Source organism: Bombina bombina, chromosome 7 (assembly GCF_027579735.1).
Source record: "Bombina bombina isolate aBomBom1 chromosome 7, aBomBom1.pri, whole genome shotgun sequence".
Lineage (NCBI taxonomy): Eukaryota > Metazoa > Chordata > Amphibia > Anura > Bombinatoridae > Bombina > Bombina bombina.
In genome coordinates this window covers 319,415,679-319,702,418 of record NC_069505.1, presented here as the reverse complement: position 1 = coordinate 319,702,418, position 286,740 = coordinate 319,415,679, and the positions used below count along the sequence as shown (strand labels likewise).

At 40.2% G+C, this 286,740-nt stretch overlaps 1 protein-coding gene across 3 annotated transcripts; it reads right to left on the bottom strand.

Moving 5' to 3' along the window:
• Nucleotides 1-43,549: 43,549 nt before the first annotated feature.
• Nucleotides 43,550-173,141, bottom strand: BRPF1 (bromodomain and PHD finger containing 1). 3 transcript variants are annotated; one of them, XM_053720972.1, is made up of 15 exons: nt 172,856-173,141; nt 164,843-165,448; nt 159,774-160,733; nt 145,945-146,101; nt 129,120-129,215; nt 125,796-125,927; nt 124,920-125,117; nt 122,398-122,710; nt 79,788-80,105; nt 76,031-76,318; nt 71,330-71,477; nt 59,239-59,369; nt 57,313-57,434; nt 56,088-56,242; nt 43,550-48,469 (listed from the first exon to the last, which is right to left on the bottom strand). In XM_053720972.1, the coding sequence occupies exons 2-15, from the start codon at nt 165,439-165,441 to the stop codon at nt 48,286-48,288; spliced, it is 3,801 nt and encodes a 1,266-aa protein (XP_053576947.1). In that variant the 5' UTR covers nt 165,442-165,448; nt 172,856-173,141; the 3' UTR covers nt 43,550-48,285. The 3 variants fall into 3 exon arrangements, with proteins under 3 accessions (XP_053576947.1, XP_053576948.1, XP_053576949.1); XM_053720973.1 differs by having other exon boundaries at nt 124,971-125,117; XM_053720974.1 differs by having other exon boundaries at nt 124,989-125,117.
• Nucleotides 173,142-286,740: the final 113,599 nt, after the last annotated feature.

The window sequence follows — 286,740 nt, the reverse complement described above, 5'->3', positions numbered from 1 at the left end:
TACAGCCCTGCTTAGCGTAACGTTTGTGTCCTTCAAAGTTTACATTTAGTAATACAGGCTGAGTGAGCAGCATAGGGTTTTTTAATTTTGTAGTATTACTTAGTTTATTTTTCTACGAATTTAACACCCCCCGACCCCTGGTGACATTGCCGGTGATACACCTTTAGGGGAATCATATGGGTATGACTAGGAAGTACAGACAGGAAGGATTTTTGGCCTGGATCTTGCTTTACTTAATGCAGGATAGCATTTTGGCTATAATCTTCCTGCATTATGGTAAAGAGTAGCCTCTTAAACAGCTTTAGCAGGTACGTGTTTCTTTTTTACTTTCAATGTTGTATTTATGCCTTATCAGTATTTGGCTCTGTTCCTTAATTAGACACATAAAACATATATTACACTGCAGATATTAAATTGTGAAAGTGATAATTATGCTTGATGTTTGGCATTATTTAGAATCTGAGATTTAGATTAATGATTTATTTGCCATGACAACGTAATGGTGCCTTTTTCACTAGGGGGTGGTGTTATGGTCTATTTAAACTGTGTGATTCACTTGTTTGACTGAGGAAGGGTAGAGTATCCACAAAATATTACACACATAAAAGCTACAACTTTAAAAGGACCGGTAATTGCCACACCCCCTTGACCACACCCCCTTGACCACACCCCCACTGGCACCGCACCAGGTGGTCCCAGTTTCACCTCTAAAAATTATGGTAAGCCTATTTATCCACCAATAAAAAAGTGCTGTCCAGAGTCCTGAATCAAAAAAAAGCTTAGATGTCTTCTTTTTCAAATAAAGATAGCAAGAGAATGAATAAAAATTGATAATAGGAGTAAATTAGTAAGTTGCTTAAAATTGCATGCTCTATCTGAGTCACGAACTAAAAAAAATTGGGTTCAGTGTCCCTTTAACAAAAAAGTGGATAAAAAGTTATATAATTTGACAGATATTTGTTAGATCAGCTATGGTCAGTCAGTTGCTTTGTTAGATCTAACATAATTAAACAGATATTAGATATTTAATTATGTGGGGGTGACCACCCAAATCAAAATCTCAGACAAAAAAATCATTCAGGCTAATGGATTTTTGTTAGATCAGGTTAGATCAAGTGTTTATTATGTTAGATCTAACAAGCAAAGCTGGTATTAACAATTATTTGGATGGGGGGGAGATGATAGACAGGAGAGTTTCTTCTGCCGCTCCGCTATAACTAGATCAGGGAGCACTTATTGCGCAGACTTCCATAACTCTATATTGTGCAGGATCCCATACCTCTATATTGTGCAGGCTCCCATACCTCTATATTGTGCAGGCTCCCATACCTCTATATTGTGCAGACTCCCATACCTCTATATTGTGCAGGCTCCCATACCTCTATATTGTGCAGGCTCCCATACCTCTATATTGTGCAGGCTCCCATACCTCTATATTGAACAGGCTCCCATACCTCTATATTGTACAGGCTCCCATACCTCTATATTGTGCAGGCTCCCATACTTCTATATTGTGCAGGCTCCCATACCTCTATATTGTTCAGACTCCCATACCTCTATATTGTGCAGACTCCCATACTCTTAAGAGGTCAGGTGGCCCTGGAGCAACCTATGCCTGTGCAGAGTGGAGTGGTATATATATATATATATATATATATATATATATATATATATATATATATATATAAACAACAAGGTAACAATTTAAAGGGATATTAAACCACTTTTTTTTTGGGGGGGGGGGAGTTGCGCAGTAGCCGGTGAAGCCACCTCCCTGAAATGAGTTTTTGCAGGTTGGGATGTCTGCATACATACATACACACCTATTTACATACACACACACACATATATACATATATACATATTTACACACATACAGTACATATTTACACACACAGACACACACATACATATTTACATATACTCACATACATATTTACACACACATACATACACACCTATTTACATACACACACACATATTTACATACAAATACATAGACTTCTGTTTACACACACACATACATTATTATTTTTATTATTATCGGTTATTTGTAGAGCGCCAACAGATTCTGCAGCGCTATAAACAAAGGCGGAGTACAACAAAACAATTATAATGGGTAGAGGGCCCTGCCAAGAGTTGCACTGTTGTAGTCAGCTCTTAAAAAGGTGATCTACAAACAGCTGGACTCTTAGGCTTACATGCTAAGGGGGCTCAGGGGATAGCAATGGAGGAGAGGAACTGGTATAAAGAAAGGTTAGCGTAGGTTATATGCATCCCTGAACAGTAGAGTCTTTAGGGAGCGCTTGAAGCTTTTAAAACTAGAAGAGAGTCTTGTGGAGCGAGGCAGAGAGTTCCACAAGATGGGAGCCAGTCTGGAGAAGTCCTGTAAACGGGAGTGTGATGAGGTGACAAGAGAGGAGGAGAGTAGGAGGTCGTGAGCAGAGCGAAGGGGACGGGAGGGAGAGTATCTGGAGACAAGGTCTGAGATATAGGGGGGAGCAGTGCAGTTGAGGGCTTAGTATGTCAGAATGAGAATTTTGTGTTTGATCCTAGAGGAAGCCAGTGAAGGAATTGGCAGAGAGGTGCAGCAGATGAAGGGCGACGTGTAAGAAAGATGAGTCTGGCAGAGGCATTCATTATGGATTGTAAAGGAGCTAGGCGGCAGGAGGGGAGACAAGAGAGGACAGAGTTGCAGTAATCGAGGTGGGAAAGAATGAGAGAGTGGATTAAAATCTTAGTTGTGTCTTGTGTACGGAAGTGTCTAATTTTAGAGATTTTTTAAGGTGGAAGCGGCAGGCTTTAGCCAATGACTGAATGTGAGGAGTGAAAGAAAGATCTGAGTCAAATGTGACCCTGAGACATCGGGCATGCGGGGTAGGGATAATGGTGGAGTTGTTGACAGTTATAGAGAGATTGGGGGTGGAGAGTTTAGAAGAAGGAGGGAAAATAAGGAGCTCAGTTTTGGAGAGATTTAGCTTGAGGTAGTGAGAGGACATCCAGTTAGAGATGTGATAAAGACAGTTAGTGACACGGGTTAGCAAGGAAGGAGATAGGTCTGGTGCAGAGAAGTAGATTTGGGTGTCATCGGCATACAAATGATATTGTAAACCGTGGGACTTTATTAGAGAACCTAGTGATGACGTGTAGATTGAGAAGAGAAGGGGACCGAGGACAGAGCCTTGAGGTACTCCGATAGAAAGTGGTGACGGGGCAGAGGAGGCCCCAGAGAAGGCTAAACTAAAGGTACGGTTTGACAGGTAGGAAGATAGCCAAGAGAGGGCTGTGTCACAGATGCGGAAGGATTGGAGGGTTTGGAACAAAAGAGGGTGGTTAACAGTGTCAAAGGCTGCGGACAGATCAAGGAAAATAAGCAGAGAGAAGTGGCCTTTTGATTTTGCTGTAAGTAGGTCGTTGGTAACCTTAACAATTGCTGTCTCTGTGGAGTGATGGGGACGAAATCCAGATTGCAATGTGTCAAGGAGGGAGTTTATTGTAAGAAAATGGGATAGGCGTGCATAAACTAGTTTTTCGAGAAGCTTTGATGCAAGAGGGAGGAGGGAAATAGAGCGGTAGTTGGATGGGGAGGTAGGATCAAGGGAAGGTTTTTTGAGGATAGGTATGAGTCACCAGTGCATGTTTCAGCGATGAGGGAAATATACCGGTGCTGAGGGAGAGGTTGAAAGTGTGTGTGAGTATAGGGGTAAGGGTGGCAGAGAGGGAGGGGAGTAGCTGTGAGGGGATAGGGTCAAGGGGACAGATAGTGAGGTGAGAGCGCAGTATAAATGCCGAAACTTCTTCCTCAGTAACAGGGGAGAATGAGCTAAGTTTAAAGGGACAGTTTACTCAAAAAATTTCTCCCCTTTAATTTGTTCCCAATGATCCACTTTACCTGCTGGAGTGTATTAAATTGTTTACAAGTAGCTCCTTTACCCTTATATTGGCATTTGAAATAGTTGATTTAGCATGTGGTATCCCCACCTATTCTGAAAGTTTGTGGCCGTGCGTACCAGCTATAGATAAGCTTTGTAAACACAGCCAGCAGAAGAAATTACACTCCCAGTCGGATATAGCAGAGATAAGGTAATACAATGTTGATTTTCCATTGTTCTCTCAAAGTACTGGTGATTGTTTTAAGGACAGATATAAGATAAAGAAGCAGGTATATATGCACAATGTGATACAGTAATGAGATCTGATTAAACCTACAAGCTCAACCCATTTTATTAGGTTGGGGCTTCAAAACAAAAAATCAGAGCTTTAATATACAAAAATAAGCCTTAAAAGGCTAATTTTCATACATTTTTTACTCTGCAGTTGGTAAAAAAAGCAATTGTAAAACATTAAGGGTAAAACTATTTTACAGTATACTGTCCCTTTAAGGTTATGTGGGTTGTGGTTGACTGAGAGCATTTGAGGGGGTGAGAGAATGGAATTATGTTGAGAGCTGATTTCATTTCTGATGGAGTCAATTTTGTTATTGAAGTGGTTGGCAAAGTCTTGAGCTGACAGAGAAGTTGTATTAGGAGGTGGGGGAGGACGGAGAAGAGTATTTAAAGTGGAGCACAAACGTTTTGGGTTTGAAGAAAGATTAGAGATAAGAGTAGAGAAGTAGTGTTGCTTATGGAAATTAAGGGCAGAGTAGTAGGAGTTCAAGATAAATTTGTAATGTTGAAAATCAGCTGAACTGCTAGATTTTCTCCAGTGCCGCTCAGCAGTACGGGAACATCTGCGTAGGTATCATGTCAGAGGAGTATGCCAGGACTGAGGATGAGTGTTTGCTTTCCGAGCTATGGTAAGAGGGGCGAGATTGTCAAGGACGGATGTAAGGGTGGAATTATAGTGGCAGATAGATTGGTCAGGGCAGGAAAAGGAGGAGAAGGATGAGAGGAGAGGTTTGAGGGAATTAGAAAGCTGTTGTTGATCTAATGACATAATGCTTCTGTGAAATTTGGTGTGAGGAGCAGGAGGAGGGAGAGTTGTAGGGAGGGATGATATGTTGCAAGTAAGGAGATGGTGGTCAGAAAGAGGAAAGGGGGAGTTTGTGAAGTTTGAGAGAGTGCATCGATAGCTAAAGATAAGGTCAAGGGAGTGACGATCTTTGTGAGTGGGAGAATCAGTCCATTGCGACAAACCGAAAGAGGAAGTGAGTTGCAGCAGTTGTTTTGCAGAGGAGGTAGTGTGATTGTCAAGAGGGATGTTGAAGTCACCAAGAATGAGGGAAGGGGTGTCTGAGGAAAGGAAATAAGATAGCCAGGCAGCCAAGTGATCTAGAAATTAAGTTGAGGAGCAAGGAGGACGGTATATGACTGAAACACGTATAGAAAGAGGAGAGAATAAGCGAATCATGTGGGTTTCGAATGAGGAAAATGTGAGGGAAGAGATGGGATGTATATATTGAAAGGTGCAACGAGAGGAAAGTAAAATACCTACACCACCTCCTTGTCTATTACCAGACCTAGGAGTGTGGCTGAAGTGGAGACCCCCATGTGACAGAGCAGCAGTGGATGCTGTGTCTAGAGGAGAGAGACAGGTTTCTGTTAGGGCCAGAAGGTTGAGGGAGTGGGAGATAAAGAGGTCATGTATAGAAGTGAGTTTGTTGCAAACAGAGCGAGAGTTCCAGAGTGCACAAGTGAAAGGGGTAGTGGCTTTTAATGCAAGAGGAATGTGAGTAATGTTGTCAGAGTTTTGTTTTTTGAGTCTGTGGGATGGTATACATGGATGTGCACGGCTAGGCAGTTATTGGGGACCAGGATTAGTGGAGATGTCACCAGCAGTTAGTAAAAGCAAGAGGGAGAGTGACATGAGATGACATACAAATTTGCAGTAATAAGACTGCTTTTGAGACAAGGTGCAGGGGGAGAGAGAGTGTTTAGGAATAGGTAAAATTTGTGAGTACAAAAGTAAGGTGAGTTTAAGAGAGATGGGCTAATGAACAGTGCAGGTGGAGAGGGAGGAGGAGTAATTGAATAATGTAGTTTGTTATAGAGACACATACATATTTACAAACACATACATACACATTTACATACACACACACACACACCAAGTAGCAGACCACCTCAATAGAGGGCCCTGGTGCAAATATTTTGTTGGGCCCCCAAAGGTAGCTCAGCAGTAAGTAATAGCAATAAAATATGTGCTGTTCTGTATAATGATTTGGCGGATGGATGAATTGACTGACAGACCTGAAGCCTGCGCTAATAAAAGGCTCCCTTACATTTGAATTGTACACATTCTGCACATGCCCATGTATAGACTGTCTGCTATGGGGCCTCCCCAGCACTTGGACCCTGGTGCCACTGCACCTGCTGCACCAATGGTAGTTCCGCCCCTGCACACACCTATTTATACACACATACATACACACTTACATACACACATATTTACACAAACATACCTACACACCTATTTACATACACACACAAACATATTTAGACACACATACATACCGTATTTACACAAACATACACACCTATTTGAATACACACACATGCATATTTACAGACACATACACACATACTTAGCAATAGTCTAAGGGGCCCATTTATCAAGCTCCATATGGAGCTTGAGGGCCCGTGACACAAGTTATGGAGCAGCGGTCTAAAGCGGTCCGGCGGACAGACATCACCGCAATTCAACACGATCGAATATGATCGGGTTGATTGGCCGCGAATCTGCAGGGGGGCGGCGTTGCACCAGCAGTTCACAAGAGCTGCTGGTGCAATGTTGAATGCGGAGAGCGTATTGCTCTCTGCATTCAGCGAGGTCTCTCGGACATGATCCGCAATATCGGATCATGTCCGACAGGCCTTTCATAAATAGGCCCCTATGTCTTAAAATACAAGTACCAGTTTCACTAAACTATATGCAAGTTCAACTTATATGTTACACACAGAAATACCGGAAAGAGTTCTACAAATGGAAGCACCTAACCTTAGAGGAAGGGGAAAAAAACTTTAATTCTGGGTCTGTAAAAAAAAAAAAGAAAAAAAAGGATATAGAAGTGTTTACAAATAAAGAACACGTAGTCCGTAGTCTGTTGAAGCTATTGCTTATAGTAACCCACCAATCCCAAGATTTGGATTGTGAGCTGACTCAGCTGTCACTCTTTCCTCCTACGACACACTCTGGAGGCAATTACACAATCTACGTTCTCCACCTAACCTGCAAAATCATCAAAATCAACACTTTTTTATCCTTGTTCTTTCATTAGCGGTTGTTGAAAGATATAACTGCTCATAACTAACCTGCAAAATCATCAAAATCAACACTTTTTTAGCCTTGTTCTTTCATTAGCGATTGTTGAAAGATATTACTGCTCATCCTAACCTGCAAAATCAACACTTTTTTATCCTTGTTCTTTCACTGGCGGTTGATAGCGGATAGATATAACTGCTCATCCTTGCAAAAGGATTGTTTGGGCTCCTGGTCTATTAAGGTACTGTTTACGTTTAGAATTGCATTGTACTCCTATCAAAAAATGCACTTCTAATTTTATAGATTTTTTAGATATTGTTGTTATTTTAATTGTTTGCACATATTGTTCTTAAAATATTGTTCCTGACATATTGCATCTCACTCAATGCCATTATAGTTGTTAGCTAATACCTTGCAAGGTTTAGTATTTTTAATGTTTATATGAATTTACTCACCTGCATATTAAAGTGTTTACATTTTTAAACAGAGCTTTATGTCTCTTTTAGTCCTTTATATAGTACTAGTACTAAAGCCTGTGTACACGGGCCATTTTTTGCAGTACAGCGGTCCCACCCCTTGCTCTCTCCCCCCTCTCTTCCCCCCTCTCTTTTGCTTTCTCTCCCCCCTCTCTTTTGCTTTCTCTCCCCCCTCTCCTTTGCGCTCTCTCTCCACTCTTTTGCTCTCTCTCTCCCCCCTTTCTTTTGCTCTCTCTCCCCCGTATTTTGTCCTCTCCCCCCTCTTTGGCTCTCTCCCCCCCCGCTTTGGCTCTCCCCCCCCCCTCTTTGGCTCTCTCCCCCCCCCTTCTTTGGCTCTCTCCCCTCTTTGGCTCTCTCTCCTCTTTGGCTCTCTCTCCTCTTTGGCTCTCTTTCCTCTTTGGCTCTCTCTCCCCACCCTCTTTGGCTCTCCCCCCCCCTTTGGCTCTCCCCCCCCTTTGGCTCTCTCCCCCCTTCTTTGGCCCTCCCCCCCCCCCCCCCCCTTTGGCTCTTCCCCCCTCTTTGGCCCTCTCCCCACCCCCTCTCCTGCTCCCTCTCTCAGCTCTCTGGCTCTGTCTTAAATGAAAGCCTTTGCCTCTCTGGCCACGCCCCCATCGCGGTACCCCGCCCGGACATGCCCCATCGGGGCGACACCCGCCGGCCCCTTGCTGCGTCCGGTCACGCCCCTTGCCGTGCCCGGCCACGCCCCCATTGCGACGCTCCAGTCTGCAGATAGACTACTTTGGTCGGCCACGCTCCCTGACACTCCGCTTCAGCCTTGCTCTGTGCTGAGTGCTGAGTGTCAGGATTCACACACACAATGAGACACTTCCTAGTCTGTAATGGAGGAGTCTGCATTAGTGCTGAGTGTTATGGGTGTTATGTTTAGTTTATATGCAACTCTATGATTCATCTCTATTGCACTTGTTTCCTGTGTTTTGAGTTTCCTAGTCTGCTGGTTCTCTTCTAAGATCATGGCTTCCGTACACTAATGGCTTGTACAGTCATTATTAGCACCACATGAAACATGGTGTCAGAAGTATCTGAATCTGTGCTGTTTCTACACATTTGATGCTGAGAACTTGCCAGTCTTGCAGTGAGAGACTTTAGAGCTGATTGTGCCTCCTGTAGTAATCACAGCCCTGTCCTGGAAACTGAGCATCGGAAGCTAGAAACCCAGCATCATGGCAGCTGCTAACAACATTCCACTGCCTGAGGCGATGAGAGTGAGTGGGGATTGCAGCAGTAACTGGGATAGCTTTAGAGCTGAGTTTGAAGATTACTCCATAGCCACAGGGTTAAATGAGAAGCCTGCAGCAGTGCAAGCAGCCACACTGAGGAGGGTGATGGGCAGCAAATGCCACCATGTTTACAAGCATAATTTGAACCTCACAGAGGAGCAAAAGAGAGACACTAAAGCCATCCTGGATGCATTAGAAGCTTTTTTCAGACCTAAAAATATAATATATGAAAGATATATATTTGGCAGCTGCAAGCAAGAAGAAGGTGAAGTAATAGACAACTTTGTCACACGGCTAAGAGAAAAAGCTGCAAGCTGTGAGTATGGCTCTCTGAGAGATGAACTTATTCGCGACAAAATAGTTCTAGGTATCAATAGTGAAAGGACACGTCGCCGCCTATTGAGGGAACATGATTTGAACCTACAAGCAGCAATTGAGATATGTCGTACTGCAGAACTTACTGACAAACATAACACTCATAATACAAAGGTCCAAGAGTCATAGTGCTGAAGTCACTGAGAGCAGAGATGTTATTACTCATAGACTCAATCCACATTGGGGGTGAGGCATGCTACAGACAAGCTTGTGATACTTTTTACTGGCCCAACATGCAAGGTGAAATCAAAGACTTTGTCAGCAATTGTCCCACTTACAATGAATATGCACACATGCAACAAAAAGAAACAATGATGTCACATGAGATACCTACACGTTCTCAGAAGATCGTCAGTATAGACTTATTCAACTACGCAGGAAAAGAGTACCTAATATTAGTCGATCACTACTCAGACTTTTGGGAAATTTTACTTCTTCCTGACTTATCTACTGAAACTACAGTTAAGAAGTGCAAGGCTCTGTTTGCACGTCATGGCCAACCAGTTAAAGTGATCTCTGATAATGGCCCTCATTAAGCAAGGTTAAAATTTAGGACATTTTCCGCTGAATGGGAGTTTGAGCATGTGACTTCCTCACCACGTCATCCACAGACTAATGGCAAAGCTGAATCTGTTGTGAAGATTGTTCAAAATGTATGCAAGAAAGCACAAAGTGATGGTAAAGACCCGTGGAAGGCCATCTGACATTATAGAAACACTCAAATCGAGGGCATGGATAATAGTCCGGCACAGAGACTGATGTCAAGGAGATTAAAGACCTACTTACCAGTAGGCAACTAGTTTCTTTAACCCTCTGTAATACAAGGTATACCAGAAAAGTTATGACTTAAGAGGCAAATGTCCAAGGCACTATATGACACATCTGCCAGAGATTTGCCTGAAATGAATATTAGGGAAAGAATCTGTATGAAACTGCTGCCTGGAGAACAAGTCGTTAAAGAATGAGTACCTGTCTGCAAAAGGTTGTACCATGCTCCTATCTTGTGGACATTGAATGAACCCTCTATCTCTGCAATTGTGTGGATCTGCGAGTGGCTGAGCAACTCGATTCACAATATCCAGTTGACAGGCCAGACTCCGCTGGTATTAGAAGGGCACACTCGCCCATTGGCAGTAAAGAATGTACAGAGGTGATGCCACAGATTAATGTTAATGACAGTCCTGAGCAAGCAGGTATACCTGACGGCAGTCAAGCGTAGAGCAGGCCAGCAAGTGGTGAGCCCAGTAACCTCAGAGAGGGCTAAGAAATTCTTTGAACAAAGAGGACCAGTCTTCACCCATAGTGGCAGACATTCACAACCGCCCAAGAGACTTAACCTGTAGAATGTGTTATTACAAATTTCACATTGATTTATTAACACTAAAAGAGGGAGATGTTATGGGTGTTATGTGTAGTTTATATGCAACTCTATGATTAATTTCTATTGCAGTTGTTTCCTGTGTTGCATTTCCTGTTCTTCTGGTTTTCTTCTAAGATCATTGCTTCTGTACCCTAATGACTTGTACTGTCATTATTTACACCACATGAAACACTGACGGCCACCAGTGGCTACAGGACCAGGTTAAAATGCAAAAGCAGCAGGTCCTAGTCATATCCCAGTACAGCAGCAGTGTACATATAAAAACTGTGTGCAGCTGTGGGGCTGAAAGCTGCATGACAGGGAGAGTCCTCAGAATTTGTGACTGTCCTGCTAAAACGGAATAGTTGGAAGGTCAGCTTTTGTTTGTTAGATCTAACATATAAACACTTGATTTAACCAAGATCTGTTAGCCTGAATGAAAAATGTTTGATTTGGAGGGGCCAACCCCCCCCCCCCCAATTGAATACCTAATATCTTTTTGATTATGTTAGATCTAACAAAACAACGGACTGATTATACCTGATCTAACAAATATCTATCAAATTAAATATCTTTTTGTCCATTTTGTTGTTAAGTGGGACTGATGACAGGCTAGCCCCCTGCCAAAAATCTTTAATACCGTTTCTTGTATGCTAGATCTAATGCAAACATAAATTGATCTAACAAAGATCCAAAAATGTAAATATAATCCTCTAAAACAGAAAGAACATTATAGGTATATATATTTTATATATATATATATATATATATATATATATATATATATATATATATATATATATATATATATATATATATATATATATAGCGAGGTGAAGTATATTAAAAAAACAAACAAACTACACCTACAAACATAAAATATTAAATGAAAATATAACAAAAATATTTTAATATACATTAAAGTTTTACAAAATATATGTATAAATATATATATATATATATGTATATATGTGTATATATATACACACATACAGTATATATATATATATATATATATATATATTTCAAGCTAATTTATTAAGATCATGAAAAGTATTTCCACCCTCCTCCTGGGGTCAACTTTTCTCAAAATAACAACCAAGAGATATTTGTGGTTTATATGTTTTTGAAATATAAATTGACTGCGAGAATCTGTGTTTATCAATACTACATTTTATTGTGACAGTTGTGAGTGGAATTACACATTTTTCTAATGATACATTTACAAAAAAAAAAAAAATTTTTGTATTTTCTTCTTGATATTTACATTTGTACAAGCATTGCAATAACCACAATGATGAAAACCACTTAGTATTTTATTTAAAAGGAAACATACAGGGTTAGCCAACCCGGCAACTGACCAGTTTGGCACAGAAAGGATTAACCAACCCTTTCTACCTTAACCAGTTTTTCACAGTCTAGCCACTCCAGGTAGGCTTGTGACTTAGTTCAGTGAGTGCAAGTGTTAAAGGGCCATTAATAGTCATTTTTGACCAAAGGGTTAATAAAACGTTTATTTCACGAATCAATGTTTATTAAAGGGACAGTCAAGTCAAAATTAAACTTTCATGATTCAGATAGAGCACACAATTTTAAATAACTTTCCAATTCACATCCATGATCTAAATGCGCACATTATTTTTATCTGCACACTTTCTGTGGCATCAGTACCTACTGAGCATGTGCAAGATTCATAGGATATGCATTTTGTGATTGGCTGAAGGCTGTCACATGTTGCATTAGGAAGGAAACTGTAACTAACTGACATTTGTGAGAAAACTACAGTATAAGAAAGAAAACTGTATATTTATATATAACTTATTAATGTGAGCAAGCATAAATAGACTTTGTGCAGAGTTCACTTTCAAACTGAAGATAGAGTTACTTAGCCCATTCCAAGTCTGGGAAGTTTTAAAGCCTGTTCTTTGAAGATCTTCCAAGGTATCAGAATTTTAGCCAGCTGCATGCTTGCCCAAGCAAGTGGGAAAACTGCAGGGAATCGGGCCTGCTTTCTTGGGTCACCAAGGTTAGCAATTGGATGTATGCTGCTGCGGAGCTCTAGAAAATTCCCATAAAATACCTGATTCTTTTCCTCCTCAAACTGCCTCCGTGAAGCCAGAAACCTCTCCGTTGTTAGATATATGTTGGCAGAGTCCAAGCCTGTTGCTGTGTCTTGAGATAGACCAACAATGGCTGCCAGATGATGACAGTCCTTCGTCAGTAAGGTAATGCTCCTCTGTGTTTGGAGATCTGATGTTTCACTGAATGGTAATTGCCGGGGATCCAAACCAGTGCCGTCACGAAGCTAGTTAGTAGCGTTGTCTCCAGAGAGCGTGGCAGGAGTATAGCTGATAGGTAAATGAAATGCGGTAACAATTTCAGCTATAAAATCCTCTTGATGCTGTCACAGCGCACAACCGATTGAGTGCCTGTAGTAGGGTATGAGGCTCCATTTTGAATACCGGAGGCTGACTCCAGGGGATACTGGGCTGAAGCTCAGTTGTATCTCCGTTGACTGTGATCAGTGCCTTATTCACAAAGTAGTCCAGTTTGCAGGTTCCTTAGATCTCACTGAAAGCTCCACCGTGTATATGCAGATCTCTAGACTAGACCTCCTCGTGGCCTCATAAAAAAAGTCAATGTTTATTTAGCTGATACTATAAATATCAGAGTGAAGCATCACAGATTAATTTTCTCCTCTGTAGTAGATAAAAATCCAAAAGTTAGATATTTATATTGCATGAAAAAGCCATAGAATGAGAATATTTTTGCAGGAGCTCTGTTTCTGTGCGACCTATTGCTTTGGTGTCTGGCTCCGCCCCCTTAATTTGCCGTTTTAAAGATATTATTCTTACAAATTATTATTGCTTCCACTGCCCATTGAAATTGGCGATTCCACATCCAATTATGGTCTGATCGAGTCGGACAACAGACATGTAAGTCGGAGCCTGCGAATTTCATGCTTCATGTATCTCCTCACAGCTTCTGCAGAGATGAGGAGGCTGCAAAATGCCAATCAAAACCTGATCCCGCCCCTTTGTGCTTGTTGACGAGTTGCCAATAGTTGCCAATAGTTGGCAATTTTATAACCTCTTTTTTTTGAGCTTGAGTTATAATTCTTAACTCACAAATTGTTTAAGAAGGTAATAGATTCACGTTAGCAGACAGACACTCCTATGTGCAGACTGATCTAGTGTCTGATCATCAATATACAGCAGTTAGTTTATTGGGGGAAAACTGCATGAATTCAAGACAGCTGCAGAGAGAAATTGTTACCACAGACATGATATACGCACACACACCACCCAAGACAAACAGGATTACTTCAGAGACCATTCTGGGGTCATTTGATGATCAACTATTTAGAAGTCATTTGTACATCATCAGGCTTGTAAAGTCATAAGCTAAGGTAAAAAAATCTGGGTGATGACTTCAGAATGATTAGCAGATTACCTTACTGATTACCTCACTAGCATGAACAGTCAATGAATGACTCTAGAGTCATCTCCTTTAAATATTTTAGCCTGTGGGCATACTTCAGGATGGCTTCTTATGACTAGTCTGGAGCTATCTATAACTTCAGAATGACGCCAGAAAGATTGTCCTTTTTGACTAGAGCAGCGCTCAGCAGCCACAAATCCTGTTATACTCCTTTATGTGCCCAGCCATACCATTATGCAGTGAAGCACAAATCATCACAAGAATGTTCTCATATGATGAAAACAGGGTACAGTGTACAATACAACCATTTGTAATGCAGGAAATAATGCATAATAGTTCCCGCACTTTATGTACTTAAAATGGCTTGCTCTGTTTCCATGGTGATGCGTCTGGTGAGATTTGGGACATGTGAGAATCAAGGCCTCAGTGTACAGAACTGTTTGACTTATATATGTATAAGTTAACAATCACTGTAATATATGTTGCACATCGTAACTAAAATTTATTTAAACATTCTACATTAGTTCCTGAGTTTGGAAAATGTTGGTTATGCCCAAAGTAGATACAAACTTGTAAAAAAACAAAAATAGGTTATAGACGAGGGGTATGAAAGTAATTATTGTATGTGATATATCTGTAATTCAGCACTGCAATGTGAACGGCAAAAAAAAAAGTGTAAAAACTGTCAGCATTCCTTTGCTGTAGCTCACTCCCCTGTCTGATCAACAAGCGAATGCTGATTGGACATGGGAGAAGAAAACAAACACCCATTTCTAAAGTGTTTTGGAAAACCTTGTTGTGGCACTATTTTACTAAAATCAAGGTACAATTTACCATATAAAATGTACTTTTAAAAACAAAACAAAAAAACACACGATTGTATTAAAAAGACCATAATGATTTTATATATATATATGACATCATGAGGATTATTTTGATACCAAACATGACATGTCTGTCATATTTTGTCACTCCGTAACATTCATGTGATTAAAACATGTCTAAAGATATCCTATAGTGTTACCTTTAATTGACCTAAGGCCTTTGCTTTGATAGAGACACTGTTTCCTGTCACTCTGTCACTCTGTTGTTGACATCTTGACCTTAGGCACCAGGTTGTGTGCCCAAGTAAAACTTATAAAAACTATGACAGGGAGTCTGTTTTTTTTTTTTTTTTTTGAACGATTAGCAGGGTTGTTAGGAGGTTGCTTAGCAGCATTCTCCATTTTTTCCAATGTGGTACCTTATCTGCTGGGCCTTCCGAGAACTAGACTTGTGTGCGGTGAAAAAATTTGTTTCGGATCGATTCAGATGTTTTCGAATTTCGTTTTCGGATCGATTTGAATTTGGATACATTCGAATGCATTTGTTTCGGATTAGTTCGGATTCAAATAAATTCGGATGTATTCGGTTCGGATTCGATTCGTAAATTCGGAAGTTCGGTATGTGTTACGTGGGATGTGCTGTGTATTAGACTAGTATGTACTGTAATATTAGGTGTAACCCATAGCAGAGTGATATAACCTAATATACAGTACAATACCAGTGTAATTGTGATTAGTCCATGGCCATCCGAATGTTACGAATAAATCCGAACTAATTTGGATTTATTCATTAGATTCAGTGCTACGGTAATTCGAATCGATCTGAATCTCCGAATTTAACAAATTCGTCCGAATTTAAATTCGGAAAGAAACGAAACGCACATGTCTACCGAGAACCCTGACTTTGCACTAATACCAGTTTACTGGGTGGGACGGTGCTGCTGTGTGAGTACACTTCTCTGCATATATAACATTTGGATCCTCAGTCAGAGTCAGTCCCAGTCCATTAGATTGTGCAGACGGCTTACAGGTCACTACTGAGATTACTGGAGTCTCTGTCACCCACACTCTTTCAAGGAGTATCCTGTATCCTCCTCCCACACACACTCTGGATTCTGGGGCACTGCTGCTTCTGGCACAGATTGGTCCACACTCTCCCTTTGCCCTCTCTCACAGTCAGTTTGCACCTTGACATATTCACTCAGGGTTTGTGATCCCTCTGGCTCTGGTACAGACAGGCACATATCTTCCTTCTGCCCCTTTTTCAAAGTAAGCTGTAACTTTACACCCTTTACTAGGGACTCTACTGGTTCTGGCAAAGACTGACACACATCATCCATATTCCCTTCCTTACAGTCATTCTATCCCTTTACAGTAATCTCTACTGGTACAGACTGGCACTCGTCATCCATCTGCTCAGTATCCCTGTCATTCTCTCCCCTTACATTTTCAATCAGTACAGTGGACCCCACTGTTTCAGGCACCATCCATCTGCCCCTCCGCCAAGTAAATCTTTCCCTTTACATTGTCACTCGGTACTGTGGACCCCACTGGTTTTGGCACCAACTGATTCTTGCTGAGATTTGATCCTCTCTCCCAGTCAGACAGTCTTCTCACATTTTCATATCTCAACATCCCCAGTTCAGGTACAACATTTTTTACACATGCACTCTGTCCTCCCCCCTGGTCAGCATGTCTCTGCTTACATCCAGCCATTTGCACATCAGGTACAATATCTAATGTAGCTAGGTCACATGTATCATTGTCAGGCACATACAGTGATAACAACCTGCCCAGATCAGTACCCAGTAATACTTCAGTAGAAATATTGTAAGATACCCCCCACTTTTATTAGACCTCTCCCTGCTTTCCATACTAGATATACACGTGCCATAGGCACAGCAAGTTGTACTCCCCCAAATCCCTTAACTACTACAGTCCTGCTAGTGATAATGTCCTTAGCGCTCACCAGCTCTGGTCGCACAAGGGTCACATTTGCTCCATTGTACGAGTCCCAGTGCTAAGTTGTGTTCCACAGTGACAGGTTGCAGATTTTTATTGTTGTTTGCATCTGACCGGGTGACAAACACAAAAGCTGGTAATTCTGAGGGATGACTTCCTACAGCTGATTATGCCAATTTCATTTTCTCTGGGCAAGCAGAGTTGGCGTGACCACTTATGGGTATCTCCTTGCCTAGAAGTGGAACTACTTCCCCTTCTCCCTATGAAAGCTAAAGCAAAAGATGGTACAACATGCTTGGTGATTAGGGGGGTGGGGGTGCAGTAACACCCTTCCAGTTGGATGCCCCCTTAGAAAAGATTTCTATCCACTGGTGATCTGTTAGTCGTAGTATAGAAATCTGCCACCTCACCCTGTACCAATGCTGTTTTGGGATTCCGATCCAGCAACCTAAGCACAGTCACATGAACTGTTCCTTGATTTATGCTTACCTGATAAATTAATTTGTTTCATGGTTGTGAGAGTCTACAATTTCTATCTACTCTATAAAACCCTCCCACCTCACCAGTACCTCTGTCTAATGTATAGCCGAGTAGAAAGAGGAAGGAAACGCTATAAGAGCCAACCAGATAGGAGCAGAGGAAAAATAAATGTGTGCAAAAAGGAGGAAACCCCCCCAAACAAAACAGGGTGGGGTCTTGTTAACTCTCTTCACCATGAAAGAAATTATTTTATCAGGTAAGCATAAAGTATGTTTTCTTTTATACAGGTGGTGAGAGTTCACGTTCAATTACTCCTGGGAACTAATACCCAAGGTGTGGAGTCCACGAGTAATAACAGAAAAGGGTGGGATGCAAAAAAAAGAAAAGAAAATTAAACTAAACCCCCAATCCTAATAGAGCCTTAAAAAAGGCAATAACAAATAACCAATAGGCAAAAAAAAACAAATTGAGACAACTGCCTGAAGGACACCCTACCAAAGGTGGACTCAGAAGAAGCAAAAAGAGTAAAATGGTACAAAAAATATGCAAAGAAGACCAAATAGCTGACTAGCAAAATGATTGTCCACTGATAAAATATTCTAAACACACAAGAAGTGGCAACTGGTCTAAAAATATGAGCAGAAAGCCATCTAGGTGGAGGCTTACCTGCCTCTAAGAAAACTGTATGAATCAAAATAAAGCCAAAGAAACAGACAAAATTCTCTGAACTTCCTAGAACCAGCAAAAGGAACAAACTAACAGAGATGGCCTGAAAGCCTTAGTAGTGTCAGCATAACACTACAAACCTCTAACAGAAACCAAAACATGAAGCGACCATTCTGAATAAAAAAGAAGAAACAACAATGTCCCAACTTATATAGACAGAAAACAAAACCTTATCCTAAAGAATAATAAGATAAGGAGGAACACAATAAAGAGCAGAATCTCTAATAACAGACGAAATCGCTAAAATAAACAAAACTTCCAGAAAGAATATACACCTGATACATAGGCCGAAAAGGAGGAACCTGTAAAATCCTCAAGATCAAATAAAGGTTCCAAGGAGGAATATAAACAGGTTTCATTCTAGGCCAGGAAAGGACTAAATCATGAATGTAAAGAAGGGTTAGCAATCTTTTTACAGAAAAAATAACTAAAAAGGACAGAAAATGTAACCCTTCAAAAGAACTCGTGGATAAACCCTTTTCTTTCATGTAATTAGCAAGAGTCCATGAGCTAGTGACGTATGGGATATACATTCCTACCAGGAGGGGCAAAGTTTCCCAAACCTTAAAATGCCTATAAATACACCCCTCACCACACCCACAATTCAGTTTTACAAACTTTGCCTCCGATGGAGGTGGTGAAGTAAGTTTGTGCTAGATTCTACGTTGATATGCGCTCCGCAGCAAGTTGGAGCCCGGTTTTCCTCTCAGCGTGCAGTGAATGTCAGAGGGATGTGAGGAGAGTATTGCCTATTTGAATGCAGTGATCTCCTTCTACGGGGTCTATTTCATAGGTTCTCTGTTATCGGTCGTAGAGATTCATCTCTTACCTCCCTTTTCAGATCGACGATATACTCTTATATATACCATTACCTCTGCTGATTCTCGTTTCAGTACTGGTTTGGCTATCTGCTATATGTAGATGAGTGTCCTGGGGTAAGTAAGTCTTATTTTCTGTGACACTCCAAGCTATGGTTGGGCACTTTGTTTATAAAGTTCTAAATATATGTATTTAAACATTTATTTGCCTTGACTCAGAATGTTCAACTTTCCTTATTTTCAGACAGTCAGTTTCATATTTGGGATAATGCATTTTAATTTAACATTTTTTCTTACCTTAAAATTTGACTTTTTCCCTGTGGGCTGTTAGGCTCGCGGGGGCTGAAAATGCTTCATTTTATTGCGTCATTCTTGGCGCGGACTTTTTTGGCGCAAAAATTCTATTTCCGTTTCCGGCGTCATACGTGTCGCCGGAAGTTGCGTCATTTTTTTGACGTTATTTTGCGCCAAAAATGTCGGCGTTCCGGATGTGGCGTCATTTTTGGCGCCAAAAGCATTTAGGCGCCAAATAATGTGGGCGTCTTTTTTGGCGCTAAAAAATATGGGCGTCATTTTTGTCTCCACATTATTTAAGTCTCATTATTTATTGCTTCTGGTTGCTAGAAGCTTGTTCACTGGCATTTTTTTCCCATTCCTGAAACTGTCATTTAAGGAATTTGATCAATTTTGCTTTATATGTTGTTTTTTTCTTTTACATATTGCAAGATGTTCCACGTTGCAACTGAGTCAGAAGATACTTCAGGAAAATCACTGCACAGTGCTGGAGCTACCAAGCTAAGTGTATCTGCTATAAACTTTTGGTATCTGTTTCTCCAGCTGTTATTTGTATTGCATGTCATGTCAAACTTATTAATGCAGATAAAATTTCCTTTAGTACTGTTACATTACCTGTTGCTGTTCCGTCAACATCTAATTTTCAGAGTGTTCCTGATAACATAAGAGATTTTATTTTTTAAATCCATTAAGAAGGCTATGTCTGTTATTTCTCCTTCTAGTATACATAAAAGTTTTTTTAAAACTTCTCTTTTTTCAGATGAATTTTTAAATGAACATCATCATTCTGATACTGATAATGGTTCTTCTGGTTCAGAGGTTTCTGTCTCAGAAGTTGATGCTGATAAATCTTTGTATTTGTTCAAGATGGAATTTATTCGTTCTTTACTTAAGAAGTGTTATTTGCATTAGAAATAGAGGATTCTGGTCCTCTTGATACTAAATGTAAACATTTAAATAAGGTTTTTTAAATCTCCTGTAGTTATTCCAGAAGTGTTTTATCTCCCTGATGCTATTTCTGAAGTAATTTCCAGGGAATGGAATAATTTGGGTAATTTATTTACTCCTTCTAGACGTTTAAGCAAATTATATCCTGTGCCATCTGACAGATTAGAGTTTTTTGGGACAAAAATCCCTAAGGTTATGGGGCTGTCTCTACTCCTGCTAATGTACTACTATTCCTACAGCAGATAGTACTTCATTTAAGGATCCTTTAGATAGGAAAATTGAATCCTTTCTAAGAAAAGCTTACTTATGTTCAGGTAATCTTCTTAGACCTGCTATATTTTTAGCGGATGTTGCTGCAGCTTCAACTTTTTGGTTAGAAGCTTTAGCGCAACAAGTAACAGATCATAATTTTATAGCATTATTATTATTCTATAACATGCTAATAATTTTATTGGTGATACCATCTTTTGATATCATTAGAGTTGATGTCAGGTATATGTCTCTAGCTATTTTAGCTAGAAAATCTTTATGGATTAAACTTGGAATGCTGACATGTCTTCTAAGTCAACTTTGCTTTCCCTTTCTTTCCAGGGTAAATAATCATTTTCGTTCCTTTCCTCACAACAAGGAACAAAAGCCTGATCATTCATTCTCAGGAGCGGTATCAGTTTGGAAACTATTTCCAGTTTGGAATATATCCAAGCCTTATAGAAACCTATAGCCAGCTCCTAAGTACCTATGAAGGTGCGGCCCTTATTCCAGCTCAGCTGGTATGGGGCAGATTACGTTTTCTTCAAAGAAATTTGGATCAATTCAGTTCTTAATCTCTGGTTTCAGAAACATTGTTTCAGAAAGGTACAGAATTGGCTTCAAGTTAAGGCCTCCTGCTAAGAGATTCTTTTCTTTCCCGTGTCCCAGTTAACACAGCAAAGGCTCAGCATTTCTGAAATGTGTTTCAGATCTAGAGTTGGCTGGAGTATTTATGCCAGTTCCAGTTCTGGAACAGGGGCTGGGGTTTTATTTTATCTCTTCATTGTACCAAAGAAGGTCAATTCCTTCAGACCAGTTCCGGATCTATCATTATTGAATCGTTATGTTAGGATACCAACATTCAAGATGGTTACTGTAGGACTATCCTGCCTTTTGTTTAGCAAGGGCATTATATGTCTACAATAGATTTACAGGATGTGTATCTGCATATTCCGATTCATCCAGATCACTTTTAGTGTCTGAGATTCTCTTTTTAGACAAGCATTACCAGTTTTGTGGCTCTACCATTTGGCCTAGCCTCAGTTCCAAGAATTTTTTTTCAAAGGTTCTCGGTGCCCTTCTTTCTGTAATCAGAGAATAGGGTTTTGGTATTTCCTTATTTGGACGATATCTTGGTACTTGCTCAGTCTTCTCATTTTCGAAGAATCTCATACGAATCGACTTGTGTTGTTTCTTCAAGTTCATGGTTGGAGGATCAATTTACCAATCAGTTCATTGATTCCTCAGACAAGGGTAACCTTTTTAGGTTTCTAGATAAATTCGGTGTCTATGACTCTGTCCTTGTCAGACAAGAGAAGTTTAACATTGATATCAGCTTGTCAAAACCTTCAGTCACAATCATTCCCTTTGGTAGCCTTATGCATGGAAATGTTGGGTCTTAGGACTGCCGCATCAGATGCGATCTCCTTTGCTCGTTTTCACATGCGACCTCTTCAGCTCTGTATACTGAACCAATGGTGCAGGGATTTCTCAAAGATATCTCAATTAATATCTTTAAACCGATTTTACGACACTCTCTGACATGGTGGACAGATCACCATCGTTTAGTTCAGGGGGCTTCTTTGTTCTTCCGACCTGGACTATAATCTCAACAGATGCAAGTCTTACAGGTTGGGGAGCTGTGTGGGGGTATCTGACGGCACAAGGGGTTTGGGAATCTCAGGAGGTGAGATTTCCGATCAATATTTTGGAACTCCGTGCAATTTTCAGAGCTCTTCAGTCTTGGCCTCTTCTGAAGAGAGAGTTGTTCATTTGTTTTCAGGTAGACAATGTCACAACTGTGGCATACATCAATCAAGGAGGGACTCACAGTCCTCTGGCTATGAAAGAAGTATCTCGAATTTTGGTTTGGGCGGAATCCAGCTCCTGTCTAATCTCTGCGGTTCATATCCCAGGTATGGACAATTGGAAAGCGGATTATCTCAGTCGCCAAACGTTGCATCTGGGCGAATGGTCTCTTCACCCAGAGGTATTTCTTCAGATTGTTCAAATGTGGGAACTTCCAGAAATAGATCTGATGGCTTCTCATCTAAACAAGAAACTTCCCAGGTATCTGTCCAGATCCCGGGATCCTCAGGCGGAGGCAGTGGATGCATTATCACTTCCTTGGAAGTATCATCCTGCCTATATCTTTCCGCCTCTAGTTCTTCTTCCAAGAGTAATCTCCAAGATTCTGAAGGAATGCTTGTTTGTTCTGCTGGTAGCTCCGGCATGGCCTCACAGGTTTTGGTATGCGGATCTTGTCCGAATGGCCTCTTGCCAACCATGGACTCTTCCGTTAAGACCAGACCTTTTGTCTCAAGGTCCTTTTTTCCATCAGGATCTGAAATCCTTAAATTTAAAGGTATGGAGATTGAACGCTTGATTCTTGGTCAAAGAGGTTTCTCTGACCCTGTGATTAATACTATGTTACAGGCTCGTAAATCTGTATCCAGAGAGATATATTATAGAGTCTGGAAGACTTATATTTCTTGGTGTCTTTCTCATCTTTTTTCTTGGCATTCTTTTAGAATACCGAGAATATTACAGTTTCTTCAGGATGGTTTAGATAAGGGTTTGTCCGCAAGTTCCTTGAAAGGTCAAATCTCTGCTCTTTCTGTTCTTTTTCACAGAAAGATTGCTATTCTTCCTGATATTCATTGTTTTGTACAAGCTTTGGTTCGTATAAAGCCTGTCATTAAGTCAATTTCTCCTCCTTGGAGTTTGAATTTGGTTCTGGGGGCTCTTCAAGCTCCTCCATTTGAACCTATGCATTCATTGGATATTAAATTACTTTCTTGGAAAGTTTTGTTCCTTTTGGCCATCTCTTCTGCCAGAAGAGTTTCTGATTTATCTGCTCTTTCTTGTGAGTCTCCTTTTCTGATTTTTCATCAGGATAAGGCGGTGTTGCGAACTTCTTTTGAATTTTTACCTAAGTTGTGAATTCCAACAACATTAGTAGAGACATTGTGGTTCCTTCATTATGTCCTAATCCTAAGAATTCTAAGGAGAAATCGTTGCATTCTTTGGATGTTATTAGAGCTTTGAAATATTATGTTGAAGCTACTAAGTCTTTCCGAAAGACTTCTAGTTTATTTGTTATCTTTTCCGGTTTTAGAAAGGCCAGAAAACTTCTGCCATTTCTTTGGCATCTTGGTTGAAATCTTTAATTCATCTTGCCTATGTTGAGTCGGGTAAGACTCCGCCTCATAGGATTACAGCTCATTCTACTAGGTCAGTTTCTACTTCCTGGGCGTTTAGGAATGAAGCTTCGGTTGATCAGATTTGCAAAGCGGCAACTTGGTCCTCTTTGCATACTTTTACCAAATTCTACCATTTTGTTGTATTTTCTTCTTCTGAAGCAGTTTTTGGTAGAAAAGTACTTCAGGCAGCGGTTTCAGTTTGAATCTTCTGCTTATGTTTTTCATTAAACTTTATTTTGGGTGTGGATTATTTTCAGCAGGAATTGGCTGTCTTTATTTTATCCCTCCCTCTCTAGTGACTCTTGTGTGGAAAGATCCACATCTTGGGTAGTCATTATCCCATACGTCACTAGCTCATGGACTCTTGCTAATTACATGAAAGAAAACATAATTTATGTAAGAACTTACCTGATAAATTCATTTCTTTCATATTAGCAAGAGTCCATGAGGCCCGCCCTTTTTTGTGGTGGTTATGATTTTTTTGTATAAAGCACAATTATTCCAATTCCTTATTTTATATGCTTTCGCACTTTTTTCTTATCACCCCACTTCTTGGCTATTCGTTAAACTGAATTGTGGGTGTGGTGAGGGGTGTATTTATAGGCATTTTAAGGTTTGGGAAACTTTGCCCCTCCTGGTAGGAATGTATATCCCATACGTCACTAGCTCATGGACTCTTGCTAATATGAAAGAAATGAATTTATCAGGTAAGTTCTTACATAAATTATGTTTTTCAAACCATTCTATAAAAATAGCAAGAAATCTGGGAATTCAAAAAAGAATACCAAGAAGAAGAAAAAACACACCATGAAATAAAGGCTTTTCAGACCGTTAAACAATTCCCTAGTCACAAACTTACAAGCCTGTATTAGAAACTTAATAAATGAATCAATAGTTCAAAGGGTTTCTAATTCTATCTTCATGCCATCAAACCAAGAGAACTAGAATCTGAATAGAAAGAAGGATCTTAAAATATAAGGTCTGGATACAAAAAGAAGCAGCCAAGGAGAGAAACTGGACAACAGAACGAGATCCGCATACCAAAAACAGGAAGAAGCTGGAGCAAAACAGAATCACCAAAGCTCTTCCTGACAAATCAATCACCCTTGAATAAAAAAACAGATCATCCACAAACACAGTCCAGAGTTCCTAGGAACATAGAACAGAAAAAAACCCTCCCTTGGGAGGCCTTGATCTGAAACCTATTCGATATCCTTGAGGCTATAATAGGAATTCAAGGAACCTGAACAGACTAAAACCAAGCTTCCTGAAAAAGGAGTCACCTACCAAATATCAATCAAAGGCTGCACCTACATGCAAACTTGGATGGGATCTTAAACTACTTAGGCCTGTACCAATTCAACTAACAGTACTGACCCAGTCAGCATTCCCCAGAGCAAATAAATTGGCCTAATATCTAGCTTTGCAGCCTTGCAAGGAGAGGGTATAGTGCCCAAATCCAGTAAAAACACACTGAAACATTAAGCAAAAACCATTCTATTATTTCCAGACGGAACAAGAAAAACTCTGATACTAAGTGGAAAAATTATTTCTGAATTCTGTTTATCGAAAGGGACAAAACACAAATCTGATCTTAAAAAATACATTTGGACTACTAATCCAGAGGAAGAAAAGCTCCTTAACCCCAAACACCATAGAAATAATAGAAATCCAAACCAGAATCAAATAAAAATATTTCTTTGTAAAGAAAGAGATAAAAGTCTAGAATTAAAAAGCATTTCAGCAGACAAGATTCTAATTATAATGCGCTTCTAGAAAGAACAGCTAAAGACATATTCTAGCATTAATGAATGACAACAAAAGAAAGCTTTTACACATTTAAACAATATAAATGGTTTAAAAAAATCTCACTGGCAGAATCAGAAGAAAACTTCCCAGAAAAACAAAGATCAAGCAACACACACATCAGGAACATATATTACTGGACTAAGAATATAACTTGCATGCAAATAGGCCCTCCCAGGGAAGGAAATTATCTTCCTGTCTAAAGGGTATATAAAGGAAGAACTATCTTCCAAAGGAATGCTAGAACATATAGCCAGAGTAAAAATGGCCTCAACCGTTTTGAGACTAGCTTCCAAAAACTCACTAATAGAAGCCTGAAAAGGACACATTCTTAAACCTTGAGAAGAAATATAAGGAATATCTGACAGTTCTCACTGTTTTATCTCGCCAGTTAAAAAAGTGGCAAGCTAAAGTTTAAAAAGGGACTATAAAGGAAGAACTATATTCCAAAGGAATGCTAGAACATAAAGCCAGGGTAAAAATGGCCTCAACCGTTTTGAGACTAGCTTCTAAAAGCTCAATAAAAGAAGCCTGAAAAGGATATCAATTCTTAAACCTTAATAAGAAATATAAGAAATATCTGACAGTTCTCACTGTTGTATCTCGCTAGTTAAAAGGTGGCAAGATTTTATAAAATTACTCGAAACACTCTGAATGGAAGGTACAGTTCACAATATGTACAATACAATGTATTGGGTGTAATATTTAAAGGATTACTTTCTGTTATAATTTTTAAGCTAAACAACTAACATATTAAAGTTAATAAACATTAATTAAAACCTACTGACCTATATTTTCTCCAAAACAAAGTTTCATAACGTTCTAAAAGTTATATCTTTTATTCGCCGATAATGTCACGTTATCCTGCCCACTATTTTCAGCACTGCATGTTCAAAATACTTAAACCAATAACTTTGTGTTTAAAGCGCCATTTTGAAACCTAGGTATTGTAAACGGATTGGTACAGAGCAAAGGATACCCACAGAGTGGGTTTGGAAAACAATTAAATTTGCAGACAAGATTTCTGCTATACGGTAGAGATATGTTAATTAAATGCTATTGATAAAAAGCGTATTTGGGGTAGTTAGTAACAGGCATAGAAAATATTTACTTACAGTGGCCCTTTAAGTTTAACAATACGCCGGTCTCTTCCTGTGTACCTAATCCTCTATTGCAAACATTTACCTAGCAGAGAACTCTCATTACTTCTATGGAAGACATCTCACCCCTCACAGGGATTGCGCCTTTTTTTTATAGAATTCTATGAGGCTGCCCCTGTGAGTATTGGTGTAGAAAACTACATCTAGACCTGCAAATTTTTTAGAATCAGCCCCACAGTATTTTTGCAAGAAACTCACTGGCTTCAAGTGGCACCTACTCTCTTAAAATCTGCACACTACCCCATTTGTGTCTTGATTGTGGATTTTGCTACTCATGGACCCAAAAAAACATTAATCCACTAAAATCTCAATTTGTGTTTGGTCAGATCATGACTCAGAAGAGGCAGTAGTCTGCATAGGAGATGGTCTGAAGCTTTGCTCTTCTATGGTGGTGTTGGAATCACAAAGTGTTCAGGCAGCTTTTCTTAAAGGGACACTGTACCCAAAATTTTTCTTTCGTGATTCAGATAGAGCATGACATTTTAAGCAACTTTCTAATTCACTCCTATTATCAAATTTTCTTCATTCTCTTGGTATCTTTATTTGAAATGCAATAAAGTAAGTTTAGATGCCGGCCCATTTTTGGTGATCAACCTGGGTTGTTCTTGCTGATTGGTGGATAAACTCATCCTCCAATAAAAAAGTGCTGTCCAGAGTTCTGAAGAAAAAAAAAAAAGCTTAGATGTCTTCTTTTTAAAATAAAGATAGCAAGAGAACGAAGAAAAATTGATAATAGGAATAAATTAGAAAGTGGCTTAAAATTGCATGCTCTATCTGAATCATGAAAGAAAAAATTTGGGTTCAGTGTCCCTTTAAGATGAAAAAGACTGTACCATAAGGGCAACAGAGTGGACAGATGGTTAGCGAACAAGTTTAGGCAATGCTTAGCGGTGAGCCATATCCTTTCTATACTTAAAAAGGGGAATGTGGCTTTTCCTCTCAAAAATATTGCCCCCTTTCCGGTTTACGCTTGTCATTAAGCCCCTCTCAACTACCATAAGGGCAAGCTTCTTTTATTGAAGAAGGAACAAGCTGAACACATGTGTAAGCTAATAAAAATGGGCATACAAGTTCAGTCACCAATCAGCAGCTAGCTCTAAGCTCCTTAGCCTATCAAGATATGCTTTTCAACAAATGATACCAAGAGAATGAAGCAAATTAGATAATATAAGTAAATTGCAAATTTGTTTAAAATGGTATGCGCTACCTGAGTCATAAAAGGAAAATATTTGGGTTTCATGTCCCTTTAACCTAAAACAGAGGCATATGGTATCAATATCCAAGACCACTGGTTTTCAAACCTGTCTTCAGGTCTCCCTAACAGGCCACATTTTGAGGATATCTGAACTGGAGCACAGGTGAATTAATCAGCGGATTAGTAAACATGGTTATTTTACCTGCTCTCACCAAAGGTAATCCAGAAAACCTGGACTGTTGGGGAGGCCTGAAGACAGGTTTGAAAACCAGCGTCCCAGACAAACTCTTGCGCTGACTGCAAAAGCTATACCCATTCCAGTGATCGACCAAAAGTCTTAAACAGTTAGGTGCTGTAAAGTTCCTTGCACCACGGTAGAAGCTATTTATGTATCTTTACTACAGCAGGTAAGTGTAAATCTGAAGCAATTTTGTGGAAATCTTGTGACTACGTTATAAATGTCCCATTTCTCTACTTCCTTTAGTACCTACCTTCCTCTTAAGGTTCCCACCTCAACCTTTGATAGATTTGAAGCCGCATTTTCATCTTACATATGGAACTCAGGTAGGCTGAGAATTGTTGAATGTAATCCTACAAATACTTACTGATAGAGGTGGAGTTGCTCTTCCTAATGTGCAATGATGCAGCAATGCTTCCTGGATTCAATTTGATGTCCACTATATGGAGAGAATTAAGGCAGGCCCCCTCTTGTTAGAGGACTTACTTTGGATCCTAGCTCATCCCAGGGTTCTTTGAACTATCCCAATTCACAGTGTGAAAATGTGTCTTGAAAAATGGTAGCTGTTATGGTTGCCCCTCCGTGACTCATGCCATTGGTGCATTACTTTTGCTTTTAGGATTCATAATAATATTGCATGGCAGGGTTAAGAAAGGTTCAGGACCTCCTCCGTTTACCCCACTAAGTCTAAGGAATTTTTTTTTAGGGATTTCTATGAGACCCTATACAGTTTGGGGATCTCATCGGTTGGCAGGTGCACAGTTATACAAACCATTATCTGTCTATTTTATATTGGGATGCACCTTCTTTTCAAATAAATAAATATCTCTGCAAATCAGACGGGGATCTTTAGATCGAAATGGAGATGGTAAATAGAGGACAGCGCCAAAAGTATTATAAAGTGTACAGGCTCTTTTCAAGGGGGAACAATTGCCTAACCTAATCATTCTAGTTAGTATGATGCAAATGTATGGGTGAAGAAGCGTCTCAAAAGGAGAGGCCTAAGTATACTAAAGTGTTATGTGATATCCCAAAGAAATCAATATATTAGATTAAAACATTCTTTAATTGAAAGAAAATAGTGCAAAAGAAATGTTGCGACTAGTACAGATGGATAGAATGCAATAATGTTATATTAATTGAGTAAAGTTACATAAGTGACTGAAATGTGAAGCAGTGTAGTCAGTGCTGATAGAATATGTAACAATATAGCAAAATGTAGTAATAATGTAGTAGTTTATAGTGGTAAGAAATTGACTTCAAATATATTATACACTATGAAGAACTGGCTTATATATAAGCAAGGATATTACATAGATGGTATTTGATAGAAGGTATTAGATAAAATATAACATTTAATAAAAGAGAATGGTATTAATAAAATGAAACATCAATGAAATAGAAAATTAGAACAGGCACTGCTGAATTCATATAATACAACCTGAGAAAAAACAGAATTTATGCTTACCTGATAAATTACTTTCTCTTGCGGTGTATCCAGTCTACGGATTCATCCTTTACTTGTGGGATATTCTCATTCCCTACAGGAAGTGGCAAAGAGAGCACACAGCAGAGCTGTCCATATAGCTCCCCCTCTAGCTCCACCCCCAAGTCATTCAACCAAAGGTTAGGAAGAAAAAGGAGAAACCATAGGGTGCAGTGGTGACTGTAGTTTAAACAAAAAATTTTTACCTGACTTAATTGCCAGGGCGGGCCGTGGACTGGATACACCGCAAGAGAAAGTAATTTATCAGGTAAGCATAAATTCTGTTTTCTCTTGCAAGGTGTATCCAGTCCACGGATTCATCCTTTACTTGTGGGATACCAATACCAAAGCTTTAGGACACGGATGAAGCGAGGGAACAAGACAGGTACCCTAAATGGAAGGCACCACTGCTTGCAAAACCTTTCTCCCAAAAATAGCCTCCGAAGAAGCAAAAGTATCGAATTTGTAAAATTTGGCAAAAGTATGCAGTGAAGACCAAGTCGCTGCCTTACAAATCTGTTCAACAGAAGCCTCATTCTTGAAAGCCCATGTGGAAGCCACTGCTCTGGTAGAATGAGCAGTAATACTTTCAGGAGGCTGCTGGCCAGCAGTCTCATAGGCCAAACGGATGATGCTTTTCAGCCAAAAGGAAAGGTAGCAGTCGCTTTCTGACCTCTCCTCTTACCAGAATAGATAACAAACAAGGAAGATGTTTGTCTGAAATCCTTAGTTGCTTGCAAATAGAACTTTAGAGCACAAACTACATCAAGATTGTGCAACAGACGTTCCTTCTTCGAAGAAGGATTGGGGCACAGAGAAGGAACAACTATTTCCTGGTTAATATTCTTGTTAGAAACCACTTTAGGAAGAAAACCAGGTTTAGTACGCAAGACTACCTTATCTGCATGGAACACCAGGTAAGGTGAATCACACTGTAAGGCAGATAATTCTGAGACTCTTCGAGCAGAAGAGATAGCTACCAAAAACAAAACTTTCTAAGATAACAACTTAATATCTATGGAATGTAAAGGTTCAAACGGAACCCCTTGAAGAACTGAAAGAACTAGATTTAGACTCCATGGCGGAGCCACAGGTTTATATACAGGCTTGATTCTGACTAAAGCCTGTGCAAACACTTGAACGTCTGGTACCTCTGCCAGACGCTTTTGTAAAAGGATAGACAGAGCAGATATCTGTCCCTTTAAAGAACTAGCCGACAATCCTTTCTCCAATCCGTCTTGGAGAAAGGACAATATCCTGGGAATCCTAATCTTACTCCATGAGTAACCCTTGGATTCACACCAACAAAGATATTTCCGCCATATCTTATGGTAGATTTTCCTGGTGACAGGCTTTCTAGCCTGAATCAGAGTATCTATAACTGACTCAGAGAAACCACGCTTTGATAGAATTAAGCGTTCAATCTCCAAGCAGTCAGACGTAGAGAAACTAGATTTGGATGCTTGAACGGACCCTGTATTAGAAGGTCCTGCCTCATTGGCAGTGTCCATGGTGGGACAGATGACATGTCCACTAGGTCTGCATACCAAGTCCTGCGTGGCCACGCAGGCTCTATCAGAATCACCGACGCCTTCTCCTGCTTGATTCTGGCGATCAGACGAGGGAGAAGAGGAAACGGTGTGAAAACATAAGCCAGATTGAAGGACCAAGGCGCTACTAGAGCATCTATCAATGCCGCCTTGGGGTCCCGGGACCTGGATCCGTAGAGAGGAAGCTTGGTGTTCTGACGGGACGCCATCAGGTCCAACTCTGGAATGCCCCATAGCTGAGTCAGCTGGGCAAATACCTCCGGGTGGAGTTCCCACTCCCCTGGGTGAAAAGTCTGACAACTTAGAAAATCCGCCTCCCAGTTGTCTACTCCTGGGATGTGAATTGCTGAGAGATGGCAGGAGTGGTCCTCCGCCCACCTGATTATTTTGGTTACTTCCTTCATCGCTAGGGAACTCTTTGTTCTCCCCTGATGATTGATGTAAGCTACAGTCGTGATGTTGTCCGACTGAAATCTGATGAATTTGGCCACAGCTAGTTGAGGCCATGCCTGAAGCGCGTTGAATATTGCCCTCAGTTCCAGAATGTTTATCGGGAGAAGAGATTCTTCCCGAGACCATAAGCCTTGAGCTTTCAGGGAGTCCCAGACTGCACCCCAGCCTAACAGACTGGCGTCGGTCGTTACAATGATCCACTCCGGTCTGCGGAAACATATTCCCTGAGACAGGTGATCCTGAGACAACTACCAGAGAAGAGAAACTCTAGTTTCCTGGTCCAACTGTATTTGAGGAGACAAATCTGCATAATCCCCATTCCACTGATTGAGCATGCATAGTTGCAGTGGTCTGAGATGTATCCGAGCGAAAGGGACAATGTCCATTGCCGCTACCATTAATCCGATTGCCTCCATGCACTGAGCTACAGATGGCCAAGGAATGGAATGAAGAACTCGGCAAGTAGTTAAAAGTTTCAACTTTCTGACCTCCGTCAGAAATATTTTCATTTCTACTGAATCTATTAGTGTTCCTAGGAAGGGAACCCTTGTGAGTGGGGACAGAGAACTCTTTTTGATGTTCACCTTCCACCCGTGAGACCTTAGAAAGGCCAATACAATCTCCGTGTGAGCCTTGGCTCTGTGAAAAGACGGCACCTGAATTAAGATGTCGTCCAAATAAGGCGCCACTGCTATGCCCCGCGGTCTTAGAACCACCAGAAGGGACCCTAGCACCTTTGTGAAAATTCTGGGAGCAGTGGCTAAACCGAATGGAAGAGCCACGAACTGGTAATGCTTGTCTAGAAAAGCGAACCGGAGGAACTGATGATGATGATGATCTTTGTGGATTGGGATATGCAGGTACGCATCCTTTAGATCCACGGTAGTCATATATTGACCTTCCTGGATCATAGGTAAGATTGTCCGAATGGTCTCCATCTTGAATGATGGGACTCTGAGGAATCTGTTAAGAATTTTTAGATCTAGGATTGGTCTGAAAGTTCCTTCTTTTTTGGGAACCACAAACAGGTTTGAGTAAAAACCCAGTCCTTGTTCTGCAATTGGAACTGGGTATATCACTCCCATCGTATGTAGATCTTCTACACAGTGTAAGAACGCCTCTTTCTTTGTCTGGTCTGTAGACAGACGAGAAATGTGGAACCTTCCTCTTGGAGGGGAGTCCTTGAATTCTAGAAGATATCCCTGGGCAACAATCTCTAAAGCCCAGGGATTGTGAACATCTCTTGCCCAGGCCTGAGCGAAGAGAGAAAGTCTGCCCCCTACTAGATCCGGTCCCGGATCGGGGGCTACCCCTTCATGCTGTCTTGGTAGCAGCTGCAGGCTTTTTGGGCTGTTTACCCTTGTTCCAGCCCTGGTAAGGCTTCCAGGTTGCCTTGGGCTGTGAAGCGTTACAATCTTGCTTTGCAGCTGTAGAGGCTGAAGCGGGACCGGTCCTGAAATTACGAAAGGAACGAAAATTAGCTTTGTTTTTAGCCTTAAAAGGCTTGTGCTGGGGGAGAGCATGGCCCTTTCCCCCGGTGATTTCTGAAATAATCTCTTTCAATTCTGGCCCGAAAAGGGTCATTCCCTTGAAAGGGATATTTATTAATTTGGATTTTGACGACACATCGGCCGACCATGACTTGAGCCAAAGCGCTCTGCGCGCCATAATAGCAAAACCTGAATTTTTTGCCGCTAACTTAGCTAATTGCAAAGCGGCATCTGTGATAAAAGAATTAGCCAGCTTTAGAGCCTTAATTCTATCCATAATTTCGTCATATGAGGTCTCCATCTGGAGCGACTCCTCCAGCGCCTCAAACCAGAAAGCCGCTGCAGTAGTTATAGGAATAATGCAGGCAATAGGTTGGAGAAGAAAACCTTGTTGAACAAAAATTTTCTTAAGTAAACCTTCTAACTTTTTATCCATAGGATCTTTAAAAGCACAACTGTCTTCAATTGGTATGGTTGTGCGTTTAGCAAGTGTAGAAACAGCCCCCTCTACCTTAGGGACCGTCTGCCACGAGTCCCACCTAGGGTCAGTTATGGGGAACATTTTCTTAAAAATAGGGGGGGGGACAAAAGGGACACCTGGTCTATCCCACTCTCTAGTAACAATATCCGCAACCCTCTTAGGGATTGGAAACGCATCAGTGTATACAGGGACATCTAGGTACTTGTTCATTTTACACAACTTCTCTGAAACCACCATAGGGTCACAATCATCCAGAGTAGCTAATACCTCCCTGAGCAATACGCGAAGGTGTTCCAATTTAAATTTAAACGCTAATGAATCTGACTCTGCCTGATGAGAAAAATTTCCTGAATCAGAAATTTCTCCCTCAGACATCAAATCCCTCACCTCCACTTCAGAGCGTTGTGAGGGTACATCAGATAAGGCTACCAAAGCTTCAGACTGCTCATAATCTGTTCTTAAAACAGAGCTATCGCGCTTTGCAGGAAAAACTGGCAGTTTGGATAGAAAGGCCGCAAGGGAATTATCCATGACTGTCGCTAGTTGCTGCAATGTAATAGGGGCAGACGCACTAGAGGTACTAGGCATCGCTTGCGCGGGCGTAACTGGTTGTGACACATGGGGAGAGGTAGACGGACTATCCTCAATACCTTCAGTCTGAGAATCATCTTGGGCCACATTTTTAAGTGCAACAATATGATCTTTAAAGTGTATAGACATATTAGTGCAATTGGGACACATTCTGAGAGGGGGTTCCACCATGGCTTCTAAACACATTGAACAAGGATTTTCCTTAGTGTCAGACATGTTTAACAGACTAGTAGCATACACAAGCAGGCTTGGAAAACACTTTAATCAAATAAAAAACACAATTTGAAAAAATGTTACTGTGCCTTTGAGAAATAAAAAGAGCACACAATTTTACAAAACAGTGAAAAATGCAGCAATCCTTTTGAAATTTTCACAGTATGTACCTAAGGCTTTAATATGATTGCACCACAATTTGCACCCCTTAATGCCCAAACCGGAGCAGCCTAAAGCCAGCAACCGGTTAAATAACTACAGCACCTTGCAACAGCTTACTGCTGTGGCCCTACTTGCCCTTAGGGATCAGTTTTGGGGGAAAAAAAGCTTCTTTTAGGTCCTCAATCAGCAGCTGGACCCTCCATGTGAAGCAGCATAAACTGTCTTTCAACTCTAACTGCGCATCTGAGGCGCGAAATTAGGCCCCTCCCACTCCACTCCGGAGTTGTGAGGCCTACAAAAATCACTTCCAAGTGACTAAATTTTTGCCATGTGGATAATAACCCCAGAAAAACACTCCAAAGTGCTTAAAAAAGTGTCTCTAACGATTATTTCTTAAACAAATAATCGATTGCCCTGAATTAGTGTCAACCAGCCTAATTAGCCCTGTTATGTAAGCATTCAATTCTTTACTAAGTCTCAGAACATAGCTTACCCTCCCCACATGGGGATCTTGTCAGTCTTCTAGCATTATCTCAGTCTTGTCTAGAAATAAATGACTGAACATACCTCATTGCAGTCAAGCCTGCAAACTGTTCCCCCCAACTGAAGTTTTCTGGTACTCCTCAGTCCTGTGTGGGAACAGCTGTGGATTTTAATTACAACATGCTAAAATCATTTTCCTCTCAGCAGAAATCTTCATCACTTTTCTGCTAGAGAGTAAATAGTACAAACCGGTACCATTTAAAAATAACAAACTTTTTATTGAAGATATAAAACTACAATTCTAACACCACATTCACTTTACCCTCCCGTAGAGAGACCCTAGTGCTTAGAGCCGGCAAAGAGAATGACTGGTGGGTGGAGCTAGAGGGGGAGCTATATGGACAGCTCTGCTGTGTGCTCTCTTTGCCACTTCCTGTAGGGAATGAGAATATCCCACAAGTAAAGGATGAATCCGTGGACTGGATACACCTTGCAAGAGAAAAGAGAAGATTGTCCAATCTTGTAAAATAAAATAAATAGTTGAGTGCACAGAGGATATGTAAATATCCTAAAGAAAATGATGATAAAGAAAAAAATATATATAAAAATTAATTGGTGTCCCAAACAAAATTACTGGAATTTGTGTGTAGTGTCCCAAAAGAATGTCCCAGGAATGAGTCCCAAAAAAGGTCCAAGTATAATGTCTTAAATAGGGGAAGTGCGGTCAAATCCCAAATGGAATGTGGAGATCACGGACTAGTGAACATTGGACACTATCTGCTGTATTTTGGATATCCTACCAACTCTTTCACCCAGGAAACGGACCATACTTATGTTCTCTAGTCCGTGATCTCCACATTTCATTTGGGATTTGACCACACTTCCCCTACTTAAGACACTATACATGGACCTTTTTTGGGACTCCTCCCTGGGACATTCTCTTGGGACACTAGACACAAATTCCAGTAATTTTGTTTGGGACACCAATTAATTTTTATATATATTTTTTCTTTATCATCATTTTCTTTAGGATATGTGCACTCAACTATTTATTTAATTTTACAAGATTGGCCAATCTTCTCTTTTTTCTCAGGTTGTATTATATGAATTCAGCAGTGCTTGTTCTAATTTTCAATTTCATTGATGTTACATTTTATTAATTCCAATCTATTTTATTAAATGTTATATTTGATCTAATACCATCTATTTAATATCCTTGCTTATATATAAGCCAGTTCTTCATAGTGTATATAGTGTATAGTGGCAAGATATTGACTTCAATTATATTATAAACTACTACACTATCGCTACATTTTGCTATATTGTTACATATTCTATCAGCACGGACTACGCTGCTTCACATTTCAGTCACTTATGTAACTTTACTCAATTAATATAACATTATTGCATTCTATCCATCTGTACTAGTCGCAACATTTTATTGCACTATTTTCTTTCAATTAAATAATGTTTTCATCTAATGGATTTCTTTGGGATATCACTTAACACTTCAGTATACTTAGGCCTCTACTTTGAGGCGCTCCACCCACACATTCAATCTTTAGATAGAAATTAGACCTCAGGAATAGGAAAAGAGGCTTAAGACATACACAATCAGGGACCCACTGTGTGACTATGTGAAAACTGTACATTAAGATTCTATATTAATCGAAATGGGTTCCTTTCAAATTTTGATTGTTCCCTGAGAGGTTTAGCTCAAGCCAGAGTATAGTTTGACTGGCTAAACTTCCCATGTTCGACCCTTTTAGAACCAGGTATTTAAGGTATGTCGCCACATCACACCTGCTCTTAGAGATACTCCCATAGTAGATTTATTTCACCAAAGCTTTAGAGGTATTCCTCTGTCAGGGATTTCTGTTTGTACTTGTTTCTAGCAACAAGGTTAGTACTAGCTCGTAACTGGCGCAGACGTGGCCCCATATACTGTATGAATGCATATACATTACCCTGTATTATAAAAGGAAGGTGGAACAGGTGGCTTTCCCTATTAATCAGGCAGGCCTTTATGCAGAGATGTGGGATTTATAGGATGCCAACCCTACCGTATGTCCAGCCCTATATTCCAGACGTAGCATCTTAAATGAGAAATGACTTGGCTTTGACTTTAGAAGGTGAAGAAAATCCACAGAGAGATGGTGTGGTTAAGCTGGGCTGCAAGTGTTTATATTTTTATTATTTTTCCCCTTTCCTATTTCTGGAAACAATGTTCAATATTTGCACTATTTTTCTTGCATATTACCAGTTCCATACTGGTTTACAGTTGACAAAGTGTATCGGCGCAATTTACTATGCTATCCGGGTTTTCCTCAGGGTAACAAGGGACACTCATATTTTGGACTTCTCCGCTGTTATATAATTGTTGAACTACCGTTGTTATAACGACTTGATTCATTTTAATTTTTTTAAAAACTTACTTTATATGTGACTTTTGTGTTGATCCGACTCACATGTTCTATAGTTCAGTGTGTCTTATTATTGTATTTTGTATCACTGAAAAAACATAATTTATGCTTACCTGATAAATTTATTTCTCTTGTAGTGTGTTCAGTCCACGGGTCATCCATTACTTATGGGATATATTCTCATTCCCAACAGGAAGTTGCAAGAGGATCACCCAAGCAGAGCTGCTATATAGCTCCTCCCCTCACATGTCATATCCAGTCATTCGACCGAAACAAGACGAGAAAGGAGAAACTATAAAGTGCAGTGGTGGAGTTATAATTTTAAAATTTAGAACCTGCCTTAAAAAGACAGGGCGGGCCGTGGACTGAACACACTACAAGAGAAATAAATTTATCAGGTAAGCATAAATTATGTTTTCTCTTGTTAAGTGTGTTCAGTCCACGGGTCATCCATTACTTATGGGATACCAATACCAAAGCTAAGTACACGGATGATGGGAGGGACAAGGCAGGAACATTAAACAGAAGGAACCACTGCCTGTAGAACCTTTCTCCCAAAACCAGCCTCCGTAGAAGCGAAAGTGTCAAATTTGTAAAAAGTATGAAGTGAAGACCAAGTTGCAGCCTTGCAAATCTGTTCGAGGCCTCATTCTTAAAGGCCCAGGTGGAAGCCACAGCTCTAGTGGAATGAGCTGTAATTCTTTCAGGAGGCTGCTGTCCAGCAGTCTCATAGGCTAAACGTATTATGCTACGAAGCCAAAAAGAGAGAGAGGTAGCCGAAGCCTTTTGACCTCTCCTCTGTCCAGAGTCAACGACAAACAGAGAAGAAGTTTGTCTAAAATCTTTAGTTGCCTGTAAGTAGAACTTCAGAGCACGGACCACGTCTAGATTATGCAAAAGATGTTCCTTCTTTGAAGAAGGATTAGGACATAATGATGGAACAACAATCTCTTGATTGATATTCCTGTTAGAAACAACCTTAGGTAAAAACCCAGGTTTAGTACGCAGTACTACCTTGTCTGAATGAAAGATCAGATAAGGAGAATCACAATGTAAGGCAGATAACTCAGAGACTCTTCGAGCCGAGGAAATAGCCATCAAAAACAAAACTTTCCAAGATAAAAGCTTAATATCAATGGAATGAAGGGGTTCAAACGGAACACCCTGAAGAACTTTAAGAACCAAGTTTAAGCTCCACGGAGGAGCAACAGCTTTAAACACAGGCTTAATTCTAGCCAAAGCCTGACAAAAGGCCTGGACGTCTGGATTCTCTGCCAGACGTTTGTGTAAAAGAATAGACAGAGCTGAAATCTGTCCCTTTAGCGAACTAGCGGATAAACCCTTTTCTAAACCCTCTTGTAGAAAAGCCAATATCCTAGGAATCCTAACCTTACTCCATGAGTAACTCTTGGATTCGCACCAATATAAATATTTACGCCATATCTTATGGTAAATTTTTCTGGTCACAGGTTTCCGAGCCTGTATTAATGTATCAATAACCAAATTCGAAAACCCACGCTTTGATAGAATCAAGCGTTCAATTTCCAGGCAGTCAGCCTCAGAGAAATTAGGTTTGGATGGTTGAAAGGACCCTGAATTAGAAGATCCTGCCTCAGAGGAAGAGACCATGGTGGACAGGACGACATGTCCACTAGGTCTGCATACCAGGTCCTGCGTGGCCACGCAGGCGCCATCAGAATTACCGATGCCCTCTCCTGTTTGATCCTGGCAATCAGTCGAGGTAGCAACGGAAATGGTGGAAACACATAAGCTATGTTGAAAACCCAAGGGGCTGCTAATGCATCTACCAGCACCGCTCCCGGGTCCCTGGACCTGGATCCGTAACAAGGAAGCTTCGCGTTTTGGCGAGATGCCATGAGATCCAGATCCGGTTTGCCCCAACGACGAATCAGTTGAGCAAATACCTCCGGGTGAAGTTCCCACTCTCCCGGATGAAAAGTCTGGCGACTTAGGAAATCCGCCTCCCAGTTCTCTACGCCTGGGATGTAAATCGCTGACAGGTGGCAAGAGTGAGACTCTGCCCAGCGAATTATCTTCGAGACTTCCAACATCGCTAGGGAACTCCTGGTTCCCCCTTGATGATTGATGTAAGCCACAGTCGTGATATTGTCCGACTGAAATCTGATGAACCTCAGTTTTGCTAACTGAGGCCAAGCTAGAAGAGCATTGAATATTGCTCTTAATTCTAAAATGTTTATTGGAAGGAGTTTCTCCTCCTGAGTCCACGATCCCTGAGCCTTCAGGGAATTCCAGACTGCTCCCCAGCCTAGAAGGCTGGCATCCGTTGTTACAATCGTCCAATCTGGTCTGCGAAAGGTCATTCCTTTGGACAGATGAACCGGTGACAACCACCAGAGAAGAGAATCTCTGGTCTCCTGGTCCAGATTTAGCAAAGGGGACAGATCTGAGTAATCCCCGTTCCATTGACTGAGCATGCATAGTTGCAGCGGTCTGAGATGCAGGCGTGCAAATGGCACTATGTCCATTGCCGCGACCATTAAGCCAATTACCTCCATGCACTGAGCTACTGATGGGCTTGGAACGGAATGAAGGACACGGCAAGCATTGAGAATCTTTGATAACCTGGACTCCGTCAGGTAAATCTTCATCTCTACAGAATCTATAAGAGTCCCTAGAAAAGGAACCCTTGTGAGTGGTAACAGAGAACTCTTTTCCATGTTCACTTTCCACCCATGCGACCTCAGAAATGCCAGAACTATCTCTGTATGAGACTTTGCATTCTGAAAACTTGACGCTTGTATCAGAATGTCGTCTAGGTACGGAGCCACCGCTATGCCTCGTGGTCTTAGTACCGCCAGAAGTGAGCCCAGAACCTTCGTAAAAATTCTCGGGGCCGTGGCTAAACCGAAGGGAAGAGCCACAAACTGGTAATGTCTGTCTAGAAAGGCATCGGTATGTGAAGGTAAGCATCCTTTAAGTCCACTGTGGTCATATATTGACCCTCTTGGATCATGGGTAGGATGGTTCGAATGGTTTCCATCTTGAACGATGGTACCCTTAGGAATTTGTTTAAGATCTTTAAGTCCAAGATTGGTCTGAAGGTTCCCTCTTTTTTGGGAACCACAAATAGATTTGAGTAAAATCCTTGTCCCTGTTCCGATCGCGGAACTGAGTGGATCACTCCCATGATTAAGAGGTCTTGTACACATTGTAGAAATGCCTCTCTCTTTACTAGGTTTGTTGATAACCTCGAAAGATGGAACCTCCCTTGTGGAGGAGAGGTATTGAAATCCAGAAGGTATCCCTGAGATATAATCTTCAACGTCCAGGGATCCTGCACATCTTTTGCCCAAGCCTGGGCGAAGAGAGAAAGTCTGCCCCCCACTAAATCCGTCTCCGGATAGGGGGCCCTGTCTTCATGCTGTCTTAGGGGCGGGAGTAGGCTTTCTGGCCTGCTTGCCCTTGTTCCATGACTGGTTGCCTTTCCAACCCTGTCTGTAACGAGCAGTAGTTCCTTCCTGTTTTGGAGCGGAGGAAGTTGATGCTGCTCCTGCCTTGAAGTTACGAAAGGCACGAAAATTAGACTGTTTGGCCTTTGGTTTGGCCCTGTCCTGAGGAAGGGCGTGGCCCTTACCTCCCGTAGTGTCAGCAATAATTTCCTTCAAGCCGGGCCCGAATAAGGTCTGCCCTTTGAAAGGAATGTTAAGTAGCTTAGACTTGGAAGTTACATCCGCTGACCAGGATTTAAGCCAGAGCGCTCTACGCGCCTGTATGGCGAATACGGAATTTTTAGCCGTAAGTTTGGTTAGATGTACTACGGCATCTGAAACAAATGCATTAGCTTGCTTAAGGGTTCTAACTTTGCTCAAAGCCTCATCCAATGGCTCTGTGCGAATCGCCTCTTCCAGAGACTCAAACCAGAATGCCGCTGCAGCCGTGACAAGCGCAATGCATGCAAGAGGCTGCAATATAAAACCCTGTTGAACAAACATTTTCTTAAGATAACCCTCTAATTTTTTATCCATTGGATCTGAGAAAGCACAGCTATCCTCCACCGGGATAGTGGTACGCTTGGCTAAAGTAGAAACTGCTCCCTCCACCTTAGGGACCGTCTGCCATAAGTCTCGTGTGGTGGCGTCTATAGGAAACATTTTTCTAAATATCGGGGGAGGGGAAAAAGGCACACCGGGTCTATCCCACTCCTTACTAATAATTTCTGTAAGTCTTTTTGGTATAGGAAAGACGTCAGTACACACCGGTACCGCATAGTATCTATCCAACCTACACAATTTCTCTGGAATTGCCACCGTGTCGCAATCATTCAGAGCCGCTAATACCTCCCCTAGTAACACACGGAGGTTCTCAAGCTTAAATTTAAAATTTGAAATTTCTGAATCCGGTCTCCCCGGATCAGAACCGTCACCGACAGAATGAAGCTCACCGTCCTCATGTTCTGCAAATTGTGACGCAGTATCAGACATGGCTCTCGTGTTATCAGCGCGCTCTGTCCTTAACCCAGAGCTATCGCGCTTGCCCCTTAATTCGGGCATATTATATAATACTTCTTTCATAACATTAGCCATATCATGTAACGTAATTTGTAAGGGCCTAGATGTACTTGGCGTCTCAATCCTACGCATCTCCCGAGCGGGAGATGCAGGTACTGACACGTGAGGAGAGTTAGGCGGCATAACTTCCCCCTCGTTGTCTGGTGATAGTTTCTCTATCGGTACAGATTGACTTTTATTCAAAGCAATATCAATACAATTGGTACACATCGTTCTATTGGGCTCCACATTGGCTTTTGAACATGATGAACAAACAGTTTCCTCTGAATCAGACATGTTTAAACAGACTTAGCAATGAAACTAGCAAGATTGGAAATCACTTTCAATAAGTTTACAAGCAATATAAAAAACGCTGCAGCGCTTCAAAAATACAGATATAATTAAACAATTCTTAACAAGAAGTGTATTATTAGCAGAGGATTGCACCCATTAGCAAAAGGATGATTAACCCCTCAATACCCAAAACGGATAAAAACGGATATCAATTAAGATTTAACGCTTTTAATCACAGTCAAGCACACTGTCACAGATCTGCTGTGACTGATTACCTCCCTCAAAAATGAATTTTGCAGACCCCTGAGCTCTCTAGAGACGTCCTGGATCAAGGAGGAAGAAGCAGGAAGACTGTGCTAGAATTTTAACTGCGCAACAAGGCGCTAAAACAAGGTCCCTCCCACTCCTATCACAACAGTGGGAGCCCTGATATAACGGTTTCCATGCAGAAAATATATGTTAGCCATGTGGAAAAAAATCATGCCCAAAGAGATTTATCACCAAAGTACCTCACAAAAACGAATAACATGCCAGTAAACGTTTTATTAAAAAACAACATTTTCCAATGTCATGCAAAGTTATCACTAAGCCTGCTACCAGTCGCTACCACTGCAGATAAGGCTTAAGTATTATTTCAGTTTTAACAGTATTTTCTCAGTCAAATTCTAGTCCCTAGAAAATAACTTGACTGCGCATACATTTATCAGCCTGATACCAGTTGCCACTACTGCATTTAAGGCTGTACTTACATCATACGGTAACAGCAGTATTTTCTTAGTCAATTCCATTCCCAGAAAATAATGTACTGCACATACCTCATTTGCGGAGGACCCAGCATGCTATTCCCAGTTTCTGAAGTTACCCCACTCCTCAGAATGTCGAGAACAGCCAGTGGATCTTAGTTACGCCTGCTAAGATCATAGAAAAAAAACGCAGGCAGTTTCTTCTTCCAAATACTGCCTGAGATAGAAAAACAGCACACTCCGGTGCCATTTAAAATAACAAACTCTTGATTGAAGAATAGTTAAGTAAAAACTCCAGCTCCTCTCGCGACCTCCTTCTTTGTTGAGGGTTGCAAGAGAATGACTGGATATGACATGTGAGGGGAGGAGCTATATAGCAGCTCTGCTTGGGTGATCCTCTTGCAACTTCCTGTTGGGAAGGAGAATATATCCCATAAGTAATGGATGACCCGTGGACTGAACACACTTAACAAGAGAAATAGTTATAGGCATTTTCTGAAGGGATGGACATTTTTTTTAACATGGTAAACAACAATGTAAGTAGTGTTTTAATTTTTTTTTAAATGTAAATGTAGAGATAGATCATACATTTTACTACTGCAAACCACCAAAAAAAATGTTTTAAAATATTTTTAAATGAAAATGAGGAAAGGAGAAATAAAACAGCGATTCTTTATATTTTATTTTCTAAGAACAATATATTTTCCTTCTGAAATAAATACAAAACAGAAATATGCAATAAGACTCAAATAATGATAAAAAAATGACAAAAACATAAAAAGAAAGTCTACTGGACAGTCTAAAATTATCAAATTATTACATAATATCTGTATTACAAATATGTAATGTTCTTGCTAGTTCTATTGTAAAAAGTGTCATGATAAGAAGCTATACGTTACCATCCCCTTACCTGTTCCCCCCCCAACAACAAAAAAAATTCACAAAAGGAGAATAATTTAAATTCTCTTTTTATATACATTATTTACAGACATGCTATATTTGAGAAGGAACTAAGCAAGCATGCTAAAAGCAGCAGCAAAAGGGTGTGATTTGAGAAATCAAAATTGCTTGGGATTTGACAAAAGACCAATTGGAGTGTGCTCTCAAATTTACAAAAAAAGAATAGCACCCAGGTATTGTGCGGACTTAAAAATAAAATCCTGCGTCAGAACATGTGGACTGTTCAGTTTTTTGTAAAAAATCCGGAAGTGGTGTTACAAATGTCTGAACAGAACAAGATTAATCTGAGCAGCAAAAAAAAATAATACAAAAATAAAATAAAAAAAATAATTCCCACTCCTGCCTCAAGGCGGTTAATGAAATGTATAATATGCAAATGTGTTCCAGAAGCAGATACATTTGTGCTGATTAAACACGTTTTTATTGTGTAATAGTTGGTTGCAATCTTTTTTTGCTGTTTAAAATCTACAAATAATTCAGTGCCAAAATGTGGGATAAAACACTTGGCTCTTCTTGGTAGCGTTTTGCAACTTGAAATTGTAAATTTTCAAGTTTATAACAGTTTAAAAAAGAATTGCAATGATTTATGATGTGTGGTGGGGTATGGGGATACCACCTATTAAAAGGTGTCAAACAAAACATTTAAAAGGACATTAAAGGGACAGGAAAATAAAAATCTTTCATTGTTCAGATAGAGTATGCAGTTTTAAGACATATATACATACATATACATACATATATATATATATATATATATATATATATATATATACACATACACACTAAAAATATTTGTGACGATTGCAATCCTTTAGAAACGTTTATGTAATGATTTTCTACAAAATTTCAGTCTATGGGATTCTTTGCAGATACATTATTTGATAAGCTTTTTCTAAAGGATTTACCGACCCTTTACTTTGTTCTCTTGGTATCCTTTATCAAAAAACATACGTATATTGGCTCTGGAGCAGCAATGCACTACTGGAATCTAGCTGCTTATTGGTGACTACACACATATGCCTCTTGCCACTGGCTCACCGGATGTGTTCAGATAGGTCCTAGTAGTGCATTGCTGCTATGGAGCTGACTTTTGCTATGTGTTTAACTCACAGTTATATGCAAGCACTAGTGCAATAATAAAATGCCCTGGTACATTAGAATATTTAATTTGATGTCCCTTTGTTGCATATAAAAGAGGATATTAAAATAAATCATAAATAAAAATATGGATCTTTCTATGCCAAAAAATAAATAAAAAAATGATGCTTGCAGGTTACTGTCCACCAACAGAACTGTGGGAAGCCAATGGACTTCTATCCCACAGATCATTTGTGCAATGCCTGTTAGTTTGAAATCAAAATAAACTGTTAAAAGTTACCATTGTCAGCAAAACATATTTAACATGTTTAAAAATCACTGTCTTATACGAATGATATAAAATGTATTTTTTTGTTAAAAGTTTAATGTCAATTTAACTCTTTTTTTGTTTGTTTTTTCTACAGATTGCTGCTGCAGGATGAAATGACATGGTTTATTGTGCTCTTCCGTGCTTTAATCAGATGTTTTTAAGGAGCCATAACATGGTATTTTACCATTTCATAAATGATTATACAGATATATTAACTACAGTTATCTTCATGTAGTGCATAATTACATTTACTCCATAGGAGTACAGCCTTACAGTAACCATCAGCGGCCTTCATGAAAATCATGTATATCAGGTATCAAAACAGGAAATGTAACTGATGAACGGTTTGCAGTAAAAGATGATGCCTGGGTCTGTGCATCTACATATAGATTTTTAAATCTTATAGATCATCCTCTCATTACATTTTCTATAAATTAATTGGATGTGAGCATTTTTACTCCCTCTAATAATAGGTGCTGCCATTTTGGAACCTGTTACACTGCAGGTATCTGAAGGAGAGATTCTGCACATGTGCACACACCAGCACTGGAATACAATAAAAGCAAGATTTAAATATTGCATAGAGGGAGGTAAAGGGTAATGAGATTATAAAATGTATTTAGGGCCACATTACAAGTGGAGCGGTACTTAACACTCTCTGACTAACTGTGCTAGAAGTAAGCTTTTTACATGGGTCAGGTAGCGCTTGTAATGTAAGTAGAAAGTAAAACGTTTTTTGTTTGCGCACTAATCTGATGCGTGCAAAAACAGAATATTGTGATTGTGTTAACATATTTCCCAATAGACGTCAATGGAGCAGAAAAAGTGTGTGGGGGTGGGATGGTGAAACTTAACACCCTACTTACACGCTAACCCGACATGTTCTTCACATAGCAGAATATGTTCTATTTATTCATAAATACATATTTTATGTATTTTGATAATATATATATATACATACACACACATACATATACACACACACACTGTAGGTATAGATATATATATATATATATATATATATATGAATATATATTTAAAAATACAAAGAACATATTCTGATATGTGCAGAACATTGGAATGTGAAATATTTACAGTAAATACATAACACTTGCATAAATATGTTTTTACATGTTTTCATCTACTTGACTTCAAAGGGCTCCAAATTAATGCACATACACACACATATATATTTATATACACATATAAATACATATGTACACACACAAATATATATATATATATATATATACACACACACATACATATTTAGACATGTATATGTATGTATCTCAGTGTTAAAGCCCTTGTCCTGACTTTTTTTTCTAACACCTGAGACCTCATATCTTTGAGTCCTTATAACTTTTTGGTGCAATTAAAAAAAAAAAAAAAAAAGTATTAGTTTTGAGTGCAAATGTACGTTGTAATTTATTTTTGATGCTTTGTGACACTTTTTTGTTTCGGGAAACTGATAACAGCTCTCTCAAGAGCTCTGGTTAACTTTATTTTGTAAATCGCAATTGCACTCGCTTTCAACTTGTAATACAAACGCTACACCTGACGCATGCAAATATCCACGATAAACCCCTTTTCACTAATGCGTTACTGTCAGCACGCCACTCATAATCTGGCCCATAGTGTTTAATGTCCTTTAAACATTTAGAAAATTGTTTTACTTTTCAATAGATTTGCACTCTCTGGGGCCAATAAGGAATCCAGAGTCATATCAACTGCAGAGATAATATGGTGCTGTAATACTTTAAAGAGATCATGTTTTTTTCCCCCAGAGCATCATCTGGTCACTAGTTGCTAGCAATAAATAGCCTGTTGCAATCAATACTTAGAAGACAAAGGTAGACCCTATGGTCCCAGAGTTCTAGGTGACAGGTATTAGACATTCATAGGTTCTCTATCCAAATTACCAGGTGATTTAAATATCATCACTTGTCCTTAATTTCAAATGGAAGGAATTACTTTGTCTTTGCTACTAGCATTGCTCCAAAGAACTACAATATAACCATTTCATAAAAAAATTTAAAGTCACTTTTTCGCAATAGAATAATATATATATATATATTTTTAAAATGTGTATATTTTTAAGATCCATATATTTCACGCAGTTTTAAAATTAAACTCTTTTATAAGGATTTAGATTATATTTTTTTCTTTTGAATTTAGAATAAATAAACTCCCAATTTTTCCAGTTTACCTTCATTTGTGTAAAAATACCAGGAACTCTCACCCATAGGTTAAATTACAACTATGCTGCATGGCTGGGATACCTGTAAGTTTTCAATGATTTCATGTTCCTTTTTACATAATACACATAAATTTACAGTCATTATTATATAAAAACAAAACAAAAAAAACAACACGAACAAGACAGAGATATCTCTGCTTTCCTATCATGATAACCAGGCATAAGACAGTTGTATAATAAAAGACACTAGTTAGGAGTTTCGTCTGTACAAATAAACTCATGATCACAGAGCAGGCATAAAAAGGGATGGCATCAGATTTTTATATTTTACATGTTCGTCCAGCAGGTTCCACAGAAAAACAGGTCTCTCAGCAGTTGTGAGTTATACTCCAATGGCTGTAGAACTTACACACTCAAAGTGCTAGCCCGTGGGCTATTGATGGTTGACCAGCAACCATACTAAATTGAGGAATTCACCTGCTGCTTTTCCTGATCACTGACAAAGGAGAAGAAAAACAAAATCCGGTCATGCCCTTTACGGTTAGTACCACATTTCTACTAAACTCTTCATAGGCTGCCTACTAGCATGAAACAAGATGCAAAAAAGGTCACTGACCACTCCAATGTTGTATGAGTGTTAATCTGCTACTAACACTCCTGAGACCTTGAGGCATTTTAAGGTTTGACCTGTGGTTTTAGACTACCTTTTTAATCTTTTACAACTGCACTGCAGTTTCTGACCATTAAAGGCTCTGTTGTAAGCAGCAGCAGAAAAAGGCACTTTGTGTGCCCTATAAATAACAAATCTGCTCTGGAGAACCAACTGCTAATCACTTTCGCTGGATTCGCTGCTCTGCTCTCCCTGAACTTTGTTATGATGTTGCATGGCACGGTCATAAGCGATCTGAACCGATTTACGGATATTTGATTTTCTCCCTTCCAGCATCTTTTCCTTATCCAGCTCTCGATTTACACCCAAAGGAACCAGCTTTGTCCGTGGAAGCCACTGCCTGTAGGCAAGAAGAAACATTCTGCATCAACTAAAAAGTACATCTTAACAGTAGTTAAACAGTAAGTATATTCACTTATGTAGGTCAATACAGATGATATCCTTTCATTTTGTAAGATTTGTACACTAAATTACTTAAAATGATTGTAAAAGTTTAATGAATAAGTGCCCGGTATCTAAAAATATTTTTAAAAACAGGGGCACTTTCATTCATTAAACTTTACAAAGCCGCATATTTTTTTTAAAACTTACCTTTGTGTTATGGTTAACATAACGCCGATCATCCACCCGCATCTCCTGCTTTCTTTAGCAGATTGATGACAAATCCGGCTTCCTCCAATCAATGCCTGCCCCCTTTGGCGTCCTGCTCGTGAGGCACGCAATGATTAGAGGAAGCCGGATTCATCATCAATATGCTAATCAAAGCAGGAGCTGCGGGCAGAGGATCGGCACCATATTTACCATAACGCAAAAGTATTTTAAAAAATAAGCATAGGAGCCACCCCATATATGTTCAGCACCTGGCTAGTGCTTGCTGATGGTGACTACATTTAGACACCAATCAGAAAGCACTTCCCAAGGTTCTGAACCAAAAATGGTTCGGCTACTATGCATACATTCTTGCTTTTTCACATAAAGATACCAGGATGTTCACCAAAAATATGCCGGCATCTAAACTTACATTCTTGCTTTTCAAATAAAGATACCAAGAGAATGAAGAAAAATTGATAATAGGAGTAAATTAGAAAGTTGCTTAAAAACAGAATTTATGTTTACCTGATAAATTACTTTCTCCAACGGTGTGTCCGGTCCACGGCGTCATCCTTACTTGTGGGATATTCTCTTCCCCAACAGGAAATGGCAAAGAGCCCAGCAAAGCTGGTCACATGATCCCTCCTAGGCTCCGCCTTCCCCAGTCATTCGACCGACGTAAAGGAGGAATATTTGCATAGGAGAAATCATATGATACCGTGGTGACTGTAGTTAGAGAAAATAAATCATCAGACCTGATTAAAAAACCAGGGCGGGCCGTGGACCGGACACACCATTGGAGAAAGTAATTTATCAGGTAAACATAAATTCTGTTTTCTCCAACATAGGTGTGTCCGGTCCACGGCGTCATCCTTACTTGTGGGAACCAATACCAAAGCTTTAGGACACGGATGATGGGAGGGAGCAAATCAGGTCACCTAGATGGAAGGCACCACGGCTTGCAAAACCTTTCTCCCAAAAATAGCCTCAGAAGAAGCAAAAGTATCAAATTTGTAAAATTTTGTAAAAGTGTGCAGTGAAGACCAAGTCGCTGCCTTACATATCTGATCAACAGAAGCCTCGTTCTTGAAGGCCCATGTGGAAGCCACGGCCCTAGTGGAATGAGCTGTGATTCTTTCAGGAGGCTGCCGTCCGGCAGTCTCATAAGCCAATCTGATGATGCTTTTAAGCCAAAAAGAGAGAGAGGTAGAAGTTGCTTTTTGACCTCTCCTTTTACCAGAATAAACAACAAACAAGGAAGATGTTTGTCTGAAATCCTTTGTAGCCTCTAAATAGAATTTTAGAGCACGAACTACATCCAAATTGTGCAACAAACGTTCCTTCTTTGAAACTGGATTCGGACACAAAGAAGGCACGACTATCTCCTGGTTAATATTTTTGTTAGAAACAACTTTCGGAAGAAAACCAGGTTTAGTACGCAAAACCACCTTATCTGCATGGAACACCAGATAAGGAGGAGAACACTGCAGAGCAGATAACTCTGAAACTCTTCTAGCAGAAGAAATTGCAACCAAAAACAAAACTTTCAAAGATAATAACTTGATATCAACGGAATGTAGGGGTTCAAACGGAACCCCCTGAAGAACTGAAAGAACTAAATTGAGACTCCAAGGAGGAGTCAAAGGTTTGTAAACAGGCTTGATTCTAACCAGAGCCTGAACAAAAGCTTGAACATCTGGCACAGCCGCCAGCTTTTTGTGAAGTAAAACAGATAAAGCAGAAATCTGTCCCTTCAAAGAACTTGCAGATAATCCTTTCTCCAAACCTTCTTGAAGAAAGGATAGAATCTTAGGAATTTTTATCTTGTTCCATGGGAATCCTTTAGATTCACACCAACAGATATATTTTTTCAATATTTTATGGTAGATTTTTCTAGTTACAGGCTTTCTGGCCTGAACAAGAGTATCAATGACAGAATCTGAGAACCCTCGCTTTGATAAAATCAAGCGTTCAATCTCCAAGCAGTCAGTTGGAGTGAGGCCAGATTCGGATGTTCGAACGGACCTTGAACAAGAAGGTCCTGTCTCAAAGGTAGCTTCCATGGTGGAGCCGATGACATATTCACCAGATCTGCATACCAAGTCCTGCGTGGCCACGCAGGAGCTATCAAGATCACCGATACCCTCTCCTGTTTGATCCTGGCTACCAGCCTGGGAATGAGAGGAAACGGTGGGAACACATAAGCTAGGTTGAAGCTCCAAGGTGCTACTAGTGCATCCACTAGAGTCGCCTTGGGATCCCTGGATCTGGACCCGTAGCAAGGAACCTTCAAGTTCTGACGAGACGCCATCAGATCCATGTCTGGAATTCCCCACAATTGAATTATTTGGGCAAAGATTTCCGGATGGAGTTCCCACTCCCCCGGATGAAATGTCTGACGACTCAGAAAATCCGCTTCCCAATTTTCCACTCCTGGGATGTGGATTGCAGACAAGTGGCAGGAGTGAGTCTCCGCCCATTGAATTATTTTGGTCACTTCTTCCATCGCCAGGGAACTCCTTGTTCCCCCCTGATGGTTGATATACGCAACAGTCGTCATGTTGTCTGATTGAAACCGTATGAATTTGGCCTTTGCTAGCTGAGGCCAAGCCTTGAGAGCATTGAATATCGCTCTCAGTTCCAGAATATTTATCGGGAGAAGAGATTCTTCCCGAGACCAAAGACCCTGAGCTTTCAGGGGTTCCCAGACCGCGCCCCAGCCCACCAGACTGGCGTCGGTCGTGACAATGACCCACTCTGGTCTGCGGAAGCTCATCCCTTGTGACAGGTTGTCCAGGGTCAGCCACCAACGGAGTGAATCTCTGGTCCTCTGATCTACTTGTATCGTCGGAGACAAGTCTGTATAATCCCCATTCCACTGACTGAGCATGCACAGTTGTAATGGTCTTAGATGAATTCGCGCAAAAGGAACTATGTCCATTGCCGCGACCATCAAACCTATTACTTCCATGCACTGCGCTATGGAAGGAAGAAGAACAGAATGAAGTACTTGACAAGAGCTTAGAAGTTTTGATTTTCTGGCCTCTGTCAGAAAAATCCTCATTTCTAAGGAGTCTATTATTGTTCCCAAGAAGGGAACTCTTGTTGACGGAGATAGAGAACTTTTTTCTACGTTCACTTTCCACCCGTGAGATCTGAGAAAGGCCAGGACAATGTCCGTATGAGCCTTTGCTTGTGGTAGAGACGACGCTTGAATCAGTATGTCGTCCAAGTAAGGTACTACTGCAATGCCCCTTGGTCTTAGCACCGCTAGAAGGGACCCTAGTACCTTTGTGAAAATTCTTGGAGCAGTGGCTAATCCGAATGGAAGTGCCACAAACTGGTAATGCTTGTCCAGAAAGGCGAACCTTAGGAACCGATGATGTTCCTTGTGGATAGGAATATGTAGATACGCATCCTTTAAATCCACCGTGGTCATGAATTGACCTTCCTGGATGGTAGGAAGAATTGTCCGAATGGTTTCCATTTTGAACGATGGAACCTTGAGAAATTTGTTTAGGATCTTGAGATCTAAGATTGGTCTGAATGTTCCCTCTTTTTTGGGAACTATGAACAGATTGGAGTAGAATCCCATCCCTTGTTCTCCTAATGGAACCGGAAGAATCACTCCCATTTTTAACAGGTCTTCTACACAATGTAAGAATGCCTGTCTTTTTATGTGGTCTGAAGACAATTGAGACCTGTGGAACCTCCCCCTTGGGGGTAGCTCCTTGAATTCCAGAAGATAACCTTGGGAGACTATTTCTAGCGCCCAAGGATCCAGAACATCTCTTGCCCAAGCCTGAGCGAAGAGAGAAAGTCTGCCCCCCACCAGATCCGGTCCCGGAGCCAACATCTCATGCTGTCTTGGTAGCAGTGGCAGGTTTCTTGGCCTGCTTACCTTTGCTCCAGCCTTGCATTGGCCTCCAGGCTGGCTTGGTTTGAGAAGTATTACCCTCTTGCTTAGAGGATGTAGAACTTGAGGCTGGTCCGTTTCTGCGAAAGGGACGAAAATTTGGTTTATTTTTAGCCTTAAAAGACCTATCCTGAGGAAGGGCGTGGCCCTTACCCCCAGTGATATCTGAAATAATCTCTTTCAAGTCAGGGCCAAACAGCGTTTTCCCCTTGAAAGGTATGTTAAGCAATTTGTTCTTGGAAGACGCATCCGCTGACCAAGATTTTAGCCAAAGCGCTCTGCGCGCCACAATAGCAAACCCTGAATTTTTCGCCGCTAATCTAGCTAATTGCAAAGTGGCGTCTAAAGTAAAAGAGTTAGCCAATTTAAGAGCGTGAACTCTGTCCATAATCTCCTCATAAGAAGAATCTTTATCGAGCGACTTTTCTAGTTCATCGAACCAGAAACACGCTGCTGTAGTGACAGGAACAATGCATGAAATTGGTTGTAGAAGGTAACCTTGCTGAACAAACATCTTTTTAAGCAAACCCTCTAATTTTTTATCCATAGGATCTTTGAAAGCACAACTATCTTCTATAGGGATAGTAGTGCGTTTGTTTAGAGTAGAAACCGCCCCCTCGACCTTGGGGACTGTCTGCCATAAGTCCTTTCTGGGGTCGACCATAGGAAACAATTTCTTAAATATAGGGGGAGGGACAAAAGGTATGCCGGGCCTTTCCCATTCTTTGTTTACAATGTCCGCCACCCGCTTGGGTATAGGAAAAGCTTCGGGGGGCCCCGGGACCTCTAGGAACTTGTCCATCTTACATAATTTCTCTGGAATGACCAAATTGTCACAATCATCCAGAGTAGACAACACCTCCTTAAGCAGAGCGCGGAGATGTTCCAATTTAAATTTGAATGTAATCACATCAGGTTCAGCTTGTTGAGAAATTTTCCCTGAATCTGAAATTTCTCCCTCAGACAAAACCTCCCTGGCCCCCTCAGACTGGTGTAGGGGCATGTCAGAACCATTATCATCAGCATCCTCATGCTCTTCAGTATTTTCTAAAACAGAGCAGTCGCGCTTTCGCTGATAAGTGGGCATTTTGGCTAAAATGTTTTTGATAGAATTATCCATTACAGCCGTTAATTGTTGCATAGTAAGGAGTATTGGCGCACTAGATGTACTAGGGGCCTCCTGTGTGGGCAAGACTGGCGTAGACGAAGGAGGGGATGATGCAGTACCATGCTTACTCCCCTCACTTGAGGAATCATCTTGGGCATCATTTTCTCTAAATTGTTTGTCACATACATCACATCTATTTAAATGAGAAGGAACCTTGGCTTCCTCACATACAGAACATAGTCTATCTGATAGTTCAGACATGTTAAACAGGCATAAACTTGATAACAAAGTACAAAAAACGTTTTAAAATAAAACCGTTACTGTCACTTTAAATTTTAAACTGAACACACTTTATTACTGAATATGTGAAAAAGTATGAAGGAATTGTTCAAAATTCACCAAAATTTCACCACAGTGTCTTAAAGCCTTAAAAGTATTGCACACCAAATTTGAAAGCTTTAACTCTTAAAATAACGGAACCGGAGCCGTTTTTATATTTAACCCCTATACAGTCCCTGGTATCTGCTTTGCTGAGACCCAACCAAGCCCAGAGGGGAATACGATACCAAATGACGCCTTCAGTAAGCTTTTTCTATGTATCTGAGCTCCTCACACATGCATCTGCATGCCTTGCTTCCCAAAAACAACTGCGCATTAGTGGCGCGAAAATGAGGCTCTGCCTATGATTAGAGAAGGCCCCCAGTGAAAAAGGTGTCCAATACAGTGCCTGCCGTTTCTTTAACATAATTCCCAAGAATAAAATAACTCCTCAAAGCTATAAACTATTAAAAATGCTTATAAATCAATCGTTTTAGCCCAGAAAAATGTCTACCAGTCTTTAAAGCCCTTGTGAAGCCCTTTATTCTTATTTAATAAAAATGGCTTACCGGATCCCATAGGGAAAATGACAGCTTCCAGCATTACCAAGTCTTGTTAGAAATGTGTCATACCTCAAGCAGCAAAAGTCTGCTCACTGTTTCCCCCAACTCAAGTTAATTCCTCTCAACAGTCCTGTGTGGAAACAGCCATCGATTTTAGTAACGGTTGCTAAAATCATTTTCCTCTTACAAACAGAAATCTTCATCTCTTTTCTGTTTCAGAGTAAATAGTACATACCAGCACTATTTTAAAATAACAAACTCTTGATTGAAGAATAAAAACTACATTTAAACACCAAAAAACTCTAAGCCATCTCCGTGGAGATGTTGCCTGTGCAACGGCAAAGAGAATGACTGGGGAAGGCGGAGCCTAGGAGGGATCATGTGACCAGCTTTGCTGGGCTCTTTGCCATTTCCTGTTGGGGAAGAGAATATCCCACAAGTAAGGATGACGCCGTGGACCGGACACACCTATGTTGGAGAAATTAGGTGCTCTATCTGAATCATGAAAGTTTAATTTTGACTAGACTATTCATTTAAGACACCAGAATACTGAGACCAGGGCAATATTCTTAACAAAAAAAGGCTTTACCAGCTCATTATTAATAAACTACAGTACTTTTTCCCACTAGGTATTTGATGTCGCCACTTTATTCGTCAGAAGTAACGCAGTGAAAAACAAACAAACAAAGAATACAATTCTGTAGTTAAAAATGTAATTGGATAATGAGTTGTCACCAAGCAAAAATTAAACTGAGAACTAAATGAAATGTTTCAATCATTATTTAATCTTGCTGAGCTGGATGTATGTGTACGCAGTTTTGTATAGTGGTGTTATATGACAAATAAAAGGTATTTAAAGTGCCATAAAACAGGTTGAGATCTGTGCATATCCTAAAAGGGCTAATTAAGTAAACATAGTTTGCATGATAAAATTGTTTAAAAATTGCTGGCAAGTATTTTAAAATAATTTTTAAAAAATAAGCAAAATTAGTTACATAGCTATGCTGTCTGGAGTAGTCTGATCCACCCCACTTATCAGTGTTTAGCATCAGAAACATTGGTTTTGTATTTCAACTGAGTTCACAGTGGCTTATTTGCTTCTAGGCATGCTCCAGCAGATAATGAGTGTTAAAGTCTTGCATTCTACCAAATCAATGGTAGATATAGATACAGCCATAGAAGAAAATGTGTGGGAGAGTTAGAGCTGTACAATTCGGAAATGTAAAAAGAAAGGGTTAATGGTAAGGCACTGCAGTATAAATTAAAAGTAATTAAAGTACATATTATATTTTGTCTCTATCCCAACTTGTTTTATGTCCCTTTAACATAAAAAATAGAATATGAATAAAACCAGACACATTTCAGGAATATCTAGAAGTGCTTTATTTGCACATAAAATAAGTCTCATTTAGTGCATAAACAACACTGTTATAGCATTAATATGTTTTTCGGCAGGACTTACCAGGTGCGCTTATTATCGAAAAAGAGAACGAGGTAGAGATGTTCTTGTGCTTCTTGGGTCATCTGCTCTCCCAACTTGAGAACATCTACAGGTGGTACAGGAATTGGGACACCATGGTGAAACATACCTTCACGGGGCATCTTTGGATCAATTATCTTAAAGAAAGAAAAATAAATACTATTGATTGATATGTAACGTTAGTAATTCTTCATCAACACTGGTAATCTAGGTCACATCTGGTCAATGTGTTCCTGTGGTGATAATTACTTGTAAACACAGATAAGAGGGACTAAGACCTCAGACAAATTTATTCTTTTAGAAACACATATGCTGTTTGTGTGCCTATCCCTCTCACCAGGGACCTCATGTTTATTCAGAAACCTGGCCCATGCATACTACTTGGTAATGTCACGTTCAGGTTTAAAGTGAATGTACATTTTGATGCTAAAGTGCCCGGGTTTTAAAAATTTGATTAAAAACAGGGGCACTTTAATTCATCAAAATTTTACATTTCACTCATGTTGAGAAAAAAAACTTACCTTTTAAACTTGACAGCCGCTCCAGCTTCCTCCGCCCGTCGCAAAGCCTCTTCCTGGGTCTAAAATGAGGAATCCGGCTTCCTCCAATTACGGGGTTAAATCAGACACTGATTTCACCAGGGGGGGAAAGCCGTGATTGGAGGATGACCTATCCATCATTTCTGACGTCAGAAATGGCTTGCAACGATCGAGGGAAGCTGGAGCTGCTGTCAAGTTTAAAAGGTATTTTTTCACAACAGGAGTGAAATGTAAATTTTGATGAATTAAAGTGCCCCTGTTTTTAATCAAATATTTAAAAACCGGGCACTTTAGCATCAAAATGTACTTTCACTTTAAAGATAAAAATGTGGTTTCAAAACAGATTAAAGGAATAGTCTAGTCAAAATTAAACTTTCATGATTCAGATAGGGCATGCAATTTTAAGCAACTTTTTATTTTACTCCTATTAATTTTTCTTCATTCTCTTGGTATCTTTATTTAAAAAAGCTGTAATGTAAGATTAGGAGTCGGCCCATTTTTGGTTCAACTTGGTAAGCGCTTGCTGATTGGATGGCTGCATTTAGATACCAATCAGCTAACGCTACTCAGGTGCGGAACTGACTATCCTTTTAACCTAGCTTTTTTTTTACGTATTGGTTTCCCTGAAGCAAACAAAGCAGAGAAAAAAGAGAAAATATCATGCTTACCAAAGCTGGGTAGGAGGGATAACCCCTACATTTGGCCCACACTAAGTCTAAAGTATCAAGGGGGGAGTCTTCATCTTCAGACAGCCATCCGGCCCCTCGTTCCACAAGCCCTTTACGCACCACTATGGAGCAATAAAAAGTAATAAATTGTATACTTTTAGCAATCTATAGCGTGTTCTATTATTGCCTTATTCATCTCTATAAATCAAAGTTTTTATAACATAGAATTTATCTACAAAAGTCAGGCAACAAATGAAAATGAATACAGTTACCATCAATATTCATATAATGGAAAAATACAATAGAACAATAAAAGTAACTGCACACCACAACCATAAACTGCGCAGGAATGTTATGCTATTTGTAATATTACTACAAAATTATTATTTATTTGTAAAGCACTGTCAAATTCCTTGCACCCAGCATATAAGGATATTTCTGGGAACACAGTTCCCATAGACTGCAATGTAAAGGCACTTTTCAGTGCTGTTTTTTTCCAACACCCCACACCCACCAACTTTAGCCCCAGAATAATGCCTAGTGCAGTCATTTTATTACAAAATAAAAATGCTTTAATTTTTATTTTTTTAATAAAATACACACCACTGTATTTTGGGGGCATTTGTGACACATTTTTAAAATTAACCAGATATCTCCCACTTGTAATCTAGCCCATAATCTCCCCACAGAAGCTTAACGCTGCTAATGTACTCTACAACTTTCAGCTGCTTCAATAGTCCTATCTCTGGAGTCTCTGATTTCAGAGAGAATCTTTTTGCAACAAATTTATACTGAAATCCCCAAACACATAAAAATGAGATTAGTTGTTTTTTATTGAATACAGCTTAAATATCACTGAAGCACACCACTAAGGTAGTAAAGGAAAGTCAAGGCACATAAATAACCCTAAAGGGATATGAAAATCATTTTTTTCTTTCATGATTCAGATAGAGCAATTCATTTTAAATAACTTTTTAATTTATTTATATTTTCTAATTTGTTTAGCTGTCTTTGTATCCTTTGATGAAAAGAATACCTAGGTATGCTTAGAAGCTGCTGATAGGTGGCTGCACATATATGCCTCGTCACTGGCTTTCAGCTAGATCCCATTAGTGCGTTACTGCTCCTTAAACTAAAGATACCAAGAGAATGAAGCAAATTAGTTAATAGAGGTAAATTGGCAAGTTGTTTAAAATGATCTCTCTGAATCAGGATAGAAAAAATTGTGTTTAATGTCCCTTTAAAAGGGACAGTCCACAATAGAATTTTGTATTGTTTTAAAAGATAGATAATCCCTTTATTACCCATTCCTCAGTTTTGCATAACCAACACTGTTATATTAATATACTTTTTACCTCTGTGATTACCTTGTATCTAAGCATCTGCTGACAGCCCCCTGATCACATGGCTATTTATTTATTTATTTATTATCTATTGACTTGAATTTAGTACTGTGTTGTGCTAACTCTTAAATAACTTGGGCGTGAACACGTTATCTATATGACCCACATGAACTAGCAGTCTCCTGTTGTGAAAAGCAAATAAAAAAAGCATGTGATTAAGAGGCTGTCTTTAGTGGCTTAGAAACAGGCAGACATTTAGAGGTTTAAATGTTATAAAGTATATTAATATATCAATGCTGGTTGTACAAAGCTGGGGAATGGGTAGTAAAGGCGTTTTGCAAAGCTGGGGAATGGGTAGTAAAGGCGTTATCTTTTTAAACAATTTCCATTTTAGTGTAGACTGTCCCTTTAAAGCCTATGGCTCAAACAATGACTTTATGCCTATACCATGAAAAGGTGTAAGCAAGCTGAACAACTTATTTTCTACAAATATAATGTTTATCGATGATCAGCTATGACCTCCAGCTATGTTCTTCTCTTCTGTATTGTGATAGTGAAGTTCTACAATAAAATGATCACTTACAGCTATGCCCAACTCGACCACTAATGGAGTAAGACTCATTTTCCGATCCAGACGTGTCCTCACTGCTGTAGTCATGGTAGTTCTCTCTAGAGAAGGACGGCTTTCCCCGACCTTGTTTAGAAGGAGTTGTGCTGAAAAAACAAAAGCAACAAAATGTAAGGCTTCTACAGTAATATTGATAGATGGTAAAAAGCATTTACTCCACTAACCTATTCATGGGAAAGTAGTAATAACCTTTGCGTTTCATCACCAGGAACAGGATCGACGCATCAAAAATTTGTATGTTAAATTATTTGTACATAACTGTCCATCATTTATTTTACAGGTAACAGAACATCAGAACAATGCCAATTGAATGAAAGTGGTGTTAAACACTAAATAGATTTTATAAGCATAGTATCAAGGTTTTCACCCCGCCTCCACTAGTCGTGGATGCCACCATGTTGAAATTTATCTTTTACTTCCAGTGCTGACCTATTTGCATATGTGAAACCACTCTGCTTCAGATACCTGCAAAGTAACCTAAGTTCCATAACTGTAGCACCCATGATTAGAGGGATGAACCGTGTTTAGTGTCCCTTTAATAAGTGATGCAAAGAATGTTACTGAACTTCCAGGAACACTATATTAAAAATACATGTAATTGTCATTAAAGGGACAGGAAACCGCAAAATGATTTGGATAGAACATACAATTTTAAACAACTTTCCAATTTACATCTACTATCAAATTTGCTTCATTCTCTTGTTATCCTTTGCTGAAGAAGCAGCATTGCACTACTGACAGCTTACTGAACACATCTAGTTAGCGAATCACAAGAGACAAATGTGTGCAGGCACCAATTAGCAGCAGCTCCCAGTAGTGTAGGATATTTATGTATTCTTTCAACAAGGGATACCAAGAGAATAAAGAACAATTGAAAATAGAAGTACATTTAAAAGTGTCTTAAAATTACATGCTCTGTCGGAATCATGCAATTTTAATTTTGACTTTCCTATCCCTTTAAATTGCTTTCTGTGCTTTTAGAGGCTGCACTTGAAGCTAGACACAAAAACTCAAACCCGTACCTATGAGATGGAGTGAACAGGATAGCTTTTAATGTGCAGTGACACTCAACACGAATAAGAACAAATGGTTCAATGAAAAGAACAAACTATGATGAGAGCACATACAGTTTTGCTATGTTCTATACAGATAATATTGCAACAAAGCCAAGGTGGTCAAGATAGTGGGGAATAGGAAAACATAATTTATGCTTACCTGAAAAATTTATTTCTCTTGTAGTGTATCCAGTCCACGGATCATCCATTACTTGTGGGATATTCTCCTTCCCAACAGGAAGTTGCAAGAGGATCACCCACAGCAGAGCTGCTATATAGCTCCCCCCTAACTGTCATATCCAGTCATTCGACCGAAAACAAACAGAGAACGGAGAAACCATAGGGTGCAGTGGTGACTGTAGTTTAATTAAAATTTAGACCTGCCTTAAAAGGACAGGGCGGGCCGTGGACTGGATACACTACAAGAGAAATAAATTTATCAGGTAAGCATAAAATATCTTTTCTTCTGTTAAGTGTATCCAGTCCACGGATCATCCATTACTTGTGGGATACCAATAGCAAAGCTAAAGTACACGGATGATGGGAGGGACAAGGCAGGATTAAGCGGAAGGAACCACTGCCTGAAGAACCTTTCTCCCAAACACAGCCTCCGAAGAAGCAAAAGTATCAAATTTGTAAAATTTTGAAAAAGTGTGAAGCGAAGACCAAGTCGCAGCCTTGCAAATCTGTTCAACAGAGGCCTCATTTTTAAAGGCCCAGGTGGAAGCCACAGCTCTAGTAGAATGAGCTGTAATCCTTTCAGGGGGCTGCTGTCCAGCAGTCTCATAGGCTAGGCGTATTATGCTCCGAAGCCAAAAGGAAAGAGAGGTTGCCGAAGCTTTTTGACCTCTCCTCTGTCCAGAGTAAACGACAAACAGGGAAGATGTTTGACGAAAATCTTTAGTAGCTTGTAAGTAAAACTTCAAGGCACGGACTACGTCCAGATTATGTAAAAGACGTTCCTTCTTTGAAGAAGGATTAGGGCACAACGATGGAACAACAATCTCTTGATTGATATTCTTGTTAGAAACCACCTTAGGTAAAAACCCAGGTTTGGTACACAGAACTAACCTTATCTGCATGAAAAATCAGATAAGGAGAATCACATTGTAAGGCAGATAGCTCAGAGACTCTCCGAGCCGAGGAAATAGCCATCAAAAACAGAACTTTACAAGATAAAAGTTTAATATCAATGGAATGAAGGGGTTCAAGCGGAACTCCTTGAAGAACCTTAAAAACCAAGTTTAAGCTCCACGGGGGAGCAACAGGTTTAAACACAGGCTTAATTCTAAACAAAGCCTGGCAAAATGCCTGGACGTCTGGAACCTCTGCCAGACGCTTATGCAAAAGAATAGACAGAGCAGAAATCTGTCCCTTTAAGGAACTAGCTGATAATCCTTTGTCCAAGCCCTCTTGGAGAAAAGACAATATTCTAGGAATCCTAACCTTACTCCATGAGTAATTCTTGGATTCACACCAATAAAGATATTTACTCCATATCATGTGGTAGATTTTCCTGGTAACAGGCTTTCGTGCCTGTATTAAAGTATCAATGACTGACTCGAAGAAGCCACGCTTTGATAGAATCAAGCGTTCAATCTCCATGCAGTCAGTCTCAGAGAAATTAGATTTGGATGATTGAAAGGACCTTGTATCAGAAGGTCCTGTCTTAGAGGCAGAGTCCATGGTGGAAAGGATGACATGTCCACTAGGTCTGCATACCAAGTCCTGTGTGGCCACGCAGGTGCTATCAGAATCACTGATGCTCTCTCCTGTTTGATTTTGGCAATCAGTCGAGGGAGCAGAGGAAACGGTGGAAACACATAAGCCAGGTTGAAGAACCAAGGCGCTGCTAGAGCATCTATCAGCGTCGCTTCTGGGTCCCTGGACCTGGATCCGTAACAAGGAAGCTTGGCGTTCTGGCGAGACGCCATGAGATCCAACTCTGGTTTGCCCCAACGATGAATCAACTGAGCAAACACCTCCGGATGGAGTTCCCACTCCCCCGGATGGAAAGTCTGACGACTTAGAAAATCCGCCTCCCAGTTCTCCACGCCTGGGATATGGATTGCTGACAGGTGGCAAGAGTGGTACTCTGCCCAGCGAATTATTTTTGAGACTTCTAACATCGCTAGGGAACTCCTGGTTCCCCCTTGATGGTTGATGTAAGCCACAGTCGTGATGTTGTCCGACTGAAATCTGATGAACCTCAGTGTTGCTAACTGAGGCCAAGCCAGAAGAGCATTGAATATCGCTCTTAACTCCAGAATATTTATTGGAAGGAGTTTCTCCTCCTGAGTCCACGATCCCTGTGCCTTCAGGGAATTCCAGACTGCACCCCAACCTAGAAGGCTGGCATCTGTTGTTACAATTGTCCAATCTGGCCTGCGCAAATGGCACTATGTCCATTGCCGCTACCATTAAGCCGATTACCTCCATACACTGAGCAACCGAAGGGCGCGGAATGGAGTGAAGAACACGGCAAGCATTTAGAAGTTTTGATAACCTGAACTCCGTCAGGTAAATTTTAATTTCTACAGAATCTATAAGAGTCCCTAAGAAGGAGACTCTTGTGAGTGGGGATAGAGAACTCTTTTCCTCGTTCACTTTCCACCCGTGCAACCTCAGAAATGCCAGAACTATCTCTGTATGAGACTTGGCAACTTGAAAGCTTGACGCCTGTATCAGGATGTCGTCTAGATACAGAGCCACCGCTATTCCTCGCGGTCTTAGAACCGCCAGAAGTGAGCCCAGAACCTTTGTAAAGATTCTCAGGGCTGTAGCCAACCCGAAGGGAAGAGCTACAAATTGGTAATGCCTGTCTAGAAAGGCAAACCTTAGAAACAGATGATGATCCTTGTGAATCGGTATGTGAAGGTAGGCATCCTTTAAGTCCACTGTGGTCATGTACTGACCTTCTTGGATCATGGGTAGGATGGTCCAAATAGTTTCCATTTTGAAAGATGGAACTCTGAGGAATTTGTTTAAGATCTTTAGATCCAAAATTGGTCTGAAGGTTCCCTCTTTTTTGGGAACCACAAACAGATTCGACTAAAAACCCTGTCCTTGTTCCGTCCGCGGAACTGGATGGATCACTCCCATAACTAGGAGGTCTTGCACACAGTGTAGGAATGCCTCTTTCTTTATCTGATTTGCAGATAGCCTTGAAAGATGAAATCTCCCTTGTGGAGGGGAAGCTTTGAAGTCCAGAAGATATCCCTGAGATATGATCTCCAACGCCCAGGGATCCTGGACATCTCTTGCCCACGCCTGGGCGAAGAGAGAAAGTCTGCCCCCTACTAGATCCGTCACCGGATAGGGGGCCGTTCCTTCATGCTGTCTTAGAGGCAGCAGCAGGCTTTCTGGCCTGCTTGCCTTTGTTCCAGGACTGGATAGGTTTCCAGGCCTGCTTAGATTGAGCAAAAGTTCCCTCTTGTTTTGAAGCGGAGGAAGTTGATGCTGCACCTGCCTTGAAATTCCGAAAGGCATGAAAATTAGACTGTTTGGCCTTTGCTTTGGCCCTGTCCTGAGGAAGGGTGTGACCCTTACCTCCAGTAATGTCAGCAATAATTTCCTTCAAACCAGGCCCGAATAAGGTCTGCCCCTTGAAAGGAATGTTGAGTAATTTAGACTTCGAAGTCACGTCAGCTGACCAGGATTTAAGTCATAGCGCCCTACGCGCCTGGATGGCGAATCCGGAATTCTTAGCCGTTAGTTTAGTCAAATGAACAATGGCATCAGAAACAAATGAGTTAGCTAGCTTAAGTGTTCTAAGCTTGTCAATAATTTCAGTCAATGGAGCTGTATGGATGGCCTCTTCCAGGGCCTCAAACCAGAACGCCGCCGCAGCAGTGACAGGCGCAATGCATGCAAGGGGCTGTAAAATAAAACCTTGTTGAATAAACATTTTCTTAAGGTAACCCTCCAATTTTTTATCCATTGGATCTGAAAAAGCACAACTGTCCTCAACCGGGATAGTGGTACGCTTTGCTAAAGTAGAAACTGCTCCCTCCACCTTAGGGACCGTCTGCCATAAGTCCCGTGTAGTGGCGTCTATTGGAAACATTTTTCTAAATATAGGAGGTGGGGAAAAAGGCACACCCTGTCTATCCCACTCCTTGCTAATAATTTCTGTAAGCCTTTTAGGTATAGGAAAAACATCAGTACACACCGGTACCGCATAGTATTTATCCAGCCTACACAATTTCTCTGGTACTGCAACTGTGTTACAGTCATTCAGAGCAGCTAATACCTCCCCAAGCAATACACGGAGGTTCTCAAGCTTAAATTTAAAATTAGAAATCTCTGAATCAGGTTTCCCCGAATCAGAGATGTCACCCACAGACTGAAGCTCTCAGTCCTCATGATCTGCATATTGTGACACAGTATCAGACATGGCCATTACAGCATCTGCGCGCTCTGTATTTCTCCTAACCTCAGAGCAATCGCGCTTGCCTCTTAATTCAGGCAACCTGGATAATACCTCTGACAGGGTATTATTCATGATTGCAGCCATGTCCTGCAAGGTAATCGCTATGGGCGTCCCTGATGTAATTGGCACCATATTAGCGTGCATCCCCTGAACGGGAGGCGAAGGGTCTGACACGTGGGGAGAGTTAGTCGGCATAACTTACCCCTCGTCAGAATCTTCTGGTGATATTTCTTTTATAGTTAAAGACTGATCTTTACTGTTTAAGGTGAAATCAATACATTTAGTACACATTCTCCTATGGGGCTCCACCATGGCTTTCAAACATAATGAACAAGTAGTTTCCTCTATGTCAGACATGTTTAAACAGACTAGCAATGAGACTAGCAAGCTTTGAAAACACTTTAAACAAGTTTACAAGCAATATAAAAAACGTTACTGCACCTTTAAGAAACACAAATTTTGTCAAAATTTGAAACAACAGTGAAAAAAGGCAGTTACACTAACAAAATTTTTACTGTGTATGTAACAAGTTAGCAGAGCATTGCACCCACTTGCAAATGGATGATTAACCCCTTAATACCCAAAACTGAATAATAAAAGACAAAAACGTGTTTTTTTTTTTTCTTTTTTCAAACAGTCACAACAACTGCCACAGCTCTACTGTGGCTTTTTACCTCCCTTAAAAAATGACTTTGAAGCCTTTTGAGCCCTCCAGAGAAGTCCTGGAACATTCAGGAAGAAGCTGGATGTCTCTGTCAGTATTTTTAACTGCACAGAAAAACACTAAAAAAAAAAGGCCCCTCCCACTCATATTACAACAGTGGAAAGCCTAAGGAAACTGTTTCTAGGCAGAATTCAAGCCAGCCATGTGGAAAAAAAACTAGGCCCCAATAAGTTTTATCACCAAATACATATAAAAACGATTAAACATGCCAGCAAACGTTTTATATTACATTTTTATAAGAGTATGTATCTCTATTAATAAGCCTGATACCAGTCGCTATCACTGCATTTAAGGCTTTACTTACATTACTTCTGTATCAGCAGCATTTTCTAGCAAATTCCATCCCTAGAAAAATATTAACTGCACATACCTTATTGCAGGAAAACCTGCAAGCCATTCCCTCTCTGAAGTTACCTCACTCCTCAGAATATGTGATAACAGCCATGGATCTTAATTACTTCTGCTAAGATCATAGAAAACGCAGGCAGATTCTTCTTCTAAATACTGCCTGAGATAAACAGTACACTCCGGCACCATTTAAAAATAACAAACTTTTGATTGAAGAATAAACTAAGTATAAAACACCACACTCCTCTTACGACCTCCATCTTGGTTGAGGCTTGCAAGAGAATGACTGGATATGACAGTTAGGGGAGGAGCTATATAGCAGCTCTGCTGTGGGTGATCCTCTTGCAACTTCCTGTTGGGAAGGAGAATATCCCACAAGTAATGGATGATCCGTGGACTGGATACACTTAACAAGAGAAATCAGGATTAAACTAAAAGTATACATTAAGAAAACTGGAGAAAAAAGAAAAAGAAAACAAAAGAATGATGAACTTTTCTACTAAATTAAATGGATAGTAAAGTCCAAATTAAACTGATTCAGATAGGGCATGTCATTTTAAACAACTTTATAATTTACCTTTATAATCAAATTAACATTGTTCTCTTGGTATTCTTAGTTGAAAACTAAACCTACGTAGGCTCATATGCTAATTTCTAAGCCCTTGAAGGCCGCCTCTCGTCTGAATGCATTTGACAGTTTTTCCACAACTAGAAGGCTTAATTTGTTTCATATAAATAACAGTGCTCATGCACTTGGAGTTATTTAAGAGTCAGCACTAATTGCCTGAAATGCAAGTCTGTCAAAAGATCTGAGATAAGGAGGCAGTCTGCAAATGCTTAGATACAAGGTAATTACAGAGGTAAAAAGTGTATTTCTATAACAGTGATGGTTATGCAAAACTGGGGAATGGTAATTTTGCTGTTTACTATCCCTTTAAACCTCATTAGAGACAAATAAGTAGCAGCAATAAAACTGGTGGCTGAGGGGACAGAGCGAACAAGAACCATTTTAGTATTCAGTATTAAAAAGGAAACTTTACTGATAAAACCAAACTGAATACAGGCACGGATTAAAAACAGCAATCTGCATCCAAATCACAAATCAGAACTAGTTCTATAGCTCGACTTGTGTGAGTTTGGCCCTTCATGGCATTTTATCTGTCGCTCCACTGTTGCAAAGAGAATACTGGGTGTTATAACAATTGATAATTTAAGACTATATTAGCAATATTCCCCTTTTGGATTGTGTGGGCACTAATAGAGATGTAGGGACAGAGAATTGTGGGAAACCCTGTAAGTGTCTAAGCACAGGTACATCATTGCACCATGCCTCCAAGCAGATATTGGCACTTATGCATGTCAAAATAATTTAAACCTAAACCATTGGTAATTTGAGGGCTGCTCGAACATCTGGTTTTATAACTGGGCTTAGTAGGGTTTCTAAAAAGTGGTCCCCAAACTGTTTAAGAAAAAAATAAAAACTACAAAAAGCCCTTTAACTGGAATAATTTATCTGTAAAATCTACAAATTCTATAGTACTGTATATGAGTGGAGGTAAACCATAACACTAGTTAAAAAAAAAAATGTAAACGAAAAAACAACAAAATTTACTTGCACTTTGTTATCATGGTATCCTTTGTTTAAAAAAACTAACGAAAAAAAAAAAACAACTAAAAAATATATACCTCAAGAGCAACAATGCACTACTGGGAGCTACAGTGAGGAAAAAAAGTATTTGATTCCCTGCTGATTTTGTATGTTTTCCCACTGACAAAGAAATGATCAGTCTATAATTTTAATGGTAGTTTTATTTAAACAGTGAGAGACAGAATAACAACAACAAAATTCAGAAAAATGCATTTCAAAAAAGTTATAAATTGATTTACATTTTAATGAGTCAAATAAATATTTGACCCCTTTGCAAAACATGACTTAGTACTTGGTGGCAAAACTCTTGTTAGCAATCACAGAGGTCAGACGTTTCTTGTAGTTGGCCACCAGGTTCGCACACATCTCAGGAGGGATTTTGTTCCACTCCTCTTTGCAGATCCTCTCCAAGTCATTAAGGTTTTGAGGCTGACGTTTGGCAACTCGAACCTTCAGCTACCTCCACAGATTTTCTATGGGTTTAAGGTCTGGAGACTGGCTAGGCCACTCCAGGACCTTAATGTGCTTCTTCTTGAGCCACTCCTTTGTTGCCTTGGCCGTGTGTTTTTGGTCATTGTTGTGCTGGAATACCCATCCACGACCCATTTTCAATGCCCTGGCTGAGGGAAGGAGGTTCTCACCCAAGATTTGACGGTACATGGCCCCGTCCATCGTCCCTTTGATGCGGTGAAGTTGTCCTGTCCCCTTAGCAGAAAAACACCCCCAAAGCATAATGTTTCCACCTCCATGTTTGACGGTGGGGATGGTGTTCTTGGGGTCATAGGCAGCAATTCCTCCTCCTCCACACACGGCGAGCTGAGTTGATGCCAAAGAGCTCGATTTTGGTCTCATCTGACCACAACACTTTCACCCAGTTCTCCTCTGAATCATTCAGAGGTTAATTGGCAAACTTCAAACAGGCCTGAACATGCGCTTTATTGAGCAGGGGGAACTTGCAGGCGCTGCAGGATTTCAGTCCTTCACGGCGTAGTGTGTTACCAATTGTTTTCTTGGTGACTATGAGATCATTGACAAGATTCTCCCGTGTAGTTCTGGGCTGATTCCTCACCGTTCTCATGATCATTAAAACTCCACGAGGTGAACTCTTAAAAGGAGCCCCAGACCGAGGGAGATTGACAGTTATTTTGTGTTTCTTCCATTTGCGAATAATCGCACCAACTGTTGTCACCTTCTCACCAAGCTGCTTGGCGATGGTCTTGTAGCCCATTCCAACCTTGTGTAGGTCTACAATCTTGTCCCTGACATCCTTGGACAGCTCTTTGGTCTAGACCATGGTGGAGAGTTTGTAATCTGATTGATTGAATGCTTCTGTGGACAGATGTCTTTTATACAGGTAACAAGATGAGATTAGGAACACTCCCTTTAAGAGAGTGCTCCTAATCTCAGCTCGTTACTGATATAAAAAAAAAAAAGACACCTGGAATCAAGAAATCTTGCTGATTGATAGGGGATCAAATACTTATTGTCATCATTAAAATGCAAATCAATTTATAACTTTTTTGAAATGCGGTTGTCTGGATTTTTTTTTTTTATTCTGTCTCTCACTGTTCAAATAAAGCTACCATTAAAATTATAGACTGATCATTTCTTTGTCAGTGGGCAAACATACAAAATCAGCAGGGGATTAAATAATTATTTCCCTCACTGTAGCTGCTGATTCATGGCTATACACATATGCCTCTTATCATTGGCTCATCCGATGTGTGCATTGCTGCTCTTGGAATGACTTAAAGGGACAGTCTACTTGAAAATGATTGTTGTTGTTTAGAAAGATTGATCATCTAGTTTTGCTCAACCAACACTGTTATATTAATACACATTTTTAAACCTCTGATTACCTTGTATCTAAGCCTCGACAGACTGCCCCCTTATTTCAGTGCCATTTATAAACTTGCATTTTAGCCAATCAGTGCTGGCTCGTGTGTGATTCCACTGGAGTGAGCATTGTTATCTATATAGCACACATGAACTAGCACTGTCTGGCTGTAAAAAGCTAATACAATGCACTGACTTAAGGGAAGTCTGCAGGAGTTTAGAAACAGGCAGAGATTTAGAGCAATGCAATAATGGGAGCTAACTGTTGATTCGTGGCTATAAACATATGCCTCTCATAATTGGCTCATCAGATGTGTTTCATCTAAGTCCCAGTAAAGCATTGCTGCTCTCAGGCTGACTTAAAGGGACAGTGTACTTGAAATGTTTATTTTTTAGAAAGATAGATAATTCCTTTATTACCCATTCTCCAGTTTTGCATAACCAACACAGTTATATTTATACACTTTTAACCTCTGCGATTACCTTTTTCTCAGTGCTATTTACAAAATTACATTTTACCCAGTCAGTGCTGGTCATGTATGACTCCACAGGAGTGAGCACAATGTTATCTACAAGGCACACATGGACTAGCACTGTCTGGCTGTAAAAAGCTAATAAAATACACAGAGATAAAAGGCAGCCTGCAGGGGCTTTGAAACAGGCAGCGATTTAGAGTTTTAGATGTTATAAAGTATATTAATATAACAATGTTGGTTGTGCAAAGCCGGGAATGGGTAGTAAAGGTGTTATCTATCTTTCTAAACGATCATACAGTTTTAAACAACTTTCCAATTTACTTTTATTATCTAATTTCATTCATTCTCATGATATCCTTTGTTGAAGAAGCAGTTATTAACTACTGGGTGCTAGCTGAAAGCCAATGACGAGGCAAATATGTGCAGCCACCAAGCAGCAGCTTTTGAGCCAACCTAGGTATATTTATCAACAAATGATACAAAGAGAAAAAAACAAATTAGATAATAGGAATACATTGGAAAGTTATTTAAAACGGAATGCTCTATCTGAATCATGAAAGAAATATATTTGGTTTCATGTCCCTTTAAACATGGTTACATGACAGCCTGGAAGAAGGGGGGGGGGTGGGGGGAGTGTTTTATAGGTTAGGGAATTTAATTCCTTTTTTCATTAAAGTAACCAAACATAATGGCAGAATAAGAAGGGGAATGGTAAGATCATCAAATTATGCTTATTGTTTCAAGTTGATTGCATGTCAAGTGTTGATTTTATGTTGTCAAGAAGATGAAAACTGATGCATGTAACTTCTGAAACTCTGTATTTCTGTTTAAAATCAATAAAAAACTATTTCAAATAAACATGGTTACATGCCAGCAATAGTGCAGTAATGAAAAAGCTTTTAGCATGTTATGTCTCTTTAAAAAGGGACATAAAACAAGTTGGGATACAGACAAAATATAATAATGTATACTTTATTTACTTTACCTGCAAATTTATACTGCAGTGCCTCACCATTAACCCTTTCTTTTTAGTTTCTGAATTGTAAAGCTCTAACTCCCCCCACACATTTTCCTCTATGGCTGTATCTATGTTTATTGTTTTGGTAGAATACAAAAATGCATAGGGATTATCTGCTGGAGCAGGCCTAGAAGCTGTGAACTCAGTTGAAATACAAAGCCTGTGTTCTAAACACGGATAAGGGGGGTGGAGTTGGCTGCTCCAAGCAACTAAGCTATGTAATTAATTTTGAAAATGATTTTAAATATTTTTTTTAAACTTTTTTTATGCAAACTATTTTTAATTAATTAGCCCTTTTAGGATATGCACAGATCTCAACCTGTTTTATGTCCCTTTAATACAGGAGGAGGGAAATGCTAAAAAGGTAAAAATCTAACTTTTATATAGGAGAACAATAGACTTTTTTTAGTTAATTTATTGGTTCCAGTATCGTTTCAAGTTGTGATGCTGTCAGGGGCTTAGAAACTGGATTAAGCAGTACTTAGATAAAATTAACAAGTTATCACTACCTGGTCCTGTCTGAAGCGGCACTGCTGCTGCTGCTGGTGCTTGACTCAGAGTCTGAGCTGCTTCGAGGAAGGTTGCAGTCATTTCGATATACTAAAAAACTCTTTTTGACTTGCTGATTACTGCTACTGAAGCCATTTGAAGGTAAACCTACAGGGAAAAATAGGAGAAAACAAATCTAATTAGGATTCCTATATTTGTAAATACTTAGGTAAAGAACATTAAAATGGTTTATATTACCAATAAGAGAATTGTAAAATAGCACTGTTTATTGGCAAGAAATGTAATCTAAAGAAAAAAATAAGGGTAGAAAATATAAATCATAATAAGCTTTTATCTGTCAGTCTATAGTCCGTGTCTCGCTATTGTGTAATACTGTGCAATGATTTAGTGTCCACCTTTGCCGACTAATGGTTGTGCAGCTATACTGCCAGTTGTATCCAGTTAATAAACCAGTGATTCCCAACCATAGTATAAAAAAACACTAATGCAGGCATTCACATACCCCTGAGAGCTATGGTTCCTAAAATTCTGCTTCTTTCTCCTGACACAAAAAGAAAACCTTGTCTGGCTCCTAAATTGATAAAAAATATAAAACCCCAGCACTAGTCTGCCACACAATATCAGTAGAATCTGTGATAAATTATTAAAATGTTAAAGAAACTAAATATAAAATGTAAAATATTATATAAACACAGTTCTGGTTGTTTTGGTTTATCATATGTAATCATTATCATCATAAACACTAGTGGCTGGAATTAATATTAAAGAGCTACTATAACAGAAATGATTAAGGTCCACCAGCAAGTGTGGGATTAACTGCCTCTTATAGTTTCTTGGCCAAATAAAAACAAGTTTCTTATTTACCAATGCACATGCTATATATATTTTTTTTTATAAATAAGCTTTTCCATAGGTGAGATTACAGTCTTATCTGTATTTTATTTTTAATAATTTCTAGCTAACAAATTTATGCCAACCTACAGTCTTTTATGAGAACACCAGGATTAAACACACAGTTATATGTAAGCAATAGTGCAATCATAAAATGCGCTTTTATGTCCCTTTGATTATATACATGATTATATATATATATATACACATATACATACACATATATACATATATACACACACAGTATATATATATATATATATATATATATATATATATATATATATATTTGGAGTTAACTAACTAATGACATCACATTTTGTAGTGCCACTAATGACATCACATTGTTAATAAAGGATGAACCTTCATGGACATTAACGAATTTCCTCAAAACATCATCATACAAGGGTTTCACTGGCTATCTTATATAATTAAAGTGACAGATACAGTGACACACACTTGCTTCCTTATCTTATATTTGTCTGGAAAACTAAAGCTCAATACATAGAGAGAACAATAGAAAATTATCATTGTATTACTTAACTATCCTGCACCCCACTGGGAGTGTAATTTCTTCTGCTGGCTGTGTTTACTTAGGCTGTTCAATAGCTCAGACTCCAGTATCAAAATTTTCAGTATAGGTTGGGAAACCACAAGCTAAATCAGCTATTTCAAAGACCAAAATAAGGGTAAAGGAGCTACGTGTAAACAATTTAATAAACTCCCAGCAGGTAAAATGGATCATTGGGAACAACTTAAATGAGAATTTCTTTGGGTGAACTGTCCCTTTAAGCTTTCATGATTCAGATAGAGCAGGCAATTTTAAACAACTTTCCAATTTACATCTGTTATCACATTTGCTTTGTTCTCTTAGTATCATTTACTGAAGAGTAAAACTAGGAAGGCTCATAAGAGTTTAGGAGAGTGCACGTCTTTAGTACTCTATGGCAGCAGTGTTTTGCAACATTGTATAATAAAGCTACAATAATGTTGCAAAACACTGCTGCCATAGAGTACTAAAGCCAACGTGCACACTCGGCTCTTATGAGCCTTCCTAGTTTTAGTCTTCAGTAAAAGTTACCAAAAGAATGAAGCAAATTTGAGAACAGAAGTAAATTGAAAAGTTGTTTAAAAATGCATGCTCTATCTGATTCAAGAAAGTTTAATTTTGACTTTACTGTCCCTTTAAGGGATCCAAATCGATGAGAAAAGTTACTATTTAGAAGCGAGATTTACTAGTCCACTCAATGTTAAATATAGGAAAAAGCCTATTTTCTTACTTGTTCAAGACTAGTGGGCTAGTAGAAATTCCCAGCCCTGGCAGACTAGATGCAAACTCCACTACAGAGTAACTGCAAATACAAACAGCAAGAAAGATTAGCGGACACTCACTCACTAGGCAACATAAAGCAACTGCCAAGTTATCACTATAAAACACCGATAACCAGCTTTAGAGGAGCAATTACAATCGATTGTGTATAGTTTATACAAACAAACTCATAGAGAAGATAATTTGCACAGAGCGCTCTAATTCTCTGAGTGATGCAAGTATGAGATGGGAAAACTACTAAAGAAACTGCCTAGTCACTACAGCTTAGGCCAGGGGTGTCCAAACTTTGCTCTCCAGAGGTTTTGGAACTACATTTCCCATGATGCTCAGCTAGATAAAATGCTGGCTGAGCATCATCGGAAATGTAGTTCCAAAACCTCTGGAGAGCAAAGTTTGGACACCCCTGGCTTAGGCGATAGATCACCTGACATCTATAGTGAACTAAAGGTTGAGAGGTCCAACAACAAAACCTATGGAACCTGCAAATTAAATAACTGCTTTAGGAAATTTACAATACTTTAGAAACCTAGGTTACATATTTATTTCTATTTGGCCTCTCTAAGGAGTGTTGGAAAAAAGACCAGCTTTATAAAAAACAAAAAACAAGAGATGTTTAATATCTTTTTTTTTATCTCTCTCTTATTTTTAACAGTCAATTGTAATGTCATAATAATATGCCTTAATGTGATGGTAAAGTCCGTGTTGGCAAATTCTCTTAAAGTAATCGGTTTGTCATATTGAACATATACTTACATTTTCTTTTAACCAATACTATTGAAATATACTTACAATACCAGATTTTAGTTGTCGCTCTGATGCGAGCCCCCTCCAGCCCCCCATAAAAGTAAGAACTTTTATACATTAATTGGTATGTGCTCCTGTACTTATTTCCTCAAGATGAAGTTATGATGTGCCACAGGAGTTGAGCACTATAAAACCTGCGAGGCTCCCTGATCAAGTATGGAGGGTTGCTATTGAGATCACGGATTCCGAGGAGGGGAAGCAAGGGGAGTGTTAAAGACCCAAATGCGTTCCTGTGGACAGGAGCCACCGTTGTTACACTAGTGACCGGACTTGCAGAGCCAAAGGAGGGACTTTGAAAAGCTGTCAAGCTACAGTCCTGTGGACCAGGCTCGAGGTGAGGTTTTCACTATACAGGTAGTGCTGTGTGCATTACTGCAACCATGCTGGTTTGAGTGATCTGGTGTGTGTGCGTATATATATATATAAATATATATATATATATATATATATATATATATATCTCTATCTAAAGACTCTTATATGACAATATGCATTCTTTATTACGTGCCCCATAAGGCTCCTGAAGTAGGTGATATATATCATACATGGTCTAGCTCACTGTCTGCCTCTGAGGCTTCGGGTATGATGGCAAAATGAGGTGGAATAAGTAATACCATGCTTATATTCTACGTTATTCTTTTATAGAACAGTAAGAAAGTGTTAAGTGCATGAGAACTGGGTAAAAGCACGTAGCCTTGTCACTATCAGCGCAGTGCCAGCATTGCATTATAATACACAGTATTAACAGGGCACTGACATTGATTATGTGATTTCTTAATCTTATGTCCAATATAAATGATGTCACTGTGATACCATATATGATTAGTTAGGCAATTAATAATCCTATATGTTAATTTGAACTGAGATTGTACTATTTTCTCTTTGTTCTATCCTAGAGAGATTTAAAAGTGAAGGTAAATCCTAGCGTTTGCTAAAAGCTAGGATTTACCATTGTAATAAATAAAGGGGACTTTCAAGAATGAAGTATAAAATACTTCATTCTGAAAGCCCCTTTATTTCTTAGCAGCATTTGCTGCGCTGAGCTGCTAAAGGCAGTCCACGGCAGAACGCTATTTGGCTGAGAGGTGGCGTTTCTACCTCTTAGCCAATAGCCATGCGGGAAATACAGCTTGGCACCGCAAACCCAAGCTGTATTTCCCGCACGGCTATTGGCTAAGAGGTGGAATTGTCACCTCTCAGCCAAATAGCGTTCTGCCGTGGGCTGCCTTTAGCAGCTCAGCGCAGCGAACGCTGCTAACAAATAAAGGGGCTTTCAGAATGAAGTATTTTATACTTCATGAATGAAAGTCCCCTTTATTTGTTACAATGGTAAATCCTAGCTATTCACAAACGATAGGATTTACCATCACTTTAAAATAAATAAAATGTTACAATTTTTTCCTGTACTAAAAAACAAAACAAAAAAACTAAAACAAAACAGTGTTACCATGTGAGGCTTGTTCATCTTAGCCATTTAATATTAATACAGCAATATTAATTGTCCATTTCCTGCTTGTTTCAATTAAACTGAAACAGCCATTTTAGATTTTTGGCAAACATTCTACTCAATGATAATCCCTGGAGGGGCTGGAGATAGTGTAAAGTAAGGATTTATTTTGTGTACATAAATACCCTGGATTAATGAGCTTTCTAAATCTTAACGACACCTACTTACCAAGCGATGGTTCTTCTCCTGACTTGTCGCTGTCACTATCACTGTCTGAGCTGGAAGTTGGGCGAGGGCTCCTGCCTCTTTTGTGCTGTCTCTGTGACCCTCTCATTAAAGAGAGCTGAGGGGGTCCAATAGGGCTGCTGATCTGCGGCTGCTGGTTGTCCCTGTTCTTAGGAGGCCTCCCTGGTCTCTTTGGGGGTCCTGCAGTTTTTGGATTCTTCTTGGAGAAAAGGACTGAGGTCCTTCTACCAACTTCATGTGCAGGGGTGGAGGATGTGTTTGGGCCAAGTCCTGAGAGGAGAGAGAAAGACAGGTAGAGATAGCGCAGGATGTTAAGATACAGAGAGAGAGAGAGAGAGAGAGAGAGAGAGAGAGAAAGAATGAAACAACAAAACAAAAAAAAAAAAACAATGAAGAGAGACAAATGGAGAAGGACAGAGAAAACAGCAAGAAAAAGGAAGGAAAATGATTGTTTTTATTTTTTCCAGATAAACAGTTAAATAGCTCTTTGAGCTGAAATGGAAATCCCAGTGTGTGCTTTCAGCAGATTTACAATATAGAACAGTCTTTGTGTGTTGCACTGAGAGAAATATGCCATCTCTGCCTGCGCACCAAAAACACAAATGGGGCAAATTGAAAGTTTTAAATAAACACACTTTATTGATAGAAAAATTAAAACATTACCCAAAAAATTTCAGAATGTACAGTGATTGATTACAATTATAAAAATAAAAAAAAGAGAGGAAAAAAAGAAGCATTTCTGACGCAGTCAACGTCAAAAAAAAAATCTGAACAAAATTACATGATAATGGTGACCATTTGCAAATAGCAGACGCTAATTTGTATCTGTTATAGATCTTTACTGGTTTGTATGTGGAATTATTGACAGTAGAAAATAGATTGAGTACTGCAGGCTAGTGTGTTACTTTCTAATGCTTTGAACTTGCCTTTTGACAAGAATGATGACATTAATAGGTTTGGAATTAACAAATGCCACTGTACCAATAACAAACCCTTTGCTACAGAGGATTTGCAACATATTGCAGTGACATAAACCCACATCCCAAAATATGTGACTAAGAAAATTTAGAGAAAAACCTTCATTGTTTCCCTGACAACCTGAACTTGGGTCAAACTTACAATTTACAAATGTTTATAGATTTTTATTACAATATCACAGTAATAACCCTCTAATACAAAAGCAGACTGTGCCTTTATTTCTAGCATTCTTGCCATTTTCTTAATGCAGTCTATGAGCGTTAATATAAAAACATAAATAAATATTTTGACTGCCATCATTAATTGGAGAATTCTACCTCCTATTCTGCAATATATGTAGTCAAGCAAGTAAGTGCTGGATTTTTAAATTCTAATTCTTTGATTTACAGCAGTAGTATTTTAAAACTAACACAATGTCAAAAAGAAAATCAAAATTACACTTCTTTTGGGTACCAAGGCCACATACCAAAGAGGTCCCAGTTTCTGCAAGAATGCAGAAATTACAATCATTGCTACTGAGGCAGCAGGATAATCATTGTAACATAAGTATTCGGTGCTACTCCCCTTATTAAAACAAGCAGGGAAGACAAAACAAACACACAAAAACAAACTACACAAAGCTGAGAGTAAGTACAGTGTATGGCTGCAAGGCTCACAGTCCGTTTTGCTGCCAGAAACACAACATAGGCTAGGGCCAATATAAATTACATTCCAATCAGAATAATCTATATCCTTATTCAGAGAAACTTTTGTACAAAAGGTATAGTGTTACAAATGATTGATTCTTACAGTATGGAATGGATAACCTACACAAGTACTGTTCCCCATTAGACTAAAGGTTATTCCAGTGATAAGGAGTTAGCTCATGCAAAAAGACAAAAAAATATACCCACACACACAAAAAATTTATATATATATATATATATATATATATATATATATATATATATATATATATATATATATATACACATACATATACATACATACATACACACACATATATTTATTACGGGTAAAGTAAGAAATTGGGTAATCCTGACATTACCCAATCGGCTGTGGGTAAAGCCTGATGTAACATGATAAATCTCCTCAGAGTGAATCGAGTCACTGCATCAGACATATACAGCATGCACTGTAGTTCACACGTCTACACTATCTTTTTTGCCTGGGGGGTCACTATACAGGTACAGCTTTGTCCCCCTTGTAAACCTCATTCAGGTTCACTTGGGCTGGATGCCAGAGGATCGGCGGGGCGCCTTCCTTGAACCCCTCAGACAAAGGCAAAAAAAAAGTGTAGATGGGGGAAAATTACTTTACATTGGGATTTACCCACAGCCGCTTTAGTTATGTCAGGTTTATCAGACTACCCGGATTTCTGACTTTAATCGTATATATATATTTCAATTGTGTAACTGTCTACCGCCCTTAAGTTTATTCCAGATGTTCAACTTTTTAAACAGAGAAAAAAAAAGGGGTTTTTTTCTAGCAGAAAAAAGGAAGAGGTTACCACTTTAACTGCCAGGTTGGAAGTATAATGATTAAAGCAGCATTTGCATTTGGAGATCAGCACCAGAAAAAGAAAAAGAACATGCTGTATTGCATAGCTTACTGAGTATGACAACACGTGGCTGTAACGGATGCTTACACGCCTAGATGATCATGAACTAACTGCATATACAATGTTCTTGATAGAAACACACCAAGTTCATGATTTAGACAAAGAAATAAATGTTAAAATTCACAAAGACGAGAATGTTAGAAGGGAGCCTATAAATTATAAGGTGGGTCTTATAACTAAAGGTAGTTTTTGGTTGTATTGTATTAAAAAAAAACTATTTTATCGGAAACATTTTTTTTTTGTTTGCTTTGCCAATACAACCCCCCCCCAACAAAAAAAAACTTTAACTAATGTGGTGGTCAATAATGTATGTATTCCTGAGTTTCAATGCAGCGGGCTTGAATGATTGACACTTGTATGGTGACACTTTAGCATAATCTGATATGCAGAGGGGATATAGAAGAGTTATCTGGGTTACAAAAAATGTGTATTTCGAGTTATAGACCGTTTTCAGTCCTCTATAAAACTTATTCTGGGGTAAGCAAACAATATATTTAGTTTTAAAACAAACTGATCTCACTATAGTTGAAATGTATTAATTAGGCCAAACTTGCGCAAGTTAAGGATGTCATCATATAGGACATAGCAAAATAACGTTAAGAAAAACAGTATTACTCTACATATGTAGAGGAAAGAAAATATTAGTCCAGTTCTTCTCATTATTGGGCATATTCCAAAACACAGAACTGGTGCAAAAAGGTTTTTTTTATTCCCCACGTTTAGCTTTCATTTGTGGATTTAAAAACTTATTTTCCTTAGTTGGACATTTCTGACAGTTTGGAAGACATAAGATAAATGTATTTATCTAAATGCACACACACACACACACACACACACACACACACACACAGACTCAGTGCTAACATATAGCAGCAGCATGTTCATTTTCAGAAGAAAAAAAAATAAAGAATAAATCCCAAACATGATATAAAGATCAAATTCGTTTCCATACTCCCAGAGGGGGCTTAGTGCACATGATTTTAAAGTTTTAAAAGAATATATATATATATATATATATATATATATATTCTTTTCCACAAACATCCACATACATAAATGTAAACAGATTATAAAACTAAACAGAGCTGCAGAAGAGGCCCCTGAGATCAGAAAGCAGTCTGAACTAACGCAGGTCAGTACCTTTCCCCGTCTCCTGACTGCTGCTCTCTTCTGCAGCACTGTCCGTCTGTCCATCCTTCTCTGAAGGGCCATGCAAAGGTAGGGCTCCTCGCCCGGCTGAACCATGACGGTCAGTGCCACCCTCCCTTCTCGATTCTTGCTGATGGGCCATTTTGCGACGGATTGACGTGATCTCTTTTCGGATCATCTTGGCACGCCGAGCTCGGCCAATATTCTGCTTGCTTGCATTCACCTCATCTAGACGTGCTAGTTGCAGTTTCAGTTGCTCCTCTAGAGATATGTGCTTCCGGTTGTCAGACTGAGGATTGCGATCAAAATCTGGAAACGGGATATACAAAAAGGGTGGTTCAGCTTTTCATTACCTGCTTTTCTTATACAGTAACCATGAAATTAGATAACTGTCCCTAACAATATAATGTATGTGCAATGCTATATAACATAAAATAATGATATTTTTGTTTTATATTATTTAAAGGGACATAAAATCCCAAAAGTTTATTTCATGATTCAGATTTTAAAATTGTATGCACTTTCTAAATCATGAAAGAAAAGAATGTGAGTTTCATATCCCTTTAAGACCTCTTTTAAAATAATGCACATGTAGACATTGACAAATTGAGCAAATGTTTTATTATTTTAAAATTGGAGGTTTAATTTGATTGATGTAAAACACTAAAAATCTTAAACGCAACATAAAATAGGCAGAAAGCAGACAGTGAAATTTATAGTTTATAAGAAGTTTTTCAATATTTATTATTAGCCAAAATCTGTTTATACTGGATTCAAACTATTTAAATGGAAATTGTGCTCTAGGCGGAAAAGTCACAATTTAAAGCGGTTCTGCTGAATGCACCTTTTCAATTGCAATTTAAAAATGCAAAATGTTGTTTTGCCTATTAAAAATATCTTTACATGAGTATTACTGTAAAATGCCCCATGAAATTCTTCAACACTGCCATAATGTGACTTGCACAGCTGTGGCAGGCCGAAAACATCAATAAAATCACTAGATGTGCACCTGCACACCCCCTGTTCTACCTAAAATTAAAGGGATATATGAAACAGTGTTCCTTTATTAAACGTAACAGACAGACTGTGTTAAAAAGCCCAAACAACTTACTTGTTTTCTTGCAAAATGAGCACTTAGAAATTCTCAGTGTAGCCTCTGCCTTTAGTGAGATAAGGGAGATGATGTAAAACTTAAGTTCTACTGTCGCATGCTTTTAGCAGGAAAAAGTATTTTTTAAACATGGGCAATAAACTGACTGGAGCTAGTACAGGTGTCTCCTAGCAACTACTTTCAACGCAAAGAAATTCCTTTGCCTTCATGTAGAGACCACAGCCCCCTTGTAGGGCTGTGGCAGGATTTAATGGACTTTGCACAAATGAAGTTAAAGGAATAGTCTAGTCAAAATTCAACTTTCATGATTCAGGTAGAACATGCAATTTTAAGCAACTTTCTAATTTACTAATTTTTCTTCGTTCTCTTGCTATCTTTATTTGAAAAAGCAAGAATGTAGCACTGATTTAAATTGCATGCTCTATCTGAATTATGAAAGTTTAATTTTTGACAAGACTATCCCTTTAAAAAACAAATAATACATTTTGCAATAATTTATATTACAAAATTACCCCCTGCTTGATGCTTTTTTATTGCAACAAAAAAAAACAGACTTATCTCTCTTCAAATACCATGGGGCAAGAACAATCACTTACAGACTCTGCAATTCTTTGAGGATTATGCTCATATTAGCTACATTGTATAACAAAGATACAAATAATGTTGCAAAACACGTGCACACTCCTGAGGTCTTATGAGCCTACCTCGTTTTACTCTTCAATAAAAAGATACCAAGGGAACAAAGCAGATTTCATAACAGAAATAAATTGGAAATATGTTTAAAATTGCATTTACTATCCAAATCATAAAAGTTTAAATTTGACTTTACTGTCCCTTTAAAATTAAGTTTTGTAATATTAACATGGGCATTGCCATAGACACATAATTTGAAATGCACGGCTATACATTTCTAATTCATTTAGAAGCATGTTTTACAGTTGTATTTGTTTTATTTATTGCTTAAAGGGACACTTTTTTCTTTTGTGATTCAGACAGAGCATGCAATTTTAAGCAACTTTCTAATTTACTCCTATTATCAATTTTTCTTCGTTCTCTTGCTATCTTAGTTTGAAAAAGAAGGCATCTAAGTTTTTTTTTCGTTCAGGACCCTGGACAGCACTTGTTTATTGGTGTGTGAATTTATGCACCAATCAGCAAGAACAACCCAGGTTGTTCACCAAAAATGGGCCAGCATCTAAACTTACATTCTTGCATTTCAAATAAAGATACCAAGAGAATGAAGATAATCTGATAATAGGAGTACATTAGAAAGTTTCTTAAAATTGCATGCTCTATCTGAATCACGAAAGAAATTTTTTTTGTTCAGTGTCCCTTTAATGACAATTGAAACATGAATTAAAAGTAAATTAGTACAACGTACACAATTTTATAGATTATTATAATCCCAGAGGCAGAACAGTTTTGGTCACTTAACGAAAATGTTTCTGCAAACAAAAATGAAATTAAATTTCAAAATTAGACAGTTACACTAAAGCACCAGCTCACTGCGCGGATTAACTGGATAATAAAGCAATTTTTAAAGGGACATAAAACTCACATTTTCTTTCATGATTCAGATAGCGCATACAATTTTACTTGGGTTTCTTTTTATCCATTGTTGAAAAGCAGAATAATAAGTTCAGGAGTGTGCACGTCTGCAGTTTTACAACAAGGTTATACATTAGCAAGACCACTAGATGGCAGCACTATTTCCTGTCATGTAGTGCTTCGGGCATGTGCATGCTACCTATCTAGATATCTCTTCAACAAAGAATAAGAACAGAACAAAGCAAATTTTATAATAGAAGAAATTGGAAACTTTTTAAAAAATATTATTCTCTCAGAATACCACTATTTGGGAGGCGTCCTGATTTAACAGAAGGCTAAGCTCTCTAGACAAAAAAGGAACGCTACAAAAAACTTCTGTCACAAGTTTCAAAAATAGAACCAGACCATAAGATCCACCCTGCTGATGAGGCCCTACAGGCCTCTTTGGTACTAGCTAGAACAAACCCCTTTTTTGCAAGAGGAACACTAGAAAAAGGCACTGATCCTCAGGCAGCAATTCTTCGAGCAGGGAGACAAAGCAGGAAAGCTCCTAGCCAGAGCCATATCTCATAGAAAATTTAAATCTTACGTTCACAAGATGACAGATCATGCGGGCATCGTTAAAAAAGATGGGAAGGCAGTGGCTGATGTTTTCGGCCACTCCTATAAATCCCTCTATAACATTCAACACCACAAAATACTTAAAAGAGTAACCTCAGACTCCCCTGAAGTAGACCAGAATATCTTGACATACCTGTCCAATGTCACCTTACCCAAATTATCTCAGCAAGACACTGATTTCCTAGAGACCCTGTTCCCGTTGGAAGAAATAAAGAAAGCAATTAAAGACTTTCCAATAGGTAAAAGCCCAGGCCCAAATGGCTTTGGCGCCAAGTACTACAAAACATTAATAGACATTCTGGCCCCTGAACTATTGACTATTTTCAACCAGCTGTCTGACACTCCCCCTCCCTCCCAGGAACTATGCTGGAAGCACACATAACAGTTATTCCCAAGCCAGACAAATCTTTAGACAGGCCCGAAAACTATAGGCCAATCTCCCTGCTTAACTCAGATGTTAAAATATTATCTAAAGCCCTGGCCAATCGTCTAAAGCCTGAGATAACCCCCCTAAAGTTTTACAATTGATCACCAATGCCAAAATTAACTTGATTCCCCTAGCCCTAGTGTCCACAGATGCTGAAAAAGCATTTTGACCGGGTCAACTGGTCCTTTATGCGACACACAATGGCCAAATTTCACATTAAACGGGTTTCACTAATAGAGTAATGTCGCTGTACTCTATCCCAAATGCAAAGGTAAAGGTAAACGGCACTCTTTCTAAAACATTTCAGATTAAAAACGGAACAAGGCAGGGCTGTCCCCCATCACCACTCCTGTTTGCCCTCACAATAGAAGTATTAGCAAGCAAAATCAGAGCAAATCCGCAGATAAAAGGCATCAGCATAAGGAAGGTCGAACACAAGCTTGCAATGTATGCAGATGATGTGCTCTTGACGATATCGGACTCAGCTCAGTCACTACAAGCAGCCCTGTCAGAGTTTGCAGACTATGGGAGAGTATCTGATTTCCTCCTTAACCCCTCAAAGTCTGAAATTTTAAATATAACAGAACCCCCTAATTCTTTTGATACCCTTAAAGCAAATTGTCCTATCAAAATTGCACATCACTCTATAAAATATCTGGGTATCACGTTAACATCGACCGTAAGAGAATTGGTGGATCTCAATTATAAAACGCATACGAAATGAGGTTCTTAGCGACCTTGCTTACCTGATAATTTATTTCTTTTTTGACACGATGAGTCCACGGATCATCTAATTACTACCGGGGAATACCACTCCTGCCCTGCAGGAGGCGGCAAAGAGCACCACAGCAAAGCTGTTAAATATCACCTCCCTTCCCTCCCAACCCAGTCATTCGACCGAAGAAAAGGAGAGCAAGGAAGTAACAAGGTGCAGAGGTGTCTGAAATTTATAATAACCAACAACCTGTCTACTCAAAAACAGGGTGGGCCGTGGACTCATCGTGTCAAAAAAGAAATACATTTATCAGGTAAGCATAAATTGTCTTTTCTTTTTAATGACACAATGAGTCCACTGATCATCTAATTACTACTGGGAATCAATACCCAAGCTAGAGTACACAGATGATACGGGAGGGACAAGACAGGGAACCTAAACAGAAGGCACCACTGCTTGAAGAACCTTTCTCCCAAAAGCGGCTTCAGTCGAGGCAAAAGTATCAAATTTGTAGAACTTTGAAAAAGTGTGAAGAGAGGACCAAGTAGCAGCCTTGCAAATCTGTTCCACAGAAGCTTCATTTTTGAATGCCCATGAGGAAGCAACAGCCCTCGTGGGATGAGCCATAACTCTCTGGAGGCTGCTGTCCAGCAGTCTCATATGCAAAACGTATGATACTCTTCAGCCAAAAAGAAAGAAGTGGCCGTAGCTTTCTGTCCCCTACGTTTTCCTGAGAAAACCACAAACAAGGCAGAAGACTGACGAAAATCCTTAGTCGCCTGCAGGTAAAACTTTAAGGCACGAACCACATCCAAATTGTGTAGAAGCCTGAGAGGTAGGATTAGGACACAATGAAGGAACAATATCTCCCGATTAATGTTCCGATCAGAAACTATTTTAGGAAGAAATCCTAATTTAGTACGTAAAACTACCTTATCTGAATGAAAAATAAGGTAAGGGGACTCATACTGCAATGCCAAGAGCTCTGACACTCTGCGAGCAGAAGAAAAATAGCAACAAGAAATAAAACTTTCCAAGATAACAACTTAATATCTAAGAAATGCATAGGCTCAAACGGAGCCCCTTGAAGAACTTTGAAAACTAAATTAAGACTCCATGGAGGAGTAACTAGCTTGAACACAGGCCTGATCCGGACCAAGGTCTGACAAAAAGATTGTACATCTGGAACATTTGCCAGACGTCTGTGTAATAAAATAGAGAAGGCAGAAATTTGACCCTTTAGGGAACTTGTCGATAATCCTTTCTCCAGACCCTCTTGGAGAAAGGACAAAATTCTAGGAATCCTAACTGTACTTCAGGAGTAGCCCTTGGATTCCCACCAATAGAGATATTTACGCCATATCTTATGGTAAATCCTTCTAGTTACAGGTTTACGAGCTTTAACTTTGGGCAATGTCACACAAAAGGCCCTTTTAAGGGCTGGTAATAGAGGTGATTACTTTAGGGGGATTAGATTAGGGGTTAATGTATTTAATATAGCTGGCGGCGGTGTAGGGGGATTAGATTAGGGGTTAATACATTTAATATAGCTGGCGGCGGGGTAGGGGGATTAGATTAGGGGTTAATACATTTAATATAGCTGGCGGCGGGGTAGGGGGATTAGATTAGGGGTTAATAATTTTAATATAGCTGGCGGCGGGGTAGGAGCTCACATTAGGGGGTAGTTTAATGTAGCTGGCGGCGGGGTAGGAGCTCACATTAGGGGGTATGTAATGTAGCTGGCGGCGGTGTAGGGGGATCACATTAGGGGGTAGTTTAATGTAGCTGGCGACGGGGTAGGAGCTCATATTAGGGGGTATGTAATGTAGCTGGCGACGGTGTAGGGGGATCACATTAGGGGTTTATACTTTTAATGTAGGTGGCAGCGGCGTCCGGGAGCGGCGGTTTAGGGGTTAAACACTTTATTAGGGATTGCGGCGGGGGATCGCGGTTGACAGGTAGATAGACATTGCGCATGCGTTAGGTTTTATTTAGCAGTTCGCGGTTGACAGGTAGATAGACATTGCGCATGCGTTAGGTTTTATTTGGCAGCTAGTTTAGGGAGTTACGGGGCTCCAATAGACAGCGTAAGGCTTACTACGGCTGCATTTTGTGGCGAGGTGAAAATGGAGTAAGATTTCTCCATTTTCGCCACGTAAGTCCTTACGCTGTATATTGGATACCAAACTGCGCGGGTTTGGTATACCTGTCTATGGCCCAAAAACTACGGGCGAAGGCAGAAATATACGAGCGTAACTTCTAGGTTACGCCGTATATAGGATATTAAACCCGCGCAAATTTTGGCGTCGCCGGCTTCTGCGGGCGACGCTGTATATCGGATCGAGGCCCTGAACTCTAGTTTGTATCCCTGGGACACTATTTCTACTGCCCAGGGATTCTGAACATCTTGAACCCAAGCCTGAGCGAAGAAGGAAAGTCTGCCCCCTACAAGATAAGGTCCCGAATCGGGGGCAGACCCTTCATGCTGACTTTGATTCAATAGCAGGCTTCTTGGATTGTTTTCTCTTATTTCAAGACTGATTGATAAAGGTTTAGACTGTTCCTGCTTGGAGGCGGAAGCGGAAGAATTTCCCTTGAAATTTCGAAAGGAATGAAAATTACTCTGTCGTCCCTTTTGTTTGTTTCTCTTGTCCTGAAAGAGAAGGTGGCCCTTACCTGCCGTAATATCAGAGATTATTTCCGCCAAGCCAGGTCCAAACAAGGTCTTCCCCTTGTAAGGAATCGCTAAAAGCTTAGACTTAGAAGATACATCCACAGACCAAGGTTTTAACCATAAGGCTCTGCAAGCTAGAACTGAGAAACCTGAAATCTTGGCTCCCAGTTTGATAACTTGAAGGGAAGCATCCATAATAAAGGAAATAGCCAATTTAAGAGCTTTTATCCTATCCTGGATTTCATCCAGGGGAGTTTCTGTCCTAATAGCATCAGACAAAGCATCAAACCAATATGCCGCCGCACTAGTGACGGTAGCAATGCACAAAGCTGGCTGCCATTGTAAGACCTGGTGTATATACATCTTTTAGAGTAATCCCTCTAATTTTTTGTCCATAGGATCTTTAAAAGCACAACTATCATTTATGGGTATAGTAGTTCTCTTAGCTAAGGTGGAAACAGCCCCTTCCACCTTGGGGACTGTTTACCAAGCCTCCTTAACCGAGTTGGCTATGGGAAACATCTTTTTAAATATAGGAGATGGAGAAAAAGGTATACCCGGTCTCTCCCACTCCTTAGCAATGATCTCAGAAGCTCGGTCTGGTACAGGGCACTGCATGTAAGGGCGGTAAAATTTGGGACGCTTGAGGAGAAAGCTGCGGCATATATTGAGAACAGCATCCTCTTTGGAAAATGTTGGCTCAGAAAAAAAGTCTATCCCTGTAGATTAAAGTTCTCTCAATACATAAGGAACAGAAAGGGATTGGTGGATCAACATTGGCATCAAAACATAAAGAACAAGTGACACTTTGTAAGGCCTCTTGGTCCATATTTTAACTCACAATAAACAAATTGACATAAAAGGATTAAATGTTATTAATAAAATGCAAAAACATGAAAAACGTTACTGTCCCTTTAAATAATAAACCAACTTTTTATTCAGTTTAAGTAGATTTAGTATGGAGGGGCTTAACACGCTGAAATAAACTTGCAAACACCTCTACGCCTCAGCAACACTTTGCTGAGGTGACTACCTCCTCTGAGCAGGTGCAGTATCTCCACGCAACTTGGATTTCAGTCGCAGTTGGTCTCCGGAGTTAACACGCAGCTATGAATTAGAGATGCCTAGCATGCCCTCCTACAATGGAGCGGAGTGACCGGAAAAGGGCGTGCAATCACTTGCCGCTTCCTGGAGTACCTCCCATTGTGGGCGTGGCAAGAAGAAATCTCCCGGTCGGTTATTCAAGTTATAAAACCGCTGAGAGATGTGGAACCATTGCTTTAAAGCCACCACTGCTCTACTGAAGAAACTGATATGGACTACGGCTACACCCTAGGACAAAGCAGCACAATCTTGCACTACTTTAAAAATAATAAACTCTTGATTGAAGAATCTTATCTAACACCTACTTTACCACCTCTTTGCTCTTAACGCAGGCAAAGAGAATGACTGGGTTGGGAGGGAAGGGAGGCGATATTTAACAGCTTTGCTGTGGTGCTCTTTGCCGCCTCCTGCAGGGCAGGAGTGGTATTCCCCGGTAGTAATTAGATGATCCATGGACTCATTGTGTCATTAAAAAGAAAAGCGACCATTACAGATCAAAAACTATCCATTGCTAAACGAGGTGTTCACGGGTTGGGATAGATTGATCCGAAAGAGCTCCTTAGTCTCTACTTTCAGCTAACCAGTTACGCCCATAAGAGAAAACCTAGACTTGGGGATAGAGCATAGACCACATGTAATTCGTACCCTTTGGCTGATTCCTCTATATACAATATAATTCAGCAAGACAAACTCAAAACCCAAGAGGAATTGGCTGAATGGGATCATAACACTTTCTCTTCATGGTTCAGAATGGCGCAAATATCACACTACTTCAACACTCACAAAGAAAAACATATACCGATTAGACACAGAACACCCTTTGAAGGCTTTGAGGTATTATGCACTTCAACACAAGCCCTATCCCATCTAATATCCCTACTTTACAAACTTTTACTGACAAAGGGTGAAACTATTTTACCGTCATTCGTACAAGTGTGGCAGGAAGACTTAGGGCAGGACATGGAGACTAGGGACTGGCTGAAGATCTTTGAAAAAGCAAGAGGGCACCCTTATGCATATTTGGAGGACATGTCCACACATACGCCCATTTTGAGACGAGATTCTACGTGTGATGAGTAAGATTCTCAAGATTATTATCCCACCCAGACCGAGCTCTCTCATTTACCATGATTTGCCCAAGATAATTGGGGAGGACAAGTATTTGCTTTTTTTACTGATGTTAAATGGAGCTAAGGGATTAATACCCCTTTACTGGAAAACGCAACACATTCCATCCATTCAGGAGTGGAAGGTAAGGGTGGGTGACTTACTGAGGCTTGAAAGATATTATTATAAAATTGGCAAACTCTGCACTCATGAAATGATGCTCCGGACTTGGAAGGGCAAAGAAATTTGATGGGGGCTTGAGGCCCAGGATCACTTCCTGGTACTGATAACTTCCAAAACCTCCTAGAAACGTTCTGACTGCAGAGTGTCTTCCCCCATATTTTTTCAAAAATTATAGTTACTGTGTAAACAATCACTGTGACAGTGATTGTATACTTACAATGGAGCCTAGATACTAGCATGCCCCAGTGCATGCTGGTATCAGGCACAGTGGCCAATCGGTGTAAGGCAGTCCAGTGTTGCACAAAAAATTGGCCCATGGTTATGTGATCATGTGACAGCCAGTTAACAATGGCTTGTCTTAGCCCCTCCCCTTCTGTCCCTGTGAACACGCACAGTGAAAAAAGTCTAGAATTATCATAAAGTGTTTTTTTTTTTACCAGTGCTTTTTACCTTTAAATTTTATTTTCTGTTGCACAAGAATAAATGTGGGTGGCACAAAAGCCGCCTTCTTTGACATTTGGAGGTGAATGGAACCTCCAAATGCACATATCTAATGTTACAGTCGAAGCATCACAAATTTTTGGCGTTAAACCAATAATTCCATCTTTGTAGTATCTGGTCTATATTTTCTATAAATTAATTGTAAATATAGACATATGGGGTATTTTTAAAATCAGGACAACATAACTAATCTATTTGGTGGTGTTTTTTTAGCAAGACCTCTTTTGTAGTAATGGTTATAAAGAAAACTGCTAAAAATGCTTTTTTCCTCCCATTTTTCAGTATTAAATTCCTATTTATTGTTATTTTATATACCCATATAGGGTATCACTACAAAGGCATGTTTGTCTGTTAAAAAAATGGTGTATAATATGGGTGCACTTAACCCCTTAATGACCGGACCATTTTTCAATTTTCTTACCCTTAATGACAATGGCTATTTTTACATTTCTGCAGTGTTTGCGTTTAGCTGTAATTTTCCTCTTACTCATTTACTGTACCCACACATATTATATACCGTTTTTCTCGTCAATAAATGGACTTTCTAAAGATACCATTATTTTCATCATATCTTATAACTTACTAAAAAAAAAAAAAAAAAAGATAAAATATGAGGAAAAAATGGAAAAAAACAAACTTTTTCTAACTTTGACCCCCAAAATCTGTTACACATCTACAATCACCAAAAAACACCCATGCTAAATAGCTTATAAATTTTGTCCTGAGTTTAGAAATACCCAATGTTTACATGTTCTTTGCTTTTTTTTTGCAATTTATGGGGCCATAAATACAAGTAGCACTTTGCTATTTCCAAACCACTTTTTTTCAAAATTAGCGCTAGTTACTTTGGAACCCTGATATCTGTCAGGAATACCTGAATATCCCTTGACATGTATATATTTTGTTTTAGAAGACATCCCAAAGTATTGATCTAGGCCCATTTTGGTATATTTCATGCCACCATTTCACCACCAAATGCGATAAAAAAAAAAAGTTCACTTTTTCACAAATTTTGTCACAAACTTTAGGTTTCCCACTGAAATTATTTACAAACAGCTTCTGCAATTATGGCACAAATGGTTGTAAATGCTTCTCTGGGATCCCCTTTTACAGAAATAACAGACTTATATGGCTTTGTGGTTGCTTTTTGGTAATTAGAAGGCCGCTAAATGGCGCTGCGCACCACACATGTTTTATGCCCAGGAGTGAAGGGGTTAATTAGGGAGCTTGTAGGGTTAATTTTAGCTTTAGTGTAGTGTAGTAGACAACCCCAAGTATTGATCTAGGCCCATTTTGGTATATTTTATGCCACCATTTCACCGCCAAATGCGAGCAAATAAAAAAGAAACTTTACATTTTTCACAATTTTAGGTTTCTCACTGAAATTATTTACAAACAGCTTGTGCTATTATGGCAGAAATTGTTGTAAAAGCTTCTCTGGGATCCCCTTTGTTCAGAAACAGCAGATTTATATGGCTTTGGTGTTGCTTTTTGGTAATTAGAAGGCCGCTAAATGCTGCTGCGCACCACACGTGAATTATGCCCAGCAGTGAAGGGGTTAAATTAGGTAGCTTGTAGGGAGCTTGCAGGGTTCATTTTAGAGATCAGCCTCCCACCTGACACATCCCACCCCCTGATCGCTCCCAAAGAGCTCTCTTCCCTCCCCCACCCCACGATTGTTACCGCCATCTTAAGTACTGGCAGAAAGTCTGCCAGTACTAAATAAAAGAGTTTAAATAAAAATTATAAAATATTTTAGTTGTGATGGACCCCTGCCTTAGCACCAACCTCCCTGATCCCCCCCTCCAGCTCTCTAACCCTCTCCCCTACCTAATTACCGCCATCTTGGGTACTGGCAGCTGTCTGCCAGTACCCAGTTTGGCCCCACAAACCAAACTATTTTAATTTTATTTATAACTTTTATTTGTATGTTTAATTATTTCTGTAGTGTAGCAGCCCCCCCCCCACAATACCCCCACCCCCTCCCCCTCCCAGATCCTTTTAAATGTAAAAAAAAAAAAAAACTTTTTTCCCCTTCCTTTTTCATTGGAGTCAGTGTGGCTAATGCGCGCATGTGCACGTGCGCGCACACGATCCCTCCTCCCACCGGACAAAGGCACCATCGGCACCATCACTACCGGTGCAGAGAGGGCCACAGAGTGGCTCTCTCTGCATCGGAGGCTTGTAAAGGGGTATTGCAGGATGCCTCCATATCGAGGCATCACTGCAATACCCTCAGAGCTGCTGGAAGTGATTGTGATCACTTCCAGCACTCTGTTAGACAACTGACGTACCAGGTACGTCCATTGTCATTAACTGCTTGTTAATGCATGACGTACCTGGTACATCAGTTGTCATTAAGGGGTTAAAGGAACACTGAACCCAAATTTTTTCTTTTGTAATTCAGAAAAAGCATGCCATTTTAAGCAACTTTCTAATTTACTCCTATTATCAATTTTTCTTCGTTCTCTTGCTATCATTATTTGAAAAAGAAGGCATCTAAGCTTTTTTTTGGTTTCAGTACTTTGGACAGCACTTTTTTATTGGTGGATGAATTTATCCACCAATCAGCAAGGACAACACAGGTTGTTCACCAAAAATGGGCCGGCATCTAAACTTACATTCTTGCATTTCAAATAAAGATACCAAGAGAATGAAGAAAATTTGATAATAGGAGTAAATTAGAAAGTTGCTTAAAATTTCATGCTCAAACTGAATCACAAAAGAATTTTTTTGGGTACAGTGTCCTTTTAACCCCTTAATGACCACAGCACTTTTCCATTTTCTGTCCGTTTGGGACCAAGGCTATTTTTACATTTTTGAGGTGTTTGTGTTTAGCTGTAATTTTCCTCTTACTCATTTATTGTACCCACACATATTATATACCGTTTTTCTCGCCATTAAATGGAATTTCTAAAGATACCATTATTTTCATCATATCTTATAATTTACTATAAAAAAATTATAAAATATGAGGAAAAAATGGAAAAAAACACACTTTTTCTAACTTTGACCCCCAAAATCTGTTACACATCTACAACCACAAAAAAACACCCATGCTAAATAGTTTCTAAATTTTGTCCTGAATTTAGAAATACCCAATGTTTACATGTTCTTTGCTTTTTTTGTAAACTATAGGGCCATAAATACAAGTAGCACTTTGCTATTTCCAAACCATTTCTTTTCAAAATTAGCGCTAGTTACATTAGAACACTGATATCTTTCAGGAATCTCTGAATATCCATTGACATGTATATTTTTTTTTTAGTAGACAACCCAAAGTATTGATCTAGGCCCATTTTGGTATATTTCATGCCACCATTTCACCGCCAAATGCAATCAAATACAAAAAATCGTTCACTTTTCACAAATTTTTTCACAAACTTTTGGTTTCTAACTTAAATTATTTACAAACAGCTTGTGCAATTATGGCATAAATTGTTGTAAATTCTTATCTGGGATCCCCTTTGTTCAGAAGTAGCAGACATATATGACTTTGGCGTTGCTTTTTGGTAATTAGAAGGCCGCTAAATGCCACTGCGCACCACACGTGTATTATGCCCAGCAGTGAAGGGGTTAATTAGGGAGCATGTAGGGAGCTTTTTGGGGTAGTTTTAGCTTTAGTGTAGTGTAGTAGACAACCCCAAGTATTGATCTAGGCCAATTTTGGTATATTTTATGCCACCATTTCACCGCCAAATGCGATCAAATTAAAAAAAAAAGTTAAATTTTTCTCAATTTTAGGTTTCTCACCGAAATTATTTACAAACAGCTTGTGCAATTATGGCACAAATGGTTGTAAATGCTTCTCTGGGATCCCCTTTGTTCAGAAATAGCAGACATATATGGCTTTGGCATTGCTTTTTGGTAATTAGAAGGCCTCTAAATGCCGCTGCGCATCACACGTGTATTATGGCTAGCAGTGAAGGGGTTAATTATGTAGCTTGTAGGGAGCTCTCTTCCCTCCCCCACCCCACAATTGTCCCCGCCATCTTAAGTACTGGCAGAAAATCTGCCAGTACTAAAATAAAAGGTATTTGGCCCTTTTAAAAAAAAAAAAAAAAAGCATATTTACATATGCTGATGTGTATGATCCCCCCTTAGACCCCAACCTCACTGATCCCCCACCTAACAGCTCTCTAACCCTTCCCCTCTGCCTTAATGGGCGCCATCTTGGGTACTGGCAGCTGTCTGCCAGTACCCAGTTTTGCAAAACATGTGCCTTTTTATTAAAAAAAAAAGCCCTTTTCTGTAGTGTAGCTTTCCCCCCCCACCAAGACCAACTTCCCACCCCTTCCAGATCCCTTAGATTATATTTTTAAATGTTTAAACTTTCTTATTTTTTTTTACTTTTAACTTTATGTTTTTCTGTAGTGTAGCGGTTCCCACCCGCTCCCGCCCCGTGCACGCGCCCGCCCACCAACCCCCATGCACGCGCGCGCTCCTGTGCGCGCCCCCGTGGGTCCCGCCCCCTCCACTCCATACAGAGCATCGATGGCCGCCCACCCGCCTCCCACGTAAGCTCCCACCCACCAACGATACCGGCCATCGATGTCCGGTGCAGAGAGGGCCACAGAGTGGCTCTCTCTGCATCGGATGGCCAAGGGGGGTTATTGCAGGATGCCTCCATATCGAGGCATCACTGCAATAACCGGAAAGCAGCTGGAAGCGAGCAGGATCGCTTCCAGCTGCTTTCCAGACCAAGGACGTACGCCACACGTCCTCGGTCATTAAGTGTATTTTTTTTGAGGACGTGTGGCGTACGTCCTTGGTCGTTAAGGGGTTAATAAGAGAACGTACAAATTAAGGTGAAATTGATAGTGAGCAAAAATGCCAACATTTCTTATGCCATTCAAGCATGGAAACTAGGAAAAACCTTGGTTCTTAAAATGGCAGGAAACCCCAAAACTTTCTCTCACGATTTGTAAAGAACACACAATTTTAAGCCACTTTCCAATTTACTTCTATTGTCATATTTGCTTCATTATTTTGTTATCCTTTGCACTACTGGCAGCTACATGAACACATATAGTTAGCCAATCACAAGAGACAAATGTATGCAGGCACCAATCAGCAACTAGCTCCCACTAGATTAGGATATGTGTGTAACATTTTTCAACAAGGAATATCAAAAGAACGAAGCACATTTGAAAATAGATGTGAATTTAAAAGGGAGTTAAAATGACATGCTCTATCTGAATCATGCAAGTTTAATTTTGACTTTCTTATCCCTTTAAGGGGTTTAAAAGCAGCGGCTGAGAGGGGGCAAGGGAGAAAGCAAGTTTGACACCTACAATGAATGCTGTGTACCTTACCTTCTCTGCTGCACTTTAATTTTCCCTTTGTGCTGTCACCCTGCACCGTATGGGTGTTCAGGAAGTGGGAGGAAAGTGAAGAGAAAGGAGGGCAGTAAATATTATATATTCAGCTACAACGGGACAGTGACATCTACAGGTATAAAGGAAAAGTGCAGGCAGATTCACAAATCTGGTTTTAACTAGCAGTACTGCCGTTCTTTCAGCAGACATGCTGCATTTTCTGCGATGACATCACCGATCACATGTTCTGCCTTGGGGATTATAATGTTAACCAAACGTGTCACTATCTCCAAGCAAAATATCCAACTCAAATGTCTTTAGATGCTAGTAAATATTTTAATACACAAGGCATGAAGGTATTCATTTTACAACAAGCATTACATAAATGAAAGTGATCTTGAAATGCACAGCAGTGTATCTCAAATATACTTTTTTTTGTTGCTAAGCAATGTCACCTATACAGGAAGCAAGCACTAGTGTTGGATACGCAGGTGCACTGCTTACCACTGTATATGTGTTAGACAGTGTACACAGGTGATTTATTACAAAGACTATGATACCTTTTTTTTTTTTTTTACAAATGCACTCACAATGTATGACTGCTTCTAAACTGAGTAAAAATCAACTGCTGCACATTTTAAATTTCACTTTGATGATTCTTTATGACAACCGAGTGCAGGATATAAAGAAGGACTTTTTTTCCCTCCATACAGTAAATACAAAGCCCTCCAAATGCTCATAAATGTCAGACTGGATAATATAATTAACCATTAAAGGGACAGTCTACACCAGAATCGTTATTGTTTTAAAAACAAAATTTATGCTTACCTGATACATTTTTTTCTTTCCGGACATGGAGAGTCCACAACGTCATTCCAAATACTAGTGGGATATTCATCTCCTGGCCAGCAGGAGGAGGCAAAGAGCACCCCAGCAACGCTGTTAAGTGTAACTTTCCTTACCAATAATCCCCAGTCATTCAGACGATGGAAAATGAAAAAAGAAGAAACACAAGGGTAAAAATGTGCCTGAGGTTTACTCAAAAAAAACCCTGCCAAATTATAATTAAAAAGAGGGCGGGGGCGTGGACTCTCCATGTCCGGAAAGAAAGAAATTTATCAGGTAAGCATACATTTTGTTTTCTTTCCTATGACAAGGAGAGTCCACAACGTCATTCCAATTACTAGTAGGCACCAATACCCAAGCTAGAAGACAAGGAAGGCACAGCCGAGGCAAAAGTATCAAATTTGTAGAATTTGGAAAAACATAATTTATGCTTACCTGATAAATTTATTTCTCTTGTAGTGTATCCAGTCCACGGATCATCCATTACTTGTGGGATATTCTCCTTCCCAACAGGAAGTTGCAAGAGGATCACCCACAGCAGAGCTGCTATATAGCTCCTCCCCTCACTGCCATATCCAGTCATTCGACCGAAACAAGCCGAGAAACGAGAAACCATAGTGTGCAGTGGTGACTGTAGTTTAATTAAAATTTAGACCTGCCTTAAAAGGACAGGGCGGGCCGTGGACTGGATACACTACAAGAGAAATAAATTTATCAGGTAAGCATAAATTATGTTTTCTCTTGTTAAGTGTATCCAGTCCACGGATCATCCATTACTTGTGGGATACCAATACCAAAGCTAAAGTACACGGATGATGGGAGGGACAAGGCAGGAACTTAAACGGAAGGAACCACTGCCTGTAGAACCTTTCTCCCAAAAACAGCCTCCGAAGAAGCAAAAGTATCAAATTTGTAAAATTTTGAAAAGGTATGAAGCGAGGACCAATTCGCAGCCTTGCAAATCTGTTCAACAGAGGCCTCATTTTTAAAGGCCCAGGTGGAAGCCACAGCTCTAGTAGAATGAGCTGTAATTCTTTCAGGGGGCTGCTGTCCAGCAGTCTCATAGGCTAAACGGATTATACTCCGAAGCCAAAAAGAAAGAGGTTGCCGAGGCCTTTTGACCTCTCCTCTGTCCAGAGTAAACAACAAACAGGTTAGATGTTTGACGAAAATCTTTAGTAGCCTGCAAGTAAAACTTCAAGGCACGGACTACGTCTAGATTATGCAAAAGACGTTTCTTCTTTGAAGAAGGATTAGGACATAACGATGGAACAACAATCTCTTGATTGATATTCTTGTTAGAAACCACCTTAGGTAAAAACCCAGGTTTTGTACGCAGAACTACTTTATCTGAATGAAAGATCAGATAAGGAGAATCACAATGTAAGGCAGATAACTCAGAGACTCTTCGAGCCGAGGAAATAGCCATCAGAAAAAGAACTTTAAGAACCCAAGTTTAAGCTCCATGGGGGAGCAACAGGTTTAAACACAGGCTTAATTCTAACTAAAGCCTGACAAAATGCCTGAACGTCTGGAACTTCTGCCAGACGCTTGTGTAAAAGAATAGACAGAGCAGAAATCTGTCCCTTTAAAGAACTAGCTGATAATCCTTTGTCCAAACCCTCTTAGAGGAAGGACAATATTCTAGGAATCCTAACCCTACTCCATGAGTAATTCTTGGATTCACACCAATGAAGATATTTACGCCATATCTTGTGGTAAATTTTCCTGGTGACAGGCTTTTGTGCCTGTATTAAGGTATCAATTACTGACTCGGAGAAGCCACGCTTTGATAGGATCAAGCGTTCAATCTCCATGCAGTCAGTCTCAGAGAAAGTAGATTTGGATGATTGAAAGGACCTTGTATTAGAAGGTCTTGTCTCAGAGGCAGAGTCCATGGTGGAAAGGATGACATGTCCACTAGGTCTGCATACCAGGTCCTGCGCGGCCACGCAGGTGCTATCAATATCACCGATGCTCTCTCCTGTTTGATTTTGGCAATCAGACGAGGGAGCAGAGGAAACGGTGGAAACACATAAGCCAGGTTGAAGAACCAAGGCGCTGCTAGAGCATCTAGCAGTGCCGCTTCTGGGTCCCTGGACCTGGATCCGTAACAAGGAAGCTTGGCGTTCTGGCGAGACGCCATGAGATCCAGTTCTGGTTTGCCCCAACGGAGAACCAATTGAGCAAACACCTCCGGATGGAGTTTCCACTCCCCCGGATGAAAAGTCTGACGACTTAGAAAATCAGCCTCCCAGTTCTCTACCCCTGGGATATGGATCGCTGACAGTTGGCAAGAGTGAGTCTCTGCCCAGCGAATTATCTTGGAGACTTCTGACATCGCTAGGGAACTCCTGGTTCCCCCTTGATGGTTGATGTAAGCCACAGTCGTGATGTTGTCTGACTGAAATCTGATGAACCTCAGTGTTGCTAACTGAGGCCAAGCTAGAAGAGCATTGAATATTGCTCTCAGCTCCAGAATATTTATTGGGAGGAGTTTCTCCTCCTGAGTCCATGAACCCTGAGCCTTCAGGGAGTTCCAGACTTCACCCCAACCAAAGGCTGGCATCTGTTGTTACAATGATCCAATCTGGCCTGCGAAAGGTCATACCTTTGGACAGATGGACCCGAGATAACCACCAGAGAAGATTATCTCTGGTTTCCTGATCCAGATTTAGTAGAGGGGACAAATCTGTGTAATCCCCATTCCACTGACTGAGCATGCATAATTGCAGCGGTCTGAGATGCAGGCGCACAAATGGCACTATGTCCATCGCCGCTACCATTAAGCCGATCACTTCCATGCACTGAGCCACCGTGGGGCGCGAAATGGAGTGAAGAACACGGCAAGCATTTAGAAGTTTTGATAACCTGGACTCAGTCAGGTAAATTTTCATTTCTATAGAATCTATCAGAGTCCCTAGGAAGGAAACCCTTGTGAGAGGAGATAGAGAACTCTTTTCTTCGTTCACTTTCCACCCATGCGACCTCAGAAATGCCAGAACTATCTCTGTATGAGACTTGGCAATTTGAAAGCTTGACGCCTGTATCAGGATGTCGTCTAGGTAAGGAGCCACCGCTATGCCTCGCGGTCTTAGAACCGCCAGAAGTGAGCCCAGAACCTTTGTAAAAATTCTTGGGGCTGTAGCCAACCCGAATGGAAGAGCTACAAACTGGTAATGCCTGTCTAGAAAGGCAAACCTCAGGAACCGATAATGATTCTTGTGAATCAGAATGTGAAGGTAGGCATCCTTTAAGTCCACTGTGGTCATGTAAAATGGTTCGAATAGTTTCCATCTTGAATGATGGAACTCTGAGGAATTTGTTTAGGATCTTTAAATCCAAAATTGGTCTGAAGGTTCCCTCTTTTTTGGGAACCACAAACAGATTTGAATAAAACCCCTGTCCTTGTTCCGTCCGCGGAACTGGATGGATCACTCCCATTACAAGGAGGTCTTGCACGCAGCTTAGGAATGCCTCTTTCTTTATCTGGTTTGCAGATAATCTTGAAAGGTGAAATCTCCCTTGTGGAGGAGAAGCTTTGAAGTCCAGAAGATATCCCTGAGATATGATCTCCAACGCCCAGGGATCCTGAACATCTCTTGCCCATGCCTGGGCGAAGAGAGAGAGTCTGCCCCCTTCTAGATCCGTTGTCGGATAGGGGGCCGCTCCTTCATGCTGTCTTGGAGGCAGCAGCAGGCTTTCTGGCCTGCTTGCCCTTGTTCCAGGACTGGTTAGGTTTCCAGGCCTGCTTGGATTGAGCAAAAGTTCCCTCTTGTTTTGAAGCAGAGGGAGTTGATCCTGCACCTGCCTTGAAATTTCGAAAGGCACAAAAATTAGACTGTTTGGCCCTTGATTTGGCCCTGTCCTGAGGAAGGGTATGACCCTTACCTCCAGTAATGTCAGCAATAATTTCTTTCAAACCAGGCCCGAATAAGGTCTGCCCCTTGAAAGGAATGTTGAGTAATTTAGACTTTGAAGTCACATCAGCTGACCAGGATTTAAGCCATAGCGCTCTACGCGCCTGGATTGTGAATCCGGAATTCTTTGCCGTTAGTTTAGTCAAATGAACAATGGCATCAGAAACAAATGAGTTAGCTAGCTTAAGTGTTCTAAGCTTGTCAATAATTTCAGTCAATGGAGCTGTATGGATGGCCTCTTCCAGGGCCTCAAACCAGAATGCCGCCGCAGCAGTGACAGGCGCAATGCATGCAAGGGGCTGTAAAATAAAACCTTGTTGAATAAACATTTTCTTAAGGTAACCCTCTAATTTTTTATCCATTGGATCTGAAAAAGCACAACTGTCCTCGACAGGGATAGTGGTACGCTTTGCTAAAGTAGAAACTGCTCCCTCCACCTTAGGGACTGTCTGCCATAAGTCCCGTGTAGTGGCATCTATTGGAAACATTTTTCTAAATATAGGAGGTGGGGAAAAGGGCACACCGGGTCTATCCCACTCCTTACTAATAATTTCTATAAGTCTTTTAGGTATTGGAAAAAAATCAGTACTCACCGGCACTGCATAGTATTTATCCAGTCTACACAATTTTTCTGGCACTGCAATTGTGTCACAGTCATTCAGAGCAGCTAATACCTCCCCAAGCAATACACGGAGGTTCTCAAGCTTAAATTTAAAATTAGAAATCTCTGAATCAGGTCTCCCCGATTCAGAGACGTCACCCACAGACTGAAGCTCTCCGTCCTCAGGTTCTGCATATTGTGACACAGTATCAGACATGGCTCTTACAGCATCTACGCGCTCTGTATCTTGTCTAACCCCAGAGCTATCGCACTTGCCTCTCAATTCAGGCAATCTGGCTAATACATTTGACAGGGTATTATTCATGATTGCAGCCATGTCCTGCAAAGTAATCGCTATGGGCGTCCCTGATGTACTTGGCGCCATATTAACGTGCGTCCCTTGAGTGGGAGGCGAAGGGTCCGACACGTGGGGATAGTTAGTCGGCATAACTTCCCCCTCGACAGACCCCTCTGGTGACAATTCTTTTATAGATAAAGACTGATCTTTACTGTTTAAGGTGAAATCAATACATTTAGTACACATTCTCCTATGGGGCTCCACCATGGCTTTTAAACATAATGAACAAGTAGTTTCCTCTGTGTCAGACATGTTTGTACAGACTAGTAATGAGACTAGCAAGCTTGGAAAACACTTTAAACCAAGTTAACAAGCAATATAAAAAAACGTTACTGTGCCTTTAAGAGAAACAAATTTTGGCAAAATTTGAAATAACAGTGAAAAAAAGCAGTTATACTAACGAAATTTTTACAGTGTATGTAACAAGTTAGCAGAGCATTGCACCCACTTGCAAATGGATGATTAACCCCTTAATACCAAAAACGGAATAATAAATAACAAAAACGTTTTTAAACACAGTCATAACAACTGCCACAGGTCTACTGTGGTAGTTACCCTCCTCAAACACGACTTTTGAAGCCTTTTGAGCCCTTCAGAGATGTCCTGTATCATGCAGAAGGAAGCTGAGTGTCTCTGTCTGTAACTTTAGCTGCGCAGAAAAGTGCTAAAATAGGCCCCTCCCACTCATATTACAACAGTGCAAAGCCCCAGGAAACTGTTTCTAGGCAAAAATCAAGCCAGCCATGTGGAGAAAAAACTAGGCCCCAATAAGTTTTGTCACCAAACATATATAAAAACGATTAACATGCCAGCAAACGTTTTATATTACACTTTTAAAAGAGTATGTATCTCTGTTAATAAGCCTGATACCAGTCGCTATTAAATCACTGCATTTAGGCTTAACTTACATTAATCCGGTATCAGCAGCATTTTTCTAGCAAATTCCATCCCTAGAAATATGTTAACTGCACATACCTTATTGCAGGAAAACCTGCACGCCATTCCCCCTCTGAAGTTACCTCACTCCTCAGAATATGTGAGAACGGCAATGGATCTTAGTTACTTCTGCTAAGATCATAGAAATCACAGGCAGATTCTTCTTCTAATACTGCCTTTGATAAAACAGTACACTCCGGTACCATTTAAAAATAACAAACTTTTGATTGAAGTTAGAAAACTAACTATAATACACCACTCTCCTCTTACTACGTCCATCTTTGTTGAGAGTTGCAAGAGAATGACTGGATATGGCAGTGAGGGGAGGAGCTATATAGCAGCTCTGCTGTGGGTGATCCTCTTGCAACTTCCTGTTGGGAAGGAGAATATCCCACAAGTAATGGATGATCCATGGACTGGATACACTTAACAAGAGAAAAAGTATGCAAAGAGGACCATGTTGCCGCCTTGCAAATCTGTTCCACAGAAGCTTTATTTTTGAAAGCCCAAGAAGAGGAGACAGCCCTAGTGGAACAAGCCGTAATTCTCTCAGGAGGCTGCTGTCCAGCTGTCTCATAAGCCAAATGAATCGTACTTCTCAACCAGAGGGAACGAGTAGAAGAAGTGGCCTTCTGACCTTTACGCTTTCCAGAGAAAACAACAAACAGGGCAGAAGATTGCCTAAAATCTTTAGTAGCTTGAAGGTAAAATTTAAGAGCACACACACAACATCCAAGTTATGCAAAAGACGTTCCTTATGAGAAGGAGGATTAGGACAAAAAGAAGGAACTACAAATTCCTGATTAAGGTTTCGATCCGACACCACTTTAGGGAGAAAACTCAATCTAGTACGAAGGATCGCCTTATCTGCATGAAAGATAAGGTACGGGGAATCGCACTGCAGAGCAGAAAGCTCAGAACTCTGCGAACGGAAGAAATAGCAAGGAGAAACAAAATCTTCCAAGATAACAATTTCATATCAACAACATGCATCGGCTCAAACAAACCCTGCTGCAAAACCTCCAAGGAGGAGCAACAGATTTAAACACAGGCCTGATTCTGACCACGGGCTGAACAAAAGCTTGAACATCTGGAAAATCTGCCAGACGTTTGTGCAAAAGAATAGACAGAGCAGAAATCTGACCCTTCGGAGAATTGACTGACAACCCTTTCTCCAGACCATCCTGAAGAAACGACAAAATTCGGGGAATCCTCACCCGACTCCAGGAGAAGCCTTTAGCTTTGCACCAAAAAAGATATTTACGTCATACCTTATCAATGACCGCTTAAAAAAAAAAAACACGTCTAGATAGAACTAGGCATTTAATCTCCAAGCAGTCAGCTCCAGAGAATCCAGATTTGGATGGAGGAAAAGACCCTGAATTAGAAGGTCCTTCCTCAGATGAAACCTCCAAGGTGGAAGAGAAGACCTCCCTCTTCACCAGATCTGCAAACCAGATCCTGCGCTGCCAGGCAGGAGCTATTAGAATCAGACGCTCTCTCTTGCCTGATACGAGCAATGACTCGTTGAAGGAGATCAAACGGAGGAAATAGGTATGCTAGACCGAAAACCCACGGAACCGCCAGGGAATCTATCAGGGCGGCCTGAGGATCTCTTGACCTTAAACCGTACTTTGGAAGCTTGGCGTTCTGACGAGACGCCATCAGATCCAACTCCGGAACCCCCCACATGAGGGTTATCCTGGAGAACACATCCGGATGGAGAGCCCACTCCCCGGGATGAAAAGTCTGTCTGCTCAGAAAATCCGCCTCTCAATTGTCCACTCCTGATGTGGATGGCAGAAAGGAGACAATTGTGAGCTTCCACCCACTGCAGAATGCAAGTTACCTCCTTCATAGCCAAGGAACTCCAAGTTCCTCCCTGATGGTTGATGTAGGCCACTGAGGTGGTGTTGTCCGATTGGAAGCTGACAAACCAGACCAAAAAGATAATTTAGGCCAAGCTATCCAGGCATTGAAGATTGCTCTCAACTATAAGTTGTTTATGGGGAGAGAAAACTTCTCTCGAGTCCACAGGCTCTGATCTTTTAGAGAGCCCCAAACTGCTCCCCAGCCTAATAGGCTAGCATCCATAGTCCCAAACATCCAGGAAAGTCTCAGGAAGCAAGTGCCCCGAGCCAGGTTCTCCTGGGAAAACCACCACAAAAGAATCTCTTGTCAGGGAGTCCAGATGTATCCTCTGTGATAAGTCTGAATGATTTCCGTTCCATTGACTGAGCATGCAAAGCTGCAGCGGTTGCAGATGGAACCGAGCAAATTAAATGATGTCCATGGAAGTCACCATCAGACCAAACACCTCCATGCATTAAGCCACTGTTGGATGAAAGGCAGACTGGAGAGAAAGGCAAGCAGCAAGAAGTTTGGATTTTCTGACCTCCGTCAGGAAAATCTTCATGGACAGGGAATCTATGATTGTCTATAGGAAACACACTCTTGGAGCTGGAACTAGAGAACTATTTTCCAGATTTACATTCCACCCGTGGGAACGTAGAAAAGACGACAACATCTCTGTATGAGATTTTCCTAGTTAAAAAGATGACGCCTGAATCAAGATGTCGTCTAGATAAGGCTCCACAGCAATTCCCTGGGATCTGATCACTGCCAATAGAGCTCAGAGAACCTTTGTGAAAATTCTGGGAGCTGTGGAAAGACCAAACGGAAGTGCAACAAATTGAAAATGCTTGTCCAGAAAGGCCAACCTTAGAAACTGGTGATGATCCCTGTGAATGGAAACATGTAAAACGCGTTCTTCAGGTCTATGGTCGTCATGAACAGACCTTCCTGAACCAAATTAAGAATGGAACGAATAGTTCCATCCTGAAGGACGGAACCCTGAGGAATTTGCTTAGACACTTGAGTTTTAGGATGTGTTGGAAAGTTCTCTTCTTTTTGGGAACCACAAAAGGATTTGAATAAAATCCTTGACCTTGTTCTTCTAGAGGGACTGGAATAATAAGTCCCAGGGAGTATAGGTCCTCTACGCAATTTAATAAGGCCTCCCTCTTTACTTGGTTTGTGGATAGTCTTGACAGGAGAAATCTGCCCTTTACCTGGTTTGTGGATAGTCTTGACAGGAGAAATCTACCCCTTGGAGGACAAGATTTGAATCCTATCTTGTAACATTGCATATCCAACCCTGCTGAAAAAGAAAAAAGTCTGCCCCCTACTTGATCCAAAGTTTGATCGAGGGTGGACCCTTCGTGCTGAATTAGAATCAGTTGGCTTCTTGTTTTGCTTTCTCCTATTCCAAGGCTGACTGGACTTTCAAGAGGTCCTGGATAGCTCTGGTTTGGAAGAGGAGGAGGAGGAAAGACTTCTGTCCTTTACAGTTTCAAAAGGAACGAAAATTAGAATTCTGATGACCTTTAAGTCTATTTTTCTTGTCCTGATGTAGGAAAAAAAGCGGAATAAGAGAAGTATCTCCTATTCCAAGGATAACATTTGTCATCAGGGGATTAGTAGACCAACCCAGGTCACTTATCAGAAAACTAAAAGCATACAAGAATTCTGAAAATCTGTCTCATACATTAAAGAAATCTATAGGCAAATACCAGGTACAAATTCTGTTGATTTGTAACCAATGACCCAGTAAACAGACACGAGGTCCGAGGTAATCCAATATACTTGAAGCATATATGAGAAAGAATACAACCTTCCAAGAAAACTAAAAAGGAAAAGGTTGAATTATCAATGTCAATGTATAAAGCATCAATGAATCACAAATACTTATGTGAAAAATCCCCACCATGCCCTAAATAATGAACCCTTCTTAGAAATGGGTCAACTTAACTGGTTAACTAAACAAAATTAACTAGATACACAGAAAAGAACATGGTGTAATATTATAAAGCGACCACCAGATGGCAAAAACGCTCCATAAATCGTCATAACAGGAGAAAGTCTAAATCCTGTTCCAAAACGAAAATACCTCACTGCAGAAATAATTCTCATAACATAATGGTGGGAAACATAATAGGAACTGCCAAAAGGCAGTCATGCACAGTTAAAACACATACGCCTAGATTGCGAGTTCTGCGTTAGCCTTAAAAAGCAGCGTTAAGGGGTCCTAACGCTGCTTTTTAATGCCCGCTGGTATTACGCGTATGGCAGGTACAGGTGTACCGCTCACTTTTCTTCCGCAACTTTTGGCAACCACAAATCCCCTTACGTCAATTGCATATCCTATCTTTTTAATGGGATTTGCCTAACTCCGGTATTACGAGTCTTGCAAGAAGTGAGCGGTACAGCCTCTACCTCCAAGACTCCTACCGCATAAAAAAGTCAGTAGTTAAGAGTTTTATGGGCTAACGCCGGAACATAAAGCTCTTAACTACAGTGCTACAAAGTACACTAACACCCATAAACTACCTATGAACCCCTAAATCGAGGCCCCCCCACATCGCAAACACTACAATAAACATTTTTTAACCCTTAATCTGCCGACCGGACATCGCCCACCACCTACATTATAGCTATGAACCCCTAATCTGCTGTCCCTAACATCGCCGAGACCTATATTATATTTATTAACCCCTAATCTGCCGCCCCCAACGTCGCCGCCACCTACCTACACTTATTAACCCCTAATCTGCCGACCGGACATCGCCACCACTATAATAAATGTATTAACCCCTAAACCGCCGCAATCTCGCCTCGCAAACACTATAATAAATTGTATTAACCCCTAATCTGCCCCCCCAACATCGCCGCAACCTACCTACAATTATTAGCCCCTAATCTGCCGCCCCCAATGTCGCCGCTACTATAATAACATAATTTATGCTTACCTGATAAATTCCTTTCTTCTGTAGTGTGATCAGTCCACGGGTCATCATTACTTCTGGGATATTACTCCTCCCCAACAGGAAGTGCAAGAGGATTCACCCAGCAGAGCTGCATATAGCTCCTCCCCTCTACGTCACTCCCAGTCATTCGACCAAGGACCAACGAGAAAGGAAAAGCCAAGGGTGAAGTGGTGACTGGAGTATAAATTAAAAAATATTTACCTGCCTTAAAAACAGGGCGGGCCGTGGACTGATCACACTACAGAAGAAAGGAATTTATCAGGTAAGCATAAATTATGTTTTCTTCTGTTAAGTGTGATCAGTCCACGGGTCATCATTACTTCTGGGATACCAATACCAAAGCAAAAGTACACGGATGACGGGAGGGATAGGCAGGCTCTTTATACAGAAGGAACCACTGCCTGAAGAACCTTTCTCCCAAAAATAGCCTCCGATGAAGCAAAAGTGTCAAATTTGTAAAATTTGGAAAAAGTATGAAGCGAAGACCAAGTTGCAGCCTTGCAAATCTGTTCAACAGAGGCCTCATTCTTGAAGGACCAAGTGGAAGCCACAGCTCTAGTAGAATGAGCTGTAATTCTTTCAGGAGGCTGCTGTCCAGCAGTCTCATAAGCTAAACGAATTAAGCTACGAAGCCAAAAAGAAAGAGAGGTAGCGGAAGCTTTTTGACCTCTCCTCTGCCCAGAGTAAATGACAAACAGAGAAGACGTTTGTCGAAATTCCTTAGTTGCCTGTAAGTAAAATTTTAGAGCACGGACTACATCCAGGTTGTGCAGTAGACGTTCCTTCTTTGAAGAAGGATTTGGGCATAAAGAAGGAACAACAATCTCTTGATTGATATTCCTGTTAGTAACTACCTTAGGTAAGAACCCAGGTTTAGTACGCAGGACTACCTTATCCGAATGAAAAATCAAATAAGGAGAATCACAATGTAAGGCTGATAATTCAGAGACTCTTCGAGCCGAGGAAATAGCCATTAAAAATAGAACTTTCCAAGATAACAACTTTATATCAATGGAATGAAGGGGTTCAAACGGAACGCCCTGTAAAACATTAAGAACAAGGTTTAAACTCCATGGTGGAGCAACAGTTTTAAACACAGGCTTAATTCTGGCCAAAGCCTGACAAAAAGCCTGGACGTCAGGAACTTCTGACAGACGTTTGTGTAACAGAATGGACAGAGCTGAGATCTGTCCCTTTAATGAACTAGCAGATAAACCCTTTTCTAAACCTTCTTGTAGAAAAGACAATATCCTAGGAATCCTAACCTTACTCCAAGAGTAACCTTTGGATTCACACCAATATAGGTATTTACGCCATATCTTATGGTAAATCTTTCTGGTAACAGGTTTCCTAGCCTGTATTAAGGTATCAATAACTGACTCAGAAAATCCACGTCTTGATAAAATCAAGCGTTCAATTTCCAAGCAGTCAGCTTCAGAGAAGTTAGATTTTGATGTTTGAAGGGACCCTGTATCAGAAGGTCCTGTTTCAGAGGTAGAGACCAAGGTGGACAGGATGACATGTCCACCAGGTCTGCATACCAAGTCCTGCGTGGCCACGCAGGTGCTATTAGAATCACTGATGCTCTCTCTTGTTTGATTCTGGCAATCAATCGAGGAAGCAACGGGAAGGGTGGAAACACGTAAGCCATCCTGAAGTCCCAAGGTGCTGTCAGAGCATCTATCAGGACTGCTCCTGGATCCCTGGATCTGGACCCGTTACGAGGAAGCTTGGCGTTCTGTCGAGACGCCATGAGATCTATCTCTGGTTTGCCCCAACGTCGAAGAATTTGGGCAAAGACCTCCGGATGAAGTTCCCACTCCCCCGGATGAAAAGTCTGACGACTTAAGAAATCCGCCTCCCAGTTCTCCACTCCCGGGATGTGGATTGCTGACAGGTGGCAAGAGTGAGACTCTGCCCAGCAAATTATCTTTGATACTTCCATCATAGCTAGGGAGCTTCTTGTCCCTCCCTGATGGTTGATGTAAGCTACAGTCGTGATGTTGTCCGACTGAAACCTGATGAACCCCCGAGTTGTCAACTGGGGCCAAGCCAGGAGGGCATTGAGAACTGCTCTCAATTCCAGAATGTTTATTGGCAGGAGACTCTCCTCCTGACTCCATTGTCCCTGAGCCTTCAGAGAATTCCAGACGGCACCCCAACCTAGAAGGCTGGCGTCTGTTGTTACAATTGTCCAGTCTGGTCTGCTGAATGGCATCCCCCTGGACAGATGTGGCCGAGAAAGCCACCATAGAAGAGAATTTCTGGTCTCTTGATCCAGATTCAGAGAAGGGGATAAGTCTGAGTAATCCCCATTCCACTGACTTAGCATGCACAGTTGCAGTGGTCTGAGGTGTAAGCGTGCAAAGGGTACTATGTCCATTGCCGCTACCATTAAGCCGATTACCTCCATGCATTGAGCCACTGACGGGTGTTGAATGGAATGAAGGTTGCGGCAAGCACTTTGAAGTCTTGTTAGCCTGTCCTCTGTCAGGTAAATCTTCATTTCTACAGAATCTATAACAGTCCCCAGGAAGGGAACTCTTGTGAGTGGAACGAGTGAACTTTTCTTTTCGTTCACCTTCCATCCATGTGACCTTAGAAATGCCAGCACTAACTCTGTATGAGACTTGGCAGTTTGAAAGCTTGAAGCTTGTATCAGAATGTCGTCTAGGTATGGAGCTACCGAGATTCCCCGCGGTCTTAGTACCGTCAGAAGAGCACCCAGAACCTTTGTGAAGATTCTTGGAGCTGTAGCCAATCCGAATGGAAGAGCCACAAACTGGTAATGCCTGTCTAGGAAGGCAAACCTTAGGTACCGATAATGATCTTTGTGAATCGGTATGTGAAGGTAAGCATCTTTTAAATCTACAGTGGTCATGTACTGACCCTCTTGGATCATAGGTAAAATTGTCCGAATAGTCTCCATCTTGAACGATGGAACTCTTAGGAATTTGTTTAGGATCTTTAAGTCCAGGATTGGTCTGAAAGTTCCCTCTTTTTTGGGAACCACAAACAGATTTGAGTAAAACCCCTGTCCCTGTTCCGATCGTGGAACTGGATGGATTACTCCCATTAACAAGAGCTCTTGTACGCAGCGTAGAAACGCCTCTTTCTTTGTCTGGATTGTTGACAATCTTGACAGATGAAATCTCTCTCTTGGAGGAGAGTATTTGAAGTCCAGAAGGTATCCCTGAGATATTATCTCTAGCGCCCAGGGATCCTGAACATCTCTTGCCCAAGCCTGGGCGAAGAGAGAAAGTCTGCCCCCCACTAGATCCGATCCCGGATCGGGGGCCCTCAATTCATGCTGTTTTAGGGGCAGCAGCAGGTTTCCTAGTCTGCTTGCCCTTGTTCCAGGACTGGTTAGGTTTCCAGCCTTGTCTGTAGCGAGCAACAGCTCCTTCCTGTTTTGGTGCAGAGGAAGTTGATGCTGCTCCTGCTTTGAAATTACGAAAGGAACAAAAATTAGACTGTCTAGTCTTGGCTTTGTCCTGAGGCAGGGCATGGCCTTTACCTCCTGTAATGTCAGCGATAATCTCTTTCAACCCGGGCCCGAATAAGGTCTGCCCTTTGAAAGGTATATTAAGCAATTTAGACTTAGAAGTAACATCAGCTGACCAGGATTTTAGCCACAGCGCCCTGCGTGCCTGAATGGCGAATCCTGAATTCTTCGCCGTAAGTTTAGTAAGATGTACTACGGCCTCCGAAATGAATGAATTAGCTAGTTTAAGGACTCTAAGCCTGTCCGTAATGTCGTCCAGAGTAGCTGAACCAATATTCTCTTCCAGAGACTCAATCCAGAATGCCGCTGCAGCCGTGATCGGCGCAATGCATGCAAGAGGCTGCAATATAAAACCTTGCTGAACAAACATTTTCTTAAGGTAACCCTCTAACTTTTTATCCATTGGATCTGAAAAAGCACAGCTATCCTCCACCGGGATAGTGGTACGCTTAGCTAAGGTAGAAACTGCTCCCTCCACCTTAGGGACCGTTTGCCATAAGTCCCTTGTGGTGGCGTCTATTGGAAACATTTTTCAAAATATCGGAGGGGGTGAGAACGGCACACCGGGTCTATCCCACTCCTTAGTAACAATTTCAGTAAGTCTCTTAGGTATAGGAAAAACCTCAGTACTCGTTGGTACCGCAAAATATTTATCCAACCTACACATTTTCTCTGGTATTGCAACTGTGTTACAATCATTCAGAGCCGCTAACACCTCCCCTAGTAATACACGGAGGTTTTCCAGTTTAAATTTAAAATTTGAAATATCTGAATCCAGTCTGTTTGGATCAGAACCGTCACCCACAGAATGAAGTTCTCCGTCCTCATGTTCTGCCACCTGTGATGCAGTGTCTGACATGGCCCTAATATTATCAGCGCACTCTGTTCTCACCCCAGAGTGATCACGCTTACCTCTTAGTTCTGGTAATTTAGCCAAAACCTCAGTCATAACAGTAGCCATATCCTGTAATGTGATTTGTAATGGCCGCCCAGATGTACTCTGCGCTACAATATCACGCACCTCCCTCTGAGCGGGAGATGTAGGTACTGACACGTGAGGCGAGTTAGTCGGCATAACTCTCCCCTCGTTGTTTGGTGAAATTTGTTCAATTTGTACAGATTGACTTTTATTTAAAGTAGCATCAATACAGTTAGTAAATAAATTTCTATTGGGCTCCACTTTGGCATTGCAACAAATGACACAGGTATCATCCTCTGAATCAGACATGTTTAACACACTAGCAAATAAACTTGCAACTTGGAAATACAATTCAATTAGAATAATATTAAAACGTACTGTGCCTTTAAGAAGCACAGAAGATCTATGACAGTTGAAAATTAATAAATTGAAACAGTTATAGCCTCAATCCTTGTAAACAACACAACTTTAGCAAAGGTTTAATCCCATTAGCAAAGATAACAAATTCTGAAAGCAGGAAACAAATTACAGAATAAACGTTTTTTATCTCAGTCAAACTATAATTCTCACAGCTCTGCTGAGAGAAATTACCTCCCTCAAAATAAGTTTTGAAGACCCCTGAGCTCTGTAGAGATGAACCGGATCATGCAGGGAATACAATGAGTTGCTGACTGAAATATTTGATGCTAGTAAAAGCGCCAAAAAACGGCCCCTCCCCCTCACACACAGCAGTGAGGGAGAACAGAAACTGTCAGAAAACAGATTAAGCAACTGCCAAGTGGAAAAATAGTGCCCAAACATTTATTCACACAGTACCTCAGCAAATGAAAACGATTTTACATTCCAGCAAAAACGTTAAACATAATCTCTAGTTATTAAACAGCTTTATGTATTTCTTACAGTGTAATTCTAGTGAAGTACCATTCCCCAGAATACTGAAGTGTAAAGTATACATACATGACATTATATCGGTATGGCAGGATTTTCTCATCAATTCCATTGTCAGAAAATAAAAACTGCTACATACCTCTATGCAGATTCATCTGCCCGCTGTCCCCTGATCTGAAGTTTACCTCACTCCTCAGATGGCCGAGAACAGCAATATGATCTTAACTACTCCGGCTAAAATCATAGCAAAACTCTGGTAGATTCTTCTTCAAACTCTGCCAGAGAGGTAATAACACACTCCGGTGCTATTTTAAAATAACAAACTTTTGATTGAAGATATAAAACTAAGTATAATCACCATAGTCCTCTCACACATCCTATCTAGTCGTTGGGTGCAAGAGAATGACTGGGAGTGACGTAGAGGGGAGGAGCTATATGCAGCTCTGCTGGGTGAATCCTCTTGCACTTCCTGTTGGGGAGGAGTAATATCCCAGAAGTAATGATGACCCGTGGACTGATCACACTTAACAGAAGAAAAAGTTATTAACCCCTAAACCTAAGTCTAACCCTAACCCCCCCCTAAGTTAAATATAATTTAAATAAAACGAAATAAATTTACTATAATTAAATAAATTATTCCTATTTAAAAATAAATACTTAACTATAAAATAAACCATAAGATAGCTACAATATAACTAATAGTTACATTGTAGCTATTTTAGGATTTATATTTATTTTACAGGCAACATTGTATTTATTTTATCTAGGTACAATAGCTATTAAATAGTTAATAACTATTTAATAGCTACCTAGTTAAAATAATTACAAAATTACCTGTAAAATAAATCCTAATCTAAGTTACAAATACACCTAACACTACGCTATCAATAAATTAATTAAATAAATTAACTACAAATATCTAAACTAAAATAAAATTAAATAAACTAAACTATATTACAAAACCCCCCACTAAATTACAAAAAATATTACAAGAATTTTAATCTAATTACACCTAATCTAAGCCCCCTAATAAAATAAAAAAGCCCCCCAAAATAATAAAATTCCCTACCCTATACTAAATTACAAAGTAATCAGCTCTTTTACCAGCCCTTAAAAGGGCTTTTTGCGGGGCATTGCCCCAAAGTAATCAGCTCTTTTACCTGTAAAAAACCCAAATACAATACCCCCCCCCAACATTACAACCCACCACCCACACACCTCTACTGTAAAATCCACCCGATACCCCTTAAAAAAACCTAACACTACCCCACTGAAGATCACCCTACCTGGAGCCGTGTTCACCCAGCCAGGCACCGATGGGCCAAAAGTGGACATCCGGAGCGGCAGAAGTCTTCATCCGATCGGGGCAGAAGAGGTTCTCCATCCAGCAGAAGTCTTCATCCAAGCGGCATCTTCTATCTTCATCCATCTGGCGCGGAGTGGGTCCATCTTCAAGACATCCGACGCGGAGCATCCTCTTCTTCCCGACGACGAACGACGAATGAAGGCTCCTTTAAATGATGTCATCCAAGATGGCGTCCCTCGAACTCCGAATGGCTGATAGAATCCTATCAGCCATTTGGAATTAAGGTAGGAAAAATCTGATTGGCTGATGTAATCAGCCAATCGGATTGAAGTTCAATCAGATTGGCTGATTGGATCAGCCAATAGAATGCGAGGTCAATTCTATAGGCTGATCCAATCGTTCCAATTCCAATTCATTCATCGTTAGTCGTCGGGAAGAAGAGGATGCTCCACGTCGGATGTCTTTAAGATGGACCCGCTCCGCGCCGGATTAAGATAGAAGATGCCGCTTGGATGACGACTTCTGCTGGATGGAGGACCTCTTCTGCCCCGATCGGATGAAGACTTCTGCTGCGCCGGATGTCCACTTCTGGCTCATCGGTGCCCGGCTGGGTGAACACGACTCCAGGTAGGGTGATCTTCAATGGGGTAGTGTTAGTTTTTTTTTTTTAAGGGGGGATCGGGTGGGTTGTGGGTTGTAATGTTGGGGGGGGGGGGGTATTGTATTTTATTTTACAGGTAAAAGAGCTGATTACTTTGGGGCAATGTCCTGCAAAATGCCCTTGGGGGGCTTTTTTATTTTATTAGGGGGCTTATATTAGGTGTAATTAGATTAAAATTCTTGTAATATTTTTTTTATTTTTTGTAATTTAGTGTTTTTTTTTGTAATATAGTTTAGTTTATTTAATTGTATTTTAGTTTAGATCATTGTAGTTAATTTATTTAATTAATTTATTGATAGTGTAGTGTTAGGTGTATTTGTAACTTAGGTTAGGATTTATTTTACAGGTAATTTTGTAATTATTTTAACTAGGTAGCTATTAAATAGTTATTAACTATTTAATAGCTATTGTACCTAGTTAAAATAAATACAAAGTTGCCTGTAAAATATAAATCCTAAAATAGCTACTATGTAACTATTAGTTATATTGTAGCTATATTAGGGTTTATTTTATAGGTATTTAGTTTTAAATAGGATTAATTTATTTAATTTTAGTAAATTTATTATGTTTTATTTAAATTATATTTAACTTAGGGGGGTGTTAGGGTTAGACTTAGGTTTAGGGGTTAATAACTTTATTATAGTAGCGGCAACGTTGGGGGCGGAAGATTAGGGGTTAATAATTGTAAGTAGGTGGTGGCGGCGACGTGGGGGGGCAGATTAGGTGTTAATACAATTTATTATAGTGTTTGCAAGGCGGGATTGCGGCGGTTTAGGGGTTAATACATTTATTATAGTGGCGGCAATGTCCGGTCGGCAGATTAGGGGTTAATAAAGGCGATGTTGGGGGCAGCAGATTAGGGGTTCATAGGGATCATGTAGGTGGCGGCGGTGTCCGGAGCGGCAGATTAGGGGTTAATAGTACAATGCAGGTGTCAGCGATAGCGGGGACGGCAGATTAGGGGTTAATAAGTGTAAGATTAGGGGTGTTTAGACTTGGGGTTCATGTTAGGGTGTTAGGTGTAGACTTAGAAAGTGTTTCCCCATAAGAAACAATGGGGCTGCGTTAGGAGCTGAACGCTGCTTTTTTGCAGGTGTTAGGTTTTTTTGCAGCCAGCTCAGCCCCATTGTTTCCTATGGGGAAATCGTGCACAAGCACATTTTTCCAGCTTACCGCTACCGTAAGCAACGCTGGTATTGAGGGTTGAAGTGGAGCTAAATTTGGCTCAACGCTCACTTTTCTGAGGCTAACGCAGCCATTCAGAAAACTCGTAATACCAGCGTTGGCTTAAGGGAGCGCTGGAAAAAAAAGAAGCGTTAGCCCCGCAAGTTTTTACCGACTAAACTCGTAATCTAGGCGATAGATAACATAAGACAAAACGAAATGGATGGCGCTGGTCTTGATGTATAGTTAATTTCTAATGATAGATAGAAATGGACTTGATGTGCAAGTTAAATCCGACAAAATAATGTGCAATATACTCACTCCTTTAGTAATGTGAGTTCAGCTTCTAGGGTGTGTCTCTCTCCAAAGGAACAACAGGTGATTTTCAAAGGTATTATCAGCTGGGCTGAAAAAGGATTAAAACCCCATCAGCAGTAAGGTAATAACTTTTGTTGTAAATCATGTAGTAACTTACTTATAAAAAGCAGAAAGTCCGGCTTGTCACAGGAAAAAATGATTCCCAATAAAAGAGATAAAAAGGTTTATTTTAGCTCTACGCGTTTCAACGCTCAAGCGTCTTTTTCAAGAGCAATAAAAACAAGTGAAAAGGTTTGTATAATACTGTGACATTGTAGCCGGATTTTTATACAGGGGTATCGATGTTCCAATTTCCTGTGTATAACAGGAAATTGGACTCACATGAGACATGAACAAAACAATTTTAATTAGATGTTTAGGCCCAACCTTATTCTTGACATCGCTAAATCTTTGTTATGTCGCTATATTAAAGTTAAAAAACAAATATTTTTGTACTATGGTTCGGCATAAACATGCAAACAATAAAAGAGCCAATCGTAAAGTTCCTTCAAAATTTCATCCAATGAAAATACAGTGCTACGTTAAGTTCCCTTTCGAGTATTCCTTTTGTTTTGGGTCCCTTTCAGGTCCCCCATAAAGTCACATGTTTTTTTTAGCCAATCCGATAGTAATGGAATGTTCTCCGTTAATATGTGACGTTGCATGGGCTCGTTTAGTCACGTGTTGTTTTTAGCCAATCAGGAGAAACGTCCTTTTTCGTGACTTTGATCAAATGTACCGATGCGAGGATTTGACGTAACATTCTATAGATAGAAAAATAAGAGAAAGCGGCAGTATCCATTCTGATCGCATATGAAGTAAAATGATGACATTCTATCTGATATTTCTACAGCAACTTTAGATAGCATTGAAATCATATCTCGATAGTATGAAAAATAGTAACAATTTTATAAAATTCTAAACTTTATGAAATCGTGTGTTACAATCAATATAGAAAAGGGTATTAAGAAATTCTATATCTTTCTTCTAATTGTTTTTTTCTGTGCTATTCTATTTTAGTGGAGAATAGGTTTAGTGTAAAAGGGGAATAAAACCCATTTTTCTTTTAATACTTTATGTCTTATCTTAAAGAGACAGATGTAAGATTAGATAGTGAAAATTGTGTTAAATACTTTTTTATGGATACTATATCCGTAATATTTAGATATTGTAATTTGTGCTTTTCTTAAAGTGAAAGCTAAATAAAATTAAATTAAAATTAAATAGTGCTTGTTATATAAGCATAGTGTATAAATCCTAGTGACTAATTTAAGTGATAGACAATTAACATTTAAAAAGTTACTCTATTTACTTAGAGGTTTTCAGATCCCTAGTATTTATGAATTGTTGGTTTAAATAAAAGCTGCTATTCGGATGTCTTTATTTAACCCCCAATGGTTATAGGTTCTAAGCGTGTGAATCCACCATAATTCTCTCTTATTTAACTCGTGTTCTAAATGTCCTCCTCTCCAATGGGTGGATACTTTCTCTATTCCCATCCATGAAAATTTGCTGAAATCAAATTGGGGACAAGTATTACAATGTAAAGGGACACCATGGTCCTCATGTTTCTTATCTATTTTGTTAAGATGTTCTAAAATGCGGGTCTTAAGAAATCTGGTAGTTTGTCCTAAATATTGAATCTGACAGTTACACTGTAACAAATATATAACATTTTTGGTTTTGCATGTGATGAAATCTTTAATTGTGTAAGTTTTACCTGTTGTGAAGGAAGTGAAGGATTTATGGGTTCTTTTTGTATAATTGCAACCTTTACATTTTCCATATGTGTAAAAACCCTGTAAATTTGAAATACTTAAGGGTGGTTTGGGAGCCATACCTTTTATTAGGGATGGAGCAAATTTTTGTTTAAAATGGCTGCCTCTTCTGTAGGTAATTTGAGGTTTAGTAGGTATGGTTTTACTTAAAAATTCATCATTGTGTAAAATATGCCAATGTTTTTTGATGATATTAGTAATTTGATTGTGCCCTGAGTTAAATGTTGTAATGAATCTGGGAAAAGAAGATTGTTTATTTGTAGTAATTTTTTGTTTGGCCAAGATAGAATTACGGTCCAAATTTTTAACTAATTGTCTATCTGCTTCAAGGTTACTTGAAGAATAACCTTTTTCCAAAAATCTCTTCTTAAGTATTAGTGATTGTTCCTCGTAATCTTCTATTCTGTCACAATTTCTCCTAATACGTTGGAATTGTCCTCTAGGAATTGCTTTTAACCATGACGGATGGTGTTGACTGTCGTGTTGAATGTATGTATTTGCATCACACTCCTTAAAGTGTGTTTTAGTATGTATACATCCGTCAATGGTTATGATAGACAAATCTAGAAAGGTTGCTTTAGTATTATGTAGTTCTGGGGTCAATATGATGTTCATATCGTTCTTATTTAGATTGTTGACAAATTGCTGACAATTTTCTATATTTCCCCTCCAAATACAGAGGACATCGTCGATGTATCTCCGCCATGTCACCAGGCTCGCCCCGGCTACGTCATTGGACCACACGTGAAGATGTTCAAAGTGGTCCATATAAATATTGGCGTAGCTGGGGGCGAACCTGGTGCCCATGGCGGTCCCACAAATTTGTAGATATTGTTGGTCATTGAACCAGAAATTTTTTTTTTTTTTTTCAGATAAATTGGGATCTTGTGTTAATTTCCATCTAATAGCTGTTAAGCCTTTTTGATGGTCAATTATAGAATATAATGATGTAACGTCCATGGTGGCCCACAGATAATCGGGTTCCCATTTTAATTGATTAATGATGTTGAGTACACTGGTGGTGTCCTTTAAATACGATTTGGAATTTTGTGCATAGGGTTGTAAAAAATAATCAATAAATGCAGATAAATTAGAAGTTAATGAATCAATGCCACTGATGATAGGGCGACCTGGGGGTTGTAGGGGGTCTTTGTGTAATTTTGGTAAAAAATAAAAGATTGGAGTTTTTGAATGGGTTTTAAACAGGAAATCATATTCTTGTTCACTGATAACCTCTCTATCTAGGGCTAATGTTAGTAATTCTTGTAATTCTTGACTGAATTCTTTTTTGGGGGAGTGGTTTAAAATTTGGTAGGTGTTAGTATCTGATAGAATTCTATTAGATTCTTGTAAGTAAAATGTCCTATCCATAATGACTACCCCTCCCCCTTTGTCGGCTTCCTTTATAATGATGTCCTCTTTTATTAAGTTCTTTTAGAATTTCAGATTCTACTTTTGATAAGTTATAATGTTTGGGTTGATGTCTCATATTTTCTATATCTTTCGTTATAAGTTTCCCAAAGACATCTATACATGGCCCTTTAAAATGGCTAGGATAGAATTTAGACGGATTTTTAAATTTGGTCCTTGGGTCACTCTCAGGGGGTGTGTAACTTAAAGTTTCCTTTTTGATAAAGAAACGTTTAATAGTTAAATTTCTGATAAACTTCTGGGCGTCTATAAATAATTGGAAAGTATTTACTCCTTGGGTTGGTACAAATTTAAGTCCTTTTGCTAGTACTCGTGTTTCTTGTTCAATAATTGGCTGTGAAGATAAGTTGTACATCTTACTTAAAAATGTCTTTTTCTCATGTGTCTTTCCTCTACCTCCTCTTCTCCCTCTGAATGATTTGGTGTCCTTTCTCGTTTTTTTGGGTTGGACCTGTTGTCCTGATTCCTGAAATGTTGACTATATCTGTCTGCTAATGCAATGGGACTGTCCTTCTGTAGGGGGGCAAATCTGTTGTGTTGAGGCCAATGGTGGTTGGTGTGTGGTGTTGATTTGTGTTTGTCCCAATTTTGGTTTGGTGGAAAAGGGTGTGAATCTCTATGGTGTGATCTATCATCATATTTGTGATTATATGTATCTCTATTGTCATCATTTTACTTCATATGCGATCAGAATGGATACTGCCGCTTTCTCTTATTTTTCTATCTATAGAATGTTAAGTCAAATCCTCGCATCGGTACATTTGATCAAAGTCACGAAAAAGGACGTTTCTCCTGATTGGCTAAAAACAACACGTGACTGGTTCGTAGCACTGTATTTTCATTGGATGAAATTTTGAAGGAACTTTACGATTGGCTCTTTTATTGTTTGCATGTTTATGCCGAACCATAGTACAAAAATATTTGTTTTTTAACTTTAATATAGCGACATAAAAAAGATTTAGCGATGTCAAGAATAAGGTTGGGCCTAAACATCTAATTAAAATTGTTTTGTTCATGTCTCATGTGAGTCCAATTTCCTGTTATACACAGGAAATTGGAACATCGATACCCCTGTATAAAAATCCGGCTACAATGTCACAGTATTATACAAACCTTTTCACTTGTTTTTATTGCTCTTGAAAAAGACGCTTGAGCGTTGAAACGTGTAGAGCTAAAATAAACCTTTTTATCTCTTATATTGGGAATCATTTTTTCCTGTGACAAGCCGGACTTTCTGCTTTTTATAAGTAAGTTACTACATGATTTACAACAAAAGTTATTACCTTACTGCTGATGGGGTTTTAATCCTTTTTCAGCCCAGCTGATAATACCTTTGAAAATCACCTGTTGTTCCTTTGGAGAGAGACACACCCTAGAAGCTGAACTCACATTACTAAAGGAGTGAGTATATTGCACATTATTTTGTCGGATTTAACTTGCACATCAAGTCCATTTCTATCTATCATTAGAAATTAACTATACATCAAGACCAGCGCCATCCATTTCGTTTTGTCTATTGTCTGTACAGTCCCTGGGGAGAGACTGAGGAAGGGCAGCGGTCATCTGTATATTCTAACAAGGAGAGTATTGTTTTTTAGCACATTGTGTTGAGCATATTTGTTTTGTTAACATCTGACCTGTTTGCCACACATACTTTTGTACAGATAGATAACATAACTCATGCACAGTTACCTAGAAGTGTACAAAAAAACAATATAAATCATAAATCTTTAGTTAAATACATACGAGGAGACAAACCCTCTAAAAGGAAGCGCAATCCAATCCAACATTGGAGTCAGAGAAAGGCGCCCAAGCAAAACGGATGCGGGAAAAATTAACCCCCGCTATTTACAGGCTGTAAAAACACTAGGAGCACACATTATTTTAAACTAAAAAGCTGCTCCCAAAGGAACCCCTTCTGCCTAACAAGTGGATATGTAGTCTTCCTCTGAAGAGAACCGCTACCAGGTAAAATTAAAGGCAAGAAGCCGGAACTGTGGGGGAACTGTTACTTACATCCGCCACAACACCTGTCAACAACCTGAACAGATTACAGGTTTTGTGAGAAATAATAGCAATCAGATTATCTGTATCACCTACAGAACTGAACGCAGTATTGTACTGCACTGAGGCGTATCCTCATACAGCATCGTGCTGACACATTAACATGGCTAACGGAGATTAGGAACGGCCTCACAAATAGGACCTTTAGCGTTATAGCAAGCCCTAGAAAAAGTATATAATGAACAGCTCGCCAAAGTATTCAGCAGAGCGCACCAAAAACACCGCCATGAGGTGGGAAGAGTCGTGGGGGACCGTGACTAGAAATAAAAATGGCGCTGCCTATTATAAAAGGGGAGCCCCTGCCATACTAGCTACTGGGACAAATAAAGTTTAAAAAGCGCACATAAAAAGCACTGAATAAACAAGCACCTATGAGCGATCCCAATATAAAAGCTCTACGGCTGGGTCATGACTGAACAGAAGCCTTAACACACCTAGTGCCGTTAATCTTCTGTCTCTCTCATGCGGCTGCCTATGACGGATCAACCACCAACTCACAGACACAGCGAGCAGTGACCTCCACACTAACAGAGGTGACGTCGCTGAAAATATAACCTACCGGCATCAAGAAGCTCAATTTAAAAGCTTCATCAACAAATGCCCCAAGGTATTCTGATATAGCACCTGCCGCTAATAATAATTAAAGTGGAAAAGTCCCCCACCCTTAGCTACCAAGTCACCCCTCACTTATAGAGGGATAAGGGATCCAGGGACTCACCAGTCTAGCAGCTTTATCAGCAGCCCGTGGTCTGGCAGAAGAACTTCATCCTGACAGGAACCTTGGGCTTCAGCTGCAGGGTAGGAACAACTTCCTAGGTGTGTCAGAAAACACAAACTCTGACAGGGACCTGTAGAACAAGAAAGGACAGTAACTAACCCTGGCATTCTACAAAGGGGTAGACGAGTGTTAAAAGTAAAGCAAAGACTACCTTGCAGCCTTTTAACTGCTAAAAGCCACCACTTCTATTGCTAAAGAGATTGACGTGGACACAGCTAGACCCCAATCCTTGCTTGCAGGGAAAAGTACCCATAAAAGGATTAAATATCTTCAGACACCAACTTCGCACATCCTCCATTGACAGAGGCAAAGAGAATGACTGGGGATTATGGGTAAGGGAAGTTACACTAAACAGCTTTGCTGGGGTGCTCTTTGCCTCCTCCTGCTGGCCAGGAGTTGAATATCCCACTAGTAATTGGCATGACGTTGTGGACTCTCCATGTCATAGGAAAGAAAGATAGATAATCCCTTTATTAACCATTCCCTAGTTTTGCATAACCAACACATTTATATAACTTTTTACCTCTGTGATTACCTTGTATCTAAGACTCTGCAAACTGACCCTTTTTTCAGTCCTGTTGACAGACTTGCATTTTAGCCAATCAGTGCTGGCTCCTAGGAACTCCACGTGTGTGAGCAGAGTGTTATCTATATTAAACACATGAACTAACACCCTCTAGTGGTGAAAAACTGTCAAAAAACTGTCAAGAGGCGGCCTTCCAGGGCTTAAAAAAATTAGCATTTAAACCTCCTAGGGTTAGCTTTCAACTAAGAATTCTAAAGAACAAAGCAAAATTGGTGATAGATTTAAATTTGAAAATTGTTTTAAATTACATTCTCTATCAGAATAATGAAATTTTGTTTTGGGCTAGACTGTCCCTTTAATGTTGTAAATCAATTCCCCCTTACGTTCAGAACTATGTCTAGGGCACCCTAATCACTCTTCATACATACCATTTGCTCGGCTGCGACGACCAATCTCATTCCCTATAGAGACTTGAGGTATGTGCATTCCTGTCTCAAAGTCAATGCCAATCTTTTCTGCCTGCCGACGGGCCTGGCGGAGAACTATGGTTCCTTGGTCACGGAGCCGCACTGCAGCACGGTAAAAACCGGTGTCCTTGCCATTAAATTTGATGCAGTTGTTGACAATTAGGTGGAAATCTTCTTCAAACTGATCAAAGTTTTGGTAGCGGAAAGCATCTATATTACGTTTCATTGTCTGAAAGTCCATTGGTTTCTTAATATGTTCTAGATAGTCAGGTACCTGTGAGAAAAAAGTGCCAAGGGCTAAAAGAAAAGAAGCAATATATGCCAATCACCTGTTTTGAGAAAGCATAAATAAATGTGTTCTCTAGAAGCCACACAACCTAACAGAGAACTTGCCCAGAACTTCTAAACATAAAAAACATCAGTTACATTACTTTTCTATCATATTCTAAAAAGAAATATTTTCAGAAAAGGTATTCAAAATGAGACTATTTTATTATAACATGATTGTGCATTGGTATTCATTTGTTTAATCCCTAGAAATTGGTTAAATACAGAGTTAAAGGGACAGTCAAGTGTAAACAAAACTTTCATGATTTAAATAGGGCATGTAATTTTAAACAACTTTCCAATACATTTTTATTACCAATTTTGCTTTGTTCTCTTGGTATTCTTAGTTGAAAGCTAAACCTAGGAGGTTCATATGCTAATTTCTTAGACCTTGAAGGCCACCTCCACATTTTACAGTTTTCACCACTAGAGGGCGTTAGTTCATGTGTGTCATTTAGATAACATTGAGCTAATGCACGTGAAGTGACCTAGGAGTCAGCACTGATTGGCTAAAATGCAAGTCTGTCAAAAGAACTGAAATATGGGGCAGTCTGCAGAGGCTTAGATACAAGGTAATCACAGAGATAAAAAGTATATTATTCTAACTGTGTTGGTTACGCAAAACTGGGGAATAGGTAATTAAGGGATTATCTATATTTTAAAACACCAACAATTCTGGTGTTGACTGTCCCTTTAAACTCACAAACCTAATGTGCTTTATCAGAGCAGGACACACCTGATGCTTGGCGTCTACACAGGTATGTCATCTCTGACTGGCTTCATGGCACTGTGCAAGGGTTAAAGCACATGGTTACCAAACACCATTCACATAATAATAAAATGCTCTAATAACGTAGGATTTGAAATTATTTTCTTTTAATGAGAAATGATTACATATTATTCAGATATTGATAATTGCAAGTATAATATACCTAAACATCCAAAAAAAATTATACAAACAAACAGAAAACAAAAAAATAATACATCTGGTGGAGAACCTATTTATTAGTTGTAATATGAGAGTTCAGCACAGTGCTTATTAGAAGATTTAAAGGGTTATAAGAGTAAAGAATTACATGGTCTAATACATAAGAGCATGTAATTTTAAAGACTAACGACGATGCACTATGGGATTAAACACATAGTAGAAGGAATGCTCAGGACCCGAAGAGCACTGCAGGTCCGGAGTGGAAACTGCCACTGATCCAATCAGCAGTGCTCGTTACACAACCAAGTTGTGTGACTAGTGCTGCAGATTGGATCAGTGGCAGAATCCACTCGGGACCAGAAGTGCTTTTTTTCTGGTTGTACCAGCTGAAATATTCAGGTCTATAACGTTTTTATGAACATGGCAGATGATACTTTTTTGCACATGTGTGGGCCCACACTGCAAATCAAATGATATAATTCTCCATAAATAAGTATTTGTTTTAAAATATATATTAAACGGAACAAGTAAGTGGGGATGATAGTATGCCACAAAATACCTCCATGTTCCAAATGTTTAAATTTATGCGGGGGAGGGGCAAGTTGTGCCTCTGTTTTTTAGGTTGGATAACCCTGCTAATCACTAAAGCACACTTATCTATCCGTTTTCTAATAGATTCCACACTAACTGGATCTAGGGATGTGCCATACACTTAAAAGGGACATGAAACCACAAATTGTTCATGATTTAGGCAGAGCATACAATTTTAAACAACTTTCCAATTTAATTAGCTTAATTTTTTTGGTATCCTTTGTTGAAAAACATGCCTAGGTAGGCTCAGGAGCAAGCTGCTGATTGGCGGCTGTACATATATGCCTTGTGATTGGCTTACTAATGTGTTCAGCTAGCTAACAGTAGTGCACTTCTGGTCCTTTAACAAAGAATAACAAGAGAATGAAGCAAAATCGATAATAAAAGTAAACTGGAAATTTGAATATAAATGTATGCTGCATCTGAATTATAAATAAATATGTATTAGTTTCATGTCCCTTTAAGTGTGGCACCTATTGGTTTAATAATAATAATAATAATTTGGCAAACTAAGTCAAATTCATAAACTTTTCCTTTTAAGTATCTCAGAATAGGATTTACTGTATAATGAATTCCAGAAACGGCAAAAACAAAATAAAATGTTAACACAGATAAAACAAAACAAAAACAATCAGACCTTATGCTGTGAAGTACGCTGCATAAATTGTGGGGTGAGGGGGGTTCTTACTTCGTAGATTTCTGTTACCTCAGTGTGATGGACTGGATCATTGAACAAATTACTTGTATCTCTCTCCTGCAGCTGCTCCAGAGTTTTTCTCAGGAGAATGAGAAAAGGAGTCAGCTGCATCTCAAGTGCCAACTGTTGGATTTTTATCTGCATAGAAAAAAAATATATATACATATATAGAAGATTAGAAGTGCTGGATGAAGGAGAGAAGATGACAATACTACTTCAGGAATATTAAACTGATAGTAAATGTCAGACTAAAAGAATGTTGCAATGAAAGATATATTAATTTGCAAGTAAAACCAATTTTTTTTTAAAAAAATTGTGTGTATATATATATATATATATATATATATATATATATATATATATATATATATATATATATATATATATCATATTTATAATCCTAATTGGTATTGTCTGTTCCTCTGCCTCCCTTCATTTCCTCTTTTGGCTGGGCTGTGGCGTATATAGAGCAGTCACATCCACTCTCTACACAGGCTTTCTAAGGGATTTAAAGGGGCTGGACTTCAAGATAGTCATATGACACACACGTTGATTGGATGTTTACTGGAATTGTCAAAAAAAATAAATTAAAAAAAATAAATTAAAAAAAAAAGTTAATCCAAGTGGGCTGGCATAATATTGTAATAGAAGCATTACTATATTAACTAATTTAACCCTTTCAAAGATGGATTAAAAACAAAAGAGAGACACATATACTTTTTTAATGACAAAGATTAAATATATGGCATTTGATCAGTTAAGATTTACCATTACTTTACGGTTCTTCACGGCAAAGAAAACATACAGAGTTCTTACCGTCTCTCTTTTGAGCTTCTCTCTTTTTCGTATTAATTCTACCAGCAAACGTGCTCGCTCCAAATCATGTCGGAGTCTTTGCCATGATTTTAATTGTTCCTTTAGAATCCAGTTCTTATCCGTTGAGTCTTTCTGTGGAAAGATAATTATGTCACATGGCAAATATATATACATATATACTAGTCCTAAAGCCCGTTCACACGGGCCATTTTTTGCAGTACAGCGGTCCCACCCGTTGCTCTCTCTCCCCCTCTCTTTTGCGCTCTCTCCCCCTCTCTTTCGCTCCACCTCTCTTTTGCGCTCTCTCCCCCTCTCTTTTGCTCTCTCTCTCTCCACCTCTCTTTTGCGCTCTCTCCCCCTCTCTTTTGCTCTCTCTCGCTCCACCTCTCTTTTGCGCTCTCTAACCCTCTCTTTTGCTCTCTCCCCCTCTCTTTTGCTCTCTCGCTCCACCTCTCTTTTGCGCTCTCTCGCTCCACCTCTCTTTTGCGCTCTATCGCTCCACCTCTCTTTTGCGCTCTATCGCTCCACCTCTCTTTTGCGCTCTATCGCTCCACCTCTCTTTTGCGCTCTATCGCTCCACCTCTCTTTTGCGCTCTATCGCTCCACCTCTCTTTTGCGCTCTATCGCTCCACCTCTCTTTTGCGCTCTATCGCTCCACCTCTCTTTTGCGCTCTATCGCTCCACCTCTCTTTTGCGCTCTATCGCTCCACCTCTCTTTTGCGCTCTCCCCCTCTCTTTTGCGCTCTATCGCTCCACCTCTCTTTTGCGCTCTATCGCTCCACCTCTCTTTTGCGCTCTATCGCTCTACCTCTCTTTTGCGCTCTATTGCTCCACCTCTCTTTTGCGCTCTATCGCTCCACCTCTCTTTTGCGCTCTATCGCTCCACCTCTCTTTTGCGCTCTATCGCTCCCCCTCTCTCTTTTGCGCTCTCTCTCTCCCCCTCTCTCTTTTGCTCTCTCCCCCCCTCTCTCTTTTGCTCTCTCCCCCTCTTTTGCGTTCTCTCTCTCTTTTGCGCTCTCTCTCCCCCTCTCTTTTGCGCTCTCTCTCTCCCCCCCTCTTTTGTGCTCTCTCTCCCCCCTCTTTTGTGCTCTCTCTCTCCCCCCTCTCTTTTGCACTCTCTCCCCCTCTCTTTTGCACTCTCCCCCCTCTCTTTTGCACTCTCTCCCCCCCTCTCTTTTGCACTCTCTCTCTCCCCCCTCTCTTTTGCACTCTCTCTCCCCCCTCTCTTTTGCACTCTCTCTCTCCCCCCTCTCTTTTGCACTCTCTCTCTCCCCCCTCTCTTTTGCACTCTCTCCCCCCTCTCTTTTGCACTCTCTCCCCCCTCTCTTTTGCACTCTCTCTCTCCCCCCTCTCTTTTGCACTCTCTCTCTCCCCCCTCTCTTTTGCACTCTCTCTCTCCCCCCTCTCTTTTGCACTCTCTCTCTCCCCCCTCTCTTTTGCACTCTCTCTCTCCCCCCTCTCTTTTGCACTCTCTCTTTTTTTTGCTCGCTCTCTCTCCAATCCTCTTTTGCTCCCTCTCCCCCCCTCTCTTTTGCTCCCTCTCCCCCCCTCTCTTTTGCTCTCTCTCCCCCCCTCTCTTTTGCTCTCTCTCCCCTCCCTCCTCTATTGCTCTCTCTCCCCCCCTCTCTATTGCTCTCTCTCCCCCCCTCTCTATTGCTCTCTCTCCCCCCCTCTCTATTGCTCTCTCTCCCCCCCTCTCTATTGCTCTCTCTCCCCCCCTCTCTATTGCTCTCTCTCCCCCCCTCTCTATTGCTCTCTCCCCCCCCTCTCTATTGCTCTCTCTCCCCCCTCTCTTTTGCACTCTCACTCTCCCCCCTCTCTTTTGCACTCTCTCTCTCCCCCTCTCTTTTGCACTCTCTCTCTCCCCCCTCTCTTTTGCACTCTCTCTCTCTCCCCCCTCTCTTTTGCACTCTCTCTCTCCCCCCCTCTCTTTTGCACTCTCTCTCTCCCCCCTCTCTTTTGCACTCTCTCTCTCCCCCCTCTCTTTTGCACTCTCTCTCTCCCCCCTCTCTTTTGCACTCTCTCTCTCCCCCCTCTCTTTTGCACTCTCTCTCTCCCCCCTCTCTTTTGCACTCTCTCTCTCCCCCCTCTCTTTTGCACTCTCTCTCTCCCCCCCTCTCTTTTGCACTCTCTCTTTTTTTTGCTCGCTCTCTCTCCAATCCTCTTTTGCTCCCTCTCCCCCCCTCTCTTTTGCTCCCTCTCCCCCCCCTCTCTTTTGCTCTCTCTCCCCCCCCCTCCTCTATTGCTCTCTCTCCCCCCCTCCTCTATTGCTCTCTCTCCCCCCCTCTCTATTGCTCTCTCTCTCCCCCCCTCTCTTTTGCACTCTCTCCCCCCTCTCTTTTGCACTCTCTCCCCCTCTCTTTTGCACTCTCTCCCCCCTCTCTTTTGCACTCTCTCCCCCCTCTCTTTTGCACTCTCTCCCCCCTCTCTTTTGCACTCTCTCCCCCCTCTCTTTTGCACTCTCTCCCCCCTCTCTTTTGCACTCTCTCCCCCCTCTCTTTTGCACTCTCTCCCCCCTCTCTTTTGCACTCTCTCTCTCCCCCCCTCTCTTTTGCACTCTCTCTCTCCCCCCTCTCTTTTGCACTCTCTCTTTTTTTTGCTCGCTCTCTCTCCAATCCTCTTTTGCTCCCTCTCCCCCCCTCTCTTTTGCTCTCTCTCCCCCCCTCCTCTATTGCTCTCCCCCCCCCCCCTCTCTATTGCTCTCTCTCCCGCCCTCTCTATTGCTCTCTCTCCCCCCCTCTCTATTGCTCTCTCTCCCCCCCTCTCTATTGCTCTCTCTCCCCCCCTCTCTATTGCTCTCTCCCCCCCCTCTCTATTGCTCTCTCTCCCCCCCTCTCTATTGCTCTCTCCCCCTCTCTTTTAATCTCTCTTCCCTCTATTTTGCTATCTCTCTCCCTCTCTTTAGCTCTTTCCTATCTCTTTTTGTCTCTCCCCCTCTCTTTCTATTTTTCCCCCCCCTCTCTCTCACGACAGCCGCGCCCCCAACCATGCCCGGTCACGCCCACACCGGCCACGCCCACTTTCGCCGCAAACAGCACAGCATGTCAGGTAAGGCCAGGTGTGTTTGTCCTTGTGCTGTCTCTACTGCGCATGACAGCTTCAGACAAACACACTTGGCCTTTTATATAATAGTATATATATATATATATATATATATATATATATATATATATATATCTTTATTTTGTCCTTCAACTATCAGTCTTTGGCTACACGTATTTACATTTACAGAAAAAATATTTTGATGGACAAACAGAGATAAGTTTAATTAAAAAATAATGATCCAATGTGACATGTTAAATTGCAGAACATCTCTCTCTTCACCTTGACACTTTGATCTCCATTATCTTCGTTTGAGTTGGCAAGTGCTCCCAAGTGAAGTTGAGAATCCTCAGGTATAGGTATCTTCCACTTTACGTCCTGCATAGATAAAAAAACATACATGCTGCTCACATGCTTTACTCGTTTATAGACTTAAAGGACCAGTCAACACAGTAGATTTGCATAATCAACAAATGCAAGATAACAAGACAATGCAACAGCACTTAGTCTGAACTTCAAATCAGTAGTAGATTTTTTTTTCTGACAATTTTAAAAGTTATGTCTAGTTCTACTACCCCTGTACTATGTGACAGCCATCAGCCAATCACAAATGCATACACATACCATGTGATAGCCATCAGCCATTTACAAATGCATACACACTTATTCTTGCACATGCTCAGTAGGAGCTGGTGACTCAAAAAGTTTAAATATAAAAAGACAGTACACATGTTATTATTGGAAGTAAATTGGAAAGTTGTTTAAAATGGCATGCTCTATCTGAATAATGAAAGTTAAAATGGACATAATACTCATATGCTAAATCACTTGAAACTGATGCTGTATAACTGTAAAAAGCCGACAGGAAAATATCACCTGAGCATCACTATGTAAAAAAGGAAGATATTTTACCTCACAATTTCCTCAGCTCAGCAGAGTAAGTTCTTTGTAAAAAGTTATAATTCAGCTGCGCCCAGCTGCAGGTATCAAAAAATAAAAAATGAAGAAATGAACTGCAGACAATCAGCATCAACAGTGCTGAGGTTGTAAACTCTTTTACTGTGATCTCATGAAATTTGACTTAATTCTCATGAGATTTCATAGTAAACTTCCTTAAACTGCATAGGGAAATAACATGAGAGTTCACAAGGCTCAATCCCTTAGCTGTCCCGGAACAGACATACTGATATGCTGCTTAGAAGCCCTTTACAATGAGATGTGGCTACTGAGGAACTTTTGAGATAAAATATCTTTCTTTTTTACATAGAGATGTTCAGGTGATATTTTCTAGTCAGTGTTTTAAAGCTATGCTGCATCACTTTCAAGTGTTATAACATTTGGGTATCATGGCCCTTTAATTTTGATTGAGTGTCCCTTTAAGTTGTATGTATAAAAAACTTAAAGGGACACTGAACCCAAATTTTTTTCTTTCGCGATTCAGATAGAGCATGACATTTTAAGCAACTTTCTAATTTACTCATATTATCAAGTTTTCTTCATTCTCTTGCTATCTTTATTTGAAATGCAAGAATGTAAGTTTAGATGCCGGCCCTTATTTGGTGAACAACCTGGGTTGTCCTTGCTGATTGGTGGATAAATTTATCCACCAATAAAAAAGTGTTGTCCAGAGTTCAGAACGAAAAAAAGAAGCTTAGCTGCCTTCTTTTTCAAATAAAGATAGCAAGAGAATGAAGAAAAATTGATAATAGGAGGAAAAGGAAATTTATGCTTACCAGATAAATTTATTTCTTTTACGATACAACGAGTCAACGGATTTCATCCGCCTCCTGGTCAGCAGGAGGAGGCAAAGAGCACCACAGCAGAGCTGTATATATAGCTCCTCCCTTCCCTCCCACTCCAGTCATTCGACCAAAGTTAGGAAGAGAGAGGAAAAGCCAAGGTGCAGAGGTGACTGAAGTTTAACAAAAATAAAAACCTGTCTTAGAGAAAACAGGGTGGGCCGTTGGCTCGTCGTATCGTAAAAGAAATATATTTATCAGGTAAGCATAAATTTCCTTTTCTTTTACAAGATACGACAAGTTCACGGATTTCATCCTTACTTATGGGATACAATACCAAAGCTATAGAACACGGATGAAAGGGAGGGGCAAGACAGGAACCTAAACGAAAGGCACCTCTGCTTGAGGAACCTTTCTCCCAAAAACAGCCTCGAATAAGGCAAAAGTATCAAATTTGTAAAATTCGGAAAAAGTGTGAAGAGAAGACCAAGTTGCAGCCTTGCAAATCTGTTCAACAGAAGCATCATTTTTAAATGCCCATGAGGAAGCCACAGCCCTAGTGGAATGAGCCGTAATTCGTTCAGGAGGCTGCTGTCCAGCAGTCTCATATGCAAAACGGATGATACTCTTCAGCCAAAAAGAAAGAGGTAGCTGTAGCTTACTGACCCCTACGTTTTCCAGAAAAAACAACAAATAATGAAGATGATTGACGAAAATCCTTAGTCGCCTGTAAATAGAACTTCAAGGCACAGACTACGTCCAGAATTTGTAACAGACGCTCCTTCTTAGAAGAATAATTAGGACACAATGAAGGAACAACAATTTCATGATTAATATTTTTGTTGGAAACAACCTTAGGAAGAAAACCAGGTTTGGTACACAACACTACCTTATCTGCATGGAAAACAAGATAAGGAGAATCACATTGTTATGCCGAAAGCTCAGAAACTCTGTGAGCAGATGAAATAGCAACCAAAAATAAAACTTTTCAAGATAATAACTTAATATCTATGGAATGCATAGGTTCAAACGGAACCCCTTGAAGAAGATTAAGAACTAAATTCAAACTCCAAAGAGGAGCAATTGGTCTAAACACAGGCCTGATTCTAGTCAGAGCCTGACAAAAGGATTGAACATCTGGAATATCTGCCAGACGCTTGTGTAGCAAAATAGACAAGCAGAAATCTGTCCCTTTAAGGAACTTGCTGACAACCCTTACTCCAATCCTTCTTGGAGAAAAGATAAAATCCTAGGAATCCTAACCCTACTCCATGAGTAGCCCTTGGATTCACACTAATAAAGATATTTACACCATATCTTATGGTACATTTTTCTAGTAACAGGCTTGCGTGTCTGAATCAAGGTATCAATGACCAAATCAGAGAACCCTCGCTTAGATAAAATCAAGCGTTCAATCTCCAAGCAGTCAGCTGCAGAGAAATTAGATTCGGATGATGGAAGGGTCCCTGAATGAGAAGGTCCTGCCTCAATGGAAGCTTCCACGGTGGCAGAGATGACATATCCACCAGATCGGCATACCAAGTCCTGCGAGGCCACGTAGGAGCAATGAGGATCACCGAAGCCCTCTCCTGTTTGACTCGAGCAATCACCCAGGGAAGGAGAGCAAACGGAGGGAACACATAAGCTAGGTTGGACGACCAAGGCACTGCCAAGGCACCAGTTCGGCCTGAGGAACTCTGGACCTGGATCCGTATCTCGGAAGCTTGGCATTCTGAGGAGACGCCATAAGATCCAGCTCCAGCCTGCCCCATCTGAGAATAAGGGTGGTAAAGACCTCCGGATGGAGTTCCCATTCCCCCGGATGAAACGTCTGTCTGCTCAAAAAATCCGCCTCCCAGTTGTCCACTCCTGGGATGTAGATTGCCGACAGATAACAAGAGTGAGCCTCCGCCCACTGAATTATCTTGGATACTTCTGTCATGGCTAAGGAACTCCTCGTTCCTCCCTGATGATTGATGTAAGCCACAGTCGTGATGTTGTCTGACTGGAATCTGATGAATTTGGCCGAAGCCAACTGAGGCCAAGCCTGAAGCGCATTGAATATTGCTCTCAACTCCATAATATTGATGGGAAGTAGAGACTCCGACCGAGTCTACACACCCTGAGCCTTCAGGGAGTTCCAGACTGCACCCCATCATATCAGGCTGGCATCCGTTGTCACTACCACCCATGAGGGTCTGCGGAAGCACGTCCCTTGGGACAGATGATCCGGCGACAACCACCAAAGAAGAGAGTCCCTTGTCTCCTGATCCAGATCTATTTGAGGAGACAAATTTGCAAATTCTCCATTCCATTGTCTGAGCATGCTCAGTTGTAGAGGTCTGAGATGAAAACGAGCAAACTGAATGATGTCCATTGCTGCCATCATCAATCCAATTGCCTCCATGCACTGAGCCACTGATGGCCGATGATTGGACTGAAGGGTTCGGCATGTATTCAGAATCTTTAACTTTCTGACTTCCGTCAAAAAGATTTTCATGGATCGAGAGTCGATTAGAGTTCCCAGGAAAGGAACCCTTGTCTTTGGAATTAGTGAACTCTTTTCTAGATTCACTTTCCACCCGTGAGTCCTTAGAAAGGACAGAACAATGTCGGTATGAGACTTTGTCAGCTGATAAGACGACGCCTGGATCAGAATATCGTCCAGATAAGGCGCCACTGCAATGCCCCGCGGCCTGAGAACCTCTAGCAGAGATCCCAGAACCCTTGTGAAAATTCTGGGTGCCGTGGCCAAACAGAAAGGAAGGGCCACGAACTGAAAATGTTTGTCCAGAAAGGCAAACCTCAGGAACTTGTGATGATCTCTGGATAGGAATATGAAGATATGCATCCTTCAAATCCACGGTAGTCATATTGACCCTCCTGGATCAATGGAAGAATTGTCCGAATAGTCTCCATCTTGAAGGATGGAACTCTGAGAAACTTGTTTAGACTTTCGAGATCTAAAATGGGTCGGAACGTTCCCTCTTTTTTGGGAACTACAAAGAGATTTGAGTAAAACCCCTGCCCCTGTATTGGATCGGGGGAAAATGACTCCCATGGAGGATAGGTCTCTTACACAGCGTAAGAACGCCTCTCTTTTTATCTGGTCTACAGACAATCGTGAAAGAAGAAACCTTCCTCTGGGGAAGGAATTTTTGAATTCCAACTGATACCCTTGAGACACGATTAATAGTGTCCAGGGATCCTGAACGTCTCTTATCCAAGCCTGGACAGAAAGAGAAAGTCTGCCCCCTACTAGATCCGGTCCTGGATCGGGGGCCGCCCTTCATGCTGTCTTGGTAGCAGCAGCAGGCTTCTTGGGTTGTTTACCCTTGTTCCAAGACTGGTTGTCCAAGTGGACTTGTTTTGTGGATAATCCCCTTCCTGTTTAGCGGAAGAGGGAACTTCCTGGAAATTTCGAAAGGAACGAAAATTACTCTGTCTCCCTCTCTGTTTGGACTTCTTATCCTGAGGGAGGAGATGACCCTTACCTCCCGTTATGTCAGAAATAATTTCCTCCAAGTCAGGCCCGAACAGGGTCTTCCCCTTGTAAGGAATAGCCACAAGCTTTAGCTAGCTTAAGAGCTTTAATCCGATCCTGTATCTCTTCCAAGGGGGTCTCTGTCTTAAGAGATTCCTCTAGAGCATCAAACCAGAAAGCCGCCGCACTAGTCACAGTAACAATGCAGGCCGCCGGTTGCAAAAGAAATCCCTGGTGGATGTAAACTTTCTTAAGATGACCCTCTAACTTCTTATCCATAGGGTCTTTAAAAGCACAACTATCCTCGTTAGGAATAGTAGTTCGCTTGGTCATATAGAAATAGCCCCCTCTACCATTAGGGACCGTCCGTCCAGAGTCCCATACAATGTCAGCTATCAGGAACATCTCCCTCCTTCATAATATGGAGGAAGCATTGGAAATAGAAACTACTGAAAAACTTCCTCTAGGAATGTTTCCCACCTCGTGGAAATACCATAACTCCGCACGGAGTGTAAAAGGAAGCGCAGGGCACCGAATGTGGGTCATAAATTTCCAAGAAACACTTATAGGAGAAAAGAATGGCATAACTTGACCATTATCAACCTGTTCCTAATAGCCAACTCCTTAGAGAGAGTAGGTACAAGAATTTTTTTTTTTAAACAAAAAAGGTACACACAAAAAATTAAAACTGTCTCATTATGTACGCTTTTGTTCCATCCCAAATCACAAGGGATAAATGATCAAAGAAACAACTGAAATTCCTTGATAAAATTTGCACATAAAAAGACCTTACTGTCTCTTTAAATCTTGAAAGAAACTGTCTTTTTGAGCAGTTGTTCCATCCTATAGACACAAAGGAGGAAATAACAAATAAACAGTTGAATTTATGCAATAAAAATAACATATAAAAAACGGTACTGTCTCTTTAAATAACAGTAACTTTTTCTTCAACATGCATGGTTGGAATGATTAACAAGAAATCTGCAGCCTTTTTACTCTCAGAAATCATGTTGAAGTAACCAAATGCAAATATCCTAAGGCTCATATAGGAATGCCTATTAACCCCTTATTTCCCTCTGTGCAATACACACTGAGAAGCAACGAGACAAAAAAGCAGTCCAACTGCACTCACAGCGTGTTAATCCCGCAAAGGATAACCACACTGGACTGTGTGAGAGACTCTGTCCCAGGTATCCAAACAGGCGTCACAGAGCTCCGCCCCCCTCGTGGGCGTTTAGACGCTCCAACTCCCGTTACTTACCATCGTGGGCGTGAAGACTCTTCAACTCCTGGCATTTGTCTGAATATGCCCTGGGGACAGAGGAAGCGCCCGAATGCGGCGCAAACTAACAACTCCACCCATCGTGGGCGTGAATACTCATGTAACAAACAATCTCCCGGTCGCCATTAATATAGATAGGCCACCGGGAGCTAGTGAAACTGTGTAAGATACAGATTGGGGGCAATCAGGCTCAAGCTGTATCACATAGGAAAGCCTCAACATGCATGGTTGGAAAAACACCCGAATTTATGTAACATAAACCGAAGTGACCCATACACCATGCCAATACAATAAATGTTATACCATCACCACTTAACATTAACGGAACCAGCTCCTGGACGTTATCAAACTGACATAACTTCCGTGTCAGCAGAAAATATGCCATATACCACTCCTACTAGGAGAGGTGACGTGTCCCATCACAGTAAGAGCCCTGTTCTCATGCGGACTCTATTACTTAGCCCCAGTATATGTGACTGTCCAGGAACGTTAACTGCTGGAATTTTAGCCCTCACTCTGGATGTGCTGTCCCTCCGTTTACATGTAGGAGTCCTGACCACATAAATAAGTGCTCCATTTTTTTGAGATCCACCCAGAATAAAGTCAGCACTTACCTGGAAAGCTGTGCGATAGCATGGCAGTCCAGCAGGTTTTCAGAGGCTCTCTCCCCCCCCCCATAGCCCTGTGGACAAAGATCCGCCTGAGTTAAAAGTGCTTAGGCTATCAGTATTAGGGCAGCAAACATGTATAGGAGGCGCAGTGAGAATTATGTCCCACCAGTTCCTATTGCTTTGAAGCCACCAAATGCTTATCTTTTTGTACTGAAGAGACTGATCTGGTCTAAGCTACACCCCAGAACAAAGTAGCACACTTTGGCACTACAGTAAAAAATAATAAACTCTTAATTGAAGAATCTAAAACTAACACCTCACTTTACCTCTTCCTATCACTAACACAGGCAAAGAGAATGACTGGAGTGGGAGGAAAGGGAGGAGCTATATATTATCCGTGGACTCGTCATATCTTGTAAAAGAAATTAGAAAGTTGCTTAAAATGGCATGCTCTATCTGAATCACAAAAGAAAAAAATTGGGTTCAGTGTCCCATTAACCGTGATGCTAAAGTGATTGGGTACTAATAAATAAATATTAAACTGTCTCCTCAAAACAGAATGACCAATTTTACTGGAAAGCAATATTGCCCCAGTATAGCTTTATTGAGGAAAGGTGATACTGCACCCCCCTACATCTCAGAACTTGTCTCTAGATACCCTCCCTCCCGTCCCCTTCGATCAGCTCAGGATCTCCTCCTCTCTTGTTACTTCCTCACATTCACAGGACTTCTCCAGACTGGCCCCCATCTTGTGGAATTCCCTGCCTCGCTCCATAAGACTCTCCCCTAGTTTTAACAGCTTCAAGCACTCCCTAAAAACTTTACTATTCAGGGATGCATACAACCAACAATAACCTTTCCTAACGCCATTGCTTTCCCCTTGAACCCCTTAGATTGTAAGCCTATGGGCCCAGCTGTTTACAGATCGCTTCATAAGAGCCAACTACAACAGTGAAACTCTCGGCAGGGCCCTCTACCCACTTGACCCCTACAAAAGCTATCCTGTACACCGACTATGTTTACAGCGCTGCAGAATCTGTTGGCGCTCTACAAATACCTGATAATAATAATAATACAATTACAATATAAAGTGTATACAATGCTTGAAAAAAATAACTAATTCCTAAAGAAGGAATAGTGAAAGAAAGGATATTAAAGACACATAAAACAGGGTCTAATTCCATAAAGACACATTATCCTACAAGCCTAGAGAAAAATAATGATAAAACATAACTTATTAATATACAAAGATCTAAAAAATATTAGAAACACTCTAAAACGTTCATAAAAAGTTTAACACCCAAAAGGTGGTACATCAGACTAGATACAGGGGGTACAATTACATATAGTACACCAATTAATATAATAGCAATGTGTGTGTGTACCGTGCTATTTTGTTATCCTAATCCACCCAACCTGGGGAGCATATAAAATCCAGTAATCACAATATCCGCCTTAGGTGTGAGACAGCTCAGGGGGTCGTATGATGGTTCTAATGGATGTAGATAAGTTAATATTGTGATTACTGGATTTGTGTGTTTATTTTGCGGTTTTGATCCTACCTAGTGTTAAAGCCACTTTTATTTCCCCGATTGTGGGTTTCACATAACCATAGCGTTAACTGTGTAGGGATGTGCTCCCCAGGTGGGTGGATTAGAATAGCAAAATAGCACGGTACACAAACACAATTAATAATATATTGATTAGTGTACAATGAGGTCTATTATCAAGCTGCATATACGCGTCCCTGTCCGCCGCAGTTCGTCTCTGGCGGGCTGAATTCCCCTGGTGGAATTCAGCATTGCACACGAGCGCTATTTTGCACTCGCGTGCAATCCCGCCCCTGCACAGCCAATCAAGCGCGCGCACCTAAGAAGTGCCGAAAGGGTAGGGAAGCAGCGGTCTAATGACCGCTGCTTGTTAAATACGGCATGCAGGTTGCGAGACCCTGCAGTCGTAGGGAGTCGAAAGGCTTGCAAAGCCTTTGATAAATCGACCCCTATTTGTAATTGTACCCCCTGTATCTCTACTGAGGTACCACTTTTTTGGTGTTAAACTTTTTATGAATGTTTTAGAGTGTTTCTAAAATTTTTGAGGTTTTTTTAGTATATTAATAAAAGTTATGTTTTATCATTATTTTTCTCCCGGCTTGTAGGATAATGTGTCTTTATGGAATAAGACCCTGTTTTATGTGTCTTTAATATCTTTTCTATTCCTTCTTTAGGAACTAGTTTGTTTTTTTTCAAGTTAAATACTTTTAGATAGACATATTTCCCCTATGATGGATTATAAATACATTATGTATTATTTATAGAATACTGAGGGGGAGATGTATCAGGGTAACTGAGTATTATAGATTTGAATATCCTGATAGCATTTCTATTTTGGTGTATCAAATGCTAACAGTGTTCTCCCCAGGATTTTTTCAGAAGGTGCAACACCCGCTTGATTTTACTGACCACCCAGCTAAAATTTTAGCCAATACTATTCATTTTTTTTTAGCCAATATTAAATTTTTATTGCACAAATTTTCATTAAAGGGACACTAAACCCAAATTTTTTCTTTCATGATTCAGATAGACCTTTCCAATTTACTTCGATTAACAATTTTTCTTCGTTCTCTTGCTAGCTTTATTTGAAAAAGAAGGCATCTAAGCTAAGGAGCCAGCCAATTTTTGGTTCAGACCACTGGACAGCACTTGTTTATTGGTGGGTACATTTAGCCACCAATCAACAAGCACAACCCAGGCTGTGAACCAAAAATGGACCGGCTTCTAAACTTACATTCTTGCTTTTCAAATAAAGATAGCAAGAGAATGAAGAAAAGTTGATAATAGGAGAAAATTAGAAAGTTGCTTAAAATTGCATGCTCTATCTGAATCATTAAAGAAACAAACTGGGTTCAGTGTCCCTTTAACCCTTTGAGTGCTAAGCACTTTCCCACCTGGGTGCTAAGCTGTTTATATTTTTTTAAATATTTATTTTTTAACTTTTTTTTTCAGATCCCCAAGACTTACACTGTTGGAAAGGTTAGGCGATTATCTTTCCAACGGTGGGTCTTGGGGGTCTGTAGCTGCTTAGATGCCCGAGATACAGGCTTGTAAGAAGCATGCCCCTTGCCATTGTTCATTTTAAATAAAGTTGCGGTGACATCATGTAATTGGGTGTGACGTCACCGCGCACAACGTGAAGCGCCGGTGATGCCTGTCACTATGCAGGCCCGATCGCTGGGGTAGGAGCGGATGGGAGCCCCCAGATCTCCCTCAAGGTTGGAGAGTGCTAGCGACGGCTCTGAGCACTCAATGGGTTAAATACATTTACATTAAATTATGCAATATATTTGTTCTTTAGATAGCTGAAAATTATATAATAGAAAATATTACAGTGCCCCACCTGGGTACTTTAGAACGCCACCCAGCTGGCAAATTGTTCTGTGGAGAACACTGACTAATGTAGTACAATATGAAATCCAATACTGGAAAATAGCATACATTCAGATATAGGGAACGGAAACAAAGACTCAATAAACGTACAAAATTCATGCCATTTCCAGCCTCCCATAGATTTAGTCATATCTAAGGGCCTATTGCAGGCCTGAAACATTTTTGTACCTATGGGCCCAGTTTACAAGAAATAAAGATCTTTTAAATCTACTGGAGGCTGGAAAGTGCATGAATAGTGTAGTACTCTTCAAAAACATGGAACACAGCTAAAGCAAGAGATGATTAACGTAAACATTCCACAAAACATAATAATGCTAAACAGAAAACATAAAAGCACTTGCAGACAACAATCCTGCCAGAAAAACAATACTTCCATTTTCTATCATGTATATAAAGAGCACATTTTAAATGCCAAAATATTTTCAGATGGTAAGATAAGTGTATTAAAGTTAAGCAGCTTATCTTGTGCGGCAATAGCGGCACATTCAGACTGAAAAATCATAAAATATTCAAAAACAGAATTTATGCTTACCTGATAAATTACTTTCTCTTACGGTGTATCCAGTCCACGGATTCATCCTTACTTGTGGGATATTCTCAATCCCTACAGGAAGTGGCAAAGAGAGCACACAGCAAAGCTGTCCATATAGCTCCCCTCAGGCTCCGCCCCCCCAGTCATTCGACCGACGGTTAGGAGAAAAAGGAGAAACTATAGGGTGCAGTGGTGTCTGTAGTTTACTAAAATAAATTTGAACCTGACTTAATTGCCAGGGCGGGCCGTGGACTGGCTACACCGCAAGAGAAAGTAATTTATCAGGTAAGCATAAATTCTGTTTTCTCTTACATGGTGTATCCAGTCCACGGATTCATCCTTACTTGTGGGATACCAATACCAAAGCTTTAGGACACGGATGAAGGGAGGGAACAATTCAGGTAACCTAAACGGAAGGCACCACTGCTTGCAAAACCTTTCTCCCAAAAATAGCCTCCGAAGAAGCAAAAGTATCGAATTTGTAAAATTTGGCAAATGTATGCAGTGAAGACCAAGTCGCTGCCTTACAAATCTGTTCAACAGAAGCCTCATTCTTGAAAACCCATGTGGAAGCCACAGCTCTGGTGGAATGAGCTGTAATTCGTTCAGGAGGCTGCTGTCCAGCAGTCTCATAAGCCAATCGGATGATGCTTTTCAGCCAGAAGGAAAGAGAGGTAGCAGTCACTTTCTGACCTCTCCTCTTACCAGAATACACAACAAACAAGCATGATGTTTGCCTGAAATCTTTAGTTGCTTTTAAATAGAATTTTAAAGCACGAACCACATCAAGATTGTGCAACAGTCGTTACATCTTAGAAACTGGATTAGGGCACAGAGAAGGAACAATGATTTCCTGGTTAATATTCTTATTAGAAACCACTTTTGGAAGGAAACCAGGTTTGGTACGCAAAACAACCTTATCTGCATGGAACACCAGATAGGGTGAATTACACTGCAAAGCAGACAATTCAGAAACTCTTCTAGCAGAAGAAATAGCTACTAAAAACAAAACTTTCCAAGATAATAACTTAATATCTATGGAATGCAAAGGTTCAAACGGAACCCCTTGAAGAACTGAAAGAACTAAATTTAGACTCCATGGAGGAGCCACAGGTCTGTAGACAGGCTTGATTCTAACTAGGGCCTGTGCAAACGCCTGAACGTCTGGTACAGCTGCCAGACGCTTGTGTAACAGGATAGACAGAGCAGATATCTGTCCCTTTAAGGAACTAGCTGACAGACCTTTCTCCAAACCTTCTTGGAGAAAAGACAATATCCTTGGAATCCTAACCTTACTCCACGAGTAACCCTTGGATTCACACCAACAAAGATATTTCCGCCATATCTTATGGTAAATTTTCCTGGTAACAGGCTTTCTGGCCTGTATCAGAGTATCTATAACTGATTCAGAGAAACCACGCTTAGCTAGAATTAAGCGTTCAATCTCCAAGCAGTCAGTTGCAGAGAAACTAGATTTGGATGCTTGAAAGGACCTTGAATTAGAAGATCCTGCCTCGATGGCAGTTTCCATGGTGGGACCTATGACATGTCCACTAGGTCTGCATACCAAGTCCTGCGTGGCCACGCAGGAGCTATCAAAGTTATCAAAGCCTTCTCCTGTTTGATTCTGGCTACTAGCCGAGGGAGAAGAGGAAACGGTGGAAAGACATAAGCTAAATTGAATGACCAAGGCGCTATTAATGCATCTATCAATGCCGCCTTGGGATCCCTGGATCTGGATCCGTAAAGAGGAAGTTTGGTGTTCTGACGCATCAAATCCAACTCTGGAGTGCCCCAAAGCTGGGTCAGCTGAGCAAAAACCTCCGGGTGGAGTTCCCACTCCTCCGGATGGAAAGTCTGACGACTTAGAAAATCCGCCTCCCAGTTGTCTACCCCTGGGATGTGAATTGCAGATAGATGGCAGGAGTGATCCTCCGCCCATTTGATGATCTTGGATACTTCCTTCATCGCTAGGGAACTCTTTGTTCCTCCCTGATGATTGATGTACGCTACAGTCGTGATGTTGTCCGACTGAAATCTGATGAATTTGGCCTCCACTAGTTGAGGCCACGCCTGGAGCGTATTGAATATCGCTCTCAGCTCCAAAATGTTTATCGGGAGAAGAGATTCTTCCCGAGACCATAGACCCTGAGCTTTCAGGGAGTCCCAGACCGCACCCCAGCCTAACAGACTGGTATCGGTCGTGACAATGATCCACTCCGGTCTGCGGAAACTCATTCCCTGAGCCAGGTGATCCTGAGACAACCACCAGAGAAGAGAGTCTCTGGTCCATTTGTATTTGAGGAGACAAATCTGCATAATCCCCATTCCACTGTTTGAGCATGCACAGTTGCAGTGGTCTGAGATGAATTCGGGCAAAAGGGACAGAGAACTCTTTTCTACGTTCACCTTCCACCCGTGAGACCTTAGAAAGGCCAGAACAATGTCCGTATGAGCCTAGGCTCTGTGAAAAGACGACGCCTGTATTAAGATGTCGTCTAGGTAAGGTGCTACTGCAATGCCCCGCGGTCTTAGTACCGCTAGAAGGGACCCTAGCACCTTTGTGAAAATTCTGGGAGCGGTGGCCAACCCGAAAGGAAGGGCCACGAACTGGTAATGTTTGTCCAGAAAGGCGAACCTTAGGAACTTATGGTGATCTTTGTGGATAGGGATATGTAGGTATGCATCCTTTAGATCCACGGTAGTCATATATTGACCTTCCTGGATCATCGGCAAGATTGTACGAATGGTTTCCATCTTGAAAGACGGAACTCTGAGGAATTTGTTTAGAATTTTTAGATCCAGGATTGGCCTGAAAGTTCCTTCCTTTTTGGGAACTACGAACAGGTTTGAGTAAAAGCCCAGTCCTTGTTCTGCAATTGGAACTGGGTGTATCACTCCCATTTTTAGTAGATCTTCTACACAGCGTAAGAACGCCTGTTTCTTTGTTTGGTCTGAAGACAAACGAGAAATGTGGAACCTTCCCCTTGGGGGAGAATCCTTGAATTCTAGAAGGTACCCCATAGCAACTATTTCTAATGCCCAGGGATCTGGAACATCTCTTGCCCAAGCCTGAGCAAAGAGAGAAAGTCTGCCCCCTACTAGATCCGGTCCCGGATCGGGGGCTACCCCTTCATGCTGTCTTGGTAGCAGGAGCAGGCTTCTTGGCCTGTTTACCCTTATTCCAGCCCTGCAAGGGTTTCCAGGTTGCTTTGGGCTGTGAAGCGTTATCCTGCTTTGCGGCAGCAGAGGTTGCAGCAGGTTCGCTCCTGAAGTTGCGAAAGGAGTGAAAATTAGCCTTGTTTTTGGCCTTAAACAGCCTATCTTGTGGAAGGGCATGGCCCTTTCCCCCAGTGATATCCGAAATAATTTCTTTCAGCTCTGGGCCAAATAGGGTTTTCCCCTTGAAAGGAATATTTAACAGTTTCGTTTTGGACGACACATCCGCCGACCATGATTTGAGCCAAAGCGCTCTTCGCGCCATGATGGCAAAACCTGAGTTTTTCGTCGCTAACTTAGCTAATTGTAAAGCGGCATCAGTGATAAAAGAATTAGCCAGCTTTAGAGCATGAATTCTATCCATGACCTCGTCGTATGAAGTCTCCCTCTGGAGCGACTCCTCCAGAGCCTCAAACCAAAATGCCACTGCAGTAGTTACCGGAATAATGCAGGCAATTGGTTGAAGAAGAAAACCTTGCTGAACAAATATTTTCTTCAGCAAACCTTCCAATTTTTTATCCATAGGATCTTTGAAAGCACAACTGTCCTCTATAAACGCCTGGGGTCGTTTATGGGGAACATTTTCTTAAAGATAGGGGGGTGAACAAAGGGTACACCTGGTCTCTCCCACTCCCTAGTCACAATATCCGCCACCCTCTTTGGGATCGGAAATGTCTCAGTGTATACAGGGACCTCTAAAAACCTGTCCATTTTACACAGTTTTTCTGGGACCACCATGGGGTCACAATCATCCAGCGTAGCTAAAACCTCCTTAAGTAGGACGCGGAGGTGTTCCAGCTTAAATTTAAACGCTAAGGAATCTGACTCTGCCCGCTGAGAAACTTTTCCTGTGTCAGAAATTTCTCCCTCAGACAGACCGTCCCTCACTGCTACTTCTGAGTGTTGTGAGGGTACTACAGATAAATCATCCAAAGCTTCTGATTGCTCATCCTCTGTATTTAAAACTGAGCTATCGCGCTTTTTTGGAAAAACTGGCAGTTTGGATAAAAATGCTGCAAGGGAATTATCCATTACTGCTGCTAATTGTTGTAAAGTAATAGGGGCCAATGCGCTAGAGGTACTAGGCATCGCTTGCGCGGGCGTAACTGGTGTCGACACTTGGGGAGAGGAAGAAGGACTATCCTCATTACCTTCCGTTAAAGAATAATCTTGGGCTACATTTTTAAGTGTCACTGCATGGTCTTTAAAATGCTTAGATGTTTTAGCACACTTTAAACACAAATGCAATGGGGGTATCGCCATGGCTTTTAAACATAAAGAACAAGGTCTATCTGAAGACTCAGACATGTTTGACAGACTTAGACAGCACTACAATACAGTAAAAGTCACTTTTTGAAAAAACGTTACTGTGCCTTTAAATAATAAAAAGCACACACTTTTTTACCAAATCACCAAAAAACATCCGATCTTTATGAAATTTTCACCACATGATCCCAATGCTTTGAAATGATTGCACATCAAATCAATTAACCCCTTATTGCCCAAACCGGAGCAAATTTAAGTAAACTACCGGTTTAACACACTACAGCACGGTGCCACAGTCTTTGCTGTGGCCCTACCTTCCTTTTGGGTTATTTGTAGAAGAAAATAAGCCTCCCTGAAGTCCTCCTGTACTCTCAGGACTCTACACGTGAAGCTGCATGAAGCTGCCTTGCAAAACAACTGCGCAACTGAGGCCCCCTCCCTCTTCATTCCAGAGTTATGGGGCCTTCCTGAGTCAGATTAGGTGTCTTACAATATGCCAGGCGTAATAAAAACCCCAAAAGTGTTCCCAACGTCTAAACACTTGAATAAATGTAAGATTACACTAATAAAGTAAGCGATTTAGCCCATCACAGTGTCTACCAGTATTTAAGCCCTTCACAGAAGCCATCCTTCTATACTGCGTCTCAGAAAATGGCTTACCTTCCCACATGGGGATTTCTATCAGTCTTCTAGCATTACCAGGTCTTGTTAGAAAAAAATGACTGAGCATACCTTAAGCAGTTAAGCCTGCAAACTGTTCCCCCCAACTGAAGTTCTCCGATACTCAACAGTCCTGCGTGGGAACAGCAATGGATTTTAGTTACAACATGCTAAAATCTTTTTACTCTCAGCAGAAATCTTCATCACTTTCTGCCTCAGAGTAAATAGTACAAACCGGCACTATTTTAAAATAACAAACTCTTGATTGAAGAAATAAAAAACTACAAACTAACACCACATACTCTTTACCCTCCCGTGGAGATGCTACTTGTTAGAGCGGCAAAGAGAATGACTGGGGGGGCGGAGCCTGAGGGGAGCTATATGGACAGCTTTGCTGTGTGCTCTCTTTGCCACTTCCTGTAGGGATTGAGAATATCCCACAAGTAAGGATGAATCCGTGGACTGGATAAACCATGTAAGAGAAAACAATATTTATTTAGGTATTGCAAATAAACACCACAAAATATACTTTTTTTTTTTTTTTAATAAACCAAAAATATTTTTTTTCTGCTATGTAATACACACACACACACTCTCTCTAGTACCATTCTTCCCTGAATGACCTACAGTTTATTGACGTACCAATATATATATATATATATATATATATATATATATATATATATATTATATATATATATATATATATATATATATATATATATATATATATATATATATATATATATATATATATATATATATATATATATATAAAAAAAAAACACGTTAATACAAAGAGAAAACACTTGAGTATTATTTTATGGTCCTGCATAATTTGGTCATGAAAGTATATGAGATTTGCGCTGACCTGCTCACAGTTCCTTTGTGACTGTAAATGCGTCTGTAGGCGCCGTAAGAGAGGTACACCATTGCGTGACTGCCTTTTTAACGTCCAGTAGCTGTGCAGTCTCTGCATGAACTGGCTTTTTCTCTGGATGGTTAAGCAATCTGTGATCTTACTAAGTCTGAAAGATACAAGAAAAACAAAAAGCTATGTGAGAAATGAAAAAGAAGAGTATAAAATGTCTGTGCGTGTATATAAATATATATTATTTTTTAAACTGTACTATCATTTGCATCGTACACATTACTAAAGTTTTTTTCTGCTTTTTTTTATTAATGTGAATAGATTCTGATAGTGTTGTAGGTCCCCGTCTGTTAACTGGACTGACATATGCATTGTACATATTACTTAAGTTTTGTCCTGCCTTTTTATTAAGGGAATACTAAACCCAAATGTTTTCTTTCACGATTCAGATAGATCATGCAATTTTAAGCAACTTTCTAATTTACTCCTATTATCAATTTCTCTTCGTTCTCTTGCTATCTTTATTTGAAAAAGCAGAAATGTAAGCTTAAGAGTTGGCCCGCTTTTTGGTTCAGAACGTTAGTAACGCTTGCTGATTGGTGGCTAAATGTAACCACCAATCAGCAAGCACTACCCAGGTGCTGAACCAAAAATGGGCCAGCGTTTAACCTTAAATTTATGCTTTTTCAAACAAAGATTGCAAGAGAACAAAGAAAATTGATAATAGGAGTAAATTAGAAAGTTGCTTAAAATTGCCTGCTCTATCTGAATCATGAAAGAAAACATTTGGGTTTAGCATCTCTTTAATGTGGATATATTTTGATAATGTTGCAGGTCCCTGTCTTAGCCTGCGTGTTCATTATGTAAATTGACTTGTTCACCCAACTAAGCAAATCCCTATGTAGCATGGTACAGGGCACTTGGGGGGGGGTGCAAAAAATGCATTTACAGAAAAAGCAGGCAAAATATTGTACAGTCAAGGGGTTAAATCATTACTATTTGTGCTTCAGGCAGAGGTTAAAGACACTGCTACTACCTAGTGTGTTCCAAAGAAGTAATTTAGCCCCTAATTTAGGGGTAAAATTACTTACACATATTTTGGGCAATTAGGGTTAAACCATAGCGGCATACATTAATGGTAACCAAAAGGGGTAAAATCAGTGTTCTGTACAGCAGTAATTTATCCCCTTGATTCTTAACAAAATTCCAGTGTATGCCAAGCACTATCAAATGAGTAAATCACTATTGTGTGTGTATTAAAAGAAATCACTGGATTATTGAAGTTATCAATTGTACGCCAACAAAAAAAATGTCTTGTCCCTAAATTGTTGTGCAGATTCCGAATAAATGTCAAATCCTACCGTGACCAGTTTTTAATCATCAAATGACAAATAGACACATGGTAGTTTACACAAAACTTTCATCTGGAAAAACAAAAATGTCACTAATGAAAGACTTTCATATAGACGTATTGAAATATAATATAAGAATTTTTAAATTTAAAATAACAGCAGTATCAGTTGTGTTTTCTGCCTTTCCTGGTCTGCAAAGCTGAGTCCTGAATGAAAGACATTTTTGTAAGCTTTACACTTTTTTTTTACCTTATAATTATGTAATGTTACACCAAGAGAAAAGAAATTTATTCAAGAGACATTTTAACTTAAAATAATGGTAAATCATAGTGTTTTTGAAATGCTATGATTTACCACTACTACATATAAAAGGGGACTTTCCGTCATGAAGTATAAAATACTTAATTCTGAAAGTTTCTTTATTTGTCTGCAACATATGCCGCGCTGAGCGCCTCAGGCCTTCTGCAGCAGAAAACTATTTTGTCAATGAGGTAATGTTAGCCAATAGTGCGATAGCCATACAGCATAATGCCAACTGGGCCGCACGGCTATTGGCTAAAAGGTGGAAACCCTGTACGTTGCTGGTCATTAAGGGATTGTCTGGTTATTATTAGATCCTCCCTCCAGCAGGCTTGCTAAAATAGCAAGGTCTCGACGCTGGTGGTTAGACCATGCTATTGAAAAAGTCACCCCCATTGAAAGACCAAAGACATACAGGGTATGTCACTGGTCGGCAAGAAGTTAAAGGGACAGTATAGTCAAAATGAAATAGTCATGATTCTGATAGAACATACAAATTTTAAACAACTTTCCAATATACTTTTATTACCATGTTTGCTTAGTTATCTTCTTATCCTTTGTTGAAGCATAAACTTAGGTAGGATGATAGGAGCTTAGCAGTCTATTATATTTGCAACATTGTATAACAATGAAATAAACAATGTTGCCAGATGGCTAACAAAGCACTCAGGATGTCAAGTGAACTAACAAAAACCGATAACAGAAGTAAACTGGAAAGTTGTTTAAACTTTTATACTCTATCCAGTTAATTTAAGTTTCATTTTGACTTTTCTTTCCCTTTAATATTGCAGCCACGTTACTCATACACACTCAGTATATATTTACTGTCCCTTTAAGAAAAAGAACTTCAAGGAATATTGTGAAATGAAGTTGTTAGGCGTACGTAAACAGGGGTTGACTAATATATGGTTTATCTGTCTAAAGATGACGCAAGATCGTTGATAAGGCAGCCCTGGAAGGGTAACATATAGCGCAGGGGACAAATCTGTTTAAAATTTTAGGAGCCTGTAAGAATATTTAGGGGTCGATCTATCAAAGGCTAGGCGAACTCCATATGTGCTTCGTTTGTAACTGCGCCCCAGCCCGCATGAATTTATAAAAAAAAAAAAAATAGACGTAACTGCGCAGATGAGCTGGGGCGTAATAATGATAAATTTCGCCTGTCAGAAAAAGCATTTACTCCCTATAAATATTTTCTGGCAATAACGGTCTCTTCTTGGCGCTGAGCTTTTGAAAAATGAGTTAAAAAAAGAAAGTACTGCATCACATGATGTAAAAGCATGTATGATAATGGTGTTCGCCTCAGTCTGTATGGCGAAATTTAAGGAGAAATTTCAGTTCCCTATCGGCGCAAAGCAATTATAAATAAGAAACTGGGAGTATTTATAGGTCAGACTGTGAAATTACGCCTATTACTAATGTATATTGGTGCACTCGGGAGCGGTGAATGCAAGCGGAGTGCGAAGAAGTTTCTTTCAGATTTGCGCAATTATAGGCGCAATTTGCTTTCATAAATATGCGTATGCGTTATTTTGCCCACAATTACAGGCAAATTGCTTTGATAAATCTACCCCTTAGGAGCCAGACAGTGGAATTTGTATATAGATATATGGAGAATAACTCAAACAGTTAGGAGCCAGGGGTAAAATTCTAGGAGCCAATGGCTCCCAGGTTTGTCGAGCCCTGATATAGCGATATAAAGAATGATAATCTATCCTCTTTGCTCCTGGAATTTGAAAAGTCTTGTTTTCAATATGTATAAACTGTTTGTAGTATTTAAAAACTAAATAATTTTGGTCAGAATCCTCATCTCTCCACTACAAAATGCATCCAGCTGAAAGCAAAAAAAAACAAAAAAAACAAACAAACAAAAAAACTACTGCTGGTAGTGCCTGAGGATTATCTAGAAGTCTGATATGTGGAGGCTACAGAGGAATTCTAATCACAATGAAGCACCCAGGAGGGATATTCAGTTTCAAAGAAAGATTGGAGGAAGCCGGATCATCATGCATATGCCAATGAAAGCAGGAGCTGCGGAAGTGGGATCGGCATTATGTTTACTAGTATAACGCAATGGTAAGTATTTTAAAAAATAAGCGTATTTGTAAAGTTTAATGAATGAAAGAGCCCCTGTTTTTAAGATTATTTTTAGATACCGGGCACTTATTCATTAAACTTTACAATCACTTTAAAGGGACATAAAACAAGTTGAGATAGAGACAAAATATAATAATATGTACTTTAATTAATTTACCTGCAAATTTATACTGCAGTGCCTCGCCATTAACACTTTCTTTTAAGTTTCTGAATTGTAAAGCTCTAACTCCTCCCCACAGAATTCCTTTTATGGCTGCATCTATATCCACCTTTGCTTTGGTAGAATACAAGACTTTAACACTCATCTGCTGGAGCATGCCTAGAAGCAAATAATCTGTGAACTCAGTTGATGGGGGGGTGGATCAGACATCATAGCTATGTAACTAATTTAGCTTATTTTTAAAAATTATTTTGAAATACTTGCCAGCAATTTTTAAACATTTTATTTATGCAAAATAATTTTACTTAATTTTCCTTTTTATGATATGCACAGATATCAACAGTTTGAATATAAAAAAAATATATAGTGCTGATTAACAATTAAGAACTGCAAACTTATTTTGGAAGCAATTTTCCCTTGTTTTGCATTCCAGAGACATACGTCTTGAAATGAAATCCTGCACAGATCAAGCAATCACTATGGAGAATGTTTCATGGTCAGAGTCCTCAATTCTGCAGAACACACTAAGCATAATCCTTTCTGCCTGGGACACAAACACAACGAATTGCTTTCATTTATAAACCAATTGAGCAAAACAGCATAATTTTAGAGAGCGAGTTGCTAAGGAAACCTGTCGGCTGAGTGCAGCTTGGCAGGAGAAGGTCTTATGAGGATTAGACACAAAAGAAAAACGGGCATGTCCTATTTTATCACTAATGTTTTCTCTCTCACACATATTTAATTGGTTTTTAAATAAGGTTTAAAAACACAATACAATTATGTGCGTGCTTGAGTGGAGCTTTAGCAAGAGATATAGAATATATTGTACTGACGACAGAAACAGTCAAACAGATTTTGGAGAAGTGGCATAAGTTTAGTGATAAACCCATACAATATTGAAAGGCCCAATTAGAGTTTAAAGGATTTCCAGGCTGAAATTTTTTTTTCTACCCTGGTTATTAGTGTGTGCATATCAAAATGACCACTTTTGGTTTAATGTGCACTAGAACACTATATGCAGTGAACATGTTCTCTACAGAGTATGGTATGTGTGTGTAAATATATAGTGTTATATGGCATATATATTTTTTTAACCAATGCAGGTACATCGACTTTTTTTTTTTAAAACAACAAAAATGCTATGTCCCTGCATCATATCTTTTCTAACCCGTCTTGCTGAAATAAGTTAATTTTTTTTTTTTTTACCATGCTTGTAGGCGGAAAGGTTCGCAAGTCCAATTGCCACTTGTGATGTTGCATTGCACGGGAAAATTTAACATGGCATAAGAGGTTTCTTGTTCAACCAATTGCACTGGAGGACGGCACGTCAATTACTCAGAATGAGTGAGTGTCGGGTTGATTGATCTTGCCACTTCTGAGGTGGCGGAGAGGAAAAAGAAGCAGTTACTACTTCTTAAATATGTGGCAGCAGGCTCGCTTATGCGTAGCTGCTTCAAAAAGCCAAAAAAGCTATACATGCAGCTTAATAAACAAAGCCTGTGTATTCAGGTTAAATTAAATCACCATTAAAATAGCATCATCAGCCTTACACAGGTATCTTATCAAAGTGCCCTGTTAAGGGCCGTAAATCACAACTGGAAGCTTCCGATTATGGTAAGCACCAAGCAGCCTTATGTAACTTCCCTTATGTTATCATTCTAGGCAACACCAGAAGTTTTGTAGCCCCATGACTGCATTCCTTCAACAAAGTGTTGCTGCACATAATAGCACTGGCATTGCCTGCATGAGGGAGCCGACAGGAACATGAAAAGTAAAACAGCAGTAAGCAAAGAACATACATGGTGAACCTGCGAGAGGTACAGCTGTGAGTTTTGCACCACTCTCCTTCAGAGCCCACTGCTTTTTAAAAAATATTATCATCATCAGTTATTTGTAGAGCGGCAACAGATTCCGCAGCACTAAAAACCATGGGTCTAATATGCAAGGTAACAATTATGGGAGCTAAAGGGATAGAGGACCCTGCTAAGAGTTTCACTGTTGCAAATCAGTTCTCATGAAGGTGATCTACAAAGCAGCTGGACTCGTAGGCTAAACATGCTAAGGGGGTTTAAAGGCATAACTAAAAGGAGGAAAGGAACTAAGATAAGAAAATGTTGGTGTATATTATATGCATCCCTGAATAGTAGTCTTTAAGGAGCGCTTGAAAGAATAAAAACTAGGGGAGAGATCTTGTGGAACACAAAATAGGGGCCAGTCTGGAGAAGTCTTGTAGGTGGGAATGTGAGGAGGTGATCATGAGTAGAGTGAAGGGGATGGGAGAGAGAGTGTATATGGAGACTAGGTTGGAGATATAGGGTGGAGCACTGTTATTAAGAGCTTTAAAAGTTAGAGTCAGAATTTTGTATTTTATTTTGGAGGTTAGAGGATGCCAGTAAAGGGATTGACAGAGGTTCAGGAGATAAGAAGCGACGTGTAAGGAAGATCAGCATGGCAGAGGCATTTATTATGAGTTGTAAGGGAGATAGACGGCAGCTAGGGAGGCTGCAGAGGATGGAGTTGCAATAGTCAAGGCGGGAGATGATGAGAGAGTGGATTAAAGTCTTAGTTGTGTCCTGTGTGAAGAAGTGGCATATTTTGGAGATGTTTTTAAAGGTGTGGGTGGCAGGAATTGGCCAAAGGCTGGATGTGGGGAGCGAAAGAGAGATCTAAGTCAAGTGTGACCCCAAGACATTAGGCATGCAGGGCTTGGGTAATGATGTTATTAGCAACAGTTAGAGAAGGTTGGGGGGTATGGATTTTAGAAGAAGGGGAAAACAAGGAGTTCAGTTTTGGAGAGATTTAGCTTAAGATAGTGAGAGGACATCCAGGATGAAATATTAGAAAGACAGTTAGTGAAACAAGTTAGTAGGGAAGGGGATAGGTTTGGTGCAGAGATGTAGATTTGGGTATCATCAGCACACAAATTGTATTGAAACTCATGGGACTGTATTAAAAAGGAACCTAAGGATAAATGTATACATTAAAAAGAGAAGGGGACCAAGGACAGAGCCTTGTGGAACACCAACAGAAAGTGGTAAATGGTCAGAGGATGTGCCAGAGAAGGTTACACTAAAGGTCCGGTTAGACAGGTAAGAGGAGAGCCACAAGAGGGCTGTGTCGCAGATGCTGAAGGATTGGAGGGTTTGGAGCAAGATAGTGGTCAACAGTGCCAAAGGCTGCAGACAGATCAAGAAGGATTAACAGAGAAGATTGGCCTTTTGATACAGCAGTAATTAGTAACCTTAAAGGGACAGTCTACCATAGAATTGTTATTGTTTTAAAAGATAGATAATCCCTTTATTACCCATTTCCCAGTTTTGCATAACCAACACAGTTATATTTATATACTTTTTACCTCTGTGATTACCTTGTATCTAGGAACCTTCTTCCAGCCCCCTGATCACGACTGTGACTGTTTATTATCTATTGTCTTAAATTTAGCATTGTTTTGTGCTAAATCTTAAATAACCCCCTGTGCCTGAACACAGTGTTATCTATATGGCCCACATGTACTTTATGTCTCTTTGTGTTGAAAAGAGATTTAAAAAGCCTGTGATAAGAGGCAGCCCTCAAAGGCTTAGAAATTAGCATATGAGCCTACCTAGGTTTAGTTTAAACTAAGAATACCAAGAGAAAAAAGCAAATTTGATGATAAAAGTAAATTGGAAAGTTGATTATAATTAAAAGTCCTATCTGAATAATGAAAGTTTAATTTATACTAGACTGTCCCTTTTCAGGCCTTTCTAGAAGTTTTGAGGCAAGGGGGCTTAGGGTAATAGAGCAGTATTTAAATGGAGAAGATCGATAAAGAGATTTTTTGTTGTTGATAGGTGTGATTAGTGCATGTTTAAGGGAAAAGGGAAATATACCAGTAGGTGAGAGGAAGGGCAGTAGTTGTGAGAGGATGGGATCAAGTGTACAGGTAGTGAAGTGAGAAGAGGATATAAGGACAGAAACTTCTTCCTCAGCAGCAGGAGCAAAAAAGGTGAATTTGTGGCTTTGTTAGTTTTGGACATTGGTAATCGTTTGAGGGGGTTAGAAACTGGTAATGTGTTGAGAGATGATTTAATTTCTGATGGAATTTATGTTGCTGATAAAGTGGTTGGAACACTGCCCTAGCTCTCCTCTCTAGCCGCAAAAGCTTGCCTATTTAACTGCAGTGCGGGTGTAGTTCATGAATACAGAGGGGACAATAAAGGAGGGTCCAGGATTCAAATACTTACACGTCATGAATATATTTTAGGGCACCAGTGGCACATTTGTGCCCGGGAAAGTCAAGGACTGCTTTAAAGAGATACTCTAGTTCATAATACAATCTCATTTTTTTTTAATATTACTGCACTATTGCTCATTGGGAACCATGATTCAGAGGGGTTAAACACAGTTAGTCTCACACAAAAAGGCACATTCCTGAGCTGGTTATAAGCAGGAGCTAGTGTATATATACCACTACCAATAAGCTCTCCAGCAGCAATGTGTTGCTGCTCCTAGTCAGGACTTTATGTTCTTCAACCAGTTCGAAATGGTGAAACATAGTTACCAGTGTCATACGTTAATAAAATGCTCTATCAAAAATTAGAACTATGAATTCTGGGGTTCAACAAGAGTCTGCGGGAGTACTGTCAAGATTTATTCATAGATACTGGTGTAGTGAGAAACCTGCACATAGGGTTGCCAGTTATCTAGTATCATTTATTTATAAACTGTACACTTTACTAATCAGATCTGATCTGTAAGGCTGACATATGGCAAAGATGGAATATAGGGCCATGGGTCCGATTGAATGTGTGATAATAGCATATGAGTCAATGGCATCTGATCTGCCAACATGGCTCTTTAAGAGCTACAGAGCCATGGTGCCCGATATAGATCTTATAATGAACCCATCTACTTCTTGCCGTGAATAACCCCACTGGTCATCCAGAATTTAGGCAACCCCACATGTACAGATGCAATACTGAAGAGCTTAAACATCTGCCTGAATACCAATAAACATATCACATGCCCTTTAATATACTGTTTAAGGTGTAGAGGTAATAATTGTTTAGGTGCAAAGATGCTGTGGCCTTTACACACTCATTCATTGGGGAGCTCTTTAAAAGGAATGTGAAACACACAAAAAACAGAATATACAATTTTTAAAAAATTTCAGTTTGCTTGTAACATTCTTGTAAAACTGCTACAATATAGTGCTCCAGACACATCCACGCTCCTGAGCTTATGTCCCTGCCTTTCCACAAAAGATGCAAAGAAAATTTGATCATAAAAAGTAAATTTGACAATTATTTAAAACTGCATTCTCTATTGGAATCAGGAAAGAAAATAGTGTATCGTATCCCTTTAAGTGCTGTTGGGATTTTAAAATGAAAAGCTGAAAGTGCTACCAATGCTCACTGACTTGCCTAGTACTCCCTACTAATCCTTAATAAGCATACGTAGGAAGTACCTATGGGTTAAAGAGAATTAAGAGGAAGTAACTAACAATCCATGAGTATTAGCAGGAACAGATACAGTTGAAATCTTTTATATTTAAAGAAATTCAACATGTTTATATTCTCTGCAGAACTTTTTTTTGTACTGTGTCCTTTTAAATTGAATCGGAGACTCTATTTTCTTATAAAAACAAGATATCTAGTGTACCCTGAAACAAATTCAGTTGGATAAATATAAAAATTTGCTCCACACAGGTGTTTTTTTTCTCTTCAAGTCTTGATTGCTAAATGGTTAAAAATGTATTTCAAGAAATTTCCTGGCCCACGGCCCCGATAGCTCAATGTTGCTGGAGGCTAGACGACTCACTTCTAAAAGACACAATTGACAGAGAAGGTTGTTCGCTCTTTGACCAAGTACTTTCACCTTAAAGATAATGAAGCAATTACACCACATCTATTGTGGGACGCACATAAAGCGGTTATTAGAGGTGACTTCCTCAAATTTAAAGCGAATAAACTTAGATCTAGTCGGAGAGAATTTGAGTACTTAATGAAAAACTTAAATAAACTAGAGGCTGATTCCTCAAACTCTCCCCAAAATATGTTAATACAAAGAGACCTGGCGAAATCTAGATCTTCAGTTAATGTCTGCCTTAATAAAAAGGCACGCCTTTTTCTTAAAGAAACTTTATTTTACAGAAGGTAATAAAGTGGGCACAATGTTGGCACGAGCCTTACGTCAAAAAACACTTAACTCTTATATTCACAAAATTTCAACTCCGGATTCTGCTACTATTCAAGACAGTAAGGGGATAGCTAAGGTTTTCCACAACTACTTTCAGGCCCTATACAAACTTCACCATACTGACAATCACCTAAACAAGATAGGGAGTTATATGTACATAAAAAATGCAGACCTTCCAAATATCTCACAAGAAGATGCTGCACAATTAGATGACCCATAGAAATCTCAGATATACTTTTGGCTATAGAATCCCTTCCTAACTGTAAAAGTCCAGGACCAGATGGATTATCCAACTCCTACTACAAGACCTTCAAACACATTAGCGCCCCAACTAGCTAAACTATTTCGATCAGTAGATGACACCAATTCTTTTGCCATGGACATGCTTTCCGCCCACATTGCCCTAATTCATAAACAGGGTAAATCTCCACAACTGCCAGGAAATTATCGCCCTATATCGTTGATTAACACAGATGCAAACATTTTCGCTAAAATCCTAGCTACCAGAATTAATAAGCTGTTACCACAAATCATTCATGTGGACCAGACAGGCTTCATTCCGCGTCGGGAGGCCAGGGACAACACTATCAGAACATTGCATCTTATAGATCATGCGTCCTTGACGAACACTGAGCTTGTCCTGGTCTCTACCAACGCGGAAAAAGCATTTGATAGGCTTAACTGGTCATACCTGAAATCGGCCCTGATAGGATTTGGTTTTGGGAAAGTAACTATCAATAACATTTTTAGCCTATATAGCAATCCATCAGCTAAGATAAAGGTGAACGGCCCCTTATCAGACTCCTTTCAAATTAATAACGGGACCCGACAGGGTTGCCCTCTTCCCCCATTACTCTTCGCGATAGCCATGGAACCTCTGGCAGCACATATTAGGGGCAACAAGGACAATAAGGGCATGACCATAGGTCCTAATGAATATAAAATTAGTCTATACGCAGATGACGTCTTGTTGACCTTGACTGACCCCTTCACCTCTATTCCACACCTTCTGCAGGAATTCCATAAATTCGGTAGACTATCCCATTTTCTCGTCAACAATCAAAAATCTAATATCCTAAACATTAATATGCCCGCTAAACAGTTTAACGCGCTCTCTACGATTTGCCCGTACCAGTTGTGCACAGATCACATACAATATCTAGGCACCCGACTAACCCCTAAGATTGACTCACTTTTCAGCGCTAACTACATCCCAATACTTAAGCAAATTCAATCAGACTGTCAAAAATGGCAATCAAAGCCCTTTTCATGGTGGGGCAGAATACAAGTGGCCAAAATGTCTATCTTACCCCGCATTCTCTACATGATGCAAACAGTCCCTATTAACCTCCCCCAAACATTTATATCACAACTCCAATCAATTGTCTATAAATTTATATGGAGCGGTAGTAAACCCAGAATAGCAAAACAAACTCTTTATCGTACAAAACAACAGGGTGGTTTGGGGGTTCCCTGAATAGCAAGATATTACCAAGCTAGAACATTACAGCGAGTCTTAGACTGGTGCACTATGACAAAGCATGGTTATCTCTCGACTCCTTTATACTTCGGACCCCGCAACTTGGTCCTTTATGTCGATTACCAGCATCCTGCAGACCGAGTGTTGTCAAACTTTCACCCCTGTACAGGCATATCTTTCATTCATGGGATAATTTGATACAACACACACCAGGGATTTCATCCCCCTTCTCGCCTATGTCACTAATATTTCAGAACACAGAATTGTTGAGGAGCATGCATACATCCACAGGTAGTACCCAGTTCACAGATCTAGGTTTCTCCTCTCCCATATGCGAGTTTCTCCATCCGGGGGGGCCTGAGGCCGGCATTTGAACTAGCAAATATCCTAAATGGCACTTTCACCCATTTGCTTAAGTATTCCCAGCTTAAACATCTCCTAGCTACCTCCCCACACAAGCAAGCCCTCTTACATGCTTTGAATCGCTCTGCAGAAGTGGGAAAGCCTTGAAGGGAACACTAGCATTAGCTAGAAGAATAATAGACTCCTGCCTACACAAACACTTACCCAAATCCACACAGAACCGGTCCAAAGAACTTGGATTGCAAATCCCGGAAGAGTGTTGGGATCGGTTATACTCATATACCCATAAATCATCTACATCTACTCAAATTCTGGAGATGAACTATAAAATAATTTCTAGATTGTACCTCACACCAGTACGATTAAAGTATATATATCCTGAGTTGTCCCCTATGTGCTGGAGGGGCTGCGTTGAAGTCGGCAGTATGGAACATATATGGTGGACTTGTCCTAGATTACAGCCTTTCTGGAGCGCTTTGCAGCTGATACTCTCTCCCTTGTTTGCAGCCTCCTTTAAACTCACACCCCTGATGGTACTATTTAATGACATACCTAAACATACTTGTAAGCTGAGGTCACATCTTCTACAGATTTGCTTAAATGGAGCAAAATCCCTAATAATAGAAATTGGAAAACTAACATCATATCCACAGTTGAAACATGGACAACACGTACCCAAGAGCTCATACAATTAGAGGAATATTATTATTTCAGAAACAATAAGCTGAAACTTTATTGTGACGTCAAGTTCTATTGGGAAACCATAAACCCACTGCGTCCATGATGCCGGTATCACCCACCTCCTTCCCCCTCCCCTCCTTCCCCCTCACCTCCCTCCCTCTCCCCCCTTTTCTACTCTGCTCTTTATATTCTTAATAAAATAGATCAACCCAAAACTGCACTACACACTTGTGCGAGAATGGCTTCTCTCTATTACTTCCCTTCCTTTATCTAAACTTCCTCTTTTTCTTTCTTACTTGCTACCTTTTTATTTATTTCATATCTCTATGGTTATTGTATTGTATTTTGTGTTACTCAATAATCTTGTTATATGCACTTGGAACATATATGACCAGTAGCTATCTGTAAATGGCATGCTCTTGATGCATTCGTTTTTTCATTTATGCATATTATTGTTACTGAAAATTGTTCCATAAAAAAAAAAAAAATATTGGCATATGACCGGGCGACATTGGAGCCCATCGCAGTACCTTGTAATTGCAGATAAAAAGTATCCATGAAGAGAAAGTAGTTACAGTACAAGATTATTTCCAAAAGTTCAATAAAGAAAGTAATTTGTTAAAAAAAAAAAGTAGTATTTCAAATAAAATATATGCAATACAAACAAAAATGTGAAAAGCCAAAACAAAATACTAAAGAGCCGTGTCCTGCAATTACAGGGATTTATCAAGTTTTATCAACGCTTATAAACAAAAAACACTTTAGCTTACCGTTGCTGATGAGTACAGTAATTAAGTTACTTCTACTACGATTAGAAAAAGGATTAAAAAAAAAAGAAAAAAAAGAAAGGGGATCCCTGTAAGTACATATGAAACTGAGAACACCATTTATAGAAATTAAGAAAAGAAAAAAAAGATATAATCCTAATAAACTGATTGTTTAAATCAGGGCTCAACAAATTTATTCTCCACATATCTATATATAAATACCACTATTTGGCTCCTAAAAGTATGCCTGGCTCCTAAATATTCTTACTGGCTCCTAAATTTTCAACAGATATATCTAACCCTGATTTAAATGTAAACAATCAGGTTGAACCATACAAAACAAAACCCAGTGTCACAACACTCAATATACAAACATTTCCCTCATGCAGAGGATTCTGTGAGTTGGTTATACCTCTCATGTGCACTAGTAAATTTAAGAAATTACTATTTACCTATGGGGAGGAATGCAAGGTACAGAGACCACTGGGGCAGCTGCTCTTTTTTCAGCAAGAATTTTCCTGGCTTTCTTCATTTTTATCCTTGACTTGGCTTTTGCCTTTTTTACTTTTTCAGAGCTTAGTCCCTTCCCGTCTTCTTCTTCCTCATCATCCTCCTCCTCCCCTTCACTATGGGAGAGGGCTGGGAGCTTGCACACAGACCCAGGCGGTGTGTGGATATCACAGTATGCAGTTTTTCGTACACTAAATGAGGTGCCGTTAGCACCAGTCTCTCTCACAGGTTCCATTTTCATGTATAGTCCAGCCTGCTGAGCACACGTAACATGGAAAGCTGTGTAACAGTTTGCTTTGTGGCACTGGATGCAGGCTCCTGAGCCACGCTGTTTACAAATATAGCATGTCAGCTTCCAGCGAGCTGGTGGGATATGTTCAATGCTGTCTATAGGCTCCAAGAACACAGTATTGGCAAAGCAAACCTCGGGTATCCAGAGAGCGCAAACCACATGCGCCCACCTTCCATCATCTGTCTGTTTAAATGCCCCTCCCTTGTTTGGGCACAGTGCACAATCAACAGCTCTAGATGGTGACTGAAGGCACCTCCTACAAAGCCACTGGCCTTCTGGAATATATGGGACTCCGTAGCACTCCTGGTGTACGGCCAGATTGCACATGTCACAGAATAATATAACATTGCTGTTTTGACACTCTCCGTCGTTACAAATACAGCACACAGCATCCTCATCAATTAAGGCATTGGGGTCCCCTTTGTTGTGGCTCTCAAAATAGGACTCCTTCTCCAGCCTGTCCATTAAGTATTCAAAAATCTCCTGGGGGATACAGTTCACACTTTCCGCCTTTCTACGTTCGTTCATGATGTCAAGCCAGATGTAATCCTCTTCATCCATGTCATACTCCACCTCTTCATCAAGCTCCTCAGCAGACTTCTCAATGTACCTTAAAAGGTGAGAAAGAAGATTAAATATTAACACAAATCTAAGGGACAGTCTAGTCAAAATTAAACGTTCATGATTCAGAAAGGGCATGCAAGTTTAAATAACTTTCATCATCAAATTTCCTTTGCTCTCTTAGTATTCTTTGTTAAAAGTGAGACTTAGGTAGGGTAATTTGCTAATCTCTAAGCCCTTGAAGGCCGCCTTTTATCTCAGTGCATTTTGACGGGTTTTTCACAGTAAGACAGTGTAAGTTCATGTGTGCCATATAGATAAATTGTGCTCACCCACATGGAGTTACCTAGGAGCCAACACTCATTGGCTAAAATGCAAGTCTGTCAAAAGAACTGAAATAATGGGGCAGTCTGCAGTGGCTTAGATACAAGGTAATAACATAGGTAAAACGTGTATTAATATAACTGTGTTGGCTGTGCAAAACCGGGGAATGGATAATAAAGTAATTATCTGTCTTTTTAAACCATAACAATTCTGGAGTAGACTTTTCCTTTAAAATATTTAGCTATTTTGGCAAAATAACAAAAAATATCAAAACAAAAAGGCGCCACATGGCATAGGACACCCCAAACAAAAACAGAGAGAAATCATGGTACAATGCAAACTCACAGATGATGCAGCACTAGTGATCCAGATTACTCAACTTCAGACCTCCAACAAAAGACAGGAAGGAACAAACTACTACCTTGTGAAACAATTATTATTAGTTATTTGTAGAGCGCCAACAGACTCCGCAGAGGTAATAAATACATTTAAGCCCCACTCCCAACTGAGTTACAAAGCTTGTATTATAGTGTAGTAACTTGTTCCTGCCTGTCCATCATATCTCCTGAGTCTGAAGTTCAGTGAGCTAGGCCTGCTTGGATCAACCATACTGGACATTGGACAGGGGGTATCATATATATGATAGAAAGGTGCGCCTCTTTATGACTTAGTAGTTCAGGTTTTTTTGGTGGCTCTGGCAAACTAATGACATGTTGAAAAGTCTCTACACCAGTGATCTCACTGGAGTCATATGTGGCCCTCAAGATAGTGCTGAACCAAAGATGGCAGATCCTAAGATTAAATGTCTGCTTTTTAAATAAAGATACCAAAAGTTTTTACTTACCTACTTGCTGCCATACTTTTTATTTCTACCCCATTGGAGCATCACACCACACACCGGAAGTCAGTCTGCTGGGTGCAACTTGTATTGACATTACATCTGTCCCAGCTTTACAGTACTAGGCCATATTGGCGCTTGTGTTTGCTTTCTTCACATGATCTACAGATTGCTGTTACTACACCGGAGATCAGTCTGCTGGGTGACTGTTTGATTCCAGCTCGTTTTACCAGCACCACTAGGGGTGCCTCTCTAAAAGTGAGTGTAATACCTTACATACTGATTTTCATATTATCTATACAGTACTAGGGCATGTGGCGCTTCCGTCTTCTTTCTTCATATACATATATTATTGATCCTGGATTGTGGTCTTGATCCATCACAGACAGCTGCCTGGACCTGAATATCACCCATATTTGGGGTTTCACTTATCACTATATGGGACTATAATAATTGTATTATATTGCGCTAAACGCAACTGTTATCTGCAAAGTTATATTACCAAATTGTATCTTAATTATAGTTTCAACTGTATCTTAATCTTGGGTTTTGTTTTTTTATATTGTATTGATTGTTGGTATATCAAGGGCGTCCCCTATCTATATTATTTTATATTTATAGAAATGTTATACATAGTTGCAAACTCTGCTGCCGTAGAGTGTTTGTAGCGTTCCATTGCAGCAGTGTTTGTAGCTATGCATAACACTGTAATAAACATTGTTGCAAACACTGCTTCTAGATGGCTAAGGACACATGCACAACCCTGAGCTCACCTAGGGTTACTGTTTAACAAAGGACACAAAAAGAGTACTAAGCAAAATTGTAAAAAGGACATAAAACAAGTTTGGATAGTTACAAAATATAATAATATGTACTTTAATTACTATAACTGCTAATTTATACTGCAGTGCGCCTTGCCATTAAAGGGACAGTCAAGTAAAAAAAAAAAAAACCTTTCATGATTTAAATAGGGAATGCAATTTTAAACAACTTTCCAATTTACTTTTATCACCAATGTTGCTTTGTTCTCTTCGTATTCTTAGTTGAAAGATAATTCTAGGAGGTTCATATGCTAATTTCTTAAACCTTGAAGACTGCCTCTAAACTGAATGCATTTTGACCACTAGAGGGCATTAGTTCATGTGTTTCATATAGATAACATTGAGCTCATGCACGTGAAGTTACCCTGGAGTGAGCACTGATTGGCTAAACTGCAAGTCTGTCAAAAGAACTGAAATAAGGGGGCAGTTTGCAGAGGCTTAGATACAAGGTATTCACAGAGGTAAAAATTGTATTTCTATAACCGTGTTGGTTACACAAAACTGGGGAATGGGTAATAAAAGGAATTATCTTTCTTTTTAAAGAACAACAATTCTGGTGTTGACTGTCCCTTTAACCCTTTCTTTTAAGTTTCCGAATTGTAAAGCTCTAACTCCCCCCCACACACACACACATTTCCTGCTATGGCTGTTTCTATATTTATTGTTGCTTTGGTAGAATACAGTGATTATCTGCTGAGCTGTAATACAATGCCTGTGTCTAAACACTGATAAGGGGAGGTGGAGCTGACTGCTCCAGACAGCATGGCTTTTTAAAGGAATAGTCTAATCAAAATTAAACTTTCTAATTTACTCATGTTATCAATGTTTCTTCGTTCTCTTGTTATCTTTATTTGATAGAGCAAGAATGTAAGCTAAGAAGTCTGAACCATTTTTGATTCAGAACATGGGTAGCGCTTACTGATTGGTGGTTAAATGTAGCCACCAATCAGTAAGCGCTAACCAGGTTCTGAACCCAAAAGAGAACAAAAAAAAAAATTATAATAGGAGGAAATTAGAAAGTTGCATCGAAATCATCATGAAAGTTTAATTTTGACTAGACTATCCCTTCAAGTATTTTTGAAATTTGCCAGCAATTTTTAAACATTTTTTTTTATGCAAACTATTTTAGGATATGCACAGATCTCAACATGTGTTATGGCACTTTAATTCTGACTTTACTGTCCCTTTAAATATGTATATAGACACACACACACACACACTTGTGTCTATAAAACACAAAAAAACATATAAAATACAAACTTCCTACAATTTTACTATGATCCAGTGTAACATACTTTGTTTGCATCTCTAGAAGAGAGTTGATGGGTGATATAGGGAGAGGGTTGAGATAGCAATAACTTTATCATAATATGGTGACATTTTGTGGCATGTGGTTTGGCTTAATCATATTGTTTGTTTGCATAGATTTACTTATTGATATGGGTAAACTATGTCTAGATTAAAGGGGCACTTAAGTCAAAATTAAAGTTTCATGATCCAGATAAAGCATGCAATTTAAAAAATACTTTCCAATATACTTCCAATATCAAAACCTGCACATTCTTTTTATATGCACACTTTCTGAGGCTCCTGCTCCTACAGAGCATGTGCAAAAGTGCACAGAATAGGCTGTCACATGATGCAGGGGGAGGGAAAAAATGTTGATTAACTGCCAGAAAATATTCTACTGCTTATTTCAAATTCAATGTAAGTGTTATTGCATTGTCTTTTTAGTGTGCATTTACCATTTAATGGGACACTGAACCAATTTTTTTCTTTCGTGATTCAGAAAGAACATGCCATTTTAAGCAACTTTCCAATTTACTCCTATTATCGTGTTTTTTCCGTTCTGTTGGTATCTTTATTTGAAAAAGCAGGAATGTAAGCTTATGAGCCGGCCCATTTTTGGTTCAGAACCCTGGATAACACTTGCTGATTGGTGCTGACCTAAAGATGGGCCGGTTTGTAAGCTTACATTCCTGCTTTTTCAGATAAAGATACCAAAAGAACGAAGCAAAGTTGATGATGGGAGTAAATTAGAAAGTTACTTAAAACTGCATGCTCTATCAGAATCATGAAATACAAAAAATGGTTTCAGTGTCCCTTTAATCAATTCTACTGTATTTAGTGGTCCATTAATGGCATTTATTTTCTTTGAATTAAGTTGTTTTTTACCTGTAATAGGAAGTAGGACGAGAAGGGGCATCGGGTGTTTCCTGCTCTAGTTCCCTGTAGATCACTTCTGGAAGCTTTGGGGTGGTTCCTGTAGATGCACTGTGGTGATGATGATGATTGGAATCTTTTCTCTTCTCTTTGTTCTTGTGCTTGCCAGACTTGGGAGTGGTTGCTGGAGTTTCATTGTTTTCCTTGTTGCTACCGTTTTCTGGGGCTTCTTCTGGCGCATCATCATCTTCAGAAACAACATCCAGGTTGTCAAAGATGCTTATACGATGCACGCGACCATGCAGCTCCACCTCAACTAGCTTTTGAGCCTGGGCATAAGTCATTACCTCTCGGTTTGGAGACTGGGAAACCTCTGAGTGCGTAGGTGACTGCTTGTTAGAGCGGGGATGGCGGCCTTTCTTTTTAGATCTGCGGATAGGGGTATGCGGCTGTAGTGGTGGGTTGTCATGATCATAGTGATACAAGTGGTACTCGATGCCACTGTAGCTCTTATAAATCTTACGACAAGTCTCTACTGGGCACTCATATGGGGGTTTGGTGGCCCTCAAATTATGGCAGAATGTCTTGACATCAAAGTCCACACCCATCATGTTACATCTAAAAGGAAAAATAATGGATAAAAGACAATTAACTCCTTGTACAACTTACTTAAACCCAAGAATGGTATAAAACATGGAAAAGTATAGCCTATAAATGGAAAACCCAAATGGCAATAACATTTTTTTTGCAAACAACAAATAAACAAGAACTAAAAGTGTACTTATACTATTTGCGTCATGATTGCAATTTACATTATGCAATAATAAATGTATTAAAGGGACAGTTTAGCCTCATTTTTTTCTGTCTTTTGTTCCCAATGATCCATTTTACCTGCTGGAGTATATTAGCTCATTTACCTTTATTTCAGCATTTCAAATAGCTGGTTTTGCATGTGGTATCCCTACCTATACTGAAAGCTCCTATGCTCAAGGATAGGCTATAGAGAAGCTTTGCAAACATAGCCAGCAGAAGAAATTACACTCCCATGAAGGGTTAAGAGACAGAAAATGTTAATTTGAAATTAACTATTGGACTTGGAAAAACAGAGATAATAAAGAAACATGTGTGTGTATACAGAAAGTGATCAAGAGATCAGAGTTTGCTGCAAGAACAACCTAAATGGGTTGTGGTTTCAAAGAACAAAAACAGCTATTTAATATACAAAGATAAACATAAAGAATCAATTTCTCATTAATTTTATACTCTGCAGCTAGTATAACAAGGCATTGGAAACACATTAAAGGGACATGAAACCTAAACATTTTCTGTCAGGATTTAGGCAGAACATACAATGTTAAACAACTTTCCAGTTTACTTCTATTATCAAATTTTCTTTATTCTCTTGGTATCATTTGTTGAAGGAGCAGAAATGCACTACTGGTTCCTAACTGAACACATGGGTGAGCCAATGACAACTGGTATATATATATATATATATATATATATATATATATATATATATATATATATATATATACACATATATACATACACACACACGTATCCAAACAGGTGCACTCACTGTGACACAAGGCATCCGCCGGGGTGCTGCGTAGAAGACAAATAGCAATATCCGTTCAACCCCTAAAGGCAGAGAAATGCTTCACTCTCCGGTCTTATCAAATATCCTTTATTAGGTATCCAGCATTAATTGACAAATCCCCCATTGGGGGATTTGTCAATTAATGCTGGATACCTAATAAAGGATATTTGATAAGACCGGAGAGTGAAGCATTTCTCTGCCTTTAGGGGTTGAACGGATATTGATATATATATATATATATATATATATATATATAGCCACCAATAAACAGCTAGAACCTAGGTTATTTGATGTTCCTGAGCTTACCTAGATAAACCTTTCAGCAAAGGATAACAAGAGAAGGAAGCAAATTAAATAATATAAGTAAATTAGAAAGTTGTTTAAAGTTGTATGCTCTGTCTAAATCATGAATGTCTATGACTTTACTGTCCCTTTAAGGGAAAACAATTTTACAGTACACTGTCCCTTTAAAAGAGGAGCATTTATATTTAAAACAATCAAAATTTAGAAATGTATGTAGTCCTAGAGCAGTGACGGCTATCCTTGGGAGCCCTGATATGTGGGAACAACATTTCCCATTACAGGGAGTGCAGAATTATTAGGCAAATGAGTATTTTGACCACATCATCCTCTTTATGCATGTTGTCTTACTCCAAGCTGTATAGGCTCGAAAGCCTACTACCAATTAAGCATATTAGGTGATGTGCATCTCTGTAATGAGAAGGGGTGTGGTCTAATGACATCAACACCCTATATCAGGTGTGCATAATTATTAGGCAACTTCCTTTCCTTTGGCAAAATGGGTCAAAAGAAGGACTTGACAGGCTCAGAAAAGTCAAAAATAGTGAGATATCTTGCAGAGGGATGCAGCACTCTTAAAATTGCAAAGCTTCTGAAGCGTGATCATCGAACAATCAAGCGTTTCATTCAAAATAGTCAACAGGGTCGCAAGAAGCGTGTGGAAAAACCAAGGTGCAAAATAACTGCCCATGAACTGAGAAAAGTCAAGCGTGCAGCTGCCAAGATGCCACTTGCCACCAGTTTGGCCATATTTCAGAGCTGCAACATCACTGGAGTGCCCAAAAGCACAAGGTGTGCAATACTCAGAGACATGGCCAAGGTAAGAAAGGCTGAAAGACGACCACCACTGAACAAGACACACAAGCTGAAACGTCAAGACTGGGCCAAGAAATATCTCAAGACTGATTTTTCTAAGGTTTTATGGACTGATGAAATGAGAGTGAGTCTTGATGGGCCAGATGGATGGGCCCGTGGCTGGATTGGTAAAGGGCAGAGAGCTCCAGTCCGACTCAGACGCCAGCAAGGTGGAGGTGGAGTACTGGTTTGGGCTGGTATCATCAAAGATGAGCTTGTGGGGCCTTTTCGGGTTGAGGATGGAGTCAAGCTCAACTCCCAGTCCTACTGCCAGTTTCTGGAAGACACCTTCTTCAAGCAGTGGTACAGGAAGAAGTCTGCATCCTTCAAGAAAAACATGATTTTCATGCAGGACAATGCTCCATCACACGCGTCCAAGTACTCCACAGCGTGGCTGGCAAGAAAGGGTATAAAAGAAGAAAATCTAATGACATGGCCTCCTTGTTCACCTGATCTGAACCCCATTGAAAACCTGTGGTCCATCATCAAATGTGAGATTTACAAGGAGGGAAAACAGTACACCTCTCTGAACAGTGTCTGGGAGGCTGTGGTTGCTGCTGCACGCAATGTTGATGGTGAACAGATCAAAACACTGACAGAATCCATGGATGGCAGGCTTTTGAGTGTCCTTACAAAGAAAGGTGGCTATATTGGTCACTGATTTGTTTTTGAATGTCAGAAATGTATATTTGTGAATGTTGAGATGTTATATTGGTTTCACTGGTAAAAATAAATAAATTGAAATGGGTATATATTTGTTTTTTGTTAAGTTGCCTAATAATTATGCACAGTAATAGTCACCTGCACACACAGATATCCCCCTAAAATAGCTATAACTAAAAACAAACTAAAAACTACTTCCAAAACTATTCAGCTTTGATATTAATGAGTTTTTTGGGTTCATTGAGAACATGGTTGTTGTTCAATAATACAATTAATCCTCAAAAATACAACTTGCCTAATAATTCTGTACTCCCTGTATACTCAACTAGACTGCAGAGTACCAAAGCATCATGGGAAATGTAGTTTCAAAAACATCTGGGTTGCCAAGGTTACCCATCACTGTCCTAGCGTGTACCACTACCTAGATGAAGGTTGACACTACATTAACCTTTGCTTTATCATAAACACAGTATGACACCGGAGCACCTATATAGCAAGCAACACATTTTGTAAAATTTTTATGAAAATATTTAATTTTAGTGTACCCAAACACAAAAGTGAATTAATGAAAAGAATATTAATAACAAAAAGATGTTCTATTGAATTAAGGTTTAAAAAGAATAAAAAAAGTTGTCCTCAACAATAAACAAAAGAACCTTTAATGAAAGAAGAAAAAAAAAAACCAAACACAATGGACAAAAGTTTAGATTATTTGTTCACATGGTTGAAACCGTTAATCTTTATACTATTCTATAATAATCCAGCTATGTTCTAGTCAGTAAACTGATTCATGTGTCAGTTAACAAGTATGTATACTTCTTTAAAAACATTTATATAAAAAAAAAAGCCTTTTCTGCTGCTGATCTGTAGCAGTAGTACTAGTTACTAGGTTTGAGCAAACAAATTCCAAAGAATTGAATAAACAAATATTGACTTGAAACTTTTTTTGTCTGAAATTATTATTTTCTGTGTACACATCTTAACAAATGACTACTGTCTCTACAATCCAGTAAAAACAATTCTTGGCCTAAAAAAAAAAAAGAAAAAAAAAAAGTTACAAATACTCCAGCAACTACTTTGTACATGTATGTGCTTTATTCAACAGAACCAAAAAAAAAAAAAAAAACAGAAAAGATTTAAAAAGTTGTCCACTAGTAGAGAGCTGGGCCTCTTCCCTGGGAGATTCAGTAACACCAGGTAAGATGAAAAATAGTCTGGAAAAGGTTAAACGTACTACACTCTCCGCAGGTCTGTGGGAATCACATATTAAAATACTAAATAGGGGACGATTTATCTAACCCTTTCGGCAGGCTTCACCTGCCTACGACTGCAGGTTCTCCCAAGAGAACCTGCAGTTCGTATTTAACCTGCTTCCCTAACCTTTTGCCACCTTTTAGGTGTCGAATTTCAAAATCCCTGGTCTCGTCCGACCAGGGAGATTAGCAGCTCCTGCCCACACGTGATTGGCTATGCGTGGGCAGGGGTTTGGATTGCACGCAAGAGTAAAATAGCGCTCGTGTGCAATGCGGAATTCAGCCGGCCAGAGGTGAGCTACGGAAGATGGGGGCGCGGATGTGCTCCCCTGTCTGACGCAGCTTGATAAATCAACCCCATAGAGTATCTTACCCATAACCGCATTTCTAAACCGAACCCAAATTGTTTAAACCTTTTTTTTCCTGCTTTGCCCTAAAATGACCATTTTCAGTGTGAATGAACGTTTCACACTGAGATAAAATTTTAGTTGGGGATAAGAGTTTAAAGGGACATGAAACTCAAAATTGTTCTTTCACGATTCAGATAGAAAATACAATGTACTTCTATTATCAAATTGACTTCATTCTCATGCTATTCTTTGTTGAAGAGATACTTAGATAGGTAGCATGCACGTCTGGAGCACTACAGGACAGGAAATAGTGCTACCCTTTAGTGCTCTTGCAAATGTATAACATTGTTGTAAAACTGCTGCCATATAGAGCTGCAGACATGTGCACATTCCTATGCTAACTACATTTAGCTACCAATCAGCAAGTGCTACAACAAAAAGGGTCCTGCTCCTAAGCATACATTCCTGCTTTTTAAATAAAGATAGCAAGAGAACAAAGATAAATTGCTAATAGGAGTAAATTAAAAAGTTGCTTAAAATGGCATGCTCTATCTGAATCATGAAAGAGAAATGTTGGGTTTCATATGCCTTTAATATAAGTGTTGGTTAAAAACTGGGGAATGGGTAATAAAGGGATTATCTATCTTTTAAACAATACGAATGTTCAAGTAGTTTGTCCCTTTAACAGCAATTCAACTCCAAAAAGATTTCAAGTATTTCAAAGATTAAATTAAGAAATATAAATGCAATCAGTTATATTTTTACCTCCTTCCATATGAATTTACTCAAAAAAAAAAAAAAAAAAAAAGGAATTTTCACTATTCCTGATGGACTCGTTATATTTAGCCAATTACAGAAAGAGTATGCATATAGCTCAGGGGAGTTCAAAGATAAGTACAGCAGCTTACTGAGAATATATGTGTCCATGACAACCAGGGACTCTGCTATGTCCCTCCAAAAGGTACAAACGATAATGGTCCACAGCCTTTTCAGGGTATAAACATCTTTATTGAAGATAAATGCAAAACAATGCAACATTAAGGGGAAATACTCTTAATCATGCATCTGGGGAGCATACATGCCATTCCGATGAGGCTGAAGTCTGTACACTGTGTTTAGAATTGCTCATCACCTGACACTGTTGGGGAAAAGAAGGAAGGCTGATGTCACCGTGCATGCGCTATATCCTGATTACACTGTGCATGCTGTTGAGGTTAAGCCTTAGGCATAATAAATATGCATAAAGATCATTATGTAGTGGGCCACTATAGGTCTACTGAGAAGAAGGAAGCAGAGAGGTTTTGAGTGGGATGTTTGAAGCGCTAAAAGAAATGGCTGTCAGTTTTACATAACAAAAATGTTGTTTATTAACCTTAATTATTAGGCGAATACTACTCAAATTGGAACAAACCAATAGCACTACAAAGGGGGCAAAATAAATAATGAATACATTCACAAAAATGTAAGTAGCCCTGCAATTTGACAAGTAACATGAATTCCAACAGAAACAGAGATTTTGACGCATATAAGGGACCATAGGCCGACGCTCTGTATCTGCTGTACCTCTCTGCGAGTCTCTCCATTGGCTCCCCATTCACAGCAGAATTAAATTCAAAATTCTCACCCTGACCTACAAATCCCTCACCAATGCTGCCCCCGCCACCTGTCTTCACTCATTAACAAATATACTCCAGCCCATCCCCTAAGATCCAACAACGACCTGCTCCTTGCATCGTCTACCATCACCTCCTCCCATACTATACTGCAGGCCTTCTCTCATGCACCAACCCTCTGGAACCACTTCCTCGAGCTGTCAGACTTTCCCCTAACCTCTGCTCCTTTAAACGCTCCCTAAAGACCTTTTTCTTCAGGGATGCTTATCACCCAACTCAACAACAAATGGATTCCACTTACCTAATAGTTGCCCTTATCTAACTTGCATTAACATCATTCTCACCTTTGCAGTCCCCACCTGTTTCTCATCCTCCAACCCATCTAGATTGTAAATTCCCACGGGAATAGGGCCATCAAACCCCATGTATTTGTTTGTTATATTTTGTATTATATTGTAATGTGTCACTGTTGTACTTTTATCTCTGTACTGGGCATCGCTGTGGAATCTGTTGGCGCTTTATAAAGAAGAATAATAGGCCCAGCAAGTCTGCCCAATATTTCCTAAAAGTATAAACGTATCTAGGTCATCATAGTTTTATGCTTATCCCAGGCATTCTTATTAGTCCCCCACAGTGTTTGTCATTACCACCTATTGTGGAAGTTTATTCCATGAATCAATCACCCATTCTGTAAAGAAGTGCCTAGGTATAAATACACAGGTATTTATTTCAACTGAGGATATCAAGAGAACAAAGTAGTAAATTGGTTACTTCTTTAAAATCGAATGCACTATCTAAATGATGAAAGTTTACTTATGTGCTGTCAGCATGGGGGGGGGGGGGTATTAGAATTGCATTGCTACATTAAAAAGAAATGTAATTTTAACTGTACTGGGCAATGGCAGTATTACACACACACATATATACATATATATATATATATATATATATTTAGAGAAAGAAAATTAAAAACAGCTAAATATTGTAATGCATACTATTTAATTACACTAAGTAATTATTTCAGATTATTTTGCGACAATAAACAGGGCTATATATACACACCTCACCAATACATAAACTAGCATTACCTCTCCAGTGAGAAAACACTCTTAAATTACTGACTCAACTGTGGGAAATGTTCCTGTGAATTCATATTAATGTTAGAGATGTATTTTCGTTATATATAAACTTTACGACAAACCTAGAGTGTTACAGATCTTTGTTACTGTGGAGCTGATTTACTAAATTGTAAGGTAGCGAGGAAAAATATAGTGAAATGGCTCAATAGGAAAATGTAACTGGGGAGATTTGTCTCACTTTAATGGAATACTAAATTAATTGTAGAGGAGGGGAGTCACACATGGCAATGCCGGCCTCAGCTGTCTCACCTGGCTGAAGCTGCTGTTTGTCATCCCGGGGGCCGGTGCTCAGGTGGTCCTGCCGCCCGGGGAATCCGCTAACCCCATGTATAAAAAGACTAGGCCTTGAAGCATGCGAATTGCGTGTTTAAGAAGAGCAGAATCTGTGAGGAGATTTGGGGGTTAGGTACTGGATACCCCGCGGCCTAGGGCCTCCAGTTGGAGGGCTGTAAGGCTCTCCTGGCCGGGTCCTGGTACGGAGTTACGAGCCGCGGGGAACAATAGAACGTCCTGCGGGATCTCCGGCCCTGCCCGCGTAAACACAAACCCGTAATACCGCACATTCAACATGAACAAACACCCTCTCCCGCCACTACTTACCGCTAGAAAATAATCTCGGGGCTGCGCCGTCTCTGTTTATCGCAAACTCTAGTACAATCCATACAAAACCCCAGTCATCGCCTCACTAAATTATTCCATCTCGTAGACAGTCAATGGCGAATCTGCTGAAGCAAAAGAGTCAGCTCAATTACTTAGCATTTGGGGCCTTACCAAGGGGGTTTCTGAGAAACGACTTTGACTGTCACTATTTTTCTTTTTTTGTATATAATGTACAATATTTGAACACTTGTAGGATTCATTCATGTGAGTTGTGAACAAAAAGTTATACCTGTTTTTGTCATGGATTTTAGTTATTTTATACTATGTTATTTGTTCTTCTTGACAGCTCTATGCCTCGACAAAATATAATGTGATTAGAACTTTTATATTAATTAAACTTTGTATCCTGAAGGAAAATAAACATTTTTTTATGCGTATGAAAGTAAAACAATTTAATACATTCTAAGTATTATAGTTGTTGATAGAGGGTAACATAGCAGCTGTTTACTGACTAGTTACAAGAAGAATACTAATAGATTTGTGAACATTAAAGGGATATGCAAATGTCAAAGAAAAGCTGCACTTTTAAGGGTGGAAAGTGAATAGACCTTTATTTTTTTCTTTCATGATTCAGATAGAACATGCAATTTTGAGCAACTTTCTAATTTACAACTATTATCAAATTTTCTTCATTCTCTTGGTATCTTTATTTGAAATGCAAGAATGTAAGTTTAGATGCTGGCCCATTTTTGGTGAACAACCTGGGTTGTTCTTGCTGATTGGTGGATAAATTCATCCACCAATAAACAAGTGCTGTCCAGAGTCCTTAACCAAAAAATAGCTTAGATGCCTTATTTTTCAAATCCCTTTAAATGGATAGAGCATTACATTTAAAAAACATTCTAGTTTACTCCTATGATCAATTTTGCTTAGCTCTCTTGGTATCCTTTATTAAAGAGTAATTCTAGGTGAGCTCAGGAGTGTGCACATGTCTTTTGCCACCTGGCAGCAGTGTTTGCAATATTATTTATTGCAGTGTTATACAATGTTGCAAATATTGCTGCCATAGACTTCTAAAGACACATGCACGCTCCTAAGCTGCTATCAGCCTATCTAGGTTTATGCTTTAACAAAGGATAACAAGAGAACTATGCAAATTTGATCATAGAAGTGAATTGGAAAGTTGTTATAAAATTGCATGCCCTTTCTGAATCATGAAAGTTTAAACTTGACTTTACTAACCCTTTATAATGTGATGCAGGATGTTTATTCCATTTGTATTAGGACATACACCTGGTGTTAGGAGAAGTGCAGAAAATTTTATTGATTTATTGTAAACATGACATGTGAAGCATTAGCTGCATGAATATGTATATGTTGTTAAAGGGATATGAAACCCAAATTTTTTCGTTCATGATTCAGATAGAGCATGCAATTTTAAGCAACTTTCTAATTTACTCCTATTATCATTTTTTCTTCGTTCTCTTGGTATCTTTATTTGAGAAGAAGGAATGTAAGCTTAGGAGCCGGCTCGTTTTTGGCTCAGCACCTGGGTAGCACTTGCTGATTGGTGGCTAAATGTACCCACTAATCAGCAAGCGCTATCCAGGGTGCTGAACCAAAAATGGGCCAGTTCCTAAGCTTACATTCCTGCTTTTTCAAATAAAGATACAAAGAAAACAATAAAATTTGATAATAGGAGTAAATTAGAAAGTTGCTTAACATCGCATCGCATCTCTATTTGAATCATGAAAAAAAATATTCCTTTACGCTCAGGAGTGTGCATATTTCTTGAGAACTTCAATGATGCAAAAACAGCTGCCACGTAATGGTAAAATACGTGCACACTCCTGAGCCTACCTGCATAGACTGTCATGGAAATGAGCTGGTTCCAGCAAAGAATACAAGAGAAAGAGGTACATTTTGATACATTCCATATGTGACTTCTTTTACTTTATTTTAATAAATTTGTTACTACTAACTACATTTGGAACATTACCTTTTCTGAATTTATGGACTCTCTGCTGATCTCTATTGGACTTGCCACATATATTACACTTAAAGGAACACTGAACCCAAATTTTTTTCTTTCGTGATTCAGATAGAGCATGCAATTTTAAGCAACTTTCTAATTTACTCCTATTATCAAATTTTCTTCATTTTCTTGGTATTTTTATTTGAAAAGCAAGAATGTAAGTTTAGATGCCGGCCCATTTTTAGTGAACAACCTGGGTTGTTCTTGCTGATTGGTGGATACATTCACCCACCAATAAACAAGTACTATCCAGTGTACTGAACCAAAAAATAGCTTAGATGTCTTCTTTTTAAAATAAAGATAGCAAGAGAACGAAGAAAATTTGATAATCTGAATCACGAAAGAAAAAAATAGGGTTCAGTGTCCCTTTAAGTTTTGGGTTTTATTTGTTATTTTTGCTTTTAAATGTACACAATATTTTAGTTTTCACTTTTTGTATAAATAATACATTTTTTCTGTCTTAAAAATGTATTTATTTTTAAAATATATATTTTTTAAAAATGAGGCCACCATAACTGACTGTTGAGTTACATATAAGGGAGACTGTTATGCTTATAATAAGTCTACCCACTGGTTGAAATAAATGTTTATGTAGCTTTGGGAGAAAATAAAAAAATATATGATTTTTTTTTTTTTCAAAATAAGAATTTTAATTCCAATTTATATATGTATTTTTTTTAAACAGTCTTGCAGTTTTCTTGATTTTATTTCTATCTTTCTTTTTTAATCTCATCAACATTCTTTTTTATTTCTCCAGAATCCATGTAATTCAGAGACCAGCAACTCATTATAAAATTTATTCTGCAGCAGGTTTTTCCTAACTAGAGGGTGTTAGTTCATGTGTGCCATATAGATAACATTGTGCTCACGCCCGTGGAGTTATCTAGGAGTCGGCACAGATTGGCTAAAATGCAAGCCTGTCAACAGAACTGAAATAAGGGGGCAGTCTGCAGAGGCTTAGATACAAGGTAATCACAGAGGTAAGAAGTGTATTAATATGTGTGTTGGTTATGCAAAACTAAGGAATGGGTAATAATGGGATTATCTTTTTAAACAATAACAATTCTAGTGTAGACTGTCCCTTTAAAAATAGACAACAGAGTGTCTTAGTAAATAGAGTGCATTCAGTTCCTCAGGGATCAGTTCTGGGGCCTGCTTTGTTTAACAGGGGACATATTTGTGTTTGCAGATGATACAAAATTTCATGTTCCAGGAGGGGTGAACCAAATAAGAAGTGTAGTAAAAAAATGGAGTATTGGGCAAATGACTGGGATCTAAAATACATAAGAGAAAAAATCTAAAGTTTGGGGGACGCTTCCGGGCTGCGACCAAGATGGCCGACTTACTTTAGTGCTCTGAGGGCTCACTGATTAATCCGCTGCGTATCAGTGTATATTTTCTCAATCCACACTCAATTTATGTTTGATCTGGAATAATATAATTTTTTTGAGCAAAGCGATCTGACAAGAAGCCTAAATCTCGTGTGCTAATGTACCGGAACGGCAGGCCTGCAGTGGCGACGCACATGTGTCTGAGGCCTTTGCCTAACCCCCCCGGTTTATCCGGGTATAACAGCCGTTTTGAGCTGTAGAACTGAGGGAAGTCACAATCATCAGAATTGGAGCAGAAGCAGCTTCTAATATATAATCTTTACAATCTGTGTACATCCACCTAAACAGCGGTGAAAATCTGCCATGGAAACAATAATGGCCGCTATAGATGTGTGGGAGAGGGAGATGCAGTCTCATATCTGGAGACACTTTGAGGAGTTAGAACACGAGCTGTGTAAGGTCCTACAGTTACCGATACCCTCAGAGCCCCTACAGAGATCTGGGACACTAAGCACGATAAGCATCGGAAATGGTTTATTGGCTGACATGACACAAGAGACCTCTACAGGACCAAAATCTACATTGCTTATAGTGCGGATGGGTGAGGCCCGGATTCACCCGATCAAACCTGCAGCCGCAATAACGCTAATGGAGCCGCTCACAGACCAGCAGCTGTGCATATATGAGGAGTGCAGCCTGCAGATGGAGTGGCGATCCTTACCTACCAAGGATATTGGACGGAATACAATCTTACCCTCTTTCTGGAGGAGCAAAGAGGTGAGAGATCTATTCATCAGAGACCCGGTGTCCCCAATGGCTGGCCTAGAAGCGCAGACAGTCAGAAATTTTTGGCAAAAGGAACCGCTAGACGATGCATCTGTGCGCACAGAACTTTCGGTATCTGGTAACCCCCAATACAGGAGAAGAGCTTTTGACTCATGGACCTTTCAAAGAGCAGGAGTCGGTTGAGAAGTTCAGTTCTGTGTCCTGTCTGTAAGCAACCTGTTTATGTGTATCCCATGAGACTTTTAAATGACTATATAATTTATTAGATTTAGAGGATCCCTAGCCTGCTTGAGATGCAAACATTGCAGTCACTGCTTACACCTTAACTCATGAGGCTTTGCCGGACAATATTGTTATTCTGCTCACAAAGTTCAAAATTGATATTTGCAGCTCATATAACCAGTTAGCTCTTTAGGGGGCTCCTAGGATAGATATTGCTAGTATGGGGGATGATGGGATGTAATTTCACCTGCGCTCCTTATTGTATTTTTCCTAAGTGGGGCAGATTTCTCTCATCCTACATTTGTGCAATTGCCTTTCTAGCATTTTTGATATGTATATATAGATAGCTTTAACTTGTTCCAATTTAAAATTGTTTAAATAACAAAGTCAGAGGCAGGTTATGTTAATGCTTTATCTGCACCTTGTTCCTTTGACATTATGCTGTGTATATGATTGTTTTACATAGCTGCACTATTTAAGAGTCACCCTAGCCATGATACCTAGACCTTGTTGGTATTTATAACACAAAATTGTTTATTTGGCCATAGGATAGTTGAATGTTTTAGAGGGATAATATAGAGCATAGCTATGCTGGCATCAGTATGTAGATTTTAAGCCCCTTATTTGTTTGGTCATATTCGATCTGTCTGCGGCCGAGACGGCTAGACAACCTAAACTCACGTATCACTGTAACAAGTACTCCAGATTAGGGAGGGATAAAATAGGACAGTAAGTCAGCTAGATACCTAAGTACACCTCCTATTAGGGCGGACAGTTAAGTCAGTTGGCTTATAGGGTACTGAGCCAGGATAGCATATACCCCGTAGGGTACATACTCCTACAGACTTTATAGCCTATCTCAGGGTAATAAAATCCGGACTGATCTAGGTAGGGTTTAACTTGCATGGCTATAGCATAGTTCCTTCATACACACCTTGCTAGCTAGTTAAATTAGACCCATATATAGCCTCTAAACAATAGTAAATGTCAATGCAGACTCTAAAAGGGACATCCCTCCTGCAGGTCCATATTGGAATCTCTATACCTCTAGCAGATGATTACTCTCATTCCTGATTATATTTCTGCTCTAATAGTACTGCAGACCATAGACCTTCCCTCATTGGGCACAAGAGTGGCCCTGATCCTTTATTAAGTCACTGGTTTTATGAAAGTTTTTCAGGTTAAGTTTATTTTGTAGATTTGAACCCTAAAAATTCAGAAAATGGAGATTCTCCTCAGGGGATCCAAAAGTGGTCTCCGTACTTTCAGATGCTACCTTCTTTGGTTCTGTTTAGAGTGTCATAAGGGTCCATGAGTGGCCTTCTAGATCATTTTGAAGGCACAGAACGTAACTGGCATTAAATGTACTATCTAATTTATGATTGTTACAACATGTAATCACACTTTAACTAGGCAATCTAGTAAGTATTGATTGTATTTGTGGAACGTACCTATCTGTAAAACTTCTATTGACATGTATGCCTTGTTTGCCTGTTAACGAATCTCAATAAAAACAATTACTATGGAAAAAAAAAATCTAAAGTTTAAAATTGGAAAGTGCAAAATTATGCTAGTTTCTGCTGAAAAAATTAAAACCACAATCAAAATACGTTTTTCTCATAAATGAAAGAAAAAATCTTTAATCATAAGCAGATGAATCAAACTGAAACAGCTGCCTGAAGAACCTTTCTACCAAAAACTGCTTCCGAAGAGGCAAATACATCAAAACAGTAGAATTTAGTAAATTATGCAAAGGAGACCAAGTTGCTGCTTTGCAAATCTGATCAACTGAAGCTTCATTCTTAAAAGCCCACAAAGTGGAGACTGATCTAGTAGAATGAGCTGTAATTCTCTGAGGCGGGGCCTGACCCGACTCCAAATAAGCCTTATGAATCAAAAGCTTTAACCAAGATGCCAAGGAAATGGCAGAAGCTTTCTGACCTTTCCTAGAACCAGAAAAGACAACAAATAGACTAGAAGTCTTTCTGAAATCTTTAGTAGCTTCAACATAATATTTCAAAGCTTTACAACATCCAGATAATGTAAGGATCTTTCCAAAGAATTCTTAGGATTAGGACACAAAGATGGGACAAATTTTTTTCCTATTAATGTTGTTAGAATTCACAACTTTAGGTAAAAATGTAAATGAAGTCCGCAAAACTGCCTTATCTTGATGAAAAATCAGAAAAGGTGACTCACAAGAAAGAGCAGATAATTCAGAAACTCTTCTAGTAGAAGAGATGGCCAAAAGAAATAACACTTTAAGAAAGTAATTTAATATCCAAAGAATGCATAGGCTCAAAAGGAGGAGCATGTAAAACTTTCAAAACCAAATTAAGACTCCAAGGAGGAGAGATTGATTTAATGACAGGCTTGATACGGACCAAAGCCTGAACAAAACAGCGAATGTCAGGAAGCTTAGCAATCTTTCTGTGAAATAAAACAGAAAGAGCAGAGATTTGTCCCTTCAAGGAACTTGAAGATAAACCTTTATCCAAACCATCCTGAAGAAACTGTAAAATTCTAGGAAATCTAAAAGAATGCCAGAAGAATTTATGAGAAGAACACCATGAAATATAAGTCTTCCAAACCTGATAATAAATCTTCCTAGAAACAGATTTACGAGCCTGTAACATAGTATCAATCACTGAGTCAGAGAAACCTCTATGACTAAGCACTAAACGTTCAATTTCCATACCTTCAAATTTAGCAACTTGAGATCCTGATGGGAAAAACGGTCCTTGAGATAGAAGGTCTGGTCTTAAAGGAAGTGGCCAAGGTTGAAAACTGGACATCCGGACAAGGTCCGCATACCAGAACCTGTGAGGCCATGCAGGAGCTACCAGAAACACAAACGAATGTTCCATGATGATTTTGGAATTCACTCTTGGAAGAAGAACTAGAGGCGGAAAGATATAAGCAGGTTGGTAAAACCAAGGAACTGCTAATGCATCCACCGACTCCGCCTGAGGATCCCTGGACCTGGATAGGTACCTGGGAAGTTTCTTGTTTAGATGAGAAGCCATCAGATCTATTTCTGGAAGACCCCACATCTGAACAATCTGAAAAAACACATCAGGATGGAGAGACCACTCCCCCGGATGTAAAGTCTGACGGCTGAGATAATCCACTTCCCAATTGTCTATACCTGGGATATGTACTGCAGAAATTAAACAAGAGCTGGATTCCGCCCAAGCAAGTATCTGAGATACTTCTTTTATAGCTAGGGAACTGTGAGTCCTGCCCTGATGATTGACATATGCCACAGTTGTGACATTGTCTGTCTGAAAACAAATGAATGGTTCTCTCTTCAACAGAGGCCAAACCTGAAGAGCCCTGAAAATAGCACAGAGTTCTAAAACATTTATTGGCAACCTCACCTCCCGAGATTTCCAAACCCCTTGTGCTGTCAGAGTTCCCCAGACGGTTCCCCAACCTGAAAGACTTCCATCTGTTGTGCTTACAGTCCAGGTTGGACGAATAAAAGAGGCCCCTTGAATTATACTGTGGTGGTCTAACCACCAAGTCAGAGAAAGTTGAACATTGGGATTTAAGGATAGTAATTGTGATATCTTTGTATAATCCCGGCACCATTGTTTCAGCATACAAAGCCGGAGAGGTCTCATATGAAAACGAGCAAAGGGGATCGCGTCCGATGCTGCAGTCATGAGACCTAAAACTTCCATGCACATAGCACTGAAGGGAATGATTGAGACTGAAGGTTCCGACAAGCTGAAACCAATTTTATTCGTCTCTTGTCTGTTAGAGACATGGACACTGAATCTATCTGGAAACCTAAAAAGGTGACCCTTGTCTGAGGAATCAAGAAACTTTTTGGTAAATTGATCCTTCAACCATGTCTTTGAAGAAACAACACTAGTTGATTCGTGTGAGATTCAGTAAAATGTAAAGACTGAGCTAGTACCAAGATATCGTCCACATAAGGAAACGCAGCAATACCCTGTCCTCTGATTACAGAGAGTAGGGCACCAAGAACTTTTGAAAACATTTTTGGAGCTGTCGCTAGGCCAAATGAAAGAGCTTGTCTTGAAAAGAGAATCTCAGAAACCGATAGTGGTCTGGATAAATCGGAATATGAAGATATGCATCTTCTATCAGTCTATCGTGGACATATAAAGACCTGTCAGGGTTTTTTCCCTCCTTTGTTTGCCATGTGCTGTTGGCAGCCATTTTACTCACCTCTCTTGCTGATTCTGGTGCATACTGTGTGGTGCTGCTCATTTCCTTCACTTCCTTTTATGGCCAGAATGGTGTTCATCATCAGTGTGAGACAGGATGCAGTCTCAGAATTGTGATGTCATCACTTATTATTTAAAGGGCCTCTGTTCAGTATGCTTTGCCCTTACGTTGTCTCAGACCTGTTTGTGAGAGCTCCTGTGTATTACCTGGCTGTCTGACGTCCCTCCTGGTTCCTGATCCCTGGCTTGTTCCTGACTCTGCTGTTCTCCTTTTTCCTGATTCCGGCTCGTCTGACTACTCGCTTTGGCTCCTGACTCTGTTCGTCTGACTATTTGCTTTGGCTCCTGACTCAGCTCGTCTGACTACCAGCTCTGGTTTTAATTCCTGGCTTGTTATTTGTTTTGTGGACTTTTTATTATTTTTTGCTATTAATAAAGGTGTGATTATTTTTGCACTTCTCGTCTCAGTCTGATTCCTGGCACCCTGACATTACGCAAGGGCCATGACTCCTGATGGTGCTAATAATCCACCTTTACCTGCCATAATTTCCAGGATGGATGAACAGGATCACCGCTTGGATCAATTTGCACTAGCCATGCAAACCCTGCTGACTCGCACTGCACATTTGGACCAAAGTGTCCTGCAAGTTATGGCTGCTCCTGTTTCCGCTGCTGCACCTAGTCCTACCAGGAGCATGTCCGGTTTTGCACCTCTACCTCAGCGATATGGAGGCGATCCTAATCAGTGCAGAGGGTTTTTGAACCAGGTGGGCATTTACTTTGAGATGTTACCTCAGGCGTTTCCCTTGAACAGAGCTAAGGTGGGATTTCTCATCTCGTTACTCTCTGGCACAGCTCTTGCCTGGGCTAATCCCTTGTGGGAGACTAAAAAACCTGTGATTTGAAATTACCCTGAATTTGTGGCCTCCTTTTGAAGGGTATTTGATGTTCCGGCTCGCTCCTCCTCTGCTGCTAAACGACTCATGTCCATTCATCAAGGTACAAGATCTGTTTCTCAGTATGCCATTGAGTTCCGTACGCTTGTCGCAGAGGTAGGTTTGAACATTGAAGCCCTTGTTGCCGCCTTCTTTCATGGGCTCTCTGATGCGATTAAAGATGAAGTTGCTGCCAGAGATTTACCAGAGGATCTCAAGGCATTGGTGTCTTTTTTGATCCTAATTGACATCAGACTCAGAGAGAGGCCCTCTTTCAAGGAGCGCTTGCGGAAGCCTCCTGTTCCATTGTCTCCTACATGTTCGTTCCCACCCATGCCTCCCTCTCCTCCTATGCCTCCTGGTCCAGAGTCACCAGGTACTGCTGAGCCGATGCAGTTGGGATTCACGCATCTCTCCGCGGCGGAGAGGGCCTTTAGGAGGAGGGATGGGCTCTGCCTCTATTGTGGGTTACAGGGCCACCTTTTGAAGTCTTGTCCTACACGGCTGGGAAACGCTCACACCTAAGGTCCTGTCGGCTGCAAACCTTGGGTGGTTTATTCTCGTCCCCGGAACCGCTAAAGGAGAAACAATTGGTTACGGTTGTCCTTTGCTGGGTGGACTCCTCCATATTCACCCAGGCTCTTGTTGATTCCGGTGCTGCGGGCTATTTCATTGACAGTGCTTTTGTATCAAAGCACTCCATTCCTGTTTTGCCTCGGTCCATTCCGCTTGCTATTGAGGCCATTGATGGCAGGCCCCTTCAGCACACACTCGTTACTCACGAAACTGCTCTGTTATCCATGGCTATTGGGGCTCTCCATTTTGAAACCCTCCAGTTCCAGGTGATAAACTCTCCGCATATTCCGGTTGTTCTGGGTTATCCCTGGCTCCAAAAGCACAATCCCAGTCTCGACTGGCACAGGTCCAAAATTTTGTCGTGGTATCCGCAATGTATTTCCACTTGTCTTCGGAAACCAGTTAAAGTCTTGTGCACTTCTTCGGTATCTCAATTGCCAGAGGAGTACCGAGAGTTCCTAGATGTTTTTGACAAGGTGCGTGCCGGTACGTTGCCTCCTCACTGGTCTTACGATTGTGCCATAGACCTGCAACCCGGAGCCATTCCTCCTTGTTGCCGGGTTTACCCTCTGTCTGTTGCGGAGAATTGTGCTATGGAGGAGTATGTTGCCGATGCTCTGTCGCGGGGGATCATCCGCAATTCCTGCTCTCCTGCAGGGGCTGGCTTCTTCTTTGTGAAGAAAAAGCGTGGCGAGTTAAGACCATGCATCGATTATAGGGGTCTTAATCATCTTACCATTAAGAATGCTTACCCTATTCCGCTCATTACGGAACTCTTTGACCGCCTCAAGGGAGCTACGCTCTTTACTAAACTTGATTTGAGAGGAGCGTACAATCTCGTTAGGATCAAGGAGGGCCACAAATGGAAAACAGGATTTAACACCAGGAGCGGGCATTATGAGTATCTTGTAATGCCCTTTGGCCTATGTAATGCTCCTGCTGTGTTCCAGGAATTTATTAATGATGTCCTTCGAGATATGTTGCAACAGTGTGTTGTGGTGTACTTAGACGACATCCTCATACACTCACCCACACTTGAGGCTCATCGTTCTGATGTTGCACAGGTTCTTCAGAGACTAAGTGAGAACGGCCTGTTTTGTAAACTCGAGAAATGTGAATTCCATCAGACTCAAGTAATCTTCCTAGGTTATGTTATCTCTGTTGCAGGGTTCTCCATGGATCCTGACAAGTTTTCTGCAGTTATGCAGTGGCCTCGACCAGTTGGTCTTCGGTCTATTCAACATTTTTTGGGGTTCGCCAATTACTATAGAAAGTTTATTAAAAACTTTTCTTCCTTGGTCAAACCTATCCCAGACATGACCTGTAAAGAGAATGATCCACTCCATTGGTCACCTACTGCCATTAAGGCCTTTGATAGTCTTAAAACTGCCTTTGCTGCAGCTCCAGTTCCGGCTCATCCTAACCCTGTCCTGCCTTTCGTTCTTGAGGTCGATGCGCCTGAGACTGGAGTAGGTGCCCTCTTGTCTCAACTTCCTACGCCTGACGGTTCCTTGCATCCGTGTGGTTTCTTTTCTAAGAAATTGTCTCCAGCGGAGTGCAATTATGAAATTGGCGACAGGGTATTACTGGCCATAATTTTGGCACTCAAGGAATGGAGGCATCTTCTCGAGGGTACTAGCGTGCCAGTGCTCATTCTTACTGACCTCAAAATTTTAACTTATCTATCTGAAGCAAAACGTTTGTTGCCCCGACAGGCCAGGTGGGCGCTATTTTTGTCTCGGTTTAATTATGTAGTCTCCTACCTGCCTGGTAGTAAGAATGTTAGGGCTGATGCCCTCTCTCAACAATTTTCGCCTCTGTCCAAGGAGGAGTCTGTACCTACTCCTGTTATACCTCCTGACCATATTTTGGCTACCATACATACTAATTTGACTTCTCCCTTGGGGGAGGAGATCCTGGCTGCACAAACCAATGCACCTCCTGAGAAACCTAGTGGTAAGTGCTTTGTTCCTGAGAATCTTCGAACTAAACTTTTGCACACTTACCACTATCCTAAAGCCGCAGGTCACCCAGGCAAGAACCAAATGATTTGGTCTGTCAGTCGACAATTCTGGTGGCCAGGTCTTTGTTCTGATGTTGCTGTGTATGTTGCCTCCTGCTCAGTTTGTGCACAGAATAAGACACCTCAACGTCTTCCTGTGGGTCTTCTTCAACCTATTGCTAATGGTGAGCATCCTTGGACACATCTTTCCATGGACTTCATTGTCAAGCTCCCTGTTTCCAATGGCAATACTGTTATCCTTATGGTGGTTGGCCGTTTTTGTAAAATGTCACATTGCATTGCCTTGAAGAAGTTGCCTACTGCTCAGGAGCTTGCTTCAATATTTGCCCGGGAGGTCTTCCGTTTACATGGCTTACCCAAGGAGAGAGTGTCGGACCGGGGTAGCCAGTTTGTCTCCAGATTTTGGTGTTCCTTTTGTGCTCAAATGGAGATCCAGCTTAACTTCTCCTCGGCATATCACCCTCAATCCAATGGGGCTGCGGAACGGTCTAATCAAGTTCTGGAACAGTTCCTCCGTTGCTATGTCTCAGATCACCACAATAATTGGTCTGAACTGTTACCTTGGGCAGAGTTTGCTCGTAATAGTGCTATTAATGCTTCCTCCAAGTTATCCGCGTTCATGGCGAATTATGGGTTTCAACCATCCTTGTTGCCCGATTCATTCATGTCTCAGGGTATTCCGGCATTGGAGGAGCATCTCTGGCAACTCCATTCCACGTGGGTGAAGATTCAGGATTGCCTTCATTGTTCTATGCAGCGCCAAAAGTTCCAGGATGATTGTAGGCATCTGCCCGCGCCTTCCTACCAGGTTGGTGAGAGAGTTTGGCTGTCCTCCCGCAACCTGAACCTTTGTGTGCCTTCCAATAAACTGGCTCCCTGTTATGTTGGTCCTTTTCGAATACTCCGACGGGTCAATCCTGTGGCTTACGCTCTTGACCTTCCTCCTGCAATGCGCATCTCCAATGTTTTTCATGTCTCCCTCTTGAAACCATTGGTTTGTAATCGGTTTACCACTGTGTTGCCTCTTCCCTGTCCTATCTTTGTTGACAACCATGAGGAGTATGAGGTCAGCAGCATTATTGACTCTTGTATGTCCAGGGGCCGCATACAGTATTTGGTTCACTGGAGGGGCTAGGGTCCGGAGGAGCGTTCATGGGTTCCCTCCTTTGATGTTCATGCTCCCGCCCTCCTCCGTACCTTCCATGCCCGTTTCCCCAATAATCCTTTTGTCCTCCTGCGGGGGAGGGGTCGTTGAGGGGAGGGTACTGTCAGGGTTTTTTCCCTCCTTTGTTTGCCATGTGCTGCTGGCAGCCATGTTACTCACCTCTCTTGCTGACTCTGGTGCATACTGTGTGATGCTGCTCATTTCCTGCACTTCCTTTTATGGCCAGACTGGTGTTCATCATCCGTGTGAGACAGGATGCAGTCTCAGAATTGTGATGTCATCACTTATTATTTATGATAAAGTAATTTTTATTATTTTGTTATGAGAGCATATAAAAAGAAAAAAAAATCTGTAACAACATGAATCTTAGAATCATAAGGAAACTAAAAAAGTAAAAAAGAAAAGGTTACAATGTCCGAGATCATCATATACTATTAATTACAGATCTCTTCATCATGAAAAACATGTTTACATTAAAATCTGTAATGGTGGAACTATTGAAGTGAAAACCATAGCTAGTCATAGAAATTCCATATTTCAATAAACCACCTAAAGACATTGCAAAACAAAATTTTACCAAGGAAAGACAAAAAGAAAAAAGAAAAAGCGGTAAAGTTAGAGAAGGAGGGAAAGATTAAAGAGGGAGGACTATCTCATGACCACAACACTGTACCTATAGTTTTTATTTAATTTCTATCCTATCACAGAGGGACTTTAAGTATGTAAGGGAGAAGAGCAATGTGGAGGAAACACCCCGTTACCAGCAATTTACGTACTATATCGAATCATGTAAGATCCAATAATACCAAACCTTCTGAAAGGTTTCTTGATTGTCCAATATAAAAGCTGCCTGTGCTGACATATTGTAATAATGTTTGATCTTGAGTACAATTTCCTCCCAGGAAGGAGCCCCCTCCCGCCAGTGACGAGCTATACATACCCTTGTAGCTGTACATGTTATCTTAATAAATTGATTGATATGTTTATTAAATTCCTTAAGTCTAATATGGAGTAAAGCTTGTTCCATAGATAGTTTTATTGGACTATCTAAAATATAGCTTAGAAATTGGGAAAGTTGGTTCCAGATTTTGTGTGAGTGGGAGCAATCCCACTGCATATGTTTATAATTGCCCTCTTCTCCACACCCTCTATAACAAAGTCTGGACCCATTTATGGTAGCATGTGAAGTTATCAATGGAGTGAGATACCAGCGAAAATTGGTCTTAATACAGCTTTCCAGCATATCTGCACTTAGCAATCCTCTCACCGCGTTATATAGAATTGTATGCCATTTATGTGTATCTATATCTTTGTTGAGATCATTTTCCCATTTAATTTGCAGTGTGGTTTTAGAGTTCCATGTAGCAGATTGAATTGCCTGGTATAGTTGTGTTATAGTTTTCTTGGGTCTAGACGTCACACTACACATTTTCTAAAGTAGTGAGTGGGTTCTTAGCGATTGCTGGCAAAAGGTGTTGCATGGTAGAGGTAAGTTGTAGGTATAAAAACCAATCAAGTTTGATTGGATATAGTTTGTCTGAGAGTAACTCAACACTTTACCCCTATATAGTATATCAGCTATTCTATATAATCCTCTAGGATATGTTCTGGTCTAACTATGCATGTAAGTGGGGTTTTAATAGAATTTTGGGGGAGCAGCCCAAGAGAGGAGGTTAACCTGGACCACTGCTTAATCATGAAATCTGCGATGGGGAATTTGTGGTAATTTCTACTTGCACTTCGCTTCAGATCCCATAAAACCAACTCACGCGGCACTACTCCCATAATATCTGATTCAAGTTTAGTCCATATGATTTCTTCATCTAAGTCATTGAGAAGAGTTGTCTGTGCTAGTCTGGCTGCCTGATAGTAATGTTTAAATTTTGGTGCACCAACCCCCCCAACTTTCTGTTCCTATTAAGTATCACTGTGGGGATTCTAGCTTTTTTGTTTCCTCTTATGAAACTATTTATGCGTTTTTGGAGGTCGTCAAGGTCTGGGGTCGGGATTCCTATTGGTACGGTGCAGAACAGATATAGAATCAGTGGTAACGCCATCATTTTAACCACAGATAGTCTTCCAAACCAAGAGAATCTCAGTTTGCTCCAACTATTCAGGTTTTGTATATTGGAGGGTAATTGGCTCAATATAAGTCTGATGAGTGCTTTGTGAGGTTGATCCCTAGATATCTAAGGTTATGTTTGACCCGATTGAATTCAAAGTTTAATTCAATCAGCTTTTTTGTATGGTCTGGGAGCTCTATGGGCATCGCTTTGCATTTCTCTAAGTTTACTTTATATCCCGATATTAAGGAAAATGATTCAAGAGTGTTGTAAAGGTTCGGTAGTGGCCTGGTCAAGGAGAGAAGAATATCATCTGCGAAAGTGTAAGCTTATATTCCTTCTGCTTTATTGTAATTCCCGTAATATCAGGGGATTTTCTAAGGACCGCAAATCTATCAGACTGGTGTCTCATAGCCCTAACACACGCTGAAGGAATGGAGTATATGTTTTTGATTGCATCCATGAATGGCCCTGTAATACCAATCTTACACAAGACTGCCTGCATATAATCCCAATCGACTCTGTCAAACGCCTTCTCTGCGTCCAAAGAGAGAAGCAGAGAAGGCGTTTTTGTCTTGTGTAAATAGTCAAGCAGGACCACCATTCTCCTGATGTTATCTGGTGCTTCTCTATATTTGATGAAACCAACCTGATCTGGGTGAATTAATTTGGGGAGGAGTTGTTTAAGACGATTAGCTAGAATTTTTGTAAATATTTTAAGTCCTGGTTTATTAAGGATATCGACCTATAGTTTTGACATAACGTCCTATCTTTCCCTGGTTTGGGAAGAACTACAATTTTAGCTTCTAGAAGTTCGGGGGGGGGTGGGGGGATAGTGTGACCTTGCAGAATGTAGTTGCAGAACTTGACCAAATGCGATGTAAGAGAAGATTTAAATAGTTTGTAGTAGTTGCCTGGAAAGCCATCAGGACCCGCAGCTTTACCTGGCTTTAATTCCCGAAGGACACTAATTACCTCTCTATCCGTAATGTCAGCATTTAAAGAGTCTAAGTCTTGTTGGTTAATCTCAGGCATGGCAGCCTCCTCTAAGAATATATTCAATGAGTTCAGTGTTTGCGCAGTTTTATTCACTTTCTTTCCATCATATAAAGAACCGTAATATGTCGCAAATGTGTTGACTATATCTTTAGGTTTTGAGGTCAATTCCCCTTTAGTATTGTAAAGTATAGGTATAGACATGTCTCTAGTTCTGTTTCAAATTTTATGGGCCAAGAATTTGTCCGGCTTGTTCGCATACATAAAATATTTAGATTGAAGTCTTAACCCTGCTCTGATCAACTGGTCATTGAGTAGGTTATCTAGAATTTGACGTTTGTCTTGTAGTATTTTATATAAACTATTGGAGCTGGTCATTTTGTGACGCCTCTCCAAGGTTGCTACTTCCATTTGAAGGGTGTTAAATAATGCTTTTGCCTTGCATTTAGTATGTGATTTAATTTGGATTAATAGACCCCTCATCACTGTTTTATCGGCCGCCCACACCTGTATAGGGTTGTCTACCGTATCTGTGTTGAAATTCCAATATTCTAACGTGTTTGAGTATCATCTCCTTATGAATAGGGTTTTTCAGAATTGTGGGATCATACGTCCAGCTTCTTGCAGAATTAGGTGTAAGAAGCCCCTCTAGCTTTATTATCACTAAGGAGTGGTCAGACCACACGCATGGGTGAATAGAGGAGGACATCACATTTGCTAACAGAATTTGGATCAGAAAAATGTAATCAAGTCTAAAGTATTTACGATGTGCCGTAGAAAAAAACGTGTGATCTGAGGTTACACCATATAGGGCTTTCCAGGAGTCCAACAAATTGTGTCCCTCCATAATGTTCAGTATTGATTTAATTTTTCTATTATTTCTATTTTGTGTGTCGGTGTGATGGGTGTTTGTCATTTGGTCTTGTGGATATAAAGATACATTAAAGTCACCCGCTAGGAAAATCCTAGCTGAGTTCCAGCTAGTGAGGAGGTAGGACAATTTATTAAAAAATTGTTCCTGATGCTCATTTGGGGCATATACATTACAGAAAACTATTTCTACATCATTTAAAGTACCCTTGATAATTCGATATCTGCCTTCCTTGTCAATGATAGTGTCAGTATGATTAAAATTCAGGGAGGAATGCAATAAAATGGATACCCCTCTTTTTTCTGGTCTATAGTAGAGTGAAAGTGTATAGGAAACTGTCTCTCCCAGTATTTAGGAATATGTGTAGACATAAAATGAGTCTCTTGTAGAAATATCACGTTAGCCCCTAGAAGTCTGTATTTTGACACTGCCTTCCTTCTTTTCGTATCGAAATTAAGGCCCATCACTTATTATTTAAAGGGCCTCTGTTCGGTATGCTTTGCCCTTGCGTTGTCTCAGACCTGTTTGTGAGAGCTCCTGTGTATTACCTGGCTGTCTGACGTCCCTCCTGGTTCCTGATCCCTGGCTTGTTCCTGACTCTGCTGTTCTCCTTGTTCCTGATTCCGGCTCGTCTGACTACTCGCTTTGGCTCCTGACTCGGCTCGTCTGACTTCCAGCTCTGGTTTTGATTCCTGGCTTATTTGTTTTGTGGACTTTTTATTATTTTTTGCTATTAATAAAGGTGTGATTATTTTTGCACTTCTCGTCTCAGTCTGATTCCTGGCACCCTGACAAGACCTTGCTGAACAAAAGGCAGAATAGTCCTTATAGTCACCATTTTGAAAGTTGTCACTCTCACAAAACGGTTCAAAATTTTCAAATCCAGAACTGGCCTTAATGAATTTTCTTTCTTTGGGACAATGAATAGATTTTAATAAAACCCCAGGCCCTGTTCCTGAAATGGGACTGGTATAATTACCCCTCAAAACTCTAGATCTGAATCACACTTCAGAAAGGCCTGAGCCTTCACTGGGTTTGCTGGAACACGTGAGAGAAAAAAATCTTCTCACAGGAGGTCTTACTCTGAATCCTATTCGATACCCTTGAGAGGCAATGCTCTGAATCCATTGATTTTGGACAGAATCTGCCCAAATGTCTTTGAAAATTTTTAATCTGCCCCCCTTCATGCAGACTTGGGGGCTGGCTTTGGTTTCTTAAAATGCTTGGATTTATTCCAACTTGAAGAGGGTTTCCAATTGGAGCCAGATTCTTTGGGAGAAGGGTTGGCTTTCTGATCCTTATTCTGTCGAAAAGAACGAAAACGATTAGAAGCCTTAGATTTACCCTTAGATCTTTTATCCTGAGGTAAAAAAACTCTCTTCCCCCCAGTAACAGTTGAATTAATTGAATCCAACTGAGAACCAAATAAATTGTTACCTTGGAGAGGAAGAGGTAGTAATCTAGACTTAGATACCATGTCAGCATTCCAATATTTAATCCACAAAGCTCTTCTAGTTAAGATAGCTAAAGACATAGATTTAACATCAATTTTGATTATATCAAAAATAGCATCACAGATAAAATGATTAGCATGTTGAAGCAAGCGAACAATGCTAGACAAATCAGGATCTGTTTCCTGTTGCGCTAAACTTTCCAACCAAAAAGTTGATGCAGCTGCAACATCAGCCATAGAAATGGCAGGCCTGAGATGATAGCCAGAATATAAGTAAGCTTTCCTTAGATAAGATTCAAGTTTCCTATCTAAAGGGTCTTTAAAGGAAGTACTATCTTCCATAGGGATAGTAGTACGTTTAGTAAAAGTAGAGATAGCCCCATCAACTTTGGGAATTTTTTCCCAAAACTCTAATCTAATTGCTGGCAAGGAATACAGCTTTTTAAACCTAGCAGAAGTAATAAAAGAAGTACCAGGCCTATTCCATTCCTTTGAAATCATATCAGAAATAGCATCAGGAACTGGAAAAACCTCTGGAGTAACCACAGGAGGTTTATAAACAGAATTTAAACGTTTACTAGTTTAATTATAAAGAGGACTAGTTTCCTCAATATCCAAAGTAATCAACACTTCTATTAACAAGGAACGAATATATTCCATCTTAAAGAGATGTCAGTGGAGGCGTGTCCGAACCGCGATCAGAGATGGTCGCATTTCTCCTGAGCTCCTTCTGAGATCTCAATAAGCCGTTGATTACTTGAGAAATCCCACTGAACAATCTTATTTTTTTTGTTAACTACATGTAGCAGCACTATATATTCAGGAAGACTGGTCTGTATTTTTGAAGTTGGAGCTGGAATCGGACAGGAGGCTTAGAGCGGCGGCTCACATGTAATCAGCGTCCCCCCCTCGAGAGATCGAGGGTTACTTGGTTGCAGCTAGACACAATCAATTAGTATTAAAGATCTGTATTCCACTACCTGCTAAATTGGAAAGATTTTACAGACAGGACTGACCCTGTTGCTACCGGCTCCTAATATAAATAACTGCGCCACGATCTACTGTCCCTAAAATGGCCGACAGAGAGGAGGCTGACTATCAGGACATATTTGATAATGTGCACTGTTGCAGGATTGAAGAGCTTTGCACCACAGGACGCCCTGACACCACGCTATTTTGCTACGACTCTCTCACTTTTAGGCGAGTCCAGGTAGCAGGAGGAAGAACGAGACAGCATCGCCATTTTATCTGACGACCTCCAGCACAATGTGGCAAATACAGAGTCGCTGAATACCACGCAAGTTATTGTCTCTGAGGGGACAGCATCTGCGTTGCTAGCAACACCGGGTCTGCATACCACAGTGAGTGAACCTCGGCAGATATCAGAACACTGCTTATATGTCGCAGCCCAGTGGGGCTTTGGGGGGGGGCCTGGAAGCTAAGACTTTAGAATACTCACTTTATGAGATTGCCGATTCACCCAAGAGCCAAGATGCCTGCAGTTTTTCACCAGTGAGTCTAAGGCTACTAACTGAATACCTAAATTTTTCGGGTAGTACAGGTACCTTGAACTCTATTGCCCTGTTGAGACTTTCACCGTCCTGGGTCTCGTATATAAAAGGCACACCACGAGACTGTCAGATTCCCTCCATAGTTCACACTTTTCGGCATCTAAGGCATGGGGATAAAGGAACATAGGTCTCAAAATGTTGATGATAAGCAATAGCTGAATTTACATTAACAACTTGTTGCTCTTCTCTTTAAATTTTAAATATCAACTTGTTGGTTAAAGTTTTCATATTCTGTATATTATATTCTTTATTATATATTGTCTGGTTGCAGATTGTCTTCTGCTTATTAGCTATTAATCTGGGCTATTATAATTTAATTCAGGTATATTCTAATCTATATATAAGATAAATACTGAAGGATTCCACACCATGGTGTGGAATACGGACCTACCTTTTTGCTAAAAACGTTTTAGATGCTTTGCTGTACTCAAAACTAGAACCATATTTACTTACCTGTAAGGGTAAACACTACTGTTTGTTTATTTCATAGAGTGGAGAATATGGTGCATATATACTGGTCTAAACAACATACTAAAGAATCACAGAGCAACCTGTTATTACAACTATATATTAAGATGCCCCTACATATTTAGGATGACCAGCTAAGATTCCTCTAATTTTATATCAGATATGATTAATTGATGCATCTTTTAAAGAGCATAAATTAATGTCTCTGATATGGTGGCTTACGGCCGGAGCTGCTGGGAAGGAGACGGGCCTGTTACCACACAAGGAATACAGCTCTATACCTAGATGCTTATAGTTACTATTAAGAGGGAACCATATATTTGCATTATATTAAGCATGTTGTGAAGCAAAAGATCTTAAAGCTTGCCCCTTATGCTTTGATTTGATTTATGATGAGATGGCCCAATTATCCGAAAGTGCTGTTTACTGAACTTAATTTTTGCAACCTGGTACCCCATATTGTTATGTTTTAGAGGGCTAGGAGCTATAGCTGTCTTGCATATATCCACCAAGGCTGTCATACTAACTTTCCACTAGTAAATATGTCCATGCTGTGAGAAGAGTGAGATATAATGAAGTTGTGTCTAGCTGCAGCTCGCATTGATATCTTCCAACCTAGCATCTAACACACTTTTTAGAACAATGCAGCTCTGTTTGTTTTTTGTTTTTCTTTCTGAAAAGTAGAAAAGAGGTCGTTCACCTGGGGTCCAAAAGTGGCCCCCTCATATCCATGTTTACCTGCTACATACTATGCTTCCCGCAACTTTATGTGGTCCAAGAGTGGCCGCTTAACATATCCAGTGGGTATATATTCTAAGTGGCACTTATTGTTCATATTGAAAGTGTAGTTTGTCATTTAATTACACAGTGCATTTAACTGACTTGTTTTAGTAGCCTACTCTGTTATAACTTGTTTCTTTATATGGTGTATTGACAACTACTGTTTGTTTGCCTTGCAAAGAACCTCAATAAAAATTAAATTATATAAAAAAAAAAGAATAAGAAAAAAATAAAAAAATAAAGAAACTTGTAAACATTTAAATTAGACTGGGTTTACAAGGTGTAGCAAAATAAAGAAAAAAACATTTATGATGTATTATACAACATAAAAAAAAAAGATAAGTCAGTGTCAATCTCTGAGGTAGGATCTTCTGAATCAGATAGATCCTTATCAGAGGAGGATAAATCAGTATGTTGTCGGTCATTTGAAATTTCATCAACTTTATGAGAAGTTTTAAAAGACCTTTTACGTTTATTAGAAGGGGGAATAACAGACAAAGCCTTTTGAATCGCATCAGCAATAAAATCTTTTATATTCACAGGGATATCATGTACATTAGATGTTGATGGAACAACAGGCATTGTACTAGTACTGATGGATACATTCTCTGCATGTAAAAGTTTATCATGACAACTGTTACATACTACCACTGGATATATAATCTCTACTAATTTACAACAGATACACTTATCTTTGGTAGAACTGTTATCAGGCATCAGAAATCCAACAGTGGTTTCTGAGACAGGATCAGATTGAGACATCTTGCAAATGTCAGAGAAAAAAACAACATATAAAGCAAAATTATAAATTTCCTTATATGGCAGTATCAGGAATGGGAGAAAAATGCAAATAGCATAGCCCTCTGAGCATAGAGACAGGCAAGAGGCATATAGGAAGTGGGGTTTAAATAATGAAATGATTTGACGCCAACTATGACGCGCAATGCAAAATGAAACTTTTTGGCGCTAATAACATCCGGAAATGACGCAACTCGCTTCATAGCAGACGCAACCTTGTGCAAGGAACCTGGCGTCAACTAAGACGCCGGAAATGACAAACTTGCATCAACGAACGTACCTTTGCAGCAAAAAAAAGGTTGCACCAAGAATGACTCAATAAACAATATCATTTTGCGGCCTCGCGAGCCTACTTTTGCCCTCGAAAATGAAAGAAAACAGTCAATTTTGAAGAAAAGACTATACCCCAGGTAAGAAAAAATAACTTCCCAAATACATTTTTCCCAATTTTAAAACTGATAGTCTGCAAAAGAAAATATACATAAACCTGACTCATGGCAAATATAAGAACAATACATATATTTAGAACTTTACATTTATACATAAAGTGCCAAACCATAGCTGAGAGTGTCTTTTTTTTTTTAAAATATATTTATTGTACAAAGCCAAAGATAATACAGCGTTAGTGAACCAAAACAATTGACGTCACGCAGGACGGTCATGAACTTATACCTTTAGAATATCAATTTTTTTTTAAATAAAGAGTAATCATATAGAGCAAGTAAATACATTTTTTTTTTTTTTTTTTTTAATAATTTTTTTTATTGAGGTTAAAAAAAAGAACAGGCATACAAAAAGAAAAAGTATACATTGAAATATCACAATAAGATCAATGAAAGACTAACAGTATAGTACTAAGCAGTGACCATGTACAAGACATTAGTGTTTAAGTAATCTGCCTGATATACAGTATACCTCCCAATAAATAAAGGTGGCCACTCTTGGACCTCAAGAAAGACTAATCAAGGTATGGAAGGTGTCTCAGTTAGAGAGATCACATTTGGACCTCCATTATCAAACCTCATTTTTTCCTAGTTTTTAGCATTACTATACAAAAGGTAAATAGAGTTACGGTGTGGTTCACAATATGAACAACTGGTATGTTATAACTGTAAGTATAGTGATAGGGTAGGGCGCGGTATAGACAAGACAAACCGCAAAGTTAAATCTCCTTGACAAGGAGGTATATTATGTATGGGGGGGGGAGGGAGGAGGTGGTTATTGAGGTGCGGTAAGTAACTTATGAAGTAACTATAAATTGGGCTAAAGTTACACCCAATTCAAGAGAGCCTCAAGTTCTAAATTCACAGGGCTGACATAGCTTATGAAGCTTACTCAGGGTGCAGAGGAGAATAAAGGTATAAATGATATTAGTAATGTAGGACCTGCCTACATCGGGCTATCATGGTAAGCTTCTAGTTAAAACTATGCATTGCATTATGTCTATGTGTGTCCCAACAATTTATGCATTTGCGCCTTATAGTTTAAATTAGACCGGAGGAGCACCTAGTAAGATACTTGTGGGCTAACCAGTCAAACTTAATAACAACTGGATTGTAACTTCACGTCTCTTATAAACCTGCCTAGCTCTAAATAATTGAGATGTTAATTTGGGTTAAGTTTAGCAAATATAATGTGCTCTATGACTCAACTTTAAATGCGCAACACGCTTGGCATGTGTGGTATACAATATCACGTTCTGATAACACAAAATGGTAATAAAATATAACCTAAGTAACTGATGGAACAAAAATGAGGCTAATACAGCGTTGAGATAAAAATATAGATAAAGAATTAAACAGTGACCAGCAAGTCGCAGATTTCAACATACACAAAAACAGAGATGTATATTCCAATCTTATGTGTATAAAATCTACTAATAGTCTAATGATATTATCATGCAGCCCCTATATACTATCTAAGGTGGGTCTATACTAACAAGTAGGACTAGTCTGCTAAGTAGGTTCCAAATGCTTCATCTAGATAAACCAGAGTGCTCACAGACTCCTAGTGAAGATTCTATATTTATAAAGTGTAGTGGTATATCCGCTTCTATACAAGCAATAGTATTGTCCTGTGGCCTTTGCTGGTGTTAAGTAGAACAGAAGGGTATTTATAATCTAATTGAAAAACACATATTTACTATGTACTTAGTAAAGACCTGGTGATTGGGCACGGGCCCTATGCCCATCACACATGATCCCACATAGGTAAAGGTCACATATAAATGTAAGAGAAAAGAAAAAGAATTCGGAGGGGCCAAGCACATGTGCGAATATACCAAAGGTTAACAAATAGAGCAAACAATAATACACCGAGGCCTTAATGTTGTTACCATTATATACCCCCCCACCATAGAATAAGTGAGCATTAAAGAGGCATTCTGTGAAGGATATGGTCACCTATTATATCTAGGTTGCATTGCTAAGATTAAAAAAAGTACAAGATCGGAAGGCCTGACACTGTTATCCCTTTATATAGTGGCCATATAAGTCTACAATAAACTGAGTAAAAATGAGCTTCAGGTAATGCGGTAAATTTCAATCAATATTGGGATGAGCACATTAACTAGCCAAGAACATAAACTGTAACGTACTATTATACATAACAAAGGAACTACATGTAATCAGAGCTGGCAACTCAGTACACGTCAAAACAGTCTAGGAAAAGTCCAGGGGAAATCAAACAAGGCTTCTTCAAAACTGTCGATATAACAAAAACGTCCAGAATATGAACCATCTGTTAACAGACAGTGAGGCATATTGGGCTTTAGATCCGTAAACAAAAGGTATCGCTATCGCTCTCAAATGCTCCAAAGTACCTTGGGCTACTTATGATAAAAGTGAGTCACCGGGAGTTTCAAACAAAAATAGCAAGTGTTCAGCGTGGCAGGGAAGCGTCTCGCTTTTAAACCACTTAGAGTTTATCTACATGCTAGCCAATTCCACATTTGAGAACGCAAAAAACAAATTGCGCTTGTATTATAGCTTGCCTTCTAGACCCCAGAGAAGAAGTCCACCTGTTAGGCCAGAGTTTTGCAGATGCCAGCTCAGAGTTTGGGAGAGTTACATTTAGAAGATTTAAGATAAGGCTGTATGACTCCTCCGCTCCCATGCTTTTGGCCTCAGTACTGTCATAGAGAGTCCCCCGTGTATAGCTTACTGGCAGCAGTCGCTTACCGTTTGCGCACATAGGATGGTCTGCAATTAGCTTAGTGAGTACAGGCTTACTCAGTTCCTCAACTTCGATATTGACCGCAGGGGGAGTTCTCCCCGCATGACCGACGGCTGCAATCTCCGTCTACCCCGCAGCTGTGTGTGAGTTTGGGATGGAGGTGCGGTCTGTACCGATGTCTAGCTTAGCAGGCTGATCAGGGCAATCTTCCATCTTAACCTCCATAAGTGTGCCCGCCTCATAATCAGCTCTATCGCTGCAGCAGCCAGTAGTAGGTTCGCCATATTGGAGAAGTTCAGGCGGGGAACACGGGGGCCTAGGGGTGGGCGACTCAGCATAGTCACCTTGGTCCAGGGTAGTGTAACCGGCCACCAGGTTAGGGGTGACATGTGCGAATGAGCATGTCCCAGTATAGCACTCCACTAGAGTCGCTTCCATCTTCGCAAAGTGCTCATGTAGAAGTTGCGTCACGGCTAGTTCCCAGGCTTTGAGGGCCTTCATCCTGTTCAAGTTTTTAAAGAGGTGCTCGTAGTCAGAAGTATCCACTTACACACCACTTGGATCAGCGGTGATATAAGGAGCAGAAAGATTCTTAATGGGATAAAAAATTATTATTTTAAGGGCAAATAGATAATTTAAAGCTGGTTAAAGCCAGGAGCTGCACTCAAGAGCGTCTGTCTCCCTCGGTAGTTGGCTCCTCCCCCCGTAAATACATTTTTTGATACCTGCTTCCATCCTAGAACCCTGGGATGACTTACATGACTCAATAAGGGCTGAAAATTTGGCTATTTTTTCCTGTAAACATAAAACGACCCGACTCTTGTGCGCCACTCACCCACCCCTTTCCTCTAACCAAGATTTAGGAAGGTGACCAGCATAAATATTTAATTGTACATAAGCAGATTTAAGCAAAGGTTTAACCAACATCCTTTGCACTGATTCTTGCAATGATAATATAAAAGGTTCCCATTTTTTAAAGAAGAGAATTAATTGGTCTTCCGAAGGGTACGACAGATTGTGTTGATCTATCGTACATTGTGTAATTAAAGCATTTTTAAGTTGTGGCATTTTTGGCGCTGCGCGTGCTTTCCAGGATCTAAGAATAAGATTACGAACAATTAATATAATAGTATTTATAAGTTTAAAGTTTTTGGGAACACTTTGGAATTTGGCCAAAAAAAAAGATCTCAATTGGTTTCATATAGTAATCTAATTGTAAGACTACATTCATCCAATATAAGACTTTTTGCCAAAATTGCAGAATTTTTGGACAATCACAAAAGCAATGAAAAATGTCTGTCTGGGTTGCCTTATATCTAGAACCTAAAAGGTGTCATTTATACCACCTAGACAGAATTTCAGGCGTAAAATAGCTCCTAAGCTGAGAGTGTCTTAAGTAATAAAAAACATACTTACCGAAAGACACCCATCCACATATAGCAGATAGCCAAACCAGTACTGAAACAGTTATCAGTAGAGGTAATGGAATATGAGAGTATATCGTCAATCTGAAAAGGGAGGTAGGAGATGAATCTCTACAACCGATAACAGAGAATTCATGAAAAGATTTCCGTGAGGAAAACCACCAATAGGTGATACTCCTTTCACATCCCACTGACATTCACTGTACTCTGAGAGGAATCAGGCTTCAAAATGCTGAGAAGCGCATATCACAGAAGAAAATCAAGCACAAACTTACTTCACCACCTCCATAGGAGGCAAAGTTTGTAAAACTGAATTGTGGGTGTGGTGAGGGGTGTATTTGTAGGCATTTTGAGGTTTGGGAAACTTTGCCCCTCCTGGTAGGAATGTATATCCCATACGTCACTAGCTCATGGACTCTTGCCAATTACATGAAAGAAATGAAAGATTTAGGGATAGATTACAAATGTTGTGCTAACGTTTGCACGCGTGTGATATCAGTTTTTTGCAGCTTTTTGCGAACATCAGAAATAGCACTCGTATTACAAGTTGAAAGTAAACATTTACGCTCATATAAACGCTATCTGTTAAAAATTATTAAAAAAAATATATATACTTTAATGGGCCATTATAATATTTTTTTTTATCAAAGGCTTAACAAACAGTTGATGACAATATTATCATTTAACCAATATACATCTATTAAATGTAATTTATTGTTTTAAAGATATTTTTCTAACAAATTTATATTGCTTCCACTGCCCATGTAAAGGGGTGATTCAGCTTCCAACTAGCCTGTGAGTGGGTCGACCGACATGTAAGTCAGAGTCTGCGCAATCCAGCATTTCCTTAGCTCCTCACAGCTTATGCAAAGAAGAGCAGGCTGCCAAATGCCAATCAAAAACCGATGCGGACCCTCTGCTCACGTTCACGAGGGAGCCGATCGGCAATGGTTGCTATAGCAACCTTTGAAGCATTCTGACACGCTAGCAGAGATCGTGTAAACGTTGCTAAGGGCAAGCATTTCTTCTGCTAGCGTGTCAGCTGGCGTTCGCTGACTTTCACTTTTAGTCTGCTCCTGTGCACGCTCCCTTGTCTGATCAGGACATAGGGACAGAAGAAAAAAAAACCCGCAAATTTCTTGGGTGTTTTGAAAAATCTTGTTGAGGCACTATTTTTCCTACTTTAGAGTATGTTTTTTAATATAAAAATACAATTTTTTTAAAAAGCTAAACACGTTAATGTAATTAAAACAACAAAAAATGATTAAAATATATGTAAAATATGATATATATACTAGTCCTAAAGCCCGTGTACACGTGCCATTTTTTGCAGTACAGCAGTCCCACCCCTTGCTCTCTCCCCCCTCTATTTTGCTCTCTCTCTCCCCCCTCTATTTTGCTCTCTCTTCCTCCTCTCTTTTGCTCTCTCTCTCCCCATTCTCTTTTGCGCTCTCCCCCCTCTCTTTTGCGCTCTCTCCCCTCTCTTTTGCGCTCTCTCCCCTCTCTTTTGCGCTCTCTCTCTCTCCACTCTCTCTTTTGCTCTCTCCCCCCTCTCTTTTGCTCTCTCTCTCCCCCTCTCTTTTGCTTTCTCTCTCTCCACCTCTCTTTTGCTTGCTCTCTCTCCCCATCTCTTTTGCTCTCTCTCTCTCCCCCTCTCTTTTGCTCTCTCTCTCTCTCTCCCCTCTCTCTTGCTTGCTCTCTCTCCCCCCCCCTCTCTCTCTGTCTCTCCCCCCTCTCTTTTGCTCTCTCTCCTCCCTCTCTTTTGCTCTCTCTCTCTCCTCTCTTTTGCTTTCTCTCTCTCCCCCCTCTCTTTTGCACTCTCTCTCTCCCCCCTCTCTTTTGCACTCTCTCTCTCACCTTCTCTTTTGCCCGCTATCTATCTCACCCTCTCTTTTGCTTGCTGTCTCTCTCTCCCCTCTCTTTTGGTCTCTCTCTCCCCACTCTTTTGGTCTCTCTCCCCCCTCTCTTTTGGTCTCTCTCTCCCCCTCTCTTTTGCACTCTCTCCCCTCTCTTTTGCTCTCTCTCTCCCCCTTCTCTTTTTCCCTCTCCCTCTCTCTCTGTCTCTTTTGCTCTCTCTCTCTTCCCCTCTTATTTGCTCTCTCTCTCCCCCCTCTCTTTTGAGCTCTCTCCCCCTCTCTTTTGATCTCTATCTCACACCCTCTCTTTTGCTCTCTGTCTCCCCCTCTCTTTTGCTCTCTCTGTCTTCCCCTCTCTTTTGCTCTCTCTCCCCCTCTTTTGCACTCTCTCTCCCCCTCTTTTGCTCTCTCTCTCTCCCTCTTTTGCTCTCTCCCTCCCCTGTATTTTGCTCTCTCTCACCCCTCCTTTTTTGCTCTCTCTCACCCTTCTCTTTTACTCTCTCTCACCCTTCTCTTTTACTCTCTCTCACCCCTCTCTTTTGCACTCTCTCTCCCTCTCTTTTGCACTCTCTCTCCCCCTCTTTTGTTCTCTCTCTCTCCCTCTTTTGTTCTCTCCCCCTCTTTTGCTCTCTGCCTCCCTATATTTTGCTCTCTCTCACCCCTCTTTTTTGCTCACTCTCACCGTTCTATTTTACTCTCTCTCACCCCTCTCTTTTGCTCTCTCTCACCCCTCTTTTGCTCTCTCACACTTCTCTTTTGCTCTATCTCCCCCTCTTTTGCTCTATATCTCCCCTCTTGTGCTGCTCTCTCTCTCATGCAGACACTCAGACAGACACAGCAGCTCCCTCCCGGCCCCGCCCTTGTCACACTTAGACTCCGCTCTTTTATGCCCAGCTCCGCCACCTTCACGATGCAGCCCGCCCCTTCACGGCCGTTCGGCTCTGCCCCTTCACGGATTAGGTACCAGCAGCCAGCCCAGGTCAGTTTGTTGAAGGCCAGGTGTGATTGTCCTCGTGCAGTCTCTAATGCGCATGACAGCTTCGGACAAACACACTTGGCCTTTTATATTATAGGATATATATATATATATATATATACACATATACACATCTAAATATGCTAAATATGTGTATGTACGCATATATTTATATATATATATATGAGTGTGTATTTATTTATTTATATATGTATTTATATACATATGTACATGTGTGTATATATATATATATATATATATATATATATATATATATATATATATATAGTACTGTACAAAAGTCCACCATTAGATTTGTTGTTTTAGCAATGCTATAATAACCATATATAATTATTTCTCAGTCTCTTTATTAGAATACAACCATAAAATACTGGATATTTTTATATTTTATCTTAGGATTTAGGATTCTCCATTACCCCCAACCTCCTTGATCCCCCCCCAAATAGCTCTCTAAGCCTCCCCCCTCGACCTATTGGCCGCCATCTTAGCTGTCAGTACCCAGTTTACTACAAAATTTGCCCTTTTTTTGTTATAAAAAAAATAAACCCCCCATTTTCTGTAGTGTAGCTGCCCCTCTCAATACCCTACCCCCTCCCAGATCCCTTTCCCAACATATCCCCCCCTCCCTCTCCCTTTCCCTCTCCCTCCTTTGACTTTCTCTTACTGTAGCGTGCGCCTCCCTGTCCCCTCACGCGATCCAGGAAACATAGAGGGGACAGGATCCGGATATCCTCCAGCGATGGGCTGCCCACCCACCTCCATACTATGGCTCTCACCCACCAATGATCGGCACCATCACTGGCCGATGCAGAGAGGGCCACGGAGTAGCTCTCTCTGCATCGGATGCTTAAATTTTTTTTTATTGCAGGATGCCTCAATATCAAGGCATCTCTGCAATAACATGAAAGCGGCTGGAAGCGATCATGATCGCTTCCAGCGCTTGAAAACAGCGGGGATGTGCAGGGTACGTCCTTGGTCATTAAGTGACAGATTTTGTAGGATGTATCCTGCTTGTCCTTGGTCGTTAAGGAGTTAAAGGGATACTAAACCAAAATTTTGTCTTTCATGATTCAGATAGAGAATGCAATTTTAAGCATCTTTCTAAATTACTCCTATTATAAAAAATTTCTTTGTTCTCTTGCTATCTTTATTTGAAAATCAAGAATGTAAGCTTATTAGCCGGACCATTTTTGGTTCAGGACCTGGGTTGCGCTTGCTGATTGGTGGCTAAATGTATCCACCAATCAGCAAGTGCTATCCAGGGTGCTGAATCAAAAATGGGCTGGCTACTTAGCTTAGATTCCTGTTTTTTCAAATGAAGATAGCAAGAGAACGAAGAAAAAATTATAATAGGATTGATTAGAAAGTTGCTTAAAATTGCATGCTGTATCTGAATCATGAAAGACAAAATTTGGGTTTAGTATCCCTTTATAGGGACATAAAACAAGTTGGGATAGAGACAAAATATAATAATATGTACTTTAATGACTTTACCTGCAAATTTATACGGCTCCTCCCACACATTTCCTTCTATGGTTGTATCTAAATCTATTGTTGTTTTGGTAAAATGCAAAAGTGAACAGTGATTATCTGCTGGAGCATGCGTGGAAGCTGTGAACTCCGTTGTAATACAATGCCTGTGTCTAAACACTGATAAGGGAAGGTGGAGCAAAGTGCTCCAGACAGCATAGCTATGTAAGTATTCTTGCTTATTTTTGAAAATTATTTTAAAATACTTGCCAGCAATTTTTAAACATTTTTTTTGCAAACTATTTTTAATTTATTAGCCCTTTTAGGGTATGAACAGATCTCAAACCTCTTTTATGGCACTTTAATTTTAAAATCAAATGATCTAACAAAATACAATATGCTATTTTTTTACCCGTTTAACCCCTTCGTGACTAGAGCACTTTTCCATTTGTTGACCGTCTGGGACCAGGGCTATTTTTGCATTTCTGCGGTGTTTGTGTTTAGCTGTAATTTTCCTCTTACTCATCAACTGTACCCACACATATTATATACCGTTTTTCTTGCCAATAAATGGACTTTCCAAAGATACCATTATTTTCATCATATCTTATAATTTACTATAATTTTATTTTATAAAATATGATGACAAAATGGAAAAGAACTACACTTTTTCTAACTTTGACCCCCAAAATCTGTTACACATCTACAACCACCAAAAAATCTCCTATACTAAATAGTTTATAAATTTTGTCCTGAGTTTAGAAATACCCAATGTTTACACGTTCTTTGCTTTTTTTTTAAGTTATAGGGCAATAAATACAAGTAGCACTTTGCTATTTCCAAACCATTTTTTTTCTTCAACATTAGCCATTGTTACATTGGAACACTGATATCTGTCAGGAATCCCTGAATATCCCTTGACATGTATATATTTTTTTTTAGTAAACAACCCAATGTATTGATCTAGGCCCATTTTGGTATATTTCATGCCACCATTTCACCTCCAAATGCGATCAAATAAAAAAAAAAAACGTTCACTTTTTCACAAACATTTTCACAAACTTTAGGTTTCTCACTGAAATTATTTACAAACAGCTTGTGCAATTATGGCACAAATTGTTGTAAATGTTTCTCTGGGATCCCCTTTGTTCAGAAATAGCAGACATATATGGCTTTGGCATTGTTTTTTTGGTAATTAGAAGGCCGCAAAATGCTGCTGCGCACCACACTTGTATTATGCCCAGCAGTGAAGGGGTTAATTAGGTAGCTTGTAGAGAGCTTGAAGGGTTAATTTTAGCGTTAGTGTAGAGATCAGCCTCCCACCTGACACATCCCAGCCCCTGATCCCTCCCAAACAGTTATCTTCCCTCCCCCACCCCACAATTGTCCCTGCCATCTTAGTTTTTTTGATAAATTTATAATTTTTCTGTAGTGTAGCTGCCCCCCTCAATACCCCCTCCCAGATCCTTTAATCGTTATTCCCCCCCCCCTCCCTCCTTCCCATTGAATTGCATTGGTGGCAGTGGTTGCTGCGCGCATGCACACACACACACGATCGCTTCCACCGCTTAAAACCCCAGAGGACGTGCCAGTTTTTTTTGTAGGACGTTCCTGGCACGTCCTCGGTCGCAAAGGGTTTAACCCCTTAATGACCGAGGACGTACGCCATACGTCCTCAGAAAAAATGCAGTTAACGCCTGAGGACGTATGGCGTACGTCCTCGGTTTGGAAAGCAGCTGGAAGCGATCCTCATCGCTTCCAGCTGCTTTCCGGTTATTGCAGGATGCCTCAATATCGAGGCATCCTGCAATAACAATTTGTACCCCTCCGGTGCAGAGAGAGCCACTCTGTGGCCCTCTCTACACCGGACATCGATGGCCGCAATCGTTGGTGGGTGGGAGCTGCAGTGGGAGGCGGGTGGGCGGCCATCGATGGCTTCAGAGACACAGAGGGGGGCGGGAGAGTCAGGGGCGCGCACAGACACGCGCACGTGCACGGGGGATCGGCGGGCGGGCGCGTGCACGGGAGGGAGCGGGTGGGAACCGCTTACACTACAGAAATAATCCTGTAATATGTGTGAGGAAGAGGGGGAATAAATGCCCCCAAAAAGTAATCTAAGGGATCTGGGAGGGGGTGGGGGTAGGGGTTGGCCGTGGGGAAGCTACACTACAGAAAAATGTAAAAAAAAAAAAAAAAAAAAAAAGAGAAAAAAATATTGTTAACTGCCAGTACCCAAGATGGCCCCCAATAAGGCAGGGGGGGGGGGTTAGAGAGCTGTTTTTGGGGGGGATCAGGGAGGTTGGGGGCTAAGGGGGGATCTTACAAAGTAGCATATGTAAATATGCTAAAGATGTATTATTATTATTTTTTTTTTTTTTAAAAACTTTTATTTTAGTACTGGCAGACTTTCTGCCAGTACTTAAGATGGCAGGGACAATTGTGGGGTGGGGGAGGGAAGGGAGCTGTTTGAGAGATATCAGGGGGTCTGATGTGTCAGGTGGGAGGCTGATCTCTACACTAAAGCTAAAATTAACCCTGCAAGCTCCCTACAAACTACCTAATTAACCCCTTGACTGCTAGCCATAATACATGTGTGATGCGCAGCAGCACTTAGCGGCCTTCTAATTACCAAAAAGCAACGCCAAAGTCATATATGTCTGCTATTTCTGAACAAAGGGGATCCCAGAGAAGCATTTACAACTATTTGTGCCATAATTGCACAAGCTGTATGTAAATAATTTCAGTGAGAAACCTAAAATTGTGAAAAATTTAGCGTTTTTTTTAATTTGATTGCATTTGGCGGTGAAATGGTGGCATGAAATATACCAAAATGGGCCTAGATCAATACTTGGGGTTGTCTACTACACTACACTGAAGCTAAAATGAACCCTAGAAGCTCCCTACATGCTCCCTAATTAACCCCTTCACTGCTGGGCATAATACACGTGTGGTGCGCAGTCGCATTTAGCAGCCTTCTAATTAGTAAAAAGCAAAGCCAAAGCCATATATGTCTGCTATTTCTGAACAAAGGGGATCCCAGAGAAGCATTTACAACCATGTATGCTATAATTGCATAAGTTTTTTGTAAATAATTTCAGTGAGAAACCTAAAGTTTGTGAAAAAAATTGTGAAAAAGTGAACAATTTTTTTTATTTGATCGTATTTGGCGGTGAAATGGTGGCATGAAATATACCAAAATGGGCCTAGATCAATACTTTGGGATGTCTTCTAAAAAAATATATATACATGTCAAGGGATATTCAGGGATTCCTGAAAGATATCAGTGTTCTAATGTAACTAGCTCTAATTTTGAAAATAAGTGGTTTGGAAATAGCAAAGTGCTACTTGTATTTATGGTCCTATAACTTGCAAAAAAAAGCAAAGAACATGTAAACATTGGGTATTTCTAAACTCAGGACAAAATTTAGAAACTATTTAGCATGGCTTTTGTTTGGTGGTTGTAGATGTATAACAGATTTTGGGGGTCAAAGTTAGAAAAAGTGTTTTTTTTTCCATTTTTTCCTCATATTTTATAAAAATTTTTATAGTAAATTATAGGATATGATGAAAATAATGGTATATTTTGAAAGTCCATTTAATGGCGAGAAAAACGGTATATAATATGTGTGGGTACATTAAATGAGTAAGGGGAAAATTACAGCTAAACACAAACACCGCAGAAATGTAAAAATAGCCTTGGTCCCAAACGGACAGAAAATGGAAAAGTGCTGTGGTCATTAAGGGGTTAAATTATTATAACTCTCTAATTTGTAAGTACTGTCTTAAAGGACCACTAAATACATAAGAATTGAATAACTCATAACTACACAATAATAATGACAATGCAATAGCACTTACTTTGAATTTGAAATGAGCCGAAAAAAAAAAATTCTATCAAATTTCAAAGTTTATCCAATTATGCCTCCCTCTATACCATGTGACAGCCATCAGCCAATCACAAGATGCATATACATAATTATGTATATACTATGCACTTTTGCACATGCTCAGTGGGAGCTGGAGCCTCCGAAAATAAACATATAAAAAGAATGTGCACGTTTTAATAATGGAAGTATATTGGAAAGTTGTTTTAAATTGCATGCTTTATCTGAATCATGAAACTCTGTTTGACTTATGAAAAATAAATCCTTGAATCAGCACCCCCATAGAACAGCCAGTGAAATCAGCTGCACACCCATGTGGCAATTAATGGGCAAAGGAATATTCGGCTGAGAAATAGAGGAGGAGAAAACATGGGCTAATTATTTTAAACAAGATGTTCAAAGCGAATTGTAGGCAGGGCTACTTTCAAATTAAAATGACATTTGGGAGTTTGTTAGACTGATGCGTTCTTCAAAAGCAACATGAAAAATAATTACTTTAAACTAAAATCTTATATGTCTACTTTTTCCCCCATGTTACTAGTTATATTATCATGTTTTTTCTATATTCAATAGCTGTGCCAGGACACAGAGGAAGTATCATTGTGAACTTGAAAACTATGTATATTGAGAAAGTACATTTGCAGAGCTACCAACTGTTCTGTATACTGCAGTAGTGTTACAGGTTTGCAGCTTCCCCTTCAGGGCAAATTTACTTGTTTCTAAAGCGAAGCCAAGAACTGCCACTGCTTCGCCCATGACCTACAACTCATCCAATCCCGTTTACAGCATTCCCATGACTCTGCCCCTCCAGGGCTCCACACACAAAACACCTATGGTCACAAGTCTCTGTTATCTCCTATCAGAGGCGTAACTAGAAACCATAGGGCCCAGGTGCAAGAATCTAAGAAGGGCCCCTCCCCCCAAAAAAGGTGAAATGGATACATATATTTTTTTTATTACATTTAACACAGAAAAAAAAATGTGAATCAGATTACATGTCTGCAAAAGGAGGTACTCTGTGCCCACAGTCTGTGAGATGGTCTGACCCCTTATTACTGTATATAGTGACACTGTTTAACCCACCAGTACTGTACATAATGAGTTAGTGACACAGTCTGTAATCTGCCGGTGAGATGGCTGGCCTGACCCTAGCTGCCCCAGTACTTTATAAAGTGACCACAGTAGACAGTGACATGGTCTAGCCCCCCCCCCTACTGTATATTAGGGTTGCCACCCATCCCTTAAAATACAGAACACTTATAAATTACACATGCTGCAGGGTGTGCAGGGAGGAATATGAATAGTGCTGTCCAGAAACACAATACATGTTCCTCCCTGCACACCCTGCAGCATGTGTAACTCATAAGTGTCCAGGAAAACATGGTTGAGGTGGCAACAACCCTAACTATATATAGTGGTACTGTATAGTGACACTGTTTGCCCCCCTGTCCCCCCATGCTGTAGTAACAAGGTCTGTAATTTGCTGGTTCCACAAACATATACACACATAAATGCATAAATACACACACAGTCACATACATACACACATACACACACATAAACACCAATGGGTAAAACAGAAACACGAACCCCTGTAGTCAGAGACACTAGTGAAGCATCATGTCACACTCACATGATATCAGTGCAGACATTGGCCTCAGGGGCCCAGTCGCAGTTGCACACTCTGCACCCCCTCTAGTTTCGTCCCTGTCTCCTATAGAAAATATTATTATTGAGTAATAAAAAGTTAAATAATCTACAGATATTTGAACAAGCCATAATTCCATTGCATTAAAATTCCCATGCAAAAATATGGCAGTTGAGGTGATTGTTATTTTTATACTTATTTTCTAAGCCATTCCAGTTATTTATCATTTATATTAGGGAAACCAGGCATTTTATAGTATAGTATACTATTAGACTTTTCAAACATATTTATTTATGCAAGGATATAGACCTTCAAGGAAATAAAAGATACATAGCAAAAGTGAAAGTAAAACAATGCCTACCTAATATGCCTAAATGTATTTCTCTTGTAAGATGTATCGAGTCCACGGATTCATCCTTACTTGTGGGATATTCTCCTCCCCTACAGGAAGTGGCAGAGAGAGCACCCACAGCAGAGCTGCCTATATAGTTCCCCCCTTAGTTCCACCCCCCAGTCATTCTCTCTGCCTGCTTAACTGCTAGGAAGGGCAAAGAGGAGTTTGGTGACAAAAATGTTAGGTTTTTATTTTCCCAAGCAAAAGTTTGTTATTTTTAAATGGTTCCGGTGTGTACTATTTACTCTCTGGCAGAAAAGGGATGAAGATTTCTGCAAGTAGGATGATGATCTTAGCATTTTGTAACTAAGATCCACTGCTGTTCTCACGAGGGCTGAAGAGTACAGGAAAACTTCAGTTGGGGGAACAGTTTGCAGGCTAAACTGCATTAAGGTATGTTCAGTCTATTTTTTTCTAGACAGACTATGTTATTTCTAGAAAAGGCTGGCAATATCTCCATGAGGGAAGGGTAAGCTGTATTCAGACACTTGGATAGGAATGTCAGCTTGCATGAAGGGCTCATTAGTTACTGGTGACACTGTTTGGTAAAAACTTTTTTGTTTATTCAGTGAATGATGCAATTATAACGTTTTTTTTGAGGGGACTAAAGGGGTCATTGTGGCTTGTTTTTGAGTTTTCTAACCCACATGGTTAATTTAGAGACACTCTAGTGTTTCTGTTAGGCCTTAAAACATTGAGTGAGGTGGAAGGGGCCTATTTCCGTGCCTCAGTTGTGCAGTTTCTTTTCCTCTGAGACTTCTAACTGCTTCTCCAGAGGTTCCTGCCGTGTTTGAGGGCTGTAAAAGAAGTTTTTTCCCCCCACAAATTGTTCTGAAGGGCAGGTAGGAGCCACAGCAGAACTGTGGCAAAGTGCTGAAAGTCTTTTTTACTGGTTTTGATGTTTTTTCAATCCGGTTTTGCCATTAAGGGGTTAATTGTTTATTTGCATAGCTGTGCAAAGTTACTAAGGCTATATGATACTACTGTAAAAATTTCGTTATGTTTACTGCTTTTTTACACTGTTTTGCATAAAAAATTAGCGGGTCTCCTGAAGAAAATTTTTGTTCATCAAGGTTTTCTTCTTCAACCTATTGCGTGCATTGTTCCTGCAACTACTGCAGCTGTTTTCTGGTTTGAGGCTCTAGAAGAGGCTCTTCAGATGGAGACTCCATTAGAAGAAATTTTGGACAGAATTAAGGCCCTTAAATTGGCTAATTCTTTTATTACAGATGCCGCTTTTCAACTGGCTAAATTAGCGGCAAAGAATTCAGGTTTTGCCATTTTAGCACGCAGGGCGTTATGGCTTAAATCCTGGTCTGCTGATGTGTCATCTAAAACTAAACTTTTGAACATCCCTTTCAAAGGAAAGACCCTATTCGGGCCTGAACTGAAAGATATTATTTCAGACATCACTGGAGGGAAAGGTCATGCCCTCCCTCAGGATAGATCAAATAAGATGAGGACCAAACAAAATAATTTTCGTTTTGAAATTTCAAGAGTGGTCCCGCTTCAGCTTCCTCTGCTGCAAAGCAAGAGGGGAATTTTGCCTAATCCAAGTCAGTCTGGAGACCTAACCAGGCTTGGAACAAGGGTAAACAGGCCAAGAAGCCTGCAGCTTCCTCTAAGACAGCATGAAGGGGTAGCCCCCGATCCAGGACCGGATCTAGTAGGGGGCAGACTCTCTCTCTTCGCTCAGGCTTGGGCAAGAGATGTTCACGATCCCTGGGTTTTAGAAATTGTGTCCCAGGGATATTTTCTGGAATTCAAAGGCTCTCTTCCAAGGGGGACTTTTCACATTTCTCGATTGTCTGTAAACAGACAAAGAGAGAGGCGTTCTTACGCTGTGTAGAAGACCTACATACCATGGGGGTGATCCGCCCAGTCCCAAAAGAGGAACAGGGGCTAGGTTTTTACTCAAACCTGTTTGTTGTTTCCAAAAAAGAGGGAACTTTCAGATCAATCTTGGATCTAAACATTCTAAACAAGTTCCTCAAAGTTCCATCATTCAAGATGGAGACTATTCAGTCTATTCTACCTCTGATCCAGGAGGGTCAATATATGACCAACATGGACTTAAAGGATGCGTATCTACACATCCCTATTCACAGAATTTTCACAAGGGTGCTAGGGTCCCTTCTGGCGGTTCTACGACCATCGGGCATAGCAGTGGCGCCTTATCTAGACGACATCTTATTTCAGGCGCCAACTTTCCAGCTATCCAAGTCTCACACGGACATTGTGTTGGCTTTTCTGAGATCTCACGGGTGGACGGTGAACATAAAAAAGAGTTCTCTCTTCCCTCTTATAAGAGTTTCCTTCCTAGTTACTCTGATAGACTCGGTAGAAATGAAAATATTTCTGATGGCGGTCAGAAAATCAAAGCTCTTAACCACTTGCCAAGCTATTCATTCCATTCCTCGGCCATCAGTGGCTCAGTATATGGAGGTAATCGGACTCATGGTAGCGGCAATGGACATAGTTCCTTTTGCCCGCCTACACCTCAGACCACTACATCTATGCATGCTCAAACAGTGGAATGGGGATTATGCAGATTTGTCTCCTCAACTGCATCTGGACCAGGAGACCAGAGATTCTCTTCTCTGGTGGTTGTCTCAGGACCACCTGTCTTAGGGAATGTGTTTCCGCAGGCCAGAGTGGCTCATTGTAACGACAGATACCAGCCTGCTAGGCTGGGATGCAGTCTGGAACTCCCTGAAAGCACAGGGCTTATGGTCTCGGGAGGAATCTCTTCTCCCGATAAATATTCTAGAACTGAGAGCGATATTCAATGCGCTTCAGGCGTGGCCTCAGCTTGCTGCGGCCAAATTCATCAGGTTTCAGTCGGACAACATCACGACTGTAGCTTATATCAATCATCAAGGAGGAACAAGGAGTTCTCTAGCGATGATGGAGGTAACCAAAATAATCTGATGGGCAGAGGATTACTCTTGCCATCTCTCAACAATCCACATACCAGGAGTAGAGAACTGGGAGGCGGATTTCCTAAGTCGTTAGACTTTTCATCTGGGTGAGTGGGAACTCCATCCGGAGGTATTTGCCCAGCTGATTCAGCTATGGGGCACACCAGAATTGGATCTGATGGCATCCCGTCAGAATGCCAAACTTTCTCGTTACGGGTCCAGGTCCCGGGATCCCAATGCGGTACTGATAGATGCTCTAGCAGTGCCTTGGTCCTTCAATCTGACCTATGTATTTCCTCTCCTTCTACGTCTGGTTGCCAGAATAAAGCAGGAGAGAGCTTCGGTGATTCTGATAGCACCTGCGTGGCCACGCAGGACTTGGTATGCAGACCTAGTGGACATGTCCTCGGTTCTACCATGGACTCTGCCAATGAGGCAGGACCTTCTAATCCAAGGTCTGTTCACGCATCCAAATCTAATTTCTCTGCGTCTGACTACTTGGAGATTGAACGCCTGATTCTATCAAAGCGTGGTTTCTCTGAGTCGGTCATTGATACCCTGATTCAGGCTAGAAAGCCTGTCACCAGGAAGATCTATCATAATATTTGGCGCAAATATCTTTATTGGTGTGAATCCAAAGGTTACTCATGGAGTAAGATTAGGATTCCTAGAATATTGTCTTTTCTCCAAGAAGGTTTGGAGAAGGGATTATCAGCTAGTTCCTTATAAGGACAAATATCTGCTTTGTCTATTCTTCTACACAAACGTCTGGCAGATGTCCCAGACGTTCGAGTATTTAGTCAGGCTTTGGTCAGAATCAAGCCTATATTTAAACCTGTTGCTCCGCCATGGAGCCTAAATTTAGTTCTTAAAGTTCTTCAAGGGGTTCCGTTTGAACCTATGCATTCCATGGATATTAAGCTTCTATCTTGGAAAGTTTTGTTTCTCTTGTAAGGTGTATCCAGTCCACGGATTCATCCTTTACTTGTGGGATATTCTCCTTCCTAACAGGAAGTGGCAAAGAGAGCACACAGCAGAGCTGTCCATATAGCTCCCCCTCTAGCTCCACCCCCCAGTCATTCTCTTTGCCGGCTCTAAGCAATAGTGTCTCTCTCTGAAGGGTAAAGTGAATGTGGTGTTAGATTTGTAGTTTTTGTTCTACAAGCAAAAGTTTGTTATTTTTAAATGGTACCGGTTTGTACTATTTACTTTCCAGCAGAAAAGGAATGAAGATTTCTGCAGAGAGGACGATGATTTTAGCATGTTGTAACTAAAATCCACTGCTGTTCCCACACAGGACTGAGGAGTACAAGAAAACTTCAGTTGGGGGGAACGGTTTGCAGAGGCTGCAATAAGGTATGTTCAGTCATTTATTTCTAGACAAGACTGTGATAATGCTAGAAAAGGACTGATAAGATTCAGAGACTAAGTATGGAATTACAAGCTTACATGACAGGGCTAATTTATGCTGGTTGACACTATTTTATGGGTTGACACTTTTTATGGCAAACAGTTTTTACTTATAAATATCATTTTTAAGACACTTAGAAGGTCCCTTTGGGTTTCTTTCAGGGGTTGTTACCCACATGGCTAATATTATAACTCCTAGGAGTGTTTCTTTAGGCCTCACAGCACCGGAGTAAGGTGGGAGGGGCCTAATTTTGCGCCTCAGATACGCAGTTAGATTGACTAGATCTTCAGGCTGTGTTCACATGGTGGCTCCTGCTACAGTTTGAGGACCCATAAGAAGCTTTTTCCCCATAAATCCGACTCCTAAGGGACGGTAGGGCCACAGCAGAGCTGTGGCAAGGTGCTAAATTTGTTTTAACCGGTCTGTTAGCTTACTATTGATCCGGTTTGGGCATTAAGGGGTTAATCGATTTTTTTGCTAGTTGTGCAATCTTACTAATGCTTTAGGTACATACTGTGAAAATTTCAGAAAGTTTGGTGCATTTTTCACTGTTTTGGAAAGGCACAGTAACGATTTTTTGCAAAGTGTGTTTTTGCTTGATTAATGTGATTTCTAAGCCTGTTTGTCTTACTATTAGTCTGTTAAACATGTCTGTCACCAAGGAAAATACTTGTTCAATGTGTTTAGAAGCCATGGTGGAACCCCCTCTCAAAATGTGTCCCACGTGTACTGATATGTCTATACATTTTAAAGACCACATATTGTTGCACTTAAAAATGTGGCCCAAGATGATTCTCAGACAGAAGGTAATGAGGTTAGCCCGTTGGCCTCTCCCCAAGTGTCACAACCAGTTACGCGACGCCTAGCACCTCTAGCGCGTCTAACTCTTTTACCTTACAAGATTTGGCGGCAGTTATGGATAATACACTCTCAGTATTTTTATCTAAGCTGCCCATGTTACCTGCAAAGCGTGATAGCTCTGTTTTAAGAACAGATTATGAGCATTCTGACGCTTTAGTAGCCGTATCCGATATACACTCACAACGCTGTGAAATGGGGGGCGAGGGAGGTGCTGTCTGAGGGATAAATTTCTGATTCGGGAAAGGTTGCTTCTCAGACAGACTCAGATACGTTGGCTTTTAAATTTAAACTAGAACACCTCCGTTTATTACTCAGGGAGTTATTAGTTACTCTGGATGACTGTGACCCTTTGGTGGTTACAGAGAAATTGTGTAAAATGGACAAGTACCTAGAAGTTCCTGTTTACACTGATGTGTTCCCGGTCCCTAAGAGGATTGCGGATATAGTAACTAGGTAGTGGGATAGACCAGGTATTCCGTTTGTTCCCCCTCCTGTTTTTAAGAAAATATTCCCCATATCTGACACCACGCGGGACTCGTGGCAGACGGTCCCTAAGGTGGAGGGGGCTGTTTCTTCACTTGCTAAACGCACAACCATACCAATTGAGGACAGTTGTGCTTTTAAAGACCCTATGGATACAAATTTACAGGGTTTACTTAAGAAAATTTTTGTTCATTGAGGTTTTCTTCTCCAACCTATAGCGTGCATTGTTCCTGTAACTACTGCAGCTGCTTTCTGGTTAGAAGGCGCTAGAAGATGCGCTCCAGACGGAGACCTCATATGAGGATATTATGGACAGAATTAAGGCTCTCAAGCTGGCTAATTCTTTTATCACAGATGCCGCTTTCCAACTAGCTAAGTTAGCGGCAAAGAATTCAGGTTTCGCCATTCTGGCGCGCAGGGCGCTATGGCTCAAGTCCTGGTCGGTCGATGTATTGTCAAAATCCAAACTGCTGAACATCCCTTTCAAAGGAAAGAACCTTTTCGGGCCTGAATTGAAAGAGATTATCTCAGAAATCACTGGGGGAAAAGGCCATGCTCTCCCTCAGGACAAGTCCTTTAAGACAAAGAACAAACAAAATAATTTTCATTCCTTTCGAAATTTCAGGAGCGGTCTCGCTTCATCCTCCCCTGCTGCAAAGCAAGAGGGTAACACTTCACAACCCAGGGCAGCCTGGAAACCTTACCAGGGCTGGAACAAGGGTAAACAGGCCAAGAAGCCTGCAGCTGCCTCCAAGACAGCATGAAGGGGTAGCCCCCGATCCGGGACCGGATCTAGTAGGGGGCAGACTCTCTCTCTTCGCTCAGGCCTGGGCAAGAGACGTACACGATCCCTGGGCCTTAGAGATTGTATCCCAGGGATATCTTCTAGAATTCAAGGACTCCCCTCCCAGGGGAAAGTTCCATATTTCTCGTCTGTCTACAGACACGACAAAGAAAGAGGCGTTCTTACGCTGTGTAGAAGACCTACATACAATGGGAGTGATCCACCCAGTTCCAATTGCGGAACAAGGGCTGGGGTTTTACTCAAACCTGTTTATGGTTCCCAAAAAAGAAGGAACTTTCAGACCAATCCTGGATCTCAAAATTCTAAACAAATTCCTCAGAGTCCCATCATTCAAGATGGAGACCATTCGGACAATCTTACCAATGATCCAGGAGGGTCAATATATGACTACCGTGGATCTAAAGGATGCGTATCTACACATTCCTATTCACAAAGATCATCACCAGTTTCTCAGGTTTGCCTTTCTGGACAAGCATTTTAAGTTTGTGGCTCTCCCTTTCGGGTTAGCCACTGCTCCCAGAATTTTCACAAAGGTGCTAGGGTCCCTCCTGGTGGTGCTAAGACCGCGGGGCATAGCAGTGGCGCCTTATCTAGACGACAGACATCTTAATTCAGGCGTCAACTTTCCAAAGAGCCAAGTCTCACACGGAAATCGTAGTGGCCTTTCTGAGGTCTCACGGGTGGAAAGTGAACATCAAAAAGAGTTCTTTCTCCCCCCTCACAAGAGTTCCCTTCCTAGGAACACTAATAGACTCAGTAGAAATGAAAATATTTCTGACGGAGGTCAGAAAGTTAAAACTCTTAACTACTTGCCGAGCTCTTCATTCCATTCCTCGGCCGTCTGTAGCTCAGTGCATGGAGACAATCGGACTAATGGTAGCGGCAATGGACATAGTCCCTTTTGCACGGATACACTTCAGACCACTGCAACTATGCATGCTCAAACAGTGGAATGGGGATTATGCAGATTTGTCTCCCTAAATACAGTTGGACCAGGGACCAGAGATTCTCTTCTCTGGTGGTTGTCTCAGGATCACCTGTCTCAGGGAATGTGTTTCCGCAGACCAGAGTGGATCATCGTAACGACCAACGCCAGTCTGTTGGGCTGGGGTGCTGTCTGGGACTCCCTGAAAGCTCAGGGCTTATGGTCTCGGGAAGAAGCTCTTCTCCCGATAAACATTTTGGAACTGAGAGTGATATTCAACGCTCTTCAGGCATGGCCTCAGCTAGCTGCGGCCAAATTCACCAGATTTCAGTCGGACAACATCACGACTGTAGCTTACATCAACCATCAAGGGGGAACAAGGAGTCCCCTGGCAATGATGGAAGTAACCAAAATAATCAGGTGGGCGGAGGATCACTCTTGCCACCTCTCAGCAATTCACATCCCAGGAGTAGACAACTGGGAAGCGGATTTTCTAAGTCGTCAGACTTTTCATCCGGGGGAGTGGGAACTCCACCCGGAGGTATTTGCCCAGCTGACTCAGCTATGGGGCACTTCAGAATTGGATCTGATGGCGTCCCGTCAGAATGCCAAACTTCCTCTTTACGGGTCCAGGTCCCGGGATCCCCAGGTGGTGTTGATAGATGCTCTAGCAGCGCCTTGGTCCTTCAATCTGGCCTATGTGTTTCCACCGTTTTTTCTCCTTGCTCGTCTGGTTGCCAGAATCAAGCAGGAGAGGGCGTCAGTGCTTCTAATAGCGCCTGCGTGGCCACGCAGGACTTGGTATGCAGACCTAGTGGACATGTCATCCGTTCCACCATGGACTCTGCCAATGAGGCAGGACCTTCTACTTCAAGGTCCTTTCAAACATCCAAATCTAATTTCTCTGCATCTGACTGCTTGGAGATTGAACGCCTAATTCTATCTGAGCGTGGTTTCTCTGAGTCGGTTATCGATACCCTGATTCAGGCTAGAAAGCCTGTCACCAGGAAAATCTACCATAAGATTTGGCGAAAATATCTTTGTTGGTGCGAATCCAAGGGTTACTCATGGAGTAAGATTAGGATTCCCAGGATGTCGTCCTTTCTCCAAGAAGGATTGGAGAAAGGATTATCAGCTAGTTCCTTAAAAGGACAGATATCTGCTTTGTCTTTTTCTTTTACACAGACGTCTGGCAGAGGTATCAGATGTTCAAGCGTTTAGTCAGGCTTTAGTCAGAATCAAGCCTGTTTATAGACCTGTGGCTCCACCATGGAGTCTGAATTTAGTTCTTTCAGTTCTGCAAGGGGTTCCGTTTGAACCTTTACATTCCATAGATATTAAACTTTTATCTTGGAAAGTTTTGTTTTTGGTAGCTATCTCTTCTGCTCGAAGAGTTTCAGAGTTATCTGCTTTGCAGTGTGACTCACCTTATTTGGTGTTCCACGCAGATAAGGTAGTTTTGCGTACCAAACCCGGTTTTCTTCCTAAGGTTGTGTCTAATAAGAATATTAATCAGGAAATTGTTGTTCCTTCTCTGTGTCCTAATCCTTCTTCGAAGAAGGAACGTCTGTTACACAATCTTGATGTGGTTCGTGCTTTAAAGTTCTATTTACAAGCAACTAAGGATTTCAGACAAACAACTTCATTGTTTGTCATCTATTCTGGTAAGAGGAGAGGTCAGAAGGCGACTGCTACCTCTCTTTCCTTTTGGCTGAAAAGCTTCATCCGTCTGGCCTATGAGACTGCTGGCCAGAAGCCTCCTGAAACAATTACTGCTCATTCTACCAGAGCAGTGGCTTCCACATGGGCTTTTAAAAATGAGGCTTCTGTTGAACAGATTTGTAAGGCAGCGACTTGGTCTTCGCTGCATACTTTTTCCAAATTTTCCAAATTCGATACTTTTGCTTCTTTGGAGGCTATTTTTGGGAGAAAGGTTTTACAAGCAGTGGTGCCTTCCGTTTAAGGTACCTGTCTTGTTCCCTCCCTTCACCCATGTCCTAAAGCTTTGGTATTGGTATCCCACAAGTAAAGGATGAATCCGTGGACTGGATACACCTTACAAGAGAAAACAGAATTTATGCTTACCTGATAAATTACTTTCTCTTGTGGTGTATCCAGTCCACGGCCCGCCCTGGCTATTAAGTCAGGTAGATTTTTTTGTTTAAACTACAGTCACCACTGCACCCTATGGTTTCTCCTTTTTCTTCCTAACCTCTGGTCGAATGACTGGGGGGTGGAGCTAGAGGGGGAGCTATATGGACAGCTCTGCTGTGTGCTCTCTTTGCCACTTCCTGTAGGGAAGGAAAATATCCCACAAATAAAGGAAACAAAGAAAGTAATTTATCAGGTAAGCATAAATTCTGTTTTTTAGTAGGTATCTCTTCGGCTTGAAGAGTTTCTGAGCTATATGCTTTATTTTCCATGCAGATAAGGTGGTTTTGCGTACCAAACCTGGGTTCCTCCCTAAGGTTGGTTTTAACAGGAATATCAATCAAGAGATTGTTGTTCCTTCACTGTGTCCTAATCCTTCTTCAAAGAAGGAACGTCTGTTGCACAATCTTGATGTGGTTCGTGCTTTAAAGTTCTACTTACAAGCAACTAAAGATTTCCGTCAAACATCTTTATTGTTTGTTTTTTATTCTGGTAAGTGGAGAGGTCAGAAGGCTACGGCTACCTCTCTTTCCTTTTGGCTGAAAAGCATCATCCGTTTGGCTTATGAGACTGCTGGCCAACAGTCTCCTGAAAGAATTACTGCTCATTCTACTAGAGCTGTGGCTTCCACATGGCTTTTAAAATTGAGGCTTCTGTTAAACAGATTTGTAATGCGGCAACTTGGTCTTCGTTTCATACTTTTTCCAAATTTTACAAATTTTATACTTTTGCTTCTTCTGAGGTTATTTTTGGGAGAAAGGTTCTACAAGCAGTAGTGCCTTCCCTTTAAGGTCCCTGTCTTGTCCCTCCCTTCATCCGTGTCCTAAAGCTTTGGTATTGGTATCCCACAAGTAAGGATGAATCCGTGGACTCGATACATCTTACAAGAGAAAACATAATTTATGCTTACCTGATAAATTTATTTCTCTTGTGATGTATTGAGTCCACGGCCCGCCCTGTTTATTAAGACAGGCATATATATATTTTTATTTTTAAACTTTCAGTCACCACTGCACCCTATAGTTTCTCCTTTTTCTTCCTAGCCTTCGGTCGAATGACTGGGGGGTGGAACTAAGGGGGGAGCTATATAGGCAGCTCTGCTGTGGGTGGTCTCTCTGCCACTTCCTGTAGGGGAGGAGAATATCCCACAAGCAAGGATGAATCCATGGACTTGATACATCACAAGAGAAATAAATTTATCAGGTAAGCATAAATTATGTTTTTCTTCACTTAAAAGGATATAAAACAGTGCTCCTTCAGTAGAAAAAAAATATGTTAAAGGGACAGTCTAGTCAAAAATAAACTTTCATAATTCAGATAGGGCATGTAATTTTCCAATTTACTTTTATCATCAAATTTGCTTTGTTTCTATTGGTATTCTTAGTTGAAAGCTAAACCTAGGTAGGCTTGTATGCTAATTTCTTAGCCCTTGAAGGCCGCCTCTTATCTGAGTGCATATTTATAATTTTTAGAACTAGAGGGTGTTAGTTCATGTGTGTCATATAGATAACATTGCGCTCACGTACGTGAAGTTACTTAGTTAGAATGTTCAATGCCGGACCACGGCTATGAAGAGAGTATGGAGTGAGAGGATATTCCAGTCCTGTTTCAGCACAGACACGGCACAGCTATTATTTCGTATAGCTATATCCTTGGCGGTTTTGCCAGGCCGGAAGTGACATCACTGGTGGGCGTATCTCTTACGCGTTTCGTGAATTGTATTTACTTGGTTAGAATGCATTGAACATTTACAACCAGCCATTCATTCTGCCATTTGGTTTTGGACTTACTTGTAGGAGTGTGATTTATTTTATGAGTTTTCTTGAGTCCAATAAATCAAAGGTGTGTTTGTTACGACAAGGAAGTTACCTACCATACTCCAAAAGGCTGATGCAAGCATGAGAAAATTTCATCTTTACTACAGATAGAAATATATATCCCCTCTGTGTGCAATCCATACCTCACATGTTTGAAAATACTACACCATAAGTTCTCTGTATTCTCTTTTAATTCCCTTCTCTGAGCGCTGTTTCTGGACTTCCTACCTTGAATTCTTCCTCTTTCCACTGGTGATAGTGGATACAACAGATACAGCAGCCACTGAAATACATCAGGAGATACTTTTTGCATATATAACATTTGCATTATACATAGCGCTTTCTTTATATATATATATATATATATATATATATATATATATATATCTATATATACACAGTATATATATATATATATATATATATATATATATATATATATATATCACATAGTTGTGTCAAAAGGCTGTTAGCCAATTAGAATTAGGGAAATGTTATTTTCATATGGGATTGGTGGGCCATGAACCAATCGGTGGGAAGCAGCAGCTTTATGATGACTAGTAGGAATGCATGGGGCTATATCACATTGGTCATTGTCTTGGAACAACCTTAACTTCTTTGTTGTTATGGTATTTTAATTCATTATCTCTCTAATAAGATACTAGCATGTATAAAAAGAGGCATTGATGCAAGAAGACAGCATAATTCTGTCATTATATAAATCCCTAGTAAGACCTTATCTTGAGTATGGAGTCTGGGGACCATCTAAAAAAAAGACATTGCAGACTTAGAAAAAGTTCAGAGAAGGGTCACAAAACTAATAATGGTAACGGAGAGGAGAGGTTAGCCAAATTGGTTGTTTTCACTAGAAAAAAGGCGCTTGAGAGATGACATGATATCTTTATATAAATATATTCAAGGCCCATATACAGAGATGGCAGAAGCTCTGTTTATTCCAAGAAAATTTAGGGCATGTAATTTTAAACAACTTTCCAATTTACTTTTATCACCAATTTTGCTTTGTTCTCTTTATGTTCTTAGATGAAAGCTTAACCTAGGTGGGCTAATATGCTAACTTCTTAGACCTTGAAGGCAACCTCTAATATGAATGCAGAGGGCGTTAGTTCATGTGTGTCATATAGATAACATTGAGCTCACGCACGTGAAGTTACCTAGTTGTCAGCACTGATTTGCTAAAATGCAAGTCCGTCAAATGAACTTAATTAAGGGGGCCGTTTGTAGAGGCGAGATACAAGATAATACAGAGGTAAACTGTGTATTATTATAACTGTGTTGGTTATGTAAAACTGGGGAATGGTTATTAAATGGATTATCTTTCTTTCATGTAATTGGCAAGAGTCCATGAGCTAGTGACGTATGGGATATACAATCCTACCAGGAGGGGCAAACCTCAAAATGCCTATAAATACACCCCTCACCACACCCACAATTCTGTTTTACAAACTTTGCCTCCTATGGAGGTGGTGAAGTAAGTTTGTGCTAAGATTTCTACGTTGATATACGCTTCTCAGCATTTTGAAGCCCGATTCCTCTCAGAGTACAGTGAATGTCAGAGGGATGTGAAGGGAGTATCACCTATTGAATGCTATGGTTTTCCTCGTGGGAGATCTATTTCATAGGTTCTCTGTTATTGGTCGTAGAGATTCATCTCCTACCTCCCTTTTCAGATCAACGATATACTCTCATATTCCATTACCTCTACTGATAACCGTTTCAGTACTGGTTTGGCTATCTGCTATATGTGGATGGGTGTCTTTTGGTAAGTATGTTTTTTTATTACTTAAGACACTCTCAGCTATGGTTTGGCACTTTATCTATTTATATAAAGTTCTAAATATATGTATTGTACTTATATTTGCCATGATTCAGGTTTCAGTGTATTTCCTTTTGCAGACTGTCAGTTTCATATCTGGAAAATGCATTTTTTTGGAAAATTTATTTCTTACCTGGGGTATAGTCTTTTTTTCAATTGACTGCCATTTTAAATTTGCGGGCAGAATTAGGCTTGCGAGGCCGCAAAATGCCAAAGTATATTGGTGCGAAGTTACGTTCGATGACGCAAATTCATCATTGACGTGAGTGTGTCATTTCCGGATGTTGTTAGCGACAATTTTTTTCTCTGTTTGTGCATTATACTAGGAGCCAAATATTTTCATTATTTAAACCCCATTCCTATATGCCTCTTGCCTTTTTTCTCTATCAGAGGGCTATGCTGTTTGCATATTTTTCCCATTCCTGAAACTGCCATATAAGGAAATTGATAATTTTGCTTTATATGTTGTTTTTTCTCTTACATTTGTAAGATGTCTCAATCTGATCCTGTCTCAGAAGTCACTGTTGGAACCCTGCTTACTGATAACAGTTCTACCAAAGCTAAGTGCATTTGTTGTAATCTTGTGGAGATTATATCTCCAGCTGGGATTTGCTATTAGTTGTCATGATAAATTTTTACATGCAGAGAATATGTCCATCAGTAATAGTACATTGTCTGTTGTTGTTCCTTTAACATCTAATGTACATGTATACCTGTGAATTTATAAGAATTTATTGCTGATTCTATTCAGAAGGCTTTGTCTGCCATTCCGCCTTCTAATAAATGTAAAGGTCTTTTAAAACTTCTCATAAAGTTGATGAAATTTCAAATGACCAACAGCATACTGAATTATCCTCCTCTGATGAGGATCTATCTGATTCAGAAGATCCTTCCTCAGATATTGACACTGACAAATCTACTTATTTATTTAAAATGGAGTACATTCGTTCTTTGTTAAAGAAGTGTTGATTTTATTGGATATTGAGGAGACTAGTCCTCTTGATATTAAAACTAGTAAACATTTAAATTCTATTTATAAACCTCATGTGGTTATTCCAGAGGTTTTTCCAGTTCCTGATGCTATTTCTGATATGATTTCTAAGGAATTGAATAGGTCTGGTACTTCTTTTATTCCTTCTTTAAAGGTTTTTAAAAAAAGAATTGTATCCTTTGCCAGCAGTTACATTGGAGTTTTGGGAAAAGATCCCCAAAGTTGATGGGGCTATCTCTACACTTGCTTAACGTACTACTATTCCTATGGAAGATAGTACTTCTTTTTTAAGATCCTTTAGATAGGAAACTTGAATCTTATCTAAAGATAGCCTATTTATATTCGGGTCATCTTCTCAGGCCTGAATTTTCTTTGGCTGTTGTTGCAGCTGCATCAACTTTTTGGTTGGAAAATTAGAGCAACAAGAATTGGATTATGATTTGTCTAACATTGTTCGCTTGCTTCAACATGCTAATCAGTTTATTTGTGATGCCATTTTTTTCATCAAAATTTATGTTAAATCTACTGTGTCTTTAGCTATTTTAGTTAGAAGAGCTTTGTGGCTTAAATCTTGGTATACTGACATGACTTCTAAGTCCAGATTGCTATTTCTTTCTTTCCAAGGTATTAAGTTATTTGGTTCTCAGTTGAATTTGATTATCTCAACTGTCACTGGGGGAAGGGAGTTTTTTGCCTTAGGATAAGACTTAAGGGTAAATCTAAAGCTTCTAACCGTTTTCGTTCCTTTAGACTAAATAAGGAACAGAAACCTATTCCTTCCCCCAAGGAATCTGTTTACAATTGGAAATTTTCTTCAAATTGGATTAAATCCAAGCCTTTTAAGGAACCAAAGCCAGCCCCTAAGTCCGCATGTAGGTGCGGCCCTCATTCCAGCTCAGCTGGTAGGGGGCAGATTAAGATTTCTCAGGGGTACCGAATAGGATTCAGAGTAAAACCTCCTGTGAGAAGATATTTTCTCTGGCGCATTCCAGCAAATCCAGTAAAGGTTCAGGCTTTCCTGAAGTGTGTTTCAGACCTGGAGTTTCAGCCATAATCATGCCATTTCCATTTCAGGAACAGGGTTTGGGGTTTTATTCAAATCTTTTCATTGTCCCAAAGAAAGAAATTCATTCAGGCCAGTTCTGGATCTGAAATATTTTTTGAATCATTATGTAAGAGTACCAAATTTCAAAATGGTGATTATAAGGACTATTCTGCCTTTTGTTCAGTAAGGGCATTATATGTCCACCATAGACTTACAGGGGGCATATCTTCATATTCTGATTCATCCAGTTCATTTTCAGTTTCTGAGATTCTCTTTTCTAGACAAGCTTTACCAATTTGTCGCTCTTCCTTTTGGCCTAGCGACAGCTCTAAGAATCTTTTCTAAGGTTCTTGGTGCCCTACTCAAATCAGAGAGTGGGATATTGCAGTGTTTCCTTATTTGGACGATTTCTTGGTATTAGCTCAGTCTTTATATTCTGCAGAATCTTACACAAATCAACTAGTGTTGTTTCTTCGAAAACATGGTTGGAGGATCAATTTACTAAAAAGTTCTTTGATTCCTCAGACAAGGGTCACATTTTAGGTTTCCAGATAGATTCAGTGTCCATGACTCTGTCTCTAACAGACAAGAGACGTTTTGAATTGGTTGCAGCCTGTCGGAACCTTCAGTCTCAGTCATTCCCTTCAGTAGCTATGCGCATGAAGTTTTAGGTCTCATGACTGCAGCATCAGACGCAATCTCCTTTTGCTCGTTTTCATATGAGACCTCTCCAGCTTTGTGTGCTGAACCAATGGTGCAGGTTTTTTTTCAAGCATATCACAATTTATATCCTTAAATCCCAATGTTCGACTATCTCTGACTTGGTGGTTAAATCACCATCGTATAGTTCTAGGGGCCTCTTTTGTTCGTCCAACCTGGATGGTGATCTCAACAGATGCGAGTCTTTCAGGTTGGGGAGTAGTTTGCGGATCTCTGATAGTGCAAGGGGTTTGGAAATCTCAAGCGGCGAGATTACCAATCAATATTTTGGAACTCCGTGCGATTTTCAGGGCTTTGTCAATCATCAGGATGGGACTCATAGCCCTTAAGCTATAAAAGAAGTATCCCGTATACTTGCTTGGGCTGATTCCAGCTCCTGTCTAATTTCTGTGGTTCATATCCCAGGTATAGACAATTGGGAAGCGGATTATTTCCGCCATCAGACTTTACATCCTGGGGAGTAGTCCCTCTATCCAGATGTGTTTTCTCAGGTTGTTCAGATGTGGGGTCTTTCAGAAATAGATCTGATGGCCTCTCATCTAAACAAGGAACTTCCCAGGTACCTGTCCAGGCCCAGGGATCCTCAGGCGGAAGCAGTGGATGCGTTGACACTTCCTTGGTGTTATCAACCTGCTTATTTTTTTTCCGCCTTTATTTTTCTTTCAAGAGTGATCTTCAAAATCATTATAGAGCAATCGTTTGTGCTGCTGGTGGCTCCAGCATGGCCTCACAGGTTTTGGTATGCGGATCTTGTTCGGATATCCAGTTGTCAACCTTGGCCACTTCCATTAAGGCCGGACCTTCTGTTTTACGGTCCGTTTTTTTCCATCAGGATATCTAATCTTTAAATTTGAAGGTATGGAAATTGAACAATTAGTGCTTAGTCATAGAGGTTTCTCTGACTTTGTGATTAATACTATGTTGCAGGCTCGTAAATCTGTTTCTAGAAAGATTTATTATCGAGTTTGGAAGACTTTCATTTCATGGTGTTTCTCTCATAAAATCTCTTGGCATTCTTTTAGAATTCCTTGAATTTTACAGTTTCTTCAGGATAATTTGGATAAGGGTTTGTCTGCAAGTTCCTTGAAGAGACAAATCTCTGCTCTTTCTGTTTTATTTCAAAGGAAGATTGCTAAGCTTCCTGATATTCACTGTTTTGTTCAGGCTTTGGTTCATATCAAGCCTGTCATTAAATCAATATCTCCTTCTTGGAGTTTTAATTTGGTTTTAAAGGCTTTACATGCTCCTCCATTTGAGCCAATGTATTCTTTGGACATTTAAATACTTTCTTGGAAAGTGTTGTTTCTGTTGGCCATCTCTTCTGCTAGAAGAGTTTCTGATTTATTTGCTCTCTCTTTTGAATCTCCTTTCTGATTTTTCATCAGGATAAGGCAGTTTTGCGGACTTCATTTAAATTCTTATCTAAGGTTGTGAATTCTAACAAAATGAATAGAGAAATTGTTGTCATTTCCTTGTGTCCTAATCCTAAGAATTCTTTGGAGAGATCTTTACATTCTTTGGATATGGTGAGAGCTCTGAAATATTATGTTGAAGCTACTAAAGATTTCAAGAAGACTTCTAGTTTATTTGTTATCCTTTCTGGTTCCCGGAAAGGTCAGAAGGCTTTTGCAGTTTCTTTGGCATCGTGGGTTATAGCTTTTGACTCATCACGCTTATTAGGAGTCGGGTCAGGCCCCGAGAATTACAGCTCATTCTACTAGGTCAGTCTCCACTTCGTGGGCTTTTAAGAATGAAGCTTCAGTTGATCAGATTTGCAAAGCAGCAACTTGGTCTTCTTTGCATACATTTACTAAATTCTACCATTTTGATGTATCTGCCTCTTCGCAACCACTTTTTATGGTAGGAAAGTTCTTCAGGCAGCTGTTTCAGTTTGATTCTTCTGCTTATGATTTAAGTTTTTCCTTTCATTTATGAGAATAAACGTATATTTGGGTTGTGGATTAATTTTTTTTCAGCGAAATGGCTGTTTTTATTTTATCCCTCCCTCTCTAGTGACTCTTGCGTGGAGTTTCACTTCTTGGGTATTGCTATCCCATACGTCACTAGCTCATGGACTCTTGCCAATTACATGAAAGAAAACATAATTTATGTAAGAGTTTAACTGATAAATTAATTTCTTTCATATTGGCAAGAGTCCATGAGGCCCACCCTTTTTATGGTGGTTATGATTTTTTTTGTATAAAGCACAATTATTTCCAAATTCTTTTGTTGATGCTTTTTACTCCTTTCTCTTTCGCCCCACTACTTGGCTATTCGTTAAACTGAATTGTGGGTGTGGTGAGGGGTGTATTTATAGGCATTTTGAGGTTTGGGAAACTTTGCCCCTCCTGGTAGGATTGTATATCCCATACGTCACTAGCTCATGGACTCTTGCCAATATGAAAGAAATGAATTTATCAGGTAAGTTCTTACATAAATTATGTTTCTCTTGTTAAGTGTAGTCAGTCCACGGCTCATCCATTACTTATGGAATATATCTCTTCCTAACAGGAAGCTGCAAGAGGATCACCCAAGCAGAGCTGCTATATAGCTCCTCCCCTCACATGTCATATTCAGTCATTCTCTTGCAGCCTGACTAAAGATAGGTCGCTGTGAGAGGTCTGTGGTGTTTTTTAACTTAGTTTATTTCTACAATCAAAAGTTTGTTATTTTAAATGGCACCGGAGTGTGCTGTTTATTCTCAGGCAGCATTAGAAGAAGAATCTGCCTGCATTTTCTATGATCTTAGCAGACGTAACTAAGATCCACTGGCTGTTCTCATCTGAGGAGTGAGGTAACTTCAGAGAAGGGGAATAGCATGCAGGGCCCCCCTGCAAATGAGGTATGTGCAGTAATTATTTTTCTGAGGAATGGAATTGACTGAGAAAATACTGCTGATACCAATGTAAAGTAAGTTCAGCCTTAAATGCAGTGATAGCGACTGGTATTAGGCTGATGAGTGTGTGTACACTGAATGTATTTTTCTAAGGAATGGAATTGACTCTGAAAATACTGTTAATACTGAAATAATGTATGAGCCTTAACTGCAGTAAAAGCGACTGGTAGCAGGCTTATTAATAACAATTCATAACTTTTCAAATGTATGTTTAAAACGTTTACTGGCATGTTAATCGTTTTTTGTGAGGTACTTGGTGATAAAACTTATTGGGGCATGATTTTTACCACATGGCCATCTTTGTTTTCTGCATAGAAACAGTTTTCTGAGCTTCCCCACTGTTGTAATATGAGTGGGAGGGGCCTATTTTAGCGCTTTTTTGCGCAGTAAAAATTCAGTCACAATCTGTCTACTTCATCCTCCATGATCCAGATCGTCTCTAGAGAGCTCAGGGGTCTTCAAAATTCATTTTGAGGGAGGTAATCAGTCACAGCAGACCTGTGACAGTGTGTTTTGACTGTGAGAAAAACGTTAATTATTAAATAGTTATCCGTTTTTGGGTATTAAGGGGTTAATCATCCATTTGCTGGTGGGTGCAATCCTTTGCTAACTTAATACATTTACTGTGAAAAATTGGTTGCTATAACTATTTTTGTTCATTGTTATTTCAACTGTGACAGCTTTTTGTGCTTCTTAAAGGCACAGTAGCGTTTTTTATATTGCTTGTAAATTTATTTAGAAAAGTATTTCCAAGCTTGCTAGTCTCATTGCTAGTCTGTTTAAACATGTCTGACACAGATGAATCTCTTTGTTCACTATGTTTAAAGGCCAATGTGGAGCCCAATAGAAATTTGTGTACTAATTGCATTGATGCTACTTTAAATAAAAGTCAATCTTTACATGTAAAGAAATTATTACCAGACAACGAGGGGGAAGTTATGCCGACTAACTCTCCTCACGTGTCAGTACCTTCGCCTCCCGCTCAGGAGGTGCGTGATTTTGTGGCGCCAAGTACATCAGGGAGGCCCTTACAAATCACTTTGCAAGACATGGCTACTGTTATGACAGAAGTATTATCTAAATTGCCAGAATTAAGAGGCAAGCGCGATAGCTCTGGGTTAAGGATAGAGCGCGGATGAGGTGAGAGCCATGTCAGATACTGCGTCACAGTTTGCAGAACGTGAAGACGGAGAGCTTCATTCTGTGGGTGACGGATCTGATCCAGGGAGACTGGATTCAGAGATTTCTAATTTTAAATTTAAGCTTGAGAACCTCCGCATATTGCTAGGGGAGGTATTAGCGGCTCTGAATGATTGTAACACGGTTGCAATTCCAGAAAAATTATGTAGGTTGGATAGATACTATGCGGTACCGGTGTGTACTGACGTGTTTCCTATACCTAAAAGGCTTACAGAGATTATTAGCAAGGAGTGGGATAGACCTGGTGTGCCTTTTTCCCCTCCTCCCATATTTAGGAAAATGTTTCCTATAGACGCCACCACTCGAGACTTATGGCAGACGGTCCCTAAGGTGGAGGGAGCAGTTTCTACTTTAGCTAAGCGTACCATTATTCCGGTGGAGGATAGTTGTGCCTTTTCAGATCCAATGGATAAGAAATTAGAGGGTTACCTTAAGAAAATGTTTGTTCAACAAGGTTTTATCTTACAGCCCCTTGCATGCATTGCGCCTGTCACTGCTGCGGCGGCATTCTGGTTTGAGTCTCTGGAAGAGGCCATTCGCACAGCTCCATTGGATGAAATTATGAACAAGCTTAAAGCACTTAAGCTAGCTAACGCATTTGTTTCTGATGCCGTCGTACATTTAACCAAACTTACGGCTAAGAACTCCGGATTCGCCATCCAAGCGCGCAGAGCGCTATGGCTTAAATCCTGGTCAGCTGACGTGACTTCTAAATCTAAATTGCTTAATATTCTTTTCAAAGGGCAGACCTTATTCGGGCCCGGCTTGAAAGAAATTATAGCTGACATTACGGGAGGTAAGGGCCATGCTCTACCTCAGGACAGGGCCAAATCAAAGGCCAAACAGTCTAATTTTCGTGCCTTTCGTAACTTCAAGGCAGGAGCAGCATCAACTTCCTCCGCTCCAAAACAGGAAGGAGCTGTTGCTCGTTACAGGCAGGGCTGGAAAGTTAACCAGTCCTGGAACAAGGGCAAGCAGGCCAAGAAACCTGCTGCTGCCCCCAAGACAGCATGAAGAGAGGGCCCCCTATCCGGAAACGGATCTAGTGGGGGGCAGACTTTCTCTCTTCGCCCAGGCTTGGGCAAGAGATGTCCAGGATCCCTGGGCGTTGGAGATCATATCTCAGGGATATCTCCTGGACTTCAAAACTTCTCCTCCACGAGGGAGATTTCATCTTTCAAGGTTATCAGCAAACCAAATAAAGAAAGAGGCGTTTCTACGCTGTGTACAAGACCTCTTACTAATGGGGGTGATCCACCCAGTTCCGCGGACGGAATACGGGCAGGGATTCTATTCAAATCTATTTGTGGTTCCCAAGAAAGAGGGAACCTTCAGACCAATCTTGGACTTAAAAATCCTAAACAAATTTCTAAGAGTTCCATCATTCAAAATGAAAACTATTCGAACCATCCTTCCCATGATCCAAGAGGGTCAGTACATGACCACAGTGGACTTAAAGGATGCCTACCTTCACATACCGATTCACATGGATCATTATCGGTACCTAAGATTTGCTTTCCTAGACAGGCATTACCAGTTTGTAGCTCTTCCCTTCGGATTAGCTACGGCTCCAAGAATCTTTACAAAAGTTCTGGGCTCACTTCTGGCGGTACTAAGACCGCGAGGCATAGCGGTGACTCCGTACCTAGACGACATTCTGATACAAGCGTCAAGTTTTCAAACTGCCAAGTCTCATACAGAGATAATTCTGGCATTTCTGAGGTCGCATGGGTGGAAGGTGAACGTGGAAAAGAGTTCTCTATTACCACTTACAAGAGTTCCCTTTCTAGGGACTCTTATAGATTCTGTAGAGATGAAAATTTACCTGACAGAGGCCAGGTTATTAAAACTTCTAAATGCTTGCCGTGTCCTTCATTCCATTCCACACCCGTCAGTAGCTCAGTGCATGGAAGTAATCGGCTTAATGGTAGCGGCAATGGACATAGTACCATTTGCGCGCCTGCATCTCAGACCGCTGCAATTGTGCATGCTAAGTCAGTGGAACGGGGATTACTCAGATTTGTCCCCCCCTACTAAATCTGGATCAAGAGACAAGAGATTCTCTTCTATGGTGGCTTTCTCGGCCACATCTGTCCAAGGGGATGACCTTTCGCAGGCCAGATTGGACGATTGTAACAACAGACGCCAGCCTTCTAGGCTGGGGCGCAGTCTGGAACTCCCTGAAAGCTCAGGGATTATGGACTCAGGAGGAGAAACTCCTCCCAATAAATATTCTGGAATTAAGAGCAATATTCAATGCTCTCCTAGCTTGGCCTCAGTTAGCAACTCTGAGGTTCATCAGATTTCAGTCGGACAACATCACGACTGTGGCTTACATCAACCATCAAGGGGGAACCAGAAGTTCCCTAGCGATGTTGGAAGTCTCAAAGATAATTAGCTGGGCAGAGTCTCACTCTTGCCACCTGTCAGCGATTTACATCCCAGGCGTGGAGAACTGGGAGGCGGATTTTCTAAGTCGCCAGACTTTTCATCCGGGGGAGTGGGATGCAAACCATCGTTGGGGCAAACCATCGTTGGGGCAAACCAGATCTGGATCTCATGGCGTCTCGTCAGAACGCCAAGCTTCCTTGTTACGGATCCAGCTCCAGGGACCCGGGAGCGGTGCTGATAGATGCTCTGACAGCCCCTTGGGTCTTCAACATGGCTTATGTGTTTCCACCGTTCCCGATGCTTCCTCGTTTGATCGCCAAGATCAAACAGGAGAGAGCTTCGGTGATTCTGATAGCGCCTGCGTGGCCACGCAGGACTTGGTATGCAGACCTAGTGGACATGTCGTCCTGTCCACCGTGGTCTCTGCCTCTGAGACAGGACCTTCTAATTCAGGGTCCTTTCAACCATCCAAATCTAATTTCTCTGAGGCTGACTGCATGGAGATTGAACGCTTGATTCTATCAAAGCGTGGCTTCTCGGAGTCGGTTATTGATACCTTAATACAGGCTAGGAAGCCTGTTACCAGAAAAATTTACCATAAGATATGGCGTAAATATTTATATTGGTGCGAATCCAAGAGTTACTCATGGAGTAAGGTTAGGATTCCTAGGATATTGTCCTTTCTACAAGAGGGTTTAGAAAAGGGCTTATCTGCTAGTTCGTTAAAGGGACAGATTTCTGCTCTGTCTATTCTTCTACACAAACGTCTGGCTGAAGTTCCAGACGTTCAGGTTTTTTGTCAGGCTTTAACTAGGATTAAGCCTGTGTTTAAGACTGTTGCTCCGCCGTGGAGCTTAAACTTAGTTCTTAATGTTCTTCAAGGCGTTCCATTTGAACCCCTTCATTCCATTGATATCAAGCTGTTATCCTGGAAGGTTTTGTTTTTGATGGCTATTTCCTCGGCTCGAAGAGTCTCTGAGTTATCTGCCTTACATTGTGATTCTCCTTATCTGATTTTTCATTCAGACAAGGTAGTTCTGCCTACTAAACCTGGGTTCTTACCTAAGGTAGTTACTAACAGGAATATCAATCAAGAGATTGTTGTTCCATCACTGTGTCCTAACCCTTCTTCAAAGAAGGAACGACTTTTGCATAATCTGGACGTAGTCCGTGCCCTGAAGTTCTATTTGCAGGCAACTAAAGATTTTCGTCAAACTTCTTCCCTGTTTGTCGTTTACTCTGGACAGAGAAGAGGTCAAAAGGCTTCGGCTACCTCTCTCTCTTTTTGGCTTCGTAGCATAATACGTTTAGCCTATGAGACTGCTGGACAGCAGCCTCCTGAAAGGATTACAGCTCATTCTACTAGAGCTGTGGCTTCCACCTGGGCCTTTAAAAATGAGGCCTCTGTTGAACAGATTTGCAAGGCTGCGACTTGGTCTTCGCTTCACACCTTTTCAAAATTTTACAAATTTGACACACTTGCTTTTTCGGAGGCTATTTTGGGGAGAAAGGTACTTCAGGCAGTGGTTCCTTCTGTTTAATGTTCCTGCTTTGTCCCTCCCTTCATCCGTGTACTTTAGCTTTGGTATTGGTATTCCATAAGTAATGGATGAGCCGTGGACTGACTACACTTAACAAGAGAAAACATAATTTATGTTTACCTGATAAATTTATTTCTCTTGTAGTGTAGTCAGTCCACGGCCCGCCCTGTCTTTAAGGCAGATCTAAATTTTAATTAAACTCCAGTCACCACTGCACCCTATGGTTTCTCCTTTCTCGTCTGCTTTGGTCGAATGACTGAATATGACATGTGAGGGGAGGAGCTATATAGCAGCTCTGCTTGGGTGATCCTCTTGCAGCTTCCTGTTAGAAAGAGATATATTCCATAAGTAATGGATGAGCCGTGGACTGACTACACTACAAGAGAAATAAATTTATCAGGTAAGCATAAATTATGTTTTTTCAAACAACAAATATTCTGGTGTTGACTGTCCCTTTAAGCTTCACTGAAGCTTTTTCTCCTACATTGGTGTGTCCGGTCCACGGCTTCATCCTTACTTGTGGGATATTCTCATTCCCTACAGGAAATGGCAAAGAGAGCACACAGCAAAGCTGTCCATATAGCCCCCCCTCTGGCTCCGCCCCCCAGTCATTCTCTTTGCCGCTCTGTACAAGTAGCATCTCCACGGGGATGGTAAAGAGTATGTGGTGTTAGTTGTAGTTTTATTTCTTCTATCAAGAGTTTGTTATTTTAAAATAGTGCCGGTTTGTACTATTTACTCTACAACAGAAAGTGATGAAGATTTCTGTTAAAAGAGGAGTATGATTTTAGCACCAGTAACTAAAATCCATTGCTGTTCCCACGCAGGACTGTTGAAACCAGAGAACTTCAGTTGGGGGGAACAGTTTGCAGGCTTATCTGCTTCAGGTATGATCAGTCACTTTTCTAACAAGACCTAGTAATGCTAGAAGACTGTCAGTTTTCCCTTCTGGGATAGGTAAGCCATTTTCTTAGACTCAGTAACAGAATTAAGGCTTATAACTTGGGCTCTATGCTGGTTGACACTATTTTGGGCTAAGTCGTTTGGTTTTTATCATGTTTAGGTGACATTTGGAGTGTTTTGCAAACTTTGAAACACTTTTGGGGAACTTTATTTGCGCCTGGCAGCCGTTTAGACACCTAATCTTGTCAGAAAGGCCCCTTCACTCTGGAATGCAGAGGGAGGAGGCCTCATTTTCGCGCCTCAGTTGCGCAGTTACTTTTCACTAGGCAGTAAATGCAGCTTCACGTGGAAGGTCCAGAGGCTTAGAAAAGGACTTCAGAGAGGCTTATTACTGTTGTAAATAACCCCTAAGGAAGGTAAACGCCGCAGCAAAGACTGTGGCAGGGACTGTAGTGTGTTTAAACCGGTTAATTGTTATTTTCGCTCCGGTTTGGACATTTAGGGGTTAAGTGGCTTGAAAATTGGTGTGCAATACTTTCAAAGCATTAAGACACTGGGGTATAAATTTCATAAAGATCGGATATTTCTTTGATGGTTTTCTATCATTCAGAAATAAAGTGTGCCCTTTTTATTATTTAAAGAGACAGTAACGGTTTTGTTTAAAATTGTTTTTATTGCATTAAAAGTCTGCCTAAGTCTGTTTAACATGTCTGTACCTTCAGATAGCCTATGTTCTGTGTGTATGGAGGCCAAGGTGATTCCCCCATTAAATGTATGTGCGAATTGTGCCATGGCGTCCAAACAGATTAAGGACAGTACTGTCACATTTAATAATGTTGCCCAAGATGATTCTTTAAATGAAGGTAGTGGGGATAGTTCATCATCCTCTCCTTCTGTGTCAATACCAGCTTTGCCCGCACAGGCGATACCTAGTACATCTAGCGCACCAATGCTTGTTACTATGCAGCAATTAACAGCAGTAATGGATAATTCTCTAGCAGCTCTTTTATCCAAACTGCCAGCATTTCCTAGAAAGCGTGATTGCTCAGTTTTAAATACAGAGGATGAGCAAGTAGGCGCAGAAGATAATTTATCTGTTATGCCCTCACATCAATCTGAGTTGGCAGTGAGGGAGGGTCTGTCCGAGGGAGAAATTTCTGACTCAGGAAAAATTTCTCAGCAGGCAGAACCTGATATCGTGGCATTTAAATTTAAGCTAGAACATCTCCGCGCTCTGCTTAAGGAGGTGCTAGCTACACTTGATGATTGTGATACTTTGGTGATTCCAGAGAAGTTATGCAAAATGGACAAATTCTTAGAGGTCCCAGTGCACGCTGATGCGTTTCCGATACCCAAGAGGGTGGCGGACATAGTGACTAAGGAGTGGGAGAAGCCAGGTGTACCTTTTGTTCCCCCTCCTATATTTAAGAAAATGTTCCCCATTGTCGACCCCAGAAGGGATGCATGGCAAACGGTCCCTAAGGTAGAGGGGGCAGTTTCAACGTTAGCTAAGCACACAACTATTCCTATAGAGGACAGTTGCGCTTTCAAAGATCCTATGGATAAAAAATTGGAAGGATTGCTTAAGAAGATTTATGTTCAGCAAGGTTTCCTTCTTCAACCAATTTCGTGCATTATTCCTGTCACCACGGCGGCGTCTTTTTGGTTCGATGAACTAGAAAATTCGCTCCAAAAGGAGACTCCATATGATGAGGTCATGGACAGAATTCACGCACTAAAGTTGGCTAATTCCTTTATTTTGGATACCGCTTTTCAATTGGCTAAATTAGCGATGAAAAATTCAGGTTTTGCAATAGTGGCGCGCAGGGCGCTTTGTCTAAAATCTTGGTCGGCGGATGTGTCGTCCAAAACAAAATTGCTTAATATTCCTTTCAAAGGTAAGACCCTTTTTGGGCCAGAATTGAAGGAGATTATTTCAGACATCACTGGGGGAAAGGGCCATGCCCTTCCACAGGATAGGCCTTTCAAAGCAAAAAATAAGTCTAATTTTCGTTCCTTTAGCAATTTCAGAAACGGACCGGCTTCTAACTCTGCAGCCTCTAGACAAGAGGGTAACACTTCCCAGCCTAAACCAGCATGGAAACCATTGCAAGGCTGGAACAAGGGAAAAAAGGCCAAAAAGCCTGCTGCTTCTACCAAGACAGCATGAAGGGGTAGCCCCCGATCCGGGACCGGATCTAGTAGGGGGCAGACTTTCTCTCTTTGCTCAGGCTTGGGCAAGAGATGTTCCGGACCCCTGGGAACTAGAAATTGTTTCTCAGGGGTATCTTCTAGAGTTCAAGGAACTTCCTCCAAGGGGAAGGTTCCACATGTCTCGCTTATCTTTAGACCAGATAAAGAGACAGGCATTCTTACATTGCGTAGAAGACCTAATAAAGATGGGAGTGATACACCCAGTTCCAACAGCGGAACAAGGACTGGGTTTTTACTCAAACCTGTTTGTAGTTCCCAAAAAAGAAGGAACTTTCAGGCCAATTCTGGACTTAAAAATTCTAAACAAATTCCTCAGAGTTCCATCATTCAAAATGGAAACCATTCGGACAATTTTACCAACGATCCAGGAGGGACAATACATGACTACCGTGGACTTAAAGGATGCGTACCTGCATATTCCTATCCACAAAGATCACCATCAGTTCCTGAGGTTCGCCTTTCTGGACAAACATTACCAGTTTGTGGCTCTTCCGTTCGGTTTAGCTACTGCTCCCAGAATTTTCACAAAGGTGCTAGGGTCCCTTCTAGCGGTGCTAAGGCCGAGGGGAATTGCAGTAGCACCTTACCTAGACGACATTCTAATACAAGCGTCGTCCCTTCCCAAAGCAAGGGCTCATACAGACATTGTTTTAGCCTTTCTCAGATCTCACGGGTGGAAGGTGAAAAAAAAAAAAAGTTCCCTGTCCCCGTCCACAAGGGTTCCCTTTCTGGGAACAATAATAGACTCTGTAGAAATGAAGGTCTTTCTGACAGAGGTCAGGAAGTTAAAGCTTCTGAACGCTTGTCGAGTTCTTCAATCTATTCCTCAGCCCTCCATAGCTCAGTGCATGGCGGTAATAGGACTAATGGTTGCGGCAATGGACATGGTTCCTTTTGCTCGAATTCATTTAAAACCATTGCAACTGTGCATGCTCAAACAGTGGAATGGGGATTATGCAGACTTGTCTTCCCAGATTCAAATGGACCAGAAAACCAGAGACTCACTCCTCTGGTGGTTGTCTCAGGATCACCTGTCTCAGGGAATGAGTTTCCGCAGGCCAGAGTGGATCATTGTCACGACCGACGCCAGTCTCTTAGGCTGGGGCGGAGTCTGGGACTCCCTGAAAGCTCAGGGTCTATGGTCTCGGGAAGAGTCTCTCCTCCCGATAAACATTTTGGAACTGAGAGCGATTTTCAATGCGCTCCTGGCTTGGCCTCAACTAGCGAAGGCCAAATTCATAAGATTTCAATCAGACAACATGACGACTGTTGCGTACATCAATCATCAGGGAGGGACAAAGAGTTCCCTGGCGATGAGAGAGGTATCCAAGATCATCAAATGGGCGGAGGATCACTCCTGCCATCTATCTGCAATTCACATCCCAGGAGTAGACATCTGGGAGGTGGATTATTTGAGTCGTCAGACTTTCCATCCGGGGGAGTGGGAACTTCACCCGGAGATCTTTGCCCAGTTAACTCAACTATGGGGCATTCCAGATATGGATCTGATGGCGTCTCGTCAGAACTCCAAGGTTCCACGCTACGGGTCCAGATCCAGGGATCCCAAGGCGACACTAGTAGATGCATTAGTGGTGCCTTGGTCGTTCAATCTAGCTTATGTGTTTCCACCGTTTCCTCTCCTTCCCAGGCTAGTAGCCAGGATCAAACAGGAGAAGGCTTCAGTGATTCTAATAGCTCCTGCTTGGCCACGCAGGACTTGGTATGCAGACCTGGTGAATATGTCATCGGCTCCACCATGGAAGCTACCTTTGAGACAGGACCTTCTAGTACAAGGTCCATTCGAACATCCAAATCTAGTTTCTCTGCAACTGACTGCTTCTAAGCGTGGGTTTTCGGAATCTGTTATAGATACTCTGGTTCAGGCCAGAAAACCTGTGACCAGGAAAATTTACCATAAGATATGGCAAAAATATATCTGTTTGTGCGAATCCAAGGGTTACTCATGGAGTAAAATTAGGATTCCAAGGATACTTTCCTTTCTCCAAGAGGGTTTGGAGAAAGGTCTGTCAGCTAGTTCTCTAAAAGGACAGATATCTGCTCTGTCTGTCTTGTTGCACAAACGTCTGGCAGCCAGATGTACAAGCGTTTGTACAGGCGTTAGTCAGAATCAAGCCTGTCTACAGACCTATGACTCCTCCATGGAGTCTAAACTTAGTTCTTTCAGTTCTTCAAGGGGTTCCGTTTGAACCTTTACATTCCATAGATATTAAGTTACTATCTTGGAAAGTTCTGTTTTTGGTTGCTATTTCTTCTGCTAGAAGAGTTTCTGAATTGTCTGCTTTGCAGTGTACTTCACCCTATCTGGTTTTTCATACAGATAAGGTAGTTTTACGTACCAAGCCTGGTTTTCTTCCAAAGGTGGTTTCCAACAGGAATATTTACCAGGAAATAGTTGTTCCTTCTCTGTGTCCGAATCCAGTTTCGAAGAAGGAACGTTTGTTACATAACCTAGATGTGGTTCGTGCTTTAAAATTCTATTTAGAAGCAACAAAGGATTTCAGACAGACATCATCCTTGTTTGTCATCTATTCTGGTAAGAGGAGAGGTCAGAAAGCTACTGCTACCTCTCTTTCCTTTTGGCTAAAAAGCATCATCCAATTAGCTCATGAGACTGCCGGACGGCAGTCTCCTGAACGAATTACAGCTCACTCTACTAGAGCTGTGGCTTCCACATGGGCCTTCAAGAATGAGGCTTCTGTTGAACAGATCTGTAAGGCAGCGACTTGGTCTTCTCTGCATACATTTGCCAAATTTTACAAATTCGATACTTATGCTTCTTCGGAGGCTATTTTTGGGCGAAAGGTTTTGCAAGCAGTGGTGCCTTCCGTTTAGGTTACCTGACTTGTTCCCTCCCTTCATCCGTGTCCTAAAGCTTTGGTATTGGTTCCCACAAGTAAGGATGAAGCCGTGGACCGGACACACCAATGTAGGAGAAAACAGAATTTATGTTTACCTGATAAATTTCTTTCTCCTACGGTGTGTCCGGTCCATGGCCCGCCCTGGCTTTTAGTCAGGTTTAAAATTTTGGTTTTTTGTACACTACAGTCACCACGGCACCTTATGGTTTCTCCTTTTTCTCCTAACCGTCGGTCGAATGACTGATTTAAATAGGGCATGTAATTTTAAACAACTTTCCAATTTACCTTTATTACCAATTTTGCTTTGTTCTCTTGGTATTCTTAGTTGAAAGCTAAATCTATTAAGTTCATATGCTAATTTCTTAGACCTTGAAGACTGCCTCTAATCGGAAAGCATTTTAACAGTTTTTCACCACTAGAGGGTGTTAGTTCATGTGTTTCATATAGATAACATTGAGCTCTGGCACGTGAAGTTCCTAAGAGCAAGCACTGATTGGCTAAAAATGCACGTCTGTCAAAAGAACTGAAATAAGGAGGCAATTTGCAAAGGCTTAGATACAAGGTAATCACAGAGGTAAAAAGTATATTATTATAACTGTGTTGGTTATGCAAAATTGGGGAATGGGTAATAAAGGGATTATCTACCTTTTTAAACAACAAAAATTCTGGTGTTTACTGTCCCTTTAAGTAAGTCCCAATATGGGGTTGATAAACGTCAGATGCATAAAACTGGAATGTTTCAGTGCATGCCATTCAGTGGTGATTAGCGGCCGAGACTGGGTATATTGTGGGCAGAATGGGAATCCATTGTGGGGCCCCCCATTTGCCTCCCCAGCAGTTCCACTGATGTTTGTTTCTCCCTTTTTGTAATATTTTAAATCTGGTTGCCCTATCATACTTGTAATTTTCTATGTATATTTATTCTATATGCTTCTAATGAAAAAACAATGTTTCATATATTTCTTGATTTTTGTTGTCTAATGATAAACCCTATAAACACAATGGGCAAGATTACAAGTTGCGCGGCAAATCAGTTGCGAAAACACCGCACACGTTATGGCTTTTTCACATTTGGGGTTGCGCAGCTATTACAAGTTCCAAAATAACTTATTTTGCCTGCGCATTAAGCCGCGTAATCGAAACAGACAAATCGCATGCACGTTCACATATTCCCCATAGAAGTCAATGGAGAAGACAAACAGAAAAAAAAACAACAACACGAAAACCCTAATCTGTTGCACAAAGCCCATGACGTATTCTGCAAATATTTCATATTGTAATTTTTTTTTTATAACAGAATATGTTCTATTTATTTATAAATAAATATTTATATATGTGATGATTTTTGAACTGATATATCTATTTAAAGCGAGATATGTATATGATTATATATTTTTCTAGATATCTTGAGATCTGTATGCGAATATCTCTTTGAAAATCCCTCTGAGATATTGTTTAATGTGCCTAAGATTGTAATGTTAAATATTTTCGTTATCTCCTTTTTGTTAAACATATGTCTATACATACGGTATAAATCCATGTTTATCTATGTATGTGTATGTATGTCTTTTTTTTTTCTAACACCAGAGATCTCCTATCTTTGAGCCCTTATAACTTTTGTGTGCAATATTTTTTTAAATAAATTTTTATTAGGCAGTGTTAATATGAGTGTAAGTGTGCTTTGCAATGTATTTTTGAAGTGTTTCGTGAAACGTTTATGTTGCGCAGAAAGGATGAATGCGCACGCGCAACTGAAATCGTAATAGCTGCGGATTGGAAATTGATTGTGAAAAGACCATATCACGTGTGGAAAACTCATAACGCATGACTTGTCATCTTGCCCTTTTTCTAAAAAAGTAGTGCTATTAATACACTCAAAGTGGCTCTATATAAATTGACTGCTTTGCCTATATTGGAGTTCTACCTGAAGGTGGCAGTGTTGCATAAATAAATAGATTCTTGTTAAACCTATTGGGACAGGAAATTCAGTATATAGTATACCTTACTCGCGTAATGTGGAGACATAGAGAAATTGTATTCTGTTTTGTTCCTCCATATGTTTATTAAAAAATACTCAGATTAAATATTTAAAAAAAATGACACCTTTTTCTTTATATGTTTATTAAAAAACCACTCTTTTCTCTCCCCACCAAGATATGGCATTCAAGCACTGTTGGGGGAAAAAAATTGATCTTGAATTATAATGGAGTACAGAAATCAGGATTTTTTATTTTTATTATTTGGTTTCTTTTAAGTGATAACACAAAGAGACAGCAAACACATTGTAATTACATTTTCCTATAGTCTTTCAATAGAATGACATCAGTCAGGTATAAACATTTTCAAAATAAATAACACTTTGTTTGCTGCAATCGGTTTTCAATGTTCAAACTCCAACCAACACTTAACTTATGTTTACAAGTTTTTTTGTGTATACCAACATTCAATGCTTGGACTCAGCAAATAAGGGGCAGATATGTGGCAGGGTTAGGCTTGTATAATTTGCCATGTGCTCTTTTCAGAACTGGAATATCCATCAAAGTTACAACCTCAAAGATTTTTTACTGTCACTTTAAACTCTGGAATTAACATAAAAGCACAGACAACACTTGGACCTGTTCCAGGTCCCATTGTACTCAAGATCCAATCCATGGGTATCTAAAAATGTTCTCCAGAGCCCAATTATTTCAGTTGCGTCATCGACACCATGAAAGAGTTGGTTAATATACAAATACACTCCACATCTTTAGTATGGAATGACAGACCGAATGTTAACAATAGCTGCAATAATATAAAGCAGTAATAACAATTAAAGAGACACTCAAGTCAACATTAAACTTTCATGATTCAGATAGAGCAATTTTTTTTTAATTAATATTTTTATTAGGTTTCATATATGTACAGAAAAGTTTCAAATAATACATTGATCACATGCACTATTACAGATCAACAATTGAGAGTTATTAACTGAAGCAGAGAAAACCTAATTGTAACTCTTAGATATTAGATTTAGATATACATTCCAATTTTTCAATACAATTGTTCTTTTCACATCTGTATATTAGACCTTTGTTGCTAACTCTCAAGACAATTAATGATGCAGAGAAGAAAAAAAAAAAAAAGGAATTATTTCAGTTATCAGGTCAGACCAAAACAGATAATTTTTCATCTTTCAGAGAAACCTCTAACCGTTAGTCAATTGCCCTATTCTCTTTCTTATTCTTTGTCCTTCCATCGTCTATTCAAAAACACAAAAGATTATTATTATTATTATTATTCTTTATTTATAAAGCGCCGACAGATTCCGCAGCGCTGCCCATGGGTACAAGGATAACAGTACAGTGGAGAAACAATACGATAAGACACAAAACTTTACAGACAAATACAGGGGGAATTGAGGGCCCTGTTCCCGTGGGAACTTACAATCTTGATGCCATTTGTAACCCTTAAATAGACATTTCCATTATCAATACAATTGTTCTTTTCAAACCTGCATCATAGGCTTGGTAGCTAGTTTTCCAAAAGCATCAAAGTTTAAAAAAAAAAAAAAAGTCATCGGCTATTGATCATGTGCGCTATTCCAAATCAGCATTTGAATTTTTTTTTTGAGCCATCAATTTGGTAGAAGGAAAAACCCATTTATACCTTTAGATATATGTTCAGATTATCAGTACAATTGTTCTTTTCACATCTATATAATGGGCTTAGTAGCTAACTCACCAAAAAAGAAGGCACAAAGAAGACAGATTATTTCAGTTGATAAACCAAGCTAGAGCAGATGATTCTTTCCCTTTGTCACCTTGCTTTGACACAAAACAACAACAACAGCACCAACAACAACAACAACAAAAAAAAGGGGAAAAATAGTCAGTGACTCTCTGCCTCCCTCCTCTCCTACAAAATGCCAAGGAGAACTATCTCAGAATTTTTAAATGGGAAGATCAAATAATCAATTTCTCTATCAGGAAGTATTTTTATGAACCATTTGTTGAAAAAATTCCTTATATCAGATTCCTTATCTATATTTGTGTCTTTTTGTTCCAACACACATTGGTTTTTCAGATAATTCCTGATTTCAGAGATAGTTGGCAGTGATCGCATTTTCCATTTCTTGCCGATCAGGTATCTGGGAGCTAGGATAGACAAAATTACCAGTTTTTCATTATCCTGGGGGCCACCTTCCGCCTTTAAGCCCAATATAATTTGAAACAATGATAAAGCCAATGGTGCAATTTTCAGTGTATTTTTGAGCCAAAATTCTATTTTATTTCCAAAACATGTGAATCAGATCCGCCGCCGGATAAGAACACTTAGGACATTTGTTAAATCCCTGGTTGCAAGCTCTAAGACCTCTCTCCTGGATGAAATATGCCCTACGTAGGAGTTTAAGATGTGCCTCTCGCCAGGTAGCTGAGAGTATAGTCTTTGCTACCTTATTTACTGATCCAGTGTTCCCTCTAAGGCCAGTTTTGTGTGCGGCCCAGCAGTGAAACAGTTAATAAGAGAACCATACCTTCCAGTCTGCATTGTGAAATGTTTGCTAATTGCAGGGTGTGGTTACTTGATTAACTGTTTCACTGCTGGGTCGCACACAAAACTGGTCTTAGAGGGAACAGATGACTGGAGAGTTTTTGATTCAATGTAGTTCTGAGGAATTAAAAGATTCCAAGTCAAAGCCATCTGTTCCAAGATAGGAACACCTTTACTGGTACCAAATATATGATAGCACGGGGCGATAGACATAGAGCTATTTTTAGTAAAAGTTAACCAATTTTCCAACTTTCCTAGGGTCCAACACCAGCCTGCTTCTTTGGTTAATTCAAGAGCAAAGTGCCTTATTTGCAAATACGCAAAGAAGTCTTTGTTAAAGAGATTAAATTCAGTTTTAAGTTCCTCAAAAGTTTTAACACATTTTCTGTCTTTATCTATTAAGTATATTATCCTATTTAAGCCACTATTGTGCCATCTACTAAAGACCGCCGAGTTTAAGCCTGCTTGAAATTTCGGATTTCCTATGAAAGGAAGATATTTCGAGGCTATGCTATTTATTGAGAGGAACTTGGTTAGTTTCCACCATGTAGAGCAGACAATTTTAAACAACTTTCCAATTTACTTCCATTAACAAAATATACTCTGTCTTTTTATATTTACACTTTTCGAGTCACCAGCTCTTACTGAGCATGTGCATAAATTCATAGTATATACTTTTATGCATTTGTGATTGGCTGATTTCTGTCACATGTTACAGGGGGAGTGGAAGTATAGATAACTTTGAAATTTGTCAGAAAATAATCCACATCTTAATTTAAATTGCTACTACGTGCTATTGCATTGTCTTCTTATCATGCATTTGTTGATTATGCATATCTTCTGTATTTACTAGTCCTTTAAGTGATAATTAATTAATTGGCTCCCAACATCATGTAATCCCAGGATAAGATCCAGGAAGATTGCCTGCATGTGATGCATTCAACATGAAAAGTAAAGATGAAACGTCTGAGGAAATATTTTTTTTCCCACTCTAAAGATAACCATCTCTGTGATTGATTGTCATTTCCATCGCTTATCCAACAACACGTGAAGCTGTTGCAACCTACTTTAAAGCTGTTGTGTTACTCTCATTGCTATGATATAATTGTATTTAAAGATGTAATATGTAGCATGTATGTTAATTGTATGTGTTTACCATGTGATTTCCTGTTTCTTAAATATTTATATTGAGATTCTTGATACATATGTTAATAAATGATATTGGGAGGGAAGATGGATTTTAAAGGGTCTTTTATGATTCAGATAGAGAATGCAATTTAAAAAAAAAATTCCAATTTATTTCTATTATCAAATTAGCATCATTCTCATGTTATTCTTTGTTGAAGAGATATCTAGATAGTGCACGTCTGGAGAACTACATGACAGGAAATAGTGCTGGCATCTAGTGCTCTTGCTAATGTATAACATTGTTGCAAAACTGCTGCTATATAGTGCTGCAGACACGTGCACACTTCTAAGCTTATGTTCCTGCTTTTCAACAAAGGATAACAAGCAAACATAGAAGATTTGATAACAGAAGTAAATTGGAAAGTTGTTTAAAATTGCATGCTTTATCTGAATCATGAAAGAAAATGCTTGGGTTTTATGTCCCTTTAAGCACCAGTTACATTTGTTTTAGTGCATTTTGTTTTTGAGTTAAAATTTCAATATAATTTATGCTGCTATAGTTTACGTTCTCAGATCCATTCAATATTAAACCACTTTTCAGGTGCTTGTAACTTGAGATTACGTGAACCAATTCCTTTGAAATCTGGTTTTGTGACTACAAATGTTGAATCCAATTTGTAGTTTTTAAGTGTAATTTTTTTTAACGTTTAACTTATATCTTAATGTTGAAATGAAAAAAACACTTCATCAGTCTTTATGAAATGTTTATTGTCTAATAGGTGCTTTCTTTGACTGAAAAAAAATGAGCTGTGGTTGCTGAGATATAAAGGTTTAAAAATATGCTTGAAAAATAAAAACCAAGACTTGCTCAGTAATAATTGGCAGCAGAGGTTTGTGGGAGTTGTAGTCCCATATTAATCTGTATAATGATTTACCCTTGAGGACAATGAGTACCTGCAGCAGTTTCTTTTAACACACACACACATATATATATATATATATATATATATATATACAGTTGGCCCTCGTTTTACAACGGTTCAATTTACACCATTTCAGAATAACAACCATTTTTTCCAGTCATGTGACTGCTATTGAAAAGCATTGAGAAGCAGTGCATTTATTAAAATAGCCAGTAGGTGGAGCTGTCCGCTTGTGTTGCAGCAAAGCCAATCAAGCTGAAATTAATCAGTTTAACCAGACCTGAGCTATAGAGCAGATTTCAAAGGAACAAGATCTTCCTGTCTATAAATCAGTCCAGATTGGAATGCATAGAAAGAACTGTTTGCAGAAAAATGCAAGTGAAGTCTGTGTTGTGTGATTATTTTATTAGGTTTATAATGCTGTTTAGCAAATGTTTTTGTTCATTTAACTTAGTTTAATTATATATTCTGTGTTGTGTGATTATTTGATACTGTTTATAATGCTGTTTAGCATTTAAAGTCTTCATTTCAAAGCTTCAAAAATAATGTATTAGGTGTTACTTATGACAATTTTGAGAGGGGCCTGGAACCTAACTCCATCACTTCCCGTTGACTTACATTATAAATTGGGTTTCAATTTACAACGGTTTCGATTTACAACCATTCCTTCTGGAACCTAACCCCGGCGTAAACTGAGGGCTACCTGTATATATATATATATATATATATATATATATATATATATATATATATATATATATGTATTTAAATGGAAGTTACACTACATGAACACTAGTCATTACACAAACACTACAAACACACCACATTTAGGGCCAGATTACAAGTGAAAGCGATATTTGCGCTCCACTGTGTAATAACAGAGCACGCTAATGTGCGCTGGTATTACAAATGCACAGCAATGCGAACACGACCACTCGTTCACATCGCTGGGAAGCATTGTGCTCACAAGAGCGCCCTTCCATAGACAGCATCAGAACTTCAGTGCCAGCGAAGGGGGTAAGCAGTGCAGTGATGGCAGCAAATATAAATATATATGCTGATATGTATATATGTGTGTTAATATGTGTATATACATATATTAACACATAAATATATATGTATATAAGCATATACATATAAACTTACTGGGAACACACAGTTCCCATAGACCGCAATGTAAAGGCACTTTTTCAGTGCGTTTTTTTTTTCTAACACCCCACTCCCACCAACCTTAACACCAAAATACTGCCTAGTGCAGTACTTTTCTTACAAAATAGAGATGCTGCAATCTTTATTTTTTAATAACCTACACTAGACAGTATTTCGGGGCCATTTGGGGCAGAGTTATAAAATTAACCAGAGATCTGATCTCTGGTTAATTTTATAAGCACTAATTGCTACTCGCGGTAGCAATAACCAGCCACTTGTAATGGCTGATTAATTATCGCGCGCCTGCAAAGGGGCAAATTTGCCTGTTTGCGGGTCGTGATAATTTAGCGCTCCACTTGTAATCTAGCCTATACTATACTATGCAAACACACCACACACACACAAACACACACACAGAAACATATACATTTTTACAATAAAAACCTAGAAATCAAATGACAAAATACTTAGCTACTGCTGGAATTTAAATTCTCAATCAAACATTAAACTTGCATGATTCAGATGGAACATCTCATTTTAAGACACTTTTAAAATTCATTGATATTTTAAAATAGACTTTGTTCCCTTTGTATCCTTCATTGAAAAACAATCTCTTGTCATTGGCTCACCAGCTAGATCCCAGTAGTGCATTGCTGCTCTAAGTGCTGACTTTAACTATGTCTTTAACCTATTTACATAGGGTTACACCCATAATAATATACAAGCAATAGTGTTCTAATAAAATGCCCTAACACAGAGGTCAACGCCCCATGATGACAAGTGTGCCGACTGTGGCACTCTAACTCATTTTCAACAACACTTGGAGTGGCGCACTCAGGCCTGACCACATCCCACATCCTTTGGTTCCACCACACTACATGATATGGAACCCAAAGCAACAGGTTGCAACTGGGGAGGCATTAGGGACTGACTGTTGAACTTTAGGGCAAGATGACTAAGACTTGAGGTCTGATGTGGCCGTAGGCTGACATGGATATTAGGCTAACACAATGGGGGGTAGTTATCAACGTGTCTACTTTACCTGCCTTCGCCGGCCCAATACGCCCGCCTAAGCTCTCCTCACATCGCCGCTGCGGACCTGCAAAAATTCGCCTAAGTTATCAAAAAAGCTGTCAAAAAGCCACGCACCAAGTATGGGGCGATGAGCAGCGGACTGTGAGAGTTATCACTCATCTGATCTCGCTGCTCTTCGGCTTTTTTACAGCTTTCTTGCTAGCCTGTCACTAAGCACCCACACTAAACTACACTGTTCTACCCCCTATACCAGCGCCCCCGTAGCCCCCCGCAACTAAATAAAGTTAGTAACCCCTAAACCGCCTAGACCCCGCCGCAACTCTTATAAATGTATTAACCCCTAAACCGCCGCTCCCGGACATCGCTGCAACCTACATTATACCTAGTAACCCCTATCCTGCCCCCCTTATACCGTCACCCTCTATAATAAAGTTATTAACCCCTATCCTGCTGATCCTGCACCTCGCCGCAACTTAATAAATAGTTTAACCCCTAAACCGCCGCTCCCTGACCCCGCCGCAAGTATATGTATTAACTCCTAAACCGCCGCTCCCGGACCCTGCCGCAACCTATATTAATTTTATTAACCCCTATCCTGCCCCCCCTACACCGTTGCCACCTATAATACATTTATTAACCCCTATCCTGCCCCCCACTACACCGCCGCCACTGTAATAAAATTATTAACCCCTAAACCTAAGTCTAACACTAACCCTAACACCCCCTAACTTAAATATTAATTAAATCTAAATAATATTTCTATTATGAACTAAATTAATCCTATTTAAAACTAAATACTTACCTGTAAAATAAACCCTAATATAGCTACAATATAAATAATAATTATATTGTAGCTATGTTAGGATTTATTTTTATTTTACAGGTAACTTTCAATTTATTTTAACTAGGTATTTAATAGCTTACCTAGCTAAAATAAAAACTAACCTAAGTTACAATTACACCTAACACTACACTATACTTTAATAAATTATTCCTATTTAAAACTAAATACTTACCTGTAAAATAAACCCTAAGATAGCTACAATGTAATTAATAATTACATTGTAGCTATTTTAGGAATTATATTTATTTTACAGGTAACTTTGTATTTATTTTAGCTAGTTAGAATAGTTATTAAATAGTTATTAACTATTTAATAACTACCTAGCTAAAAGAAATACAAAATTACCTGTAAAATAAATCCTAACCTAAGTTACAATTAAACCTAACACTACACTATCATTAAATTAATTAAATAAATTAACTACAAATAACTACAATTAAATACAATTATATAAACAAACTAAAGTACAAAAAATAAAAAAAGCTAAGTTACAAAAAACAAAAAAAATAAGTTACAAACATTTTAAAAATATTACAACAATTTTAAGCTACTTACACCTAATCTAGGCCCCATAATAAAATAACAAAGCCCCCCAAAATAAAAAAATGCCGTACCCTATTCTAAATTAAAAAAGTTCAAAGCTCTTTTACCTTACCACCCCTTAAAAGGGCCTTTCGTGGGGCATCCCCCAAAGAATTCAGCTCTTTTGCCTGTAAAAAAAAATACAACCCCCCCCCCAACATTAAAACCCACCACCCACATACACCTAATCTAACCCAAACCCCCCTTAAAATAACCTAACACTAATCCCCTGAAGATCATCCTACCTTGAGTCGTCTTCACTCAGCCGAGCAGCGATGGAACCAAAGAGGAGATCCGGAGCGGCAGAAGTTATCCTCCAAGGGGCGCTGAAGAAATCTTCCATCCGATGAAGTGATCCTCCAGTCGGCACTGAAGAAGTCTTCTATCCGGGCGATGTCATCTTCCAAGCGGGGTCTTCAATCTTCAATCTTCATCCCGCCGACGTGGAACATCCTTCCTTTCCGACGGACTACCGACGAATGAAGGCTCCTTTAAGGGACGTCATCCAAGATGGCATCCCTTCAATTCCGATTGGCTGATAGGATTCTATCAGCCAATCGGAATTAAGGTAGGAAAAATCTGATTGGCTGATTGAATCAGCCAATCAGATTGAGCTCGCATTCTATTGGCTGATCGGAACAGTCGGTAGTCCATCGGGAAAGAAGGATGTTCCGCGTCGGCGGGATGAAGATTGAAGACCCCGCTTGGAAGATGACATCGCCCGGATAGAAGACTTCTTCAGCGCCGCTTGGAAGATGAAATCGCCCGGATGGAAGACTTCTTCAGCGCCGACTGGAGGATCACTTCATCGGATGGAAGATTTCTTCAGCGCCCCTTGGAGGATAACTTCTGCCGCTCCGGATCTTCTCTTCGGTTCCATCGCTGCTCGGCTGAGTGAAGACGACTCAAGGTAGGATGATCTTCAGGGGATTAGTGTTAGGTTATTTTAAGGGGGGTTTGGGTTGGATTAGGGGTATGTGGGTGGTGGGTTTTAATGTTGTGGGGGGTTGTATTTTTCTTTTACAGGCAAAAGAGCAGTTTTCTTTGGGGCATGCCCCACAAAAGGCCCTTTTAAGGGCTGGTAAGGTAAAAGAGCTTTGAACTTTTTTAATGTAGAATAGGGTAGGGAATTTTTTTATTTTGGCGGGCTTTGTTATTTTATTAGGGGGCTTAGATTAGGTGTAAGTAGCTTAAAATTGTTGTAATATTTTTAAAATGTTTGTAACCTATTTTTTTTTTGTAACTTAGCTTTTTTTATCTTTTGTACTTTAGTTAGTTTATGTAATTGTATTTAATTGTAGTTATTTGCAGTTAATTTATTTAATTAATTTAATGATAGTGTAGTGTTAGGTTTAATTGTAACTTAGGTTAGGATTTATTTTAGAGGTAGTTTTGTATTTCTTTTAGCTAGGTAGTTATTAAATAGTTAATAACTATTTAATAACTATTCTAACTAGCTAAAATAAATACAAAGTTACCTGTAAAATAAATATAATTCCTAAAATAGCTACAATGTAATTATTAATTACATTGTAGCTATCTTAGGGTTTATTTTACAGGTAAGTATTTAGTTTTAAATAGGAATAATTTATTTAAGTATAGTGTAGTGTTAGGTGTAATTGTAACTTAGGTTAGTTTTTATTTTACAGGTAAATTTCTCTATATTTTAGCTAGGTAGCTATTAAATAGTTAATAACTATTTAATAGCTATTGTACCTAGTTAAAATAAATTGAAAGTTACCTGTAAAATAAAAATAAATCCTAAAATAGCTACAATATAATTATTAGTTATATTGTAGCTATATTAGGGTTTATTTTATAGGTAAGTATTTAGTTTTAAATAGGATTAATTTAGTTAATAATATAAATATTATTTAGATTTATTTAATTAATATTTAAGTTAGGGGGGTGTTAGGGTTAGTGTTAGACTTAGGTTTAGGGGTTAATAAATTTATTACAGTGGCGACGGTGTAGGGGGGGCAGATTAGGGGTTAATAAATTTCGGGAGCTGCGGTTTAGGGGTTAAACTATTTATTTAGTTGCGGCGAGGTGCGGGATCGGCAGGATAGGGGTTAATAACTTTATTATAGAGGGCAGCGGTATAGGGGGGCAGGATAGGGGTTACTAGGTATAATGTAGGTTGCGGCGGTGTCCGGGAGCGGTGGTTTAGGGGTTAATACATTTATTATAGTTGCGGCGGGGTCAGGGAGCGGCGGTTTAGGGGTTATAAATATATTTTCTTTATTTTGCCAACTTTATCTTTTGTATACAGTTTAAAAATAAAGAAAATATATTTATCAATCCTCAAGAGGCAGGTGAACAAAAAAAATGCCACATATTCTGACAAACTCCAAGCGTTGATTATGCAAGAATGGGCTGCCATCAGTCACATTATAGTACAGTCCTGACCACATTCTGACTGATGGCAGCCCATTCTTGTATAATCAACGCTTGGAGTTTGTCAGAATATGTGGCATTTTTTTTGTTCACCTGCCTCTTGAGGATTGACCACAAGTTCTCAATGGGATTAAGGTCAGGGGAGTTTCCTGGCTATGGACACAAAATTTCAATGTTTTGTTCCCCAAACCACTTAGTTATCACTTTTGCCTTATGGCAAGGTGCTCCATCATGCTGGAAAAGGCATTGTTCGTGACCAAACTGTTCTTGGATGGTTGGGAGAAGTTGCTCTTGGAGGATGTTTTGTACCATTCTTTATTCATGGCTGTGTTCTTAGGCAAAATTGTGAGTGAGCACACTCCCTTGGCAGAGAAGCAACTGCACACATGAATAGTCTCAGGGTGCTATACTGTTGGCATGACACAGGACTGATGGAAGCACTCACCTTTTCTTTTCCGGGCAAGGTTTTTTCCGGATTACCCAAAAAAATCGAAAAGGGAATTCATCAGAGAAAATGACTTTACTCCAGTCCTCAGCAGTCCACTCCCTGTACCTTTTGCAGAATATCAGTCTGTCCCTGATGTTTTTCCTGGAGAGAAGCGACTTCTTTGCTGCCATTCTTGACACCAGACCATCCCCCAAAAGTCTTTGCCTCACTATGCATGCAGATGCACTCACACCTGCCTGCTGCACTAGTGGTGTCCCAATTCCGCATCTGAATCAACGTTCTTGATGATCCAATAAATGGTTGATTTAGGTGCAATCTTAGTAGCAGCAATATCCTTGCCTGTGAATCCCTTTTTGTGCAAAGCAATGATGACTGCACATATTTCCTTGCTGGTAACATGGCTAACAGAGGAAGAACAATGATTTCAAGCACCACTCTCCTTTTAAAGCTTCCAGTCTGTTATTCTAACTCAATCAGCATGACAGAGTGGTCTCCAGCCTTGTCCTCGTCAACACTGACACCTGTGTTAACGAGAGACTCACTGACATGATGTCAGCTGGTCCTTTTGTGGCCATTCTCAAAACTTTTGGCCAGGACTGTATTACTTTGGCACACAGCTCTCAAAGACATTTGTCAGCCCCTGTTTTAACATATTAGATCATTTTCTTTTTGCACTTCTATATCCCTTTAAAAACATCAAAATTCCCCTCATTTTTTTTATAATATAGCATATAAAATATATTATTTTATGGGCATGTGTAATTTTGTAATTTCCATGCTTTTTAATGTTTGTTTGTATGTATGTGTATATATATATATATATATATATATATATATATATACACACACACACACACATATATGTATATATATATATATATATATATATATATATATCTCAAATCCAGATCTCTCAGTAAAACAGTAAAAGTAAATAAAATGTGTCTAATTAAGTAGCTTCAATATTTGTATTAGCTCAGTACTAGCTTTCAAATGAAATTCTATTCTAGGCTTCAGAACTTGAAGATAATGATCTACATAAATTGAAAAATGATATCAAAGGGAGACAATATTTGACTTTATATTCTCTTCCATCTGCAAGCACCCCTAAAGAGTAAACATGTCTTTGTATTTATACATTTTTAGAGGTTAAACTGGTATTACCTAGGAGTTGGTTAAAAGAACACATGCCAACTTGCAAAGTTGTCATCAGCCTTAAAGGACCAGTAAACACAGTATTTAAGGGATACAAAACACTTGTTGAGATTACTTGACTCAATACAGGTGGAGGAGGTAGACATTCTTCTTACTATAGATGTAACCTCATTATATTCTTGCATCCCACATGAACAGGGACTAGAAGCCTTAAAATCCATGTTGAAGCTGTATACTAGCTATGATGATCAGTATATTGGATTCGTATGTGATGGTGTTAAATTTCTACTAAGTCATAATTGCTTTACTTTTGAAGGCATACACTTTGTACAAAACCAAGGCACCGCCATGGCACCATCATATGCGAATCCATATCTAACTAGCTTTGAATTTGAGAAGATTTTTCATGAACTCAATCTATACAAATCATATATAAAATTTTACAGGAGGTTTATCGATGATTTGATAATCATCTGGAAGGGTCATATGGAAGAAATAGGAGAATTTGTGAAGTATTTGAATCAGAATAACTTAAATTTGGGGTTCACACATTCAGCACCACGGAAGAGTATTCCTTTTCTGGATGTTACTATAATGTTAAACTTCGACTCTCAAACAATTAACACAGCCACATTTAGGAAGTCTACCTCAGGGAATACCATACTGCGAGCAGATTCACATCATCCGGTTCACTTGAAAAAAGCTATTCCTAAGGGACAATATATGCGATTAAGGCGCAATTGTAGTAACTTAGATACTTATAAAGAACAAGCCAATTCTCTATCTAAACGCATTTTAATTAGGGGATATGATAGAATTTCCCTTCTAAATGCTAGCAGCGAGGTTGAAAAAATGAATAGGGAGGACCTCTTAAAGGATGTTCCCAAAAAAAATGTAAAAATGTGAACCACCGGTAACGTTTGTTACAAATTACAGCAAACAATTCAACCTCATCAGTAACATTATATGTAAATATATGCCGGTACATCAAACTTTAACAAAACATGGTATTCGATATGTAATTAAAAAAGCCAAAACAATTGGCAATCATCTCTCCAGGGACTTCTCCAAAAGAGATATAAATTTTTGGCTCCTACCTACAGTAGGTTTTTATAGGTGCAGAAGAAACCCATGTAAAAGTTGTGATTTTGTCATTCCAGGCACACAATTTAGGTCTGACACATCTGAGAAAGTTTTTAACATTAGATGCAGATTAACATGTAACTCAAATTTTGTAGTGTACCTTATTACATGTAGCATATGCCATAAACAATATGTAGGCAGAACGACCAGACTACTGAAAGATCGAATTAGGGAGCATCTACTTTCCATTAAACATGACCCTCCCAAAACACCAGTCGCAAAACATTTTGTCTCACATTTTGTTTCTATGAACTTACCTATTAATGATAGTAATCTAGTCACAATGTTTGGTTTTCAAGGCATAGACATTGTACAGAATAGCATTACAGGGGGAGATAGAGTAGCAATCCTTAATAGGAAAGAAGTCTTTTGGATTTTCACGCTTTCCACAGGCACCCCCCAAGGAATGAACAAGATTACTGACTTGAGATATTTTGTAGATTAAAGGGAATAATAATTATTAACATGCAGTATAGGCCCTTATGATCCTTATGTAGATCAATAAATAAACTCTTTGTGGATAAATCTGAATATATACAGAATAGAAACTTTGAGATCTTCTATAGATTTGTTTTCCTTTATAGATATAGGAGTTTCAGGCACCAGAGTAAATGTATATCACATATGGGTGTTATATTATTATTATTATTAATATTTACATTATTTATGGACTACACAGTCCTAATACTAAACCATCACTATATTATTCACTCAATCATTATTTAGTTGTTTATTTTTTATACATACAAGTAAGCACAACATCACTTCTTTTTCCTAATTAAAATATGAGACATATTGCCTCATACTTAGATTATTTTGTAATTAGTTATTTATATTCACATATAAGTATAGATTGAGTTAAGATATGATTCCATACATGGATACATATAGATGTTTATATATTATCACTTATTTATTCAACATTAATACATCAACACACATTATTTTACACTTTCACTTATCTTAGTCTGGTGCTGAAAATATTCCACATAAAGGTATAAACAAAAGAAAGAGAAATAAAAGTAAAAGTATAAAAAAAAATGGAAATAAAATTAACAAGTAATGAAATGTTGATGAAAATAATAATTTTTATTTTTATTCCAATGCCAGTGACAAGTTTTATATCCAGTAGAATGAAGGTGCAACACACAATACAATGTAGCGGTTGATTGTAGTGTGTATGTATTTTTATAATGCTATCGGACTCAGTACACATTGCTACATTTTTTGTGTTGCACTGTTGATTCTTTTCTCTCTTAAATAGTAACAATTTGTACAAATAATGTATTGTATTATGTTTAGCCGAGATAAAGAGGTCCTAGAAATTTTAAAGTCTTAAATTATGTTTACAGAAGGCTCTCCTCCTACCTGTGTTTGAATATTAACTCCCTTCATATAAGTAACAATAGCATATACTTTTCTTCACATTGAATACTGCTCTATAAAAGATTTATATACATTATATACATTATGCAATAGCATGTCGTTGTACAGCTTAATTTATGGTAATGTGATTTAACTACATATACTACTAATAAGATTGTGAGATTGTAACATAGGAAAGTGAATATACCTTTAAGAACAGCTAACAGGTGTTGCTAGTTTCACGTAGTGAGGATAGCCTTTTTAAGATGTATTGGAATCACTGTGTTTAGTCCCTGACGAAGTGCCTACGGGCAGGAAATGCGTTGGACGTTCTTGTTGTTTCTAGCTCCCTCCTGAGCTTGTATGTACCCTGTATGTGTGTTAAGACTTACAATAAAGTCTGTTTTTACCTGCATTACTATTGCGGAAGTTTCCTACTTGCATCAGGTTCATCCTTAATTTTTGTCCAGTAAACACTGTAGATTTGCATAATCAGCAAATGCATGATAAAAATGCAATAGCACTTAGAGGTAGATTTATCAATGTGCAGGTGGACATCGATAAATGCAGACAGCATACTCTGTCGGCATTTATCATTGCACAAGCATTTCTAGTTAAATGCTTGTGCAATGCCGCCCCTTCCCATTCCCGGCCAATCGGCCGCTAGCAGGGGGTGTCAAACAACCTGATCATATCCAATCAGGCTGATTGCTGTCTGCCGCCTCAAAGGTCTTACGACCGCTGCTTCTTAATTTACATTTCTGGCAAGCCAGAAGCTCGCGCGAAATAGGCAGCATCTGCTGCTTCATAAATCGGCCCCACAGTCTGAACTTCAAATGAGTAGTAGGTTTTTTTCTGACAAATTTAAAAGTTATGTCTATTTCCATTCCCCCTGTATCATGTGACAGCCATCAGCCAACCACATATACATATATTCTGTGACTTCATGCATGTTCTCAGTAGGAGCTGGTTGCTCAAAATGTGTAAATATAAAAGACTGTGCACATTTTGTTAACGGAAGTAAATTGGAAAGTTGTTTAAAATTACATGATCTATCTGAATCATGAAAGTTTAATTTTGACTTGAGAGTCCCTTTAAGAGATCTGATTTTCACTGTGAAGTTAAGGCACATTGGAAGGTTCACGAAGAGAGAAGCGCTCTACCAGGAACAAACAACAGCTCAGTGGCTTGTTCTATGGCGTGTTAACACCTAGGAGCAGCCTCTTTTTTGGCCTTCTATGAGCCTAGTCAATGAGGTGCAGCCATATTCCTCTAAGTACACTGGGCAAGGAGTCCACATCTGGTTAACCTATCACCCATAGGGAGACCTCCCCAGGGTCATAAAAATGTGCATAAGAAGAGAGAAGCGCTCTACCAGGAATGAACAACAGCTCAGTGGCTTGTTCTATAGCGAGTTACCACCTAAGAGCAGCCTCTTTTAGCCCAGTTGTGCTTTTCACAGAGGAAAACTTTCCTGAAGTATATCAGTCTGATCCTGCCAAGTAAGGTCAGTCCAGCCCCGAAATACCAGGCAATTCTCCTCTGAACAAGGAATATGTCAACCCCAGACAATCGTTTCAGCCTTCTTTGGGGCTCATCAGTGAGGTGCAGCCATATTCCTCTAAGTACACTGGGCAAGGAGTCCATGTCTGGTTTCCCCATCACCCTTAGGGAGACCTCCCCAGGGTCATAAAAATTTGCATACGAAGAGAGAAGCACTCTACCAGGAATGAACAACAGCTCAGTTGCTTGTTCTATGGCGAGTTGCCACCTAGTAGCCTCTTTTAGCCCAGTTGTGATTTTCACAGAGGAAAACTTTCCTGAAGTATATAAGTCTGATCCCGCCAAGTAAGGTCAGTCCATCCCCGAAATACCAGGCAATTCTCCTCTGAACAAGGAACATGACAACCCCAGATAATTGTTTTCGGCCTTCTATGGGCCTCATCAGTGAGGTGCAGCCATATTCCGCTAAGCACACTGGGCAAGGAGTCCATGTCTGGTTTCCCCCATCACCCTTAGGGAGACCTCCCCAGGGTCATAAAAATTTGCATACGAAGAGAGAAGCGCTCTACCAGGAACAAACAACAGCTCAGTGGCTTGTTCTATGGCGAGTTACCACCTAGGAGCAGCCTCTTTTAGCCCAGTTGTGCTTTTCACAGAGGAAAACTTTCCTGATGTATATAAGTCTGATCCCGCCAAGTAAGGTCAGTCCAGCCCCGAAATACCAGACAATTCTCCTCTGAACAAGGAACATGACAACCCCAGACGGTCGTTTCAGCCTTCTATGGGGCTCATCAGAGAGGTGCAGCCATATTTCTCTAAGCACACTGAGCAAGGAGTCCACGTCTGGTTTCCCCCATCATTATTAGGGAGACCTCCCCAGGGTCTTAAAAATGTGCATACAAAGAGAGAAGCGCTCTACCAGGAACAAACAACAGCTCAGTTACTTCAGTGAGTCATAATAGCCTTCAGTGAGTCATAATCTTTTTGCTGGTGGTATATATTTATATGTGTAGTTATGTGTTTATATGTGTAAATATGTTGTAAAAATGGTGCAGATGGATTTGCTCGACATAGGATTGCCATATACCTTTAATTTGTAAAAAGAGCAATATCTGCAAAGCGCAATAAAGCGAAGCACAATAAAACAAGGTATGCCTGTATATATATATATATATATATATATATATATATATATATATATATAAAATCAATCAGGGTAAAGATAAGCACTCACTGGATTTAAATACAACAACTATTTTATTTGGTAATGACGTTTCGGGGCATTCACCCCTTCCTCAGGTCTGAGGAAGGGGTGAATGCCCCGAAACGTCACTGCCAAATAAAATAGTTGTTGTATTTAAATCCAGTGAGTGCTTATCTTTACCCTGATTGAATATCCTGCTAAGCACCCTGGTCTGTGTTTGGGTTGGCGAGTGAGAGTGCACTTATTTGGAGTGTCTATATATTTATATATATATATATATATATATATATATATATATATATATATATATATATATAAAGTAGTAAAATTGGGGAAAAGGATGATAGTAGTATGATTTGACATGATTTGACAGGCAGATAAAGAATATAAATACAAATACCACTAAAAAAGAAGCGGCAGTGTATATTGTTTGACAGAGCAAATTTGATAATAGAAGTAAATTGGAATAATTTTTTAAATTGTATGCCCTTCAATAAAAAAGGGGCTACTATGTTAATTTTTTAAGATTATAGTGTTCTAATAAAAAAACACTAATCTCTCTCTCTCTCTCTCTCTCTCTCTCTCTCTCTCTCTCTCTCTCTCTCTCTCTATATATATATATATATATATATATATATATATATATATATATATATATATATATATATAAAAAAAATCAATCAGGGTAAAGATAAGCACTCACTGGATTTAAATACAACAACTATTTTATTTGGTAATGACGTTTCGGGGCATTCACCCCTTCCTCAGGTCTGAGGAAGGGGTGAATGCCCCGAAACGTCACTGCCAAATAAAATAGTTGTTGTATTTAAATCCAGTGAGTGCTTATCTTTACCCTGATTGAATATCCTGCTAAGCACCCTGGTCTGTGTTTGGGTTGGCGAGTGAGAGTGCACTTATTTGGAGTGTCTATATATATATATATATATATATATATATATATATATATATATATAAAGTAGTAAAATTGGGGAAAAGGATGATAGTAGTATGATTTGACATGATTTGACAGGCAGATAAAGAATATAAATACAAATACCACTAAAAAAGAAGCGGCAGTGTATATTGTTTGACAGAGCAAATTTGATAATAGAAGTAAATTGGAATATTTTTTTAAATTGTATGCCCTTCAATAAAAAAGGGGCTACTATGTTAATTTTTTAAGATTATAGTGTTCTAATAAAAAAACACTAAGCTCTCTCTCTCTCTCTCTCTCTCTCTATATATATATATATATATATAAAAAAAAAATTATATAAATATATATATTTATTTATATTATATAACATATATACATTTACATAAATATGTTTAATACTGTATGCATTTGCATTTTAGAACACAGTAACCAAACCAAAGACTCAAGCAGAGAAGACTGTGACTTAAAGTGGTGCAAGATGTTCATTTAAAAAAAAAAATTATAATCAAAAAAATTCTGGGTTTCAAAATAATTCTGGAATTACATATTTGGAGATTTATATCTGTAGTGTGTTTATAATCCTACATTTGTTTGAGCTTTTCAGGTAACAATGATTGTCAAGCAGATATCAAAAATATGAAAATGTATTAAATACAAACTGATCAGATAATTGATCACTTGCAACATGAGTGTGGTCTGAGGCAGGGGTGGAACTACCACTGGTGCAGCAGGTTGCACCAGGGCCCAAGAGCTGGAGGGGGCCCATAACAGAAGGGGAGCCTTTTATTAATGCAGATTGTAGGTCCATTCTATTATCTATCTCTCTATCTATCGCCTAGATTACAAGTTTTGTCAGTAAAAACTTGCGGTGCTAACGAGCCTTTTTTTTACAGCGCTTACTTTAAACAACGCTGGTATTACAAGTTTTCTGAATGGCAGCGTTAGCCTCAGAAAAGTGAGCATTGAGCAAATTTTAGCTCCACTTCTACCTGTAATACCAGCGTTGCTTATGGTAGCGGTAAGCTGGCAAAACGTGCTCGTGCACAATTTCCCATTAGGAAACAATGGGGCTGAGCTGGCTGAAAAAAAACCTAACACCTGCAAAAAAGCAGCGTTCAGCTCCTAACGCAGCCCTATTGATTCCTATGGGGAAATACTTTCTAAGTCTACACCTAACACCCTAACATGAACCCCGAGTCTAAACACCCCTAACCTTACACTTATTAACCTCTAATCTGCCGCCCCCACATCGTCGCCACCTGCATTATACTATTAACCCCTAATCTGCCGCTCCGGACACCGCCGCCACCTACATTATACCTATGAACCGCTAATCTGCTGCCCCTAACATCGCCGATACCTATATTATATTTATTAACCCCTAATCTGCCCCCCCCAACGTCGCCACCACCTACCTACACTTATTAACCCCTAATCTGCCGACCGGACATCACCACCACTATAATAAATGTATTAATTCCTAAACCGCCACACTCCCGCCTCGCAAACACTATAATACATTTTATTAACCCCTAATCTGCACCCCCCAACGTCGCCGCTACCTACCTACAATTATTAACCCCTAATCTCCCGCCCCCAATGTCGACGCTACTATAATAAAGTTATTAACCCCTAAACCTAAGTCTAACCCTAACACCCCCCTAAATTAAATCTATTTTTAATAAATCTAAATAAAATTTCTAAAATTAAATAAATTAATCCTATTTAAAACTAAATACTTACCTATAAAATAAACCCTAATATAGCTACAATATAACTAATAGTTACATGGTAGCTATTTTAGGATGTATATTAATTTTACAGGCAACTTTGTATTTATTTTAACTTGGTACCATAGCTATTAAATAGTTAATAACTATTTAATAGCTACCTAGTTAAAATAATTACAAAATTATCTGTAAAACAAATCCTAACCTAAGTTACAAATACACCTAACACTACACTATCAATAAATTAATTAAATAAATTAACTACAATTATCTAACATAAAATACAATTAAATAAACTAAACTATATTACAAAAACAAACACTAAATTACAAAAAATAAAAAAATATTACAAGAATTTTAAACTAATTACACCTAATCTAAGCCCCCTAATAAAAAAAGTCCCCCCAAAATAATAAAATTCCCTATCCTAAACTAAATTTCAAAGTAATCAGCTCTTTACCAGCCCTTAAAAGGGCCTTTTGCGGGGCATTGCCCCAAAGTAATCAGCTCTTTTACCTGTAAAAAAACCAGCGTTGCTTATGGTAGCGGTAAACTGGCAAAACGTGCTCGTGCACAATTTCCCATTAGGAAACAAAGGGGCTGAGCTGGCTGAAAAAAAACCTAACACCTGCAAAAAAGCAGCGTTCAGCTCCTAACGCAGCCCTATTGATTCCTATGGGGAAATACTTTCTAAGTCTACACCTAACACCCTAACATGAACCCCGAGTCTAAACACCCCTAACCTTACACTTATTAACCTCTAATCTGCCGCCCCCACATCGTCGCCACCTGCATTATACTATTAACCCCTAATCTGCCGCTCCGGACACCGCCGCCACCTACATTATACCTATGAACCCCTAATCTGCTGCCCCTAACATCGCCGATACCTATATTATATTTATTAACCCCTAATCTGCCCCCCCCAACGTCGCCACCACCTACCTACACTTATTAACCCCTAATCTGCCGACCGGACATCACCACCACTATAATAAATGTATTAATTCCTAAACCGCCACACTCCCGCCTCGCAAACACTATAATACATTTTATTAACCCCTAATCTGCACCCCCCAACGTCGCCGCTACCTACCTACAATTATTAACCCCTAATCTCCCGCCCCCAATGTCGACGCTACTATAATAAAGTTATTAACCCCTAAACCTAAGTCTAACCCTAACACCCCCCTAAATTAAATCTATTTTTAATAAATCTAAATAAAATTTCTAAAATTAAATAAATTAATCCTATTTAAAACTAAATACTTACCTATAAAATAAACCCTAATATAGCTACAATATAACTAATAGTTACATGGTAGCTATTTTAGGATTTATATTTATTTTACAGGCAACTTTGTATTTATTTTAACTTGGTACCATAGCTATTAAATAGTTAATAACTATTTAATAGCTACCTAGTTAAAATAATTACAAAATTATCTGTAAAACAAATCCTAACCTAAGTTACAAATACACCTAACACTACACTATCAATAAATTAATTAAATAAATTAACTACAATTATCTAACATAAAATACAATTAAATAAACTAAACTATATTACAAAAACAAACACTAAATTACAAAAAATAAAAAAATATTACAAGAATTTTAAACTAATTACACCTAATCTAAGCCCCCTAATAAAAAAAGTCCCCCCAAAATAATAAAATTCCCTATCCTAAACTAAATTTCAAAGTAATCAGCTCTTTTACCAGCCCTTAAAAGGGCCTTTTGCGGGGCATTGCCCCAAAGTAATCAGCTCTTTTACCTGTAAAAAAACAAATACAATACCCCCCAACATTACAACCCACCACCCACACACCCCTACTCTAAAACCCACCCGATCCCCCCTTAAAAAAAAAAACACTACCCCATTGAAGATCACCCTACCTTGAGCCGTGTTCACCCAGCCGGGCACAAGTGGTCATCCGATCCGTCCAGAAGTGTTCATCCGATTGGGCAGAAGATGACATCCGGACCGGCAGAAGTCTTCATTCGATCGGGGCAGAAAAGGTCCTCCATCCAGCAGAAGTCTTCATCCAAGCGGCATCTTCTATCTTCATCCTTTTGGCGATGAGCGGCTCCATCTTGAAGACCTCCGGCGCGGAACATCCTCCTCGTCCGACGACTACCCGACGAATGACGGTTCTAAGATGGCGTCCCTCTAATTCCGATTGGCTGATAGGATTCTATCAACCAGTCGGAATTAAGTTAGGAAAAATCTGATTGGTTGATTTAATCAGCCAATCGGATTGAAGGTAAATCCGATTGGCTGATTGGATTAGCCAATAGAATACAAGGTCAATTCTATTGGCTGATCCAATCAGCCAATCGGATTGAACTTCAATCCGATTGGCTGATTAAATCAACCAATCAGATTTTTCCTACCTTAATTAAGATTGGCTGATAGAATCCTATCAGCCAATCGGAATTAGAGGGACGCCATCTTGGATGACATCATTTAAAGGAACCGTCATTCGTCGGGTAGTCGTCGGCCGAGGAGGATGTTCCGCGCCGGAGGTCTTCAAGATGGAGCCTCTCATCACCGAAAGGATGAAGATAGAAGATGCCGCTTGGATGAAGACTTCTGCTGGATGGAGAACCTCTTCTTCACCGATCGGATGAAGACTTCTGCCGGTCTGGATGTCCTCTTCTGCCCCATCGGATGAACACGTCTGGACGGATTGGATGACCACTTGTGCCCGGCTGGGTGAACACGGCTCAAGGTAGGGTGATCTTCAATGGGGTAGTGTTAGGTTTTTTTAAGGGGGGATCAGGTGGGTTTTAGAGTAGGGGTGTGTGGGTGGTGGGTTGTAATATTGGGGGGGTATTGTATTTGTTTTTTTTACAGGTAAAAGAGCTGATTACTTTGAGGCAATGCCCCGCAAAAGGCCCTTTTAAGGGCTGGTAAAAGAGCTGATTACTTTGTAATTTAGTTTAGGATAGGGAATTTTATTATTTTGGGTGGCTTTTTTATTTTATTAGGGGGCTTAGATTAGGTGTAATTAGTTTAAAATTCATGTAATATTTTTTGTAATTTAGCGTTTGTTTTTTTTTGTAATATAGTTTAGTTTATTTAATTGTGTTTTATGTTAGATAATTGTAGTTAATTTATTTAATTTATTGATAGTGTAGTGTTAGGTGTATTTGTAACGTAGGTTAAGATTTATTTTACAGGTAATTTTGTAATTATTTTAACTAGGTAGCTATTAAATAGTTATTAACTATTTAATAGCTATTGCACCTAGTTAAAATAAATACAAAGTTGCCTGTAAAATAAATATAAATCCTAAAATAGCTACCATGTAACTATTAGTTATATTGTAGCTATATTAGGGTTTATTTTATAGGTAAGTATTTAGTTTTAAATAGGAATAATTTATTTAATTTTAGAAATTTAATTTAGATTTATTAAAAATAGATTTAACTTAGGGGGGTGTTAGGGTTAGACTTAGGTGTAGGGGTTAATAACTTTATTATAGTAGCGGCGACGTTGGGGGCGGGAGATTAGGGGTTAATAATTGTAGGTAGGTGGCGGCAACGTTGGGGGGGGCAGATTAGGGTTTAATAAACTTTATTATATTGTTTGCGAGGCGGGATTGCGGCGGTTTAGGGGTTAATACATTTATTATAGTGGCGGCGATGTCCGGGCGACAGATTAGGGGTTAATAAGTGTAGGTAGGTGGTGGCGACGTTGGGGGGGCATATTAGGGGTTAATAAATATAATGTAGGTGTTGGCGATGTTAGGGGCAGCAGATTAGGGGTTCATAGGTATAATGTAGGTGGCGGCGATGTCCGGTCGGCAGATTAGGGGTTAAATAATTTTATTATAGTGTTTGCGATGTGAGGGGGCCTCGGTTTAGGGGATCATAGGTAGTTTATGGGTGTTAGTGTACTTTGTAGCACTGTAGTTAAGAGCTTTATGTTCCGGCGTTAGCCCATAAAACTCTTAACTACTGACTTTTATATGCGGTAGGAGTCTTGGAGGTAGAGGCTGTACCGCTCACTTTCTCCAAGACTTGTAATACCAGCGTTAGGCAAATCCCATAGAAAAGATAGGATACGCAATTGACGGAAGGGGATTTGCGGTAGCCAAAAGCTGCGGAAGAAAAGTGAGCGGTACACCTGTACCTGCCATACTCGTAATACCAGCGGGTGTTAAAAAGCAGCGTTAGGACCCCTTAACGCTGCTTTTTAAGGCTAACACAGAACTCGTAATCTAGCAGTATGTATCCTCAAAATCATTATACAGAGCAGAATGTATATTAATACTTTGGCTTTCTATTGAGTTACCATTTGGGGGCCACAAAAGAATCTTGCACCAGGGTCCTCTGTTGAGTAGGTCCGCTACTGGTCTGAGGTATGTTATATCTACCTCATCTTCTTTAAAAAGCAAATATATCAACTTAACTATACTATAATATAATAGATTTCCAAAACATTCTGGCCTAGATTACAAGTGGAGCTGAAAAATGGAAGTTGTACGGAGCATTAACACGTGTGACACACAGTATAATGCTCTTCAATACCATTTGCATTTTTATACTGCTATTTCAAATGGATGGTTAATATTTAGCACTTACAGTGGGGAAAAAAAGTATTTAGTCAGCCACCAATTGTGCAAGTTCTCCCACTTAAGAAGATGAGAGAGGCCTGTAATTTTCATCATAGGTATACCTCAACTATGAGAGACAAAATGTGGAAACAAATCCAGACAATCACATTGTCTGATTTGGAAAGAATTTATTTGCAAATTATGGTGGAAAATAAGTATTTGGTCAATATCAAAAGTTAATCTCAATACTTTGTTATATATCCTTTGTTGGCATTGACAGAGGTCAAACGTTTTCTGTAAGTCTTCACAAGGTTGTCACACACTGTTGCTGGTATGTTGGCCCATTCATGCATGCAGATCTCCTCTAGAGCAGTTATGTTTTGGCGCTGTCGCTGGGCAACACGGACTTTCAACTCCCTCCAAAGGTTTTCTATGGGGTTGAGATCTGGAGACTGGCTAGGCCACTCCAGGACCTTGAAATGCTTCTTACGAAGCCACTCCTTCGTTGCCCGGGCGGTGTGTTTGGGATCATTGTCATGCTGAAAGACCCAGCCACATTTCATCTTCAATGCCCTTGCTGATGGAAGGAGGTTTGCACACAAAATCTCACGATGCATGGCCCCATTCATTCTTTCATGTACACAGATCAGTCATCCTGTTGCCTTTGCAGAGAAACAGCCCCAAAGCATGATGTTGCCACCCCCATGCTTCACAGTAGGTATGGTGTTCTCTCTCCTCCAAACACGACAAGTTGTGTTTCTACCAAACAGTTCTACTTTGGTTTCATCCGACCATATGACATTCTCCCAATCCACTTCTGGATCATCCAAATGCTCTCTAGCATACTTCAGATGGGCCCGGACATGTACTGGCTTAAGCAGGGGGACACGTCTGGCACTGCAGGATCTGAGTCCCTGGCAGCGTAGTGTGTTACTGATGGTAGCCTCTGTTACGTTGGTCCAGCTCTCTGCAGGTCATTCACTAGGTCCCCCCGTGTGGTTCTGGGATGTTTACTCACCGTTCTTGTGATCATTTTGACCCCACGGGGTGAGATCTTGCGTGGAGCCCCAGATCGAGGGAGATTATCAGTGGTCTTGTATGTCTTCCATTTTCTAATTATTGCTCCCACAGTTGATTTCTTCACACCAAGCTGCTTGCCTATTGCAGTTTCAGTCTTCCCAGCCTGGTGCAGGTCTACAATTTTGTTTCTGGTGTCCTTCGACAGCTCTTTGGTCTTCACCATAGTGGAGTTTGGAGTGTGACTGTTGGAGGTTGTGGACAGGTGTCTTTTATACTGATAACAAGTTCAAACAGGTGCCATTAATACAGGTAATGAGTGGAGGACAGAGGAGCCTCTTAAAGAAGAAGATACAGGTATGTGAGAGCCAGAAATCTTGCTTATTTGTAGGTGACCAAATACTTATTTTCCACCATAATTTGCAAATAAATTCTTTCCAAATCAGACAATGTGATTGTCTGGATTTGTTTCCACATTTTGTCTCTTATAGTTGAGGTATACCTATGATGAAAATTACAGGCCTCTCTCATCTTCTTAAGTGGGTGAACTTGCACAATTGGTGGCTGACTAAATACTTTTTCCCCCACTGTAAGTGGTAGTATGTTGTATGCTACAGATAATATAATTTTCCACAGTTAAAGGGACAGTCTAGGCCAAAATAAACTTTCATGATTCAGATAGAGCATGTAATTTTAAACAATTTTCCAATTTACTTTTAACACCAATTTTGCTTTGTTCTCTTGGTATTCTTAGTTGAAAGCTTAACCTAGGAGGTTCATATGCTAATTTCTTCTGTTATGTGTGATCAGTCCACGGGTCATCATTACTTCTGGGATATAACTCCTCCCCAACAGGAAATGCAAGAGGATTCACCCAGCAGAGCTGCATATAGCTCCTCCCCTCTACGTCACTCCCAGTCATTCTCTTGCACCCAACGACTAGATAGGATGTGTGAGAGGACTATGGTGATTATACTTAGTTTTTATAACTTCAATCAAAAGTTTGTTATTTTACAATAGCACCGGAGCGTGTTGTTGCCTCTCTGGCAGAGTTTGAAGAAGAATCTACCAGAGTTTTTACTATGATTTTAACCGGAGTAGTTAAGATCATATTGCTGTTTCTCGGCCATCTGAGGGAGGTAAAAGCTTCAGATCAGGGGACAGCGGGCAGATGAATCTGCATTGAGGTATGTAGCAGTTTTTATTTTCTGAATGGAATTGATGAGAAAATCCTGCCATACCGTTATAATGACATGTATGTATACTCTACACTTCAGTATTCTGGGGATGGTATTTCACCGGAATTACTCTGTTAAAAGTACACTAAACCTTTTAATAGGTATTTATCATGTTAAACGTTTTTGCTGGAATGTAGAATCGTTTGCATTTCTGAGGTACTGAGTGAATAAATATTTGGGCATTATTTTTCCACTTGGCAGTTACTTGTTTTAATTGTGACAGTTTCGTTTCTCTCTCACTGCTGTGTGTGAGGGGGAGGGGCCGTTTTTGGCGCTCTTTTGCTACGCATCAAAAATTTCCAGTCAGTTACTCTTGTATTTCCTGCATGATCCGGTTCATCTCTAACAGAATTCAGGGGTCTTCAAACTTCTTTGGAGGGAGGTAGATTCTCTCAGCAGAGCTGTGAGACTTATATATTGACTGTGATTAAAAAACGTTGCTCTGTAATTTTTATTTTCAAATTTAATTATTGTTAATTTACTAATGGGAACAAACCTTTGCTAAAAGTTGTGTTGTTTTTAAGGATTGAGACTATAACTGTTTTTCAGTTCATTATTTCAACTGTCATTTAATCGTTTAGTGCTTCTTGGAGACACAGTACGTTTTTGTTAAATAAGATTGTAACCAAGTTGCAAGTTTATTGCTAGTGTGTTAAACATGTCTGACTCAGAGGAAGATACCTGTGTCATTTGTTCCAATGCCAAGGTGGAGCCCAATAGAAATTTATGTACTAACTGTATTGATGCTACTTTAAATAAAAGCCAATCTGTGCAATTTGAACAAATTTCACCAAACAGCGAGGGGAGAGTTATGCCGACTAACTCGCCTCACGTGGCAGTACCTGCATCTCCCGCCCGGGAGGTGCGTGATATTATGGCGCCTAGTACATCTGGGCGGCCATTACAGATAACATTACAAGATATGGCTACTGTTATGACTGAAGTTTTGGCTAAATTACCAGAACTAAGAGGCAAGCGTGATCACTCTGGGGTGAGAACAGAGTGCGCTGATAATACTAGGGCCATGTCTGATACTGCGTCACAGCTTGCAGAGCATGAGGACGGAGAGCTTCATTCTGTGGGTGACGGTTCTGATCCAAACAGATTGGATTCAGATATTTCAAATTTTAAATTTAAATTGGAAAACCTCCGTGTATTACTAGGGGAGGTTTTAGCGGCTCTTAATGATTGTAACACTGTTGCAATACCAGAGAAATTGTGTAGGTTGGATAAATACTTTGCTGTACCGGCGAGTACTGACGTTTTTCCTATACCTAAGAGACTAACTGAAATTGTTACTAAGGAGTGGGATAGACCCGGTGTGCCGTTCTCACCCCCTCCAATATTTAGAAAGATGTTTCCAATAGACGCCACCACACGGGACTTATGGCAAACGGTCCCTAAGGTGGAGGGAGCAGTTTCTACTTTAGCTAAGCGTACCACTATCCCGGTGGAGGATAGCTGTGCTTTTTCAGATCCAATGGATAAAAAATTAGAGGGTTACCTTAAGAAAATGTTTGTTCAACAAGGTTTTATATTGCAACCCCTTGCATGCATCGCGCCGATTACGGCTGCGGCAGCATTTTGGATTGAGTCTCTGGAAGAGAACCTTAGTTCATCTACGCTGGACGACATTACGGACAGGCTTAGAGTCCTTAAACTAGCTAATTCATTCATTTCAGAGGCCGTAGTACATTTAACCAAACTTACGGCTAAGAACTCAGGATTCGCCATTCAGGCACGTAGAGCACTGTGGCTAAAGTCCTGGTCAGCTGATGTAACTTCTAAGTCCAAATTACTTAATATTCCTTTCAAGGGGCAAACTTTATTTGGGCCCGGTTTGAAAGAAATTATCGCTGACATTACAGGAGGTAAGGGCCACGCCCTGCCTCAAGACAAAGCCAAAGCTAAGGCTAGACAGTCTAATTTTCGTCCCTTTCGGAATTTCAAAACAGGAGCAGCATCAACTTCCACTGCACCAAAACAGGAAGGAGCTGTTACTCGTTACAGACAAGGCTGGAAACCTAACCAGTCCTGGAACAAGGGCAAGCAGGCCAGGAAACCTGCTGCTGCCCCAAAGACAGCATGAACCGAGGGCCCCCGATCCGGGACCGGGTCTAGTGGGGGGCAGACTCTCTCTCTTCGCCCAGGCTTGGGCAAGAGATGTTCAGGATCCCTGGGCGCTAGAGATCATATCTCAGGGATACCTTCTAGACTTCAAATTCTCTCCCCCAAGAGGGAGATTTCATCTGTCAAGGTTGTCAACAAACCAGATAAAGAAAGAAGCGTTTCTACGCTGTGTACAAGATCTGTTATTAATGGGAGTGATCCATCCGGTTCCGCGGTCGGAACAAGGACAAGGGTTTTACTCAAACCTGTTTGTGGTTCCCAAAAAAGAGGGAACTTTCAGGCCAATCTTGGATTTAAAGATCCTAAACAAATTCCTAAGAGTTCCATCGTTCAAAATGGAAACTATTCGGACAATCTTACCCATGATCCAAAAGGGTCAGTACATGACCACAGTGGATTTAAAGGATGCTTACCTTCACATACCGATTCACAAAGATCATTACCGGTATCTAAGGTTTGCCTTCTTAGACAGGCATTACCAGTTTGTAGCTCTTCCATTCGGATTGGCTACGGCTCCAAGAATCTTCACAAAGGTTCTGGGTGCCCTTCTGGCGGTACTAAGACCGCGAGGAATTTCGGTAGCTCCGTACCTAGACGACATTCTGATACAAGCTTCAAGCTTTCAAACTGCCAAGTCTCATACAGAGTTAGTTCTGGCATTTCTAAGGTCGCATGGATGGAAAGTGAACGAAAAGAAGAGTTCCCTTTTTCCTCTCACAAGAGTTCCATTCTTGGGGACTCTTATAGATTCTGTAGAAATGAAGATTTATCTGACAGAAGACAGATTAACAAAGCTTCTAAATGCATGCCGTGTCCTTCATTCCATTCAACTCCCGTCAGTAGCTCAATGCATGGAGGTGATCGGCTTAAGGGTAGCAGCAATGGACATAGTTCCCTTTGCACGTCTACATCTCAGACCGCTGCAATTGTGCATGCTGAGTCAGTGGAATGGGGATTACTCAGACTTGTCCCCTACTCTGAATCTGGATCAAGAGACCAGAAACTCTCTTCTATGGTGGCTTTCTCGGCCACATCTGTCCAGGGGGATGCCATTCAGCAGGCCGGACTGGACAATTGTAACAACAGACGCCAGCCTACTAGGTTGGGGCGCTGTCTGGAATTCTCTGAAGGCTCAGGGACAATGGAATCAGGAGGAAAGTCTCCTGCCAATAAACATTCTGGAATTGAGAGCAGTTCTCCATGCCCTTCTGGCTTGGCCCCAGTTAAAGACTCGGGGGTTCATCAGGTTTCAGTCGGACAACATCACGACGGTAGCTTACATCAACCATCAAGGAGGGACAAGAAGCTCCCTAGCAATGATGGAAGTATCAAAGATAATTCGCTGGGCAGAGTCTCACTCTTGCCACCTGTCAGCAATCCACATCCCGGGAGTGGAGAACTGGGAGGCGGATTTCTTGAGTCGCCAGACTTTTCATCCGGGGGAGTGGGAACTTCATCCGGAGGTCTTTGCCCAAATACTTCGACGTTGGGGCAAACCAGAGATAGATCTCATGGCGTCTCGCCAGAACGCCAAACTTCCTCACTACGGGTCCAGATCCAGGGATCCGGGAGCGGTTCTGATAGATGCTTTGACAGCACCTTGGAACTTCGGGATGGCTTATGTGTTTCCACCCTTCCCGCTGCTTCCTCGATTGATTGCCAAAATCAAACAGGAGAGAGCATCAGTGATTCTAATAGCGCCTGCATGGCCACGCAGGACTTGGTATGCAGATCTAGTGGACATGTCATCCTGTCCACCTTGGTCTCTACCTCTAAGACAGGACCTTCTGATACAGGGTCCATTCAAACATCAAAATCTAACTTCTCTGAAGCTGACTGCTTGGAAATTGAACGCTTGATTTTATCAAAACGTGGTTTTTCTGAGTCGGTTATTGATACCCTGATACAGGCTAGGAAGCCTGTTACCAGAAGGATTTACCATAAGATATGGCGTAAATACCTATACTGGTGCGAATCCAAAGGTTACTCCTGGAGTAAGGTTAGGATTCCTAGGATAATGTCCTTTCTACAAGAAGGTTTAGAAAAGGGTTTATCGGCTAGCTCATTAAAGGGACAGATCTCAGCTCTGTCCATCTTGTTACACAGGCGTCTGTCAGAAAATCCAGACGTCCAGGCCTTTTGTCAGGCTTTAGCTAGGATCAAGCCTGTGTTTAAAGCTGTTGCTCCGCCATGGAGTTTAAACTTAGTTCTTAACGTTTTACAGGGTGTTCCGTTTGAACCCCTTCATTCCATTGATATAAAATTGTTATCTTGGAAAGTTCTGTTTTTAATGGCTATTTCCTCGGCTCGAAGAGTCTCTGAGTTATCAGCCTTACATTGTGATTCTCCTTATCTGATCTTTCACTCAGACAAGGTAGTTCTGCGTACTAAACCTGGGTTCTTACCTAAGGTAGTCACTAACAGGAATATCAATCAAGAGATTGTTGTTCCATCCTTGTGTCCAAATCCTTCTTCAAAGAAGGAACGTCTTCTACACAATCTGGATGTAGTTCGTGCCCTCAAGTTCTACTTGCAGGCAACTAAAGATTTTCGCCAAACTTCTTCCCTGTTTGTCGTTTATTCTGGTCAGAGGAGAGGTCAAAAAGCTTCTGCTACCTCTCTCTCTTTTTGGCTTCGTAGCATAATACGTTTAGCCTATGAGACTGCTGGACAGCAGCCTCCTGAAAGAATTACAGCTCATTCCACTAGAGCTGTAGCTTCCACTTGGGCCTTTAAGAATGAGGCCTCTGTTGAACAGATTTGCAAGGCTGCAACTTGGTCTTCGCTTCATACTTTTTCCAAATTTTACAAATTTGACACTTTTGCTTCTTCGGAGGCTATTTTTGGGAGAAAGGTTCTTCAGGCAGTGGTTCCTTCTGTATAATGAGCCTGCCTATCCCTCCCGTCATCCGTGTACTTTTGCTTTGGTATTGGTATCCCAGAAGTAATGATGACCCGTGGACTGATCACACATAACAGAAGAAAACATAATTTATGCTTACCTGATAAATTCCTTTCTTCTGTTGTGTGATCAGTCCACGGCCCGCCCTGTTTTAAGGCAGGTAAATATCTTTTAAATTATACTCCAGTCACCACTTCACCCTTGGTTTCTCCTTTCTCGTTGATTATTGGTCGAATGACTGGGAGTGACGTAGAGGGGAGGAGCTATATGCAGCTCTGCTGGGTGAATCCTCTTGCATTTCCTGTTGGGGAGGAGTTATATCCCAGAAGTAATGATGACCCGTGGACTGATCACACAACAGAAGAAAGGAATTTATCAGGTAAGCATAAATTATGTTTTCTTAGTCCTTGAAGGCCACCTCTTTCAGATTGCATTTTAACAGTTTTTCACCACTAGAGGCTGTTAGTTCACATATTTCATATAGATAACACTGTGATCGTGCACGTGAAGTTATCTGGGAGCAGGCATTGATTGGCTAGACTGCAAGTCTGTCAAAAGAACTGAAAAAGGGGCAGTTTGCAGAGGCTTAGATACAAGATAATCACAGAGGTTAAAAGTATTTTATTATAACTGTGTTGGTTATGCAAAACTGGGAAATGGGTAATAAAGGGATTATCTATCTTTTATAACAATACAAATTCTGGTGTAGACTGTCCCTTTAATAGTGATAGATTTTTTTGTACTAAAATTTTTCATGCTGGATGAGAATGCACAAAGCTGATCAAGCTACAAAAAAAATCTGTTCAGGTTGTGGACTTTTTAATTTATTTCTATATCATTTTAAGGTGTATTTGTATGCAAAATAGGAAGCAAGAAATGTTAATACCAGGTTTTCAAAAGTGTTAAATAAGTACTCAAAATGCAATATATATTTTTTTTAACTTGTTAGGATTTTTTTTAAACTTCTGGTGATAGCCCCACCCACATATGCTCAAAGGTTACCCAGGCACGCCCGCACTCCTGTCCACTATCCCCTTGTGACCCTGCCCCTCAAAATGTCCCCACCTACAAAATGGCAACAGGCCCTTTTTGATCTATTGAGTGAGAGTCACGGAGACCCAGCCATAAATGTTGTAAGGTATTGTAAGTATTTACCTGATTGGATGACTGGAACCACAGAAGCAGGATATGTGTTGCAGGTACCAAACAGCAGTTTTTTAAGCAGGAAATAAAAGGAGAATCCAATATCAATAGTCAACAGTTCCTAGGGGTATCAGTACAGATAAGGGTCATACAGGTAACGAAAATCAGAGATGCAGTGCAGTGAACATTTTTTTGTTCACAGTTAGATATTGTAATGCAAACAATACATGCTAATATTTGTTAAATAATTCAATATTTTCATCACTGACTCTAGTTAACTATGTGGTTAATTTCTACAAAAGGATGGATGAAGAGTAAAAGGCAAGAGCTTAAAATCAAGGGTCTCAGTTGAGACCAGGTCCATACCTCCTAGGGGGGCCTTTGATTTCACAGTCAGTAGTGTCATCACTAAACTGGGGTCTAGTGAGGCCAAGGCTCCACCTGCATCATTTCTGACTGCTCTATGTGCCCCCACTGGCAAAACAGGGCTCAAAGTTAAAGGAGAGTGTAATTATTTGCATTTACAATATGGTGGCCAGGATTTGTAGGCAGCCAAAACAGTGTTACTGCACACAAAAACCTGCCACCATATTTTTTACAGGAAGGCTACAAAATGTCATATTCTCTGTTGCAGACAAACCAAGAGGGAAAATGACTCTCAGTCACAGAGAAGCAGCTCCTTTCTCCTATGTGGCTGCCATCTCAGTTTCTGCTTAAGTGCTGATCCCTCATGCCATCATCCCTCATGTGGTCAGAGTTGGGTATAAAACCATATCATGGTCGCATTTATTTGTAAAAACAAATACTTAAACAGTTAAACTCGGCTTTGTAAAGCCTTAACCTATGGTGGCAGCAAGCAGGGCCCTAATAACTAACCCCATATGACTAGAGGTCACAAGCCTTGAAGGGAAGCTAATTAGATGGAGAGGGGGGAGGGGCCTAGCAAGATCCCCGCCCATGAGTATGAGTCCCCGCCGTCATTTGCCCAACTGTCACCCTTCCATTGACATTGACAGAAAAGGTCAAATATAAATATAATCAGAGCAAACACTTTATATATATATATATATATATATATATATATATTTTTTTTATTTCACTAAATTTGGGCTGACAACACTGCCTTGAGGTCAGCAAGAAAGATTTGCAACCCCTCGTCCGAGAGGTGCACACTGTCCTATCTTAACAGGAATTTTTTATCTGTGGAGAGGCAGTCGTGCCATACCATGAAACCGCCTACGACCTGTACAGCTCTACCCAACTTCCTGTTGACTTTCTTCCTAACCCTGTACGCTGGCTTGGGGGTAGGGAACTTACTCCAGTGCAACCTTGCCACTATGTTGAACAAGCCTATCCTAACCCCCGGGGATGTGCAAATCCAACGCACATCAGTCCTCATGATGTTAATGAGGTCCAACACTGATGCCGTGCCCAAGTCATTCCCCCCATGTGAAATACAATTATATGAGGTTTTCCCCATCTGCGCTGTGCATCTAGTAGGAGGGATGGTAAAGCGGGCCACTACATGCCCCCATATCCTAACCACCTCACTGACGCTGATGAGACAGTAAACCCCAACTGCTGACCCACCGTGGACACCACATGAATGGCTGCCCAGTGGACAAAGGAATGGCCCACAATCCAGATTCTGGTGTGACCCCTGACAACACCTGAAATAGATAAAAAGTGTTACAACCTCCCCATGAACAGCCCTTTTACCCCCAACAACACAGGTACTGCATAAAACTCCCTTAGTTTGTGACTGGTGGGCGGATGTAAAGTTTATATCCCTGAGATTGCCACCGCCCGAGCCTCTGGATAGCTTTCTTGGTCCACTCCATTGCTGCAGAGCTTGTTGCAGCTCCGAATCGAAAGGAGTGAGGGGTTATCCTACAACCCTCTAAACCCGCGCTTTTTACTGCTTGACGCAATATCATCATAAACTGAAATTGGGATAGACTGGACCCCTCGATTTGCACGAAAACTGTGGGGAAAGGGATGGGTGAACTGATAGATAATCCCTAGTGAGGCTGACCGGACAAGAGGGTGAGTTTAGACTGGCAAGCAGAGTTCCTTTGGCCTCTTGATCCGTTTTTGAACATGGAATATGCAAGAACACTGCGTTCTCTGTGAGCCGGACATGGTGCACCTGTACCCCCAACCCCGTAGCAGCTTTGGAGCTGCAACCATCTCGCCCGGACCGAGTGCACCGTAAAAAGCAATGGCAAACGCTGACTTAAACAGCCGTACCTCATAATCAGAGGAGCATACATCTTCCAAGGTGCTCAGCAGGACGACCAGGTGCGTCAGAGTGATGGGCTCTCTAGAATCAAGCTTTGGACATTCCAACCTACCCCAACCCTTCACTGCCTGCCGCACTATGAAAGCGGAGGTTGTGTTTGGATAGCCTAACAGCTTGTTAAAGAATGATAGGGCTGCCACCCGGGTGCCCACTGCACCCCTCTTTACACCTAACTGCCTACATCTAACTGTTGCTGGGGACACTGAGGTGGGAATTAGGTGGATAAATGGGGTCCATAACCTTCCATCTGCCAAAGAGAAGAAGTACATGGCAAGCCATGAGCTGCTGTGTTAGGTACTAGCCTCCTAAATTGCTCCAATTGGAAGCGCAACAGCATGTCTGCCACTACATTATTAACCCCTGTGACATGCTTCGCTACAATTTGAATGTTGTACTGCAAACATCTGAGAACTTAATGCGTGAGGAAGCACCCAACAAGCGGGGAAGACGCGGAAAGGCGATTGATGGTGAACACGATGCTAATGTTGTCTGGCCAAAAGATGATGAACCTATTGCACAATTCCCACCCCCAGAGCTCAATCATCACCAAGATGGGGAAGAGTTCCAGGAGCTTCATGTTCCTGGTAAGGCCTGCTGACACCCATTCCTCAGGCCACACCTCAGCACTCCATGCACCCCTCAAGTAGACTCTGTACCCAAAACCCCCTGCAGCGTCCATAAATAAGTGAAGGGCCTGGCTAGACATCGGAGGCTTCCTCCAGAGGAGGACCCCATTAAAGTCCTGCAGGAAAACCTTTCATACTCCCAAGTCCTCTCTCATCTCGTCCGTTACCCTCACCATGTGTGGAACCTGGGCATTATACCGTTAAGGGTCTCTTCCAAATGCCTATTGAATACCCTCCCCATCGGGATAACCTTACAGGCGAAGTTGAGGAGACCTGAAATCGACTGAAGGTCCTTCAATGGCAGATGCTGTGCTGCAGCAGTTCTTTCAACCGCTCCCAGCATGCGACTCACTTTTTCCACAGGGAGATGACATAGCTCTTCGACAGTGTCAATCTCAATTCCCAGGAACGTTAGCCTCGTACAAGGACCTTGGGTCTTGTCCTCGGTGAGGGGAACCCCAAATGTTTTTTATCAGGGACCGCATTACTGCCATGAACCTGGCGCACTCCTCGATTCCTTCCCTGCCTTCCAGCAGAAAATTTTCGAGATAGTGTGCAACCGCTCCCCCTCAGGCATCTTCTTCCACTGCCCAGTGCAGGAAAGAACTGAAGGCCTCAAAAAAGAAGCCATAGTCCTTTTAGATGAAGGATATTACATCCAATAAATTATGGCACAATTGGCAGACAATAAGGTATATAAACAATTACCTAATAATCCCAGAATTGGTATTAAAAAAGAGATTGAGAGCTGTGTGTCTAAAGCAATTAGGAATGCTATTATTGGACAGGATGTGTCAAAATTATTGCTTGATACAAAGGAAAGAACCCCTGTCCTGTATACTTTACCAAAAATACATAAGGACAGGGGGGCTCCTCCTGGACACCCAATAGTGTTGGAATTGGGCCCATTCTGTCCAATTCCTTTATTTTCTTGGACAAATTTCTAAGACCATTTGTTAAATCCAATTCACATATAAAACACAGGGGATTTTCTGAACAAAATACAGGAGGTGGATTTACATGGTGGTAAACTATGGATGTGGGGAGTCTATACACATCTATTACGCATGACGCAGGCCTTGGAGCTGTGAGTAGAATACTTTACAATAATACCAATGTGAATGAACTACAGAGACAATTTATTCTGGAATTATTGGGCATTGTGTTCAGATTATTTTCTGTTCCAGGATGAGTATTTTTTGCAGCTCCAGGGTACTGCTATGGGTTTCAACGTCACCCCTACATATGCAAATATTTTTATGAATATTTTCAAAGAACAGTTTGTTTATAGTCATCCACTTTTTTTGAAGATTGGCGCCACTTGGTGGAGCTATATCGATGATGTTTTTGGGATATGGATGGGCGACATTGGAACCTTGGAGGAATTTCTCTTGCCTCCAACTGCACTGCTCATGTCTATATCTCAGAACTTGTCTCCAGATACTCTCCCTCCCGTCCCCTTCGCTCTGCTCACGACCTCCTACTCTCCTCCTCTTTTGTTACCTCCTCACATTCCCGTTTACAGGACATCTTCAGACTGGCTCCCATCTTGTGGAACTCTCTGCCTTGCTCCACAAGACTCTCCCCTAGTTTTAAAAGCTTCAAGCACTCCCTAAAGACTCTTCTGTTCAAGGATGCATACAACTTACACTAACCTTTCCTTATAACAGTTCCTCTCCTATATTGCTATCCACCATGAACCCCCTTAGAATGTAAGCCTAAGAACCCAACTGCTTGCAGATCACCTTCACAAGTGCTGTCTACAACAGTGTGACTCTAGGCAGGGCTCTCTACCCATTTGATCCCTATAATTGCTACCTTGTATACCACCTGTGTTTATATCACTGATTAATCTGTTGGCGCTCTACAAATAATCGATAATAATAATAATAATAATAATAAAATTATGTTTTTTGTCAGTCTGTATTCCCCTCTTAGTAAAAAAAAATCCAAAGGATTATGCGGAAGCATTGGAACATTTTAAGTACATATAACCCCCTGGTAAGGGAGATCCAGGAATACCCTATGCCCGCCTATAAGAGAGGTAGAAATCTTAAGGACAGTTTGGTTAAGGCTGATGTGGGCCCTAAGAAAAGATTAGTACAGAGTTTCATCGGCAAAAGGAGCCGTGAATGTTTTCCGTGCTTAATTTGCACCAATTGTAATAATATAATACGTGGATCCACATTTACCCATCCATGTACAGGCAAAAAGTATGATATTAGGGGGTATTTTACCTGTAACACAGAGTATGCTGTGTACCTGATTTAATGCCCGTGTGGGTGAGACCACCCGTAAGGTCCGTGAGAGGATGAACCAGCACAAAAGCAACATCAGAACCAAACAGATGCAACTGTGGCACATCACTTTGTAACAGCAGGACACAGTCTTAGTCAAATAAGGTTCCAGATATTGGAGCAAGTTCAAATTCCAAGGAGAGGGGGATATAGGGAAATCATCCTGAAGCAAAGAGAACTTTTTTGGATCTATGAGCTTGGTACTATGTTCCCAGGAGGTATGAATAGGGAGATGGACTGGACAGTGTTCAATTAATTGAACTTAAGTGGAGTTATGGATAAAAATTTGGATAGCATCCTGTTTCTGAGGTTACTGTTACCCCTGAAGTTTATGTTGATTACATTAAAATTTAGAAGTATAATAAAGGGTCAATATGTATATGTTTGGAAAAAGAAAAGGTTTTATGTAATTATGGCCTATACATAATTTTAACACTAGAGGGGTATTTACAGGTGTACACTTACCTGGTGTTAATTGATGGGTGTGGCTTAGGGGTATTTATAGGTGTGCTATCACTGTTGTATTCTTATACATTATAAAGTACTGAGGTCAGAAACGTTTGTTTTTTTATTTTGGCTGAATAAATTTATATTCTAATTGGTGGTGCTGTTGCAACTTTCTTTGCTGCATTACTTTGTTCGGTCCTGGTATAGACCCTGACAGCTTGCACACCTGAACTCCACCTAAGTGCTGGAACCTTTGATGGTTTGGATTCCCTCTGCGAGGGGAACTCCAAATTTATTCATTAGGGATCGCATTACTGCCATAAGCCTGGCACAATCCTCGGTTCCTTACCTGCCTGCCAGCAAGAAAATGTGGAGCTATTGTGCGACCTCTCCCCCTCCGGCATCTGCTTTCACTGCCCAGTGAAGGAAAGAACTAATGGCCTCGAAAAAGGCACATGACACCGAGCAGCTCATTGGAAGGCAACAATCAACTTAAAATTTGCCAACCCATTAGCCATAAAGACGATGGGTGAATGGGGAGCAGCCTGAATGTGGACTCCATGTCCAATTTGGCCATCAGAGCCCGCTCGCCCGCCTGCCGCACCAGCTCAAATGCCTGGTCGAACAACTGGTACTTGATGGACTTATCTCGGGGTCAATCACGTCATTCACAGTAGGACAGGTGCTGTATGAGGTGAAACTTCCCTGGCTCCTTCTTCCCAATGGGGAGACAACCAAAGAGGGAAGGGGAGGGTCTGAGAAGGGGTCCAATATTCGACCTTGCGCCAGCTCTTTAGCTAACTTATATTTTACTTCCTCTGGGTACTCATAAGCGGACTTTAAATTACGGTGTGTCGTTGAACCTGCTACGGCCCCCTACATTGGGATCCGGAACCCTTCCTGGATTCCTCCCAACAACAGGTTGGCGGCCTCCCTGTTAGGATAGGCCGCCAGCCATGGCCTAATTGTGTCCAACCTCTGCGGGGTTGGCACCCTTTTTGCTGTCCCTTCTCTCATTCTCTGACACTCAAGCCCTGTGTGGGGGCTACCGCAGTACATGCAGATGTGACGAAAGGAGTACAAAGCCCCCTTGTCGCATTGTTTCTCATTGAATTTCCAGCACTCCTTTCCCCGTCTCCGTGAGGGGGTCTGGGACTTAACAGACCCCACCCTTGGTGTTGGTACCAGACCAGCAACCTTCTCTGGCCCCAGGCCGGACCACAGGTCGATGTCCTTGGTGCCTAAAGTCATTAGTGAGTTTCCAGTCATCTTTCGGCAAGACTCGGCATCATAGGTGCAACAAACCCCTTCCCGATATTTTGTCTGGATCAGTTCAATAATATCCATATATTTGATAAGATCCAGCGCTTGGTCTGGCCATTGCTCGATGTAACAGGAGGCAAAGACACAGAAGCAGTGGCGCCACTGATCAAAAGTGTCCGGCCGCTTCACTTCTTTGGCCCAGTGGCATCGTCACTTCGTTCCTTAGCCCTATACGCTTCCACCGACAACTCAAAGATGTTGACGTATTTACTGTCCCTGATCTTTCTCATTGTCTTAAAAATGGGCATACAGTGAGTGTACCTTGCAGGAATAGGTATCACCCTGCACTGCCACTTTCCGGGCCACGTGGGAAGGTTCGGGCTGGTGCTGGGCGGCCTGTGCTACGGGAGGTGTAGGTTTAGCGTCTGCGCTGATTCTAACAATTTACCTGAATTAAACAATTGTGAAGTGGGGGGCGGCTGGGAAGACCCGGGGGCCTTTTCTATAGATCCCACCAATACCTTGAGCATACAGAACATGCGCCTCTGCCCCTTGGTATTCAACCCTAGCGCCCTCCCTCCATCTGAGTCTGAATCTAAACTGAAGTCCTTAGACAATGTGTGCAAAGGTGTAGCGTGCAAGCCCTTACCGCCTCCTAGCACTCCTTCGCTGCTGCTGCCTGCTGCAATCTGTGAGGAGGGGGCTCCAGATGTGCTGGGTAACGGTTCCATAGTGTTGACGGTAGGTTCCGCTACTCCTGGCTGCAATGCTTGCTGTGGGGATGCCTGTGGTGGAGAAAAGAATGAGGGGGGAGTATCCAAGCCTGGTGCAGAGATACCCTGAACCCCCTCTTCACTGCCAGAGGGGATTGATGTCCCAGGGCCCACATCCATACCCGATACAACAGCTCTCAAATGCTCAGACTTATACTCTGCAGCATGCGCAAATTGAGCTTCTAGCCCTCCTAATCTAGTAATCTAGTCCCCTGCCGGCGGCCTAGTGCGCTTTGCTGATGATGCCCTTATTGCCTATTGATTGCCCCCCGGTCCCTGCTCAATATGGGCTGCCACTGTCGGCTTATAAACTTGCCCCCTTATGGGTGTGCTGTCTAATCACTGCCTTGTTGCTATCGCCTGGCGGTCTAGTGTGCCTCTCTAAGCCCCATAAGCTGACCCCCTTCTAGTGCTCGCTGCGGTACTTTTTGCCCTCCGTAGCAATATTGCAGAGCATTGTGCAGCGGAACCACCCGGCTTGGATACCCCCTGCTCACCTGCGCCATCTCCCGCCGCCGGCCTCTTCTGTGTCCTTGCGCGTCCACGTCTGTCCGCTCTCTACGCTCCGACCAGAAGTAGAGGCGGGGCATGGTGCCATGTTGCGGCCTGTACTGCAGAGGCCCAGGGAAGCGGGTGGTTGGGTGGAGGACACCTCCGATGGAAGTGCCATGGAGAAGGCGTGAAAGAGCCCCACCACGGCCACCTCCACTGACATCCCTGAGGATGTCAAGGCCCCTACCCCTGCCAATAATGCCAGTTCAAAGGAGGAAGGAGACCCCTCAGGCCCTGATATCCCCGCCCCTGTGACAACTAGGCCCTGAGAGGCAGGCTACCTGGGCTTGATTCATCTGGGAATATGGGTTGGGAGGATGGGAGGGAGTCAGGAATGAATTGAGAGGGAGGCAGGGGGGAACCGGAGGGAGAGAGGATGCCTGAAGGGGGGATCACATCACTGATACTCATCTCTTTCTCAGCAGCTCTGTGCAGTGAAGGAGGATCTGGAGCTTCCCTGAAGCATTTTGGCATCGCAGAAGTCCTTCTTGCACGGTCCATGCTGTTATCATTGACCACTGGGAAGCGACATAAAGGCTGAGAAAAAAATGAAAAACTTCCAGACTGTGGGCACCAGTAGAAAGAGGCAGAACCCTGGATCCCTGGGCTTAAATATGGTAAGCCTAAACCCACCCCTAACTTTGCAACATAGTTGCTAATTTAACTTCAACACTTTAGCTAAGGTTCTTCCTTTCCACTAGAGGGCCAGGCACTTAATTTCGTTCCAGTACACCGGCTACCTTACACTACCATAGTACAAACAGCCAGAAGGTGCGCTGTTGAAATGGAGGAGCCAGCTACAACCTTTCTCCTTGGGCCCAGTAAGGTCTAGTTATGCCCCTGGTGTAAGGAGCACAATTCTAGGGCTGCTGATTTAAGTAATAAGAAAACATCCAGAATTAGATAATGGATAAACAGATGATAATGGTTAGGTCTTGTTCAGAGAGGGTTTGATTTTTGTGTCATCAGCTTACAGAGCCTTGTGGCACCCTGACAAAAAATAGTGCAAAGGAAGAGTGTGCTCGAGAAACATACACTGAAGGTACAGTTAGACAAACACAAATGCTAACAGAGAGTTTGAAGCTAGAGGGGAGGTGAGCAGTATCAACTCAGGTAGATCTAGAGAGATAAATAGAAACAAAATACATTTACACCTGGCAGTAAGTGGGTCATTTTGTCACACTGGTTTGCATTATCTGTAAAATATTAGGTATAAAAGCCAGAACAGTCTAACAATGATAACTTTAAACCTTTCAAGGAGTTTAGAGGTGAATAGGAGAAGAGATAGAGTAGTAGATGGAGTAGGAAGCTGGGACAAGCAGAAAGGGGCACAAAAGTCAAATTTAAACTTTAATCATTCAGATAGAGCACGCAGTTTTAAACAACTTTATAGTTCACTTCCATTATCAAAATAGGGTTGCCAGGTGTCCATTATTCAACTGTACAGTCCAGTGTATTAGCAGGCTATTCAGTAAAATATATACAAAATACTGGACACTTTTTAAAAGCCCAATAAATATCCACTAAATGCAAAAGGCTTCCTCCTATTCCTCAGTGACACTGTATATTTTCTATTATATGTGTTAAAGGCAATAGGGTGTTAAATCATTGTTGTGTGTTCTTTTAGCCGTCAAGGGGTCATATCACTAATGAGTACATGCCTTACTGGTAACCAAGAATCTAAAATTATTGAAGCATATGTTACTGGCAACCAAGGGGATAATATGACTGCTCAGTTGTAAAAATGTACATGGTGGTATGAAGGCTGAGCTATCACCCATGCCCTATCACAGTATATGTGTATATCCCTTTTGTGATTGGCTGATGACTATCACATGATGCAGGGGAAATGACAATGGAACTGTGAATTTTTTCTAAAGAAATCTACTACTAATTTGAAATTCAGACTAAGGGAGTTTGCATTATCTTTTTATTATGCATCTGTTGATTATGTAATTCTACTGTGTTTTAATGGTCCTTTCATTTTAAACAGTGCATGTTTAAGGAATGATTAAAAAGATGTCTGTTTCAATGGAATTTGAATATTTTTATGAGGGTTAGTTCAGGAGTAGAGGGGAGCGCAACAGTGAGTAAAAATGATCTATAAAGTACACTAGGATGATGATAACCAATCAGATAACGTATCTTCTGTGGCAAGCTGTATTTGTGAGTGAGTGTGGATTGACATTGGGCGCATGTGTTCATTCTTGTGGAGTGGACATAGTTACTTTGGTAGAGGTTGTTTCAAGCCCAATACAGTAGCTTTTGATTGTGAAGCAGTTAGAAAAGTCTGTCCTGAGAGGTGGGTGGTAATAAAAGGTGGACAATAAGCATCTCGGGTTAGAAAACAAAGTTAAAGGGACATTACAGCCAAAATTGAAATGCTCATAGGTGCATTTCAGTTTTGAATAGAAGCATTTTTGTAATATACATGTATTAGCAAATATGCTTCTACTATAAGCTATAGCTATTTCAAACGTGTATTTAGGTATGCTCCGTGCAGCAGCATTTTAAACACAGCACTTGCTCATGAGTCACTTGCAAATGACTCAATTTGTTAATGGCTGATATACTACAATCCCCACTGGAGCTCTGAGCAACTGCAGTATTTAAAATGCTGGCAAACTGAGAATATCTAGCTATGCTTCACGCGCACACGCAGAGAAAAATGTTAATACTAAAACAATGATACATTTTACTAGAATAATTTTTACAAATACATGTATATTGCAAATATTTTTCTATTCAAATATTTAATTCATCTATGTGCATTTAAATTTTAACCCGGAATGTCCCTTAAAGGTACATGAAACCCAAAAATGTTCTTTCATGATTCAGATAGAGAAAGCAATTTTAACCCTTTAATGACAACTGACGTACCAGGTACGTCATGCATTAACAAGCAGTTAATGACAATAGACGTACCTGGTACGTCAGTTGTCTAACAGAGTGCTGGAAGCGATTGCGATCGCTTCCAGCAGCTCTGAGGGTATTGCAGTGATGCCTCGATATGGAGGCATCCTGCAATACCCCTTTAGAAGCCTCCGATGCAGAGAGAGCCACTCTGTGGCCCTCTCTGCACCGGAGCGTCGTTGGTGG

Coding starts and splice junctions, on each gene's coding strand:
- BRPF1 (XM_053720972.1), bottom strand. CDS start 165,441: ATGATGGGTGTGGACTTTGATGTCAAGACATTCTGCCATAATTTGAGG. Junction 76,319..79,787: donor CAGTCAGGAGACGGGGAAAG/GTACTGACCTGC, acceptor CTCTCCTCTCAG/GACTTGGCCCAAACACATCC. Junction 59,370..71,329: donor GCCGCTTCAGACAGGACCAG/GTAGTGATAACT, acceptor TTGTTTTTTCAG/CACAACTCCTTCTAAACAAG.